Here is a 288358-nt window from a genome sequence, read left to right on the forward strand (position 1 = left end):
ACAAGGCGGTAGATGAAACCAGGAGGTGGAGGGATGAAGTAAAGTGATGGGGTTGATTGATGAAAGAGATACAGGGCTGGAGAAGGGGGAGTCCGATAGGACTGGAGAAAAAAGAAGACAAGTCAGTGTAAGAAAGTGGTGGGAGAGGAGGAACAAGTACAAGGTAGTAGGTGATAGGTGAGAGGGTAGGAAGAAGTACGAGGTAGTAGGCGATAGGTGAAACGGGAGAGTAAAGAGCTGGGAAGTTGATTGGTGACATAGATAAAGGGCTGGAGAAGGGGGAATCTGATAGGAGAGGACAGAAGGCCATGGAAGAAGGTAAAGTGAGAGGAGCACCAGAGGGAGGTGATGGGCAGGTGAGGAGATAACGCGAGAGAGGGAAATGGGAATTGGGAATTGTGAAGGGGGTTGGGGGGGCTATTACTGGAAGTTTGAGAAACTGATGTTTATGCCATCTGGTTGGAGGCTACCCAGATGAAATGAATATTGGCTGTTGCTCATCCAACCTGAATGTGGCTTCATTGCTGCTGTAGAGGAGGCCATGGACTGACCTGTCTTAATGGGAATTGGAAGTATAATTAAAATAGGTGGCCACCAGGAGATCCCGTTTTTTTCTGGCGGAAGGAGTGTAGATGATCAGTGAAGTGACCTCCCAATCTATGTCGGGTCTCACTGATAGACAGGAGGGCACACCGGGAGCACCAGTTACAGGAGATGACCCCAACAGACTCACAGGTAAAGAGATGCCTCATCTGGAAGGACTGTTTGGGGCCCTAAATGGTAGTGAGGGAGGAGGTGTGGCACTTGTTCCGCTTGTAAAGGTAAGTGCCAGGAGGGACATCAGTGGGGAGGGATGAATGGACAAGGGAGTCTCATAGGGAGCAATCCGTGCGGAAATTGGAAAGTGGAGGGAAGAGGGAAAGATGTGCTTAGAGGTGAGATCCTGTTGGAAATGGCAAGCAGAGCAAATGCCACACCTGCCCATTCCAACATGTCAGACCATAGCCTCATCTACTGCTGCAATGAGGCCACACTCAGGTTGGAGGATCAATACCTTATATTCTGTCTGGGTAGCCTCCAACATGATGGTATGAACATCGATTTCTCAAACTTCTGGTAAAAGCCCCCCCACCCTCACCATTCCCCATTTCCATTTTCCTCTCTCACCTTATCTCCTTACCTCACTCTGGTGCTCCTCGCCCTTCCATGGCTTTCTGTCCTCTCCTATCAGATTCCCCCTTCTCCAGCCCTTCATCTGCCACCAATTGACTTCACAGCTCTTTCCTTCACTTGTCCTTTCTCCAGGTTTCACCTACCACCTTGTACTTCTTCCTCCTCTCCCCCCACCTTCTTACTCTGACTTCTCATCTTTTCTTTTCCCAGTCCTGATGAAGGGTTTTGGCCTGAAACTTTGACTGTTTACTCTTTTCCATAGATGCTACCTGGCCTGCTGAGTTCCTCCAGCATTTTGGGTGTGTGTGTTGCTTAGACTTCCAACACCTGCAGATTTTCTCTTGTTTGTGATGACCAAACTGGAGCCTGTGGGAACTTGCTTTTCAAATGTAGAACAATATGTGCTGGAGCAACTCGGCACACCAGGGGAAGGGAATAATGTTTCGGTCTGAGACCTTTCATCAGGACTGAAAAGTAAGGGGAAAGATGCCAGAATAAGAAGAGGAGAAGGAATGCAAGCTAAAGGTAACAGGTGAAGTTAGGTGAGGGGAGATGATGTAAGAAATTGGGTGGAGATAGGCGGAAGAGGTAAAGTACTGAAGAAAAAGTAATCTAATCAGGGAGGATGATGTAGAAGGGGGAGGGGAATAATTACTGGAAATAAATCAGTGTTTATGCCATTATGTTGAAGACTACCCTGATGGAATATGAGGTATCGATCCTCCAACCTGAGAGTGGCCTCATCATGCCAGTAGTGGAGGCCATGGTCTGACATGTCAGAATTGGAATAGCAACTGGAATTAAATCGGGTGGTCATTGGAAGATCCTGCCTTTTGTGGTGGTCCGAACGAAGGTACTCAATGAAATGGTCCCCCATTCTGCTCTGAGGTCTCACTGCTGTATAGGAGGCCACATTGGGAACACCAGATTGAATAGATGACCCCGATAGACTCAGACACCTCACCTGGAAGGACTGTTTGGGGCCCTGAATTTTGAGAAGAGAGGAAGAGTAGCAACTTGTCATGCTTGCAGGGACAAGTGCCAGGAGCTTGAGAACAGAAAGTAGGGGGGTGGGGGGGGGGGTAAGAAAGATGTCTTTAGTGCAGGGGTTCCAAAACTCTTTAATGCAATGGCCAATACCATTAAGCAAGGACCCCAGGGACTCAGGTTAGGAATGCCTGCTTTAGTTATCCCTGTTATGACAGTGGGAGGATGTTGTGAAGACGGAAGTACAGGATATGGAGGAGCTGTGGGAGACGGCAGTATTGATGGCAGTTTTTGAGTGCTGAGCTGATAGTGCATGAATACAGAATCTGGAGTCATCTGAAGCAAAGCTTGAATATGTACAAAATTAGGTTAGGCATAGAGCAGGGATCTGAGGGCCATTGAATCCAAAGTGAGGTCTGACAGCAATGACTAGGGTTTTCTGAGCCACGCCCAGATTTGTTACCAATACGCATATGGAGACAAAAAAAGTCTCAGAGCTAGGACTAGGGGTTTCTGAGCCACAAGCCCAGGTTTAGAAACTAGTATATGATAATGGGATCTCTAGTCGAAACATCCTCTGTCTATTCCTTCCGTAGATTCTGCCTGACCCGTTGAGTTCCTCCAGCGCTCTGTGATACTGGAATTCGCAGGTCACTGACCGCGAGAATAGTGCATGGGTCTGCGCTGAGGCACGCAGACCTGCTGCCCGCGGAGAGCAGCATGAACTTCAGCTTTGTGGGCACTGAGCCAGAACCCGCAGACTCGTGGTGTCCGGGGGCAGCGATGAGACTGGGTCGGTGGCCGTAGGCTGTGACTACTGAGCAACACACACAAAATGTTGGAAGAACTCAGCAGGCCGGGCAGCATCTATGGAAAAGAGTAAAGAGTCGGCGTTTCGGGCCGAGACCCTTCATCGGAACCCGTCTCGACCCGAGACGTCAACTGTTTTCTCTTTTCCATAGACGCTGCCTGGCCCGCTGGGTTCCTGTGTGCGTTGCTTGGACTTCCAGCGTCTGCAGATTTTCTCTTGCCTGACCCTACTGAGCCTGGAGGGGTCAGGGGGCCGGGCCGGGCCGCGCCGAGGAGGCCAGACGCACCGACCCCAGAGCCTGGATCACAGGCCGCGAGCTGGACAAGACCCTCCGACCCCCGGTCACTAAGCAGCAAAGCGATGTAGCTATTGGTTAGTGGCGACAGGAAGTGGGCTTTGGTTGGCTGTTGCCCCTCGTTACCGGCGCAACCTGTAGACTCACCGGAAATTTGCGGCGGTGGCGGCGGCGGCGGCAGCCGGGCCGGGGGCCGGAGTCAGAGTCGGCGGCGGCATGGACAGTGAGTAGGCGGCGTCGGGTCTGCTCCCTGTGTTGGTATCAAAAGAAACCAGTCCCCCTTCTGGGCATAGCCGCACTCCCTCCTGCGGTGGCAGCCCTGTTCCTGGTTTGCCCGCCATCTCCTGTTTAATTTAACCAGCAAGCCCCTGGAACATCCTCCCAAAGCATCGGGCTTTTCCCTGGAGTCCGGAATGTCTTCACCCCCATTCCCATTCCGCTCACCGGTTGCAAGCACCCACCCATTTTAGTCCGCGCGTACAGGCTCCAGACTAAAGCTTGTAGCTGAAGAGATGTACACAATTCAGACAGCAGCTGATCTCTTGTTGGTTGAAACCTGTTGCTAGGGCTGTGGTGATGGAACTTCACTCTGTCAGCAGTGCTTGTTGTACGTACTGTTCATTTTCTCTTTAGGTGTGGCTTTTCCCTGGGGTTCTGTTCGTATAGTGTGCATTTTAAGGGTTACCTCGAAGAGTGTCCATATTGGGTATGTTAGAGAAAATAACAATTTTAGCGTTAATGTTAATGACACATTGCTACTAACTCGCCTTTTCCTTTTAACTTTGTCAAAAGTTGATCATTTTAATTTTCTTTTCTATTGCTTTACTGCAGTTGAGTAGAAGTTATTTTTTTTCTCCTAACTTTAAGATTCAATATTTGATGCAAGCCTTTAATACTTTTGGTATTCAGATCTGCAGTTTCATCAATTTGTCTTATTTAACTTAAATACAGTTGCTTTCTTGTGAAGCAATATCTGCAAAATTGCAAACTTGTCAAATTTATTAAATCTTTTAAATCACATTTTTGATCAGATAGCAACCCTGACCTGATCAAATTAGAGGTATATTTAGAAGAGGACAAGCCAAGTTTATCTTAATTCAATACTGACTGTGCACGATATCATTGGATGGATTCATGCCACCTCTTAGGCCAATGTAGTATTCCTGTTCAGAATTGAATATCACATTTCAAAGAACGCAGCAGGCCAAGCAGCATCTATAGAAAGAGGTGCAGTCGACGTTTCAGGCCGAGACCCTTCGTCAGGACTAACTGAAGGAAGAGTGAATAAGGGATTTGAAAGTTGGAGGGGAGGGGGAGATCCAAAATGATAGGAGAAGACAGGAGGGGGAGGGATAGAGCCGAGAGCTGGACAGGTGATAGGCAAAAGGGGATACGAGAGGATCATGGGACAGGAGGTCCGGGAAGAAAGACAAGGGGGGGGTGACCCAGAGGATGGGCAAGAGGTATATTCAGAGGGACAGAGGGAGAAAAAGGAGAGTGAGAGAAAGAATGTGTGCATAAAAATGAGTAACAGATGGGGTACGAGGGGGAGGTGGGGCCTTAGCAGAAGTTAGAGAAGTCGATGTTCATGCCATCAGGTTGGAGGCTACCTAGACGGAATATAAGGTGTTGTTCCTCCAACCTGAGTGTGGCTTCATCTCCACAGTAGAGGAAGCCGTGGACAGACATGTCAGAATGGGAATGGGATGTGGAATTAAAATGTGTGGCCACTGGGAGATCCTGCTTTCTCTGGCGGACAGAGCGTAGATGTTCAGCAAAGCGGTCTCCCAGTCTGCGTCGGGTCTCACCAATATATAAAAATATATATATTTCATGTACATCTGCTCTCAGTCCATCCTCCCACCACCCCACTAGGAATAGGGTTCCCCTGGTCCTCACCTACCACCCCACCAGCCTCCGGGTCCAACATATTATTCTCCGTAACGTCCGCCACCTCCAACGGGATCCCACCACTAAGCACATCTTTCCCTCCCCACCTCTCTCTGCATTCCGCAGGGATCGCTCCCTACACAACTCCCTTGTCCATTCGTCCCCCCCATCCCTCCCCACTGATCTCCCTCCTGGCACTTATCTGTGTAAGCGGAACAAGTGCTACACACGCCCTTACACTTCCTCCCTTACCACCATTCAGGGCCCCAAACAGTCCTTCCAGGTGAGGCATCACTTCACCTGTGAGTCGACTGGGGTGATATACTGCGTCCGGTGCTCCTGATGTGGCCTTTTATATATTGGTGAGACCCGATGCAGACTGGGAGACCGCTTTGCTGAACATCTACGCTCGTACCCCATCTGTTACTCATTTTTATGCACACATTCTTTCTCTCACTCTCCTTTTTCTCCCTCTGTCCCTCTGAATATACCTCTTGCCCATCCTCTGGGTCACCCCCCCCCTTGTCTTTCTTCCCGGATCTCCTGTCCCATGATCCTCTCGTATCCCCTTTTGCCTATCACCTGTCCAGCTCTCGGCTCTATCCCTCCCCCTCCTGTCTTCTCCTATCATTTTGGATCTCCCCCTCCCCCTACAACTTTCAAATCCCTTACTCACTCTTCCTTCAGTTAGTCCTGACGAAGGGTCTCGGCCTGAAACGTCGACTGCATCTCTTTCTATAGATGCTGCTTGGCCTGTTGCGTTCACCAGCAACTTTGATGTATGTTGCTTGAATTTCCAGCATCTGCAGAATTCCTGTTGATCACATTTCAAAGTTGGTCTGGACAAATCTTAATTGAGCTAAATTATAACATCTTTTCCTTTCTATTACAGTTTGCAGGAGTTAAAATGTGTGGCTGGACTTGTTAATTGCCTTTGTAACTGAGCTGCTAGGTTTTAATGATTTGTGTACTTGCATTCTGAAGGGTCTGCTCTTTACAGGTCCTGGCTTTCCCTTTTTTTATGAAGTACAGTACTCCGCTTTATCTCTCTTAGCTGACAAGTGGATAACTTTGCACTTTCCCTCTAACTCTAGCAGCCTTAATTTTCAGTAGACCATAAGGCATAGGAGCAGAATTAGCCATTTGGCCCAATGAGTCTGCTCTGCCACTCCATCATGGTTGAATTATTAACCCCCTCAATCCCATCTCCTTCCTTCTCCCCATAACCTTTGACACCCTGTCTAATCAATGACCTGTCATCCTCTGCTTTAACTATACTCAGTGAATTGGCTTCCACAGCAGTCTGTGGCAATAAATTCCACAGATTCACTACTGGCTAAAGAAAATCCTCCTCATCTTTGTTTTGGATGGACACCCTTCTGTTCTGAGGCTCTGCCCTCTGATCCTAGACTCGCCCACATAGGAAACATCCTCTCCACATCCACTCAATGTAGGCCCTTCAATATTCGATCAGTTTCAATGAAATCCACCCCCCCACCTCATTTTTCTAAACTCCAGTAAGTACAGGCCCAGAGCCATCAAACACTCATCGCACGTTAACACTTTCATTCCTAGAATCATTCTTCTGAACCTCTTCTGGACCGTCTTCGATGCCAGCACATTTTTTCTTAGATAAGGTGCCCAAAACTGTCCACAATACTCCAAGTGAGGTCTGATCAATGCCTGATAAAGCCTCAGGATTACATCCTTCCTTTGTATTCTAGGCCTCTCAAAATGAATGCTAACGTTGCATCTGCCTCCCTTACCAATGACTCAATCTGCAAGTTGACCTTTAGGAAATCCTACGCAAGGATTCCCAAGTCCCTTTGTCTTATGTTTTGTGACTCAATATACATCGCAAATCTCAGTTCATTAAAACCTTCCTCTTCATCACTGTTATGTTTTGTAACTCCAAAATATTAAACTAATTGAAAGTAAAGTCATGGAGTTTTTTTTTTAACAGATTTTTAGACATTTTTAATGTATAAATTTACAAATAACTGCAATGCACTTACAGTTAGAACAAAGAATATACAACAAAGAGTCAAACAATATATTTTCAATATTACTCAAATATTACTGAAATATTAAACACTTCGCAACTTTGATTTTTGAAGTTTTGAAAATAGTCTGCCCCTTTATTCCTTCTACTACAGTGCACGATCATACACTCCCCTACACTATATACCACCAGCCACTTCTTTGCACTTTCTCCCAATCTGTCTAAGTCCTTCTGCAGACTTCATGATTCCTCAGCACTATCTGCCCCTCCACCTATCTTTATATCATCCGCAAACTTGGCCACAAAGCCATCAATTCTGTCATTCAAATCATTGACATATATTGTGAAAAGAAGCATCCCAACACCAACCGCTGTGGAACACCACTGATCACTGGCAGCCAACCAGAAAAGGCTCCCTTTTTTCCCACTCTTTGCCTCCTGCCAATCAGCTGATCTGTTCAAGTTGTAATTATCATTCAACCATACATGAATATTCCTAAATACAGCCAAATGAAACAGCATTACTGCGAGGCCAAGATGTGAAACACAGTAGCAACAGTCATACACAGCACAAGGCACATATAACACATGTAAGATAGCAGTAAAATGTAGTCACACGAAAATCAGTCCAATTCCCCAAATCCATGAATGTTACAGCGGTCTGCAGTCTAACACAATACAGCTGGACTCTCTGACAGTGGTGTCTGAAAAGAGGATGCTGTCCAAGTTGCATGCCATCTTGGACAATGTCTCCCATCCATGACATAATGTACTGGCTGGACACAGGAGTACATTCAGCCAGAGACTCATTCCTCCGAGATGCAACACAGAGCGTCACAGGAAGTCATTCCTGCCTGTGGCCATCAAACTTTACAACTCCTCCCTTGGAGGGTCAGACACCCTGAGCCAATGGGCTGGTCCTGGACTTATTTCCCGGCATAATTTACATATTACTATTTAATTATTTATGGTTTTATTACTATTTAATTATTTATGGTGCAACTGTAACGAAAACCAATTTCCCCCGGGATCAATAAAGTATGACCATGACTATGTCTTCTGCCGAGCGAACTCTGGAGGACAGCACTGACGCCTCTGGCACCAGCTCCAACTCCTCTCTCCTGGACGCTGCAAATCGGCGACACAGCAGTTTGATGCCTCGTCCTCGCTACCCCTGAGGCCATGCAGCTCTCCCTTCGTCCGCAACCACCGGTCCCCGGTGAACCTGATTCGCGGCATTCCATCTTGTGATCACAAGCAAAGTGACTAAGACAATTACTTGCTGTTAGCCTGCGCATCACCTTCGCGTGCCACCTTTGTAGAAGGCAGCAGCCCCATCTGCACCAAGTCTAGCGCCTTCAGTTTCTCTACCAATGAGCAGGCTCACTGACAGGGTAGAATTGCAGTACCTTAAGTTCTTAATGTCCAGCAGGGTCTTGCGATCGTAACAATACATTTAAAAAAGGTACTATCACCTTTGGTTGGCCTCATAATACCTGAAGCATCTGGGCTTGCCGCCATTTTCTAGCATGGATAGGACCACCTTCTATCCAAGCAAGTACTTTTCCTGTAATACCCTGAACTCTTATCTTGTTAAGCAGCCTCATGTGCAGCTCCCTGTCAAAGGCCTTCTGAAACTCTAAGTAAATATGATTCGTTGACTCTTCTTTGTCTATCCTGCTTGTTATTTCTCAGAATTCCAACAGATTTGTCAGGTAGATATCCCCCTAAGGAAGCCATGCTGACTTTGGCTGATTTTATCATGTGTCTCCAACAACCCTGAAACATCACCCTTAATAATGTACTCTATCATCTTCCCAATCACTGAAGTCAGTCTAATTGGCCTTTAATTTACTTTCTTCTGCCTCCCTTCCTTCTTAAAGAGTGGAGTGACATTTGCAATTTTCCAGTCCTCCAGACACATTCTAGAAACTAGCAATTCTTGAAAGTTCATTGCTAATGCCTCCACAATCTCTTCAGTTACCTCTTTCAGAACCCTGAGGTATAGTCTATCTGGGCTAGGTGACTTATCTACCTTCAAACCTTTCAGCTTACCAAATAGAAACTATACTCCTGCCCCTGACACTCTTGAAATTCTGGAATACCGCTAATGTCTTCCACATGCAGACTGATGCAAAATAGTTATTCAGTTCATCTGCCATTTCCTTGTCCCCCATTACTACCTCTCCAATGTCATATTCCAGCGGTCCAATACACACTTTCATCTCTCCTGGAGAAAACCTTTAGTATCCTCTTTTATTTCATTGGCTAGCTTGTCTTCATATTTTATTTTTTCTCTCCTTATGGCTTTTTAGTTGCTTTCTGTTCATTTTTAAAAGTTTCCCAATCCTCTGACTTCCCCCTAATTTTTATTATATTGTATGTCCTCTTTATCTTTTATGCTAACTTTGACTTCCCTTGTCAGGCATTGTTATGTTATCATCCCTTTAGAATACTTATTCATCTTTGCGATGTCTATCTGTGCCTTCCCAATTGCCCCCAGCAACTCCAGCCATCGACGTTCTGCCATCATCCTTGCTATTGTCTGCTTCCAATCAACTTTGACCAGCTTTTCGGCTTCTCTCTCATGACTCTGTAGTTTCCTTTACTCCATGGTAATAGTGATATATGTGACTTTTATCCTCTCCCTCTTAAACTGCAGGGTGAATTGTATCATATTATAATCACTCTGTCCCAAGGGTTCCTTTACCTTAAGCTCCCTAGTCAAATCTGGTTCATTACACAACACTCAGTCCAGAATAGCTGTTCCACTGGTTGGCATAACCACAAGCTGCTCCAGAAAGCCATCTCATAGGCATTCTGCAAATTCCCTCTCTTGGGATCCAGCATCAGCTTCATTTTCCAATCTACCTGCATCTTGAAATTACCCTTAACTTATAGTAACGTTGCCCTTTTTACATGTTTTTTCTATATCCTTTTGTAATTTGTAACACACATGTCTACTTTTTGGAGGCGTGTCCATCACTCCCATCAGGGTCTATTTACCTTTGCAGTTTCTTAATTCTACCCACATTCTACATCTTTCGAGCCTAAGTCATCTTTTTCTAAGGATTTGATTTAATTTTGTTTTACCAACAGAGCCACCCCACCCCCTCTCTGCCTTACCTGCTTGTCTTTTTGATACAATGTGTATCCTTGGATGTTAAGCTCCCAACTATGATCTTCTTTCAAGTACAACACAGTGGTGCCCACAATGTCGTAGCTGCCAATCGCTAACTATGTAACAAGATCATCTACCATATTCCATATACTGTGTGCATTCAAATATAACACTATCAGTCCTGTATTCATCACTCTTTTTAATTTTGGCCCCCTGTTACACTTTAACTTGTCCCATTAGCTACAATTTTGTCCTATCATCAGCTTGTTTTCCTCACAGTCTCACTACACACTGCATCTTCCTGTATATCAACTGCCCCACCATCAGCCCTATCACTCCAATTCCCATAACCCCTGCCAAATTAGTTTAAATGCTCCCCAACCAGCTCTAGCAAATCTGGCCGTAAGGATATAGGTCTCCCTTCGGTTCAGGTGCGACCTGTCCTTTTTGTGCAGGTCATACCTTCCCCAGAAGAGCTCCCAGTGATCCAGAGATTTGAAACCCCTCCACCAGCACCAATTCCTCAGCCATGCATTCATCTGACAATTTATCCTTACTTTCACTGGCATGTGGCACAGTTAGCAATCCAAAGATTACAACCGGGACGTTCTACTTTTCAGCTTTCTACTTGGCTCACTATGTTTTCTCTTCTGGCTGCTCACCTTCCCCTTTAGAATACTGTAGAACTGATCAGAGACATCCCTGACCTTGGCACCTGGGAGGTGAAATAACATCTGGCAAAATTTCACACCCACTGAATCTCCTGTCTGCTCCTCTAACTATAGAGCTTATGAACTTTAGACACTTAATGTTCAGTTATTAGTATGCAAATATATCTATGTGCAAGTTAGTAGTCGTTCATGCAAAATCATTGTTGAAGTTTAGACTCCAGAGCATTTTCCTGAGAAACCTAACATCTTACATCTTTCCCACCTGGTCATCTGCTCTGTTGCTTTGCAGGAAGTATCCATACTGCCAAGATTTGTGCAAATTCAGTGCATTTTCATTTTCTTGCTATGTGCAGTTATATCAAAAAGACTTTTGTAAATGTATATTCAAAAAATTATTTAGACATCTTAGGCTCTGTGGAATAGTATTACCAGCAGTGCAATTGCAGGAAAGTATTGTACTTTTTATCTGTTGTATTCTGGTTAATATTGGGAAATCGTGGTCACAGTAAAATTGAAGTTGTACTCATTATGTGATTTTTGTCATTCTGCTGAGATTCAATTACAGAATCAAAAATGAAATCTTCTGTGAGCCACTACTGAGTGAACATTATCATTTTTTTTAGTATAAAAGTTATTCCCTGACGTTCTTCTTAAGTGTGGTGATTTGATACAGATTTATTACAACTGCAGATGAGTTTATCCACAAGTAAATTTTTAATCAGTATCTATTTCAAAGGTTCAATGATTCATTTTATTATCAAAATATATATGCAGAATACAATTCTGAAATCTGTCTTCTCCAGATAGCTATAGAATACAGAAAACCACAGAGGTAGTTGAAAGAAAGACATCAATCCCCCCCCCGCACAAAAAAGAAACAAAAACTTGCAAACCCCCAAACACCCTCAACCCCTCCATCGCACAAAAACTAACAGATCTCCCAAATGCCCAGCCTGCCATTTGGCAAACATTGATCTGAAAGAGGCTAATATGAACTACAGTCCATATTCATAAACCTCAGAATTTTGAACACATCTTCCAGGTGTCTTATCTGTTTGTATTAAAAAGCCGAATAATTAAATGGCTGTGCATATTCGATAATTGAGGAACAAATGAGACTTGGGCTCATTAGTGAACAAATAATTGAGTGACATCTGTTATTTCCTATTTACTAACAATTCCTCATGCCTTTTTCTCCCTGTCACTGATTGTCATAAACAAAAGCTGCCATGAAATATACATTCTAATCCAAATTAATAAATTGAAATTTACCATTTTGCATACAAAAATAAACTAATCTATCTGCTGAATTTACTTAGTGCCCCTTTTGATGGGGAAGTTTCAAGATAATGTTTTAAAAAAATAAACTTTTGAGGCAATATATGCTGCAAATTTGAGAAATAAGACATTTAACTTCTTACTGTAGCACCCATTCAGCCAGTGTTGAAGTCCCCTCATCTTGGACACAAAGCCATGTTTTACTCAACTGTTGCTTGGCCCTTAATCTGTAATCACGCACTGGCGATTTGCATCTTTCTGCCATAACTTCATTCTCACTGAATTGGTGATTGCATTTAACTTGGCTGCATACAATATTTCGGGCAGAATGGTACATTCATTTTTCTGGCCCTCTGCCTGGAACAATCTATAGACTGAATGCAAAGGGTGGCTCTGACTGGAAAGTCCACTCAGATATGTATGGGTCAAATGATTTTCTTATAGTGGTAGGCGATTCTACAAATTCTACTTCCCATCTTAGTTTCCAAAAAAATGTTAATGTCTCCACTGACATTATTCACTCCCTGTCAGCATCCAGCAGCAAAATTGCCTTTCCCTCACTGTCAGTAAAACAAAAGAAGGGGTGTGGTTTTTGTTTACATCAGTGATGCTCAGGTCAAGAGGCTTGAGAGTTTCAAGTTCATAGGAGTGAACATCACCAATAGCCTGCCCTGGTCTGACCATGTAGAAGTCATGGCCAAGAAAGTGCACCAGTACCACTACTTCCTCAGGAGGCTAAAGAAATTTGGCACGTCCCCATTAATCCGAACCAATTTTGATCGATGCATATCAAAAACATCCTATCTGCAGGCATCATGGCTTGGCATGGCAACTGCTGTGTTTGAGAGAACAAAACACTGCAGCGAGCTGCAGACATAACCCGGTACCTCATAAGAAGCGACCTCCCCTCCGTGGACTCTTGTCTATGTTCTCATTGCCTTGATAAACCAGCCAACAGGATCAACGACTCCTCATAGCCCGAACATTCTCTCTCGCTTTACTCCCCTCCCCCACCCCTCATTGGACAGAAGATCTAAAAGCTTGAAACAATGAGACACGAGACTCCCAAGTTCAAGAGTAGGAAAGCCCAGGACAAGCGCAACTTCTTTTATGAAGCCATTGAACAGTCCCCTTATATGATAAGACATGCTCGACCTCACATTTACCTCGTCAAGGCTTTCATCGTATTGTTTGCTTACACTACACTTACTTGTAACTAACTCTTTATTTTGCATTTTCTTACTGCTTTTCTCTTGCACTGATGGCATCTAAAACAAGGTTTTTCATTGTATCTTGATGTATGTGACAATAAGGAGCCAATTATCTTAACAAAGCCCATATATCTGCTCTTGGTGTGATTGCTACTATCTGCATCTTTTTCTCTTGAAGCCCAAACAAGTTGTCACCATCAATTTTTCACCCTGTTTTCTATGCACCTTATGACAATCAGACATTCTGTTTTCTTCATTGAAAACTGAAATTGCTAGAAATCTGAATTGAAAAAATCCGCTGGAGGTACTCAGATGGTGAGGCAGCATCTGTGGAGTGAATCTTGTTTTTTGTTGTTTCATTTTGTCAATTTTATTTTACAAAATGTGTACTTCAGTAGTGTTTGAATTTATTATCTACCCCAAATTGCTCATAACTCAGTGGGCTCAGCTGGCCACCTTGAACTGTTGCATTTTTCCTGGTGAAGGTATTCCTAGTTGTTATTAATGAGAGAGTCCTGGGATTTAATCAGCAAAGATGAAGGAGTGACAATGTATTACAAAGATATGATGCATGATTTGGAGTGCTACTAGCAGATGTTAGTGTTCCCAAATGCCTCCTAGGTATTTCCTTCCAAGTAATAGAAGTGGTGGGTGTAGAAGGCTATGTCCAAATTGTGTTGGTTAATAAATGATATACCCTGCAGTTATTGTTCCCTTGTGGATGTTGTGATTGTTCATTTGATGGATGGAGTTAGAATCAGATGGATTGCTTTGGCCAGGATAGTTTCAAAGCTCCTGTATGCCATTGAAGTTCTACTCATTCATGCCTGGAGATTATTCCATCATTCTTGTGATTTGTCTTGTAGAAAGGCTTTGAGGATTTGGGATGTGACTGATCGTTGCAGCATACCCTTTTTCTGCCCTGCCTTTGCAGTCATTGTATTTACATTACTGGTCCAGTCAGTGCTACCATTCTTACATTGATCTCCAGAACTCGCTGTTATTCTGCTCTTGTTCAACCCTTAGCTGTGCTTTTGGTTTTGGTTTCTGACACTGATAAGAACTACTTACCCTTATCTCTGTAATTTTGTTTACCTCATTGTAAAAAACTAAAATTTTGTCTTCTGTGATGCTTTCATGGCTTTACTCCTAAATTGTTATTTTAATTTTGTAAATTTTAATTAATTCAAAACTTTACCAATGTCAACCTTCAACAGCTTGCTGCTGTCCTTCCTGTCTACATTGGTTTCTGGTTTCCCAGTGTTTTGAATTTAAAATTCTCATCATTGTGTTTGAAACCCTTGGAAGTCTTTCCAAAGTCGTGGTGCTGTAATGTTCTTTGTTCCCGTGACTCTGGTACATTCACCTTTGGATACACAAAAGGTATATCCATCTCTGCATGTACTGTTTCCAGTTATCTAGACCTCACACTTTGGATTCTTTTCCCTTCCAAACCTCCCAACTTGCTTCTTCCCCACATTCCTTAAATGCCTCCATTCATGAAGCAACAGGGCATGTCTAAATTTCATGGGTATTTCATCTCTCATGATGAAAGTTGATCAGACATGAATACTTTGCATATATTTACTTGTAGTTGCAAACATCTGAAGGAAGAATGTTTTTTTTAAACTTGGAGATCACAGACTATAAATAATTTCTTTTCTAGGGCAATTGTACAATCTTTAAAATTCCATTTATTGGTAACTTTTATCTTCTAAGCTTTTTGTGGATAATGCCATTGTTAATATAATATCTCCTCAACTTATATCTCTTATGCCCTGTTGATTTTCTTCTGAAGGTCACTGTTCAAGGAGGCATGCAGACCAAATGAAAAGAGACAAAGGGAGGTCAGAGGAATGGAGTGAGGTAGGAATGAACCCTTAAGGAAGTAGGTTTTCATTTAAGTGTGTTACATTTGAAAGAATTATGGAATTTTATTTCATTTTATTGAGACAGAACTTCCTTGCTGTTATTCTCTTCAATACATGTTTTTGTAGCTTTAGACTTGGGTCAAATAAACCTCATTTCAAAAAAAAAATCACAAGTTGTACCCAAAACAGGAGTCCTGCTTAAGAGTCTGAATAGCATTTTGCAGTAGATTGGAATTTGGACAATCTAAACTATAGCATATTTGGAAAGCATTCTTATTGAATTCCCATCTTACAAGTTAAAGTAAAAAAAAAGCTGGTATACACTTGCTATCCATCTGTCTAATTGTGTTAATCATTCCTCTAACTGGTGGCTTGAGTGGTTTACTTTTCCATTTCTTTCTGTCTTTTACAGCTGCTGTGATTACCAAAGCCGTCATGTCTAAGGGGCGCAAATGTACTTCAATCTTTTATAGTAAAAATAGAGAATGTTGATATAACTCAGCAAGTCTGGGAATGTCTGTGCAAAGGAGAAACAGAGTTAACAATTCATGTTAATGAGTTACATTAGGTCTAGAAGAACCCAGAGATTTAATCGTATATAATGAAAAACAAAAGCAGGGGGAGAAAGTCTCTTTTGGGTGGAGTGCAGATATGCTTAAATGACAAACTGACATTGATGGAAAGCAAAGTGGGAAAAAATGACAGTAAGGTGAACAAAGAAGTGTTTCCGCAAAGTGAACAGCTACCTGGATTTGATTTCCCCAGTGTGGAGGGGAGTGAGAACAGCATCTGTAATATACCACCTGAAAGAAATCAAAAGAAATTGCTATTTCAACTAAAATGAAAGAATAAAGGGGTCGGGATTACTCTTTTGTATCTACCTGGGGAGGGGATTTGGACATGGAATGATGATAGATAAAGCTATGGATTTTTATAAGCAGAAGTGAAGATAGAAATATAGATTATGGGATGGACAATGTCATGGGCTCTGTCATCCAGAAGAGTAGATAATTGTTATATCAGGCAAAAAGAAAACGTATAAAAACGTACAAAGGTGAATTAAACCAGATCCACTGGAAATGGAGGAACCAGGGGAGTAGATTAGAGTTTTTATAGAATGCACTGTGGAAATAAGTGGGAGCAAGATACAGTTGAAGTCAGAAGTTTACATACACCTTAGCCAAATACATTTAAATTCAATTTTTCACAATTCCTGACATTTAATCCTAGGAAACATTCCCTGTCTTAGATCAGTTAAGATCACTACTTTACTTTAAGAATGTGAAATGTCAGAATAATAGTAGAGAGGATGATTTATTTCAGCTTTTATTTCTTTCATCACTTTCCCAGTGGGTCAGAAGTTTACATACACTTTGTTAGTATTTGGTAGCATTGCCTTTAAATTGTTTAACTTGGGTCAAATGTTTTGGGTAGCCTTCCACAAGCTTCTCACAGTAAGTTGCTGGAATTTTCTTCCATTCCTCCAGACAGAACTGGTGTAACTGAGTCGGGTTGGGAGGCCTCCTTACTCGCACATGCTTTTTCAGTTCTGCCCACAAATTTTCTATTGGATTGAGGTCAGGGCTTTGTGATGGCCACTCCGATACCTTGACTTTGTTGTCCTTAAGCAATTTTGCCACAACTTTGGAGGTATGCTTGGGGTCATTGTCCATTTGGAAGACCCATTTGTGACTGAGCTTTAACTTCCTGGCCGAGGTCTTGAGATGTTGCTTCAATATATCTACATAATTTTCCTTCCTCATGATGCCATCTATTTTGTGAAGTGCACCAGTCCCTCCTGCAGCAAAGCACCTGCGCAGCATGATGCTGCTGCCCCTATGCTTCACGGTTGGGATGGTGTTCTTCGGCTTGCAAGCCTCACCCTTTTTCCTGCAAACATAACAATGGTCATTATGGACAAACAGTTCAATTTTTGTTTCATCAGACCAGAGGACATTTCTCCAAAAAGTAAGATTTTTGTACCCACGTGCACTTGCAAACTGTAGTCTGGCTTTTTTATGGCGGTTTTGGAGCAGTGGCTTCTTCCTTGCTGAACAGCCTTTCAGGTTATGTCGATATAGGACTCGTTTTACTGTGGATAGAGATACTTGTCTACCTGTTTCCTCCAGCATCTTCACAAGGTCCTTTGCTGTTATTCTGGGATTGATTTGCACTTTTCGCGCCAATGTACGTTTGTCTCTAGGAGACAGAATGCGTCTCCTTCCTGAGCGGTATGACGGCTGTGTGGTCCCATGGTGTTTATACTTGCATACTATTGTTTGTACAGATAAACATGGCACCTTCATGCGTTTGGAAATTGCTCCCAAGGATGAACCAGACTTGACATCATTTTCTGACCTCAATCCAATAGAAAATTTGTGGGCAGAACTCAATAAGCGTGTGCGAGCAAGGCGGCCTACAAACCCGACTCAGTTACACCAGTTCTGTCTGGAGGAATGGAACAAAATTCCAGCTACTTACTGTGAGAAGCTTGTGGAAGGCTACCCAAAACATTTGACCCAAGTTAAACAATTTAAAGGCAATGCTACCAAATACTAACGAAGTGTATGTAAACTTCTGACCCACTGGGAAAGTGATGAAAGAAATAAAAGCTGAAATAAATCATTCTCTCTACTATTATTCTGACATTTCACATTCTTAAAATAAAGTAGTGATCCTAATTGACCTAAGACAGGGAATACTTTCTAGGATTAAATGTCAGGAATTGTGAAAAACTGAGTTTAAATGTAACACACGTAAAAGTTGCTGGTGAACGCAGCAGGCCAGGTAGCATCTCTAGGAAGAGGTACGGTTGACGTTTCGGGCCGAGACCCTTCGTCAGGACTAACTGAAAGTAAAGCTAGTAAGAGATCTGAAAGTGGGGGGGGAAGGGGGAGATCCAAAATGATAGAAGACAGGAGGGTGAGGGATGGAGCCAAGAGCTGGACAGGTGATTGGCAAAAGGGATAAGAGAGGATCATGGGACAGGGGGCCTAGGGAGAAGGAAAAAGGGGAGGGGGGAAAAAGCCCAGAGGATGGGCAAGGGGTATAGTGAGAGGGACAGAGGGAGAAAAAGGAGAGAGAGAAAAAGAATGTGTGTATATAAATAAATAACGGATGGGGTACGAGGGGGAGGTGGGGCATTAACGGAAGTTTGAGAAGTCAATGTTCATGCCATCAGGTTGGAGGCTACCCAGACGGAATATAAGGTATTGTTCCTCCAACCTGAGTGTGGCTTCATCTTTACAGTAGAGGAGGCCGTGGATAGACATATCAGAATGGAAATGGGACGTGGAATTGAAATGTGTGGCCACTGGGAGATCCTGCTTTCTTTGGCGGACAGAGCATAAGTGTTCAGCGAAACCATCTCCCAGTCTGCGTTGGGTCTCGCCAATATATTGAAGGCCGCATTGGGAGCACCGGACGCACAGTATATCACCCCAGTCGACTCACAGGTGAAGTGTCGCCTCACCTGGAAGGACTGTCTGGGGCCCTGAATGGTAGTGAGGGAGGAAGTGTGTATGTGTAGCACTTGTTCCACTTACAAGTATAAGTGCCAGGAGGGAGATCTGTGGGGAAGGATGGGGGCAAACAGCAAATCTGAAGTTTGTAATGCAATAAATAAGATGAAGAAAGGAAAGGTAGCAGGTCCTGATGAATTAGTAATGTAACAAATTATCGCCCTTGTAGATTATGAAATTGAAAAACTTACTGATTTAATCAATGACATTTATGAGACTGGAATAATACCAGAAGAGATGAAAAAAATCAGTATTTATCACTCTTCTTAAGAAAGCTGGAGCAATAGAATGTGAATTACATAGGACCATAAGTTTAATAAGTAATATCACCAAGATACTTCTAAGAATTTTGACGACAAGAGCTAAAAGTAAGATACAAGCTGAAATAGGCAAAGAACAATGTGGTTTTGTGAAAGACAAAGGTACAAGAAATGCAATATTGATGTTAAGGATACTATCAGAACGAGCTATTCAAATGCAAAAAGGTTTGTTTGTTTTATCGACTACACAAAAGCATTTGATAAAGTGAAGCATAATAAGTTATTTGAAATATTACAGAAAACTCTAGATCTAGGTTCGAAAGACCTCTGCCTAATCAGAAATCTGTACTGGGAACAAACTACTGCTGTAAGAATAGATGGAGGAGTGAATTAGTTTATGAAAATCAAGAGAGGAATTAGACAAGGGTGTGTTTTCTCCCCTGATTTATTTAATGTGTACAGTGAAACAATATTACAAAACATAAGAGACATCTTGGGAATCAAAGTTGGTGGTGAAAACATCAATAATTTCAGATATGCAGATGACACTGTGTTAATTGCAAGTACGGAGGAAGAACTACAAAACTTAATTGATATAATTGTTGAAGTAAGTGCAAAAATGGGTCTATCTATCAATTGGAAAAAGACAGAATGTATGGTGATATCCAAAAAGAAGGAGAATCCTATCTGCAGGCTGAGAATAAATTGGAAAGACATAAAACAAGTACAGAACTTTTGCTGCTTAGGAAGCTGGGTGACATCAGATGGCAGGTGCGACTTGGACATCAAAAGAAGAATAGGGATGGCAAAAAACACCTTTACAAGAATGAAGAGTATACTGACCAATACTAAACTAGGCAGGACAACCCGCCTCAGAGTACTGAAATGTTACGTTTATCCAGTTATGTTATATGGCTCGGAATGTTGGACAATATCTAGTAACATGAGGAAACGAATTGAAGCAGCAGAGATGTGGTTTTTGAGGAGGATGGAAAGAATATCATGGACGAAACAAATATCTAATGAGGATGTCATGAACAGAGCAAATACAAAAAGAGAAATAATGTATGAGATCATGAAAAGGCAACGTAACTTCATTGGACATGTGACTAGGAAAGAGGAGTTAGAATGCACGGTAATTATGGGAAAGATTGAAGGGAAGAAAGCAAGAGGAAGACAAAGACAAATGATGATGGAGACAGCAGCCAGAGAACTGGAAATGAATACCAATGAATTGATCCACTTGACCCAAAACAGGAGTGTGTGGGCCATGGCAGTCAAAGCTCAAACTGGGCATGGCACCTGATGATGATGATGATTGTTCCAACGAAGTAATAAAATCTTGAAGAACTGCAATTTGGTTTTCAACTAATTACTTTGCAACTTTTGAATTCAATAGTAAACTTAACAGTTTTAAGCAATTCTGGTTCAGTAGCTCAAATTTCCTGCATTCGGTTTTTTTTTCTCCCACAAATGTGTTTGCTCTTCATTTGACTTCTACTTTCTCTGGGTCTTCCTTGGGTTCTCACCACACCACTATTTTCAAGTTGAAATCTTCTGCGGCTTATTTGAAGAATCAATGATGGAAGTACACATTTAAATAAGTAAACTGTGTTGTGGGTAAAGAAGAACTAGAGGATGTTCTGGAGTTAGATTTGTAGGAAGCATTTGATAAGCTATTTCAGGGATTATTGTGAAATAAGAATTGATGGTTCAGAAAGTAACATGGGTGTGGAGAGAAGACTGACTTCCAGGAAACTGAAAGTAGGCATAAGTGGGTCTTTTTCTGTTTGGCAAGATGTAACCGACAGTATACTATTGGAATTGATTGTTTATTTTATAAATGACCTGTTTGGGAACCAAATTACTAACTAAGTTTGCTCACGACACAAAGGTGTGTATGAAGAAAGATCGTGAAGAAGACCTGAAGGAATTGCAAATGGGCATATGATAGATCTAGGTCTGCAAGTTTGAGTATAACGTGATAACATGTGAATTTGACCATTTTGGCAGGAGTAAAACAAAGCCAAAGTGTAAAGCTAATGGAAGATTATTGTTTACTAGAGCTGGAAGCGGTGTCTCACTTTGGAGTACTATTTGTGGGTATTGGTCTCCTTATTTAAGATAGGATCTAAATGCATTGGAAACAGTTCGGGGAAGAGTTACAAAACTGATATGTGGAATGGGCAGGTTGTCCTATAGGCAAATAGGGCAAACTAGGTTTGTATTCATTGGAATGTAGAAGAGTGAATGGGACTTAATTGAAATATTTAAGACCCTAAGGGATCTGGAGAGCATAGATGTGGATGGATGTTTCATTTGATGGGTGAATCTAGAAATGTTTACTACTTAAAAATAGGATGGCCGTTTAAATTAGAAGTGAACATTCTCTTATTAGATTGAATGTTTGAAAGTCTGGTGGAAACAGCGTCTTTGAATATTTTTATGGCTGAGGTGGATATTCTTGATAAACGAGGGGAAGATTAGTGGTTTATACAGGATTGTGGTATTGAGGTTACAATCCGATCAGCCATGTTTTTAATGAAAGGTGAAGCAAGCTCAAGGGTGTAAGTGGTCTATTCCTAAGTTACACATTTGTTTGTACATAGCTTGTATTAACTCTGTTCCTTTCTCCACAGATGTTGCCTGACTGGTTAAGCATTTCTAGCATTTTTTACTCATGAATAAAAATGTAGAAGAACTTTTGCAATTTTTTTTAAAAGACCAGAAAATATCTGTTGTCAACCTGTTTCTCAATTAAGTTATATTTATCATTTAGGTACTTGCTGCAAATAGAGCTGACCAAAATGTTTTAATGAACTTTGATGAAAAACATGATAGATATCTGATACTACTTCAGTACAGGAACAGGTAATGTAGATGCTTTTTATCCTGACATTTTTTTCCTTGATGTACATTTGCAACATAAAATTAATTTAGGCTGGCTTTTAAAAAACTCGAACCATACTGTTGTAGTAAAGTTGGATATATGTCTGCTTACTATAGATACTAGTGTTGCTATTTGATTACATCTGCAGCTTTTTCTGGAACCTTTTCTGAAATAATCTCTTTCTGATGACATTTGGCTATGTTGACTGGAATTGTGGCACTTTTGGATTTAGCTATGTCAAATACAGATAGAGGTGGACAGTGGGGGTTCTTTCCTCATAAATTTACTAGTATGAGACAGCCCACCATTAATATTAAGTACAGCATTCAGATAGTCTACGTGATTTGCAGAAATACATCCAAATTCTATATGTATGACCAAATTATTAATTGTTCCAGAATCACTATATCGTAATAATATGTTGCCCTTTTCCAAAATAAATATGTAGATGCTTGAAAAAATAAGTGTGACAGCAGATATTGGATAATCAAGCATAGAAGATATTGACGATCATATCCGAGGGACAGAAAATAGACATAATCCTTTTCCAATTTGCACAGATCTGTTGGAATGCCTTTTTATTTTGCAGCCTTTGAACCTATACATATTGTCCTGAAATTCCAGGATTTCTGGAATTACATTAAAACAAGGATCATTCAACCCACTGTTGGTGTTTGTCCTCTGTATGGGTGCCCCATTTTTTAGTGGATCTTACCTCCACAGCTTCCAGACTTCTGGTCTCCTAACTCTGCATAACTCACCCCTACTTCTTGCTAAATATCTAAAAACAGTACTGTCTGGGCAGACCCATTGTTTCAGTCAGATTTTACATACAGAACTTCTTTCTCCCTTGACTCTATTCTTTTTTCTCCTCTAACCTAGCCCTATCCTGCTTCTATTCATAACATCTCTGATGCCCTCAGCACTTTGACAGTTTCTATGATGACAACTGGAAATCTTCAACTCCACTCATTTTCAAATCAGATGGCTACTTGTATAAGCCTAAACTAAGTTTATCAATGTTTGGGATACCTGGAACAGCTTTGTTTCAGTCCTACTCATAACAGTTCAACTCTTTTTTTTCTGGTATGTTGATGCTGCTTCCTGCATGGGTGCCTCTGGGATGATTTTGCTTTTCTTGGCATCCCCTCTACTAGTAAGGGTGCTTGCCTTTGTGTTCCTGCAGTTCTGCTCTTACCCTTTTGCCATCTGGACAGAACAAGGATAGAGAGATACCCTGGCCCTTGCCTTCATCCCCTGTCTCCACATTCAACAGGTCATCCTTTGCGATTTCTGTTAGCTTCAACAAGATTTCATCACCAGATACATCCTCCGCTCCCTGGCATTATTTGAAAGGGACCATTACATTGACAGTGTCCTGGTCTGTCCTTCCATCTCAATCAATCTATGCTTTGTGGCACTTTCCCATGTAACCTCAGGAGCTACTGTGACTGTTCTTTTACCATACTCAAGGACCATATCAATTCTTCCAAGTGAAGTGAAGCAAAGGTTCACTTGCACATCTTCCAATCTAGAGTATAATTTTTGATATTCATTATCTGGTCTTCTCTGCACCGGAGAAACCGCTTTACAGAGCACCTACATTTATTCTGCAGGAACAGTTCGGGCCTCCCTGTTGCCTGTCTAGGTCTATCTCCCAATTCTCTCAGCTTTTACATGCTGATCATGTTAGACCAATAGCCCCGTATTTCACATCTTTCTATTCCCCATTTGTATTATGCTATAACTGCTTCCATTTACCCATCATCTTTGCAATTTGTGCAATACACACAAAATGCTGGAGGAACTCAAGCTTAGCCTTGCTATTCCCTTATTCATCCCATCCTTCTCTGCAGCGTAACACAGAAAATGCTGGAGGAACTCAGCAGGTCAGGCAGCATTTATGGAAAAGAATACACCATTGATGTTTTGGGCCGAGACCCTTCATCAGGAATCTACAACTCCCTGCAACTTGCTTTCTCTTTCTAGTACTCACAAAGGATCTTTGATTTAAAACGTCAAAACTCTATTTTTCTTTTAACAGACACTGTCTGACGAGCTGAATGTTTCTAGCAACTTCCATTTTTTTGTTCCAGATTTAAAGCATGTACAATCTTTTTATTTTCATGGTATTTTGTATTCAGGATATTGAAAAAGCTGAAGGCAAAAAGTCCTAAACAAATCCAACTGGAGCGTTTGGAACAAGGGTTTTCCATCTATGTAAATGGTGCCAACTCTGAACTAAAACAGCAACCAAGATATGAAGCAGCTTCAAGATCAGTATGGACAGCTGGTGAGTAATTGCTTTCACTGAAAAGCAACTTAGGAACTTATCTATTGGTGTTAGCCATTCACAGTTTCACGTCTTTTCTCGTTTTCATTGGCAGTGGCTTATCTCTGACTGATCTCTGTATGTGGGTCCTTCCCAGTTTATGGCGGGGTGCCATTCCTGATAGCTGGTGGTAACCTGAGCAGTCACAGTTTGGATATGTGGTCACTAATTGAGTTTCCATACAATAAAAGATGTCTGCCAAAGTGGTTTACTCCAGAGGAACAGACAGGCTATAAAGAATTCCTAAATCACATTTTTCCATTTCTTAATAATAAAGCTGATATTAACAAGTGTCCTGTGTCTATCTTGGGCTAATATTCTTTTAAAAGATTTTACTGCAGATGACATATGGATATTCATGGTTTTAAGAAAGACACTACTGCTGGCCCGGATAGCATATCCTGAGATTGAATTTGCAACATGGATAGCAACATGTTAACTAGAATACAGCAAATTTCTAGATTTTGTCAAGAATAGTTGCCTGCAGCTTTGCAGCAAAGAAATGCTTGTTCATATATTTGGGCTATATGTGAGTCAGGTGATTGAAAGCAGGGCAGGGCCTCTAAGTGTCTTTAGACATCATCCCTTCAGTATCTATGGTTGTCAAAAGTCTTTTCTGAAATTTACAATTACCAATTGACCTTTATTTAATTGTGGTTTGTGGAAGGGAGTTCCAAATTTGTTTTTGGAAACGTTTCCTAGCTTCTTTAAGGCAAATTTTTAGAGTATATTCCCTCCCCAGCCATCAGAAATAGCAAGTTCCTTTTGAAACCTTGAGTAATTCTTTCCTTAATTCCTCAGAATAGAATCCTGTTTTTATGATCTTGTAATCTATGATGCACTGACTCTAAAGCCAGTATATTCTTCTTTCTATTTAGTGCCAGCTCTTGCTTACAAGAGCTTTGTGTAGCTGCTGGATAAGATCTTTCTCCTCATACTCCTGTTTACCTACAAGAGCCAGCAATTCATTAATCTGACTGTTTTCTGTACATATCCTTTATGTTTCGGATCAGTCTGCATGGGCTCTCAAGTCTCTTTAGATTTCCACTCTTTTTTTGCTTTCACCATTTAGTAAGAACTGTATTTTATTAACTTTAGGTACAAAGTGGCCATCAGACTTTACAACTCCTCCCTTGGAGGGTCAGACACCCTGAGCCAATAGACTGATCCTGGACTTATTTCCATCTGGCATAATTTACATATTATTTAATTATTTATGGCTTTATTTTGCTATATTTATACTCTATTCTTGGTTGGTGCAACTGTAACGAAACCCAATTCCCCTCAGGATCAATAAAGTATGTCTATCTATCTATCTAGCTATTCCATCTCCAGTGAAACTTATTTCCCATATTTTCTGTTTGATGACTATACTGTAATGAAAGGCTTATACACTGGTATCATGCTTAGCATTCATTAAGTCTTTCCATCAGTGAGAGCACTAACTGAATCAGTGCAAGAAAATGTTATTACAGCTTTTGTTGTTGCTCTGTTGGGTGTGCTCGCAGTCTTTCCAGCTGCAATGTTCTGTTGTGCCTAGAACCTGGTTGAGAGCTCAGTTGGAGTTGGTGATCCTGCTGGAACGAAAAGGTTAAAGTGATCTCATAATCACAGGGTTCAGTGTGGAGTGAAACACAGAGGTGACATGAAATGGCTGTTTGTGAGGGGCTGCCCTGTGCTCAGATGTAGGGCTCTGGAGTACACTCTGGTTGGCATGTTGAGTGCAGCCATTGCTGGGGACTTGCAGCACCTGCTCCTTTTGGTGACAGGCTGCCTGAATCTTATGATCTCCTTCATTACCTCTTGTTAATTAGTTTCTTACCATCACATGTACCAAAACACAGTGAGAAAGCATTTATTTGCATGACATCTAGAATGGTCAACGAGGAAGTACAGAAAGGAAAAGCAGAATACAGACTATAGTGTTACATTGCCAGTGAAAGTGCACTGTGAATAAACAAGTAAGGTGCCTGGGCCATGATGAGGTAGGTAGATTGAGAGATGGAGTTCGTCTTTACCATTTAAGAGAGAATAACAGAGTTCATAGTGGTCCTTAATAATGTTAAGATAGAGTCAGTGGAGGGAATGCTGGTTTTCATGATAGACCAGTGTGCATTCATGCCTCTCTGCAATTCTTTGCAGTGTTGAGCATATCAATTGACATACTAATCGGCAATGTGCCTGAGTAGAATACTTTCAATGGTGCTTATGTAGAAATTGGTAAGAGTCATTGGGGACATGCCGCATTTCCTGAGTTTTCTGAGGAAGTAGAGGCTTTCTTTCTTTTCCACAGCGTCCATGTTTCTGAACCAGGATGAATTGTTGGTGATAGTTACACCTGCAAATTTAATGAAGTCGCTTGTTCTGTCATTCTTTACATGATTGCATATAAACCCAGTCCAAAAACTTGCAGTACTATGGTCAATAGCCAGCGATAATCATCAGGCTTTTCAGCATGAAGAAATATTGGGTTGGGAGAACTGTGCAGCCTAACAGAAAGAAGGAAAGTACGTTATCCATCACATTCAGCAGCTGTTGAGGAGAGAGACTGCAGAATACAGGTCATCTTTCAGTACTTGAACCTGTTATTGCTGGTCCTCTGAAATGGCCCACAATCATTACTTCAGCCTTGTATTTCAATGCCTCACAGGCAGCCTCTGGATATTGTCTCATTAGTTCACACCATGCTGGTTGTATTGTAGTGAAATCACTTCAACCGTTGCATTGTTCAGGAGTGCTCAATTCTTGGCACAGCAATGTGTAGCTCAAGCAGGGGTCTATTCTAAAGAGCAGACGTATGTATCTCTGGGTGTATGGTTTCCAGTACCAGGAGTGATAAAATAAATCGGTGCTCTATCATATGGCTTTAAGTGAGATTCTGTTGTGTTTGTATTATTTACAATGCTACCTATCTTTGCAGCATTGCCAAATATGCATCATATACTTCTAATGTAAATAATTATTTTCCCAGCATTTTTTCTTGGCAAGATGCCATTGGTTATATTCAATATCAGTACCTCCAAATTGTACCTAGTGTTTGCTTCATGCTGTACAGAATATTTTCTTCAAAGATAAATAATTTATTTTTGAAGGGTCTTTATAATGACTTCTGAAACTATTTAATAAATAACTTAAGTTCTATATACTGCTTTTAGTAGCATAACCAAAAAGTCCAACCAGAAAGTTGGACCTGTCCTTTTGGTGGCTTGTATTGATCAACTGATAAAAAAACAAGGCTATTATGGTAAGAGATGTGAGGCTAACTGTTATTAATTTCTTGCTTTCCCTACTTCCTAATGTAAAGAAACAATTCTCATGTTAAGAGAATTTCCAAAGCTTATAAATAAAGTTAGAAAATTGATTTCTTCTGAACCTTTCTGGTGAGAGGGCCTCAGACTGGAGTTTAACTCTACACTCTCCACATATGCTACCTGAATTGATGTTTTCCCTTTTATTTTTGCTTTCCATCATTAGCAATATATTATGCTTTTAAGCGATTATCTTCCACCTGTACGTTCTCATCTTTCCGTTTTTAAAAGCCTATAATGAAAGATTTGTGGTCTAAGTATTTGTTATACTGCATTGCCGTTATTTTCTTCATCACTATTGATTTGCTTCCTTTCATTGTTGCTGGTCTCTTTCCTTGAATCAATAGTTTCCTTGAAATACCCCTTATAATATTATTATCCTCTCACTAAATATTAACTCAGAGTAAACCTTCAGTGCCTTTACTACACTTACATTCATTTATAACATTGCCATGTGGTTCACGTTGTTCTTGACTGTTCACATTCTTTCTCAATAAGATTGCAAAAGTTTTGCTCTCTTGGTATTCCTCACAATCTTATCCGAATCAGATTTGTTATCACTGATATATGTCATCAATCTTGTGCATTGGCGCCTCCATACCAGATAATGATGCAACCAGTCAGAATGTAGGGTCCACAATCCCTTATCCGAAATCCTTGGGGCCAGTTGCATTTCAGAATTCAGAATTTTTTGGATTTCAGACTCTTCTCCCCCCCCAATGCGTATACTCAAGTCCCTTATTTAACCTCTCTCAGTGCAGTGGTCTTTAGGACCCTGTAGCACACCAAACCTACGCGCATCCTCCCGTATACTTTAAATCATCTCTTGATTACTTATAATACCTAATACAATGTAAATGCTATGTAAATAGTTGTTATACTGTATTGTTTAGGGAATAATGACAGAAAATTTTATTTCCAACAAAAACATTCAATAAAACATAAAAATATACAGCTTCAAACGGACTGAATCAAACACATGGTAAATGATGTATTGGAATAAATGTAGAACGTCACTGTCACTATAAAACTTCAGTAACTTGTCTTTCTGTTTATTTAAATCATATACAGTGGTAGTTCCGACACTATTTTCTTCAGTAAGACGCCGCACAGACACACCACGATCAAGCTTCTGCAATAACTCCACTTTCTGCATTATTGATGATAGATGTTTCCTTCTCTTTTTCTCATTGTTACCCATAGGGGTATCTGCAGTTCTTTTTAACATTTTCACAGTGAAATTAAACACAAAGTCAACAGTGAACACAAAATATCAGCGAACAGCAAATGCATGAGTAACCAGTGCAAGCGCTGAGCCACACTTGGTGTCTGGCAGCCTCTGCTAGTGTTGCCACGTCACACCTGAGTGACGTCAGCTGTTGGCGAAAAAAACTTCGGTTTTCAGAGCTTTTTGGATTTCAGAATTTCGGATAAAGGAATGTGCACCTGTATTGTTGTTGGCTTGCATTTGTCATGATTGCATCGATATGGTGGGCTCTGAGATGTTGACGCGCATGAACTTGAAGCTGCTTACCCTTTCCACCACTGACCCCTCAATAAGGACTGGGGTGTGCCCTCCTGACATCCCTATCCTGAAGTCGAACAATCCGTTCCCTGGGCTTGCTGATGTCGAGTGTGAGGTTATTGTTGCAACACCACTTAACCAGCTGATCTCTCACTCTTGTACACGTCCTCTTCACTATCTGTGATTCTACTGATAACAGTGGTATGTGTCTTCAGCGAATTTTTAGATTGTGTTTGAGCTGTGCCTAGTCACATAGTTATGAGGAGAGTAGAGCAGTAGGCTAAACATATTTCCTTGATGTGCACCTATGTTGATTGCTAGCGAGGACGAGGTGTTGTTATTGATTTGCACTGACTGTGTCACCAGGCGAAGAATTTAAGGATCCAGTTGTAGAAGGAGGTAGAGTTACCCAGGTTTTCAAGTTTATTGATCATTACTGAGGGACGATGGTGTTTAATGTTGAGCTGTAATCAATAAACAGCAGCCTCATGTATGCTTTGCTGTTGTCTAGGTGCTGCAGAGTTGAATGGAGAGTCAGTGAGTTGTATCCACTGTAGACCTTTTGTATAGTAGGCAAATTGCAGCAGGTCTAGGTGTTTGCTCAGGCAAGAGTTAATTCCAGCCAAAACCAGTATCTCAAAGCACTTTATCACAGTAGATGGTGATAGTCATTGATGCAGCTCACATTTCTTTTCTTTGGCACTTGTATAGCTGATGTCCTTTTGAAGCCGGTGCAGCAGTGGAAGGTTGAAGATGTCCTCGACCTCTGCAGCCAGTTGGACGACCCCAGTTTTTTCTGTACCTTCCCAGGTACACCAGCATTTTTTTTTACTTCCTTTAAGCATCACTTTAATTCCTGGAATACAAGAGGTACTGCAGATACTGGAAATCCAGAGCAATACACACAGTGTGCCGGTGGTGCTCAGCAGGTCAAATAGCATTTATGGTTGGGAATAAACAGCTGACTTTTCAAGCCAAGACCCTTCAAAAGGACTTTTAAATCTTTCCGTTCTGTCATTTTTTTTTGGCTTTTCTTTGTACCTAGTACAGTAACTAGATACAAATTTGTTCATGTCTTTTTTAAAATCTTGTTCCTTGCTACTTTGCTGGTCCCTAGCAGTTATCTTTTCAGGGGAATACAGTTAAGTTTTTCAGGGTAGAACAAATTTATTTTGTTGCGGCTTTAATCTGAAGGCAAATACAAAACTCTTTTGTCTTCAGGGAAAATTGCCGTCATGGCCTTAGTACTAGGTGATAAGCTAAGAGCTTGTTGAGTAGTCACAGCTGTAGAACGGGATACACAATACACACACCAAAGTTACACTGGTAGCAAAATTCTAATGAACTAACAATTCGATGTTAATGACTGGAGGAAAAATACTGATCAAATTTTGGTGATAAAATTCCTTCTTTTCAATCTGGGGAGGTAGGTGGGACCTCAAGTTAAGATGCCATCTGAAAGAAAGCAGAGTATAGATAAGGTGGACCAAAAGTGGGCCACTCAGTCTATCTTCACTGTATCCATGTATTAGGAATTACCCGCCTCCCCTGAGCCTATGAACGTAAACTGTTGCCTTAGCAGTAGATACAGATATGAACAAGGAATCTACTGTAGTTTTGGGAAGACGAAGATGAATGTGCAAGAATTGATTGATGAGAATTCTTAAGAGTAGGTGCAGATTATGTAGTCTGCCCATCCACAAATTCTATTCTTTGTTGTTTATGCAATTTTTGGCTGTGGGTGTCCCCAGTTAGTCCAGAATTTGTTTAACTCAGGTGGTTGTCATGAAATTAATGGAGAGTCACCTTCTTCAATCACTGTAGTTTATTCTGAGATAATTTTTGTTAGGGAGTTGGCAAGATTCAAATGCAGCTATAGAGAATGAAGCAGGATATATTCCTAATTTATTTGATATCTGATTTGAAGGAGAACCTGCAAGTGGTGCTGTTCCTATAGAAAAACCTTGCTGGGAACTGCAGGATGTCTTGTAGTTGGTGCACAGTGCAGCCAAATCTGGTAATAAATAAAATGAAGTGTTGAATTTTATTGATTGATTGAGATACAGCGCGTGGTAGGCCCTTCTGACCCTTCGAGCCATGAGCCTAGCAATACCCCCATACTAATCCTAGCCTAATCACGGGACAATTTACAATGACCAATTAACCTACCAACCAGTATGTGTTTGGACTGTGGGAGGAAACCGGAGCACCTGGAGGAAACCCACACAGTCACGGGGAGAATGTCCAAACTCCTGAGGGCAGCAGCGGAAATAGAACCTGGTCACCTATACTGTAAAGTGTTGTGCTAACCACTATGCTACCATATTGTTCACAACAAATGAACTTCGTTGAGAATGCAAGAGCTGTTTTGTTCTGCTTGCTGTTGATCTGCTGGAGCAATCATCCATGCAAATGAAGAGTATTTTTCACATGGATTTGACTTGGAGGAAAGACCTTAGGATATGAAGAAGAGAATTCATTTTAGGATACCCAGTCTCTGATGAGCTCTTATAGCCATAGTATTTATGTTGCTGGTTTAGTTGAGTGTCTGGAATTTTAGTCTTGAATATTGAATACCAAGGATATCAGGGTTGTAACTGTATGGGAAAGTTTGGTGAAATGCATGCATTGTTCTGAATCGCATTTCTTGAGTTGGACGGTTGGGATGTTGTCTGGTTCCATAATCTCTGCCATAATGAGTACTTCGCAGCATATCATGTGCTGTGAATCAAACTGGGAGACAGTGGCTCAGTGATGGTGGGGATCTCGTGTGGAAGTGGAGGTGAATCATTTACTTGGGATTTCTGCTTGATCATGAGTCTGAATGCTGCAGCTTGGTGTTTAATACACATGCTGAGCCTCACCATTGTTTACACTAAGGATGTTTTGGAGCACCTTCCTCCTGTTAATTGCTTTAATCATTTGCCACCATGCATGAGTGCAAAGGTTTGATTTTTTCTGGGATCACTTAGCTCTGACTATTGCATGCTCTTTTTGCTTGTAATGTGCATGTTGGTCCTGTTTTGCAGATTCACTAGGTTGGCATCTCATTTTTTGGGTCCACCTGGTGTTGCTCCTGACAGGCCCTTTTGCACTCCTTTCCTGTAACAAGAGAGAGAAACATTCATATGAGGCCATATGGTTCCGAGCTCTTCACAGTACCTTGTTGTGAGCGGCACTGAGTTTATCCCATTTTGTGTGATTGTTGTGTTGCTCTGTGTCATTGTGAACCTCCTCGGTGTGAAGACAAGTTGTTATCTACTGTCCTTGTTTCCTTATTTCGTCCTACAGAATTTTAAATTTACCATATGTATGAAAATATCAATTCCATTCATGTTTAGATGCTTTTTTTTTATGTATTTTTGAATTTCTTTGAAAACCTTTGAGTTTTTGGATGGATGGTGGGGGTGGGAAGGGACCTTGTATGTTAACAATTTCTTTCAAACAGTTAAAAAGTCGCCATCTGCATTTTTCCGGTATACTGTTAAGGTGCTAATTTTAGCTTTATGATATGAAGCAATTCTTTATGTTCACCTTTAGTTTCTATGTTAAAAATTTTCAATGCAAAATTAATTTCAGATTCTGCTTCAAGATCGACTTCCAATGCCGAAGAGCTGCAAGAGAGAGAAACGCTGAAACGTCGAACCCAAACGGCGCCAGACAAAGTTCAGCGAAAAGGTTGGGTACAGGTAAAGTAAATTGTAATAAACCATTATGAAATATCTGAGAAATCTTTGTACAATCACAGACAGTCTGTCACAAACCCATTACAAATGTTCCAGCTTAACAAAACTGGTACAGGTCGACTTTCACTAATCCGACTACCTGTAATCCGGTTCCTTCGATAATCCGCACTGATTTCAAATTTTCCGCGCGGCTGTAATTTCAAGTTTCCCGGGCCACCGTACCAATCTGCTGCGCATTGTTTTGGTTGCGCTAGATCTGTTCACGTGTTGGCACGCCCTTGTAAGCATAGACAGGCGATTCCTGCTTGTTTTCCCGCATTTATTAATATCATTTGCATGAGGCGTGGCCACCTGGCACCCGTCTGTCTCACCCGCCAGCGGCGGGGGAGCTGGCGCATGCTGGGTCAGTCCGCCTTCTCGCCCACTTGCTGGCAGTCGCGCACTGCCCTCCGGCGTCGCCCAGCCGGCGCTCCATTCTCTTCTGCCTACGACCTCAGATCAGACGTGGTGACCCGCTGAACTTAAGTGGAGGAAAAGAAACTAACGAGGATTCCCTCGGTAACTGTGAGTGCAATCTAGTCTTTGGGGTAACTGCAGGTCTGTGTCTTTGCTATCGTTTAGCTCACGCTTGAGTGCTGGTAGTGGGTGCGCTTTTTTTTTGCCGGTGGGGAGGGGGGATTGTTGCTCGCTGCCGCTTACGCGCGGGAGGGAGGGGAGCGGGGGGATCTTAGGGGTTCTAACATTTAACTGTCGTTCATTCTTTGGGGCTCTCCTCTGTTTTTGTAGATGGTTGCGAAGAAAAGGCATTTCGGGATGTATATTGTATACATTTCTCTGACATTAAATGAACCTTTGAATCCTTTGATACTTTAAAGGTATGATGAGGCGGCTAGCTATTGCTTAATGTGATCCTTCTGTAATTCGGCATTTTCACTAATCCGGCACTCCTCAGGTCCCAATGGTGCCGGATTATAGAAGGTCAACCTGTAGCATAATTCCAGCGCCACTTTCCACCCCGAGCATCAAAGACATCAAGGTGACATCCCTTCTCCAATGTTCTGTAGAGACTATCTCGTACTACCTTGATTTGATGAATTACATAGCTACATTTCCAAGCTGAATATTAACAGTGTTTTTAAAGGCTTAGATCTCTTGGGGGTTTCTCATGTTTAAGCAGAAGTTAATTACACTTCTGTGATGGTGAGGGCTGTTCCTGTGATTTCAGTACATTTCAGATTTATTGTCTCATGCCTCATCCTGCCTGGCAGCACAATCACTGCTAGTTAATAAAAATGAGATTACCATAGGGAGAGGGTATTGTCTAAATATTATATCTATAACTTCAAAGAGAGATTTTGTTAACTTATAGTACACTTAAATCAAATCTCATCTCATCTTTACTTATCAGAAATAATATTTCAACATGAAAATTAGTACTTTTTTTCTGAAATCACAAGCATTTCTGTCATTTTCCAGTTCGATCTATCATGGGTTTTTCTAAGATACTATTTTTATCAACAAATTACTGTATATTTTAGAAGACAATGCTGTCTAAGAAAAATGTAGTTAGGATATGATGGGACAGATTTGCATTGCCAAGGAGAATTGAACAAGCTGCCAAATGTTGTGTTGCTGTTTGAATATTTGCAAACTATGTCAGCTACCTAAGTAAATTGTGACGTTCAGCATCAGAATCAGGTTTATTATCACTGACAAATGACAAGAGATTTGTTGTTTTATGGTAGCAAACATAAAAAATTACTATAAAGTTACAATTTTAAAAATAGTGCAAAAGAGGAGTGGTGAGGTAGGGTTCATGACGCATTCAGAGATCTAATGGCACAGGAGAAGAAGCTGTTTCTAAAATGGAGGTGGCTGAATCTATAACCATCTGCAGCCTCCTTTGATCCTGTGCATTGGAGCTTCCATGCCAGATGGTGATGCAACCAGTCAGAATGCTCTCTGTAGTCTTTGGTGACATACCAAATCTCCTAATGAAATGTAGCTGCTGTTGTGCCTTCTTCAATATGATTGCATCAATATGTTAGGCCCTTGATAGATCCGCTGAGGTGTTGACACTCAGGAACTTGAAGCTGCTGACCCCTTGATGAGAACTGGTGTGTGTTCTCCCTGACATTGGGTGCAAAGTTGTTGTTGCGATGCCACTTAGCCAGCCAATCTATCTCACTGCAGTACTGTACACCTCCATGTCACCATCTGAAATTCTGCCAGCAGCAGTGGTGTCATTGTCGAATTTATGGAGGGAATGTGAGCTGTGCCTAGCTGCACAGTCATGAGTGTAGAGTAGAGCATTAGGTTAAGGTTACATCTTTAAGGTGCACCTGTGTTGTTAATGAGGAGGAGTTGTTATTACCACTCTGCATTGCAGAAGCAGGTAAGGAGTACGGAGGTCCAAGTTTTAAAACTTGTTGATTAGTACTGATAGGATGTTGGTGTTCAACACTGAGTTGTAATTGATAAACATCAGCGTAAAATAGGTATTGCTTTGTCCAAGTGGTCTTGGGCTGACTGGAGAGCCAGTGAGATTGTTTCTGCTGTAGACCTGTTGTGCTGGTAGGCAAATTGCAGCAAGTTCGGGTCCTTGCTCAGGCAGGAGTTAAATCTGGTTATGACCAAACTTGCCAAGTCGGTATGAGTGCTATTGGGAGATTGCCATTAAGGCAGCTCACCCTGCTCTTCTTGGGTACTGGTGTGATTGATGCCCCTTTGAGGCAGGTGGGAACCTCTGACTGCAGCAATGACAGGTTGAAGATGTCCTACCCATGTCTTCAACATCTGCTGCAACCATTTTGTCAGCATTCCATACACTTGGTGAGTGTTTGCTTTTGGATGGCTATGAAAGTAGGTATTATCAATTGTCTTTAAAACAGCTGCATTACTTGAGTAGTTTTTCGGCAGAATGTATGTGGGACTTTAAAAAAAATCACCATGGGGAGGAAACACTAAAAAAATATAATTTGTAGCCCAGTTTACAATTTTCTATTGAAATTGGTATTTACTTTCCAAATTTAATTCTAACTGGGTTGTAGGAGCTATTCTATTTTGTAAACCATGTCGTAAAGTTACTTCTGCAGAATAAATAAGACATTGGGTGGGGGGGGGGTGAAATTAGCATCAGTACATTGCATTACTAAACAAAAATATCTTACTTGTTTGTGTTTCAATATACTGCAAAATAGTAATGAATAAATATTTTTTTTGCCCTTCCCTTCTCATTTTTTATTCAATCTTCATAATTCTAATGTCAGATGAATTAACTTCTTTTTTTCCCCTTTTCCAAAAGGAGAATATGGGAATAGGTGAGTCCTGGCAGATATGCATTGTGGATTGGAATACTTGAAATCAATCTAATTCTAAATTGTAACCAGAATTATAAGTTTGTGCTGTTGTTCCAGTTTAATGTTAGGATATGTACTGTACTGTACCTTAATTTCTGTTATAGATAACTTTGTCATTTTGTTACAGTCTTCGGTCCATATTAAAACCGAGAAAGGTGTGCAGTTGCACCTTGGTCCACTTGTCGATTACTCTAATGATTTTGAACCTTATGAAAGTGTTAACATGGATACGCAGGAGCTACTGTGTGATTGCTCTCAGGTAACTTTCTTTGAAAAGATACAATAAATAAAGTTAGTCCTGACGAAGGGTCTCGGCCTGAAACGTCGACTGCGCCTCTTCCTATGGATGCTGCTTGGCCGGCTGCGTTCACCAGCAACTTTGATGTGTGTTGCTTGAATTTCCAGCATCTGCAGAATTCCTGTTGTTTGCGTTTAAAAATCCTATCGTATTGTTTTTTTTAAAATGTAACTTTGGTGAACAAGTGTATTTCTTTTGATTCCTGCAAAGTTTCCATCCAGTATGACCATAGTTTGAATTCCAAATTTTTTAAGAGATTATAAAACATTTACAGCAGAGAAAACAGACTATTTGATACTACTGGTATGCTGTTCTTTCACCTCTGCGTGAGTTTCTCCTAACTTGATCAACATCTTTCCATTTTAAGATCAATAATGATAATTTTGCATTAAAAATATAAAATGTTGTTCAAAATATTGCCAATGCAATTTTAAAAAAAACAGTAATTGCAGGCAAATTTAATACATGCGTTAGAAAATCTGTGTATCTCTGATTTGGAGGTTTTGAGGGCCGAGATGAATAATCTTTCAGCAATCAGATTCACAAGGGATGTGTGGAGTCATGCCGTGAAATAATTGTATTTTTACATCAAATTTATAAACGTTTTGAGGATAATGATCAAATGTCTTTAAATTTCTGCCAGCCATTTCTGAAGATTGATTCAGCAGCAACTTTAAAAACTTTCCTTATTTTTTCATTGGTGTAACAAACTGTTATTTAAATTTCCTAAGTTCAGGCGGTCTCCTTCAAGGTATGTCAAATTTGTGAAATCCAAAGGTTGTTGCTGAAGTTCCAATAATTTTTCTGGTTCAAAACTCTTCACTGATGTGTTTCAAGAGAGTCACTTTGTTAACAGGGAAAACGTATCTTCTATAGTATGAGATGTAGCAGTTTGACGTAGATATGTAGGTCAAGAGGCGCCAGTGTACATGGGTTACTCTCTGCGGGCTGCAAGAATTTGTACCAATTTTCTTCTTAAATATACTCCTTTTGAATTACTTTTGCTGCAATCCGCAGCATGTAACTTTCCTTAGTGGACTAAGAAATTGCATATCTCATCTCATGTTCAATGGTTAAAGCACGGTGCCTTTCAGGGTCAATGCCAAGGCCAAGGCCGAAAGTGCAGCAGGAGAGGCAGGATTCATACCGTGCTGAAGCTCAGAGGGAATGAGGCCTCCTCTGCCTACCATCTTGTTAGCGAATGTATAGTCACTTGAAAATAAGACTGACAATCTCAAGGCTGCTGCATCAGAGGCAGATGAGGCAGATCTCTCAATTGTTTGTTGCATTGAGACTTGGTTAACAGGAAACACGCCAGACACAGCTATCCAACCAGAAGGCCTTACGATTTTCAGAATGGATAGAGCCTTGAATTCTGCTAAGGGAAGAGATGGTGGTGTATTAGATTATGAGGACGCTCAGTCCTCATTTATTGTCATTTAGAAATGCATGCATTAAAAAATGATACAATGTTCCTCCGGTATGATATCACAGAAACACAAGACAGACCAAGACTAAAACTGACAAAAAACACATAATTATAACTTATAGTTACAACAGTGCAAAGCAATACCGTAATTTGATAAGAGCAGACCATGGGCACAGTAAAAAAAAAAGTCTCAAAGTCCCAATAGCCCCAACATCTCACGCAGATGGTAGCAGGAAGAAACTCTCCCTGCTATGAGCTTCCAGCGCTGCAAACTTTCTGATGCAGCTTCCTGGAAGCACCCAACCACAGTCCAACTCGTGAGTCCGTCCGAAAACTTGGAGCCTCCGATGCTGAGCACCGAGCACCATCTCTGCCAAGCGCTTTGACCCCAGCCCTAGCTGCCAAGCAACAGGCAAAGCTGAGGATTCGGGGCCTTCCCCTCCGGAGATTTAGGATCACACAGTAGCAGCGGCAGTGAAGCAGGCATTTCAGAAGTTTCACCAGATGTTCCTCCGTGCTCTCACATCTGCCTCCATCAAATCAGAATGCACGGCCTCCTACTTGACAGATTACAGATATTCATCACTGGAGAGGCCGCGCGCTGCGTCGTGTCGCCATGTTCTCCTCCTCTGGTGTATGTTTTTAAGTCATTTCTTGTTGGTGCATGGATGTTGGGGTTATATCGACTCCTTGTTCCCCTGACTTAAAACAACTAACGATTAAATGTAGACCATTCTATTTGCCTCGAGAATTCTCGTCTGTGATCCTGACCGCACTTTACATACTGCCTGTGGCCAATCATAAGCAAGCGCTCATGAAACTGCACGATGCTGTCTGTAAACAAGAAATGGCCTATCACGACACATTTCAAATTATAGTTGGTGACTGTAACCAGGCCTGTTTGAAGAAAGCCCTGCTCAGTTGTCACCAGCATGTCACCTGTTGCATCAGAGGTCCCATCACGTTAGACCACTGCTACACTATGATAAGGAATGCCAATCATTCCCTCCAAAATTGCATTTTGGCAAGATGGATCATTTGGCTGTACCTCTGCTCCCTGTATAGAGCCTAAATAGCAAGGATTCAGAGATCAAGACAACCAAGAAGTGGTCGCGGGAGGCTGAGGAACAGTTACAGGATTGCCCTGAGTCAGTAGACTGGGCCATGTTCAAGAACTCATCTGAGGACCAAAATGACTACACCAGGATCATTACAGGCTTTGCTAAAACAGCTGTGGATGAGTGTGTCCTCACGAAATTGTTCAGGGCTTTCCTCATTCAGAAGCCCTGGATGAACAATGAAATCTGGAATTTGCTGAGAGCCATTTCAGAGGCATTCAAATCCGGAAATCAAAAATGCTGTATGATCTCTGGAAAACCATCTCTTGGGCAAAGTGGAGATTCTGGACCAGACTGGAATCAACAAGGGATGCTCGACAGCTGTGGGAGGGTTTGAATGCCAAAACCTCCTACAAAGCTAAATCTTGCAACATAGGGGATAGCTTCGCTTCCAGATGAGCTCAATGCCTACTAATGCTCGCTTTGACCACCAGAACAGGGAGGAACCATTGTGCACTCCCATGTCTCCTGATTATTCTTTGGCCTCAGTATCTGAAGATGACATTAGGGCTGCCTTCGAAAGAGTGACTCCAAGGGAAGCACTTGGTCCGGACAGAGTACCTGGTCGAGTACTGAGGACTTGCTGATGGATATCTTCAACCTCTTGCTTCAGCAGTGAGTGGTACCCACCTGCTTCAAGCAGGCTTCAATCTTACTGGTGCCCAAGAAGAGCATGGTAACCTGTCTAAATGACTATCACCCAGTGGCACTTACATCCATTGTGATGAAATGCTTTGAGAGGCTGGTTTTGAAGCATATCAGCTCCTGTCTGAATGGTGACTTGGATCCACTCCAATTCACCTACCAAAGCAACAGGTCAACAGCAGATGCTATCTTATTGGCTCTTCACATAACCCTGGAACATCTGGATAGTAAAGATGCATAGATCAGGATGCTCTTTATTAATTACAGCTCAGAATTTAATACCATCATCATCTCAAAACTGATCAATAAATTCCAAGACCTAGGCCTCAGTACCTCCTTGTGCAGTTGGATCTTGGATTTCCTCTTTTGCAGAACCCAGTCAGTTTGGACTGGCAAAAATATCTCCTCCACAATCTCCATCAGCACAGGAGCGCCGCAGGGATGTGTACTTAGCCCCCTGGTCTACTTGTTTTACACCTATGACTGTGTCAAGCTCCAAAACCATATGCAAGTTTGCTGATGACACTGTGTTATGGGCTGTATCAAAAGGTGTGATGAATCAGGAGGGAGATTGAAAACTTGGCTGAGTAGTGTAATAACAACAACCTCTCACTCAGTGTCAATAAGACCAAGGAACTGATTGAAGACTTTAGGAGAGAGAAACCAGAGGTCCATGAGCCAGTAATCATTTGGAGAATCAGAGGTGGAGGGGGTCAGTAACTTCAACTTCCTGGGTGTCACTCTCAGAGGAGCTGCCCTATAAATATATCATATAAATATTATTGCAAAGAATGCACGACAGCACCTCTACTTCCTCAGATGTCTGCAGAGGTTTGGCATGTTAACGAAAACCTTGACAAACTTCTATAGATGTGTAGTGGAAAGTGTGCTGACTGGCTGCATTATGGCCTGGTATGGGAACACTGAAGACTTTGAGCAGTAAATCCTACGAAAGGTAGTGGATTTGGCCCAGTATATCATAGGTAAAACCCTCCCAACCACTGAGCACATCTACATGAAACATTGCCATAGAAAAGTAGCATCCATCTTCGCCACCCAGGCCATGCTCTTTTCTCGCGACTGCCATCAGATAAAAGGTACAGGAGCCTCAGGACTCGCACCATCAGGTTCAAGGACAATTGCTACTCCTCAGCTATCAGACTCTTGAACAAAAGGAGATAACGACACTCATTTAAAGACTCTGTTATTGTTATTTATTGCTACTTATTTATATCAGCATTTGCACGGTTTGTTTACAGTTAATAGTTCCTGATGTTTAAAGTTTACAGTTACTGTGCTATAGATTTGCTAAGTGTGCCTGCAGTAAAGGAATCTCAGGGTTGTACGTGGCGACATATATGTACTCTGATAATAAATTTTACTTTGATATGTACCCCAGACAAACCTGAATTTGGATAGGAACTTCAAAATAGAAGAAAGTGCATGGAGCATAATAGAAATGTATGAACCAAATACACGCAGATCTGATCATTGGAAATTTTGACAAAAACACTTGGATAAAGATGTGTTATTTAAAGGACATGAATTGATTCAAGAATTTAAGAAATAATTAAAATTAAGATCCAATAATTTCAGAATGTTGGGATTGGCAGCCAAAGATGTAGCTGTCAATGATAGGGAAAACACGATCTTTATATATTTTATGATAGTATTGCCCTTTGTTTCAATGTAATCTTTATTTGCAAATTTTCTGTTTTAAAATCCTTGCAGAATCTCAGTGATAAATCATCCAAGCACAGAGGCGACTCCTGTGCCTTTTCAGAGTCCTCCTTCATAAAGCCATCAAGGACATCAGAAACCTGCTGTTGTGGTGGCAATGAAAAAATACTACTGAATGTGCAAGATATTAAGGTGTGCATGACCTTTTTCATTCATGCATTTATACAAATTGCACTGTTCTTATTTTAATTGTAAAATGTGTTCTAAATAATATCTCATATTTCACATTAGATCTAGTAAAAATTATTTTTTATATTTAACTATGGGTTGCATGAAATCCTGTATTTGTTGCTGTCCTTATTTTTGCTGTCGATCAATTACATAGCATTGGACTGAAGTCTTCTTTAAGCCAGACTCTGTAGGACACAATGATTAACTTAATGGCTTGCTTTCTTTTGTATTTATTAGTTCTGTACTTATGATCACCTGTTGTATTAGCTATTGAGAAGAAGCCTGCAGCCAAATGGTGACCTTCAGCTTAATGAGGAGAAGAGCGTTGGCAGCGAGGACTCCGATTCACTGGAGGATGATATTGTAGAGGAGATTGAAACTCAAGGTTCAGCCGAGAGTTTGAAAGATATACGGCTGAATAAAGAACTGAAACACAGCAGTGTACAATCTGGAGATCTGATTGTACTTGATTTTGGGCCTAGTACGAAAAGTAAGTTTGTAGGTTTTGAAAAATATGGAATTAATTTTACCATTAATAGAATTCAATATGTTAATTTAAAGTTTGTATTTGCAGAAGTAATATTTATTTTTTGGATTAATACCTTTGTTGAATTATGTTTAAAATAGTGACTGTACATGGATTCAAGGAGTTATTTTACTATAAGCAGTGTGCTTATATTACTTTAAGCAATATAACTGATCTGTGATATTCCTTGTAACACTATAATAAATGAAATAGCTATGGGACGGGCAGGGCAGTATAATTAATTCTGTGTCATACTGAGATAAAATGCAAGTACTTACACAGTGGAACAATTTTCTGCTCTTTGTAAGTTGACCTCTGCACATATATAATTACTGTATCAAGTTGAAGTGGATGGGCTACAGCAGCAGAATACCTCAAAATACACTCCTGTATCTATTAAAGTGGCTACTGAATGTATATCCTTAGATTTTATTTGCTTCTGCCTTTGTATTTTTGATGAGAGTTGAAAGAAAAAGGACACCTCTTGTATTTTCAATTAACACATGCATAAATGAATACAGGACTGAAAGTGTTATGTTTGAATACATGCAGTATGTGGAATAAGGTAGATGATCTTGTACCATACTTGTAGAGATTGTCAGGTATGACATGTGGATATTACTGAGTTGTGGCTGAAAGATCATAGTTGGTGGCTTAAGATCCAAGGACAGGCAGGTAGGCAGAGGGGTTTGCGTGGTTCTGTTAATAAAAAAATGAAATCAAATCCTTAGAAAGAGGTGACCATAAGATATAGGAGCAGAATTAGGCCATTCGGCCCGTCGAGTCTGCTCCACCATTCAATCATGGGCTGATCCAATTCTTCCAGTCATCCCCACTCCCCTGCCTTCACCCCATACCCTTGGATGCCCTGGTTAATCAAGAACCTTGATCTCTGCCTTAAATACACCCAGAGACTTGGCCTCCACAGCGGTCCCAACACCGACCCCTGTGAAACTCCACAGGTAACCAGCAGCCAGCCAGAATAGGATCCCTTTTTGGTTTGTCAAGCAGGACTTTACTTTCAGAAAAGCATGTTGGCTTTGGCCTATCTTGTCATCTGCCTCTAGGTACTCCGTAATCTCATCCCTAACAATTCCAACAACTTTTCAACCACTGATGTCAGGCTAACAGGTCTATAGTTTCCTTTCTGTTGCCTCCCGCCCTTCTTAAATAGCAGAGTAACATCTGCAATTTTCCCGTCATCTGGTACAATGCCAGAATCTATTGATTCTTGAAAGATCATCGTTAATGCCTCTGCAATCTCTCCAGTACTTCCTTCAGAAATGAGGGTGCATTTCATAAGGTCCAGGAGATTTATCCACCCTCAGACCATTAAGCTTCCTGAGCACCTTCTCAGTCGTAATTTTCACTGCACAAACTTCACTTCCTTGATACTTATGAATGTCCAGGTATACTGCAGACGTCTTCCACTGTGAAGACTGATGCAAAATACGCATTCAGTTCTTCTGCCATCTCTGCATCTCTTATTACAATATCTCCAGCATCATTCTGTATTGGTCCTATGTCAACCCTCGACTCTCTTTTACCCTTTATATACCTAAAAATGCTTTTAGTATCTTCTTTGATATTAGTCGCCAGGTTCCTTCCATAGTTCATCTTTTCCTTCCTAATGACCTTCTTAGTTTCCTTCTGCAAGTTTTTAAAAGCTTCCCAATCCTCTATGTACCCACTAGCTCTGGCTTCCTTGTATGCCCTCTCTTTTGCTTTTACTTTGCCTCTGACTTCACTTGTCAGCGACAGTAGTGCCCTTCTTCCCTTTGAAAATTTCTTCTTATTTGGAATAAATATGTCTTTCACTTCTCTCATTTTTCGTAGAAACTACAGCCATTGCTACTCTGCTGTCCTTCCTGCAAATGTCCTTTTCCATTCAACTTCGGCCAGTTCCCCTCTCATGCCATTGTAAGCTCTTTTATTCCACTGAAATACTGACACATTGGATTTTATTTTTTCCCTCTCGAATTTCAGTCTGAACTAGATCATATTGTCATCACTGTTTCCTAAGGGTTCCTTAATCTTAAACTCTCTTATCACCTCTAGATCATTGCACAACACCCAATCCAGCGCAGCCGATCCCCTAGTGGGCTCAACAACAATCTGTTCTAAAAAGCCATCCCTTAGACATCCTACAAATCTCTCTCTTGAGGTCCAGTACTGACCTGCTACTCCCAATCCACTTTCATGTTAAAATCCCCATGACATTTGCTTTCTGACACGCCTTTTCTATCTTCTGCTGTAATTTGTAATCCACATCCCAGCTGCTGTTTGGAGGCTTGTATACAACTGCCATTAGGGTCATTTTACCCTTGCCATTTCTTAACTCGGCCCGTAGAAACTCTGCACCTTCCAATCCTATGTCATCTCTTTCTACTGATTTAATATTATTTCTTATAGACAGAGTCAAACCACCCCCTGTGCCTACTAACCTATCTTTCCGATACCATATATCCTTGGACTTTTAGCTCCCAATGGTAGCCATCCTTTAGCCAAGTTTCAGAGATGGCCACAGCGTCATATTTGCTAATCTATAACTGAATTTCAAGATCGTCCATTTTATTCCTTATGCTGCATGCATTCAAATATTACACTCTCAGTCCAGTATTTGTTGCTTTTTGTTTTAACTGCACCATACCTCTATTGTCCTGTAACTCATGCCACTGGCTGTGATTAAGCCGCATCTCCTGCCTGTTCTTTTTATAATCTCTGTTGCACGTTATCTTTGATTTATTTCTGTTTTCCCCTTCCTCAACCCTATCACTCCAGTTCCCATCCCCCTGCCAAATTAGTTTTAACTCTCCCTAACAGCACTATTAAATGTGCCTGCTAGGATATTGAACCCCTTTGGGTTCAGGTGTAACCCATTCTTTTTGTACAGGTCATACCTCCCCCAGAAGAGGCCCCAATGATCCAGGAATCTGAAGCCCTGCCCCCTACACTAGTCTCTCAGCCACACATTAATACGCCTGATCGTGCTATTCTTGCACTCGCTAGCACGTGGCACAAACAGCAATCCTGAGATGACTACCCTAGAGGTCCTGCTTTTCAGCTTCCTACCTAACTACCTGAATTCTCTCTTCAGGACTTCCTCCCTTTCCCTACCTATGTCATTGGTACCAACGTGTATCAAGACTTCTGGCTGTTCACCCTCTCCCTTCAGAATACTCTGCACCCGAACTGAGACATCCTGTACCCTGTCACCTCAGAGGCAACACATCATGCAGGTATCTCTGTCAGGCTGATAGAACTTCCTGTCTGTTCCCCTCACAGTGGAATCCCCTATGACTACCGCATTCCTCATCTTCCTCTTTCCCTTCTGCACCACAGAACCAGGCTCAGTGCCAGAGACCCGATCACCATGGTTGTCCTCTGTCAGGTGATCTCCCTCAACTGCATCCAAAACAAGATAATGATTACTGAGTGGGATGGCCACAGGGGTGCTTTCTACTATTTGAGCTCTTCCCTAACCGTCACCCACTTATCTAGTTCCTGCAGCCTCGGGGTGACTAGCTCCCTGTAGCTCCTCTCTATCTCCTGTTCACTGTCCCTAATAAGTGACATAGGATTGGAAAATGTAGAATCCTAGTGGGTAGAGTTAAGAAACTGCAAAGGTAAAAAGATACTGATGGGAGTTATATACTGGCCTTTGAACAGTAGGATTTGGGATATAAATTACAATGGGAGATAGAAAAGGGCAATGTTACTTTAGTTATGGGTGATTTCAATATGCGGGTGATTGGGAAAATCAGGTTGGTGCTGGATCCCAAGCAAGAGAATTTGTAGAAAGCCTATGAGATAGCTTTATAGGGCAGCTTCTGGTTGAGCCCCCCCAGAGGAAAGACAATTCTGAATTGGATGTTGTGTAATGAATCAGATTTGATTTGAGAGTTTATGGTAAAGAAACCGTGAGGAGATAGTAACCATAGTATGATAGAATTCACCCTGCAGTTTGAGAGGGCGAAGATACAATGGAATAAAGGGAATTACAGAGAGTAGCTGGCCAAAATAGATTGGAAGATAACACAGCAGCGATGAGGCAGAGCAACAATGGCTGGAGTTTCTGGGGACAATTTGGAAGGCACAAGATAGACACATCTCATAGATAAAGTATTCTAAAGGTAGGATGAGGCAACTGTGGCTGACAAGGGAAGTCAAAGACAGCATAAAAGCAAAAGGTTAATCATAAAATATAGCAAAAATTAGTGAGAAATTAGAGGATTGGGAGGCTTTTAAAAACAACAGAAGGTAATTAAAAGCCATAAGGAGAGAAAAGATCAAATATGAAAATACGTTAGCCAATAATATGAAAGAGGATAATATTTTTTTCAGATATACAAGGAGTAAAAGAGAGTTGAAAGTGGATATTGAACTACTGGAAAATGATGTTGGAGGGGTAGTAATGGGGGCAAAGAAATGGCAGATAAACTTAAGTATTTTGCTTTAGTCTTCACTGTGGATGACACTAGATGTATGATAGAGATTTGAGAGTATCATGGGGCAAAGATAGTGTAGTTACTATAACTGAGAAGAAGGTGCTTGGGAAGCTGAAAGGCCTTAAGGTGCAGACTACACCCCAGGGTCTGAAGGAGGTGGCTGAAGAGATTGTGGAAGCATTAGTAATGATTTTTCAGGAATCACTTGATTCTAGAACGGTTTCAGAGGACTGGAAAGTGCAAATGCCACTTCACTCTTTAAGAAGGGAAGGAGACAGAAGAAAGGAAATTATAGGCTAGTTATCCTGACTTCAGTAGTTGGGAAGATATTGCGGTGAATTATTGAGAATGAGGTTTCGGAGTGCTAGGAGGCACATAATAAAATAGGCCAAAGGTAGCATGGTTTCCTTAGGGGAAATCTTGCCTAACAAGTCTGGTTGACCTTGTGGAAATAACAGGCAGGATAGACAATGGAGATATTGCTTACTGATTGCTCATGGTATTACAGGAAAGATACTAGTATGAATCAAAGATTGGCTGACCGGCAGGAGGCAAAAAGTGGAAGTAAAGGGGGGCTTTTCTGGTTGGCTGCCGGTGACTAGTGGTATTTCACACTGGTTGGTGTTAGAACTGCTTCTTTTCACATTATATGTCAATGATTTGGATGAATGAATTGATGGCTTTGCGGGCAAGTTTGTGCATGATGTGAAGATAGGTGGAGGGGCAGATAGTGTTGAGGAAGCAGAGAGTCTACAGAAGGACTTAGACAGGCTGGGAGAATGTGCAAAGAAGTTGTAGATGAAATATCTACAGTGTAGGGAAATGTGTGACCATGCATTTTGGTAGAAGGAATAAAGGCATAGACAGTTTTCTAAAAATCAGGGATGCAAAGAGACTTGGGAGTCCTTGTGCAGGATTCCCTGAAAGTTAACTTGCTTGTTGAGTTGGTAGTAAGAAAGGCAAATGTAATGTTGAATATCAAATATGAATGTTTCTTTGTAATGTAAATATTGTCTGATAAATGCCATATCAACATGTTCGCAGAGCACAAGAGATAGTATCAGACTTATTAGATGTTTAAGAGACCAGCCTAATGAGACTGAACTGATTTTCCAATATTATATGATTTCAATACTATGTTTGTTGCCATTACTTTTTTCAGAAGAAATAAGAATTTTGGGAAAAATCAGAGGATAATAGAATTAATTTAAACTGCTGAACTATCTGATAACAAGATAAATATGAGTAAAGAGCAGAACATTTATCAGTTCATCTTCCTGCAGGCAGACAAAAAGAGCAACTTCTAGCAGTAAGGCGAAAAGATGATGTTGCATCCTACATTCCTTTGAAACCTCTTCTAGTGAAAAGTAAATCTTTTGACCGGTCTGCCAGTCCTGCTTCTAACCAACAAACAAGTAAGGTCCATTTCAATGTGGCAGGTATCAAGCAAAGTATTTCGTCTTTACATCTGGTAGTCTGCCAACTTGCAAGCTTACATAGTAGAATCAGCTGAGAATATGGAATCATGTTGATTTTTTTCCATGGAGAATTTTAAAATTTAAGCAGCCAACTGAAGATACGACATAACATTTAGATTTTGAAACAATATTGTCTGATAAGTGCCATAACTGCGTCGAGTGAAGATGATTGAGAAAGTATCAGATTTGTAAGATAAGCGTTTATGAGACCCCACCTCATGAAGTTGAATTGGTTCTTGCAATGTTATCCAATTTTCACAATAGTTTATTAATAGTGGGAGAATATCATATCCCTCCATAGTATGTCCTTCTTGGTGAATAATGATTGAAGTAGTCATTTACTAACTTGCCCACTTACTGTAGTTACAGGCATAAATTCTCTCCTTTCTCATTGACTGGTCTTAACCTTTCCCCAGTTACCTGTCTTGTTATTTAATTTAAATATAAAAAGCCTTAGAATTATCTTTTGACCTTACTCTCCAAGGACATTTCATTTCCTCTTAATCCTCCTGATTGCATACTTAAGTTCTCTCCTGCTTTGTTTATATTCTCCCCAGGCACTGTTCAACTTCAGTTTTCTAGGCATTTACTTATGTTTCCTTTCTGTTTTTGATGAAACTTCCAGCATTTTTTTGTTATCCAAGGTTTCCAAACGTTGCCATCCTTGTCTCTCTTCCTCACAGTGGGATGAGTGTAAATGGTTAGTTGGCAGTAACCCAAACAGTTCGCAAGTTGGAAATGGAACAGTGAACAGAGTTCCCACCTGGCAAAAAATGTATGCAGATCCATAACAGCCAGCAGTTTCATTATGTCAGTCTCCCAAATGCTTATTTGTATGCACATGCTGTATATAAGTTGACCATTCATAAGCTGGGAAGGACCTATAAATGCTTTGGACAGCTTTATGAAAAGGGGTGAAAATGGTAAAAGGGTAATAACGCTGGACAACAAAGATTTTGCTTCCTGAATACTTTTGGATATACCTTATGGATTTTGGGCTGCTGATCATGAAAATCACCATGAAATTTCTCTATCATGCACCATTTGTTTGTAATCGCCTACGTTTGCTAGCTCAATTCATAATTCAAGTCAATTAAAGTGTTGCCCAAAATGTAAGCTGTAAAGTTTTCTGTCTCGTCCAGGCATGCCTAGGCATGGTTAGGCAGGGCAGATGTTGCCTGACAGGACAGGTTTTAGAGAGGCTATAAGAGCATCACACATCACTGTTCTATGCATTGTGTTTACATACATATCTGTTTGCAATCACATTGATGCACATGCTCTGTATGCATAACGTGTGTACTCATTATAACAGTAATTGTATTTTCAGAGCTATTTCTGATAGCAAAATGTCTTGCCAATGTTGCCACAGCTACGATACTTTCTGTTATATTTGTGGCGAGTATGGTATATGCTTAAATCTCAGACGGAGCAGGATTCCTCTTATTAAGAAAGCCTATGAGTTCTACTTTGGGTGTATAACTGGTTACCAAAGCAAAGCCTAGGCTCCTCACATTTGTTGCATTCGCATTTAGACTTCTTCCCTGCAAATCTTGGCGCTGTCAGCAATGGGCATGGTGAATGTTTCACCATGACATTGCGGTGACAGACGGTATCAGGGCAACTGGAATCCATCAATTCTGGCTGATTATTGTTGCACACTTAAGCGAGAAGCCTCAAACACTGAGTGCAAATGAAAATCATCAACAAAACATTTTTACCTTGGTTGAACTATTGCAAAGTGTCAGCACCGTTCACTTTCGAAAAGATTTGTTGTCCAGTGTAATAATTATCAACCTTTGCTTTGGTACATTTGTTCCTAAACTGAAATCCATAAAGCAATCTTCGAAGTGGTAAAATATCAGTGCTTCTTACTATCACACTTAAGTTGCCTCTTATCTACAATCTGTTGGTATTATTTAAGTAAATTTAAATACAGTTATTCCACATGGTATCATTAGCACTAATTAAACAGGTCCATCATTCAGATTCTAGACCCTGCATTCTTTGTTTTGAGAGTTTCCATTTCTTTGCCGTAAACGTATAATTGCATTATTTTATTGATTTTAATCATTAAAGTTTAATTTAATTTTGGGCTGGCTGGTGGCGCAATGATATCGGTGCCGGACCCGGGAGCGGAGGTTCCCGGGTTCGAAACCAGTCGGGTCCACTTCCAAGTACGCTTTTCATCCATGCCGGGTTGAGTGTCGAGATCACAACTTGATTTCGTAAAATAAAGGGAAAAATACTGTGAAAATGTCTGTGTGAAGAGTGGCGTGTCACACAGTCTCTCTCTCGCTCCGCGCCTTGTAAAAAACCATGAAAAAGACATCATCATGGACGCACGCACACAGACACACATGCATAGACTCGCACGCAGGCACACGCCAAAAAAAAAGTTTAATTTAATTTTAGTAACGTCATTTCATTTTTTTTCCAGAGCAAGAGTTCCACCAGGAAAGGGTACATTCTGCTGCAAGAAGGAATACATGCCATAGCAAGGATCCAGAATTATCTGCTTCAGTCGTCTTCCAAGCAATGCAGAAAGAAAATGAAGATGTGCTGAAAATAAAAGAAAAACAGAGCACAGTAATAAAAACACCGACGTGTTGGCAATCAGTACGTAATGACAGAAAAATGAACTTTCAGAGGTTTTAAAACACATGGATTATTAGAAGACCTGAAGACCTAGTTTTTTTTAGCAACCTTGGTGAAATTCTTTTAAGCAACACGCTTGTATATTTAGACTTTGCATTATAGTTAAGTTTTACTATAACCATAGGGAGTGAAATTTTGATGAATTGATAAATTGTGAAATCCAAACATGGACAATTGGTTGCATAGGTTCAAGATTTCCAGAAATTGTACTTCTGCACGTGTCACACAGAGCACTAAAAGTTTAAGTTTCTGTTTAAATAAACAATGTCATTTTTATATAAACGCATAAATTTAGAGGCAATAGAATCAATGCTAGAAGTACCACTTAAAGAGGCTTGGTTATAATAAAAGAACCTTTTAAGAGGCTTGTAGCAGAATGTATCCTCTCATGGTGGAATTCTGACTCTGGAAAAAAAAATTAAAAGCTGTTATTGATTATTAATCATTCTAAAATTAAATTAAACAAAATGATTAAAATCAATAAAGTAATGTAATTGTAAGTTTACCACACAGAAACAGAAACTCTGAAAACACAAAGAATGCCGGGTCTAGAAGTTGAATGATGTACCTGTTTAATATGATACCATGTGGTGTAACTGTATTGTCAGCGACTTAAGTAATATGAAAAGATTGTAGAAAGAGAGGCATCAAAGTGTGATAGTAAGGCAGATGAAGTATCAGTTTTTTTCATCTTACTTTGCATTATCATAACTCTTGAGTTAAGCTTTCTGTAGAAATATCCTATTTTTGACCAGTTTGAAGAGAGAAGATCATCAAAATGCATATGAAAAAAATGGTAGATATTTAAGAATCCGTGTTGTTTTAAAGCAAGTTTATCTGAATAAGGATATTTTTTGTATTTTTTTGAATTTCTTTTAAACTTTATTATTCTTGTGAATTAGCATTCCCCAGATGCAGCCATGAATGGCAGATTGCAGTGTTCATCAGTGAAGCATGATATGATCAATAGAGCTATTGAACGAATCAGTCTCTTGGAACCCAGGTAATCACAATTATCTTTCTTTTGATTAGAACACAAAAAAGGTTGGCCTTTCTAATTTCCCTTTCTACTTACAATATTTGAAGCTTTTAAATTCACTTTTTGTACCCCTTTTATTAATGTTCATAATGAATTCATGTGTGTAGATCTTTGATGGGAAATCATGGAGAAAAGCATCACTGTTCAATATGATCATAGATTGTGTAAGCTAAACAATGAATTTACACAAGTTTGTCAGAATGCTTCCTGGAGATTTTTTTCTTCATCTTTTTATTCAATGTCTGAAGTGCCTAGTATCTAAAATGTGGATTGAACCATTCTGTCATTAAGCTGTTTTAGCTGAAGATCTCAGTCTCTTCCTAAAGTCCAGAGAATATGTTGGTACATCATCATTGCAGTAGAGCTACTAGGACTTGATGTTTCAATCCCTATGGAAAGTTGGCACTCTCGATGTTGGCAGTGGGTTTGGAGTGGTGACAAGGAGGGAAGGTAGGTACGTCATCGGGGTCATCAGTGGGCACCCTCCTTCTTTGACATTTCATTGATAAGCTCACAAGGTCTCCAGAGGGCTCAACGGTGCTACCTGGTGTCCCAGATACACCCCCCTCAGTTCCATACCCTCCTGTCTTCATCTTGCAGCCCAGTTGTTGTCTTTCCTTTTAATCCAAATCCAATTACTGCTTTCTTCTGCTGCATTTGACAAGGACTTGATTGCTTGTTGGAGGGAGTGACCCCTTACCCCCATCTTCTTCAATAGACTGGTTGTAGATGTAGCAATGAATCAGTGGTAGCAATATTTATATCTGCCTTTACTGCTCTTTTCCCAAAGCTCTGTACAACTTTTTTTCTTATCACCCTATCATTTCATTTCATGAACATATGAATTACGAGCTGGAGTTGGCAGCTGAGCCACAATTTAACAAGATCATACCAAACCTGATTGTAACTTCAACTCCACTTTCATCACATAACTTATCAAGCATCTATCTCCCTTAATATTCAAAAACTTTTTTAGTCTATCCTTTGTTCCAAAGACTTACAATCCCCAAAGAAAAAAAGTTGCATCACCTCTGTTTGAATAATTGACACAGTGACCTTGAATTCTAGGTTCTCCCACAAGTGACAGCATCCTTACCATACCCACTTTCAGGACCTTATGTGCTTCAGTCAAGTCTCCAGTCATCTTCTAAAGCACAGCAGATACAACCTTAGTTAGTCTAGTATTTCTTAATAAGAAATCCTGCCCAGATTTAGTCTAGTGAACAGCTAATAATGTATTTACATTCCTCCTCAAATAAGGAGACCAACACTGGATACAGTACTCCAGTTGCAGTTGAATTAATACCCTAAAAAAACTAAGCTGTTAAACTTCTGTTCCCTTCGTCTAACTCATTTTATATAAATTGTAAAAATTTCTGATCCCAGCACTAATGTTGCTTGCACTGTTCCATGTTAGCCAGCCACTCTTCTATCCCTGGAAAAATGTTACCTCTTACACCATGAGCTTTTATTTTCTCCATTAACCTTTGCTACCCATGCTATCTTATTCGATGCTTTCTGGAGCTTTATAACATATCTACATACTAGTAGCATAGACGCGGTCAAAGATTTCAAAAAGAAATTGGATGGGTACTTGGTTAAATAAATGTGCACATCTCCAGCAAGGGAATAGGATAGATTTATCATCATAATTATTTGCCATTTTGTATGAAGTGAGTGATCATGGTCTCCTGACCACGATTGTTCTTGGCAAATTTTTCTAAAAAAGCGATTTGCCATTGCCTTCTTTTGGGCAGTTTCTTTACAAGACACCTGACCGAAGCCATTATCAATAATCTTCAGAGCCTGTCTGCCTGGCAGCAGTGGTCACATAACCAGGACTTGTGATGTGCACCAGCTGTTCATACAACCACCCACCACCTGCTCCCATGGCCTCACATGACCCTGATCGGAGGTCTAAGCAGGTAGTACACCTTGCCCAAGGATGAACTGCAGGCTGTGGAGGGAAGAAGCACCTTACACCTCCTTTGGTAGAGACGTGTCTCCACCACACCACCTATGACAGATTGGATTGTCCTAAAGAAGGCCAACTTGGACTTATGGGGTGGATGATATAATGACTTTGGCCCTTGTTTTTATATTTATGCTTTTATTGATAGAGGAAGTAAACTTAATTGTGATTCTGTTATTCCTATGTTTTCGTTAGGCAACAAAAGAAGCTTCGAAAAGTACTGGAGCGAATAGATGATCCTTTGAATGACAGACCCAGTAACAATACTTTAATAGCTCGAAATTCATTCAATACTGAGGTGAATGAACTTAATTTTATTTTAATTGAAGTGCTGTATTTCTCTGTAGTGCCTATCACTAAATTGCCAATTTGAAATATGCGTGTAAAATAGCTGGAAACGGATTGCAGATAAATGCTGAAATCATTAAGAAGGGTATCAAATAAATGCTGACACTTGTAATAATTTGATTTCCTTGCATTTTTTCTAATTTTAACAATTTGAAATAAAGATTTGATATTTTTGCATATTTTAAATGTATGCAGCAAATTTTAAAGTATGAAGCAGGAACCTTACTTTCAACTTACAATAGTTTAAAATTGCATTTTTTCCTCTTAAAAGACTCACCAGCGTGTTGGAGTATCTGACGGGCAATCAGCAAAGGATATAATTTATGTCTCGATGGAAATTTTGTCAAACTGGGGCAATGATCACAAAGTAGGCTTAACAGAAGTGCAGTTTTTTGACCTAAAACAACAGAAGATTTCTGTTTCGCCTCATGACGTTGATGTCAGAAATGCATTTTGTCCTGGAAATTTGGACTCTTTAGTAAATGGAAGGACAAAGGTAAGCAATATGGATCTCTAAAATTGAAGGCACTTAGTAGATAAATGGATAAGTTACATTGTTTAACTTATAGCATCTGTGTTAGGTATTTTTATTCCATTTGTCATAGTCAAAGCTGAAAGTCGGATAAGTTTATTTTCATGTGCAAGTTTGCAGAGGTGCAATGAAGGATTTGCTTGCAGCTGTGTCACAGACACTTAATATCTGATACAAGAACACAAGTTTTTACAAGAACATAAAATAAACAAATTAAGCAAAAATAACACACAGAATAAAAAAAGTCAATTTTAGCGCAAAGTGGCCGTGGGGTTGCTATATAGGCAAAGTGATTTGGGTTGTGTAGAACTGAATATTTGAACCTGGTGGCTTCTGTCTGATGGTAGTTGCAAGAAGATGGCATGGTCTGGATGTTGAGGATCTTTGTTGTCTTCTTGACCGTATGCCACATATAGGTACTACTGATGGTGTGGAGGGACGTGCCAGTGATGTATTAGGCTGAGTCTACCACTCTCTGATCCAGCATATTAAAATTGCTGTACAAATTACAATGCAACTAGTCAGGATACCTTCAATGGTACATCTGTACAAGTTTCTTAAGAGTGTTTGGAAAGTAATAGATTGTTTGTGTGAAACCTGTGGATAATTTTATGAAAATATCTAGATACTAACCTGCATTATTCTTTCAAATACTGCAACTATTTTACCCTTCTCATTTGAAATTAACTGTAATAGTACATAGAATAAATTCAAGAAAAGACACGAAGATGCCTGTGAGTGATTAATTAATCTACTGAATATTCACATCGATGGCTGCCAACCTCATTGCAAACTGTTTTGGGCCTGTTCTCCCATTTTATGCATAAAATAATCTCTTCTCACTGCTGCCATCAAGAAGAAGGTAGCAGAGACTCAGGATCCATACCATCAGGTTCAGGAATTACCCCTCAATCATCAGGCTCTTGAACCAAAGGGGATAATTTCACTTGCTCCATTACTGAACTGTACCCACAACCAATGAGATTGTGACTCACTTTCAAGGACTCTTCATCTCATGTTCTTGATACTTATTTTGGTATTTGCGCAGTTTGTTGTCTTTTGCACATTGATTGTTTGCCTGAACGACTGGGAGCAATCTTTTATTTATTCTATTGTGTTTCTTGTATTTACTACAAATGCCCACAAGAAAATGAATTGCAGGGTTGTTTGTGGTAAACGTATATGTACTTTAACAATAAATTTGTTTTGATAATCGAGCTACATAAAGAGTATTCCCTTTAGCAGAATATCAAAATATTTCTGATTGAGATCTACAGATCACTTTTTCATTTATGGATTAATCATAAGTTAAAGTGCTTCCATTACGGTTATTTATATACTTGTTGGCCATGCTTCATGTATATCCATTTCATTTATAAACTGTATGTGACTTTAGTATAAGATTGTTGATTACCTCAGCACCTTTTGTGAAAGTTATATGAAGGACAAGTGCTGCAATGGTGAGGTGAACAGAGCATTAACATTACAGGGAATGCTAGAGGACATAATTTGAAGGTGAGAGGGAGAAAGTTTAAAGGAGATTGATAAGGCAAATTTTCTTACAAAAAGAGAGATATAGGCTTGAAACCCAAGACCAAGGAGGTAGTGGGAGCAGTTACGATAACAATGTTTAAGAGCCATTTGCAGGCAGGGAATAGAGAGATATAGATCATGTGCAGGCCAATGAATGGTTCAGATTGGCATTACGGTTGACACAAACATCATGGGTCAAAGGGCCAGTTCCTGTGCTGTACTGTTCTATGTTCTGTGTTCTAAACCTGACAATGTTACATTGTGGCATTTCTTACTGATGTGCTGCTTGCAGTGTTGCCACTTACTGTATGTGTATGATCTCTGGAGTCAGTCCTTGAGTTTGACTTGTACTAGAGTGCAAGCAACATTCTTTGCAGCTAGTAGAGGTTAATATTCGGGATGTGGGAGAGTGTTCCCAAGGAGTCAGAAATACCTGATCAATGAATGGCTGATCAGAAATACCTGATCAATGAATGGCTCTGTGGGGTGTAGGCTCTTTGTGGAAGGGGTGTTGGGGTCCTCCTAGGCAACAAGTGAAAGTGGTTCACCAAGATCGCTTGGAAGGCTTCTCAGGACACGGCAATCTTTGAATGACTACGGAAGAATGTGAGGAATTCTGTAATGCAGACAAATCCGCACATCTATTTTGCATAATCCTGTGGTTGGTACAAAAGCGAGTGGGATTTTCTCTGCTGGAGTATAGAGTCTGAATCAAAGAACAGCTTTATTTGCCGAATGTATTTACATATATTAGGAATTTGCTGTGGTGTGTTGGTCAGTGCGCAACATGCAACAAAAAACAACGACGTTCGACAATTATAAAGAATAGAGAATTATATAAAGTTTGAGGTTAAAGTACAGATATGGAGTAAAATGTGCATAAATACATAAATACCAGTATGTATTTGCAATGCAAAGAGTGTTATAAAAAGTGGTTTAAGGTGTTTACGGTGCAGTGAAGGGGCAATTAATGGGGGTGGGGGTGTGGGGTTGCTAACTAGAATGGTTAATCAGATTAATTGCCTGGGGTTAGAAATTTGTAAAATGGTGTGAAGTTTTTGTTTAATAGCTCAATAATGCTTTCCAGAAAGGAGCTTTTGGAAAAGGTAGCTTGCAGGGTGGGTTGTGTCTGCAATGATGTTTGCTGGTTTCTTCTTTGTCTCGGACACATACAAGTCCTGCAGTAATGGTAGGCTGCAGCCAGTGACCCTTACTGCTGACCTGACAGTTCAACGTAGTTTTGTATATTGTGAGAGGATGCTGAACCAAACCAGACGGTATTGACGATGCTCTCCATGATGGCAGTGTAGAAGTGCACCAGTACATTCTGGGGAAGATGGAATTTTACCAGCTGCTGCAAGAAGTACATTCTCTGCTGATCCTTTTTGTTCACGAAGGAGATATGGTTCTCCGACACAAGGCTCTGTAAAATAATGATTGCCGGGAACCTGAATGTTGAAATGGTGGTAACTGTAGGGTTAATGATGAGTGGGTGGAGAGGAGACTTGTTTCTCCTGATATTGATATGCATTTCCACTGTTTTGAGGGCATTCAGCTTCAAGTTGTTCTGATTGCCCCTGGACCCCAGTTTGTTCACTTCTCGATGGTACTTCGATTCATCGCCCGTGGCGATTATTGCAATTACAGTGGTGTCATCCATAAACTTTGATCAGATCAACTGATGGGTCACTGGAGACACAGTCTTTGGTGGATAGAGAAAATAGGACAGGAGGAGAGAACAGACTCCTGTGGCACACCCAGTGCTGAGTGAGTGATATGTGAAGCTGCACTTATCTACTCACACATACTATCTCCTGCCAGAGAGGAATTTTGTGATCCACCTGCAGATGGGACCTGGTATGTTATGTTTGGAGAGTTTCTCTTGCAGAAGCTCAGGGAGGATGGTATTGAAGGATGAACAGTATGATGTACAGTATGTACTGGGGGAGTTGAGGTGAGGTAGTATGAAGTCCAGAGCAATGTGTTAACTGCATTATCTACAGATCTGTTAGCTCTGTAGGCAAATTGCAGCAGATCTAGAAAATTTTGAGTTATGGATTTGAGAATTGACATGACCAGACTCTCAAAAGTCTTCATTATGGCTGATGTGAGCTTATCTGGTCTGTAATCATTGAGTCCTGTGATTGATGATTTTTTTTGTGGGGAACTGGTATAATAACAATTGTCTTGAAGTATGCTGGATTTGTGCAGCATTTAAGGTGCATGTGAAGAGTATTCATCTACTTTTTACAGGAGAGTAGAAGAGTGGCAGAGGTAATGGGGAACAGTAGCAGCGTTGAGCTGAGTTGACAAAGTTGAGAGTAATCTGATACTGATCTTAATGGGGAACAGACACCAGGCACACTTCAAGCTGTGTTTGAGCTCGCAGATCATCCCATCGGAGCAATTAATGTAGTCTGAGCATTAGATCTTTATGTAGCAGAACCCAGAGGAAGCAGTGTTAATTAAAACCCTGTTCTTTGAGGAAATGACACTTCCTTTCTTTAGACTTTTGGGGAAGAAAATGTAACCACTGATTAATTTTGTGTCCTGCACTGCTGCAGAGGTCATTTAGATAAGTTTCATGCTGAGAGAAAGGTACCATGGTAGCAAAAATTCTGCCTTGAACACAGGAAGTCAAATTCCTTGAAGGGCTCTAAGGGACCCAGAAACATAGAAAATCTACAGCACAATACAGGTCCTTCGGCCCACAAAGTTGTGCCGAACATGACCCTACCTTAGAAATTACTAGGGTTACCCATAGGCCTCTATTTTTCTAAGCTCCGTGTACCTATCCAAAAGTCTCTTAAAAGACCCTATCGTATCCGCCTCCACCACCATGGCCAGCAGCCCATTCCATGCACTCACTACTCTCTGTGTAAAAAAACTTACCCCTGACATCTCCTCTGTACCTACTCCCAAGCACCTTAAACCTGTGCCCTCTTGTGGCAGCCATTTCAGCCCTGGGAAAAAGCCTCTGACTATCCACATGATCAATGCCTCTCATCATCTTATACACCTCTTATCAGATCACCTCTCATTCTCTGTCGCTCCAAGGAGAAAAGGCCGAGTTCCCTCAACCTGTCTTCATAAGGCATACTCCCCAATCCAGGCAACATCCTTGTAAATCTCCTCTGCACCCTTTCTATGGTTTTCACATCCTTCCTGTAGTGAGGCAACCAGAACTGAGCACTGTACTCCAAGTGGGGTCTGACCAGGGTCCTATATAGCTGCAACATTACCTCTCAGCTCCTAAATTCAATTCCACGATTGATGAAGGCCAATACACCGTATGCCTTCTTAACCACAGAGTCAACCTGCGCAGCTGCTTTGAGCGTCCTATGGACTCGGATCCCAAGATCCCTCTGATCCTCCACACTGCCAAGAGCCTTACCATTAATACTATATTCTGCCATCATATTTGACCTAAAAATGAACCACTTCACGCTTATCTGGGTTGAACTCCGTCTGCCACTTCTCAGCCCAATTTTGCATCCTATCAATGTCCCGCTGTAACCTCTGACAGCCTTCCACACTATCCACAACACCCCCAACCTTTGTGTCATCAGCAAACTTACTAACCCATCCCTCCACTTCCTCATTTAGATCATTTATAAAAACCACGAAGAGTAAGGGTCTCAGAACGGATTCCTGAGGTACACCACTGGTCACCGACCTACATGCAGAATATGACCTGTCTACAACCACTCTTTGCCTTCTGTGGGCAAGCCAGTTCTGGATCCACAAAGCAATGTCTCCTTGGATCCCATGCCTCCTTACTTTCTGAATGAGCCTTGCATGGGGTACCTTATCAAGTGCCTTGCTGAAATCCATATACACTACATCTACTGCTCTTCCTTCATCAATGTGTTTAGTCACATCCTCAAAAAATTCAATCAAGCTTGTAAGGCACGACCTGCCCATGCTGACTATTCCTAATCATATTATACCTCTCCAAATGTTCATAAATCCTACCTCTCAGGGTCTTCTCCATCAACTTACCAACCACTGAAGTAAGACTCACTGGTCTATAATTTCCTGGGCTATCTCTACTCCCTTTCTTGAATAAGGGAACAACATCCTCAACCCTCCAATCCTCCGGAACCTCTCCGGTCCCCATTGATGATGTAAAGATCAATGCCAGAGGCTCAGCAATCTCCTCCCTCGCCTCCCACAGTAGACTGGGGTACATCTCATCTGGTCCCAGTGACTTATCCAACTTGATGCTTTCCAAAAGCTCCAGTACATCCTCTTTCTTAATATGTACATGCTCAAGCTTTTCAGTCTGCTGCAAGTCATCATTACAAGAATATATACAATAATAAACATATACAAGAACACTCATATTTGATTTGGGCAATTAGCAACAGTAAGGCAAAACTTTTAATTTTGGAGTTGTACAAGTAAATTTATAGGCCATCAATTCTATGAACCCCATTTCCAGAAAAGTTGGGATATTTTCCAAAGTGCAATAAAAACAAAAATCTGTGATATGTTAATTCATGTGAACCTTTATTTAACTGACAAAAGTACAAAGAAAAGAATTTCATTAGTTTTACTGACCAACTTAATTGTATTTTGTAAACATACACAAATTTAGAATCTGATGGCTGCAACACACTCAACAAAAGTTGGGACAGAGTTGAAGTAAGATTGAAAAGTGCACAGAATATTCAAGTAACACTGATTTGGAAGACTCCACATTAAGCAGGCTAATTGGTAGCAGGTGAGGTATCATGACTGGGTATAAAAGTAGCGTCCATCAAAGGCTCAGTCTTTGCAAGCAAGGATGGGTCGTGGCTCACCCCTTTGTGCCAAAATTCGTGAGAGAATTGTTAGTCAGTTCAAAAGGAACATTTCTCAACGCAAGATTGCAGAGAATTTAGGTCTTTCAACATCTACAGTACATAATATTGTGAAAAGATTCAGAGAATTCAGAGACATCTCAGTGCGTAAAGGGCAAGGTCAGAAACCACTGTTGAATGCGTGTGATCTTCGAGCCCTCAGGCGGCACTGCCTAAGAAACCGTCATGCTACTGTGACGATTATAGCCACCTGGGCTCGGGAGTACTTCGGAAAACCATTGTCACTCAACACAGTCTGTCGCTGTATCCAGAAATGCAACTTGAAACTGTACTACGCAAGGAGGAAGCCATACATCAACTCTATGCAGAAATGCCGGCGAGTCCTCTGGGCCCGAGCTCATCTCAGATGGACCGAAAGACTGTGGAACCGTGTGCTGTGGTCAGATAAGTCCACATTTTAGCCAGTTTTTGGAAAAAAACGGGCGTCGAGTTCTCCGTGCCAAAGATGAAATCGACCATCCAGATTGTTATCAACAAAAGGTGCAAAAGCCAGCATCTGTGATGGTATGGGGGTGCATCAGTGCCCACGGCATGGGTGAGTTGCATGTATGTGAAGGTACCATTGACTCTGAGGCATATATTAGGATTTTAGAGAGACATATGTTGCCATCAAGGCGACGTCTCTTCCCGGGACGTCCATGCTTATTTCAGCAGGACAATGCCAGACCACATTCTGCACGGGCTACAACAGCGTGGCTTTGTAGACACAGAGTGCGTGTCCTTGACTGGCCTGCTGCCAGTCCAGATCTATTTCCTATTGAAAATGTATGGCGCATCATGAAGAGAAGAATCAGACAACGGAGACCACGGACTGTTGAGCAGCTGAAGTCTTATATCAAGCAAGAATGGACAAAATTTCCAATTGCAAATCTACTACAATTAGTATCCTCAGTTCCAAAACGATTAAAAAGTGTTTTTAAAAGGAAAGGTGATGTAACACAATGGTAAACATGCCTCTGTCCCAACTTTTGTTGTGTGTGTTGCAGCCATCAAATTCTAAATTTTGTGTATGTTTGCAAAATATAATTAAGTTGTTCAGTAAAACTATTGAAAATCTTTTCATTGTACTTTTGTCAGTTAAATAAAGGTTCATGTGAACTAACATATCACAGATTTTTGTTTTTATTGCATTTTGGAAAATATCCCAACTTTTCTGGACATGGGGTTTGTAGTTTTAAAATGAATATTGTAAAACTCTGAAAAAGAATAACAAATTGTGTAAGATTGCATTAATTCTTGAATGTCTATTTTAGTATGTTGCATAGCCTAAGAGAGGAATTTGAAAATTTCATTGAGAATTTCCTCCTTTTTATTTTAATATTTTTTTCATCAGTTTAGCAAAATTGCTTGCATATAAATTTTCTTGAACGGGCAAGAAGTATGTTGGGAAAAATGCCATAGTTTTGTAATTATCGCACAATATCTTTTGAAATATTTGCAATGCGACCTTCAGGTTCTAAGTTCTAAGTGTGTAAATACTGACAGGTCATTTCTAAAATATACATTTGCTTGTGTTTTTATTAGTAAATTACTATGAGAAGAGTTGTCTCATACTATTCTGTGTTCTTCTATGTCTTTATGTCTGTATTTCTGTTTAATTTTGTTAATTGAATTAATTTTATTTCCTGTGTTTAGATCTGAGAAACTTTAATCATGGATATGTTGAAACCTTCTTTCTGTTCTTCCCAGACTACAAAAGATCGTCATATGTGGACCTGTTCTTTCCACCCACCAGTTCAATTATACTTTGTTCTACGAAACACTAACAAATCATGTCACTTTGGTATTTCTAAAATCAAGATTTGGAATTATAACAGAAGCCTCAATGTAAGTTACTTCTATATTTGTTGCAGTATAGAATGACTGTCACCAGTTTTTCAAAAAAGGACATTTAGAATTAATTAAAACATTAATTAATGTGCACATGGGACTTCTCCTTGTAAGTAGGTGGTAGTGGAATAAATCTATAGATGTTCATTTTGTTGACAGTCCACATGAGCAAAGAATTTAGAACAACACATGATTAGCATAATGGATTAAAGTTAAGCTTTATCCTGGTTTTATTTGTGCACCACCAGTTCTTGTAGTTGGCCAAGGCATTTCTTATTCATACTGGAGGTGCTAATATGCACAACATGTAAGCATTATGTTACTGTTTTTTTATATCATGCCAGGATACAAATAGCATTTGTCTGCAAAAGACTTCAATTACTTTTGAACATTGTGGTATGTATTTTAGATTGGAATGAAGTTTTAAGTACAACAGATGGCTAATTCTCTGATTAGCTTTTATTATGCACTGGCATCTTTAAGTTCGTATTTTTAATGCTCATTAAAAATACAAACTCAAATATGCTAATACATTTCTCAGTGCTTCTAATCTATTTATTCTCTGCAACTTCATAAATTTTAAAGTTGAAATAAATTTTCTGAAGTAGAGACAAATGAATTTAGTCGTAATCTTTTCCTTTATTTCAGGCTAAGTGATGAAAGGCAACTTGGAGAAAAAAAAGAAATACTCCATGTTCAAATTAAATAATTTCACAGTTCATATGTGTAACAGCTATTGCAGCCAGTATGAATTATATGTTACAGTGAGATAATCAAATAGCAATTGCTTGCAAATTTGTAGGAATGCTGCAAAAACTGGAAACACTATAAATCTGCAAAGTAGAGAATTCCTGATCTGCATAGGAGTCTGCAGACCTCCAATACCAAGCTTATGAGAGTGGGAACAAGTTGGAAAGCTTGTTATCTAAATTAAAAGTTCCTAACCAAAGTAATACAGTTATTTGATTTTGATTTTTCTCCAGAGAATAGAGAAGTTATATTCGCTGTGATTTCTCATTGTGACCATTAATGTGATAAATTGCAGTAGTTTGTGAAATGTTGGAATTATTTAAAATAATGGAAGCTCGCAAGTAGAAGTAAACTGTTATCCAGTAATTGAGAATGGGGCATTGTGCTTTCAGTATTAAATTTAGAACATGAGGTGAAAATCCTGAATTTCTCTCTAAGCCAAGAGTTCATGGTTTTAAAGAAAGTCTGTGTAAGCATTCAAGAGTATGAGGGCATAGCTGAATGCAGATAGACATGCTTGCAAGCACAGATGAGAAAGACTAAATGGATTGAATGAGTTAGCTGCCCTGCTTCAAGTTATAACATCAATACAAGTGACCTCTGAGTTATGGGAGATGGGGTTGTATACCTTGCACAATTGTCCGCATCACAATTTTCCATAATGCAAAGTTGGGTCACTTGTGCATGTATTAAGATATGCAATGATTTTTTTTGTTTATTTACTCTATTTTCACATAACTTCTTCGAGAGAAAATTTTATTGTGTCTCAAATTTTTGGGTGGTAATTTACCTGAACGACAGTTATGCAGATTTGCCTGGATGAAGATTTTTAAAAAGTTGCTGAGGAATCAATGCATTAAAATTCACACTATACTATTTTTTTTATCGAATGCATTTTCCACGTTACAAGAAATGTATTGTCTGTGCTTTCTTTCCTTAGGATCTTGATGTTGGGGTGAAAAGTGTAAGGATTTATATGGATGGTAATCTGGTACATGAAGGTGAGCTGGAAAAAGGCTGTGGAAACCAGGTGTTTGACTACAGTACGATCATTGATCTGAGGCCGAGCAAAAGTGGATTTTATATGTCCAATGGGAGTGATATGGAAGAAGAAATTGATAGTTTGGAAAGGGAACATTGTGTTCCATCTCCAGAACAAGCAAGTACCTCAGGCTTTTTAAATTCAGTGCTAAATAATAAGAGAAGCATTGGGAGTGATACAGAAGAACAAATTAAAGAAGTTGGGAACTCAAAAAGAAACTCTGTCTTTTGGTTGCCACACCAAGCAAGTTGCTCAGTTTTAAATTCAAGTTTTGACAGTGATAAAAACATGTTAAATTATTCATTTGGCTCACCAAAGAGTAAGATTTCTGCCTTGGAAGGAGACATGACTTTAATAACTCCTGTGTCACTTGAGGAGTCACTTTTAAGGATAAATATTTCAGAAGACAGTAAGCAACTGGAAGAGGTTTATTCTGTTGAATCCCTGGACCCAGAATATCAGCAGGAAAAGCCAACTGGAAAGAAAATAGCAGAAATGTCGTCAGTTTCAAAAATGCCACTGTGGTTAAAATCACCAGACGAAGAAAAGCCCCAGGAAAGTAAGTTGAAGAAGCCCCCATGGCTGAGTGATGAAGTGCATGTAGATCTAAAAATGAACAATTCAAATAAAATCAATGATACCAGTTGGCCTGATTTGTTTGATCTTGCTCAAAGTCACAAAGATGCTGTTGATACAACAAACAAGATCTTAAACTGCAATAGAAAAGAATTATTTGACCCTTGTGAGGAGGGCAAAATGCACACTGACAGAAGTGAATTGGACTTTATGGACAATCTTGAGGAAAGCGACTTTTGTGTTCACTCACTAGAGGAAGAGAGTCCTAGAAGTGATGGAATCATTGGTGGAAGGCGAAGTTCTTTGAAGAGGCCAAGAAATACAGAATTGCTTCATATGATTGATGTTGATGAGTTGCTTCAAATGGGTACAGTTACTTTATCTAATGTACTATTTTCTTATAATTTCGTAGTATTATCTTCATACTAAGGTAATCACTTGGGATTGAGGATGATTTACTTTCACTTCAGCTTTTTGGGTTCTTGAGTGAGTGAAGAGGCCAGTGTGGGAATGGTAGACTCTTCCACAATGGTATAGGTGGATGGGTGGGTAGTTTGTAACATGGCGCTCTCCTTCCTTGTTAACGCAGGGCTTCTCTGCATTCTTGATACACAGACGAGGCTCTCAGTTCTATTCTGACTGTACTTTGAGTAGTCATGGGTCAGGGATTCTCAAAATTCAGGGGGCTAATACCATTTTTCAAGGTAGCTTTGAATAGATTCTTTAATCCTTTCTCCTGTCTACCTGGTAATCTCTTTCTGTGACAGAAATAGGAATAGTCTGTCTGCTTCAGGGATTTGACATTGGGCATGAAAACTTCCTGACATGCCCAAAGGATCTGGCCAAGCATTACCAGAACCTCAATACTGGGAATGTTGTCTAGGAAGTGAACAATGATGTTGGATCATTTATCCTTCCACAGAATTTGGAAGATTTTGTGGTCAGGTGGTATCTTTTTATTTGCTTTGAGATGGGTAATCTAGATCTCCGAAGCACATAAGTAGGCAGGGATTACTCTTGCCCGGTAGACATTGAGTATACTGCTAGATTTGAGATGTTGATCTTCAAACACCTTTTTTCTCAATCAGCTAAAAGCTCTACTAGCATATTGAAGGTGGTCATGGCTTGCATCATTGATGTCTGGTTCCTAAAATATATTAGGCAGCCCATATTTTCTGGCAACTCACTGTGACCCTTTTGTCAGTGGGCGATATCATAAGACAATATATAGTATGCAGATGTTGAGTGTAATGGCTCAGTAAGAAAACTATGATTCTATGATTGAAAGAGTTGACAGTGCCTTGTAGCTCTGTTATCAGTGTGTGTATCAGTTTGACCACTGAAGTTTGGGTGACCATAATGGGTTTGGTCCATGGCATAAAAAAAAGTTGGGAACCTCTGTTCGAGAGTGTACTTGACAGGTGTTGAATAATTTCCTTGTAGTTCAGGGAATTATCTTCACATCTAAGTGCAGTTTGTTGGAGGTGAGATGTAGACTTGAGGCAAGAAAGAATTAATAAAAAATGTCTAGCACTCATATAGCCTTGTTTGACAGTGAACTTCACTTCCACATAGATCAGTTGATTAGAAAGAATTATAGCTTGCATGCCATCATAAAGCAAAAAATAGAGTTGAGACACATTCTTACGTGCAGCTGAATCTGAGCTGAAAGTACCACAATTCCTCCGATTGATGGATTCAAAGTGTTTAGTGAGATTGAAAAAGGCAATGTGGTAATAGGTGCTATTCTCTCTGTTTCTCTTGGAACACTTTTGTGGTGACAATTATGGCTAATGTGCCTCCAGATCCACGGATCCCTTGGCTAATGGTAAGGCTCCATGGCATAAAAAAGGGTGGGAACCCCTGCTCCAGATGAACAGGATCCAGTCTGTGGCTTGGGAGCAGCTGTTCGGTCACTTTTCATTGTGCAGTATGCAAGCAGTTATGGAGGAGTCTGATGACTTTCCCTGTAGCCAACATGAGTAATTACCACTGTTGGATCTAACTGATGTAACTTTTCAGGGTACTGGTGAGACTGTACCTCAAGCAACATGTACAGATTTGGTTCCCATATTTCAGAAATGATACAGCTATATTGAGTCACACACCATTGGGAGCATTTAACAGGTAGTGGAAGCTTGTCCCCATTACCACCCCTAGCTATAACAACCTTAAGGAACCAATGCATGCGCCTCAGATAGCCTCTGACAACCAAGTCCAGCTCCTGGACTTCACGTATGGCTTAACTACCAAGCCCGGCAGAACCTTTTGTACAGACAGGAGAAGGGGCATAGGTGGGTTACTGGCACTTTAAAACTGGTCTCTTCGGGCAGTTGGGGCTTATCAGCTGTGGTTGGCAGCTGATCTATGAGAAGGAAAGCTCTGATCTCAAACCTCTGCCGTCTTGCGGCGAAACCCACTCGTGGGGGAGGCTTTGAGAGTAAGCCCTGAGGGAAGAATCCGGAGTTGGAGTCCCTAAGGCAGTCCTACTTTAAATTCAATGCTGACTGGCAACTCCTGCGATGTTGCTGGTATCAAACAGTATCGGTCTCTGCCGTTCCTTTGGGTTCATCAGTTGCGTGGAGGGGGGAGCTTGCTACATGGGCAACAGCTTGCTCTCCATATTGTACTGCCCTGGCTTGTGCATCTAGACAGTTTAGATGCAAGATCCATGGTCAACTCTGACCGACGGAGGCCCTCACCGCATAGTTATATTGATGGTAATACAGAGAAGGATCATAAGATTGATTCTGGGAGTGAAGTGGTTGCCATGTGAAGAAACATTAGCAGGTTAGGCCTATAATATGTGGAGAAACTTTAACAGGTCAGGCCTATATTATGGAAATACAGGGCTCTGAGAAATATTGATGTTAGACAAATTTTCCCCCAGTATCAGGATCAAGGGGACAGAGTTTCAAAATAAGAGTTTGGCTATTTAAAACAGTGATAAGGAATCTCTTTCCTGAGGACTGAATGTTATGAAATTTCTACCTCAGAGAGCTGTGGAGGCAGTGATTGAATGAGATCAATGATCACTTTGACTATGAGGAGATTTGGGGGTGTTCTAAAGAAACACAGGCATCTACTTTTAAGGATGCAGCTGTGGTAACTTATCATATTGTTTAAATTTGCTCAGAGCCATTGCTATCATATTCTGGATCTGTTTTCACATTAAAGGTGGTTACTACCCTCCTCTTTGTCCAGATGTGGGTTGTGATGAAATTGGTAAGAGAGAAACAGGAGCACAGATGCTTGGGCACTTAAGTGCCAAAACATTATTGATAAGGATGTTTTAAAAAACACAAATAATTCTAAATTTTATAACCAGCAGTATAGATTGCAAAACCAAAAGAGCTTAAATAAAACTTTTTAAATACAGTGGCATGCAAAAGTTTGGGCACCCCTGGTCAAAATTTCTGTTACTATGAATAGCTAAGTGAGTAGAAGATGAACTGATCTCCAAAAGTCATAAAGTTAAAGATGAAACATTCTTTTCAACATTTTAAGCAAGATTAGTGTATTATTTTTGTTTTGTACAATTTTAGAGTGGGGAAAAAAAGAAAGGCGCACCATGCAAAAGTTTGGGCACCCCAAGAGATTTGAGCTCTCAGATAACTTTTACCAAGGTCTCAGACCTTAATTAGCTTGTTAGGGCTATGGCTTGTTCACATTCATCGTTAAGAAAGGCCAGGTGATGCAAATTTCAAAGCTTTATAAATACCCTGACTCCTCAAACCTTGTCCTCCCAATCAGTAGCCATGGGCTCCTCTAAGCAGCTGCCTAGCACTCTGAAAATTAAAATAAATGATGCCCACCAAGCAGGAGAAAGCTATAAGAAGATAGCAAAGCGTTTTAGGGTGGCCGTTTCCTCAGTTTGTAATGTAATTAAGAAATGGCAATTAACAGGAATGGTGGAGGTCAAATTGAGGTCTGGAAGAACAAGAAAACTTTCTGAGAGAACTGCTCATAGGATTGCTAGAAAGGCAAATCAAAACCCCCATTTGACTGCAAAAGACCTCAGGAAGATTTAGCAGACTCTGGAGTGGTGGTGCACTGTTCTACTGTGCAGCAACACCTGCACAAATATGACCTTCATGGAAGAGTCATCAGAAGAAAACCTTTCCTGTGTCCTCACCACAAAATTCAGTGTCAGAAGTTTCCAAAGGACCATCTAAACAAGCCTGATGCATTTTGGAAACAAGTCCTGTGGAAGTTAAAATAGAACTTTTTGGCCACAATGAGCAAAGGTATGCTTGGAGAAAAAGGGTGCAGAATTTCATGAAAAGAACACCTCTCCAACTGTTAAGCACGGGGGGGGGGGTGGATCGATCATACTTTGGGCTTGTGTTGCAGCCAATGGCATGGGGAACATTTCGCTGGTAAGGGGAAGAATGAATTCAATTAAATACCAGCAAATTCTGGAAGCAAACATCACACCGTCTGTAAAAAAAGCTGAAGATGAAAAGAGGATGGCTTCTACAACAGGATAATGATCCTAAACACACCTCAAAATCCACAACGGACTACCTCAAGAGGCACAAGCTGAAGGTTTTGCCATAGCCCTCACAGTCCCCTGACCTAAACATCATCGAGAATCTGTGGATAGACCTCAAAAGAGCAGTGCATGCAAGACGGCCCAAGAATCTCACAGAACTACAAGCCTTTTGCAAGGAAGAATGGGCAAAAATCCCCCAAACAAGAATTGAAAAACTCTTAGCTGGCTACAGAAAGCGTTTATAAGCTGTGACACTTGCCAAAGGGGGTGTTACTAAGTACTGACCATGCAGGGTGCCCAAACTTTTGCTTCGGGCCCTTTCCCTTTTTTGTTATTTTGAAACTGTAAAAGATGGAAATAAAAAAGTAATCTTGCTTAAAATATTAAACAAATGTGTCATCTTTAACTTTATGCTTTTTGGAAATCAGGTCATCTTTTACTCGCTTAGCTATTTACAGTAACAGAAATTTTGACCGGGGTGCCCAAACTTTTGCATGCCACTGTATGTGGTTTGGTCACAGCTGGATTGTGCTGCACTGTGTAAAAACTTTAGAGGATCCATTGGCAACTGACTAGAATTGTACAGATAATAAGGAACTTGGTTTATAGGAAAGCCGAAATTAACTTTGTTTTTTGTAGCTTGCTTGATTAGTTTATATAGGTTCGGCAGACCGAAGGCCTATAAAAACCAAGTGTCTGTATTTCCTAATGTAAGCCAGAAATTGTGGGGAAAAAATGTTACCTATTGTGATTTAGTCACATAAAGTCATCTCTAAATCCTTAAGGTCTTATAAATTTTAGCAACTTACAATTAGTAGAAATGCTAGGCTGGGGGTGGAACTTGGAATCCTGCAGCTCCATGCTACAGGACAGAGTTTTTTATATTTTGGAAGCTGTGGTATGTAAATACTACAAACTTAAATGTTAGCTGCTTTATTTTTGCAAGCTTCTGATTGGAGCTGGTGGTAAAAGTTAAACCTTTTATGAGTGACAGTAAAAAGGATAGAATCTCAAAGCACCCCTCCTCCCTCCCCTCCCACGCTCAAGCAGCAACAAAGCATCAACCCTCCCCCACTTACTTCAGCAAGAAGCGTCAGCTCCCTCCGCCTCACCAAGCAAGTAATAGCAAAATCTCCAAGAAAGAAAAACCCCGTCTGCAGTATAACAAAAAAACAATTGTTCACCCGACAATTCGATGTACCACAGGCGCTCCCCCTCCCCCTCCCCCTCTCCCCCTCTCCATCTCCCCCTCTCCATCTCCCCCTCTCCATCTCCCCCTCTCCATCTCCCCCTCTCCATCTCCCCCTCTCCATCTCCCCCTCTCCATCTCCCCCTCTCCATCTCTCCCTCTCCCTCTCCCTCTCCCTCTCCCTCTCCCCCTCCCCCTCCCCCTCCCCCTCCCCCTCCCCCTCCCCCTCCCCCTCCCCCTCCCCCTCTCCCCCTCTCCCCCTCTCCCCCCTCTCCCCCTCTCCCCCTCTCCCCCTCTCCCCCTCTCCCCCCTCTCCCCCTCTCCCCCCTCTCCCCCTCTCCCCCCTCTCCCCCTCTCCCCCCTCTCCCCCCTCTCCCCCCTCTCCCCCTCTCCCCCTCTCCCCCCTCTCTCTCCCTCTCCCTCCCCCCCTACTAATAAAGGGACAGAGTGGTGTCACGCAGCGAGACTAACAAGACAAAACAAAACACAACTAGCTGATTACGATGTTAAAGTCTGCTGTATCGCTTTTCTTTCTTGAGTTCTCTGACATGAGAATTGGCATCAAACTCCCCCACCAACAGGAGAGAGCGAGAGAGAGAGAGAAGAAAAAAAAAAGAAATCCAATGCAGCGGTCTCTAACAGCTGATCTGCTGTTCACGATGTTCTCCCACAGTGCTTCAGACGGCAACACTAGCATATAATCGGTTTGTCCCCAGGGCCTCAGAGCCTCAGCACTCTAAGGGCATGCTCATCTTCTAGGTTGTGTCCTCGTGGTATCGAAAAACGACTGATCGGCGAGCCCTGGCGGAGGGAACCATCACTGTAAATGTCTGAAGTTTGAGTGCAGCTCTAGGTCAGGGGCTTCGACAGAACCCCATTCACCTTGAAAAGGAAAAAAAAGAGACATTAAAGATAGAAATTAAGCTGCTTCTACAGATGAGTTCGAAGAAGCTGGTCTCTAGCGCTGTCTTAGCTCCATAGAATTTAAAGCAAACAAATAGGCTATTCAGTCCAAATGATGCAAGCCTGTGCAATCTTGCAATCTCCTCACATCCATCAAATCTGATTTAAAATCCTTCTGTTCTTTCTTGTTCATGCAACTTATCTAACATCCGTTTGTAAAAGATATAAAGTACAAAATATTTATGATTTTAAACATCACAGGCTAATATTGTAGAAGTATTTATTTTCTTATATAGAACATAGAACATAGAATAGTACAGTACAGGCCCTTCGGCCCACAATGTTGTGCCAACCCTCAAACCCTGCCTCCCATATAAGCCCCCACCTTAGATTCCTCCATATACCTGTCTAGTAGTCTCTTAAACTTCACTAGTGTATCTGCCTCCACCATTGACTCAGGCAGTGCATTCCACGCACCAACCACTCTCTGAGTAAAAAACCTTCCTCTAATATCCCCCCTGAACTTCCCACCCCTTACCTTAAAGCCATGTCCTCTTGTATTGAGCCGTGGTGCCCTGGGGAAGAGGCGCTGGCTATCCACTCTATCTATTCCTCTTATTATCTTGTACACCTCTATCATGTCTCCTCTCATCCTCCTTCTCTCCAAAGAGTAAAGCCCTAGCTCCCTTAATCTCTGATCATAATGCATACTTTCTAAACCAGGCAGCATCCTGGTAAATCTCCTCTGTACCCTTTCCAATGCTTCCACATCCTTCCTATAGTGAGGTGATCAGGACTGGACACAATACTCCAAGTGTGGCCTAACCAGAGTTTTATAGAGCTGCATCATTACATCGCGACTCTTAAACTCTATCTCTCGACTTATGAAAGCTAACACCCCATAAGCTTTCTTAACTACCCTATCCACCTGAAAGGCAACTTTCAGGGATCTGTGGACATGTACCCTGAGATCCCTCCGCTCCTCCACACTACCAAGTATCCTGCCATTTACTTTGTACTCTGCCTTGGAGTTTGTCCTTCCAAAGTGTACCACCTCACACTTCTCCGGGTTGAACTCCATCTGCCACTTCTCAGCCCACTTCTGCATCCTATCAATGTCTCTCTGCAATCTTTGACAATCCTCTACACTATCTACAACACCACCAACCTTTGTGTCGTCTGCAAACTCGCCAACCCACCCTTCTACCCCCACATCCAGGTCGTTAATAAAAATCACGAAAAGTAGAGGTCCCAGAACAGATCCTTGTGGGACACCACTAGTCACAATCCTCCAATCTGAACGTACTCCCTCCACCAGGACCCTCCGCCTTTTGCAGGCAAGCCAATTCTGAATCCACCTCGCCAAACTTCCCTGAATCCCATGCCTTTTAACTTTCTGAATAAGCCTACCGTGTGGAACCCTGTCAAATGTCTTACTAAAATCCATATAGATCACATCCACTGCACGACCCTCATCTATATGCCTGGTTACCTCCTCAAAGAACTCTATCAGGCTTGTTAGACACGATCTGCCCTTCACAAAGCCATGCTGACTGTCCCTATCAGACCATGATTCTCTAAATGCCTATAGATCCTATCTCTAAGAATCTTTTCCAACAGCTTTCCCACCACAGACGTAAGGCTCACTGGTCTATAATTACCCGGACTATCCCTACTACCTTTTTTGAACAAGGGAACAACATTCGCCTCCCTCCAATCCTCCGGTACCATTCCCGTGGACAACGAGGACATAAAGATCCTAGCCAGAGGCTCAACAATCTCTTCTCTCGCCTTGTGGAACAGCCTGGGGAATATTCCGTCAGGCCCCGTGGACTTATCTGTCCTAATGTATTTTAACAACTCCAACACCTCCTCTCCCTTAATATCAGCATGCTCCAGAACATCAACCGCACTCATATTGTCCTCACCATCAACAAGTTCCCTCTCATTGGTGAATACCGAAGAGAAGTATTATATTTTGAGTATTTCCCTTTGTAGTTCAGAACTATAATATTCCAGATGTTTGGAGATTGACATTTTGTATTTTAACTGTTCCTGGTTAATATGATATGGCTAGTGTAATGGTTAAGTAACTGGATTGGCATTCAGGATTCTTATTCCAATTGGCAAAGCAATCCCAGTAATTCTCTTCTTGTAACCACTTCTTTCTCGTGAGTTGTCCATCTGAAGATAAATTGCTCTTTATTTTCCATTTTTATGTTTGTATCTCTTTCTCATCTCATAATGTCCTTAATAGTCAAACTTGATGTATGCAGCTTTTTGTCTTGAGCTCACTCTTTCTCCCAAGCTCTGCTTTGAAAACTGACATCCTTCCACTTTTCCCTCAGTTCTGAGGGTCTCTTATCTGGAGTGTCAATTAGTCTCACTATCCATTGAGACTGTTTGGCTAGCTGAGTTCATCTCGTGTTTTGTTTCTATGTCAGATTCTAGCATCTGTAGTTTTATTTATTTCCCACATATCTGTACAGAATTGTGTGTATCCTTTGAGGCTGTCCTCTGGTTTGATCATAACATTTCTAAGTAGACTAGCAGTAGTTTGAAAATATATGGCATAAATTATGTCTTATGGGTTTTCCAGATTGCCAGAAGCCTTCAAAGTCTGTGGGGTCCACAAGAGCCAAGTGGCGAAATGAACAGGATGACACCCTAATGGAATCGTGGGATTCTTTATTACAGTTCAACAAGTCACAACGAGGTCGTTTAGCAAACATGGATTTCGAAGGAGACATATTTGATGAATTCTTGCAGGAACAAAGAATTGGAAGAGAATCAAGACTTAAATCCTTGCACCAGGAAACAATACAGGAACTCAAAGAGAAGAAAGAAGAACATGCAACTGATCCTGAAAGAGATGACGATGGAAGTGATTTTGAAATTCCTGTTTTACCATGTGGCAGTCACTTGACAATTAACATTATATCTACTTGGGGTGATCGACATTACGTTGGACTTAATGGGATTGAAATATTTAGTTCAACTGGAGAACCTGTAAAAATAGCACAAATCAAAGCAAATCCAGCAGATATTAACATTTTGCCTGCTTATGGGAAAGATCCTCGGGTAGTTTCAAATTTGATTAATGGTATAAACAGGACACAAGATGATATGCATCTCTGGCTAGCACCTTTCACGCCAGAAAGGCCACATTTTATCTATATTGACTTTGAAAATTCCTGTCACATAGCTATGATTCGAATTTGGAATTACAACAAATCAAGAATACATTCTTTCCGTGGCGTTAAAGATGTAGAAATCTCATTAAATGGGAAGTTCATTTTTAAAGGAGAAATAGCCAAGGCATCAGGAACATTAAGTGGAGGTAAAACCGTATTCAGTTCTTTGTTTGACTGTGTACTGAATTAAATGAGTATAATGTCTCTAGATGAAAAATGTTTTCCTGCAGTGCTTCCTAGGTAGTTGATAACAAGTATAATGTTTATCTATGAAATGTTAACATTGAGTTTGGCAACTATGTAACAATATTATGAAATTGTTCTTTTTAATGTCATTATTTATTGAGATACTGCGCAGAATATGCCTTTTGGCCCTTCGAGCAGTGCCACACAGCAATCCCCCCATTTTAATCCTAGCCTAATCACAGGATAATTTGCAATGACCAATTAACCTACTAACTGGTAGGTCTTTGGACTGTGGTAGGAAAATGGAGCACCTGGAGGAAACCCATGTGGTCACGGGGAGAACGTACAAATTCCTTACAGACAGTGGCAGGAATTGAACCCGGGTCATCTGTACTGTAAAACGTGCTAACAGCTACGCTACCATGTTAAATGCCAATGAAATATTTCAAATCCACCTTTAATACTTTCACACACATTTGATATGTTGCTGAAAGTTATTCTTTATATATGTTTAAAGTTTTACCAGACATCCTCAGACATTTTTTTGCTGCTCCGTACTTGAGGGATTTACTTTTTTGGGCATGCTTTACTCCTGTGCTCTCCCTCGTAAATCTAAACTATCAGTAGAGACTAAATACTTCCATGAGGGAGTATTCATGATGTTCAGCTTTTACATGTTAGCTGTAAGGCCTATACCAATTTAAAAGACTAGATGTTAGATGTTATATTGGGTCATTTTTCGAGCAAGAGGGTCACCGGCTATTTCCCAACTCATTTACTTTCCCACAGCTTTTCCTTAAAGTGGCAAGGGACTACTCTACTTTAAACAATGAAGCTTCTTAAGTGGAAGTTTATTTTTATATGTTAATTGAAGGGTGATTAACAGAAAAACAATGCAACTGTAAGAATCGCACAGTTGCCATCAAAAATAATTAAGAAATTTGAAAGTTTCAGCAGCGTTTTGCTTTATTTTAAGTGAAAACACAATACAACCAGTTTGCTTATTTTAATAGTACAGTCTTGTGTTATGAACATGTAACCTCTCGGCCCAAAACGTCGACTGTACCTCTTCCTATAGATGCTGCCTGGCCTGCTGCATTCACCAGCATTTTTTGTGTGTGTTGCTTGAATTTTCAGCATCTGCAGATTTCCTCGTGTTTGCGAATTAGAAATTAATGTTGTCTAATGTCAAAACTAATGTAGGTTTGTTCAACAATCCAGAATGTTTTTTGATGTGTTACATTTCAAATGCAAGTGTAAATGATTTTTTTTTACCTTCCAGTATTGAAAATGCAATCCTTTATGATATTTTGCATAGAATTTCCAGCACAGTATTAACCCCTTGGTCAAAAATATCCATGCTGATTTTTCTGCTTCATACACACTTTTACCCACCGTTCTTCAATCAACTCTACCTTTATCATCTGTTGTCTTTATCCAGCTAACCTTTAATATGTCCCTATTCCTGTCATCAAATTTTGTTGAAACAAATTCCTCACTGTAATCAATCTTCCGGTAAAAATATTTTTTCCTGAATTTCTTTTTGAATTTTTTGGGAATTTACTTGTGTCTTGTGGTTTTGGATTACCCACAAGTCGATAATATCTTCAATATGTTTACCCTGTCAGTCTTTTGACATTTTTATGGATTAAAAGAATAATTTTAAAGAGAAATATTATTAGAAAATAGTGGACGTTTAGCTTGATTTCATCATTAACCTCAGACCTGCCAACTCCCAAGATTAGCTCAATACAGGCAACCCACTTGTTATTGCTGATCAGTTTACAGAAATTCATTTGTACAGAACTGGCAATTCTTTACCTGAAAATTTACAATACAGAATAAAACTTGCATGGAATTTATGTAAGAAAATTTAAATAGATAAACAAAATGTATGTACTGATTCCTGAGGTATACCTCTTGACTATTCCTCTTCACCGTCTCCTGTAAAGTTACTGTTCCCTTTTTTCGATCCTTCCCCTCTACCGTGTCTGTTTCCAGGATGCTGCTTTCCTTTCTAGGACATCAGAGATGTTCTCCTTCTTCAAAGAATGGGGTTTTGCTTCCTCCACCATTGATGCTGCTCTTGCCCACATCTCCTCGATTTCCCAAACAACCGTGCTCACACCATCTTCCCACCGCCTTAACAATGATGGAGTCCCTCTTGTCTTGACTTACCACCAACAGCCTCTGCATCCTTCACATCATTCTCCCCATCTACTGCTATCTCCAAAGGCGATCCTACAAGTAAAAATATCTTTATCCCTTTGCTCTCTCCGCAACTCCCTTGTCCATTTGTCCCTCCCCACTAATCTCCCTCTCAGCACTTAACCCTGCAAGCAGCCAGTACCTGAAACTGACCATTTGCAGGCTGAGTTAGTAATTTAAAAAGGCAAATGCAATGTCAGCATTAATTTTGAGTAGACTAAAACATAAGATCAAGGATGTACTATTGAGGCTTGATAAGGCATTCATCAAACTGCATTTAGAATACAGTGAGCAATTTTAGTCCCTGTATCTAAGGCTACGTCCACACTATGCCGGATAATTTTGAAAACGAAGCTTTTTCTCTACGTTTTGACCCTTCGTTTTGAAGCGGTGTTTTCATCCTCTGAAAACGGAGATTTTCAGAAACGGTCTCCAGAGTGAATAAATCGGAAAACGCCTAATATCCGTTATAGTGTGTACAGGGTAAACGGAGAGATTTAAAAACGCTGTCATGACAACACCACAACAACAATGCTTTTTCTGCTTCTGCTTGGTATTGCACAAGCACTGCCGTACGGCTGTTATAACACACAGTCGGTGTGGACAGTGTGAGAGTTAGATTGTAAAGTGAGCTTTTTTGACTATTTAAAAACGCTGTCATGACGTGCCGGAACAGATGGCCGCAGCGCGGCATTTCGTTGTTTTCTTGTACGTAACCCCCCACACAACCTAACAATTTCAGAACAGACGGCAACGAGACTGTAGCCAGAAGAGTTAGAAATGTACTCGCCAAATACTTTGACCCATAGCTTACTGAATAAATAAGTGTACTCACTTTGCCCTGTTTTCTGTCCTTGCTTGTATGAAGGTGGTTTACCTATTTATGCAAGTACTTCTCTGACAATAGATGTGTAACAGCCTAATGTAACATTGTATGGAAATACAAGATAACACTGATGTAGACGTTTTATACATTTAACAAGGTGCTTTATTAATGTAACAGAGTTAGTTAGTTTTTCCAATGTCCATCGTCAGCCGGGTCATACTGTCCGTGAACTCCCTGTTGGTTGCCTCCATTCGCTCCAGTATTTGTGTTTTTTTTTAGTTTTAAGTCCTCCTGCGCGAGAGCCAAGAGCTATTCCTTTGAAGTTTTTCTACTCTGTAACTGGACCAACGTGCACTAAGTATACCGTTTCCTCTTCGCTTGTTTTCTGTGTGTCCTGCGCATGCCCAGTAGGAGATTTGCCCAAATATCTGTATTAGTGTGGACAGAGATATTTTGAAAAACGCTCAGTGTGTACGCCTGTCGTTTTTACTCGAAACCGGCGTTTTCAAGATTATCCGGCGTAATGTGGACGTAGCCTGAGAAAAAGATGTGCTGATCCTGGAGAGGCTTCAGAAAGTTTCCAAAACTGAAAGGCTTAAACTATGAGGAGTGTTTGATATCTCTGGGCCAGTACTCAGAAGGATGAGGGAGAAATCTCTCATCACAAAGGGCTGCGGAGACCAAATCATTTGGTGTATTTAAGACAAAGATTGATAGATTCTTGGTTGGTAAGAGAGAGGAGGGTTATGTGATGAAGGTAGGAAAATGGGGCTGGAGGAAAAAAAATTTGCCATGATTAAATGGTGGAGTAGTCTGAATAGGCCAAATAGCCTGAATTTGCTTCTATATCTCATGGTGTCATTTATTTTAATGGTCTTGAAACACAAATTTCTCCATTTTTTTCCCTCCATTTTAACAGTAAAGTGCTTTGGAATTCCAGAAGCCATCAAAAGTTATCTTTAAAAGCAATATGGCAAAAGCACAGCTGATTAACATTAGATGAAGTAATTAATTGAATATAGAAATTACCCATCAAAATATGTATAGAAAATTTGATAAACTCATGATTTAGTCAGTAAAATCTTTTGGTCAGATATTCACTTGATGTAGATTCCAAACACCTTATTCAATATCCTATTATGTTTAAAGGAGGAGAAATACTTTATACTTTGTTGTCGCCAAACAATTGATACTAGAACGTACAATCATCATAGCGATATTTGATTCTGTGTTTCCCGCTCCCTGGATTACAAAAAAATGACACATATTTTCAAATTTCCAGTTTATAATGATTCTGAAAAATAAATAATTCAGAGATGTCCATTTTTATCATTTATATTTGGGACCTTTAGAAATTGGACAAGGTTTATTATTTTCCTCCACTTGTTTAGGTTCTTGATTTATTGTTTACTTATTTGTTTGTTGCGTTCCTCATTTGCAGCTTTGGAGCAGTTTGGTGATACGATACTGTTTACTACAGACGATGACATTCTGGATGCAATGTCCCAGTATGATGAAACATTTATGGCTGGTATTGATTATACTCTGCCACGTACATTTGAGGAAGAGCTCAATAGACCTGGTACTGCAAACGATGGAGAGGAGAGACCATTCACACAAGCTGGCTTTAGGGCAGAAGATAAGCAGGTAAAAAAGTCTCCAAGTTCTATCTGCGCTGCCATGCTTAAAAATATGCTTATAGCTTTAATACCACATATTGTTTGCATAATTTAAAATTAATTAGAAAAGGCTACACAGATTAAATTCTGGTTGTGGGAAAGAAAGCAGTGCTCAGCAGTAATTGGAGGAAGATTTACAAGTTTATTGTCATCTGACTGTACATGTATACAACCAAATCAATTTTTCTGAACCTTTTTTAGCCCAACACCTCCCTGAAGCACCTCCATACTTGCCAACATACCTCTTAGGCACAATATATTTTCCGGCGCCCCCGTAGTCTAAAAACATGTCTACTATATACTAACATGAGAAAAATGAGTCTGCTTTATATTTTTATTTGTCTATAAACCTAGCTTACACAGTACCTGTGTGCTGTACAGCAGCTTTGATAACAAGTGTGATCCTTGAGCTTGATGCTTTTTAACAAGAGTTGACATACCTGGTTCAAGTTGTGACAGCAAAAGCCTTAAGTCCCCATGTGTAACAATGTCCAAGCAGTTTTGTATTTTGTGAGTATGTGGTTCACTGCACAACAAGGTAGGAAGATGGAAATGTAATGAAGAGCAGTTTGGTTCTTCTCCAAAGACCAGGAAACTTTGTATGACAGTGTAGCCACGTACCACAAATGCTGACGTGCATTTTTGCTTCTTTGTCGTTCTGAATTTTATAATTTCTTCTTGCAAGCTCTCTTCCTATTCTGCCACCTTGCAAAGAAACAGAAAAATAACCCAGTCATGAATTTCCAGATCGTTCAAATCCTTGAATCGATTCTGAAAATTCATCTTCAGTGACTGCAGGTATAAACTTGTGAAAGAGAGTGCCATACTTTCCTTGCAGGGAAACAGTGAGAACATTCTTCTCCCAGTGTTTTGCTTCCATATTTCCAATTTTCTGATAAAAGTGGACACTTACATTTTACCTGGATTAAATTGAAATTCTCACCCCGCAGTTTCATACGTATTTAGAATGTTCATTTTGCCATAGAGATCGGCTAGGTATGCCACATTTCCATGTAGAAGTTCAGTCTTGTTTCCCAAGCTCTTGTCGACTTTGAGCAAGAATTCAACCACAGTGTCAGAACGATCAAAGAAACATTTTAAGCAGCAGCCTTTTGACAGCCAACGCTCTTCAGCGTGAAGAAGCAAGCATTTAAACTCTTCATCATTACCTTGGCATATTGGTGAAATATTCTTCTATTTAATGGTTGAGCTTTAATTTTGTTGATAGTAGATATTATTGGAATCATGCTTGAAAAAAGTCACTGGCAGAATTTTGTGGCTATGAGATATTGACAATGAATTACACGATGGATTGTAAGCAGACTTGGAATTTTTTTTTCATAAATCCCACTAAACCAACATAATGACCTGTCATATATGGTGTTGTATCTGTTGCACAAGAAGTTATCTTCCTAATTGGAATACTTTTATCCTCAATATACATTAGGAGCTTGTTGCAGATTGATTGTCTATTGATAATTGTTCTTTTTACAAATGGGAATCTCTTTGAACACCTCAGAAGGAATCCTCAGGGTTGGCAGGTTCACTGATTGGCTCTATTTCACTGTTTGGTTCTGGCCAGTGCTGTATCATTGCGTGACCAGTTTTCCATTGAACTGTCGAGAAAGTTCAGAAGATATATTTGACTCACTAACTGTTAAATTGCATGAACTCGTTCCGTGCTGCGAGTCAAGGGGAACTGTTTGGCACCCTGGTTGCTAATTTATGCATCCCCAATAATGTCCATTTGGTCGGTAAGGTCACATGATATTGCAGTGATTCAGGTGTGTTGTTACAATGAGTGCTTACCGCCTGCAGAGCTATAGTTCTTCCTGTGTTCTAGTGTCTCATCCATTTTATTGGAAGTGCCTATTCTAGTAACAGTCGGTTAGGTCTCATGCCTCATGTTAGGGTGCTGCTTACTACCCCCTGCAAAAATCTTGAAAGCCTCCAGACACCTTCTATCTCCCCTGATGCCTCCTTAGGACACGTAACTGCCCCCCTGGGGAGGAGGTGGTCCTCCACCTCCCCATTGGGAATCACTGAACTAAATGAAACAAAGTTCCTCCAGACCATGGTGCATCTACGAATATATAGTGCTTATAAAAGTATTCATTCCACCAGCTGGTGGTGTAGTGGCATCAGCACAGGACTTCAGAGCAAAGGCTCCTGAGTTCAAATCCAGCCAGCTCCCTTGCACACTTTCCATCTAGGTTGAGTGTTGAGCTAGCAACTCGGGCTCGTAAAAATAAGAAAGCCTGCTAAAAAAAACGCCATCATGACAGCGTGCCGATGACTCCACTTGGAGTTCAGGGTTTTCTTCTTCTTCTTCTATAAAAAATATTCACCCCCCCCCCCTTTGGAAGTTTTAATGTTATATTGTTTTACAACATTGAATCACAGTAGATTTAATTAGGCTTTTTTTTGACGCTGATCAACAGAAAAACTCTTTCGTATCAAAGAGAAAACAGATCTCTCCAAAGTTAATTATTTCCAAATATAAAACACAAAATAATTGATTGCATAAGTATTCACCCCCCCCCCCCCCCAATATGACACACCAAATTATCACTGGTGCAGTCAATTTGTTTTAGAGGTATTTTATTAAATGTCTACTCAAGGTGTTTCAATTGATTGTAGTAAAAATGCACCTGTATCCAGAAGGTCCAACTGCTGGTGAGTCAGTATTCTGGCTAAAACTACTCCAAGATAACTCCAGCAACTCCGCAAAAAAGTTATTGAAAAGCACAAGTCAAGAGATGAATACAAGAAAATTTCCAAGTCACTGCATGTTGCTTAGAGTACAGTTAAGTCAATCGTCAAGAAATGGAAAGAATATAGCACAGCTATAAATCTGCCTAGAGCAGGCCGTCCTCAAAAACTGAGTGACCGTGCCATAGTGAAGGAGGCCCGCAAGAGACCGATGACAGCTCTGGAGGAGTTACAAGTTTCAGTGGCTGAGATGGGAGAGACTGTGCATACAACAACTGTTGCCCGGGTGCTTCACCGTCACAGCTTTATGGAAGAGTGGCAAAGAGGATGCCACTGTTGGAAAAAAAAACTCTCATGAAATTTCGGCTGGAGTTTCCTGGAAGAGGTGGGAGACTCTAAAGTCAGCTGGAAGAAAGTTTTATGTTCTGTTGAAACCAAAATTGAGCTTTTGGTCCATCAGACTAAACACTATGTTTGGTGTAAGCCAAACACCGCACATTATCAAAAACTAGCCATCCCTACCGTGAAACATGGTGGTGGCTGCATCACACTGTGGAGATGCTTCACTGATGCAGGCCCTGGAAGACTTATGAAGGTAGGGGGTAAAATGAATGTAGCAAAATACAGGGATCCTGGAGGAAAACCTTATATAGTCTTGCAGAGAACTGCGACTTGGGAGAAGATTTATTTTCCAGCAAGATAATAACCCCCAGCATAAAGCCAAAGCCACACAGGAATGGCTTAAAAACAACAAAGTTAATGTCCTGGAGTGGCCAGATCAGAGTCCAGACCTCAGTCCAATTAAGAATTGTGGGTGGACTTGAAAAGGGGTGTTCACTCACGATCTCCATGCAATCTGACAGAGCTTGAGCAGTTTTGTAAAGAAGAATGAGGAAAAATTGCAGTCCAGATGTGCAAAGCTGGTAGAGACCTATCCACACAGACTCAAACCTGTAATCAAAGGTGCATCTACTAAATACTGACTTGAAGGGGGTGAATAATTATGCAATCAATTAGTTTGTGTTTAATAATTGTGATAAATTTAGACCAATTTGTAGAAATTTGTTTCCACTTTGACACGAGTCTTTTCTCTTGATTAGAGTAAAAACAAACAAATTAAATCCACTGTGATTCCATGTTGTAAATCAATTAAACATGAAACTTCCGGGGGGGAGGGAGGGGGATGAACACTTTTTATAGGCCCTGTACATCACATGCAGCACATAAAACAAAATATTACCACAATTAGCTTATTAAAATATCATTCAAAGTGCATGTAGTGCACAACACTGGTAAGCAGTAAATAGTACAGTAAAAGTTTGCTGTTCTAGTGACAAGACCTCAGTGGTGGCATGGTATTCATTAGTCTCACAGCCTGAGGGAAGAAGCTATTACCCAGTCTGGCAGTCCTAGTCCTGATGCTCCTGTACCTCTTTACTGAAGATAATGGGTCAAAGAGATTGTGGTAGGGATCCTCAGCAATGTTCCGGGCCTTTTGGTACAATTCTCCAAATAGATGTCGCAGATTGGGGTGGTGGGGTGGGGGGCGGGGGGGCGGGGACAGGGACCCTGGTGATATTCTTCACAGTTTTACAATTCTCTGTAGAGGTTTGCAGCTTCTGTCCCACACAATGATGCTGTATCGCAGAGGCTGGTTTTAAAATAGAATTATTGATGATTTAGACTGATATCTAGAGTTTAATTTTAAAATTTGCATTTGACACAAAATTTGAAAATGTGATAGAATGGAGGATAAGGGTACTTGGAAGTAGACTGTGGAAGAGGAGGTGAAGTAATTCATTTGGCAATAATGATGATTAAATATGGTTCTGGACAGAGAAACTTGTAAGTATGCAAACAATTGTGCACCTTTAGATGCTGAAAGGGCCCAGTTCTTTATGAATGAAAACTTCAGCCTAGAAATGCAATCATGTGGCACATCCCTTTGTGGGCTATGAATTTGAATTAAAACGTAAACTGATCATTAAGAAGCATAATCGTTGCTTTGAATGGAGGGTTATGGACGCTGTGTAAGCAGAAGGGATTAGTTTACTTTGACATTTAATTACTAGTTTAATTAATTTGGTGCAACAGACTTTAATAAACCAACTGACTTTCGCAGCTTTCTTGATTATACCTCTTCTCATCCTTTTACTTGTAAAAGTGCTAATCGCTTTTTTCAGTTCCTACATCTCTGCCACATCTGTTCTCATGATGAGGCTTTCCATTCTAGGCCATCTGAGATGTCCTCTTACTTCAAAGAATGGGGTTTTCCTTCCACAACCATCAATGCTGTCCTCACCCACATCTCCTCCATTTCCCATACATCTGCCCTCACCATATCTTCCCACAGCCATAATAGGGATAGGCCCCCCCTTGTCCATAACTACCACCCCATGAGCCTTCATATCTCCAGCGTATCTCCATAACCTCTGCCATCTGCAACAGGGTCCTATCACAAAGCATACCTTTCCCTCCCCTCTCTCTGTTTTCTCCCTACATGACTCCATTGTCCACTCATCCATCCCCACTAATCTTCCTCCTGGAACTTATGCCTGCAAGTTCTGCACCTGTCCCTACACCACCTCAGTCACCAACATTCAGGGCTCCAAACTGTCCTTCTAGCTGAAGCAACACTTCACCTGCAAGCCTGTCGGAGTCATCGACTGCATCCGGTGCTCCCAGTATGCCCTCCTCTGCATCAGTGAGACCCCATGTAGATTAAGGGACCCAGCCATTTCAGTTCGTCTAACTATTCCACCATGTCAGTGATCGCCTCCTCAATCGCCTTGTTGAGGCCACACAGGATGGAGGAGCACCACCTCATATTCTGGCAGGGTAGTCTCTACCCTGATGGCATAAACACTGATTTCTCTAACATGATAACCTCTCCACCCCAACCCCATTCTGGTTCCCCTCTCTCTCCTTCTCGTCACCTGTCCATCACCTCCCTCCTGGCGCCACTCCTCATCCTCTCATTGGACTCCCCCTTCTTCAGCCTGTCTACCTATCACCTCCCAGTTTCCATGCCCTCTTTCCACTTTACCACTCACCTGGCTTCAACTTTCACCTGCCAGCTGGTATTCTTTTTACTCCTCCAAATGACTTATTCTGGCTTCTTCCACCTTCCTTTCTAGGCTTGACGAAGGGCGTCAGCCCAAAACTTTGACTGTTTACTCCCCTCTTTAGATGCTTGACCTGCAGAGTTATCCCATCATTTTGTGTGTATTCATCATGGGCTGAAGGGCCCATTCCTGTGTCCCTAATGTTCTATGTTCTTGCGAATGGTTTCTGAAATAAAATATTTGTGTCTGTAACAGCATTTTTGTTTACACCCTCCACTATATCAAGTGAGTACAGGTTAACCACGACTTGTATTCCCCAGATCCTCTTCATCTTTGCTATTCCAATTTAACCCTCAGGGCTGAAGTCGAGCTGAAGTTTTGGCTCAATATAGCAATGTGTCATTGCCATCTACTGGCAAAATGACTGTATTGCAGGGGAACAAACATAATTAAATACAAAAGCAGTTTTAAACCACATTACTATAGTGCCATTGTAGGTTCAAAACAATATAGAATATAGCAACTATGTGACAACTATGTGCCATCTCTTCCAACTATTGAAATTCCACATTTACAGGAGGAGGAACAATCGTTCTTATTGTCGGTTGGACTAGCCAGTCAGGTACTTGGTGAATATACAGGGAAAGGTAAGTACTTATATGCATCCCTAAGTTCCAGTAACTTCAAAAGCATTATGAAGTTTTTATTCACCATATATTCTATATTTTGCTTGGGTTCTCAAACTGTTGATAAAATGTAGCTAAATTTTTTTTACTTAAGCCAATGTATAAATTGTTCATGCTGTATTGTAAAATGGGAAAAAATGTTGCTAAAACATTTCCACTGTGTTATAATGTCATTAAGTGGTTCAATTCTTCTGATTCTCGTTTGAAATTCATAACACTCCTGCCACAATTATTAGGTCTTCCATTTGGGGCCAGAATGGAAATATCTTGTACTATCGCAACACGAGGGAAAGAAAAGACAGCCAAAGGACACCAAACCCAAAACTTCAAAGCTTAGCTGTTACTCTCTGCGGTCTGCCAACATTTCACTCTAAGGCCAGCTGTGAATGCTAAATGTAGTAAAATGCAGTAGCTGCTAAACCCAAAGATATCTATTGAACTCAGTCAAAGTAACAAAGTATTAATACTTGTAACAACACCGTAATGGAATGTAAAAAGCATTTTCCCAGGTTTTGGCCCCCCTTAGTCCAATACCATTTTCAACGTGGTACACCAATACCCTTCAAAACCACTTCCCTTTGACCTCGAGTATATAAACTTTCAAAGATGTACGATTCTTTGGATGAAGAAATTCTCCATTCTCCAATGGTCAATCCATTATCCTCTGTCTTTGCCCCATTTAAAAATATATTGGATGTTTTAAATCATTATTGATGGGATGAGGAGATAGGTTTTTTTTCTGGTTGATTGAAATTTGGAGGCCATACTGTATTGAACAGAAAGCAGGTGATTACTTTTTTCCTGCACAGAGTGTTTTGAATCTCGACTATGCTACCAGAAAAGTTGATAATTAAAGCAGACACTAATATCAGCCTTTAATACGGGTCCACAATCCCTTATCCGAAATCCTTGGGGCCAGTTGCATTTCAGAATTCAGAATTTTTCGGATTTCAGAAAATTGATAATTATATTGATAATTAACTTGTCTCGTGTGCGTGTGGACTTTAGGACCCGGGGGAGCTCTGGACCTATGCACATCCTCCCATATACTTTAAATCATCTCTAGATTACTTATAATACCTAATACAATGTAAATGCTATGTAAATAGTTCTTATACCATATTGTTTAGGGAATAATGACAAGAAAAAAGTCTGTACATACTGTTACGTACCCCGTAACTGGGTTGCCAAACCAGCAGAAATGGATCACTCAGTTGGAGTCTGGAGTACTAGAACTAAGAAAGTTTTATTAAAGAAACAAGCAACACAGTAATCGAAAGGATAATAAATGCAACAGTTCAGCGATGATAGACACACATGTGCACAGAATTAAGATAACAGCATCAATCAAGCTCTATCGTTGTCTAGGGGTAAATGACCAAATTTCAAAGTGACTCAAAGTTCAGTTCGCAGTAATCGTTGCCATGGCGATGGACAACGTGGGGGAAGAGAGAGATAGAACAGGAACAACTGATCATTCAGAACGGCTTCACTCACAGACCGGCGATATTGCTCACAAGCAACTTTTTGGGCGGGTCCTTGGTGATGTCACCTGAGGTCACTGACTGTGACCCCTCCTCCAGATGCAGTCGATCCTCTGCAGTGAACCCGGCACCCAGGCAAGGACGGACACACACCGGGTTCCCACTGATCGTACCTTTCCACCCTGGTCGTTGTCTGGTACTTCTCACCCACTCGTGAGAGGCGCACCGCTTCCAGGGTCTCGTTACCTCGGGTGGCGTGTGTCCTGCCCCAGCGAACCTGTCCCTTTTTATCCCCCTGCTGGGGCATTGCCTGTCCATCACTTCAAACAGTTCAAGGTTCAAAGGGGGGAGCCGCTCCAGACAGCTCTCTCTCCCCCGTTCCTTCATTACACATCTCCAGACGCTGCTCCATTGTTCCTTATCTCTCCTTCCCCTGAGGGCAGGTGGCAGACCACTTGCTGATGTCACTGATGCTAACCCAGGCCAGCAAACATCTTAATTTTATGTGTATTCTCGTCACAATACTCAAACAACGAGTGCTGGAGAGAGAACTTCCGGGTTTTCACGATCCGCACTCTTTTACAAATACTATTACAGTTTATTTATAGAGTAATATACTGATAAATCAAATATTGGGATAATTATAGACCATAAATACACTAGTACATTTTATTTCCATCAAAAACATTCAATAAAACTTAAAAATATGCAGCTTCAAACGAACAGAATCAAACATGACTTATTGGTAAATGACTTATTGGAATAAATGTAGAACGTAAATACTCTAGGACATATATAGGTTCAAACTAAGCTAAATACATACAGGTACCACTAGTTAAGTTGCATTACGTCTGGCAAACAAAGCTAAATACTCTACAGGTACCTGATGGGCCAGGAACAGGATTCTCAAGTTATGAAGCAGCACTACGACAGACGGCATTTTTAAAGACTTCTTTAAGTGTCATCTGTCTTATTAACATAGGTTTATGTCTAAGCAATCTCTCTTTAACTGAGTAAACTGCCATAATCTCTTGCTCACTGATAAATGCACATTGTTCAAGGCCAGCAGTTATCTGATCACACATTTTCACCATAACGTCTATGGGGATTTTTTCACCTGTGTTCACTATGTTGTCATCATCACTACTATCTTCATGCTTAACTGTATTTAACACCATTTCAGCAATTTCCCCAACACTCAAGGAATGCACAACAGGTGCATCATTGTCAATGTTCAGCATTTCTTCGATGTCAGCTTCCTCTAACTTATCTACACTTTCGTTTGGTAACATTTTAGCGTAAGTTACGAGGTTTGATATCATCATCTTCTCATTAGTGACATGATATCCTTCAAAGTCTTGATCTGTAGGTTCAACAAAGTCAACAGTGAACACAAAATATCAGCGAACAGCAAATGCATGTGTAACCAGTACGAGTGCTGAGCCACAACTGACGTCTGGCAGCCTCTACTAGTGCTGCCACGTCTCACCTGAGTGACGTCAGCTGGTGGCGCACCAATAGTCATAGTCACAGTCAGAGTCATACTTCATTAATCCCGGGGGAAATTGGTTTTCATTACAGTTGCTCCATAAATAATAAATAGTAATAGAACCATAAATAGTTAAATAGTAATATGTAAATTATGCCAGTAAATTATGAAATAAGTCCAGGACCAGCCTATTGACTCAGGATGTCTGACCCTCCAAGGGAGGAGTTGTAAAGTTTGATGGCCACAGGCAGGAATGACTTCCTATGACGCTCAGTGCTGCATCTCGGTGGAATGAGTCTCTGGCTGAATGTACTCCTGTGCCCACCCAGTACATTATGTAGTGGATGGGAGACATTGTCTAAGATGGCATGCAACTTAGACAGCATCCTCTTTTCAGACACCACTGTGAGAGAGTCCAGTTCCATCCCCACAACATCACTGGCCTTATGAATGAGTTTGTTGATTCTGTTGGTGGCTGCTGCCCTCAGCCTGCTGCCCCAGCACACAACAGCAAACATGATAGCACTGGCCACCACAGACTCATAGAACATCCTCAGCATCGTCCGGCAGATGTTAAAGGACCTCAGTCTCCTCAGGAAATAGAGACGGCTCTGACCCTTCTTGTAGACAGCCTCAGTGTTCTTTGACCAGTCCAGTTTATTGTCAATTCGTATCCCCAGGTATTTGTAATCCTCCACCATGTCCACACTGACCCCCTGGATGGAAACAGGGGTCACCGGTACCTTAGCTCTCCTCAGGTCTACCACCAGCTCCTTAGTCTTTTTCACATTAAGCTGCAGATAATTCTGCTCACACCATGTGACAAAGTTTCCTACCGTAGCCCTGTACTCAGCCTCATCTCCCTTGCTGATGCATCCAACTATGGCAGAGTCATCCGAAAACTTCTGAAGATGACAAGACTGTGCAGTAGTTGAAGTCCAAAGTGTAAATGGTGAAGAGAAAGGGAGACAAGACAGTCCCCTGTGGAGCCCCAGTGCTGCTGATCACTCTGTCGGACACACAGTGTTGCAAGCACACGTACTGTGGTCTGCCAGTCAGGTAATCAAGAATCCATGATACCAGGGAAGCATCCACCTGCATCGCTGTCAGCAGAGCAGGGCGGATGGTGTTGAACAAAGTCAGAGTCAGCATGGATTTGTGAAAGGAAAATCATGTCCGACGAATCTCATAGAATTTTTTGAGGATGTAACTAGTAGAGTGGATAGGGGAGAACCAGTGGATGTGGTATATTTGGATTTTCAAAAGGCTTTTGACAAGGTCCCACACAGGAGATTAGTGTGCAAACTTAAAGCACACGGTATTGGGGGTAAGGTATTGATGTGGATAGAGAATTGGTTCGCAGACAGGAAGCAAAAAGTGGGAATAAACGGGACCTTTTCAGAATGGCAGACAGTGACTAGTGGGGTACTGCAAGGCTCAGTGCTGGGATCCCAGTTGTTTACAATATATATTAATGACTTGGATGAGCGAATTAAATGCAGCATCTCCAAGTTTGAGGATGACACGAAGCTGGGCGGCAGTGTTAGCTGTGAGGAGGATGCTAAGAGGATGCAGGGTCACTTGGATAGGCTAGGTGAGTGGGCAAATTCATGGCAGATGCAATTTAATGTGGATAAATGTGAAGTTATCCACTTTGGTAGCAAAAACAGGAAAACAGATTATTATCTGAATGGCCGATTAGGAAAAGGGGAGGTGCAACGAGATCTGGGTGTCATTATACACCAGTCATTGAAAGTGGACATGCAGGTACAGCAGGCGATGAAAAAGGCGAATGGTATGCTGGCATTTATAGCAAGAGGATTCGAGTACAGGAGCAGGGAGGTACTACTGCAGTTGTACAAGGCCTTGGTGAGACCACACCTGGAGTATTGTGTGCAGTTTTGATCCCCTAATCTGAGGAAAGACATCCTTGCCATAGAGGGAGCACAAAGAAGGTTCACCAGATTGATTCCTGGGATGGCAGGACTTTCATATGATGAAAGACTGGATGAACTGGGCTTATACTCATTGGAATTTAGAAGATTGAGGCGGGATCTGATTGAAACGTATAAAATCCTAAAGGGATTGGACAGGCTAGAAGCAGGAAGATTGTTCCCGATGTTGGGGAAGTCCAGAACGAGGGGTCACAGTTTGAGGATAAAGGGGAAGCCTTTTAGGACCAAGATTAGGAAAAAATTCTTCACACAGAGAGTGGTGAATCTGTGGAATTCTCTGCCACAGGAAACAGTTGAGGCCAGTTCATTGGCTATATTTAAGAGGGAGTTAGATATGGCCCTTGTGGCTAAAGGGATCAGGGGGTATGGAGGGAAGGCTGGTGCAGAGTTCTGAGTTGGATGATCAGCCATGATCATACTGAATGGCGGTGCAGGCTCGAAGGGCCGAATGGCCTACTCTTGCACCTATTTTCTATGTTTCTATGAACGCACTGGAGAAGTCAAAAAACATGACCCTCACTGTGCTCGCTGGCTTGTCCAGGTGGGCGAAGACACGGTTCAGCAGGAAGATGATGGCATCCTCAACTCCTAGTCGGGGCTGGTAGGCGAACTGGGATCTAAGTGTGGCCTCACCATAGGCCGGAGCAGCTCAAGCCAAACAAGGCTTGTTACGACACGCTCCACACTCCACGAAAAAAACTTCGGTTTTCAGAGCTTTTCGGATTTCAGAGTTTCGGATAAGGGATTGTGGACCTGTAATAGATTAAAGGAATGAATAAAATACATTAAAGGGGTATGGATACAGAACAGATTCATGTGATTGGAACTATTGTGTATGTGGATGATAAACACCAACGTGACTGGGCTCATTAACTTGTACTGTAATGTTTATATAATTCTGACTAAAGTAAGAAAGGAATGGATCGCTACCAGATTGAATTTGTGCATCTGTTTCTGAACATGTATTTGGGAATCAGTATGTTTTGCTATATAAACTTCTTTTCTTTAAATCTAGCTGTACAGCTAAATTTCACAGCTACGTGGGGAGATTCCCACTACCTTGGATTGACTGGACTGGAAGTTATAGGCAAAGATGGGCAAGCACTACCTGTCACAATGGACATTATTGAAGCAAAGCCAAGAGATCTGAACGAACTGCCAGAATATGATGAAGACAGTAGGACATTGGACAAGTACATAATATTAATTGACTATTTAAACAAATTAATTTAACTCTGAGAGTTAAGCCTAGGGTTATATGAAATACCCTCATGTTGACCCCTGGTACTCTTTCTAGATAGTACTTATGCTGGACTTTCACTTAAACTTTTATTTTAATGATGTATCATATTGCAACTTGGAAAGAGCTGTCTGTGGATTATTTCCTCACTGGCTGACAGATTTTACAAAAGTAAGCTCAGATCTATTTGTAGCCTGTGATAAAAATTATTGACAGTGTGATTTTAAAAGTTTGGCCACATAGGACCTGTGAAATGTGCGTGAGTAGCCCAGATAGATATTGTGCTTAGGGCTGAATATTCAGCAACTATTTGTTGCCTGAACTATATCGATCAGGAGCTAATATTCTCCATTTAATTGTTCTAGGTGAACAGTATTGAATGGATGTTAAATCAATGAGTACATAAGAACAAGTAGTTTTCAATAACTGTGACAATTAATTGAACATCAGTATGAAAGTTATGGGTTAAGTGAAAGAAGATGCAAAGCACCTTTCTTGGAGTTCAGAATAGTTATTGTGGGCATTGTAACAATCCAGTCTTTAAAAAGCCAGAAAAGGCAGGAATTAAAAAAAGAAGCCCACAAGTTAAGGGAATTGGCTCCATGAACTTCACTGACTTCAATCCTGATTAGTTCAGAATAGATTAAGAACCAACGCTTATGTCTATGTGAGTACTTTTCAGCCCATCAGTTCTTAATACCCCCGCCTTTCGACCGTCACGAAACCTCACTGTTATGAAAGACCTACATTAGTACCCTGTTTTCGCATACAGAAGGTGTTTTCACTGTTACGAAAAGAATCAGCACGCGATAAAAGGCAGCACGTGCCCCGAGCAGCCGCTCTCCCCCAGATTCGGAACAGCATTGCTTTAACACGTGCCTGTGAGCAGCCGTTTGCAAGATGAGTTCTGAGGTATTGGAAAAGCCTGAAAGAGCTCGTAAGGGTGTTACACTTAGCGTAAAACTAGACATAATTAAGCGTTTTGATCGTGGTGAACGAAGTAAGGACAAAGTGAGTTTGGCTTGTGGAAGCTGACGAAGATGATGTTGAAGAGGTTTTGGCATTCCATGACCAAGAACTGATAGGTGAAGAGCTGATGCAATTGGAAGAGGAAAGGATAACAATCGAAACCGAATACAGTAGCGAAATGAACGTGAAGCAACTGTGTGAGATTTTTGCTGCAATGATAAAGTACGACTTTAATTTTGAAAGGGTACGTTGGTTTAGGGGATATTTGCAGGATGGTTTGAGTGCTTACAAAGAACTGTATGATAGAAAAATGCGCGAGGCTCAGCAGTCAAGCAAGCCTTCCACATCAGCCACAGCAGACAACGAACCTCGACCTTCGACATCGAGGTGGGCAGTCATGGGAGAAGATGAGCTGCCTGCTCTAATGGAAACAGACGACGATGAGATGACATCCCAGTGGCCCACCACCCCAACCCCCGGGCCACGGGCAGATACCAATTCGCGGAGAATTCAAAGGTAGCCGGGAGGCACACAGCACATCTTTAAGAAAAAAGCCGAAATAAACAAGCTAATTAATTAGGTGCCGCCTGACACATAAATGTCAGCCCAGATCAGAGGCGATGCAATCGGCAATCGGCACTGATCTGGGCCGACAATTACGTGTCGGGCGGCACGTAATTAATTAGCTTGTTTATGTCGGCTTTTTTCTTAAAGATGTGCTGTGTGCCTTCTGGCTACTGCTGGACCCCTGCCTGTTTCGCGGCAATGTATCAGTCGGCGGCCTGGAGGGTGGGGGCCTCTGCACCACCCCAACCTCCGACTCAGTCTAGCACATCATCATCAGTGTGCTCGATGCCTTCCCAATTCCAGTAAGTGATACTACACTGTACATACATTATTTCTACTTTATATAGGCTGTATATTTTTACGTGTTATTTGGTATGATTTGGCAGCTTCATAGCTTAAAGGTTACTGGAGAGAGTGTTTTTGCCAAGATCTCTTTTTCTTAGTCTTGCTGCCTCTCTCCTCTCTATCCCTCCTGAAAGGCTCTCACTCTGTACAGAGACAAACCATCTTTCTCTGTGTCCTTCAGAATCTAGGCTGTAAACAGAAGTTACTGAGGAGTTAGTGTTGCTAAAAGTAGAAATTTAAAAGCAGAAATTTGGTGTTGGAGACGTATAAAGACTAACTGATTCCTGGTATGTTTGCTAAGGCTGATAGATGGGGTTAATATCACTACAGAAGATGAACATATGTGGCTGGTTCCTTTCACGAATGGAGAGAATCACATTCTCACAATCAACTTCAATCAGCAACAACACATCGTTGGATTTCGCTTTTGGAACTACAACAAATCCCCAGAGGATACATACAGAGGGGTGAGTCATTGGAAAGAGTTTCTGAATAGGATCTTAGAAGGATAACAGATGCAGATTTTGTATCTAATCTGCAGATTTGGAATGTGTAAATTGACAATATGGTGCAATAATTGTGTAATTATTTGGAGTAAATATGTAGACATTAAGTATTGACTGTTTACAACAGTAACATGCGGTTTTTTCCACACTGCAGTTGTATATTGTGTCTTTTCTTATCCTTTCCTATGAAATTGCAACAGCCGGAATGTTGTCACTATGGTTCTGTATGTAAATACGTTAGCCAGTTTGCATGTAGCAAGAGTTTACAAGCATAGAAATTCATGGGGCAGTAGGAGACTCATGCCACACATCTAGGGATTAATCCTTGTCGTTAATGACATGGCACTTCTGATTTTTCCATCCTTTTGGACAACAAGTTCAGACCTCAGCATCCACTAGGGGTGGGTTGGTGTTTGTTGGTGGGGAAAGAAAATCCGCAGCTCTTCTATCATTTTGTTAATTTTGTTTGACTAATATGAAGTTGGTGTAAATGGGTGATTCAGAGCTGATACTGTCTTGGTAGACTGGAGAGTCTGTCTCATTGCTGTATCTCTCTACAACACTAACTTGCATTGGCTAACAATGCTTCCAGGTAAATTATGCTTTATTATATGTCCTTGTTCACTATATCTGGGCCTCTTAATCTTATACATGTTATATATGATATTACTTTTGGTGGCATAGATAGATAGCCAGGTCTTTTTCTCAGGGTCAAAATGTCTTAATACTAGATGGCATGCATTTGAAGTGAGTGTGGCGAAGTTCAAGGGGGGTGTTTAGAGCAAGATTAGTTTTACACGGAGTGGTGAGTGCCTAGAATGCACTGTCAGGGGTGTTGATGGAGGCAGATATGATAGAGACATTTAAGAGGCTTTTAAATTGACACGTGCATATGCAGAGAATGGAAGGATATAGACATTGTTATTGTGTAGGCAGAAGCGATTAGGCGTTTAATTACCAGTTCAGATCAGCACAGCATCGTGGGTTGAAGGGCCTCTGTACTATTCTATGTTCTATATAAACCAGCGGTCCCCAACCACCGGGCCGCGAGGAAACGATATGAGTTAGCTGCACCTTTCCTCATTCCCTGTCACGCACTGTTGAACTTGAACATAGGGTTGCCAACTGTCCCATATTTGCCGGGACATCCCGTATATTGGGCTAAATTGGTTTGTCCCATACGGGACTGCCCTTGTCCCGTATTTCCCATGCTAAGGTAGAGCGTTCCTGTGAAACCTTTCATGCTGAAATGGCGTAAAGCAAAGAAGCAATTACCATCAATTTATATGGGAAAAATTTTTGAGCGTTCCCAGACCCAAAAAATGACCAAATCATACCAATAACACATAAAACCGAAAATAACACTAACATAGAGTAAAAGCAGAAATGATATGATAAATACACAGCCTATATAAAGTAGAAACAATGTATGTACAGTGTAGTCGGGAAGATTAAGCCAAAACCGATTTGTGGGGGAAAAGAAATCAGCACGTACGTGCATGCGCACACAGGTGCCCGCGCAAGGCTTCATGGTTATGGTAGTCTTTCTGGAGCTAAACACAAGTGTCCCGTATTTGACTGCTACTTTTGTCCCTTATTTGGGAGTGAGAAAGTTGGCAACCCTAATTGTAAAAGACATGTTGAGGTGAGTTTAACCCTACTTGAACACCTCTCTTAACCCCCCCCCACCGCCGGGTCGGGTGGTCCGCAAGAATATTGTCAATATTAAACCGGTCTGCGGTGCAAAAAGGGTTGGGAACTCCTGATATAGCATTCCTTAGCTTCCTCTGTTTGAAAGAAAAGAGCCGTAACATGTACAATCTTATATCAGTCCGGGAAATGTCCTCAATTTAATCAGTTTCCTGTATAGCGTTGTACAGCTTGGATGTCACGTGACCAGAATCATTAAAATGTGCTCAAGTGTCCACTTGAGTAGTTTTTCTGTGTAACTCTGGCATAGCTGCCTCTCATATTCTGTGCCTTGCCCAATTAATGGAAGCCTTTTTAATTCCAGAAGCCTTTTTAACTCATTATCAGCGCTCCACCCTCAGGGATTGGTGCAGTCCTTTTACTACTGCACATATCTCTGTATCCCATTTATTTTGCTTTTTTTTTTGTTTTCCATCTCCAATTTGTAAAGCACATTAACAGCATACCAATCTCTAGATCACATTTGTAGAAATGATTGCAAAATGGTAGCCTAAAATGGTTGCTATATCCTCACTTCATATTGTGGGGTGGTGCGAAGCTCCTTAATGTTTCTTCAACAGCCTGATTTAGATTTGCAGATGGAAAGATGAACATACTTGATGGAAATGTGACAGTTCTGTGCCTAACTGCTGATATTTTCGTACATGTTAACAAACAAGTTCAGGATTCCCATGCAGGAGTACCAAGAATAGAAGTATGAAAGTTCGTGGTAGCTGATGACTTCAGAAGCCAGCAGCAATTCCTCACCGTCTATAAAAGGGGATTTGTACTAAAAGCTGTGCCTGAAGCAGGAATAGTATCTCTGTTTACTTAAACTAAGAATAGACATGAAGAACTAAGGCAAAGATTGGTTATTTAAATCAATTTGAAAAAATACATAAGAATGTTTTAAGTATTTTTAAAGTAGTTTTGATGTAATCCTTGCATCTGTTTTCAATAATTTGAATAATTTTCGATGATACATTATTTTAGAACCATGGTATAGGCAGGCAAGGGTTCCCAACCTGAGTTCTGGACCCCTTGCTTAATGGTATTGGTCCATGGCAGAAAAAAAGGTCGGGAACCCCTGGTATAGGGCAGTGCTCAAGAGGATGGTGCATCCCTCAACCAGCTAATTGCTCCAAGCCAAGATTTATACATTGGACAGTAGTAAGTATTGGCTATTGTTATTTAAATAACTTTCTACCCTTCCACTTTGGCCAGGCAAAGGTAGTTCACATTACACTTGACGGATACACTATTTCACCACCAGAAGGCTTCCTCATTCGGAAAGGTCCAGGCAAGTGTCATTTTGACTTTGCTCAGGAAATTCTCTTCATCGATTACCTCCAGAAGAACAATGAAGCAGCACCAAAGCAGCAAATTGGGTGAGAAAAATCCCAAGTCATTAATTCTTTTTCTTATTTCTTCATACCATCAAAATCTCATTCCTTCCTGAAATGTTAATAAAATAGATTTGAACTGTGATGACAGCTCCTATTTCTTGCAAGTCTGTTATCCGTAAATTTATTAAATTGATTAGTTGGACATAAATCCCTCATATCAAAGATATTCCCTTTTTCAAAATTTGCAGTCATCACATGAAATCTACAATAGCAGACAAATGATCTTGAGGTCCTGTTTGTTTGTATTGATTTAATTAATTTTGAAACTGTTAAATTAGCCATTGTGAAGGTTTGCTTTATTTTTATTAGCTCCTCAATAATTTAAGTAGAATGCATGTTCCCATGTTTTATTTATTGGATTTTAAAAACACCTTGTTAATTTTAATACACGTTTGCCTGATAATAAACGAAATTTAGTTATGTATGCATATGATAATATTGACATAAATGACAAACTAAATGTTGGTGGTGTTGACAGTGAATTATTGTTTTTTGTTGTTTATGATAGGAACCATGCGAAGAAGATGAAACAGGCTAGTATGGACTATGAAGCTCCACTCATGCCATGTGGCTGTATCCTTTCAACTTCAGAAAGTCTTTACAATATGTGAATTATTCCTATTCAAGTAACAGATGGGCCTGAAGTTTCTACACTACTTTCATCCAAATGATAAGCCCCTGAAGTTAAATAGTTCAAATGATCACAACTTTAAGCATGTGTCACTGTACACATTGCATGGAGCTTGCCCTGTTTCAAACACCCCTTTCATAGAATTGTTCCTGGTAACAAAACCAAGCACATCCCTATGTTAGAAAATACATTTTGTACCACCAACATTCAATTAAGGACACTAATTACATATTTGTTTGTTTGCTCAGAGTAAGGCCACCTATGGTCACATTAATGCGTCATTGATGAATTGCGCTATGATCATTGGTGGAAGCTCAAGTAGATCTTCAATACTTTTAACTCTGTTTAAATTTACTAAGATTCAATCAATGAATATGGTTTTGTTGCATGAAACCTGTGATCAATTAATACTACATTTTGCTGCAGCAGTTATTTAAACAAATTCTCAGGTTAACTGTTGTCATTCCATTGATTGTGTGTTTGTGCTGATTGTGTTTGTTTTCAAGCACGTGTTCTGAAACTGTTCATTTCTGATGCACTTCTTTCTTGAAAAAGGAAAAGCAATGTCCAGTGTGTTCTTGGTTAACTTTCCCAATTGAATTCACCAGGCTGTGGTGTTTGACAGATCAGACTCATCCCAGAACCAGAATGCAATTTCATTTTGGGCAATTTGGGCAATTTCATAGTTTTCAATTGTTAGTAAATGCATGAGCCGCAGAGGTCACAAAGATGTTATTTGCCCATTGTGATATACAGTATAAGCGATTTGGATGAGAATGTACATAGCATGGTTAATAAGTTTGCAGGCGGCACTACATGTATGGTATTATAGATAATGAAGATAGTTATCAAAAATTGCTGGGGGATCTTGATCAGCTGGTTAAGTGGTTGAGGAAAAGCAGATGTGGTTCAATTCAAAGGCAAGTTAAACCAGGGTAGTATTCTTATAGTAAATGGTAGGCCCTGGGGAGTGTTGTATAATAGACTGACCTAGGAGCATAAGAATATTGTGCCCTGAAAGTGGTGCCGCAAATGGACACGGCGGTAAAAAAGGTTTTTGGCATTTTAGCCTTCATCAGTCAGAGCACTGAGAATAGGAGTTGGGATGTTATATTGCAGTTATTGGTGACATTGGTGAGGACCCACCTGAAGCGTTCTTTATACAGTTTTGTTTGCCATGTTATAGAAAGATGTCATTAAGCTGGAAAGAGCACAAAAAAAATTAGGCGAATGTTGCCAGGAATCGAGAACCACCTTTATAGGGAGAGGTTGAGGGAGACTTTATTCCTTGGTGTAAGACTGAAAAGTGACCTCATAGAGGTGTATAAAATAATGAGTGTCATAGATAGGGGGAAACTGAGATGGGAAAGTTTTAAAGTTTTACAGCTGGGTATGTGGAACAAACTGGCAGTGAAACTGATTGAGGGAGATACAGTCACAACATTTAAAGGATGTTTGGATAGATAAGTGGGTAGAGAAGGCTTGGGGGGAGAGATATGGGCCAAATGTAGGCAAGGGAGACTGGTTTAGGTGGGCATCTTGCTCAGCAAAGAGAGGCTCAATTTCCTCTTTCCATGCTGTATAAATCTGTCTCTATGACCCTCAGCCTTTTGTGCCTATACAGCTGATGTATTATATGGGATAATATTACTACAATGAGTCTTTGTTTTATGGTAGTTTTTCTTTAAATGTACAGATGGTTTTTTTTGGGAAGATTATGTATGCATTTTACAGTTGAAATGAAATATTTATGGTAATGTCAGCAGAAGTTTAATCTCTGACAATGTTTCCAAATTTGTGATGTGTTCCTTTCCTTGATCCACATTTTCCCAGTTATTTTTCAGCTTCAGTTGCTGACTACATGGGGAGATCCCTATTACATTGGTCTGAATGGACTGGAACTCTATGATGACAACGGTGAAAAGATTATACTGACAGAGAATAGTATCCTTTGTGCCATTAATCAATAGGACGTTAATGACAGTGGCACTCAACTGCTTTGTAAAGTACTGAGACCACTATTTATTCTCAACTCAGGAGGGACTGTTAAATCTCCGCTCAGTTTCTTTTATGCAAATGGCTGTATGACTCAGCAAACGGCATAAAAACAAACTGGAGAGCTTAGATCTATTCACTGTTTCTGTGATCACTTAGGCCTTACAGCCTCTCTTTTCACCCATTCATCAGCTCTTTAGATTTCACATTGTGAAATTCCCTCTTCAAATCAGATTGTTTCCTTACTTATAATTATATTTTCAAGTATACCTTCCATTACTCTAGTAACTATACTTCATAAGTATGTAAATACAAATAAAGACGTACTGGGACATTCTGAAATTGTGTACGGAGGGTGGCTCAGTAGCGTAGCAGTTAACGCAGCGCAGTGCTTTCAGTCAGTGATCGGGGTTCAATTCCCGCCACTGTCTGTAAGGAGTTGTACGACTGCGTGGATTTCCTCTGGGTTCTCAGGTTTCCTCCTGCAGATGCACGGGTTAAGGTTTGTAAGTTGTGAGCATGCTGTGTTGGCACTGGAAAAATGGTGACACTTGTGGGCTGCCCCAAAACACCCTCTCTTGATTATTGACACAAAAACACATTTCCCTGTAGGCTTCGGTGTTTCAACTTACATGTGACAAATAAAAGTGATTTTCTAAAGCAAGTAATTTTGACAAGGCTATCAGGTTTGGATATGATCTTGTTTGCAGCACCGTCCACTTTCTTTTTGCCTCTGGGAGCGTTTAAGAATGCACTTTAACAATAAAGGATATATATAATATGATTTGTGTTGGCAATCATATGATAACTACATTTTGATATCTGCATTCAATGTGTATTTCTCTCGGGGCTTCTCAACATCATTAGCCATATTTTAATTAAAAGATGCAAGTTAGTTACTTTACCCCAAGCCTATTATGTGCTTAAACCCTGCAGATTCGTAAAACAGCTGTTAAGAGCTTCCCAGCCAAGGGAACCAGCTATGCCTGCCTTTTTGTTAGCTTTGTGGAACAATCCATGTTCCAAACCTATACTGGTATCTGTCCCCCACTTTTCCTTTGCTACATCAACGACTGCATTGGCACGCATGCTGAGCTCGTTGACTTCATTAACTTTGCCTCCAACTTTCACCCTGCCCTCAAGTCTACCTGGTCCATTTCCAACACCTCCCTGCCCTTTCTAGATCTTTCTGTCTCTATCTCTGGAGACAGCTTATTGACTGAAGTCTACTATAAGCCTATGAACTCTCACAGCTATCTGGACTATTCCTCTTCTCACCCTGTCCCTTTCAAAAATGCCATCCCCTTCTCGCAATTCTTCCGTCTCTGCCGCATCTGCTGTCAGGATGAAGCTTTTCATTCCAGGACGAAGGAGATGTCCTCCTTTTTTAAAGAAAGGGGTTTCCCTTCCTCCACCATCAACTCTGCTCTCAAACGCGTCTCTCCCATTTCATGCATGTCTGCTCTCACCCTATCCTCCCGCCACCCCACTAGGAATAGGGTTCCCCGGTCCTCACCTACCACCCCACCAGCCTCCTGGTCCAACATATAATTCTCCATAACTTCCGCTACCTCCAGCGGGATCCCACCACTAAGCACATCCTTCTCTCCCACCCTCCCGCTTTCCGTGACTACCTCGTCCATTCGTCCCGCCCCATCCCTTCCCACTGATCTCCCTCCCGGCACTGATCCTTGTAAGTGGAACAAGTGCTACACATGCCCCTACACTTCCTCCCTCACTACAATTCAAGGCCCCAGACAGCCCTTCCAGGTGAGGCGACACTTCACCTGTAAGTCGACTGGGGTGATATACTGCGTCCGGTGCTCCTGATGCGGCCTTCTATATATTGGCAAGACCCGGCGCAGACTGGGAGACCGTTTCACTGAACACCTATGCTCTGTCTGCCAGAGAAAGCAGGATCTCCCAGTGGCCACACATTTTAATTCCACGTCCCATTCCCATTCTGACATGTCTATCCACGGTCTCCTCTACTGTCAAGATGAAGCCACACTCAGGTTGGAAGAACAACGTCTTATATTCTGTCTGGGTAGCCTCCAACCTGATGGCATGAACATTGACTTCTCTAACTTCCGTTAAAGCTCCTCCTTCCCCTCATACCCCACCCGTTATTTATTTATTTTATATATATTTATTTATTTATTTATTTATTTACTTCTCTCTCTCTCTCTCTCTCTCTCTCTCTCTCTCTCTCTCTCTCTCTCTCCCCTTTTTCTCTCTCTGTCCCTCTCACTATACTCTGCCTATCCTCTGGGCTTCCCCCCTCCCCCTTTCTTTCTCCCTAGGCCTCCCATCCCATGATCCTCTCATATCTCTTTTGCCAATCACCTGTCCCGCTCTTGGCTCCATCCCTCCCCCTCCTGTCTTCTCCTATCATTTTGGATCTCCCCCTCCCCCTCCCACTTTCAAATCTCTTACTAGCTCTTCTTTCAGTTAGTCCTGACGAAGGGTCTCGGCCCAAAACGTCGACTGTACCTCTTCCTAGAGATGCTGCCTGGCCTGCTGTGTTTACCAGCAACCTTGATGTGTGTTGTTAAGAGCTTCCTGCTGTTTTGAATATGAAATATGCAGGAAAAGCAGCGTCAAGTGTAGCAGTGATGCCTTTCTTTCTGATACTCTAAATAACTTTAATCCATGCTTCAAGGTATGCAACACTAAGCCATCCACAACAGCTACTCCCCTTCCAGGTGAGCAGTCACTGTCTGTAACAGCAGCAGACGTGAGAAGGATTTTGGAGAGAGCCAACCCCAGTAAGGCTGCCAGTCCAGACAACATCTGGTGAAGCCCTCCCCACCATTGACCACACTCTCCACAGAGCGTTGTCACAAGAAAGCAGCATTCATCATCAGGTACCCCCTCCACCCAGTTCATGCTCTTGTCTCGCTGCTGCCATCCGGAAGAAGGTGCAGGAGTCTCAGGACTCACACCACCAGGATCAGAAACAGTTATTACCCCTCAACCATCAGGTTCCTGAACCAGAGGGAATAACTTCACTTGCCCCATCACTGAAATGTTCCCACAACCTATGGACTCACATTCAGGGACTTTTCATCTCATGTTCTTGATACTTGTTGCTTAGTTATTGATGAGTATTATTATTTTTTTTTGTATTGGCACAGTTTTGTTGTTTTTTGCACATTGGTTGTCCACGTTGATGAGATCTTTATTGATTCTATTATGGTTATTGGATTTATTGCGTATATTTGCAAGAAAGTGAATCTCCAAGACAGCTTAAAAAACAAGGGCACATATCAGAATATTATTTCTGGATTTCGGTTTGACATTTAATGCAATTGTCCCAGATCTCAGATCTTGGTAAACAAATTCCTACTCTTTGGTCTAAATACACCATGTGCAAATTAGCATTGGACTTCCTAACCAACAGACCTCGGACAGCCAGTCTGCACAACCACTCCTCCCTTCCCATCATCCTGAACCCCAGTGCCCCCAAAGGACAGTGTGCTGAGCCCATTGCTGTACGCTCTGCTCGCACATGACTGTATGACCAAACACCAGAGCAATGACATTGTCAAACTCGCCAATGACATGACCAACAATGATGAGACTACCTACAGAGAGGAGGTGAAAGAGTTCAAAGCCTGGCCAGTCAAATTACCTCTTCCTCATTGTCAACAAGACAAAGGAGATGGATATCGACTTTAGAAAAACCACACCACTCATACTGCCCTTCACATCTGTGGCACAGCAGTGGAAGCTGCAAGCAGTATCAAACTCCTGAGAGTAGACATCTCGCACAACTCTCATAGTCCTAGAACACATTCTACATAATCAGGAAAGCTCACCAAAGCCTCTACTTTCTGATGTGGCGGAAGAGAGCTGGACTATGCACATCAGTACTCATGACCATCTACAGATGCACAGTTGAGAGCATCCAAATATGCTGCATCACTGTGTGAGAAAGAAACTGCATTGTGGCAGACAGAAAAGGCTGTACAATAGGTAGTTAAAACTGCCCAACACATCACTGATGCCATCAAGAACATATCTGCAGAAAGACACCAGAAAAAGGCCAGTATTATCATGAAGGATGCCACCCACCCTGCAGATGGACTATTTGTCCCACTCTATCAGAGAAGAGAAATAGCAAATCAGATTTGATGGGCCAAGTGGCCAAATTCCACTCCTATGTTGTATGGTCTTACACTGCCTCGCTGCCAAGACCACTAGCCTCAAGATCATTTACTTCCCCCAAGCCATTAAGCTGATCAACACCTCCACCCATTAACTTGCTACACCACCCCCATCACCACTACATACACTTCAGGCATTCCTCTCCACAAGTCCTCAGTACTCTTCATCCACCACCCCCGCCCCCATGCACTGCCACACCTCTACCTACACTAATACAGTCACTGTGCTACTCTGTTTTGATCTGCCCTGCTGCTACCTAAAGAGTTCCCCTTGCCAAGCATTACTTTGTCACTTTGCCGTTGACTGTCAAAAGTCACCTTATGTACAGATACTCCTGCACCTAGCATCACTTTATGTACATAAACTCAATGTGTATAAGCTAATCTAATGTATATACAGCCATGCTCAAAAGTTACTTGTGTTTTATAGAGTTGCCTTTATATTTAATGTTTTTTATTGAGTTCTTTGTAGTAAATGTGATGTTTTTATGCTGCAATCATTTCATTCTCCTTTACACCAGAGTACAGAAAAATGACAATAAGCAATCTGAATCTTGAATTTAAAAATAATTGTGTTTACAGCAGTGATTGCTGACCTCTTACATGTACCTAAACGGTCATTTGCCTTCGTAGTTTTTAATGTGGTGATGTTATTTTTCCCCACCACAGCAACTAGTTAACACGGGGTACATTGGTTTTCATCTGAATTTCTCTCTAGGAAACGTAGTAAAATACCAGGTGGGTTGGGAGCATCAGAAACAATATATTATCAATTTCAGTGACACCACATAACCAGGGTGATCAGTAAACAGCAAATGTTGTCTATACCAGTAAAAACTCTGCCTGCTACATGCTGTAGTGCTTTGCTAGTTTTGATCATCAGGGATTCTGTGCAAGGTTCAAATCTTAACAAAACAGATTTATGTCTCGTGAGCTACACCCTGAAAATTCATTTGCCCTTTAGCAGACATATTGCAAAACTGATCTATGGAATAGTGTCCTAGATTATCTGAAGGGGAATGATACTTGCCACCACCTTGTGCAGTGGCTGTTTCATTTCAGCAACTATCGCTTATTTACAACGTGATCCTTGCATATTAGTTTCCTTGCATCTTTTGTCACTTCTTGGTACTCTCTTCTGTTTTGCTAAAGACTGCTTCAAGGTGCTAAAATGTCATTTGAGCCTTTCAAAATAATGTAGTCAATTTAGAGCGTTATTTTAATGATACCTACACCCTACATTTTTCTTGTTCAGTATGTAATTTTAAGCCTTGCTCCTTAATGTGCACTATTGATGCAAACAAAACTGTTCCAAAAACCGGAACTTGTTAGAAATAACTTCAACTCAAGCAGCATATTTGAAGAGGAAGAAATGATATTAGTGTTTTGGGTTGGTGAGATTTCAGTAGAATTGGTACATGTTAGAGTTCTAGCAAGTACTAGGTATGCAAAGAATGTGGGAAGGAAAGGAGGGAAGTCCTATAATGTGGTTGTAAGGCAAGAGGGACTTGAGTCTGCACTGGATTAATGTGGTTTGGCCTGTGAATGGATTGGTCACAACAGGAAGTAAAATGTTTGATTTAAATATGTTTAATAGTTTATTTTTAATCATTTCTCAATATTTGTGAAGATATTTATATGACAGTTTCCACAGCTGTTATGCCTGAGGTGGGGCTTTACTTACCTGACAAAATGGAACATATCAACTCTACTTGGAGGGAACCTGTGCTATGCTGGGCTTCATCAGTTAATCGAGAGCCAGTTTTCCAGTGGAAAACTGTGGCCCGGGACCAATTGAAAGAAAGAGCAGACTTTAAGAACATCTTCTGCTTCGTAGAAGATCCCCAACAAATGACAAAAGTTTTGTAATGTAGGTTATCTTGTACCATTAAATCATTTCTCATAATTATTTCCCACTTTACACTCTCTTTCAGAACATTAGTTTTCGACTTTTGCTCCTTTCATAGTTTAATGTCGAACTTGTTTTATGTTAAATTTATTCCAGCTCTAATGAGAAGTCAGCAGACTTAAATATTAACTTCCCAGCAGCCAACTATTTTAATTCCTATCCACATTACTATTCTGACATGCTGGTTCATGGCCTCTTGCCACGATGAGGCCTTTCTCAGGATGGAGAACAACACCTCATATTCTGTCTAGTAACATCCAAGCTGATGGCATGAACATTGATTTCTCCTTCAGTAAAGAAAAATTCCCCCCTCCCCACTTCCTCTATTCCCCATTCTAGCTTCTTACCTGTCACCTCCCCCCCGGTGCCCCTCTCCCATGGTCCGCTCTCCTCTCCTATCAGATTCCTTCTCCAACTCTATACCTTTCCCACTCACCAGGCTTCAGCTGTCATCTTCTAGCCTGTGCTTCTTCCTCTCCCCCACCTTTCTTATTCTGGCATCTTCTCCGTTCCTTTCCCGGTGAAGGGTCACGCCCCAAAATGTAAACTGTTTATTCATTCCATAGACGCTACCTAACCTGCTGAGCTCCTCTAGCATTTTGTGTGTGGTACTAATTCTGTCTTTCTTCTCACAGTTACATGACCTGATTATTTCCAGTATTTTTTTCATATTTTCAGCATCCACTGTAATTTGATTTTGGAGAACATTGAGCAGGAAATGAGCTGACCTGTTAAAATTAGTCATAAGTTAAAATAGGTCATGAAGTAAATTTCAAACATTAGTTTAAAATGATAAACTACAACGTACTAGAAAAACCAGTTAGGTTTAATCTATCAGTACTTTATTGGTTCATAAATCAATGTTTTAATCCTGACTATGTCTATTCTGCAACATTGTCGCCCAATGTAAGATGTGCGATTTCTTCTATGTGTGTTAACCCTCTATATTAGTCAGGATAACTATACACAACTATAATTATTTGTTAATAACTCCATAACATATACAACTGATTATATAATTGCTCTTTTCTGTAGTGATCATTGTACTGCTAGCAGCCACAATTCTTGGTCATATCTCTGGAAGAGCAGGGTGGAGCTGAAGAACATGGTAGAAATTCCAGCAAATGTCAGGATGAATCCTTCAAGCAGAAACCAACATTGATAAAGTAGAATGGATGTATTACTTCATGTAGGTTATTGATAAATAAGAGAATATCTTCCTTTTTGGTCACTCACAAGCAACAGTTCTGTGAGAGGAATTAATTCTTACTGTAGATAAATAGTTGTTATTTTTCCAATATTTGTTTGAATTTTCTAGCTTTTTGTACTTAAAATTGTATATTTTTAATTGAGTTCAGAGGATTGTGAAGCTTAAAAATTGAGACATTTTAATATTATTTTAATATCTCCCTGTCTGTGTATGTCTTGATGAATGATCATGGCCTGGAATGTCGACTGTTTATTTCCATAGATGATATCTGATCTGCTGAGTTCCTCCAGCATTTTGCGAGCATTGCTCTGGATTACCAGCATCTGCAGGATCTCTTGTGTAAATGAAAATATGGCAACTTTCATTGAAGTTGTTACATAATTATTTGAGACAGTAACTTGTGGACTTTACTTAGCATTTTAAGAAGTAAGCAGGGTCTGCCAGGACTTGTCTGAGGAGTGGGGGATGTCTCAGAGTGGCAGCAGAAGATTCTCAAGAGGGAAGGTGAGCAGCCAGACATTGTGGTGCATATTGGCACCAATGACTTGGGTAGAAAGGTCCTGCACAGTGAGTATAGGGAGTTAGAGAAAAAGCTGATGAGCAGGCCCTTTAAGGTGGTAATCCCTAGAATACTCCGAGTGCCACTGCTAGTCAGGCCAGAAATAGGATGATGGCACAGATGAATGAATGGCTGAGGAAGTGGAACAGGCGACAGGGCTTCAAGTTTCTGCATCATTGGGATCTCTTCTGCGGAAGGGCAGGTTATACCTGAATCTGAGGGGAACGAATATCCTTGTGTACAGGTTCTCTAGAGCTGTTGGAGAGTTAAAATTAAGTTGGCAGTGGGATGAGAATCAGACTGATGGAGCAGCTGGTATGCAAGTCAATGCAGTGTGTAGTGATACTGTGAGGATGAACAGGCAGATGATAGGCAAATTGCAGTCAGTGGGATGAGGTGAAGTATAACATGGGGGCAAAACCGGAAAGGATGATGCAAACAGGACTGAATGCGTTGTATTTGAATTCACTCAGTATACAGAATAAGGTAGATGATCTTGTAGTGCAGTTAGTGATTGGCAAGTATGACATGGGTGTCACTTGGGACGTGGCTGAAAGAAGATCGTAGTTGAGAGCTTAACATCCAAGGATACACCTTGTATGGGAAATACAGGCAGGTAGGAAGAGGGGATGTGGTGGCTCTGTTGGCAAAAGATAAAATCAAATCCTTGGAAAGAGATGATGTTGGATCTGAAGATGTAGAGACGTGCTGAGTAGAGTTAAAAAAACTGCAAAGGTAAAAAGATCCTGATGGGCATTATATACAGGCCCTCAAACAGTAGCCAGGATGTAGAATATAAATTTCAACAGGAAATAGAAAATACATGTAATATGGGCAATGTTATGATAGTCATGGGGGATTTCAATATGCAGGTAGATTGAGAAAATCAGGTTGGTGCTGCATCTCAAGAGAGGGAATTTTTAGAATGCTTACAAGATGACTTTTTAGAGCAGCTTATGATTGAGCCCACCAGGGAAAAGGCAATTCCAGATTGGCTGTTGTGTACTGAAACAGATTTGATTAGAGAGCTTAACAAAAAGGAACCCTTGGGAGGCAGTGATCATAATATGATAGAATTCATCTGGCAGTTTGAGAGGGAGAATATATAGTCAGATGTGTCACTATTACAGTGGAGTAAAGGCAATTACAGAGGCATAAGAGAGGAGCTGGGCAGAGTTCTTTGGAAAGGGACACCAGCAGGGATGACGGCAGAACAGCAATGGCTGAAGTTTCTGGGGGCAATTTGGAAGGTACAGGGTAGATATATCCCACAAACAAGTATTCTGAGAGGAGGATGAGACTACCATGGCTGACAAGGAATGTCAAAGCCAACGTAAAAGCAAAAGAGAAGGCATATAATACAGCAAAAATTAGAGGTTTAGGAAGCTTTCAAAAACTGACAGAAGGCAACTAAAATACCATAAGGAGAGTAAAGAGGAAATATGAAAGTAAACTGGCCAAAATATCCAAGAGCATATCAACAATTTTTTCATATAATTTCTTGTAGTAGTATTCAGCCCCAACCCTTTGTTCACATAAATGTGTATTAGAACCATGGATTTTGATCAATGTAACTGAGATTTGATCAATTTATTTGTGAATTGCGCGCTCTTTTTTCACAATTGAGCCCAAAAAAGGGGAAAATTGTAAAGCATGAAGAACTAAAAATTCAAAAATTGAAATATCAGCAGTTCAAAAGTATTCATCCCCCTTTGCTCAGAATCACCTCTTGAGCTATTAAAACCAGTAGTCTTTTTGGATAAGTCTATTAGCTTTGCACAGTATGATGGAGCAAGATTTGCCCATTCCCCCTTTCAAGATTGCTCAAGTTGCGCCAGGTTAGTTGGGGAGCAGCATTGGACACCAACCTTGAAGTCTTGCCAGAGATATTCGATCAGTTTAAGGTCAGGAGTCTGACTGGACCACTCAAGAACACTCGAGAATTTTCCTCATGTGAAGCCACTCCCATGGTTGTTCGGGCAGTGTGTTTTGGGTTGTCCTGCTGAAAGATGAACTTCCTCCCCAGTTTAAGATTTCTGGCAGAGGCTAGCGGGGTTTCTTTTATCCAGGACCTCTGTATTTAGCAGCATTCATCTTCCAATCAATCCTGACAAGATTTCGGGGCCCTGCTCCTGAAAAGCATCCCCATAGCATGATGCTACCTCCACTGTACTTTACAGTAGGGATGGTGTTACTTGGCTGATGTGCAGTGTTAGATTTGCGCCACATGTACTGCTTAGTGTCGAGACTAAAAGTTCCACTTTAGTCTTATCCAACCATAAGACCTTCCACATCGTTACAGTATCCTTTAAGGATGCTTTGCGAAGTCTTTGCAGGCAAGGATATACTTTTTTTTTAGCTAGGGCTCTTCCTTGCCACTCTTCCATAAATACCCTTTTTGTGCAAGGCCTTAGAGATTGTGAAGCCATGAACTTCATCTCCAATTGCAGCCACTGACTTCTGTGGCTCACTCAGAGTGAATGTTGGCGTCACAGTAGCCTCTCTTACAAGTTCCATTCTTTTGGGACTAAGTTTAGAGGGTCAGCCTGTGGGTGTGGTTTATAAATTTTTAGCACTTTTTCCATGGATGTACTGCACTGAGCTCCAAGGTACGTTCAGTGCCTTTGAGATGGTCTTGTACCCTTCCCCAGATTTGTGCTTCTCTATTATCATTTCCCTGACTTGTCTTGTATACTCTTTTATTTTAATTTTAGTTTGGTCTGTTGAAAATCTACCATACTGTTTTCTAAATGGGAGGAAATTCAAAAATCTGAGGTGCGAAAGGGATTTGGGAGCCCTTGTGCAGGATTCCCTGAAGGTTAACTTGCAGGTTGAATCAGTGGTAAGGAAGGCAAATGCAATGTTAGTATTCATTTCAAGAGGACTAGAGTATAAGAGCAAGGATGTAATACTGTGGCTTTATAAAGCATTGGTCAGACCACACTTGAAGTATTGTGAGCAGTTTTGGATCACTTATCTAAGAAAAGACATGCTGGCATTGGAGAGGGTCCAGAAAAGGTTTACGAGAATGATTCCAAGAACGAAAGGGTTATTATTTGTGGAGTGTTTGATGGCTGTGGGCCTGTACTCGCAATAGTTCTGAAGAATGAGGGGCAGGATATCATTGAAGCCTATTGAATATTAAAAGGCCTGGATGTGGAGAGGATGTTTCCTATAATTGGTGAGTCTAGGTCCAGAGGGCACAGTTTCAGGATAGAGGGACATCTGTTTAGAACTTTAGCCAGAAGGTGGTGAATCTGTGGAAATTATTGCCATGGACAGCTGTGGAGGTCAAGTCGCTGAGTATATTTAAAACAGAGGTTAATAGGTTCTTGGTTCATCAGAATGTCAAAAGTTATGGGGAGAAGGATGAAAAATGGGGTTGAGAGGGATAATGAATAAGCCATGATGGAAAGGCAGAGCAGACTGGATGGGCCAAACAGCCTAATTCTTTTCCTATGTCTAATGTTCTTATAATGAACTTGATTGTCAGCACTATATCACTCCTGTAGTATTTATCAGCAATGGTTTCATATTTTTGAGATCCTTAATCAAAATATTAATGAATTTTAAAGAAGAAGAAAAGAATGACTTGCATTTATATAGTGCATTTCATAACTTTGGCATACTCAGAGAAGCTTTATAGCTAACGAAGTATTTTCTTTTGAATAGTAATCACAGTATATTAAATGTATTTGCACAAATTATATTCACAAAACATGGCACCAGCACTTTTAGAACTGACATTTTCATGTTCAAATTTAAACAACCCACATCCCTGTCATCTATTACAGTATGACATAACTAGTTGTATTTACTTTGTTATTGCTGAATTGTGTCTTTTGTTCAAGTGATTTTTTAAAATCCTTAAAGAGCTAATTTCAGATATTGCTGCTTTTCCGGACAGTGTGAATGTTTTAGAAAGTGTCTCAGGAGATGTCAGAACCCCAGACAAACTAATTGATGGAGTAAATGACACCAATGATGGCAGGCACATGTGGTTAGCCCCTATTCTTCCTAATTTGGTAAGGAATAAGGTAGTTGTCAAATGAATGATTTTATCTCGAAGATGTACTCTGCTATTTGCAAAAATCAAACTGCTGGAAAAGATTCAATGATCAAGCAGCATCTATGGGGGAAGGAGGTTGTTGATGTTTGGGGTTAAAACCCTGCAGTAGGACTTAGAGTGGAGAGGACAAATTACGTATAAAGAAGAGTGGGAGAGGGATGACACGGGCCAGTCTCACCTCTGATCCCTGCTCTTTATGCCGGCTATCTTCACTGTTAGTCCTGATTTAGGGTCTCAACCTGAAACATCAACAATTCCTTCCTTCCACCCCCACTCCTCCCTACAGATGCTGCTTGACCCATAGTGTTCCTTCTGCAGTTTTATTTTGCTCTAGATTCCAAATTGCCCTTTATCTCTATACTTTGCTATTAACTGTGTGACCCTGTTTTAAAAAAATTGCTATTTTATAATCTCATGTCATAATGATCTGAGACTTGTTAAAATAAATACTTGCAACACTCTATTATTCATGTGTAATGTTACTGCAAAGCCAGGCAGGGGACAAAGACAATTAAGTGTAGAAATGCACATTCATTTCACTGTTGACTGTGCAGAAAACACCACTTGTTGATTCCTTCACCGTTGAAATGCATTTGAGCTACATAAACTTGAAAGCTTGTATGAAAGGCATAAACTAAAGTCTGTTTCGAGTGCAAACTCCGTTAACAAAATTGGGCTGGGTTATGTTGACGGCTAGCGAGTTGTTCTGTAGTTAAACAGAGACTAGCAGCAGAGTGTTAGTGCATCTGGGCACACGTCTCCATGCTGCAGTGCACCTGTACGTCTCCCTGTCTGTCCCTGAACTCAATGTTGAATTGCACTGACCTGAAGAGAACACTTAGTATCTGACTCTGAAGCTTTACACCAGTGATAGTTGGAGTATTGAGTTAGGTGAAGCTGGAATGATAACTGGAACATAAGCTATTGGTTTTAATTGAGGAGGTAGGTGGTTTATCCTTTAAATCTAAATATTTGTTGAGATAATCTAACATCAATTGTTTTTGTGTATTTATTATTCAATATATTTTTAATTGTTCCTAAATGTCTCTGATCATGGATCTTTGGGAATAGAGTAAAGAAGTTTGATAGCATGAGGCAACTCTGGCAGTGGAGGCTTTTGGACCAAGAATACTAAAGGTCTCATCGTGTTTCTGAAGTAGAAAAACTGCAGACAGACAATCAAATAAATGTGGAGAGTTAGATGGTTGGAAGAGAGGTCATATGGAATCAGGCCATAAAAAATTTGAAGAGGATCTCAATGCTTTTAAACTTAATTTGGAGATTGTCTGTTCCACTACTTTCCTGGTCAGATTACTTCAACCGACAAATATGACATCATTTAGATTGCTACGTCCTTAATTGCACCAAACCCTCTTGTTCCTGTTATCTCATGTTTACATAATGTCTTGATTTTAAAATTCTCATCATTATCTTCAAACCCTTGCTCTTTCTAAGTACTTCTAAACTTTTTTCTTCCTACATATTCAGCTATTGATGCACAAGAATATGGAATTTCATTTCCAACTTACTTTGCCTTCTAGAGTCATAGAAAACTACAGCACAGAAACAGGCCCTTTGGCCCATCTAGTCCATGCCAAACCATTTGAACTGCCTACTCCAATCAACTTGCATCACAACCCTCTGAGTGAAGAAGTTTCCCATCATGATCCCATTAAACTTTTCACCTTTCACCCTTAGCTCATGACCTCCCGTTGTAGTCCAACACAACCTCAGTGGAAACAGCCTGCTTGCATTTAGCCTGTCTATAACCCTCATAACTTTGCATACCTCCATCAAGTCACCCCTCGATCTTCTACATTCCAAGGTATAAAGTCCTAATCTATTCAATCTTTCCTTAGAAATCAGGTCTTCCATGGCAACATCCTTGTAAATATTTTCTTCAACCTTATTTGCATCTACTTTTCATTCCCCTTTTTCAAACCTTTCTCTTTGATCTACATTTTGGTCATTGCCCGTAGTCTCCTCCTTTGTTTCAGTGTAAAATTCTGTTTGATGAAGCTCACATGGAGTACCATAAGTTTCTTTTGCTCTGTTCAAGACCTATAAATTAGCACATGTTGCTTTGAACAGCTGGTTATCCTTTGTATCCTTGCTACTACTGTAAATGGGTATCACCTTGTCCATAACCAAAAAACATCACCAATTGGCTGACTGTATCTGAAAAGTTGAGGTGAAAAATGCCTAATGTTGTTATGTTGCTCCTCACACTCAGTGTCTCTGATCAGTCAGCTTATTATGGGTGTTACACAGAGGAAAAATAAAACCTTTGCTGGAGAAGGCATTTGGATAGATGGGAGAGAAATAAAGTGGTTTTGCTGAGTTAATCAATGAAATACTTGCGGAGAATGATATAGTGAACTTATTGAATAACAGATAAAGCATCTCTAAAGCATGGCTTTCTAATCACTATAATGCATAATAATATATTTTAAATTCCGTAAGATGTTTTGAATTTATAATACATTATTAGTTGATCTTTCTGTTTCAGGTGAATCAGGTCTACATAATCTTTGATCGCCCAATGGTTGTATCAATGATTAAGCTCTGGAATTATTCAAAAACCCCTCAAAGAGGAGTAAAAGAGTTTGGGGTAGGTTACCTTATTTTTAACCAAATTAATATACATGAACTTGATATTTTTAATGCTCATTTATAGGAATGCCCAATTTATTTCTGAGGAATGGACAAGAGAATTATTTCTGAGGAATATTGTGCATTGCCTAATATTGTCAATAGTGCTATTGAGGTGAACTTAAACTATTTTTGCCAGGGTTAGGAGATAAGCCACAAGGTAGTTTTGTAGAGGTAAACAATGGAATATAGGCAGAGAGTGCGGTGAAACCTGTGAACATCTCAAAAATCAATGCCTTATATGGCTTTTTTGCTCATTGGATTGTAAAACTACCATAGAGTTGTACGGCACAGAACACGCCCTTCAGTTTGACTTGTACACGTCAGCTGAATTACCTGTCTACATTAATCCCATTTTCCTATATTTGACCCATATCCTTCTTCTGTCCCTATCCATAGATCTGTCCAAATACTCTTTAAATGTTGCAGTTGTCTTCTTCTCTATCAGCTCCTCTACCAATTTGTTCCATATACCCACCACCCTCTGTGTGGAAAAAGCTTGCCCTTCAGATTTCATTTCGATATTTCCCCTCTCTTGTTAAACCTATGTCCTTCATTTGTAGACTCCTCTATCCTTGGGGGGTGGGGGGAAGACTGTGAACCTCTTTCTACCTATCTATGTCCCTTATGTATTTATAAACCTTAATAATATTACTTCTCAGTCTCCTTTCCTTCAAGAAAAACGATCCCAGCCCATCCAGTCTCTCATTAAAACTTAAGCCTATTAGTCTTAACAATGTGGGCCGAAGGGCCTGTAATATGCTGTAAATTTCAATGTTCTAATATCCTTGTGGAATCAGAGAGGTCTTTGGCTATTGTTTGTTATTGTGTTTGGGCATCAAAATCAAAATGAGTCTTGTTTCCTTACATGAGATATTTGCCCTACAGTTTAAAGATGGTATTATACCCAAGGGTGAAGCTTGTAAAATTGACAGAAATGGTAGATAATGGGGCATATTTTGGAATTTGTCAAGAAATTGATATATTCAAGATAGAATAAAATGATAAATTGGCAAGAAATATAAAAGCAAGTTGGAATAACTTAATATAGGCATGTTAAAAGGAAAAGACTAGCGAAGGTGGATGTCAGTCCTTTAGAGGCAGAGGCTTGTAACTGGAAATATGGAAATTTGAGGAAATTAAGCAACCACTCTGTGTTTGTTCTTGTAGAAAAGTCCAAAATAATTGCCAAAGGCACTAAAATAATTAAGTGTCTAGTGAAAATGAAGGAAATAAATGAGTTTTTAGCCAAGTACTGGATGATATTTCTAAAGGATCCAACCGTCTACATACCAGGGTTTTGAAAGAGATGGCTATAGAGATAATGAATTCTTATAAATTTTTATAGATTTTCGGAATTTTTCCTGTGGACTTATGAAAGGAAAGTCACATTTAACTAAACTGATTACTTTGAAGATATGACCAGATGAAAATATAAAAATGAACCAGAGGAGTGGGGCATTTGATTTTTTCAGAGGGTTTCAATAGGGTCCCAAGCAGGAAGTTTGTCAATGAGGCTAGCACAGAGCTGCTATAATATACTGTTATTAGTTGAAAATTTGGTTAATGGATTGAAAACAAAGAATTTTACTCAATTTGGCAGACTTAGACTGGTAGGGTACTGCAGGAACTGGTGCTTGGACACCAGCTATTCCATTCTAGGAATCTGAGGGTTCATGTTTGCTCATGATACCATCGATTGTAAGATTTAGGAGCAGAATTAGGCCATTCAGTCCATCGAGTCTACTCCACCATTCAATCTTTGCTAATATTTTCAACCCATTTTCCCACCTCTCCATAATCTTCATCTTCTTTACTAATTAAGAACCGATTAAACCCTGTCTTAAATACATCCCATGACTTAGTTTCCACAGCCCCTTGTGGCAACAAATTTCAGAAGATTCACCAACCCCTGGCTGAAGAAATTCCTCTTCTCTCCAGTTTTAAAGGGGCGTCCCTTTATTCTGAGGCTGTGCCCATGTACACTAGGCTCTCCTACTAATGGAAATATCCTCTCCGTATCCACTCTATCCAGACGTTTCAGTACCTGGTAGTTTCAGTGAGATTCTCTCCCCTCATCCTTCTTACACTCCATTAAGTAAAGGCTCAGAGGCTTCAAACACTCCTCATGTGTTAAACCTTTCATTGATGTCAGTACAAAACTAGGTGGGATCATAAGAAGGGAGGAGGATGCAAGGAGGCTTCAAATAGACATTAATAAGCTAAATGGCCAAGAACATTGCAGATGTAATATAAATTGGAAATGTGAATCTATGTGGACAAAACAGAAAAATGCAGATATTTGAAATGGTGAGAAATAAAGTAGTCTTTATTTGTGTCTCTTGTGTTTTTATAAATCATTAGTTATAAAGAATCATTTAACCACATCATTTTAGGAACCTGCAAATAATTGACCTCCTTCAAGGGAAATGTATACGCACATTTTAAGTGGGTTACTGTTGACATCAGAATTGGAAAATCTGGGCCAAGAATTTAGGTCTATCTGGTAATTAATGTGGACATCTTCATGGCCTAGATCTTACTGAAAAATGCCAGCAACATCCCTGTGACAAGAACTTCGGGATTGTTTATGAACACAGTCCCAAATTCCTGATAGATGTCCGCAGGAGGCTTTGCTGTCTGACCTCTTATCTCCTATTGTACATAAGCAGAATTCAGATTTCTTGCAATAATCCAGAACTCTGCCCTTTGAAGCTGTGCATCTTAAACCTGGTGAAAGAGCAGTGACTGCATTTGCTTAAAGGACAAGTGCATCTAAGAAAGGCTTAAGTATTAGGTCTTTTACAACTAAGTTAATCACATTTCTTAAATATGTTTACTGTTTTGATTCTTTGTTTATATTTAATAATTTGTTTTAAAAACTGTAATATCCTGATCAGTGCTTTTTTTTGTAATAAATTACTGGTGACATTCAGAAGCTCAATGTTTCTGATAGTTTTGACAGCACACCAAACGGAGGGCATAGATTAAATTGCTGACAGTATAACATCAATGATTTTGTGGGCAGGATTTGTTATGGATGAGTTTTGTATCTGGAAACTGATTACTGGTTTGTTACATATAGATCTGCACAAGAGTTGGCTTAACAGTTGGGTGAATGATTCGTGTAGATGTCTAACTGTTGCCCAAAAATCCCATGTCACTCATGTACCCAAATATGCAGATATGTGTATAAACAGATAACTTCATTACCTATGAACCATAACTGTATTCTAGTCAAAGTTAAGTTTATTGTCATATGCACAAATACATGTATGCACAGGTGGAACAAAAAACTTAGCTACAGCAGCATCACAGCCACATAGCAATATATACTAATAAGTACAAAACTTTGTGCTGTGTTATAGTGCTACATTTACAGGATATTTTATTTGTTTTGTAGCTGCTTGTTGATGATTTATTAGTCTACAATGGGATTCTGGATATGGTGAGTCAGGTGGCCCGCGGTATCCTTCCAACCTGTGAGCCTGTTATTCCATATCATACCATTCTTTTCACCCATGATGAGAAGATTGCACAGAGAGAGAGAAATACAGTCATAAGGTACAGTAAATTTATCATGGAGAAAGTCTAATTCCCTAATTTACAAATTTCAACCTATATTTTTTCTACATTGAAATGATTCCACATTCTTGCATTCTCAACCTAGGGAGCATGAATTTGAGGTTAGAGAATGATGGGGTAGTGTCAGTTCTTCCACCCACATTACAATTAAATTAAGGTTGCTTCTGAGACTTTTGAATCATCTCAGATTTATCTTTTATCTAAATGGAATGGTGTTTTTGATCATTAGAAATTTCAACTATAATTTGACAGATTATAAGATTGATAAAAGCTGACTCTTTCCCAAATTTTGCGCAATTCTTGCCCTGAAGAGTTGTTTACAAGAATCTGTGTATATTTAGTGGAAGAAAGAATATCTGTGTTTAAATTGTCTGATTATAGTTAACTCGATTTCTGATATAAATCTTTTAGTCTTGTTTGGTTTCTATTGATGTACTGAGTTTTTTTTTCTGCAACAGTATGCATTTGTTTACCAAACAGACTGCTGGAGGAAATCAGTGGGTCAGGCTGCATCTGTGGAGAGAAATGGAGAGTCGACATTTTGAGTCGAGACCCTTCATCGGGCATATAAAATCAAGTGTAGATAAGCAATTCTCATCCCTTGGTGTGATACTGAATTACAAGATTTGGACATATTTCTTTGTGCTGATAAATGGGTCATGAAGGAGTATTTTTCTTGGATCCCTCCATTATATTCAGGTCAATTCTGGTATGGGCTAAAGTGAGGTCAAAACTGACATTCTTCAGCTTATCCATCCCTTGCTGTTGAGCTCTATCCATTTTTGACAGCTCCCGCTGAAGTAGGTTATATTCTAATCTGAGACCTGTTAGTAATAATATTGGTTTGCGTAGCAACAAGCTGCCTCTGGATCAGGCAGCATCCCACAGAGAGAAATGGAGAGTCAACAGTTTGGGTTGAAACCCTTCTTTTCAGTCCAGATGAGGTGGGGGGGTGGTCTTGACCCAAATGATCCACTGTCCATTTCCCTTCACAGATGTTGTCTGACCTGCTGTGTTCCCCCAGTTTTTGTTTGTTGCTCCAGATCCCAGTACCTGCAGTGTTTTCTGTCTACATCAATTTACACAATACCATTTGTTAACTAAGAGAATTGAATTTCCCTAAACAGCCATTGCTAAATTGAAATCATTCTTGCAACTGAAGGGAGGCATTGTAGCAGACTTTCAAAATAAAGTTGAACAATAAGGTTAATGGTTCTTCTATATTTCCTGAAAGACAAATATTGCCCAAGACACCACAACAATAGGATATGCTGCAAGGTGCCCCACTGTGCCAGAAGAGGGGTACCTTGTAGCATATCCTAAGTTGCTGCCCAAAGGCGTTGGGGGAATGGCGATACCGCTGGTGCCATGACCAAGTCCTAAGGTCTATGGTGGACGCAATCAGCACAGTGATTCAAAACAGCAATCAGCACGCTCCCAAACTGTCCATCACCTTAATAGAGCGGGGAACAAGGCTCAACATCGGCCTAGCTCCTCGGGAGGGCTTCTTGCCACTGCACGAGACTGGCAGCTCTAAGTCGACCTAGGGAGGCAGCTCAAGTTCCCAGGGAACATCACGGCCACTCTGCTCCGCCCAGACATGGTGTTAATATCGGAGTCTACAAAGCAAGTGGTCCTGCTGGAACTTACTGTCCTCTGGGCAGACAGGATTAAGGAGGCCAACAAGCGCAAGAGGGCAAGATACACAGATCTTGTTGCAGGATGCTGGAGCAATGGCTGGAGAGCTCGCTGTGAGCCAGTCGAAGTTGGGTGCCAGGGCTTTGCTGGCCATTCATTACAGCGGACTCTAAAACTCCTTGGAGTTAAAGGACTGCAGTGCAGAAGAGCCACCAAGAACATTCTGGAAGCTGCTGAAAAGGCCTCGTGGTGGCTGTGCATCCGGAGGGGGGATCCATGGATTCGTGCGCCACTTGGACACAAGTCAGGGAGTGATCACCCCCGGCTGGGTCGCCCGGTCGAAGTTGTCTGATGATTAAAGACCCGAAACACCCTATGACCCCGGGTTCATCACTGAAGATGTGTCCAAGTAGCACCAGAAGGTGTATTCTATAACTGTTTTCCAAATAGATCTATATAGGAATTCGTGTGAAAGAACGGCATGTTCCCACAACCAGTGGACTCACTGTCAAGAACTCTTCATCTCATGTTCTTGATATTTATCGCTTAAGTATTTATTATTCTTATTTCTTTCATTTTGTATTTGTACAGTTTGTTGTCTTCAGCTGAACGCTCAAGTTGGCTAGTCTTTCATTGATTCTTTTATGGTTATTGTTCTATCTAATTATTGAGTATGCCCACTAGAAAATGAATCTCAGAGTTGTATATGGTGAGATATATGTATTTTGATAATTAATTTACTTTGAATTTTATCTCTTAAGAATCTTGTTCCAAAAGATGTCACCTCCAGAGCAAAGTAGCGCCCCCTTGAAATGCCAGCCTAGACTACTGTATGTGTTCTAGCATGAGTGAATTTTAAAAGTTTGTCTGTGTAGGCTTGACTGTAAGGCTTTGATTTCTTTCGCATCTTTCCTGAGTTAGGAATGTCCTAAACATTCTCTTGTCCTTAAAATAATTTGATGTTTGTCAGTTTCAATAGAAGAGATGTGGGTAATAAATTGTGGTAACAACACCCCACAGAGAACAGTGAAGGGTTGAAGGTTCAGTTTTCCAATGCACTCAGAAACCTCATTACTCTTTAAGTTATATAAGGGAGTCTTTATTTGTCTATTTAAAGGACAAGATGGTTCCCAGTTTAACACCTAATCTGTTAAATAACTTCTCCAACCATAGTTGTCTGAAATAATGGCCTAAAAGTTGTCACAGTAATGGGATTTGAACTCAGCCACCTGATTTTGAGGAACAATGTGTCTTTTGTTCTTGGGAGATGCCATTGGTATATTCACAGCAAAGAGGTTAATTCACTTGGTGACTGAAAGTGTCGACCATTCTATTTACCAAGAGAGTTCTCCTCCATGATCCTGACTGCAGTTTACATACCACCATTGGCTGACTGTCACTTGAGATACTGCATGCTGCTGTCACCAAACAAGAAGCAGTCTTTCCTGATGCATTTCAAATCACAGCTGGGGACTTCAACAGACTTTTCAGAGGAAGCCTACCCAATTACCATCAGCATATAGCCTGTAGTACCAGAGGTTCCAACACACTAGACCACTGCTATAAGGAATGCCCACCATTACATCACAAACAAGAGAAAATCTGCAGATGCTAGAAATCTGAGCAACATGCACAAAATGCTGGAGGAACATTTTGTGTGTGTTGTCTACCATTACATGCTCAGATCACATTTTGGGATATCTGATCACTTGGCCGTCCTTCTCCTACCTGCAGAAGCTAAAGAGCAAGGCTACAGAGTTGAGGACAACAAAGAGATGGTCATGGGCGGCAGAGGAGTGGCTATGGGATTGCTTTGAGTCAGTGGACTCGGTTGTATTCTGAGTAAATAGATCTGAATAAATACACCATTGTTGTCACGGACTTACTAAAACAGTCGTAGCCGAGTGTGTCCCCACAAAATCATTCAGTGTCTTCACCAACCAGAAGCCCTGGATCAGCCATAAAATCTGCAATCTGCTAAGGGCCAGATCAGAGGCAGATGTCCATCTGCGATCTCCGGAAGACCATCTCACAGGTGAAGTGACAATTCTGGACTAAACCTGAATCAATGAAGGTTGCTTGACAGCTGTGGCAGGGCTTGAATACTATATCACCAACTGACAGGCGACAACAGGGCTTTGCTTCCAGATGAGCTCAATGCCTCTATGCTTGTTTTGACTGCTGAAACATGGAGAAATCTTCACAAACTCCCACAGCCCGTGATGATCCTGTGATTTCAGTTTTTAAGGCCAATGTGAGAAGAGGGTGAACTCACAGAAAGTATCTGGCCCAGGTGGTCTAGCTGGCCGAGTAGTAAAGACCTGTGCTGATCAAGTGGCTGGAGTGTTCACCAATATCTTTAACCCCTCACTTGATGGTCTGAGGTACCCACTTGTTCCAAGCAAATTTCAATTATACCGATGCCCAAGAAGAATGTGGTAACCTGCCTCGATGGCTATCACCCAGTAGCACTTACATCCATTATGATGAAGTGCTTTGAGAGGTTGGTGATAAAACACATCAACTTCTACCTGAGAAGTGACTTGGATCCACTCCAATTTGCCTATCAGGACAACAGGTTCACAGCAGATGTCATATCCTTGGTTCTTCACTCAACCCGGAAACATTTGAGCAGCAAAACTGCATATATCTGGATGTTCTTTACCGATTACAACTCAGCATTCAATGCTATCATCTCCTCAAAACTAATCAATAAGCTTCAAGACTTTGGCCTCAAAACCTCCTTGTGCAATTAGATCCTTGATTTCCTCACTTGTAGACATCAGTCATTTCGAATTGGCAACAACATCTCCACAGTCACCATCAGCCCAGGTGCATCACACAGCTAGTGCTTAGTCCCCTGTTCTACTCACTTTACACTTATGGCTGTGTGGCTAAACAGAGCTACAATGCCATATTTAAGATTGCTAACAACACCACTTTTGTTGGCGGAATCGAAAGTGGGGAGAAATCATCATATGGGAGGGAAACTGGCTGTGTGGTGCCACAACAATAACTCTCGCTCAGTATCAGCAAGGCTAAGGAGCTGATAGTTGACTTCAGTCGGAGGAAGCCAGAGGTCCATGATCCAGGGAATCTGAGGTGGAGCGGATCAAAAACTTAAATTCTCCAGTGTCATTATTTCAGAAGATCTGTCCTGGGCAAGTCCATTCCGAGGAAAGCAGCACAGGGCCTCTCAAAAGTCAAAGTCTGTCCCGAACCTTTGTGGCCCTTCAGGTGCTTATGCTGGTTTCTGTGGTGTGTGAAGCGACTGAGAGTACGAGACTCCCCCTCACCGGATAGGACGCCAGTCTATCGCGAGGGCCTCTACTTCATTAGAAACTTGCAAAGATTTGGCATGACATCTAAAATTTTGACAAACTTCTATAGATGTGTGGTGGAGAGTATGTTGACTGGTTGTATCACATCCTGGTATGGAAACACCAATGTCCTTGAACGGAAGATCCTACAAAAAGTAGTGGATGTGGGTCCAGTCCATCAGAGGCAAAGCCCCCCCCCCCACATGGAGTGCTGTTGCAGGAGAGCAGCACCTATCATCAAAGACCCCCACAACATAGGGACTTACTTTCAAGGACTCTTCATCTCATGTTCTCAATATTTGTTGCTTATTTATTTATTATTATTATTCCTTTTTTGCACAATTTGTTGTCTTTTGTGCATTGTTTTTTCTTTGTCCGCCCTGTTGGGTGCGGTCTTTCATTGATTCTATTATGGTTCTTGGATTTACTGAGTACGCCTGCAAGAAAATGAACCTCTGGGTTGTATAATTGCTGACATGTATGTAATTTGATAACACTGATAGCATTGAGCTTAAATTTAAAGAAGGTCGCTGAGCAGCAGTTGTCAGCAGAGGTGAAATTAACAGCTGCAAGAAATGGGGGTTGGCAGGGTCATGTAATCTAACACCAGCAGTTTTTCTATAGTTTCCATGGAGAGCCTGGGATGAAGTGACAACAATGTAGGTCACATAGCTGCTGGAGACTAGCTTGTGACCATAGTGCTGGCAGTAGATTGGACCAGCAGGTGACACAAGGTGGGATATATCTACTGGAACACATTCACATCATTTGTGTATTTCATTTACCCTTCCTCATTTTGCCAGCTTTGATAACACACTGAGAAGTAAATATGTTTACAAAAATTAATTACTATGTCTGAAAAATTATGGTTTAAAGCCATTCAGTTCCTTGCACCAACGCCCTAAGTAAGCATGGACAGAGCTGTCATGTGGGTGGAGCCAAAACAGGGCTGGCCCATAAACGTCGGTTAGGGTGTGGCCCCTATTTATTTTTTAAATGTCATATACCTTTCTCATTCCTAACTACTCAGTCAAACATCACTGTGTGATCTTGCCAGTTACCATCTATTCCCGCTGGGCACCACCACCCATCCGTTTTATTAATCCCTCTCATTCCCTAAATCCATCTAAAGGCTCTTATAGGTTTTAGCCTTCTCGAGTTGACATAAAGCCTCTGACTGTCATTGCAGGATTCCCATCAATAGGAATATTAGCTTAGCAATTAAACGCTCAAGAACAATCATCAGCTTCTACCCCCATTCACAGTGATTTCCTGACCTTGCAACAGCCCTTCCATTGTGCAGTGACAGGCAGAAACGTGATTGGTGAGATTCAAATAGAACAAGAAAAATACAGACAACACACATCAAAGTTGCTGGTGAACGCAGCAGGCCAGGCAGCATCTCTAGGTAGAGGTACTGTCGACGTTTCAGGCTGAGACCTTTCGTCAGGACTAACTAAAGGAAGAGTTAGAAAGAGATTTGAAAGTGGGAGGGGGAGGGTGGAGATCCAAAATGATAGGAGAAGACAGGAGGGGGAGGGATGGAGCCAAGAGCTGGACAGGTGATAGGCAAAAGGGGATATGAGAGGATCATGGGACAGGAGGCCCAGGGAGAAAGCCAAGTGGGGGGGGACCCAGAGGATGGGCGAGGGGTATAGTCAGAGGGACAGAGGGAGAAAAAGGAGAGTGAGAGAAAGAATGTGTGTATAAAAATAAATAACGGATGGGGTACGAGGGGGAGGTGGGGCATTAACGTAAGTTAGAGAAGTCGATGTTCATGCCATCAGGTTGGAGGCTACCCAGATGGATTATAAGGTGTTGTTCCTCCAACCTGAGTGTGGCTTCATCTTTACAGTAGAGGAGGCCGTGGATAGACATGTCAGAATAGGAATGGGATGTGGAATTAAAATGTGTGGCCACAGGGAGATCCTGCTTTCTCTGGCGGACAGAGCGTATGTGTTCAGCAAAGCGGTCTCCCAGTCTGCGTCGGGTCTTGCCAATATATAGAAGGCCACATCGGGAGCACCGGATGCAGTATATCACCCCAGCCGACTCACAGGTGAAGTGTCACCTCAGCTGGAAGGACTGTCTGGGGCCCTGAATGGTGGTGAGGGAGGAAGTGTAAGGGCATGTGTGGCACTTGTTCCGCTTACAAGGATAAGTGCCAGGAGGGAGATCGGTGGGGAGGGATGGCAGGGGACGAATGGACAAGGGAGTCGAGTAGGGAGCGATCCCAGCTGTTATTTATTTTTATACACACATTCTTTCTCTCACTCTCCTTTTTCTCCCTCTGTCCCTCTGACTATATCCCTTGCCCATCCTCTGGTTACCCCCCCCCCTTGTCTTTCTCCCCAGACCTCCTGTCCCATGATCCTCTCATATCCCCTTTGCCAATCACCTGTCCAGCTCTTGGCGCCATCCCTCCCTCTCCTGTCTTCTCCTATCATTTTGGATCTCCCCCTCCCCCTCCCACTTTCTAATCTCTTACTAACTCTTCCTTCAGTTAGTCCTGACGAAGGGTCTCGGCCTGAAACGTCGACTGTACCTCTTCCTAGAGATGCTGCCTGGCCTGCTGCGTTCACCAGCAACTTTGATGTGTGTTGCTTGAATTTCCAGCATCTGCAGAATTCCTGTTGTTTGCATTAAGAAAAATACAGAGATGTATGCCAGAGGTATTCTCTAGTCCCTATTTGTCTTGTTATTTTGAAAGCCAATTGCAAACATATAGAGTTACAAACATTCAAGATCACGGCCACATTACATACACCAATTCTTCTATGAGGTGTGCCGTAGATAATTGGGCTTGCATGTATTCCAGATTTTTTGATTACGGTATCTTATGCGGACTGCATGCAAAACATGTACATTCAGCCCAAATGGCATTGCAAGCAAGGTGAGAAAAAACAGAGCAGCGCTTACTTCTGGAGAGAGCAGATTAGAAGTGATGGAGCCAGTAGTTTGCAACAATAGAGGGATCCAAGATGACTTTTTTGGATGACTGTGTTGTAAGCAGAATGGTAATTGATTAGAGGGCAGCAGTTATAATGTCAATCTGCAAGTTAACTGGAAATTGGATGGTTAGCACTTCTGCAAAAATGGCATCAAAAAGTGAGAAGGTTAATCTCATATAATCTAGGACATTGTGCATTGAAAGATGCTGAGGATTTTGTGTTACTGGAGAAGGAAGTAAATATTTCTAACTTTGATAGTAAACAGTTGTTGCTGAGATTTGAGGTGTCATTCAGAGGACTCTGATTGGAGGGTCCAGCTTCATGTATGTTTCATGAACAATTTCTTAGCTGTCAATGCAGGTTTGTGGAAGTGTAAAAGAAGCGATGAAAAACAAGTTTTGATTTATGCTTTATTGGGAAGTGGGTGTAAATGCAAGGCCAGCATTTAGTGCCCATCACTGGCTGTTATTGAGAGGGTGTTGCTGAGTCAGCACCTTGAGCTGCTGAGGTTCTTCTGGTGAAATTACTTCCACATAGAGCGTTCCGAGATTTAGATCAATGACAAAGGGCAGTGATATATTTGATAAATTACTGTTTGCCTGTGTGCTTTAAATGGAAAAGCTGTTGTGCCTTGCAACATAACTAGAATGTTCTATGAAATATCTGTGAAGAGTACGTTGGGCCATGACCTTGTTGTGCTTGATTTTCAGTTTGTTTTTATTGAAAATTTTAAGTCTGGTTTGGCATGAACTGCTGTGAAGCAATCTTTCTATAAACTTAATCTTCAAACAAAATTTTGTTAAAAGTCTTTTATTTTAGTTTAGTGACTTCAGTAATTTTTGACATATTGCCAAATTCTGTAAGAGTTTGTCTTCACAGGGAACAAAGAGCTCTTGTGAGTAGGTAGAGGTTATTATATGATAATTTGATTTAAGAAAAGAGTCATTTTATTCATAGTGTTATTTCATGAAGTGGTGACAGCTTAAACAAAATAAATTTTGATTTAATTAAAGGCCACAGAACTTCAGGATGTGATGAAGGTAGGGCAGTGGGTGTTGTCTATATGAACTCAAGTAAGATCTTTAGCAAAGTCCCACATGGCAGGCTGGTCTGGAAAGAATGGTCACATGGGATTTAGGGGGAAGCCAGTGAAGTAGATTCAGAATTGGCTTGATAATAGGATGCAGAGGTTGATGGTTGAAGATCAGTTCTCTGATTGGAGGCCTGTGACTAGTCAGATACCCCACAGGTCAGGACCTCTTGTTATTCACTCATTATGTAAATGACTTGGATATGAATATACAGGGAAAATTAGTAAATTAGGTCGTTTTGTCAAAAGTGAAGGAGGTTACATTGAATTGAAAAGAGATCTTAATCAGTTAGGAGATGGGCTGAAAAATAGCAAATGAATTTCAACCTAGCTAAGTGTGAGGTGGTACATTTTGGACAGTCGGACCAGGGTAGGATTTGTACAGAGAATGGCAGGGCACTGACAAATGTTATGGAACAGAGGGACATGGGAGTACAAAAGTGCTCAGTTCACTAAAAGCAGTCACACAAGTAAACAGGGTGGTGAAGAAGGTGTTTATAGTATGTTGGGCTTCATCAGTTAGGGCGTTGAATGTAGGTATAGGAACTGGCTTAGATAACTCCATTTATCACTGCTCTGAACTGATTCCACGACCTACAGATCCACTTTCAAGGGCTTTTCCAACACGTTTTCACTATTATTTTTATTTGCAGTATGTCTTCTTTTGCACATTAGTTGTTTGTCAGTTTTTGTTTTCGTATAAACGAGAAAATCTGTAAATCAAACCATCTGCACGTGTAGTTTTTTTGTTATAGTCTATTGTATTTCTTTTCTCCTGTAAATGCCTGCAAGAAAATGAAACTCAAGGCCATATATGGAAACTTGTGTAGTTTGATAATAAATTTAGTTTGAAATTTTAAACTTTGAGCTTTGAGTTTGTTGCAGTCATATAAGTTGCACTTGGAGCATTGTCTACAGTTTTGGTCACCCTGCCGTAGGAAAGATTTCGTCAAGTTGGAGAGGGTACGGAAGCGATTTGTGAGAATGCTGCCTGGACTAGTGGGCCTGAGTTACAGCTATAGGGAGAAGTTAGCCACACTGGATCTTTATTCCCTCGAGTGCAGGAGACTGAGGGGTGACCTCACAGAAGTTTATAAAATCATGAGGGGTATAGACAAGGTGGATGGTTATAGTCTTTTCTGCGAGGTAGGGAAGTCCAAAACGAGGGGGTACAAGATATGAGAAGAGAGATTTAGAAGAGACCTGCCAGGGTCCGGGATATTTCTAATCGTGTCCAAGATATCCTGAAGTGGGAGGGTGAGGAGCCAGAGGTCGTGGTACATATAGGTACCAATGACATAGGTAGGAAAAGGGAAGAGGTCCTGAAAGGAGAGTACAGGGAGTTAGGAAGGGAGTTGAGGAAAAGGACCGCAAAGGTAGTAATCTCGGGATTACTGCCTGTGCCACGCGACAGTGAGAGCAGGAATGCGATGAGGTGGAGGATAAATGCGTGGCTGAAGGATTGGAGCAGGGGGCAGGGATTCATTTTTTTGGATCATTGGGACCTCTTTTGGCGCAGGCGTGACCTGTACAAAAAGGACGGGTTACACTTGAATCCTAGGGGGACCAATATCCTGGCAGGGAGATTAGTGAGGGCTACTGAGGTGACTTTAAACTAGAATGGTTGAGGGATGGGAATCAAATTAAAGAGGCTAGGCGAGAGGAGGTTAGTTCACAACAGGGGGATGGGAACCAGTGCAGAGAGATAGAGGGGTGTAAAATGAGGGTAAAAGCAAAAAGTAGTAAGGTGAAAAGTAAAAGTGGCAGGCCGACAAATCCAGGACAAGTATCAAAAAGGGCCACTTTTCAACATAATTGTATAAGGGCTAAGATTGTTGTAAAAGCGCGCCTGAAGGCTTTGTGTATCAACGCAAGGAGCATTCATAACAAGGTGGATGAATTGAAAGTGCAGATTGTTATTAATGATTATGATATAGTTGGGATCACAGAGACATGGCTCCAGGGTGACCAAGGATGGGAGCTCAACATTCAGGGATATTCAATATTCTGGAGGGATAGACATGAAAGAAAAGGAGGTGGGGTGGCGTTGCTGGTTAGAGAGGAGATTAACGCAATAGAAAGGAAGGACATAAGCCGGGAAGATGTGGAATCGATATGGGTAGAGCTGCATAACACTAAGGGGCAGAAAACGCTGGTGGGAGTTGTGTACAGGCCAGCTAACAGTAGTAGTGAGGTTGGGGATGGTATTAAACAGGAAATTAGAAATGTGTGCAATAAAGGAACAGCAGTTATAATGGGTGACTTCAATCTATATGTAGATTGGGTGAACCAAATTGGTAAGGGTGCTGAGGAAGAGGATTTCTTGGAATGTATGCGGGATGGTTTTTTTGAACCAACATGGCGAGGAACCAACTAGAGAGCAGGCTATTCTGGACTGGGTATTTAGCAATGAGGAAGGGTTAATTAGCAATCTTGTCGTGAGAGGCCCCTTGGGTAAGAGTGACCATAATATGGTGGAATTCTTCATTAAGATGGAGAGTGACATAGTTAATTCAGAAACAAAGGTTCTAAACTTAAAGAAGGGTAACTTTGAAGGTATGAGATGTGAATTAGCTAAGATAGACTGGCAAATGACACTTAAAGGGTTGACGGCGGATCTGCAATGGCAAGCATTTAAAGATCGCATGGATGAACTACAACAATTGTTCATCCCAGTTTGGCAAAAGAATAAATCAAGGAAGGTAGTGCACCCGTGGCTGACAAGGGAAATTAAGGATAGTATCAATTCCAAAGAAGAAGCATACAAATTAGCTAGAAAAAGTGGCTCACCTGAGGACTGGGAGAAATTCAGAGTTCAGCAGAGGAGGACAAAAGGCTTAATTAGGAAGGGGAAAAAAGATTATGAGAGAAAACTGGCAGGGAACATAAAAACTGACTGTAAAAGCTTTTATAGATATGTGAAAAGAAAAATATTGGTTAAGACAAATGTAGGTCCCCTACAGACAGAAACAGGTGAATTGATTATGGGGAGCAAGGACATGGCAGACCAATTGAGTAATTACTTTGGTTCTGTCTTCACTAAGGAGGACATAAATAATCTTCCGGAAATAGTAGGGGACAGAGGGTCCAATGAGATGGAGGAACTGAGGGAAATACATGTTAGTAGGGAAGTGGTGTCAGGTAAATTGAAGGGATTAAAGGCAGATAAATCCCCAGGGCCAGATGGTCTGCATCCCAGAGTGCTTAAGGAAGTAGCCCAAGAAATAGTGGATGCATTAGTGATAATTTTTCAAAACTCGTTAGATTCTGGACTAGTTCCTGAGGATTGGAGGGTGGCTAATGTAACCCCACTTTATAAAAAAGGAGGGAGAGAGAAACCAGGGAATTATAGACCGAATTATAGTCCTGACGAAGGGTCTCGGCCTGAAACGTCGACTGCACCTCTTCCTAGAGATGCTGCCTGGCCTGCTGCGTTCACCAGCAACTTTTATGTGTGTTACTTGAATTTCCAGCATCTGCAGAATTCCTGTTGTTTGAATTATAGACCGGTTAGCCTAACATCGGTGGTGGGGAAACTGCTAGAGTCAGTTATCAAAGATGTGATAACTGCATATTTGGAAAGCGGTGAAATCATCGGACAAAGTCAGCACGGATTTGTGAAAGGAAAATCATGTCTGACAAATCTCATAGAATTTTTTGAGGATGTAACTAGTAGAGTGGATAGGGGAGAACCAGTGGATGTGGTATATTTGGATTTTCAAAAGGCTTTTGACAAGGTCCCACACAGGAGATTAGTGTGCAAACTTAAAGCACACGGTATTGGGGGTAAGGTATTGATGTGGATAGAGAATTGGTTGGCAGACAGGAAGCAAAGAGTGGGAATAAACGGGACCTTTTCAGAATGGAAGGCAGTGACTAGTGGGGTACCGCAAGGCTCAGTGCTGGGACCCCAGTTGTTTACAATATATATTAATGACTTGGATGAGGGAATTAAATGCAGCATCTCCAAGTTTGCGGATGACACGAAGTTGGGCGGCAGTGTTAGCTGTGAGGAGGATGCTAAGAGGATGCAGGGTGACTTGGATAGGTTAGGTGAGTGGGCAAATTCATGGCAGATGCAATTTAATGTGGATAAATGTGAGGTTATCCACTTTGGTGGCAAAAACAGGAAAACAGATTATTATCTGAATGGTGGCCGATTAGGAAAAGGGGAGGTGCAACGATACCTGGGTGTCATTATACACCAGTCATTGAAAGTGGGCATGCAGGTACAGCAGGTGGTGAAAAAGGCAAATGGTATGCTGGCATTTATAGCCAAGAGGATTCGAGTACAGGAACAGGGAGGTACTACTGCAGTTGTACAAGGCCTTGGTGAGACCACACCTGGAGTATTGTGTGCAGTTTTGGTCCCCTAATCTGAGGAAAGACATCCTTGCCATAGAGGGAGTACAAAGAAGGTTCACCAGATTGATTCCTGGGATGGCAGGACTTTCATATGATGAAAGACTGGATGAACTAGACTTACACTCGAAGGAATTTAGAAGATTGAGGGGGGATCTGATTGAAACGTATAAAATCCTAAAGGGATTGGACAGGCTAGATGCAGGAAGATTGTTCCCGATGTTGGGGAAGTCCAGAAAGAGCGGTCACAGTTTGAGGATAAAGGGGAAGCCTTTTAGGACCGAGATTAGGAAAAACTTCTTCACACAGAGAGTGGTGAATCTATGGAATTCTCTGCCACAGGAAACAGTTGAGGCCAGTTCATTGGCTATATTTAAGAGGGAGTTAGATATGGCCCTTGTGGCTAAAGGGATCAGGGGGTATGGAGGGAAGGCTGGTGCAGAGTTCTGAGTTGGATGATCAGCCATGATCATACTGAATGGCGGTGCAGGCTCAAAGGGCCGAATGGCCTACTCCTGCACCTATTTTCTATGTTTCTATGTTTCATACAAACATTTGTGAGTGCCTGAAATGAGCTGTCAGAGGAAGTGGTTGAGGTGGGTACAAATGCAGCATTCGAGAGGCATTTGGATAGGTACATGGAGGGGAGAGGTTTGAAGGGTTATAGGCTGACTATTGTAGCAGGAGCTAGCAGGGAGAATGCTGTGGTCAGTATGGACCAGATGGCCCAAACAGCCTTTTTCCAGGCTAATTTCCTCTAAGACTCTGAATGTGGATACTGCAATGAATGGGAAAGTTGGTGGTGGTGAGACAGCATTCCTGGAAAGGTAGTGAAGTTGGTCAGGAAAGGGCGGTTGGACAGAAGGACTGAAACAGACTGCTGTAAAGAGTATTTCCCATAGGAGGTATGACCTTTTAAACAATGCTTCTAGCAGGAGGATGCCAGGACAATTTCTGTCAGGTGTAATACACGAGTGCATTTTTGAATGCGTGGATTGTGGGGAAGCTGGTAATTACAGGCAAATCCATTTGCCCTTTTTTATGTGCAATCGCAGGCTGAAGAAGTAGAAGTAGATGAAGTTACCTTGTATATAACATAACTCAAATACAACCATTGAGCAGCAAACTTTTGTCTGGGAGAGGGTAATGACTGCATAGTTTCAAATAGGGAAGTAAAACTTTGTTCTGCACATAAATAAAAACAGTTGTTTATCAAACTTGTGAGCTCCACCCCTCCCCCTCCTGTCTTCTCCTATCATTTCGGATCTCTCCCTCCCCCTCCCACTTTCAAATCTCTTATTAGCTCTTCTTTCAGCTAGTCCTGACGAAGGGTCTCGGCCCGAAACATCGACTGTACCACTTCCTGGAGATGCTGCCTGTCCTGCTGCGTTCCACCAGCATTTGTTATGTGTGTTGCTTGAAATTCCAGCATCTGCAGATTTCCTCGTGTTTGCAAGGTTAAAATCACATTATACATTCAGTGGCCACTTTATTAGGTACACCTATACACCTGTTTGTTAATACAATTGTCTATTCAGCCAGTCACGTGGCAGCAACTCAGTTCATTAAAGAATGGTGAAGAGGTTCAGTTGTTCTTCAGATCAGACATCAAAATGGGGAAAAAATGTGATCTAAGTGACTTCGTCGTAGAATGATTGATTGTGCTAGGTGGGCTTATTTGTGAGTATTTCCAAAACTTCTGGAATTTTCACGCACAACAATCTCTTGAGTTTACGGCAGTTCTGTGGCTAAAAATGCCTTGTAAATGAGAGAAGTCAGAGAAGAATGGCCAGACTGGTTCAAGGAAGGCAACAGTAACTCAAACAAACAGGCGTTACAGCAGTGGTGTGCAGAAGAACACCTTTGAACATACATGCCAAACCTTGAGGTGGATGGGCTACAGCAGCAGAAGAACATGAACATACACTCAGTGGCCACTGTTTTGCCTCTAAAGGAGCTGTTCATTTTGTATAAATATCACTCTTGTTCATAAGTTTTTTTTTTACGCCATTTCCTGTGCAGGTTAATTTGGATTTAGACTTGGAGTAAACACAGTAGGAAAAACATCTATCTTCATTCACTTTTTATTTGCCCTTGAAGTAGCAATATCTGTGATTCTTAAACTTTCTTAATATTGGAAACATTTGGTACATGAACTTTGAAGAAAGTATTGTGTTTATCGTCCATCACTATTAAACTATCATTGCGGCACGAGTTCGCTCTGGTCCACGGCATAGCTATAGAATGTTGCATGTGTGTATTAGCTTGTTTAATGCTGATCATGAGAATAATCAACGATATTCATTGGCACACAACAATTCTGTATTGAATCTAATATGTGTCCTACACAAAGTTTTCTCATTTAAAAGCCTTGAAGAAAGCTTCTGGCCGAGGTGATTTTTGAGAAGGTGTTTAACTCCCTGCCTAGCTTTGTACGCAATGCACTGGTAGGGCAGCAGATACCAAATGAAGTGGCCACTGAGTGTAGATGAAATTTGCACGCTGCAACACTATTGGTGCCATGTGGAAATAAGGTGCAAGTGAAGATCCACCAAAATGACATAAAATGACATAAATTGACTTTCCCGAAAAGGTGATAAAACACCCAGGAATGTGCATAATTTTTCTCTGCTTGGGGTTAAGCTGATTTTTCAACAGCACTGTACCAAAGTTAAACATAAATCAAAAATGGAGGTTTGCGATATATTCAGTATCAGCAATATAACACTCAGTCGGTGGTAGATTGGATCCAAGACATCCCATTCTATCCTGATGTTGTCACTTTTCAATATAAATTAATCTACTTGTATATTTATCTAAAATGCATAAATAAACTTTGCCTTTGATACCGGACATTCCTTACTGGACAAAGAAAATGAGTTTTGGAAAGAATTGACTTGGGCTTTTTATAATAAGTTGATGGTGCATATTTTGGAGTCCATGATGAGGACAAGGGAAAAGCAATGTACTTGATTAAGCTTCATAAGTAAGTTCTTTATTAAATTGCTTCATTTTATTATTTTGTCCAGCAACCAAGTGGAAGATCAGGATGTGAAATTGACTAATGAGCATCAAATTATTCATCGATCCAAGAAGAAGCAAGCTGCTGACCCAGGTTAGGTTTTCATTTTCCTTCTGTATTCAAAGTTCAAAAGCTCATAAATTTATTATCAAAGTACATAGATGTCACCATATACAACCCTGAGATTTATTTTCTTGTGAGCAATCACAGTAAGTATATGAAACACAATAGAATCAATGAAAGACTGCACCAACAGGACAAACAACCAATATGAAAAGATAACAAACTGTGCAAATACAAAAAAAGAAATAATAATAATAATAAATAAATAAGCAATAAATATTGAAAACATGAGATGAAGAATCCTTGAAGCGAGTCTATAGGTTGTGGGAACAGATCAGTGATGGGGTGAGTCAAGTTGGGTGAAGTTAGCTCCTCTGATTGAAGATCCTGATGGTTGAGGAATAATAAATGTTCCTGAACCTGGTGTTCTGGGTTCTGAGGCTCATGTACCTTCTAGTAAATATTAAGTGAACAGATGCTATAACTGAGCTCCAGTTGATATCATGGGAGGGTCGTTCTTTCTTTCTCTCTTTATTTAGCAAAATTGTGTGGAATTGGCTCTTCCTGCCCTTTGAGCCATGCCGCCCCAGTGATCCCATGACCCAGATTAACCCTAACCAGATCATGGAGTAATTTACAATGACCAATTAACCCTCACCTGGTACATCTTTGGACTGTGGGAGGAAACTGGAGCACCTGGGGAAAACCTACGCATTTCATGGGGAGGATATAGAGAAACTCCTTACAGAACAGCGCCAGAACTGGACTCTGGAGCGCTGTAATAGTGTAGCCTGAAGTATCTTAGTATTTTGAAGACTTAACCTGTGATTTGGTTAGGATTACTCAGACCATAAGACAAAGGAGCAGAAGTTGGCCATTCGGCCCATCGAGTCTGCTCCACCATTTTATCATGAGCTGATCCATTCTCCCATTTAGTCCCACTCCCCCGCCTTCTCACCATAACCTTTGATTCCCTGGCTATTCAGATACCTATCAATCTCTGCCTTAAATACATCCAATGACTTGGCTTCCACTGCTGCCCGTGGCAACAATTCCATAGATTCACCACCCTCTGACTAAAAAAATTTCTTCGCATTTCTGTTCTGAATGGGCGTCCTTCAATCCTTAAGTCATGCCCTCTCGTACTAGACTCCCCCATCATGGGAAACAACTTTGCCACATGCACTCTGTCCATGCCTTTCAACATTTGAAATATTTCTCTAAGGTCTCCCCTCATTCTTCTAAACTCCAAGGAATACGGTCCAAGAGCGGACAAATGTTCCTCATATGTTAACCCTCTCATTCCCGGAATCATTCTAGTGAATCTTCTCTGTACCCTCTCCAACGTCAGCACATCCTTTCTTAAATAAGGAGACCAAAACTGCCCACAGTACTCCAAGTGAGGTCTCACCAGCGCCTTATAGAGCCTCAACGTCACATCCCTGCTCCTATACTCTATTCCTCTAGAAATGAATGCCAACATTGCATTCGCCTTCTTCACTACCGACTCAACCTGGAGATTAACCTTAAGGGTATCCTGTACGAGGACTCCCAAGTCCCGTTGCATCTCAGAACTTTGAATTCTTTCCCCATTTAAATAATAGTCTGCCCGTTTATTACTTCTGCCAAAGTGCATAACCATACACTTTCCAACATTGTACTTCATTTGCCACTTCTTTGCCCATTCTTCCAATCTATCCAAGTCTCTCTGCAGACTCTCCGTTTCCTCAGCACTACCGGCCCCTCCACCTATCTTCATATCATCAGCAAACTTAGCCACAAAGCCATCTATTCCATAATCCAAATCGTTGATGTACAATGTAAAAAGAAGCAGCTCCAACACGGACCCCTGTGGAACACCACTGGTAACCGGCAGCCAACCAGAATAGGATCCCTTTATTCCCACTCTCTGTCTCCTGCCAATCAGCCAACACTCTATCCACGTATGTAACTTTCCCGTAATTTCATGGTCCCTTATCTTGTTAAGAAGCCTCATGTGTGGCACCTTGTCAAAGGCCTTCTGAAAATCCAAATATACAGCATCCACTGCATCTCCCTTGTCTAGCCTACTGGTAATTTCCTCAAAAAATTGTAATAGGTTTGTCAGGCAGGATTTTCCTTTAAGGAATCCATGCTGAGTTCTGCCTATCTTGTCATATGCCTCCAGGTACTCTGTAACCTCATCCTTGACAATCTACTCCAACAACTTCTCAACCACCGATGTCAAGCTAACAGGTCTATAATTTCCTTTTTGCTTCCTTGCCCTCTTCTTAAATAGCGGAGTGACATTGGCAATCTTCCAATCTTCCAGAACCATGCCAGAATCTATCGACTTTTGAAAGATCATCGCTAATGCCTCTGCAATCTCCACATCTACTTCCTTCAGAACATGCAGGTGCATTCCATCTGGTCCGGGAGATTATCTACCTTTAGACTATTCAGGTTCCTGAGTACTTCCTCTGTCGTAATTGTGACTGCGCACACTTCTCTTCCCTTCCACCCTTGAGTGTCCGGTATACTGCTGATGTCTTCCTCAGTGAAGACTGATGCAAAATACTCGTTCAGTTCCTCCGTCATATCCTTATTTCCCATTACAATTTCTCCACCATCATTTTCTATCGGTCCTATATCTACTCTCACCTGTCTTTTACTCTTTATATACTTGAAAAAGCTTTTAGTATCCTCTTTGATATTATTTGCTAGCTTCCTTTCATAGTTAATCTTTTCCCTCTTAATGACCTTCTTAGTTTCCTTTTGTAAGGTTTTAAAAACTTCCCAATCCTCTGTCTTCCCACTAATGTTTGCTTCCTTGTATGCCCTCTCCTTTGCTTTAGCATTGGCTTTGACTTCTGTTGTCAACCACGGTTGCATCCTTTTTCCATTCGAAAATTTCCTCTTTTTTGGAATATACCTGTCTTGCACCTTCCTCACTTCTCGCATAAACTCCAGCCGCTGCTGCTCCGCTGTCTTTCCCGCCAGTGTCCCTTTCCAGTCAACTTTGGCCAGGTCCTCTCTCATGCCACTGTAATTTCCTTTACTCCACTGAAATACCAACACATCAGATTTCGGCTTCTCTTTTTCAAATTTCACAGTGAACTCAATCATGTTATGATCACTGCCTCCTAAGGGTTCCTTCACCTCAATGTCTCTAATCACCTCTGGTTCATTACACAATACCCAATCCAGTACAGCCAATCCCTTAGTGGGCTCAACAACAAGCTGTTCTAAAAAGCCATCTCACAGACATTCTACAAATTCTCTCTCTTGAGATCCAGTGCCGACCTGATTTTCCCAATCCACTTGCATGTTAAAATCCCCCTCAATTATCATAACACTGCCCTTCTGACAAGCCTTTTCTATTTCCTGTTGTAATTTGTAGTCCACATCCCTGCAGCTGTAAATAACTGCCATCAGGGTCCTTTTACCCCTGCAATTTCTTAGCTCAACCCATAAAGATTCTGCACCTTCCGATCCTATATCACCTCTTTCTAATGATTTAATATAATTTCTTACCAATAAAGCCACGCCTCCCCCTCTGCCTACCTTCCTATCCTTCCGATACACCGTGTATCCTTGGACATTCCCCTCCCAGAGACATGCATCCTTTAGCCACGTCTCAGTGATGGCCACAATATCATACCTGCCAATCTGTAGCTGTACGACAAGATCATCCACCTTATTTCTTATGCTGCGTGCACTTAAATATAACAGCTTAAGACCAGTATTTGGTGCTTTTTGCTTTGATTTCACTGCAACTTTATTGCACTGCAACTCATCCCAATGTCTACAAATTTGCCCCATCACCTGCCTGTCTTTCCTGACATCTTTACTGCTCACTATCTTAGATTTATTTCTGTTTTCCCCTTCCTCCGCTCTGTCATTCGGGTTCCCATCCCGCTGCCAAATTAGTTTAAACCCTCCCTAACAGCTCTATTAAACTTTACCGCCAGGATATTGGTCCCCTTCGGGTTCAGGTGTAACCTGTCCTTTTTGAAAAGGTCATACTTCCCCCAGAAGAGATCCCAATTATCCAAGAATCTGAAGCCCTGCCCCCTGCACTAGTCTCTCAGCCTCGCATTCATCTGCCTGATCCTACTATTCTTGCCCTTGCTAGCACGTGGCACAGGTAGCAATCCCGAGATTACTACCCTGGAGGTCCTGCTTCTCAGCTTCCTTCCTAACTCCTGGAAATCTCTCTTCAGGACCTCCTCCTTTGTCCTATTTACGTCATTGGTACCAAAATGTACCAAGACAACTGGCTGCTCACCCTCCCCCTTCAGAATTTTCAAGACCCGATCCGAGACATCCCGTACCCTGGCACCTGGGAGGCAACACACCATGCGGGTATCTCTATCAGGCTCACAGAATCTCCTGTCTGTTCCCCTGACTGTGGAATCCCTTATGACTACCGCATTCCTCTTCTCCCTCCTTCTCTCCTGCACAACAGCACCAGGCTCAGTGCCAGAGACCCGATCACCGTGGGCGTCCCCTGTCAGGTCATCCCCCTCAACAGCATCTAGAACAAGATATTTGTTGCTGAGGGGGACAGCCACAGGGGTGCTCTCCACTATCTGGGCATTTCCCTTCCCTCTCTTGACAGTGACCCAGTTTTCTGACCCCTGTAGCCTAGGGATGACTACCTCCCTGTAGCTCCTGTCTATCACCTCTTCACTTTCCCTGATAAGCAGTAGGTCATCAAGCTGCAGCTCCAAATCCCTAACACGGTCTCTGAGGAGCTGCAACTCGGTGCACCTGGCGCAGATGTGGCCATCAGGGAGGCTGGAGGTCTCCCAGGATTCCCACATCTGACACCCTGAACAAAGCACTAACCCTGCAGGCATGCTATCTAATTCTACAGGAATGTAACAGGAAAAATAAGTCTACACACCCCACTTACCTTGCCAAACAGATGAACTTTAAACCGTTAGCTCGTACCGTTAGCCGTGAGAGCCCTGCTGCTCTTGCCTCTTCCCGTTTACTGCTGAAGCCCGTTGAAGCCAAAGCCGTACACTCTGCTCCCACACACTCTGCTGCCCGCTCCGACAGCTGCCGCTGTATAGGGTTGTCTGCTTTTTAAACTCTCCGCACTGTCCTGTTGACGTCACGCGCCTGCGCAGTCTCGTCCTTCTTGCACTCGAAGAAGTTTTTTAAAAAACTGCCTTCCTTCAGAATTCAGCTCCCATGACACTCTGTAGTCCCGATCCAAAAGACCGTCGTTGGTAGCAACCTTCCTTTTTAAACTCTCCGCGCTGTTCTGTTGACGTCACGCGCCTGTGCAGTCTCGTCCTTCTTGCACTCAAAGAAGTTTTTTTAAAAAACTGCCTTCCTTCAGAATTCAGCTCCCACGACACTCTTGTTAGAGACAAACTTCTTACAGTAGAGTGGAGGAGTTTACTTCAAGAACAGGATTAGGAAATTCAGCTGCTTGAACCTGCATTGTTTGTCATTTAGAGTAAATCTAAAAATCTTTAAATCAATAAAAGTTTGTAACAGGAATGTTTCCACACAACATCTAATCAAAAGGACGGTTAAAAAAAAGATTGCCTCATATGACAACAATGGTAATTGTAAAATTTTCAATCAAAATTTTGAAGAATTTCAATTTTTCATACATTGACTGGATTGGATAATAAGGAATGTCTGCAGAGGATGATTTTAGTTTTAATACTTCAGTCACTAATTTCTCATAGTATTTTATGATTAGCTGTAAACCATATGGCCACTCTAACAAAACTGACTGGTAACTCTTAGTCAGCTTTGTTAGACTGGCCATGTGGTTTACATGCCTGACTGACTTCCAAAGCAGATGCACTTTTTTGATCCCAGGGTGGGAGATGATTACCATGAGGACAGAATGTGCTGAAAGCCTGCTTGAAGAGATGCAACATTTCTCCTGACTCTTGGGAACTTTTGGCCCTCAGCCACTCAGAGGAGGATAACTTGGAATAGCTATGCATTCAAATTGCATAGCAGTGACAGTTAGTGGCAAAAGAACTGAACCATTTTACAAACGAGCCACCTGCCTGCCCCATATTCCTACTCAGGCCTAATCACCAATCTTGGAATCCACAACACAAACAAGAGAAAATCTGCAAATGCTGGAAATCTAAGCAACATACTCAAAGGAACTCAATAGGCCAGGCAGCATCCATGGAGAAGAGTACGGTCGACATTTCAGGCTGAGACCTTCAGCAGGATTGGAGAAAAAGATGAGGAGTCAATGTTAGAAGGTGGGGGAGGGGAGGAAGAAACAGAAAGTGATAGGTGAAGCTGGGGGGGGAGGTGCGATGGAGTGGTGAAGGTAAAGAGCTGGGAAGTTAATTAGTGAAGGAGATACAGGGCTGGATAGGACAGAAGGCCATGGAAGAAAGAAAAGGGAGGAGCACCAGAGGGAGGCGATGGGCAAGGAAGGAGATAAGGTGAGAGGGAAAGGAGAATGGGAAATGGTGAAGGGGTGGGGTGGTAACTGAGGATATGAGGAACCCTATCCCTGGTGGGGTGGCAGGAGGATGGAGTGAGGGCAAATGTGCACAAAATGGAAGAGATGTGGTTGAAAGCAGCATTGATGGTGGAGGGAGGGAAGCTTCTTTCTTTGAAAAAGGAGGACATCTCCTTCATTCTAGAACGAAAAACCTCATCCTGAGAGCAGATGTGGTGGACACGGAGAATTGAGAGAAGGGGATGGTGTTTTTACAAGTAACAGGGTAGGAAGGGGTATAGTTGAGGTAGCTTTGAGAGTCAGTGAGGTTTATAATAGACATCAGTAGATAAGCTGTCTCCAGAGCTAGAGAGTGAGATTGAGAAAAGGGAGGGAAGTGTCAGAAATGGACCAGATAAATTTGAAGGCAGGGTGGAAGTTGGAGGTAAAGTGGGGAAGTGACATCAGTTTAGGCTTGGAACATAGACTGTTCTACGTAGCTGACAAAAAGGCAGGCATAGCTGGGACCTATGCGAGTACCCATAGCTACACCTTTTGTTTGAAGGAAGTGGGAGGAACCAAAGGAGAAATTATTGAGAGTGAGGACAAGTTCCACTAGATGGAGGAGAGTAGTAGTGGAGGAGAACTGGTTGGGTCTGGTGTCCAGAAAGAAATGGAGAGCTTTGAAGCTTTTTAGGTGGGTGGTGGAGGTGTATAGGGACTGGACATTGATAGTGAAAATAAGATGAGGGGGGGCCAGGGAACTCAAAATCATTGAAAATATCCAGAGCATGTGAAGTGTCACGGATATAGGTAGGAATGACTGAACCAGAGGGGATAAAACAGAGCCGAGGTATGCAGATATCAGTTCAGTGGGATAGGAACAGGCTGAAACAATGGGTCTACCTGGGCTGGCAGGTTTGTGGATCTTGGGTAGGAGGTAGAAAAGGGAGGTGTGGAGTGCAGGAACTATTAGGTTGGTGGCAATGGGTGGGAAATCTCCAGAAATAATAAGATCTGTTATGATGTGAGAGACAATGGCCTGGTGCTCCTTAGTAGGATCCTTTTTGAGGGGTAAGTAAGAGGAAGTGTCTGACAGTTGTCGCTGGGCTTCAGCAAGGTAGAAGTCAGTACACCAGACTACTACAACACCCCTTTTATCTGCAGGTTTGATGGGGGGGCGGGGTAGGATTGGTGCGGAGGGAGGGGAGAGCCGAGCTTTCAGAAGGAGTGAGGTTGGAATTGGAGAGAGGAGTGGTGAAGTCGAGACAGTTGATGTCCCGTCGGCAGTTGGCAATAAAAAGGTTCCAGAGCAGGCAAAAGACTAGAGCGGGATGTCCAGGAAGAGGAGGAAGGTTGAAGACGGGAGAAGGATCATTGGTGCGGGGTGGAGAGTCCTTGCCAAAGAAACAGGCTCGGAGATGGAGGTGGCGGAAGAAGAGCTCAGCAGCTTGGTGGGCGTAGAACTCACTGGGGTGTGGGCACAGTGGAACAAAGGTGAGGTACTTACTGAGGATGGAAAGTTCTGCCTCAGAGAGGGGAAGGTCAGAGGGGGCGGTGAAAACCCAGTACAGATAAGAACTGGGATCAGAGGGGGGATCCACAAAACTGGTCATCCTTATTATTAATATTAAGGGACTACTGGAAATATCAGGTGAAAATGCAGCTAATAGATTTTCATTTTGACAAATAAATAGGCAAAAAAAAAGTTAAGGGAAATATCAGAGATCTGATGACCATAATATTTAGTCATAAAATTAGAGGAAAAAAGCCAACTATTATACTATTTTTAATAAACTAAATAAATATGAGTGAAATGAATATCAGAAAAACACAAAGGAAAAAGTTGTTGAAACAATAGTGTAATAGGTTTAAAAAATGAAAGGAATATATTCCAGAAACAGATAGGAAACTGGTATATCTGGCTAATGTAGTTGATGTTACCAATACTAAAATTGGAATTATGAGCAACACATCCAAAATGATGGAGGAACTCAGCAGGCCAAGCAGCATTAAGAAAAGAGTACAGTTGACTGGACTGGAGAGAAAAGGCTGAGGGGTAGATTAAAAGATGGGGGGAGGGGAGAGAGAAACACAAGGTGATAGGTGAGTCCTGAAGGGGGAGGGGATGAAGTAAAGAACTGGGAAAAACATTGGTAAAAGAGACAGAAGGCCATGGACGAAAGAAAGGGGGGAGGAGCACCAGAGGGAGGCAATGGGCAGGCAAGGAGATAGGGTGAGAGAGGGAAAGGAGGATGGGAAATGGTGAAGGAGAGTGGGTTGGAAGGCATTAGTGGATGTTCGAGAAATCGATGTTCATGCCATCAGGTTGGAAGCCACCCAAACGGTATATAAGGTGGTGTTCCTCCAACCTGAGTGTGGCCTCATAACGACAGTGGAGGAGGTCGCGGATAGACATATCAGAATGGGAATGGGAAGTGGAGATAAAATGCGTGGTCACTGGAGATCCCACTTTTCAGGCATACGGAGCATAGATGCTTAGCGAAGCAGTCTCCCAATCTATGTCGGGTACCACCAATATACAGGAGGCCACACCGGGAGCACCGAGCACAGTATATGACCTCAACAGACTCACAGGTGAGGTGTTGCCTCAAATGGCAGGACTGTTTAGGGCCTTGAATGGTAATGAGGGAGGAGATGTAGGGGCAGGTGTAGCACTTGTTCCGTTTGGAAGGATAAGTACCAAGAGTGAGATCAGTGGGGAGGGACGAATGGGCAAGGAAGTTGCACTGGGGGTGATCGCTGTGGAAAGCAAAAAGTAGGGGTGGAGAGAAAGATGTGCTTGATGATGTGATCCTGTTGGAGTTTCAGAGAATTATGTGCTGGACACGGAGGATGGTGGGGTGGTAGGTAAAGACAAGAGGAACGCTATCCCTGGTAGAGTGGTGGTAGCATAGGGTAAGAGCAGATGTGCATGAAATGGAAGAGATGTGGTTGAGGACAGCATTGACAGTGGAGGAAGGGAAGCCCCTTTCTTTGAAGAAGGAGGACATGTCCTTTGTTCTGGAATGAAAAGCCTTGTCATGAGAGCAGATGCGGCGGAGGTGGAGGAATTGAGAGAAGGGGATGGCGTTTTTACAAGTAACAGGGTGGGAAGAGGTATAGTCAAGGTCGCAGTGAGAGTCCATGGCTTTAGAATAGACATCAGTGGATACGCTGTCTCCAGAGATGTAAGATCGAGATAGAGGAGAGCTTACTAAATTTGGAATTGTTCGGGAGAGACAAAACATGGACATCTGTATAGATAGGCTAAGAAATAATAAGAAAATGATGACTGGAATTATGAAGCAGTAAAGTGTAAAATTCCACACATTGTAAGGACTAGAGGGTTTTTGTATGTAATTTATGACTGTAACTGAAGGTAGTGAAGCTGTCTGTGTAATTCAGCATTTTTCCATAGTGTTCATAAAATGAGTTGAGAAACTTAAACGAGAGTGATAGCTTGTTATTTAAAGGTAAATGTTAACAACATTTTAAAATCCCGTGGCAATATTGAGGATGTTGTTGAAGCATAAAATGGATAAAATCTTGTTTGTAATTGGCAAACAAAATGGGCAAAGAAGTGATGTCAGCTCCATTAATAAAGGATATGAGGACAGTAGTGTGAAATATCTCCAGAGGACAATCAATACAGGCAAAGTGAGAGTACTCCCATCCTCATTGGAACCAAACACTCCCTCTGTAATTGGATCTTGGACATTAATGGAAAGACCCTAGTCAGTCTGAGTTGACAGCAACATCCCAAATTCCATCGCACTGAGCATTGGTGCCCCCCAGTGCTGTGTGCTCAGCACGTTGACTTACAACTGCAATGCCCGATCCAACTCAAACTGCATCATCAAGTTCGTTGATGACACAAAGTGGTTGGCCTCATCAGCAACAAAGATGAGTCAGCATACAGAGAGGAGGCAGAGAGGCTTGTCAAATGGTGTGAGAACAACAATCTGAGTCTCAACATGGGCAAGACAAATGATATGATTGTGGACCAGGAAGGCACAGTTTGACCACTCCCCATTGCACATCGATGGCTCTGCCGTGGAGAAAGTGAAGAGCACGAAGTTCCTAACCTGGACCCACAACAGCTCCTCACTAGTCAAGAATGCACAGCAGCATCTACTCTTCCTAAGGAGATTGAGGTGTGCAAGTCTCCCCGTCCCCATTCCAACAACTTTCTATAGGAGTACCTTTGAGAGTCTGGCTGCATCGTTGTGTGATACAGAAGCTGCAAGACTCTAAAGAGGACAGTAAAAACCACCGAAATTCTGGGGCTCCCTCCAACCCCCGACCCATCCGTTTGTAATATTTACTGGGAGCATTGTATACAAAACAGCCCAAAGCATTGTGGAGGATCCCTACCACTTTTCCCACAATCTTGTTGATCCACTACCATTAGGAAAGAGGTACAGGAGCGTCAGGACTAAGACTGCCAGACTTGTAACAGCTTCCCTTAGGCTGTGACACTAATGAATACTCGAATACTCGCCACTACAGAGATTTTGTCACTTTGACAGCGAGCTGATTATCGTTTCCTGATTACCTGTGCTGCGCACCACAGGCATTTTGAATTATACTTTATGAACTTATTTGTGGTAATATTTTATTTTATGTGGTCTGATATATGTTTTGTGGGTGAACCAAGGAAGGAGGAACATTGTTTACTTTGTATAGTCAAATGACAATAAACTTCAGCTTGCGCTATAGGTAGTAGTAGGATTATAGTAAGAGTCAAATAACCACAAGTGGGATGAGTCTAACATGTGGAGAGGTTTTGGTCAAGATCTATAGACTTTTAACAAAGCTGCTGAACATGCTATGTTGGCGCCAGAATGCATGGCAAACAATCATGGGTTGCCCTCAGCAGATCCTTAAGTTGCGATGATTGTTAATACAAACAACACATTTCATTGTCTGTTTCAATGTACATGTAATAAATAAATTAATCTGAATCTGAAGATATGACAGTTGTGTAAAACTTTAATCACCTTGATATAATTCATAACATAAATCTGACTTAAAAAGAACTAAATTTCAGCAGCAGATTAGAATGTGCATTTGTATTTATAACAGCTGAGTAGAAAGATGAATTTCTGGATACTGGACCTTAAATGTGTTTGATAGGATATCACACAAATGTTTGATGCATAAAATGAGGCACATGATAAGAGGATAAAAACTGGGTGCTTGAAGTGCAGCAGCCTGATATTAAAGGAGTTCTACAAAAATCAGCACTAAGTGTCAACTATCTTCAATCAATACTGTTTGCTTGGCTTGAAAGTCTGCTACATATCCAGATCTGGGAAAGGTACAAAACCAACTGGTGGATGCCAGAAATCTGTTAAGAGAGATAGATTAAGCAGCTGGACTAGGAGGTAGCAGATTCTACAGCAAAATTTAAAGTTATTCACTTTGCCGTAAAATGGGAAAATATGACATTTTAAATGATTTCAGGCCATTTAAATGATGAGGTATCTGGGTGTGAGGCATAAAGTTAAAGTGCATTTAGAAAGCAGTTGCTTTTATAGGATGATCCTCTCTCAATTTTTGATCTGCAGCATAAATATACTTGGTCTGGGATAATTGTGGCACAGACTAACTACTGCTGATTCCTGGAATCAGTAGATTGTAATTTGAGGAAAGATGAACTAAAATTAACCTATATTCATTGCCAGTTAGTAATCTCATGAAACTTTAAAGATTGAGAGGGATTGACATTGTGAGTGACTGTTCTTTCAATTTGTAGAATCTAGAACTAGCAGGAATTTAGGATTGAAATTTGTAAATCTCAGGGGGACTTTCCTGGCCCCATAGAATTAAAGGGTTAAGGATATTTGAGACTTGGATCTCTGTGATATCATTCAAAACTCCTTGCCTGTATCTTAACTCAGGCCAGGCTCTTCACCTACCATCTCACGGCTTGTTGACCATCATTGGTGCCAATTAAGCTTCAGCTTAATTAGTGTTCTCATTCTTTTATCAAATCTCTCCATGGCTTTTCCTCTTCCCATCTCTGTTATCCAACCCCAGATTTCAGAATTATTCTGTTTCTGATTTCTTAAAGATCTTTTTGTGTAATTGTTTGACTGTTGACAGTCTTGCTTTCAAACTGCCAAGGCCCTAAGTTCAAGTCTGAAATAGATAGATATTGGAACACTGTAAATCTAGTGATTTGAAGAGCAACCAGGAGAGTAGATGAGCTCTGAAGTAGTCAATGATATTCTAATAATAGTATAGATTCTCAGGGCCACTTAACCTACTCTGACTACAAGTTCTTGTAAACTGCCAGAACGTATTCTGCGGTTTCCAAAAAAAGCTATTCCCTACTTCCATAGTTACTGGGCTCTGTCATTTTCCATGTGGCCATGCCTTGATTCATAGGTGAAGCTGTGAACTTTTCGGTGTATTGTGATATATTATCCAGGATCAAGTAAATTTGTTCACTGGAAATTTTGTAAGTTTGCTCTTCAGCCAATTCTGCAGTTCTAGGCATCCAGATTTCTTGGGTAGAATAAAACATAGAAAAGTAATGAAAGAGTTATTCAGCCTGGCTCAGAAATAATAAAGTGGAAGACCATGTTAACTTTAGTAACGAGTGAGATTTAGTTATTCATAAATACTTGAGTACAATCATATTAAGTTGAATGTATTGTTGGTTAGGGAGAACTACAAAGCATTCTAGATTTAGCCAAGGTTAATTCCCATGTGATGAGACAAGACTGGCTGTGATAAATCAGGAAAATCAGTAAGTGAAATAATTGATTTTACCTTGAAACAAAAGCAACTTATCCTGAGAGGATTAATACCCTACATGGTAAATTTTCCAGAAATAGAGCTGAAAGAAAGGAGATTGCAAAATGTGTACGGTACATCAAAACTAACACATACAAAAATGGATGCTCAGGTGCAAAAATGAATTTTCAAAGACAGTTAGCATTTATTAGTTAAAGTAAGGAAATAGACATTAAGTTATTATTTTACATCAGCATTTAATGGAAAAGGAAGTAGAATGTAAGAAAGTCATTTTAAGACATTGGTCCCTAATTTCTTTACAGTTATGCTATATTTTATTTGGATTCTTTATTATTTCTGTTTTTGCACTATTTTAAATTAACTATTTAATATACATGTACTTACTGTAATTCATTTATTTTTTAAAATATTTATCATTGTACTGCTACTGTTAACATGTTTCACGACATATGCCGTCATATTAAACCTGATTCTGATTCATAAACTATACTTACATGCAAGTTTAATCTTTCTTTTAGCTTTGCGACCGAATACATGCATTACAGACAAGGGATCTACGAGAAGAAGATTTTGATAAAAATCTCAGTGAGGTGAATTGTCTTGAAGTATCTAGTTATTTCCTTGATTAGAATTTGTATAACACTCGCTGTTAATAACTGAAACACAGCAAGAATGACAAGAAATCTTCAAAGTTGGACCATACTGAGCACACTTAATGACTGATTACCTAATATTGAGTTAAAGATTAACATGCATGAATTGTTCCTCACTATTTAAATATTGCTTTTTGGTTTCTTTGGAGAAGTGAGAATGCTATCATCCCGTATTGAGATATATTTCTTGTGAGTCAAATGTAGCATGGCCAAATGTAGCATTGAGAAAACTATTTACTCAGTGCCATAATGTGCCTTCATCTTGAGCAGCGTTTACAATACCAATCTCACCAATATTGTGTGCCAATTAAGCTGTACCATTAATCAACTGAATTGATGCTATAACAAAGTGAGTATTGCCTCAAAACTTTTAAAATTTGGTACTATGATGCCATCGATATGCCCATCAAAATTGAATATTTGTCCACCTCTGTTAAGTAGATAGATGTAAATAGTATATTTCTGAACCTGACATGTATGTGTAAAGAATTGTTCAAACACTTGTATTGTAACCAAATTCAGCTGAGGAGTTCTCATTCTGAAATATGTAGTTTACAAACACCTTGGATATATATTAAATGCATTTTATTCTAAGATCTAGCACTTGTTAAGGTACAGGAATGTTTTTTATTAAATATGTTCCTGCCTTTAGAATATCTGTTATTATCATTCGAGTAGTATTATTTATCTTGCATCGATACTAAATGGCCTTGAAGCATCTACTTAAGCAGTGTACATTCCTATTTTATGAACTTAAGTTTATAGTAGTTTAATAATAGGTTATTAAGAGTGGGAAGTATAAAATGTTATATGTATTTATTAAGAATTCTGTCCAAATGGCTTCATCTCATATTGAGAACTCTTATTTGTTAACATCTCACTACAAAAGATGAGTATTGTAAAGTATGATTATTTTAAAAAGCTAGATACAATACATACGATAGATTATATTGCACATACCTGATGTTTTTGTCTTTTGAACCCTGACGGTGTTTGTAACAATTTAAAATACGCACTATATTGATTTTCTAGTCAGACCTACATCAAACTTTATCCCCTTTCATTTACTAATTGTACATAAATTTTCATCGTGTAAAGAAACTGTATACTAAAGAAAATTCTAATTTTAAAATTTAATGAAAAGTTTATAATATAGTTTTGCAGTTTTAAATAAAACGTTCTAAGTTCAACAATATGTTGTAATTATTTTTCATATATGTATATTCTATTCTAATTTTGAATACATTATTTGATGAGGAGTACTTTTACAGGATGTTTTTATCATGTGTCCACTTATTTTAAATTTAATTTTATGCATGCACTTTAACTTTTCTGACATAAATAATAATCAGCTTTCCCAACTATCTCTTTCTGCAAATTTCAGAATAAACCAGTTTGTTTTTGAAAATAAACCTATTTAAAAGTGATTCATAGTGCAAATACCTTCAACCCAGAATTAGCCTGATGCTTAACTTTGAGACCTTTATTAGTCTATGGATGATCAGAACATGTCAGCCAAAACTGTTATATTTTTAACCTTAGACTTTTATCTTAAATATTAGATTTTGGGATTTTTGGAACAAAAAATGTGAACATAAACTTAAGTGATTTTATTTAAAGGCAGTCATTTACATCATTGAAAAAACAAAATCCATAGCAGCTATTGGGCTAGCAATTCTTAGACACCAGTCTGTCTCTGCAAATGTTGACTTTCTAAATCATTTGATGGCATCATGACACAACTATTTTGTACATCTAAACATAAGGTGCTGTTGTTCAAAATTCCAGATCGCCTAGATTTTACTGAGGTGGGCCTCTTGTCAGTGTTCTGCACTCTTCCAAATGAACTTTACCAGGATATGGAAACTAACTTGGCGATCCATTGCACCCTGCAGCCATACAGCATGGGACTTCACTAATGTTGAGCCCAAAAATGAAAATAAAGCATTGCAGTTGGTGTTCAGCATCAATCATTACCAAGCTGAACGTGGTGAAATCAGTAATCAATACCGCCCGAGACTTACCGAACAACATTGTAGGGAAATGCAGGTTGCAACAAATTGCCACACTGTAGCATCACCATGTTTAGCATACCTCATTTCCTCAGGAAAAATTTATGATGACTCTCACCAATTTTTATCTGCACACCATAGAAAGCATTATAGCTTGGTATAACATAGAACATAGAATAGTACAGCACAGTTCAGGCCCTTTGGCCCACAATGTTGTGCTGACCCTCAAACCCTGCCTCCCAGATAAGCCCCCACCTTAGATTCCTCCATATACCTGTCTAGTAGTCTCTTAAACTTCACTAGTGTATCTGCCTCCACCACTGACTCAGGCAATGCATTCCACGCACCAACCACTCTCTGAGTAAAAAACCTTCCTGTAATATCCCCCTGGAACTTCCCACCCCTTACCTTAAGGCCATGTCCTCTTGTATTGAGCAGTGGTGCCCTGGGGAAGAGGCGCTGGCTATCCACTCTATCTATTCCTCTTATTATCTTGTACACCTCTATCATGTCTCCTCTCATCCTCCTTCTCTTCAAAGAGTAAAGCCCTAGCTCCCTTAATCTCTGATCATAATGCATACTGTCTAAACCAGGCAGCATCCTGGTAAATCTCCTCTGTACCCTTTCCAATGCTTCCACGTCCTTCCTATAGTGAGGTGACCAGAACTGGACACAGTACTCCAAGTAACAGAAATTCTGCAGATGCTGGAAATTCAAGCAACACACGTAAAAGTTGCTGGTGAACGCAGCAGGCCAGGCAGCATCTCTAGGAAGAGGTGCAGTCGACGTTTCAGGCCGAGACCCTTCGTCAGGACTAACTGAAGGAAGAATAAGTAAGGGATTTGAAAGTTGGAGGGGGAGGGGGAGATCCAAAATGATATGGGAAGACAGGAGGGGGAGGGATGGAGCCAAGAGCTGGACAGGTGATAGGCAAAAGGGATACGAGAGGATCATGGGACAGGAGGTCTGGGAAGAAAGACAAGGAGTGGGGGACCCAGAGGATGGGCAAGGGGTATATTCAGAGGGACAGAGGGAGAAAAAGGAGAGTGAGAGAAAGAATGTGTGTATAAAAATAAGAAACAGATGGGGTACGAGGGGGAGATGGGGCATTAGCAGAAGTTAGAGAAGTCGATGTTCATGCCATCAGGTTGGAGCCTACCCAGATGGCCACACATTTTAATTCCACATCCCATTCCCATTCTGACATGTCTATCCACGGCCTCCTCTACTGTAAAGATGAAGCCACACTCAGGTTGGAGGAACAACACCTTATATTCCGTCTGGGTAGCCTCCAACCTGATGGCATGAACATCGACTTCTCTAACTTCCGCTGATGCCCCACCTCCCCCTCATACCCCATCTGTTACTTATTTTTATACACACATTCTTTCTCTCACTCTCCTTTTTCTCCCTCTGTCTCTCTGAATATACCCCTTGCCCATCCTCTGGGTCCTCCCCCCCCCCGTCTTTCTTCCCGGACCTCCTGTCCCATGATCCTCTCGTATCACTTTTGCCTATCACCTGTCCAGCTCTTGGCTCCATCCCTCCCCCTCCTGTCTTCTCCTATCATTTTGGATCTCCCCCTCCCCCTCCAAGTTTCAAATCCCTTACTCACTCTTCCTTCAGTTAGTCCTGACGAAGGGTCTCGGCCTGAAACGTCGACTGCACCTCTTCCTAGAGATGCCGCCTGGCCTGCTGCATTTGCCAGCAACTTTTATGTGTGTTACAGTACTCCAAGTGTGGCCTAACCAGAGCTTTATAGAGCTGCATCATTACATCGCGACTCTTAAACTCTATCCCTCGACTTATGAAAGCTAACACCCCATAAGCTTTCTTAACTACCCTATCCACCTGTGAGGCAACTTTCAGGGATCTGTGGACATGTGCCCCGAGATCCCTCTGCTCCTCCACACTACCAAGTATCCTGCCATTTACTTTGTACTCTGCCTTGGAGTTTGTCCTTCCAAAGTGTACCACCTCACACTTCTCCGGGTTGAACTCCATCTGCCACTTCTCAGCCCACTTCTGCATCCTATCAATGTCTCTCTGCAATCTTTGACAATCCTCTACACTATCTACAACACCACCAACCTTTGTGTTATCTGCAAACTTGCCAACTCACCCTTCTACCTCCACATCCAGGTCGTTAATAAAAATCACGAAAAGTAGAGGTCCCAGAACAGATCCTGGTGGGACACCACTAGTCACAATCCTCCAATCTGAATGTACTCCCTCCACCACCACCCTCTGCCTTCTGCAGGCAAGCCAATTCTGAATCCACCTGGCCAAACTTCCCTGGATCCCATGCCTTCTAACTTTCTGAATAAGCCTACCGTGTGGAACCTTGTCAAATGCCTTACTAAAATCCATATAGATCACATCCACTGGTCACCTCCTCAAAGAACTCTATCAGGCTTGTTAGACACGATCTGCCCTTCACAAAGCCATGCTGACTGTCCCTGATCACACCATGATTCTCTAAATGCCTATAGATCCTACCTCTAAGAATCTTTTCCAACAGCTTTCCCACCACAGACTTAAGGCTCACTGGTCTATAACTACCCGGACTATCCCTACTACCTTTTTTGAACAAGGGAACAACATTTGCCTCCCTCCGATCCTCCTGTACCATTCCCGTGGACAACGAGGACATAAAGATCCTAGCCAGAGGCTCAGCAATCTTCTGTCGCCTCGTGGAGCAGCCTGGGGAATATTCCGTCAGGTCCCGGGGACTTATCTGTCCTAATGTATTTTAACAACGCCAACACCTCCTCTCCCTAATATCAACATGCTCCAGAACATCAACCTCCCTCATATTGTCCTCACCATCATCAAGTTCCCTCTCATTGGTGAATACCGAAGAGAAGTATTCATTGAGGACCTCGCTCACTTCCACAGCCTCCAGGCACATCTTCCCACCTTTATCTCTAATCCGTCCTACCTTCACTCCTGTCATCCTTTTTTTTCTTCACATAATTGAAGAATGCCTTGGGGTTTTCCTTTACCCTACTCACCAAGGCCTTCTCATGCCCCCTTCTTGCTCTTCTCAGCCCCTTCTTCAGCTCCTTTCTTGCTTCCCTACATTCCTCAATAGACCCATCTGATCCTTGCTTCCTAAACCTCATGTATGCTGCCTTCTTCCACCTGACTAGATTTTCCTCCTCAGTTGTCACCCATGGTTCCTTCACCCTACCATTCTTTATCTTCCTCACTGGGACAAATTTATCCCTTACATCCCGCAAGAGATCTCTAAACATCGACCACATGTCCATAGTACATTTCCCTGCAAAAACATCATCCCAATTCACACCCGCAAGTTCTAGCCTTATAGCCTTATAATTTGCCTTTCCCCAATTAAAAATTTTCCTGTCCTCTTTGATTCTGTCCTTTTCCATGATAATTATAAAGGCCAAGGAGCGGTGGTCACTGTCCCCCAGATGCTCACCCACTGAGAGATCTGTGACCCGACCCTGTTCATTACCTAGTACTAGATCTAGTATGGCATTCCCCCTGGTCGGCCTGTCCACATACTGTGACAGGAATCCATCCTGGACACACTTAACAAATTCTGCCCCATCTAAACCCTTGGAACTAATCAGTTGCCAATCAATATTAGGGAAGTTAAAGTCACCCATGATAACAACCCTGTTATTTTTGCACCTTTCCAAAATCTGTCTCCCAATCTGCTCCTCTGTATCTCTGTTGCTACCAGGGGGCCTATAGAATACCCCCAGCAGAGTAACTGCTCCCTTCCTGTTCCTGACTTCGACCCATATTGACTCAAAAGAGGATTCTGCTACATTTCCCACCCTTTCTATAGCTGTAATAGTATCCCTGACCAGTAATGCCATCCTTCCTCCCCTTTTCCCATCCTCTCTATCCCTTTTAAAGCACTGAAATCCAGGAATATTGAGAATCCATTCCTGCCCTGGTGCCAGCCAAGTCTCTGTAATGGCCATCATAATTCCATTTATGTATCCAAGCTCTCAGTTCATCAACTTTGTTCCTGATGCTTCTTGCATTGAGGTACACACATTTCAGCCCTTCTACCTTACTGTCTTTACGCCGTTTATTCTGCTTCTCTTTCCTCAAAGCCTCTCTATATATTAGATCAATAATAACAATAATAAACCATGTTACCAAATGTTAAGCTAGGAAGATAGGAAATAACCATTTTCAGGAAAGAGGAATTGTTTGAATGGAAGTCAGCAATAACAGCTAGTAACTCCTTAACTTTCCCTCTCAAACCTCCAGCAGGCTAAAACAGAAATCATTAGCCGAATTACATTACAAAAAATCCAAGGTTGCTCATGATTACATCTCCTTTTGTACCTGGTCAGAGTGGAAAATCAGGTAAGAGAATTTATCCATAACAGTACTTTGAGACATCGCCATTCTGCTACTGCACTCTGAGCAGTGCAGCAGCAGTAAGTAATGAGACATAACACTAGTACTGTACTTGTCGATGTTTAGGATCTGTATTAATCTCTGTAGCTGAAATTGTTCCAAATTTGCTTGTGCTTAGATAGATAACCCAGCAAGATTACAGCCATTATCTTTTCAAATATTATATTGAGCAGATAATGGACAAGACATTGGTCAAGCAGTGCCTTTTTTCTGGTTGACTCATGTCCCAGAATGGCTGAAGCAATATTGTTTTTTTTAAGCATTAAGCATTCAGTCTATTCCTGTGTCAATTAGCCATTGCCTCAGTTTGTATTGAATTTATATAAAACCTTCCACATCCTCCCAACAGAAACAAAAAAAAATATTGACTGGGAAACCTTCCTCCACTCAGATCTTTATATATCCTTCAGAAAATAGGCAGGACATTGGTTTGATGTCTGAACCAAAGATCACACTATAAGATGATGGCACCTGTAAGGCACCCGAGAAACTATAATCAACATTTTGAGATTGAAGTATGGTAGCACATTGCAGGGAGAATGTACTTTGAAGCACTGGCAGCTCAAAAATTCTTCCTCTTTGAGGTTTAAGTCTCATTCTGTTGAATGAACATCCAAGTGGATATGGTTCCTCCCATGAGCTCCCCCACACTTCAGTCTTCCAGCAGCCGCCCAGTTCTGTCTGTCATTTATGAAATCTTCGACGGGAAGTGCCCATTAACGTATGCATGTCCAGAAGAAATTAGTTATCAACTCATCTGAAACCACTGCAAGTCCCTTAACATAGTCCGTAACTCTAGACTGGAAAACCTACTCAGTGCAGAGGGTCTGATATCATATGTTTGTTTGGTTTATCTGGGTTTCAAGCCATGTCAATAGAACAGAAGGGCTTGTCATCCAGTACGCAGTAACAGGGTATCATGGAGACTATGGGATGCCAAAATAATTCAAGTATCCAAAGGGCCAGTCAAAATAAAGGAAACTCACATGTTCTTGTTAAAACTTGTTGAAATCAATCTAACATTTCACACCCATCATTCAGAGGAAAATAAAAAAAGCACATGTAGATCTTATTTTCAAACAGTTGGCGTGTTTACTGTTTCCTCCTGAGCTGGCTTCATTAACTTTGCCTGCTGAAGATGTATTGGGCAGCTTTTATTTTGCATTTATACGATGATTCATATTCAGCTCTGGAAAAAGAACTGGCCTTAATTCACATCTCCCACAAGAGGTGGCATTTCTAACAGTATAATGCTCAGAAAAGCAAAGGATATCAGCATGGTTTATATTTTAAGAATTTGTTCTAGATCTTGTATTTGTGACCTTTGCACTCAGAGTTGGTAAAACCTGAAGAGTGCAGCTAAACTATCATTTCTGATGATATAACTGATGACTCTTACAAATGACACACATCAAAGTTGCTGGTGAACGCAGCAGGCCAGGCAGCATCTCTAGGAAGAGGTACAGTCGACGTTTCGGGCCAGGACCAAATTTGATGTGTGTTGCTTGAATTTCCAGCATCTGCAGAATTCCTCGTGTTTGCGTTTTTAAATTCACTACTGCGAAGCCTCTTCTGGTGATGCCTACACTGAAGAAGTTTAAATCTTCTCTTCGCTCCCCATCTCTCGCCGCTCCCCATCTGTAATTTCTTCGGCTCTTCAACTTTTCGACCACATTTTGACTCAGACTCGCTATCACAGCCATTTTGCCTTTCTTGGAACGTGCCTCTGTCGCCAACTTACTCCAGTTAGACAAAGGGTCTCGGCTCGAAACGTCGACTGTACCTCTTCCTAGAGATGCTGCCTGACCTGCCGCGTTCACCAGCAACTTTGATGTGTGTTGTTTGAATTTCCAGCATCTGCAGAATTCCTCATGTTTGCACTCTTACAAATGATTGTGTCATTAGAATTTAACCAGCAAAGAACAATAAAATTATGTTACATTGTAAAAGACAAAATATGTCCAATTCTTCCAATCATTTGTTGAAAACTGTTTGTGGTTAATATCTGGTCTTTAGTTTTGTGCTCTGTTTTATGATCTCGAAGTTCACTGCCAAGATGATACAATATGTCCTTAAAAACACTTGAAAATGTGTAATGAATATTTGGCCTTTTCCTGAAGAAAATTATGGTAGACAACATTTTTCTCAGTATATTTTGCTCTAATTCCACAACTATGTAATTATAAACACAAGAATAAGCAGAGAAAACAACAGTACGTAAGTTCAACTTGCAGAATTTATTTTGCTATAAGATGCAAGTTTTAAAACCACAGTAATAGTTTTAATATGGTTGCAATAATTGCTTAGATTTTTCCAGGAAATGTGCCTTGTTCCAACTGATCATCCCATTTCTTTATCTAAAAGTACAAAATAACAAAAGTTATTTCACAGTAAATAATTAATGGATTCAGTAAAATTTGATTTTAAATTGATCACCTATCTATTTTCTGTAATAAATATAAAATGAAATGCTAAATGTGATCAATTTAAAGTATTAATGTAAAAATTTTAAAAAAACTACTGGTTTAAACTGGTTAACAAATTAGCCAGTTTGATTTTTAACTTTATAAATGCAGATTATTGCATCACTTACCCATGAAATGGGGCAGATTGACTTGAACACCCTGTGATACCATTCACAGGGAGAAGTATCAACACCTTTTGCAGTCAATGCCTTGGTACAACGATGGAAATCTGTAAAACAATTGCAAATATAGCTTGGCTATAATTATCCAATCACATTCTGTCCTGCCCAGACTCAATTTTGAAATTGACTTTCCTCAATACAGGTGTCTCCCGCTTTTCGAACGTTCACTTTACGAAACCTCCCTGTTACGAAAGACCTACATTAGTTACCTGTTTTCGCTAACAAGGTGTTTTTCACTGTTACGAAAAAAGGCAGCACGTGCCCCGAGCAGCAAAGCTCCTCCCCCGGAATTGCATTCTAGCCGGCATTGCTTATACATGTGCCTGTGAGCAGCCGTTTGCAAGATGAGTTCTACGGTATCAGAAAAGCCTAAAAGAGCTCGTAAGGGTGCTACACTTAGCGTAAAACTAGACATAATTAAGCGTTTCGATTGTGGTGAACGAAGTAAGGACAAAATGAGTTTGGCTTGTGGAAGTTGACGAAGATGATGTTGAAGAGGTTTTGGCATTCCATGACCAAGAACTGATAGATGAAGAGCTGCTGCAATTGGAAGAGGAAAAGATAAGAATCAAAACCGAATGCAGTAGCGAACGGACCGAAAGTGAAGTCGTCCAGGAACTGAACGTGAAGCAACTGCATGAGATGATAGAAAAATGCGCGAGGCTAAGCAGTCAAGCATACTGTCATTTTTCAAGCCTTCCATATCAGTCACAGCAGAGGACGAACCCCGACCTTCGACATCGAGGCAGGCAGATATAGAAGAAGATGACCTGCCTGCCCTGATGGAAACAGACGATGATGACATGACACCCCAGTGTACCACCACCCCAACCCCCGGGCCGCAGACCGATACTTCGCTGCGGAGAATGCACCGGTAGCCGGGACGCACCCAGCAGATCTTTAAGAAAAAAAGCCGAAATAAACAAGCTCATTAATTACGTGCCGGGCAGCACCTAATTAATTAGCTTGTTTATTTCGGCTTTTTTCTTAAAGATGTGCTGGGTGCGTCCTGGCGACCGCTGCATTCTTCACGGATTGGTATCGGTCGGCGGCCTGGGGGTTGGGACGACTGCACCACCCCAACCTCCAACAACTCAGCCTAACAAACCAACATCAGTGTGCTCGATGCTGTCTTCCCAATTCTGGTAAGTGATACTACACTGTACATAACATTATTTCTACTTTATATAGGCTGTGTATTTTTATGTGTTATTTGGTATGATTTGGCAGCTTCATAGCTTAAAGGTTACTGGAGAGAATGTTTCTGCTGAGAGTGCTTGCGTGAGATTTTCACTACAGAGAACAGTGCAGCAATGATTGTAGAAAAGTATTTCTACTTTATATAGGCTGTGTATTTATCATATCATTCCTGCTTTTACTATATGTTAACTGTTATTTTAGGTTCTATGTGTTATTTGGTATGATTTGGTAGGTTATTTTTTGGGTCTGCGAACGCTCATAAATTTTTCCTATTTAAATAAATGGTAATTGCTTCTTCACTTTACGACATTCTGGCTTACAAACCGTTTCATAGGAACGCTCTACCTTCTGATGGTGGGGGAAACCTGTATTATAAACATGTTGATGACACAAAGGTTGGGGATGTTGAGGTTAGTGTGGAGGGCTGTCAGAAGTTATAGTGGGACATCGATTGGATGCAAAACTGGGCTGAGAAGTGGCAGATGAAATTCAACACAGCTAAGTGTGAGGTGGTTCATTTTGGTAAGTCAAATATGATGGCACAATATAGTATTAATGGTAAGACTCTTGGCAGTGTGGAGGATCAGAGGAGTCTTGGGGTCCGAGTCCATAGGACACTCAAAGCTGCTGCGCAGGTTGAATCTGTGGGCAACCGTGTATTGGCCTTCATTAACCGTGGGATTGAGTTCAAAAGCCGAGAGGTAATGTTACAGCTATATAGGACCCTGGTCAGACCCCACTTGGAGTACTGTGCTCAATTCTGGTCACCTCACTACAGGAAGGATGTGGAAACTATAGAAAAGGTGCAGAGGAAATTTAAAAGGATGTTGCCTGGATTGGGGAGCATGCCTTACGAGAATAGGTTGAGTGAACTCGGCCTTTTCTCCTTGGAGTGATGGAGGATGAGAGGTGACCTGATAGAGGTGTATAAGATAATGAGAGGCATTGATCGTGTGGATAGTCAGAGGAATTTTCCCAGGGCTGAAATGGCCAACACGAGAGGACACAGTTTTAAGGTGCTTGGAAGTTGGTACAGAGGGGTTGTCGGGGCAAGATTTTTTTTAAACGCGGAGGGTGGTGGGTGCATGGAATGGACTGCCAGTGACTGTGGTGGAGGCAGATACAATAGGGTCTTTTAAAAGACTCCTGGATAAGGACATGGAGCTTAGAAAAATAGAGAGCTATGGATAATCCTAGGTAATTTCTAATGTAAGTACATGTTCGGCACAGCATTGTGGGTGCTGTAGGTTTTCTATGTTTCATGTTTTAAAAAACTGTCTATTATATGACACCTTGTCAAAAAAAGCCTTGCTAAGTTCCACAAAGGCTATTACAAATTGCCCAATCTTAGATGATTCATCTTCAAAAGCAGATCTCCTAAACAAATCCAAGCTGACAGTTCTTCAAGAATCTATATTTCCTATGTAGATTGATATTAATGGTACAGTTATGCTATTGTCAAGATTTTTTTTCAATAATTTGTCCTCCAGCAGTATAAGGCTGACCTATAGTTAAGAAGTGAACCCCTTTCTTTTGAATAAAAATAGTTCTGCAATTGTAGTTGTCCAATCCCTCACACCATACCAGAAGGGATTGGAAATTGAAGCTCAGGGCCTCTGTTCCTTCCCTTAACAAGATTTTATATGGACTCGATTTACCTACTCATAAAAATACAATACACTTGAAATTTTACCCATGCATATTCTATAATTTAAAATTGATGCAGTATCTACTCATTGGTATTTCTCAAGTTTCTTTCACACTCTAAATACTTTGATTTCCAGGGGCCTTTGGATTTGAGTTCCACTCTTCATCTGACTTCTATTTGCCCTAAAAACCTGCTATCTCTGCCTCAAATGCTTGTTGCTACTGTAAGACTCAAAAAAACTTCAAGTAACTGCTTCCAGACTACTTTGGTAAATTATATTAGACGGCCTTCTCCAGACTGAACTTTACCTACTTATTTCTTTCCAATAACAATCTACCTAAATGACCAAACTTTCTGCCATAATGGTCTCTTACTGGATTTTCCCCCCCGGTTTCACTCATTAAAGCTTCCACAACAGCCTCTCCTTTAACTGAACACTCCACACTAAGTTCTAAATGTAAGAAGTTGGTGTTATAACACCAATTTTACTCCAGTTAATTGGCATGGCCAAAAATGCCTTTTATTCCTTCCCATTAGTACTGTACTCAGAAATCTGCCTACATAACTCCTCTTCTCACTCCCTTTGCCATTTTACTTGGAGGAGGGTAGATATCATGGGGCAAATTCATTTACTACTTGCGACACACACACAATACTGAAGGAACTCAACAGATCAGGCAGCATCTATGGATAATGGATGTTTTTGCCAGAGCATACAAGCTCCTGGGACTTGATCTAAACATCAAGAAAATCCAAGTCTTGCACCAGCCTGCTCCAGATCAAGCTCCTCACCCTCCAATGACCAAATTCACAATATCTCCCTGCAGAACACTGATCATTTCCCATATCTCGGCAGCGTACTTTCTCCAAGAGCCAAGATTGACCTTGAAATAAATAGCAGAATACGCTGTGCAAGTGGAGCTTTTGCCAGGCTGAGAAACAGTGTTTCTGAAGATCAGGATATCAAGACCAACACTAAGCTTCTGGTCTATTAGTCAAGTCAAGTTTATTGTCATCTCAACCATAAGCTGCTGGTACAGTACACAGTAAAAATGAAACAACATTCCTCCAGGACCATGGTGCTACATGAAACAACACAAAACTACACTAGACTATGTATAAAGTTATAGTCCTCCGCTCCTGCTACATGGACAATATACACTTAAATCCCTAGAAACTACCAACAAAGATGCCGCCGAAAGATTCTGAGAGTTAGCTAGAAGAACAGGTGTACTAAATTCAGCATCCTGGAGGAAGCGAACTAACTCCATAGCTACAATTGTGACTCAACACCAATTGAGATGGGTCAGCCCCATCATCCATATGTCTGACTCCTGCCTCCCGAAACAACTTCTGTTTGACCAACTCAAGTACGCAAAGTGCACTCCTGGAGGGCAGAAAAGCGGTTCAAGGACAATATCAAGACCTACCTGAGGAAGTGCCACATCAACCTGAATGGATGGGAGAAGTTAGCACAGGATAGGAAAAGCTGGAGAATGGCTGTCTATGAGGGGACTGCACAACTCAAAGAATACCTCCACTGTGCCGCTAAGACTAAGCGGCTTCAATGTAAGGACAGGCTGGGAAATGCCCAACCAGCTATATCTTTCACCACTTCAATGACCTACACCTGCCAACACTGAATAGGACTTGTGGATCACGGATCAGCCTCTTCAGTCATCTCAAGACCCACAAGTGACCAAATCAACCACAAGAATTATACTTGACTACAAGGGATCACTCTTAATGATGATGACTGATGGAAAAGAGTAAACAGCTGACATTTCGGGCCGAGACCCTTCATCAGGACTGATCCTGGTCAGGAGTCCTGATGAAGGGTCTTGACTGAAACGTTGCTTGTTTGCTATTTTCCATTGATGTTGCCTAAATTGCTGAGTTCCTCTAGCGTTTTTTGTGTGCGGCTTGGATCTTATTACTTCCTCATTTCAATTAATAATCCCTGATGGTCAATAATTAATTAACTAATGCCCCAATCGCCCTACTCTCACTAATTTGAAAACCAAACAGGAAATTGTGTTTTTCTTGACTTTTTAAAACAATGTTTCTGTACATACTACTTTCTCCCATGTATTCTCAATTTGTTTGTCTTGCATGATACATTAAACAATACACTTTTGTTGTCTAGTTTCTTCCCAAACTTAATTAAACTTCCAAACATGCCCATGTTAGAGAGGATGCTGATTAGTGTATTCAGTTCTAAAATAGGAATGCTGCTATAACTATCTCCCTCAAAAATGAAACAAAAGTCAAGCTGTTCTCTCAATATTTCAAATTAAGAAAAATAGTGAATCAAGTTAAATATTTAAGACTGAAAAATTATGATGAATTCCAATCCCTGTTTTGTTGCATTACTTTGATGAATACATAAAATTCTTTTGATGGTTTAACATTATTAATGTTTCCATCCATATTTCAAACTAATTTAGCCACCTCCTAACATAAGTAGCAAATTTCCCAAGATGGCACCATTGAGGGTTTGACCCATCCGACTTCTACAGCTCCTAGCTCCCTTGGAACCAGTCCCATTCCCCAGGAGAGCCCCTCCTGCAGCATCTCTCTTCTTGGGTAATATATACATTATCCTCCTATTTCTATGCTCAGTATTGCAATCATCATCATCATCAGGTGCCATGCGCAGTTTGAGCTTTGACTGCCATGGCCCACACACTCCTGTTTCGGGTCAAGTGGATCAATTCATTGGTATTCATTTCCAGTTCTCTGGCTGCTGTCTCCATCATCATTTGTCTTTGTCTTCCTCTTGCTTTCTTCCCTTCAATCTTTCCCATAATTACCGTGCATTCTAACTCCTCTTCCCTAATCACAAGTTACGTTGCCTTTTCATGATCTCATACATTATTTCTCTTTTTGTGTTTGCTCTGTTCATGACATCCTCATTAGATATTTGTTTCGTCCATGATATTCTTTGCATCCTCCTCAAAAACCACATCTCTGCTGCTACAATTCATTTCCTAGATTTTGTCCAACATTCTGAGCCATATAACATAACTGGATAAACATAACATTTCAGTACTCTGAGGCGGGTTGTCAGGCCTAGTTTAGTATTGGTCAGTACACTCTTCATTCTCATAAAGGTGTCTTTTGCCATCCCTGTTCTTCTTTTGATGTTCATGTCACACCTGTCATCTGAAGTCACCCAGCTTCCGAAGTAGCAGAAGTTCTGTACTTGTTTTATGTCTTCCCCATTTATTCTAAGCCTGCAAATAGGATTCTCCTTCTTTTTGGATATCACCATACATTCTGTCTTTTTGCAATTGATAGATAGACCCATTTTTGCACTTTCTTCAACAATTATGTCAATAAAGTTTTGTAGTTCTTCCTCCATACTTGCAATTAACAATGTCATCTGCATATCTGAAATTATTGATGTTTTCACCACCAGCTTTGATTCCCAAGATGTCTCTTATTTTTTGTAATATTGTTTCACTGTACACATTAAAAAAATCAGGGGAGAAAACACACCCTTGTCTAACGCCTCTCTTGATTTTCGTAAACTGACTCACTTCTCCATCTATTCTTACAGCTGCATTTTATTCCCAGTACAGATTTCTGATTAGGCAGGGGTCTTTTGAATCTAGATCTAGAGTTTTCTGTAATATTTCAAATAACTTATTGTGCTTCACTTTATCAAATGCTTTTGTGTAGTCCATTAAACAAACAAATCTTTTTGCACTTGAATAGCTCGTTCTGATGGTATCCTTAACATCAACAGTGCATTTCTTGTACCTTTGTCTTTCACAAAACCATTGTTCTTTACCTATTTCAGCTTGTATCTTACTTTTAGTTCTTGTCAACAAAATTCTTAGAAGTATCTAGGTTTTTGATTCTTTCGTTTTTTAAGTTTTACTTTTACATGACATACTACTGGGTTATGGTCATTATTACAGTCTGCACCTGGATATGTTTTGCAATGAGTCACTGAGTTTCTAAATCTTTGGTTTATAGTAATAAAGTCAATTTGATTTCTAGTGTTATCAGCCAGACCAGACTCTTCCAGGTCCACAAGCATCTTGGATGCTTTTTAAAGTAGGTATTCATAATGACCAGATTATTCATCTTGCACCATTCTACCCATTTCTCATCTCTTTCATTTCTTTCCCCTAGTCCAAATTTTCCTATGGTATTTCCATCAGCATCTTGTCCTACTTTAGCATTTAGATTCCCCATGACAATAACCATACCTTGAGATTTGCATCCATTCTTTGCTTGTTCAAGCTCTTCATAGAATTTGTCTATATCCTCATTTCTTCTATCTGTTGTTGGTGCATATACCTGTATAATTGCTAAATCAAACGGTTGTCCTCTGAATCTAACAAGGAGCACTCTTTCTGATATTGCCCAATGTCCTAAAACACTTTTTGCCATGTTTTCATCCATAAGCATTCCTACTCCGTTAGTATGGGATGTTCCACAAGAATAAATTAGTGTTTTATTTCTATTCTGACATGTTCCAGCACCAATCCAACGAACTTCGCTAATTCCCATGATGTTCATCTTTAGTCTTTCCATTTCATTTATCACATTGTCCAATCTTCCTGCTTGATATAGGGCTTTTACATTCCAAGTGGCAATAATTTTCTTTTGTGTTACTTGAATTTTATGAGCAGTAGCTTGGTGATGGTTGGGGATCCCCTGCTGACCAGAATCAACCCTACCGAGTGAAGCATCTTCAGAATTGTCCTGAAGATGCTCTTGACGCTGTTGCTGTGTGATACACGTCAAGTTTGACCTTGATTTTGTTAGCAAATTGCAACGGTGGTTTGCTATTGCCTACCGTTGGGCAAACTAAAGAAATCACCATTTCTCTTCCCAAATGTTCATCTGCCTGTACTATAGCCGTTGACATTTGAGGTCCTAGCTCATCTGCCTTTTCCGTCATAAGTTCAGTTACTGAACCTGCCAGATCTGCCGTTGGCCTTCGCTCGTATCCTGAGCAGGAACCCTTGCAGGTGTTACCGTTCCGGGTCAGAGCGGCCCTGGGAACAATGAATGACTAAGGGGTAACTCCACTTTCCCCAAAGCTCTGAAAGTCCCCAGTCAGAGCCTCATCACCGGTTGCAGTTTAGAGTCATATCCAGGACAGAGTACTGCAATACAGTATTGTTAAACAGCTATGAAATCATTTTACCTTCAAGTAGTTGTTTCCTGACCATTTTAAGTTATTTCGTAACTTAATAAAGTAGACCTTTTGCAAGAAGTGACATCAAATGTAGCCTATTTTGTTCTCACCATAACTACATTATGAACTCTACTGCCAAAATCTTCTCCCACGGATATTTCTTGGTTCTATTTGCCGAGTTTCACACATCTTATTTTGATGTACATATTAATCTTTGTGAGCTCCCTAAAATCTGCCTACAGGACCCAATTTCTTCCTTCCACTTAACTCAACAAATCATGAGCTCTAGCTCTACCTCACTGTCCAAATGCAACCCTCTATCCTTACAAACTCTCAACTTCACAAAACGTTTTGCAGCCACTGTAAGATCCCTAATCCTATTACAAGAGGAAGAAGTCATCCTAGAATCGCATTTGCAGCCACTCCCTTAATTATAGAATCACTTTTGCTTTCCTGTTCTTCCTCATTTACTATACACCTGAACTATCTATACTGGCATGATTTTGCATTTATTCTGAGCAAAGTGTAGGTATGGGACTCCTTGATTGCTTGTTGGTTACCCACTCTCTGACTGTCTGCAAGTGAGAGGTGTCCACTTCCTGAAAAATCCTCTCTTCTAATGCCTAACCTAGTGAATAGATTACAGTGATATCAACTGCTATTGAAAATTCAAAGCCAAAACCTTGGACACACAATGGATTCCAATTAAGTGGGATACATCAGGACCAGTACATTTTGGCCCAATTAAGCTGCTGCCCCAATTATTCAAGATTCATAGAAATAGCTTTAAAAAAAGACAAACTACCGCTTAACTGAGTTACAAGTACTGTATTTAAATGAAATTCAGAACAAATTAGAATACTTCCAATATTACTACAGTATTATAAAACATAGTTCCTAATAATTATTGCGGAATCCACGAAGTGTACGCTGCCGTGTTCTTTTGATTGCCTATAAATGAACAAACTCCAGTGCACACACCTAGTGCAGATAATGGATTGCCTTCATTGCCTTCCTGCATATAGTGTCAAAACTCACTGCTTTTTAATTCGGCGTCGGTTGGCCTAAATAAATAACAAATATACGCAACTGGTGCTATTTAAATCTGATCGCTCCAAGCTTGATGTAGTGTCTAACGACCACATAAGTGCACATGACTGAGGCTAGTTAGAAACTGTTGGATCCTCCAAATCTTCATTTTCATTGTAACAAACAAGATTATTGTAGATACATTCAAATTCTTCATAGTTCCTAATTTGCTGAAGTACTGAAGTTGTTTCATTTTCACTCCCAGCAGTTTATGACATCTCCAAGCCTGAATGCTTGAAATCACAGTGAGCAAAACAGTTCTGAATTGTCTTACTGCTTATTTCAAGCCAGCTATCAGTGACAAAAATAACTGATTTTTGAACACAGACAGATGCAACTGACACTATTTAAAAACTGTTTGCTCTAAGCATGATGTGGTGTCTAATGGCCACAATACGTACACACAACTGATGCTAGCTAGGGGTTGTTCAGCAACAGTCTCCTGTCCCAATTCAGCAGCATAGTGAATGGTGAGAGGTCCTGGTAGAGTCAATGTGGAGATGATGTTTCTTACGGTGGGAGAGTCTAAGACCAGCGGACACAGCTTCAGAACAGATCCTTTTAAAAGATCTTATCCTTTTAGAACGGAGATGAGGAGAATATTTTTAGCCAGAGAGTGGTGAATCTGTGGAATTTGTTGCTACAGATAGCTGCGGAGGCCAAGTCTTTAAGAGTACTTAAGACAGAGGTTGATAGATTCCTGATTGGACAAGGCACGAGCGAATATAGGGAGAAGCCAGGAGACTGGGGCTGAGCAGAAAAATGAATCAGCCATGATGAAATGGCAGACCAGACCCAATGGGCCAAAGGACCTAATTCTGCTCCTATATCTTATGGTCTTAATTTACATTAGTTCACTCTGACATTTTAGAGTGACTATTTATGCAGCAAAACCAGAGCATTTGAGGACAAATTGAATTTGCTAATTCAGGGCAAGTAAATATGCAAAAATACTGTTTTTGAAGCTCAGTTAAAACAGATAACAGTGACTTCCTCTTCAGCTCCCACATCATACATGCAAACTAAGAAATTTTATAACTCGAGGCCCTCGAGTTGGGGTTGACCATGGACGTAGCGTTGCAGCTGTCTATGTGATTCACAAACCAGGGCAGTACCATATGGAGAGCAAGCTGTTGCTCATGTAGCAAGCTTCACCTCTTTGTGCACCTGATGAACCCAATGGGCAACAGAGACCAATACATTTTGGCACCAGCAGCATCACAGGAGATGCCAGTGTTGAATTCAACATAGGACTGCCTTAAGGACTCCAACTCTGGACTTTTCCTCAGGGTTTACTCCCAAAGCCTTGGCCATGAGCAGGTAGAGCCCCAAGGCAGTGGAGGTTTGAGATCAGAATTTTCCTTCTCCCAGATGAAATGTCAACCAGGCTGACAAGCCCCATCTGACCAAAGCAACTGGCTTTATAGTGCCAGTAACTTGTCTTTGCCCCTTCTCCTATCAGTAGAAATAGTTTCGCTGGGGTTAGTAGCTAAGCCACACATGAAGCAAGGAGCTGGACTTGGTCATCAGAGGCTATTTGAGATGCACGCCATAGAGAGCATTTACTAGGTAGTGGGAGCTTATTCCCACTGCCAACCTCGGCTGTAACAACCATAAGGAATCAGACACAGATGTTTATAAGAAGATGCAATGGGTATATGAGAAATGCAACTAAATTTCTTGGGAAAGGTGCTCAAGTAAAACAATTAGACACCTGTCACACAATACACAATGTATCATTTTCTCTTCTGGGTCTTTGTATGACAATTTGCTGTTCTACAGACCTAAACATGTAGAATGAGGTCCAACATATGATTGGTACCGTGATAAGGCCAAATTCAGTTCCAGTTAAAGGTTACCAGTCATGGACACCAGCTGCACGTACGAAGGAATTTGCCCATCAAGCAATTTTCACAGACACAATATGCTCTCCATTAAAATCTCTAAATCCTCTGTGATCATAACCTCAATCGAGAGTAGCTAATCTAATCAACCAGTCTGCACTGGAATAAAAGCCTCACCACCAACTCATGGCAGGCTTCTCTTATGTGTCCCAATCAACACATTCCTGTGATTTATCTTCAAAACAGGAATGGTGTTTATTATGTTAATGGCACATGATGCATGGGCCTTATGCATAAGAGAGTTTTACAGCGAAGAACTTCAAATAAAAATTCTATTGCCCCACTCCATATACACATTATTAATTTAACATACTTTCCTGAGGCCAGTCTATTTCTAAGCTCAAGTCTCAACAGAACATTTTCTTACCAACATAATTTTGGAAGCAGTTCCTAGTTTGGTTTTGATTAGGAAACCTTGCATCAAAAGGAGCAGTCTTATAGTTCTTCAGCTTGTCATCAATGGTGTCTGCCATGGTGCCTGAAAAAAGATTTGAAAAAAAAATTTTACAGAACATATTTCTAAATTTTTTGTATCTGAAGAAGAATAAACACAAAATGCCATCTGGATAACAGGATATCAAAAAGGCTCTGCCACTTTCACTGAAGGAAGCTGCTACAGGTGTCTTTCTGCATGTCAAATTCAGTGGCCTGCTGCTAAGCCTCTCATTCCTCTTCACCTCTCATTTCTCTTTGAGTGAATCTAAACAGGAAGCCTAGATCACAGCCAGAGTAACTGCCACCAACATATGTGTAACACAAGGCAGGCAGTCACAGGTCCAGCTGATAATTGGAGATCGTTGTTCCTTTCGAATATTTTTTGAGTAAAGCCATCATGACAATTTACCAAGAAATAACATTAACGAAATGACAAAAACAAGATTCCCTCCAACCAGCAGATCTTAACCATTTGAACGTTTAATGTATCTTAAGTATATGAAAGCAAAATAAATCAAACTCCAGCTTAATAACGCGAACACGAGGAAATCTGCAAATGCTAGAATTTCAAGCAACACACATAAAAATTGCTGGTGAATGCAGCTAACCAGACAGCATCTATACGAAGCCGTACAGTTGACGTTTCGGGCCGAGACCCTTCATCAGGACTAACTGAAAGGAGAGATAGTAAGAGATTTGAAAGTGGGAGGGGGAGGGGGAGATCCGAAATGATAGGAGAAGACAGGAGGCCTTATTCTGCTAGACGGAGCAGAGTGGTGGTAGAGGGGAATCCAAAAGGAAACGGAGAGCTTTAAGACCTTCCTGGTGGGGGATGGAAGTATATAGGGACTGGACATTACCACCACTCTGCTCCGTCTAGTGGAATTAGTCCTTACTCTTAATAATTTCTCCTTTGGCTCCTCCCACCTCCTCCAAACTAAAGGTGTAGCCATGGGCACCCATATGGGTCCCAGCTATGCCTGCCTTTGTGTTGGCTTTGTGGAACAATCCATGTTTCAAGCCTATACTGGTATCTGTCCCCCACTTTTCCTTCGCTACATCCACGACTGCATTGGCGCTGCTTCCTGCACGCACGCTGAGCTCGTTGACTTCATTAACTTTGCCTCCAACTTTCACCCTGCCCTCAAGTTTACCTGGTCCATTTCGGACACCTCCCTCCCCTTTCTTGATCTTTCTGTCTCTATCTCTGGAGGCAGTTTATCTATTGATGTCTACTATAAGCCTACAGACTTTCACGGCTACCTGGACTGTCTCTTGCAAAAATGCCATCCCCTTCTCGCAATTCCTCCGTCTCCGCCGCATCTGCTCTCAGGATGAGGCTTTTCATTCCAGGACAAAGGAGGATGTCCTGGAATGAAAAGCCTCATCCTCATCCTTTTTTAAAGAAAGGGGCTTCCCTTCCTCCACCATCAACTCCGCTCTCAAACGCATCTCTCCTATTTCACGCACATCTGCTCTCACCCCATCCTCCTGCCACCCCACTAGGAATAGGGTTCCCTTTGTCCTCACCTACCACCCCACCAGCCTCCGGGAGGTCCAACATATTATTCTCCGTAACTTCCGCCACCTCCAACGGGATCCCACCACTAAGCACATCTTTCCGTCCCCCACCCTGCTTTCCGCAGGGATCGCTCCCTACGCAACTCCCTTGTCCATTCCTTCCCCGCCCATCCCTTCCCATCGATCTCCCTCCTGGCACTTATCCTTGTAAGTGGAACAAATGCTACACATGCCCTTACACTTCCTCCCTCACCACCATTCAGGGCCCCAGACAGTCCTTCCAGGTGAGGTGACACTTCACCTATGAGTCGCCTGGGCTGATATACTGCATCCGGTGCTCTCGATGCGGCCTTCTATATATCGGCGAGACCCGACGCAGGCTGGGAGACGGTTTCGCTGAACACCTACGCTCTGTCCGCCACAGAAAGCAGGATCTCCCAGTGGCCACCCATTTTAATTCCACGTCTCATTCCATTCTGATATGTCTATCCACAGCCTCCTCTACTGTAAAGATGAAGCCACACTCAGGTTGGAGGAACAACACCTTATATTCCGTCTGGGTAGCCTCCAACCTAATGGCATGAACACTGACTTCTTTAACTTCCGTTAATGCCCCACTTCCCCTTCGTACCCATTATTTTTTTTCTCTCTCTCTCTCTCTCTCCTTTTTCTCCCTCTGTCCCTCTCACTATACCCCTTGCCCATCCTCTGGGCTTCCCCCCTCCCCCTTTCTTTCTCCCTAGGCCTCCCGTCCCATGATCCTCTCATATCCCTTTTGCCAATCACCTGTCCAGCTCTTGGCTCCATCCCTTCCCCCTCCTGTCTTCTCCTATCATTTCAGATCTCCCCCTCCCCCTCCCACTTTCAAATCTCTTACTAGCTCTTCTTTCAGTTAGTCCTGACGAAGGGTCTCGGCCCAAAACGTCGACTGCACCTCTTCCTATAGATGCTGCCTGGCCTGCTGCGTTCACCAGCAATTTTTATGTGTCCAGCTTAATAAGTAATTATTTCAAAATACCATTACCCAGGATGTAAATACCTTCATTTGAATTCAAAACATGTTGAAAAATAAAAAATATGGGTGGTATAAATTTAACCAACACTTGACAATTCAAACATGAATCAATACATACAGTATTATCAAAGAAAGATTACTATTTTAGGGATTTGAAAGAAATAGATTCCAAGCTCTACTTTTATGTTATTTTTCTAGTACTTACGCAAAACCCCATCTGACTATAGAGCTCAAACACGAGAAAATCTGCAGATGCTGGAAATTCAAGCAACACACACAAAATACTGGTGGAACGTGTGGAGGCAGCGTTCCACCAGCATTTTGTGTGTGTGACTATAGAGCTAACTGCACCTCAAACTACATCGAATGCTCTGGTGTGTACACAGGTAACTGCAGTGATGATAGCACTTTTACGAGGGTTCACTCTGTGAGTTTTGCACCAGCGATTTAGTAATGTTCCTCCCCATTTTAAATAAACGTAAACTGGCAGTCCTTTGAGGGTGAATTTTATTACATGATGGCTCAACGCAGTTACGCTTAATTGGATTCTGAGGCCGCGAAAGATTGGGCATAAAAGTCTAGCCTTCTTGCTCCTTTTTTAAACCATTCATCAATTTCGTATGCACCATTCTTTATGCATACGGTAGTTCCTGTTTACAGTTCGCTATTCGCGTATCAGTTTTAACACCCAGTGACTGGAATCTCTGGCGCCACCACCTGATTCATATGTCCACATAAGGTCATTTCCCCACAAGGAACAGGAATCATGATCTATTTCTTAATAATTTACCGTATAAACCATGAAATCAAATGCCCGATCAAAATCCCTCCTATTAGTTCGGAGCATGGCAGTTGTGAAAAGAACGTCATTCCGTTCCGCACTCTTTCAAAAAGCCAAAACACCAAGTGAATTTTAAGTTTTGTCAACACTTGCAGTAAGGTTGATTCGCAAAAAAAGATTTCATGTTTAAAAATTCCATCTAGTTTGAACCCGTCTTCCTTAACTCTTATCAGTAAAACTGCCGATTCATCCTAGCACTGTTGTAGTACGTTTCTAGGACACGCAAGGGCAAACTAAAATTACGCAAATTAAAATTCCAGGATGGGATGGGTAATTCTGGACTATGGTCCTTGGGGCTATCCGGTTAACAGCCGAAGTGTGGGGCATCCCATTCCTCACACTATTAGGTCGAGGGCCCCAATTTCTCAAGGTCATTGTTCAAGTACAACCGCAATCGATTGTCAAACACACGGCGCCAACCCCTATCCTCGAAAGGTGACCCGAGTGTCTCCCCGGGACCCAGTCCACCTACCCCACCAGGAGAAACATCAGAGCCACCCACTCCCACCCCACCCTTCCCCAGGAGAAACATCGCGAATCGTTGGACTCACGGCCGTCTCAGCTACAACGACTCGCCTTCACTTCCTTCCTCACCGCTGCTGCCCGACAACCAGCTACAGCTCCGTGCGCAGTCAACAATACTGCATGCCGGAGCAGGCGGGGTACGGAAGGGGCGGGGGTTGGGGTGAGGATGGAGGGCGCAGGGCACAGGGAAGGGAGCAGCCGATGGTGGCGAGGGGAAAGGATGAAGGTCGACGGGGATGAGGGGAAGACAGGTGGCGAAGAGAGGGGGATGGCGAGTGGACGGGTTGAGTACAGGAAGGTTAGAGTGGGCGTACAGACCAGGTAGTCACTAACTCACGCACCTGCCGGTCTCAATTTAACCCAACTCCTGAGAGCGGTACCTTTCCCTGGCTTCAACTCGCTCTGCGTCAGTTCTCCGCCCCCGGCTGCCTACACTACGATCAAGTCCAAGCGCAAACCGGAAAAGGCGCGACGGCTGCAAGCCGCCTGGGACGCGAGGTGGCGGCGGGCGCCACGTGCCGGACCGGTTCGCCGTCACCTTCCCACCAAAGCGGGGCTTGGCGGCGACGGCGGCGGCGGCGGGAACAAAAAAACACCTTCAAGCCGTTGGTTGGTTTCAAGGAGCCCCGCACCGCACGTGGCCAACGGTGGGGTGGGGGGGCCTCGAACTCTCCGACCCCACACCCAGACCGTCCGTCACCGGAGGACCGGAGGCGCCCGCCTGGTGCCCACAGTTCCCTCTCACACAGTGGTATTTTGTGCCTAGTGTTAGCTGAAAATGAACCCGGAAAAAAGGTCCGCAGATGATGGAAATCCAAGGCAACACACACACACAAAATGCTGGAGGAACTCAGCAGGTCGGGCAGCGTTTTGAAAATGAACCTCCCTCCCACCCAAAACCAAAACCATGAGCACCATTGCAAGTTAAGGATTCAAGCTTGTCAGCATCTTTGCTACCCATTCCCAACCATGCTCCCATGTCCACAGGGCCAATTAAAACAAATCTATTTAGAGATACAACACAGAACAGGCTCTTTTGACCCAGAGAGTGGAATTGCCCAGCAATTAACCCATTTAACCTAGTCTAATCTCAGGACAATTTACAATTACCTTGTCTCTTTTGGTCTCTGCATCACTGTAAATAAAACAGTGGACGATATACCATTAAAGTTCACAGGCTTCCCAGCTATCTCAACCTCCTACCTCATCTGGAAGGATTCCCATCAATTTCTCTCATTTACTGTTCTGGCCGTGAGACTTTCCACAGTAGTTTTTCTGGTTAAGTCTTTTTCCTTACCTGTACCCTTCCTTACACTGCAGTTGACAGGACTGCATCCGAGCCCTGATGCAAGGTTTCAACTGAAACAGATAATCCCACCTATGCTGATTGACCCAATAAATACCTCCAATAGATTGTTGCTCCAGATTCTGCAGTCTCATGTCTTGTTTCAACAGCTTGTTTCCAGGATGAAGGAGATGTCCTTTTTTAAAGAAAGGGGCTTCCCTTCCTCCACCATCAATTCTCTTCTCAAACGCATCTCCCCCATTTCACACACATCTGCTCTCGCTCCATCCTCCTGCCACCCCACCAGGAATAGGGTTCCCCTTGTCCTCACCTACCACTCCACCAGCCTCTGGGTCCAACATATAATTCTCTGTAACTTCCGCCACCTCCGACGGGATCCCGCCACCACTAAGCACATCTTTCCCTCCCCCCCACTTTCCACAGGGATCGCTCCCTACGCGACTCCCTTGTCCATTTGTCCCCCCATCCCTCCCCACCAATCTCCCTCCTGGCACTTATCCTTGTAAGCGGAACAAGTGCCACACATGCCCTTACACTTCCTCCCTCACTACTATTCAGGGCCCCATACAGTCCCTCCACGTAAGGTGACACTTCACCTGTGAGTCGGCTGGGGTGATATACTGTGTCTGGTGCTCCCGATGCGGCTTTCTATATATTGGCGAGACCCGACGCAGACTGGGAGACCGCATTGCTGAACACCTACACTCAGTCCGCCAGAGAAAGCAGGATCTCCCAGTGGCCACACATTTCAATTCCACCTCCCATTCCCATTCTGATGTCTATCCACGGCCTCCTCTACTGTCAAGATGAAGCCACACTCAGGTTGGAGGAACAACACCTTTATTCTGTCTGGGTAGCCTCCAACCTGATGGCATGAACATTGACTTCTCAAACTTCTGCTAATGCCCTACCTCCCCTTCGTACCCCATCCGTTATTTATTTATTTATATACACACATTCTTTTTCTCTCTCTCCTTTTTCTCCCTCTGTCCCTCTCACTATAGCCCTTGCCCATCCTCTGGGCTTCCCTCTCTCCCCCTTTTCTTTCTCCCTAGGACTCCTGTCCCATAATCCTCTCATATTCCTTTTGCCAATCAAATGTCCAGCTCTTGGCTCCATCCCTCCCCCCTCCTGTCTTCTCCTATCATTTCGGATCTCCCCCTCCCCCTCTCAAATCTCTTATCAACTCTTCTTTCAGTTAGTCCTGACGAAGGGTCTCGGCCCGAAACGTCGACTGTACCTCTTCCTAGAGATGCTACCTGGCCCGCCTGCATTCACCAGCAACTTTTATATGTGCTTGTATTCCCTTTCCCACACTTTACTCTCTCTCCATCTCCTACTCAAAGCAAAGATAGGGTAGCCCTATCTACCCCTCCAACCTCCGTATTCAATGGACCAATTTCTGGCACATTCAATGAGATGCTACTAGCAATATTCCAAATGGACTGTTGCCTTCTTGACCTACTGGTTACTACACAGGCAGAACTAGACCAAATGGCCCCTTAAGCTTGCCCTATCATTTAATCATTGCTGCCTTTCCTCAGCCCTCAACCTCCTCTCATGAGCTGGTATGCAAAACTACCACCTGTGTTGGAGACTTGCTCACTGCCTGTAACGTAATATGTGTTTTGAAACTGATTCCATTGCATTACTATGATTCATGAACACAAGGTCACAACGCATTGAAAAAATAACCAAGTTATAAGAGAACAAGTTATTCAGCAGGATAAAACAGGAATTTATTATGAATCACATTTCTCTCACAGTATTTCTCATCTTTGATACAATACAAGAACACCATTGTAAAACATGAAAATAAGTTCAATCTGCCATTATATCTAAATATTATAACGTACCCAAACCATAAGCAGTTAATTTCAAAACACATTAAACTACATATGGTAAAATGAATGTTGATTAAAATCAGTGTAGCGTTTTGGAGTACATACAAAGAAAACCACACAGCACAAAGTAATAATATTGTCACATTCTCAAGGTAACTGGTACTCTGCACATACAAGGTCACCAATGAAGAAATACAGTTTTGAAATTTTAGTACTTTAGTAATGTGAACTTCTGTTTCATCTAAAATTAAGTTTTCTATCTTTGTATTAATTCATCTGCCTACAAAGGTAGGTTGGATTAAATTGGCAATCTGTTTTTGGCATGTTTAATTTAATGATTTTTAATCAGTGAATGCGCAAAATGTTGACATCTGTGTAATCAATTTGTGTCATTGTCTAACACAAAAGAGGTTAAGATTGCAAGTATGTAATACAAAATAAGCAGTGAGAATACACATCAATAAATTAGTCATACAGATACAATATATCAACCATTTTGTAAATGTATATAATCATTAACTAGTACTCTTTGGAGGCATTTAAAACTTAATTAGAATATTGAGTTTATTAATTTAAAACCTGAAGCATAAAGTTCATGCCGATAGCAACAATTCATTTTGCTGCGATCATTAAACTGAATTTTTATTTACACCAACATCCAGTTGCTCATGAAAGAAGAAACAAAAAGTGGCCTTTTTCATGACTTCAGAAAATTGTACAGTGCTTATAGCCCATGAATTATTTCTGAAATCCGGTCACTACTGTAATATCGCAAATAAGGCAGCAAATTTATATAGCAAACTTCCAGAAACAATGACAAAGTAACTTAAAAATACCCAAATTATCTATTTTATTCCTTGAAGAATAAATATTGGCAAGTACATCAGGGTGAACGGCTCTGCTTTCTAGAAATGTCACGGTATATTTTAATTCAAGAAATCCAATTCAACATTGCATCCAAAAAACGCATTAGTCACTGGAGTCAATCTACTGTACTAGACTGAATGATATGGTTCTGGCTCTGAAATGAGTCTTAAACTATAACCTTATGACTCAGACAAAAGTCTGACAGCCAATCAAGGCAGAAAAATTACTGTGCATTGTTTTTGCAACTTCAGCCATTAGTTTTTTCTTGTAATTTGTATATTGAAGTATTATAGATCTTTTCCCACATATTAAAATAACCTGCTCAATACTGGCAATCAATAACTTAAGGCCATTTGGCATATCTTCAGCCACAGCTGCAGAAATATTTTATTGGTAAAGATGGCACATTGACACAATATAATCACAAATCAGAGCTTCTTGATTTCCCAGTGTTTTTTTTTAATAAATTAATTGACCTGTTTTAAAATGGAAACTTATTTTCTCCACAACTCTTTTCAAAAGTGCACTGAAGCTTCTTTGCTCAGCCAGGTTTCTTCATTAATAAAGATCTAGGAGGAGCAATAAGTTTGTAATTAAATGCAATTAAAATGCTTCTTTATATTGTAGTTAGCATAATTTTAAACAAAACACCATATACAAATTATAATACAGAGCAAGGTTCACAGTATTCATCATCGATTGCCTGATAGAAACCCTGTTCTTAAAGTCAGATTTTGTGAATGTCATTTTTGGGTACCCTTAAGTATCAAAAATGATACAATTTGTAAAAAGATACTTTTCAGAATGTCAAGACAATTTAAAGTAAAAATAAATCCTAGCAAATCCATCAACGTGCATTTTCTGTCATTTTTTTTCCAAATCTGGGATGATCATATGTAGTGGTTTGAAACCACCTACCTATCTATATTTGACTTGAGCACATAAAAGGTTACATTTTATATAATTACAACTCCCTAAATTATTTTGGTCTAAAATTGGAGTGCAACAATACATGGAAGCAGTAAGCAAAATACATTATTCCAAGTCATCTTTATCTTACATTCCTCTGGCATCATACAAATACAGTGCATTCCAGTTAATTGGTCCATCAGTTAACCGGAGCAGCCGCTTATTTGGAACAACTCTTAAAGAACAAACACTAACCAAGAAATAACCAGCATTCCCTTTGTTTATTTGGGACGCTTAGTTGGGACAGGACGTTGTTGCTGAGCAGTTTCTAACTAGCATCAGTCACATGAACTCTATGGCCATTAGACACTACACTGTGCTTAAAGTCACTGATAGTTGGAGAGAAATAAGCAGCAAGACAATTTTGACTTATTTTGCTCACTGCAGTTTCAAGCATTCAGGCTTGGAGATGCGAGAAATGGCCGGGAGTGAAAATGAAATGATTTTGCTACTTCAACAAGTTAGGAACTACAAAGAATTTGAAGATATTGACAATAATCCTGAATTTTACAATGAAAATGAAGATTTAGAGGATGCAATCATCAAAAGCATTATATGAAGGCAGTCCATTATCTGTACTAGGCGTCTGTGCTAATTTTGCTCATTTACAGTCACTCAAAAGAACATGGCAGTGTGTTAAATGTCATATCTGATGATCATCATGAAATCTGTGTGGAGAGTTTTTAATGCGGAAAAGCTGTTGTACTGGGACAGTTCCACTCTCTTGACCTTGGAAGTCCAGGTCCAGTGGTACAAGTAGTCATCACAAAATGGGGTCTTCTTTGGTTGCAGTGAATAACCATGACTTTGTCAGTGCCTTATCATGTCCTTCACTCTCCATGAAGCATTGCAAAAACACCTGCTTGGACATTGGATCTCATCTGCTCTGTCTGCCGGAGCTGACTTCATGCACTAGGACAGGAATGTCGCTCTTTCACTGGGGTATGAAGCCCACTGGCTACCCTCACCTGGTTTAGCCTGCCTGTTGAAGCAGTCTACTGGGGTGTGGCCACTGTCGCATGCAAACAGAAATTTGGAGCTACAGGTGAGAGTTAAGTGTCCGATGGGGACCAAAGGTGAGTTGTCCCAGAGCGGACATGACAATTCCCTCCACCACAGGTAATGTTCCCCCGCCCCCAGACATTCCATACATGGCAGCAAACACTGGATGAATTCCTCCATCAATAACAATGAGGAGCTAATGCTAAAGAATTTTGGCTTTAAGTGTTGGCTGTTGGGATTTTGTGGACATAACTCCATAATGACCCCATTTGATTTGAATGATTACATATAATTTTAGTTTCTTTAATACAATGGGTATTAATTTTGAAAAGGGGCATTGAGTTTCTTCTCTAAAGTACTCTTGCAAATATATTGAGTTATATTTGAAAATCCTTATTGAAAGTGCAGACTTACCATTGCCAGATTCCAATGTATACAAAGAAGACCCTAAAACCTATTCCACTCAGGTGTAAGATTTACTTAACTTTGTATATCTTTTTTTAAAAAGAAATAATTGTATATCTCCAAGCAATTGGCAATCAGGTGGAAATTAGCAGCAGTATTATTTTCAACCCCTAATTTCCCATGATCATATATACGAATATACGATCATATTAGAATTCACCCTGAAGAAACAATTATTTAGAATATAACTTAAGTACTAATTAAAATATTGAAAAGATTCTAAAGCTGCCAGATAATTAGGATTGTGTACACTGCTCTAACGAAGCAATATCTTATTTTATTTGCATTCACAGTTAAATAAAATACACACAATTTCAGGAGAGACTTTTTAAATTAAAGGCCTTCTGATTTGGGACTATTATTATTTCTGCATGTGAACAGCATTTTATTTTACAAATCAAAACAAGTTTTTAATTTGTAATTTAAAATCCTTGTATTGGATTAATAGATGTTAGCAAGTTTGCTCCATGCAATACATTGATGAACTGTATATTACAGCCCACTGCAATAAATCTTATGTTTTTCATGAGGGTGGGTGAAGATCCTCATTTATTGCTATCATTATAACTCTGCATTACTTTACCACATCATTATTTTACAATATGAAGAATATTGAAATGCACATTAAATATCAGGTCAAACTTCAGAGCTTTTGGTTAGCAAGAGATGAAAAAATTTGCAGTAAATAAACCTTCAATGATTTTACAATTTACCATTAGCTGCTGTATCTCATTCTGTAAAAATATTCTTTAAGTTCATCATCACCAAAGTCATCATGTCCTTTCTTTAGACGTCTAACCCTGCTCACACTGATGATGTCTTTCAGTTTTTGTTTGATTATCTTCAAAGGTCCTGGTTTGTTTCCCAAAGGCTGCCCCAACAACAGTACACTCCCTGCATGTCTGTTTGGTTCAAATAAGGCAGCTGGAATAAAAAAATAGGGATATTAGTAATTTTTTTTTAATACATTGATTTTTTTTCACTATCTGATAAAGAGTAAAAACAATAAATTACCACTAGCTATGTATTTTATGTTATCAATAGATTCTGGCATAGTTCCAGAGGACTGGAAAATCGGAAATATAGGAAAAAGAAAGGAAACTATAGGCCAGTTAGTCTGACCTCAGTGGTTGAGAAGATGTTGGAGTTAATTGTTAAGGATGAGGTTTTGGAGTACTTGGAGGCACGTGATAAAGTAGGTCCAAGTCAGCATGGTTTCCTCAAGGGAAAATCGTGCCTGACAAATCTGTTGGAATTCTTTGAGGAAATAACAAGCAAGATAGACATAGATGTTGTGCACTTGGATTTCAGAAGACCTTTGGCAGGTGCTGCACATGAGGCTGCTTAGCAAGAAAATTGCCCATGGTATTACAGGAAATATATTAGCATGAATAGAGTATTGGCTGATTGGCAGAAGGCAATGAGTGGGCATATAGGACAATTGCCGGTGACTAGTGGTGTTCTGCAGGAGTCGGTGTTGGGACTGCTTTTTATATCATATACTAATGGTTTGGATGATGGAATTGATGGCTTTGTGGACAATATGATGCCAGGTGGAGGGAGAGACAGTGTTCAGGAAGGACAGAGGCTACGGAAGGACAGAGGCTGCAGAAGGACCAAAGACAGATTAGGAGAATGGGCAAAGAAGCGACAGATGGGTGTCAAGAAGTGTATGGTCAAATGGGTCAAAATTCTGCTCCTATGCCTTACGTAATCACTAAGTATTCTCCACCACTTCTCCCCTCATTTTCGTCTGTGGATGTTCATCAGGCTTTCAGGCTTAATTTTTCAATCTAAAGCAGTTGTTTCAATGTGACAACTATCAATAACATTTAAAAAAATCAATTAAAGGGGACCAGGGCCTTTCTAACCCAACAAATTTGGCAGGAACAGGTTGACAAAAAAAATTACATATTAAAAAAAATGGGGGGGGGGGCAGGGAACATTTATGTGCAGATTTCCCAAAGAATGCTGTAGAATGTAATTGGAAATAGCAAATGGGTTTTCTTCTCTCTTGTCCAAGATGCTGCATATATTAGAAGTTTTAACCTTTTTGATTAATTGAGCCTGATGCTATTTTGACTAAATTTATTAAGTGAATTACATTAAAAAAAAAAGCAGCATCCATCAAAGATCCTCACCACCCAGGACATGCTCTTTTCTTGCTGCTGCCATCAGGCAGAAGGTGCAAGAGCCTCAGGACTCACACCACCAGGTTCAAGAACAGTTACTACTTCTCATCCATCAGGTTCTTGAACAAAGGAGGATAGCTTCTCGCATTTAAGGACTCTGTTATATTGTATTTCATGCTTCTTATTTATTGCTATTTATTTATATCTGCATATGCACTGTTTGATTACAGTTAACAATTCCTGATGGTTACAGCTTACAGTTATTGTTCTATAGCAACCTCTTAGTCCTGGAGAAGCCCTTGAAGTAATTTTCAGGTCTCAGGGAACCCCTGCGTAAAACTTATTATACCTACAGCTCACGGTACATTAGCCTGATCAGTAAGTTGTAGATATGATAATCCAAAAATAATTGTCAATGCTCTTTTTGAGTAGTGAGTGAATTTTGAGTCAACCTTGCTTGAAAAAAAACCAGGTAGTTAAACTTAGTTTACCTTTCTTGAAATTAATCTCTTTCTTTTCCTTTCATAAATTTTAAAAACTCATAAGGCAAACATAATAAATTTCTTTTAAATAACTGGTTTAAGCTAAAATGGGAGTTAGTTTTTCTAAAGATGGGCTCGGTAGATTTAATCTAAATAAAGGTTGTAAATTGATTTTAATTAATGCTACTTACGACATGAAAATTTATTGACAATGTTGAATAGCAAACGCTACTAAAAACCATAAACCAAAGGCATATAAATAACTAAATGAGAAAACTGCAAAAAATATGAACAATTCACAATACAATTCACTTCTAACCTACACAAACCACCTTTTGCAATGTCTACAACAACAGCAAAGTGGCAAACCAGCAACTGAGTTGCAGTGCATTAAAGTTCCTTCTTTAGAATGAAAATTTCCCTCCAATTCTAAACTACAACCGGTAGAGATTGTTTGCTCCCTTAAGTCATTCAGCGGCGCGCAAGGGCAAGTTGGGGAAGGTTATTCGCGAGGGAGAGGCTGACGTCATAGCTCGAATTGGGCAAGTCCATTCAATGCTTGGAAAACACAACTTCACGCACCTCATCAGCCTACTGTCCTTCCTTCATGCATTACAACACTCACCAATTACCAGTCTATTGTGCCCCCTCCATGCAATACAGCACTCAACAATTATCAGTGGCCTCCCCTATCTCACATCCAAAACTGAGAATGGACTTAACCAAACAAGCATGGTCCTACTGCGCACTGCCATATTGGGCTGAGAGACCGCTAACGAGATTGCTGCTCGGTCACTGCCCACCACCGCGAGCACTAGCACCACGTAACATGCAAAGTTCAAAAAACGCCGTGTTTTTTTTTAAACTATGATCTCTCGCAGAACCCCTAGCGACCTCTCATATCACCTCCGGTTGAGAAACACTCTTCTATAGATTTGCTAGGTATGCCTACAGAGAAAGAATCTCAGGGTTGTACGTAGTGACATGTATGTACTCTGGTAATATATTCTACTTTGAACTTTTTTTTGAACTTCGATTAGTAAGTTAATTGGTTATTGTAAATTGTCCCACGATTAGGTTAGGGTTAACTTGAGGGTTGCTGGGTAGTGCTGCTCAAAGGGACTATTCCACACTGTATCTCTAAATAAATAAAAGTATATATGGCCAAGAGACCGAACCTGCAGAAGTACATCAAGTATGGTCTTGCCAAGCTCTTGTATAACTGCGATAAGAAATCCTTTACTCTTGTATTTAAATCATCTTTTAAAGAAGGCCCACATGCCACTTGCCTTACTAATTCCAGCTGAACTTGCACGTTAGTTTTCGGTAGCTTGTGTAAAGCATATCCAGTTCCCTTTGAATATTAAAATTATCCCATCTCTCCATAGTGAAAATATTCAGCTTTGTGTTTATTCTACAGAAGTAGATAACATCACAGCCTTCCACCGCCTTCTCACCCGAACAAAAACCATGCAAGAGCCCATTCCTGAGCTTCTATATGTGGATGACTGATGACTGTGCTCCTCTCATGCACACAGAGGCTGCAGTCACTCAGTTTGCCAAGGCTGCAAGGGTTTTCAGGTTAACAGTCAATCTGAAGGAAGCAATGATCCTCCATCAGAAGCGCCCCCCCCCATGGTGTTTACAACCCACCTCGTGTCACCACTGACGACCACCCTCTCACCACAGTTGAGCAGTTCACCTACCCGGGCGGTGTCATTTCCAACGATACTATGGCAGTAAGGGATGTTGACAATCAACTCACCAGAGCCAGCAGTGCCTTCGGGCACCTCCAAAAATATGTGGGAAGAACCACCAGCTGCGGCTGTCCACAAAAATCCGGGTGTACGGGGCTGCCGTCGTCACAACACTGCTATACGGCTCCGAAGTCTGGGTTTTGTACCGTAAGCAAATCTGTCTGCTCGAGCACTTCCATCAACGCTGCCTCCACTCCATCATGGGTATCAGCTGACAGGATTGTGTCTCCAATGACGAAGTCCTGGAGAAGGCTCAACATCCAAGCATTAAAGCCACTTTGCCACTCTAGCAGCTCTGCTGGCCAGGCGAAGTGCCTCACAAGGACGACTCCAGGTTACCAAAAGCAGTACTCTACGGAGAACTCTCAGGGCAAGAGAGATCAAGGTGCCCCATGCAAGAGGTACAAAGACCAACAGCAGCTCTCTCAGGCAAATATAGAGGTTAGCAAGTGGCAACAGCTGGCTTGTGACAGAGACCGCTGGAGTACGCTGATCCATGGAGCAGTCAAGAATTCTGAAGAACCCAGAACAGCGACTGCTGAAGAGAAGAGGAGATGCAGGAAGGATCCTACTACGCAAATGCCTGTATCCGTGTCCCTACTGCTCCAGAGTCTGCGGATCCAGAATTCGCCTCTACAGTTACCAACGATCATGCCGCCACTCCTGAGGATTCTTCCTCCCTCCTGATCTTCGCAAGCGAAGAACTAGCCATCACCATCAGATAACATCAGTCTTCCACTTTGTACGCTGTCTGTCATATTTTTGCCCACTCACTCAGATTGTTTTAATCCCTTTGAAGCCTTTTTGCATTCTTGGCACTGCTCAAGATCCCACTTCATTGCATCTCATCAACAAACTTTGCAATAATATATTTGGCCCAGTGATGTAGATTGCAAACATCTGGCTCCACACACTGATCTTGGTGGTACCCATAGCAAGGATCCATTTATTCTTACTTTGTCTATATAACCGCAGTTCTGACATGTTCCAACCTTGTTTTACAGTCTCAAGAGCAGCATTGTCAAAAGCCTTCTGAAACTCTAAATAAATCACAAAGGGTACAGTTCAAGGTAAGAGGGAAAAGATTTAAAAGGGACCTCAGGGGCAACCTCTTTGTAGAGAGGGTGGTGCATAGATAGAACAAGCTGCTGGACAAAGTAATTGAAGCAGATACTATAACGTTTAAAAGACATTTGGATAAGTATATAGATAGGAAAGGTTAAGAGGTATGTGGACCACATGTGTGCAAATGTGATTAGCTTAGGTGACTGAAATACCATTAATCTACTCTAATAGATGCATCCTCAATAGACTAATAGATTTTCATTTCACAAATCCACATCAAGTCTGCTCAGATATTTTCTAAATGTCTTGAAATCAAATCCTTAGCAATAGACTCCAGCACTTTTTCTACTACCAATGTCATGCTAATAGATCGGTAGTTCTCTGCTTTCTCCTTCCTTCCATTTTTAAAAGTGAGGTCACATTTACCACTCTTCAATCTGCAGGAGCCATTCCAGATTTATTCATGCTCTTAACAAATTTAACCTGTCAAATCAAAGTACATTTGCAGATAGACAAAGGTTAAATTACACAAATTACAGAAAAGCTGTATAGGATTACAAGCAATTCATCATTATTTTCTACAAGTTATCATGTAAGATAAAATATAGTAATTTAAATTAATTATTTATAACCGGCAATAGGAGGACTTACTGGTGAATGCAATCACATTCTCAGTGCTATTTCTTAACTCCAGAATGACATTTGGGTGTGATGGATGAACCATATAAAGGTTATAACTTTTCTCAGAGAAACCTTCCTGTAACTGAGAAAATAAAAATTCACAAATTATTTTAGAAGAGGACCTATAGAAAGGTGTATGGGGATGAAGTTAGATGAGATGCTTTATTAGAGAAAAAAATCCAAAGAATCAAATTTCTCTTGATTCTATAAGTACATAAAAAAAATTAATGTTTTAAAGAGACCGGAAATAAAAAAATGAATAAAATGTCAAATATATAAGAGGCAACATTCTTCAAAATAGAATGGATTCATAGTAGGAAAGAGATTGCTAGATACAAAGTATTCATTCATTAGCTTTAGACTTGGAAGTAGACTGATAGGGTTCTCACTTACTCTGGGGAAGCATCAATCCTGCATGTACCCCATCACATTGGTGCCAAAAGCATGATTAAATTGATGTCCACTGTTCTGACCCATACTAAATTATTTTGTATCCAAGCCAGCAGTCTATCACTTATTCAGCATGCAATTAAGATAGATTAAGGCATCACAATTAATTCTATTCTCATCCTTATTTGATGAGCCCAGAAATCTAATTCTAAGAGACAGCACTGAATGGAAGGATATCCAATCAGCCTTTTGACCAGAGGCACTGCAGCACAATTTTGTTGCCCATTTGCTAAAATCAAAAGATGCAATTTCACATACATCGTAAGTTTAGGGCTAATCACAGTAGTGTCTCTATAGTGTAAAATGATCATGGGTCACTGGTCAAGATATCTTATTATTGAGGATCAACACAGGAATAAACACAGCCCAAAATTACATATTTTTAAGGGTAACCCCCAAGATTGATTTTTCTTTCACTTCTTTACTGGACCATTAGAAGGTATGGCACTTTCTATACATTCTTCAAGTAGTGTTTGTAATAAAGTAAAATATTAGTAATGAATACATATGGCATAAGATCTATTTCTGACAGTATGAAAATGCATTACTGCACTATCAGAATATCAGAGCTGAACATCCTAGTTGCAACCTTTTATTTGTACAATTCTATTTAAAAAGGTTGAGTAAACAACAATCTGAGCAGTTAAATATGTAGTTGTTTATGCTATTAACAATAGCTAAAACAATCTGCTTTAATTATTACAGTAATTGAACAGAGTAGTAAATTATTTTCTTTTAATACTTACAGAAACATTGTTTTGTGTTGGAAGTTCACCCCAGAAAAGAAAAATTGACCGGGACATGGTGTTAATGGAAGATGGTTTTGGACAGTTCTCCCTGCATATTAATTCTTCCTCCCATAGTATTTTGCCACTTTTACCATCCACAATAGTAACCTAGAGAACAAATCAATATCATGTATTGATATTCCTAGCAAAAAATATATACCAAGTCTTAAAAACTACTTTCTAAATTAATGTTGATCTTATTATTTAACTTCATATGGTTAGTAGCTGCTTTACGTTCTTCTACCAGACACAAATTCCTCCTTTTCTAATTCTGTCTACTCTTCTGTCCCTACAAACTGTTCCCCATTTTATGACACTTTCCATGCAACCAGAGATACAATTCCTCTTCTTTCACCACTTCCCTTTACATATTCAGGGACTCTAAAATAGTCTTTCCAGGAGAAGCAGCAATTGGCATGCACTTCCAGTAGAGTGTACTACATTCAGAACTCTTCTACAGTAGAGAAACCAAATGCAGATAGGGTGATCACTTTGACAAGTACCTACATTTAGTCCATAGGCGTGATCCTGAGTGTCCAATTGTCTGTCACTTTAAATTTCCATCCCACTCTCCTTCTGACTTAACCACCGATGGCTTCCTGCACCGACCCTCAGGAGCAACCACAAGCTGGAAGAATAACACCTTTGTGGTCCGTAACGATGGTTTTGGGGGTCAGAGAAAGTTTAGGAAGAGGGATGTGGGGAACTAGAGGACGTGCTGGAGTCTAAGTCTCCGCTCCGCATTCAAACACCAGCGGCAAGAGCACGGTCAGATTTCGGGCCCACAGACCAGTGAGTATATTCGAGGTCCTGTCAGTAGCAAGACAGGAGTTCGAGGCCTGGAGTTCAGGCTCTCATCCCGGGTCCTCATTCAACATTATCTGCAAGTCCTGGATTGACACTGCAGATCCAAGCCGAAAGGTTGATCAGCTGTCTGGATCGAAGTCCAAAGGTCTATTGGAGGTTCAGATCAAAACCCAAAGGTTGATTGGAAATCCAGAAGTCAAGGCCCAATAGCTGGAGCACGTGTCTTTGAATCTCTGTGAGTATGCCGGGGAAGACAGGGCCCAGTAACTGCGAATCCACAAGTCCACCAGAGGCTGAAGAAGACAGCCTGTCCTGGAGTTAGAGGACTACAAGTTGCATTGGGGGATGGGTGGGAAGGAGGGAAAACACAGCTTGTTCCACTGGTATTGCTTTGTTGCTTGCTATCTTCTAGTTTGTTGTCTCTTGTTGTTCTGCTAAACATTGTGAACATGCTATATTGGTGCTGGAATATGTAGTGATACTCCCTTGCACATTCACAAATATTTCACATTTAGAACGGCACATTTTACCATATGTTTTGACATTCACGTGAAAAGTAAATTAAAATCTAATCCAATATCATCTTCCAAATAGACACAACACAGTCTTCTGGTCTCAATTTTACATAACTCCTTTCATTCTGAATCGGAACTGGCAACTTCTGCCATGCATCCGTTTTTTTCTGTTTGGCTCAGTTTTTCTCTTTCTCTATTTTTACAGCCTATAAGAAACTTAATCTGCTTTTAACTGCTACACTAGCCATTTGGTCTCACCCAATGTCATATTAGATTTTTTAAAACAATGACTGAATGTCTGTCAGGTCAAGCGACAACTCAACTCTTTCTAAACTCTACAGCATGTGGTGTCTGTAGGTCTGTAGAGTAAATGAGTAACCATTAAAATGTGAATGTCTGTGAGTGGATAAACACTAAGAATGTCTATCTGCATTTGGGCTTATTGTTTATGCATGTAAACGTTAATATGCTTTTGAAAGTCCAAGGAACATTGTGTTGGGACATGAGTTAATGAGGCAATGTCTCGTTGATTTATGACGACTGTGTTAATGGACAGGCTGTGTTGAGACAAAAGATCAAAGAGTTTCTCTGGTTCTTGTGAGGCTTGTGACTATATTGGGCTGCGTTTTCACAATTTTCTTTGAACTTCAAGTGGAGCCGGATTGCGATCAGCGCCTGTGACCAAGGGGTGATTTCATGAGCAAGTCAGAAATGACAGTTCCCCTGCCAACAGCAACAATCAAGTGGTGAGTAAGAAATGTGAGCCCAGAAATCTTTGTGACTTGCTATGTAGTACTTTATGCTTTCTATTCTATGATAATAAATTAGACTTAAGTTAATTTGTTGTGCCTGTATGCTTATTATCACATTTAATGGACACTTGAATGGTTGGGTCTGATTAAACAAGCCCATTACACCCTATCACAAATACTTTCTTTCTTCGACTCACCCCACATCCCATCTTCTCTGCAACTGAAAACTAAACTTGCCTCTTTCCCAGTTCTGACGAAGAGTCTGGGACTTGAAACATTCTTTTCCTCTTACCACTGAAGCTATCTGATCCATTTCCTGTGTTTTCTGTTTTATTCAGATTTCCAGCAGCTGCAGTTTCTTCTTGATTTTCACTTAAAACTCTAGGCTCTTCTCAGCAGGGAGCTCAATTTAGAGTGCTATAGGAATGGATTCACATCCAATCTACTAGAGTGCCCAGCTACAGACAATTCTGTTTCAATCAGAATTTAGTGCAGTTAATACAAACACTCTACTTATTTAAAATGGCATTTAGACATAATGTTTAATGAACGTGACTAGTTGTTGCTCTTATGCACAGCATGCAGATCCAGAATTTAGGAGACACTCTCCGTTGGTTGGGGTTGGAGTCAACCATGGATGTTTCGTCCCATCTGTCTATGTGATATGCAAGCCAGCTCAGTATGATATGGAGAGCAAGCTGTTGCCCATGTAGCAGGCACCCCCTCTCCGTGAACTCAATGTGGGACTGCATTAGGGACTTCAGTTCTGGATTTTCCCCCGGGGTTTACTCCCAAAGCCTTCCCCATGAGTGGATAGAGCCACAGGGCAGCGGAGGTTTGCGATCAGAGTTTTCCTTCTCCTTATAAGCTCTCAACCACAGCTGATGAGCTCCCTCTGCCCAAAGCTACTGGTTTTAAGGCCCATAACCTGCCTTTACCCCTTCTCCTATCAGGAGAAACACTTCTGCTCAGCTTAGTAGTTAAACTACACATGAAGGCCAGGAGCTGGACTTGGTTGTCAGAGGTTATTTGAAAAGCACGCCATTGGGAACATTTGATAGGCAGTGGGAGATTATTCCCACTATCAAACCCGGCTACAACAACCTTACGGGATTGTCCAGAATTTAAAATGTTCAAATAATAGCTACAGTTTATTCCTACCAATCTCCCCCTCCCATCCACACACCCAAACCCCAGAAATGAAAACCAAATTAATTAAAAATTAACATTGTTTTGCTTGAATTTTCTAAAACCCAAAAGTTTCCCATGTATCTTTGACAAATACAGATGTTTCTTTATGATATGGTTCTTATACAACTTCAGCCCAATACAAACATTGTTGACTCTGAATTTATTGCTACTCAGTCACATTAACCAACCGTATATAAATTTGCACTGAATGCTGATTTTGGCAGGGATATCTGTATTTTGAGAATAAGGATCACAAATTGGACTGATTAAATTATCCCTATGAATGGCAGTGATTAAACCATTATAAAGATTGCTAAAATATCATTATTGCCTAACTGAATGGGGAGGGGGAGAGGTTGATGCTTTGCTGCTGCTTCTACGTGGGAGGGGAGAGGAGGGGGCTTTGAGGTTCTAACATTTTTACTGTCATTCATTCTTTTGGGTACTCTTCTGTTTTCATGGATGTCTGCGAAGAGCAAGAACTTCAGGTTGTATATTATATACATTCTCTGATATTAAATGGAACTATTTGTTTTGTTAATTCATAGAAATATTCCAAGTGATATTACATAAAGGTATTTATTATAATCAAACCTTCTTCTTGTCCTTTTCAATGAAATCTTCAATTAAAAAATCAAACACATCATCCATGTTAAAATAACCAGGTAATGGCACCCTGTAAATAAAAATCTTGCATCATTCCAAAAAGTATTTTTATATACTATTTTTAAATAAATGCTGTATAAAGTTATCTTGTCAAAAGTAATCTACTCTTATTTCCTTCAACTTAAAAACAATATATCGTAACGAATCAACACATTTTGAAATGCCGTTCATCACTTTTTCTAAAAACTTTCAGTAAATGCTTGGCAAAGAATCCCAAAATATTGGCATAAAATAAGGCAATTTTTCCCACAAAGTCTATGCTGGTTCTATGTAAAAACAATGCAGCCCATCCCCCTCCCTGCCTGCTCCCCATAATGCGGAAATATTTTTTCTATTTATCCAGTTAATATGGCAATTGAATTTATTGCCATTAATTTTCCATCAGTGCATTCCAGATTGTGATAACTTACTTCATTAAAAACCAGCCCTGAAGTATATTGGAGGGTGTTGAGTTATATTCTCTCTCAATCTTCAACGGTTTAATGGATACAAGCTCAATCTTTTCTCGTACAACAATCCTATCATTCTGGGAATCAGTCTGGTAAGCATTAACTGCATTCCCTCAATGGCATGAAATACTTTCTTTCTTAGATAACGAGACCACGACTACACACAATACTCTAAGTGTGGTCTTACCAAAACCCTGTTCAAATGAGCCTTGCAAGACTAGTTGTTCAGTTGTTATTAAACTATTACTTTCATCTTTTTCCTGCTTTCTTTGACTCTTCCTTTCTCTTTGTACAAGTTCTGGGTTTGACTGTGTTTCCTGCATGCACCCACAATGCAACCAAACCACCTCCTTCCTAAGGTCCTCCCTTTGTTCAAGTAGTTTTGCATGCTAATCTTTAATGCCAATTTAAACAGAAAGTGCTGGATACTAACATGTTGGTTAATGTTTCAGTTTGTGACCTTTCATCAGAACAGGTAAAGTTCAGAGATAAGAGTAGTTAGAAGTCGCAGCAGAAGAAGCAGTGAGGAAAATGAAGATAAGATGAATGGTAGAATAAAGACCAGTAAAGATTGCAATACTAATGTGGAGGAGGAGCCAGATGAAGGAGGTTGATGGTAAAGTTAACAACAGAGGACAAGCAGATGCTAGAGGAGATGCAAGCAGGTGTTGTTACCAGAAGAGGAAGAAACTAAGCCTGAGGTACAAAGCTGGAATGGCTGAACTGAATGTTAAGCCCAGAGGATTATAATGCATTTAACCAAAATATTTTTCTGGGCTCGACAATGAGCAACTGAATCAGCCAAGAACTGATGAAATATCAATGGCCTGGAACTATGTTTTTCTTTCAGATATTACCTTTCCTGACACATCTGCTATCCATTTTATCTTCTATACCAGATTTTCAGCATCTGCAGGCTTTTATTTGCCCTTTGATTCCAATTTGCCAAATCAGATTATTAAGATTGGCTTTCGGTTCACCTACTTTTCTCATAAAGTAGTCCATATCAATTTCATAACGATTGTAAGCTCATGATATAATGCTTGTTGCTTCCCAACTCTTCCACCACAGAATCCTGTTCCACATTTTTGTACAGAAGCAAGTCCTCCTTCCTGCTGGGCCAGATATCCTCCTGAACACACCATTATTTCCTTACCCGCTTTGCCTCTTTTATTATCTTTGTCCATATGAACAGATGAATCCCCTCACAAGGCTAACAATCTCAGAATTTGGATGTTTCTGTGACTTTCCAACAAATTTGCTCCTCCTTTTCCTTTTCGTTGTCGAGCAATCCATAGAATACATCCATTGATGAAATGGTATCTTTATAGATTCTCCACTCTTACCAATTAGATTGTGCTTCCCTGTCTGGGCAAACTCCCTCTCCAAAGATGTGATATTCTCTAAATGAACACTGCCCCTGAATGCCACCCATCCTTCCCCATGTACCATAACACCCCAATCCTGCCTTCTCCACCCCAGCCATGACTCTGTTATTATTATAACAGATGAATCCTACTTGACTATTTATTATGAGAGCCATTGTTTTCTATTAATATATGATCTCTGGAGCAGGATAAGAATAGCACAGCCACTTACTGACTCACAGCTGACACCACTGCTTACATCTCTGCTTTATATAACCACACAAGTACAACCAGCCAATACAAATCAACTGAGGGTCTACAGGATAATAATAAACTTGAGAAAGTAAGGTCCTAAACTTTTAATATTGTCATTAATACCCACATCTACTGTCTTAGTTGGAAATTAAATAAAAATTTACCCTTGAATCTGCGATAGATTATGATACCAACAGGTCTGCAAGCTCTGTCCATCCAAAAGCTCAACTGTATCATTTGTGCTAATTAGCAGTTTGCCAGCATTCTTTCCCGGGACATGCACCTGCTGAAGATATTTAGTAGTCTGGGAGCTGGAAGGGAGAAAGATGAAGGGACAAAATAATAAATGTTTTAAAAGTTAACAATTCAGACATTACTCCAAATTGCTATTAGTTATATTTAATTACACTGATGACCAACAATTGTTAAATGTTCTCATATAAAAAGGCATTAAGTCTTCAAAAAAGAACTCACCAAATAGAAGGTATTTTCCTTTAAAATATTGTAAGTTTTGTTTTCAAAATAACTAACTTGATTTAATTTATGGTTTCATTGTTAGTTAGCAGTAAGAACCTAATATTAGATATGCACAAACAGAAACTCACCTGTACACTTCTACCATTCCAGACATGGTATCAGTCTTTTTCTCCCATTCGGGATCCGATTTCTTTAATATTGGATTCAGTTTTGACGTTGAAAGTGGCAATCCAGTTGCTTGAGCATAAATATCTTTTAGTGCCACTCCTTGCCCATTTCCTGGAAATTTAGAAAATTAATTTGCTATTTTAACTCCATGCACTAGATGGTCTATGATCTGCATATAAAGATAAGTAGGTGGCAAGAGGCCAGGCACATTTAAATATGTCAAAAGTTCAAAGTGAATATACGTACTTTGATAATAAATTTACTTTGAACTTTCGACATACTTAACCAATTACCTTGCTATGGAAAAGGTGTGTTACCCCCTAGAAATTTCTTCATATTTATACTTCAGTGAACATCACTAATACATGATTGATTGACTGGTGAATATTATGTTCCTGTTTGTGGGAATTGCTGTACACAGGCAGGTTTAGGCTACTTACAAAAACTAAAGAGTTTACTTGGTTATTATCATTTAGCCAATCCTATCACAATGTCCTGAACATATGGATCAATATTGTGCTTTCTTAAAGAAATGTAGTACGTATCCTCACTCTATAGTAACAGTCATGATCCAGTTTACAACGATAGTTTTCTTTATTCATCCCATTAAATGCTGGAAGGGAGAAAGATGGAGGGAAGAAATAACAGATGATCTTCTTTCAACCCAATCTGCTTTAGTGATAACCCTCGCGGTCTCTCACTACGTACAACTTCTTACCCAGTTTATGATCAATGCAGACCTACAGGACATTACTGTTGTTAGCAAGTACAAAATGATTTTTGCTTTACAGATATATAGGCTCATATAATTTAAGCTTCCTACCTCTTCTTTGCAACTCAGACACATTTTTTTTAGTTGTTCATTCCACAATTTAAGTAGGTCCTTAATGATCATCTATTGTTGTTTACCAGATAATATACTAACCACTAGATAGCTTTCGAAAAGAACTCCAGTCAACTTCAATATTAAATGGCACCCCCCCCCCCCAGTACTAGATATGATTGTACGTTACTTTAATGTCAACCCCATCCAACTTTCCTCAGAAGACGACAGTAACATCCTTTTCTGAAATAATGTTTTGGCACTAGAGTTTCAGGAAAAAAAAGCAAGTTCTACATGAACTGGGAAGAGATTGACTAGGTGGGCCCTGACAAAGTTTGAAGGTAGAGCAAGCCGGGACAATTTTCCATGTTACCAAATCAAGGATGTTGTCATAATCTCTCTTGAAGCAGGTGAAGAACATCTGCAGGTGCAAATCTTCAGCAATACAGATGTGATCTTATCAGAATCCAAACCTTCATTTTATCTCTATACTTTTTGGTGTCACATTGACTGAACCAACCTGGCTGGATGTTTGAATGTGCAATTGTAGAGATCATGGGTGGCACCATCCACTTGGGATATGTGGACAAAGGTGCTCAAGGATACATCCAGCTAGTTCTCAGTATGCACTTGGTAATCAGTACCTTAGCTGATGAAGGGATATTTTATTCTGATTTGTAGGATCATTTTCCTCTGACTACAAAGACGCTGCTTTTGGTATTTAGCATGCATCTCTGTGTTGCAGCATCACAGGATAGCTGTAATTCACTGTTGGGTTGAACTGATTGGTTGTTAAATCAAGAAAAAATAAAGTATGCGCTCATTTCACAACTAACCTCAATCCCCAATGTTCACAGCACATTACTCAAAACCATTAGGAAGGTGCTATTTCTGGAAAACCTTTTAATCACCTAATCAAGCATTGTACAGCCGATGAATAAATTGAAATTCAATGACAAATGTTTTGTGAATGAAAGCAGCTTCATACTAAGAAATAAGCAGCTTGATGATTTATTTTCATTGTGTCTGTTGAAAATGAATGTTGGTCATGCTCTTAAGAGAATTTCTCAATCATTTTTCACAAAGGTAGGCAGAGAGAGCTGAAGTTTAACATATCAATAAAATACATACTTTTCTAATTGTTTACCATTGTAAAGTACAAGTGAAATGGGCCATTGGTCTCCAACAAAGGCTCACAATGATCCCAGTCAAAACTACCAACTACACATAGACCCCAAACAACAGAGAATCTGCAGATGCTGGAAATCAAAGTAATACACACAAAATGCTTCAGATGCTGCCTGGCCTGCTGAGTTCCTCCATCGTTTTGTATGTATGACTACACATGGAGGCAAGTTTTGCTATTGATGCTTCATTGTCAAAAATCCAACACCTGGTGTTTTGGCCCACCTGAAGAAAATGGAATGAGCTTTTCCAGAACCTTATTAATTGTGTAAATGTATTTCAAGAAATTAAAAGTGGCAATAAGCACAAATAGAAACACAAATATCTTAGCAGTTACCTTGAATAAAGAGAATATAGTAGGCCCCAGTATTGGTAATATGAATCAGGGGACTGGAAGGCATGAAACCTTTGGTAATATTGCGGTACACTTTTTCACCAATGGGATCTCCATTCTTTCCAGATATTAGCAGGAAAATCAATGTATTAACTGAGATACCCTAGAAGCAAAAACACAGAACTCATTCTAAATGCATATGTACGGCTATAGACAAACCCTGCTCCTCAGTGTCTAGGGAAACCCCACAACCAGCCAACCACGTAAGCCAGTTTATGTGGAGGCTGCATAAACGCCCAATTCACAGATCAGACAGAACATCATAAGCGGTTCAATACGTACACTTTATAAATCTTGCCGTGAATATCGGTTAACAAAGAATACACTCTAAAAGAAAAACAAAGGAAGGCGCCAAAGTTCAAATGGAGTTTTAAAAGTCAGTGCACTTAAGGTTTTGTTGGAGCTCAATATCCCGCAGAACCTCAACCCTCCGTCCTCGGCCTCCGACGACCCGCACGGGACCACTCCTCGGGTGGTCAACCAGAGCGCCTCCGATTGCGACCTTCCTCCGTCTTCTCCACCCGATAAACCCGCCAAACCACATGGTCCCCAGCCATATGAGACAGAATATCACCCACAAAAAGAATAACATGGACACCCATTGGTTCGTTCTCCCCCTTATCAATTATATAACCCAAACAAGCAGGGGAGAGAGAGAACTCCTTACATCGCAGTTATTATTCAGAAAAGCCATTTTATATAACATACAAAGAAGCCATTTTAGACACCTCAGCAGCCAGTGTAACCAAGACCCAGTTACACTCTGCCCCCACCAAATAAAGTCATGTCCCCATGACATTAAAGGAGTTCACCAATCCTCCTTGCAAAACACATAACCCAACCCAGGTGCATAAAGCAGTGACATAACTTCCCAGGGCGGTAGAGATCACACCTTGTTCTCCCCGTGCTACATAGGTCAACCTCTCCGGGGGGCGGGGGGGGGGGTTCCTACTTCTCTGAGACCTCTGTACCTCCTCTGGTGACCCTTCCGGCTCAGACACCACTGGAGATATCTCGGGTCTGCTTGCCAAATCCTCTCTGAGTCTCTTACTCATGCCCCCACTGCAACCTGGAGCCTCCTGTCCTGTGTCTAGGCACCCGTCTCTCCTTCAGGGTCCTGCAGTAACCCAGGTTGCCCACAGCTAGCCCCCCCAGCCCCACCTCACCTGCCTCAGTGGGCCAGGAGTCTCTTCATCAGCAAGGGGAAGTTAGTGAAAAGCGGCATGCAACACACCTTCATCTCATCATCCTTTGAATCCACATTCTTCTCCTTTTCCTTGATTTGTAGCTGCTGTTTGGTTTTCTCCAAACTGGAGCACTTGGCCTGAGCTGCCTCTGCCGCCTCTTCAGCCTCCTGCAAATCGAGACGTCAGCTTCTTCACTGACTCCTCTGCTTCCAGCCGCAGTAGTTCAGACTCACGCTTTGTGTTCATCTCTATCTGGGACGCAGTTACACCACCAGCTTCTTCCAAGCTGTTCTGGATCAATTTCTCCAGTTTCTGCTGATCATTTCGAAGGTTGGTCATTGTTTCATCTCTCTGGATTACTTCACCAGTAAATGACCGCAGTTTCAGCTCGGAATTCAGTTTCCCCGTCTTCACTTTGACAAGCGTAGACTCCAATTCTTCAATCTTTGTCCCAAAATTGCAGCACTCAGTCTCCAGCCTGCATCCCTGAGCGTTCAGTTCAGCGGTGCAAATTTCCTCTCTCAGCAGAACAGTCACGAGCTGCGTCCTTCTCCAGACTTGGCACTCATCCAACTAAAGTTTTACTTCGTTAACCCCTAGTCGCCTGGGATCCCTCACTCGCCTCGCTTCATAGTCGTCCAAGGCGAATCCCACAGAGACACACCAGCACTGATTTAAACAGGGCAAACATGCAGCATCCTACAAAAATCCATATTCCGGACGAGCCCCCAGAATGTAAAGCTATAGACAAACCCTGCTCATCAGTGTCTAGGGAAACCTTGCAACCAGCTAACTACGTAAGCCAGTTTATGTGGAGGCTGCGTAAATGCCCAGTTCACAGATCAGACAGAACACCATAAGTGGTTAAATACGTACACTTTATAAATGTTACTGCGAATATCGGTTAACAAAGAATACACTCTAAAAGAATAAAACAAATGTAACTGGGTCTTGGTTACACTGGCTGCTGAGGTGTCTAAAATGGCTTCTTTGTATGTTATATAAAATGGCTTTTCTGTAATAATATCTGTGATGTAAGGAGTCCTCTCTCTCCCTGCTTGTTTGGGTTATATTATTGATAAGGGAAGGAACGATTCAATGAGTGTCCATGTTATTCTTTTTGTGGGTGATATTCTGTCTCATATGGCTGGGGACCGTGTGGTTTGGTGGGTTTTTCGGGCAGAGAAGACGGAAGAAGGTCGCATTCAGTGGTGCTCTGGTCGACCACCTGAGAAGTGGTCCCGAGCAGGTCGTCGGAGGCCGAGGACGGAAGGTCGAAGTTCTGCGGGATATTGAGCTCCAACGAAACCTTAAGTGCACTAACTTTTAAAACTCTATTCGAACTTTGGCGCCTTTCTTTGTGTAAGGAGTTTCTTCTTTCATGTTACTTGCTGAGGCTAATAAAATGGTTTCGCTGTAGTGTTATAATAAAATGGCTTCTCTGTAATTTTAACTGATGTGGTAATGTTCTCTGTAGCGGCATGTTTAGGTTATAATTAGTGATAATGGGACTTGTATTCGTTTGCTAACCAACCGGGATAGATGTTATTCTTTCTTGTGTATGTGAAAGCTGTTGTTCGCGCGGGATTTGAGGGAAAAGGTGCGAGGAGGATGAAGAGAGAAGAGGTGGCTTGAGGAGACGGTTGCCAGACCCGCTAGGCCTGGGCTTGGGGCAGGACCCCGGGGCCAACTAGCGGAGGAGGATCAGCGAAAGGGCATCAGTGAGCTCCAACGTTTGTGCACTGGACATGTTTATGAGATTATTGGTGCCTTTTATTTGTTTTCCTTTTCTTTTGTTTCTCTACTAACCCCGTACTTAGATATAAAATCTTAATCGTTTAACCACACATTGTGGACTGAATGTTATTTTGGGGTACTGATGTTACACAGGGGACACAACATGCAGCATCCACCCAAACAAGAGTGCTAAAGTTTGGCCAGGGAGGGGGCCCCACCCCCGCGATCATGCCACTAGGTGCAATGAGTCTTACACATACATATCTGCCAGTCATATTCAACGCAACCACCTTGTACAAAGTCAAAAGTGCACGTGCTTGAAGTTATTGTAGTAATTATCAATTACCTTACAGTTTGCTAATTCTTTATATAAATGACCACACGGTATTGACTTCTTAAAAAATTTTATTTAGTGATAACAGTTTGGAGTACAGGTTTCCCCTGCCATCCGAAGGTAGAGCGTTCCTATGAAACGGTTCGTAAGCCGAAATGTCGTAAAGCGAAGAAACAATTACCATTTACTTATATGGGAAAATTTTGTGAGCATTCGCAGACCCAAAAATAACCTACCAAATCATGCCAAATAACACATAAAACTTAAAAATAACGGTAACATATAGTAACAGCAGGAATGATATGATAAATACACAGGCTATATAAAATAGGAATACTTCTCTACAATCATTGCTGCACTGGTCTCCGTAGCGAAAATCTCATGCAAGCACTCTCGGCAGAAACACTCTCTCCAGTAACCTTTAAGCTATGAAGCTGCCAATTCATACCAAATAACACATAAAAATACACAGCCTATATAAAGTAGAAATAATGTATGTACAGTGTAGTATCACTTACCGAAATTGGGAAGACAGCGCCAAGCACACTGATGATGGTGTTAGGCTGAGTTGTTGGAGGTTGGGGTGGTGAAGTGGCCCCCAACCTCGGACTGCCGACCGATACCGATCCGCGAAGAATGCAGCGGTGGTCGGAACGCACCCAGCACATCTTTAAGAAAAAAGCCGAAATAAACAAGCAAATTAATTAGGTGCCACCCAGCACGTAAATGTCGGCCCAGATCAGAGGAGACACAATTGGCAATCGCCTCTGATCTAGGTCGACATTTACTTGCCGGGTGGCACCTAATTAATTAGCTTGTTTAATTTTGGCTTTTTTTTCTTAGATGTGCTGGGTGCCTCTCGGCTACCGCTGCATTCTCCACAGCCCAGGGGTTGGGTTGCTTTGTTTCCATCAGGGCTGGCAGGTCATCTTCTTCTATGTCTGCCTGCCTCAATGTTGAAGGTCGAGGTTCGTCGTCTGCTGTGGCCGATGTGGAAGGCTTGCTTGACTGCTTAGCCTTGCGCATTTTTCTATCATACAGTTCTTTGTAAGCACTCAAACCATCTTGCAAATATGCCCTAAACCGACATACCCTTTCAAAATTAAAGTCGTACTTTATCATTGCAGCGAAAATCTCACGCAGTTGCTTCACGTTCAGTTCCTGGACGTCTTCACTTTCGGTCCGTTTGCTACTGCATTCGATTTCGATTGTTATCCTTTCCTCTTCCAATTGCATCAGCTCTTCATCTATCAGTTCTTGGTCAAGGGATGCCAAAACCTCTTCAACATCATCTTCCTCAACTTCCACGTGCCAAACTCACTTTGTCCTTACTTTGTTCACCACGATCGAAATGCTTAATTATGTCTAGTTTTACACTAACACCCAACGAGCTCTTTTAGGCTTTTCCAATACCTTAGAAGTCACCTTGCTAACGGCTGCTCATGGGCACGTGTTTAAGCAATGCCGGCTAGAATGCAGTTTCGGGGGAGGAGCTTGGCTGCTTGGGGCACATGCTGCCTTTTATCACGCGCTGCTTTTTTCGTAACAGTGAAAACACCTTCTGTTAGCGAATTCTGTTAACTAATGTAGGTCTTTCATAACAGTGAGGTTTCGTAAATCAAACGTTCGAAAAGCGGGGGACACCTGTACCATTTCCTACTTCCGGTCTTTTGCACCACGCTGCCACAGCAACCCCCAACAGACTGGATTAACCCAAACCTAACCATAGGATAATATACAATGACCAATTAACCCACCCGCTATGTCATTGGACTGTGGGAAGACACCGGAGCACCCGGAGAAAACCCACACATTCCACAGGGAGGACATACAGACTCTTTACGGAGACCGCTACAATTTAACTCCAAAATACAGAACGCCCCCGAGCTGTAAAATAGTCGTGCTAACAGCTACGCTACCGTGGCGCGCTAATAAATGGCATTGATAAATTTTGAAATCTACATGGCAGTCCAATGATACCAAGCTTAGAGGTTTATCAATCAACTTGCAAGTTAGAGATAGGCCAGAAGAATGTGCAGACAAGTGGCAGATGGAATTTAACACAAAAATAGATGCAATTCACCAGCAAAAGAAATGGGAAGTGGCAACGTATACCACATGTCATAAATCTAAAGATTTGTGCAGGAACAGAGGGTCTGGGGATTGAGTGCATTGAACTTTGAATACGGCAGAACATTAGGAAAGAGTAGTCAATGAATCATGTGGCATCTTGGGTTTCATAAATAGATACACGAAATAAAAATATAATTATGTTACAGAAGAGCTTAGGAAAGCCCTGTTTAAGTTATCAGAAAAATCTCATTTGGTTCTGGTCACTACACCTTAGGAAAGGTCCTCAAGTATTTGAGATGATGTAAGGCAAGAGATCTAGCAATAAGGTTAGGCTAGAGAATCTGTTCTCCCTAGGGAAAAGGAAGCTGAGGGGAGATTTAATTGATGTGTGTGAGATTATAACAGATGTAGACAAGGGAGACAAAACAAAAGCTGTTGTTATGAGCCAGTAATTGAAGAGCCAATGGACACAAACTTCACACTTCGGGCAAAAATATAGAGAAATGTGAGGAAGAACCCACAGTTTGTTTTTATATAGCAAGTGGTATCAAACTGGCATTCTTAGCCTATACGAGTCACTGAAGCAGAGACTATTAATGATTCAAGAAGAAAATTAGATACGTAGATCATCAATAACTTTGCAAGGCTAGGTGGCCAGAGCAGGAGAATGAAACCCATAGGATTGTTCTACACAATTCTAACATGGCTCGAGTGGGCAAATGACCATGTGGCTCAAGATGGCTTTGGTAACTTCTAAGTTAAAGAAAGGCAAACTACTTATTATTATTGTTTCTCCACACAAAAAAGTTGCATATTTGGTATGCAACAACCACAGACATTCACCTTGTTGCAGTCAAAGTAATTATTTCCCATACCTGATCAGCAGGTACAAGAAACAGCAAAAAATCTCCAACTTCATCACCATCTAGATCTGGAAGCACCAGTGCAGGACTAATCACTGAAAGGTCAGCAGTAAGACTGGTATTGAGTCTCCACAATGTTTCACCTTAAATATAATGCACAAGGCAAAATTTTTAAGTATTCATGAAAAATCAAATGCCAAATAAAGGTATAGATTGGTTTTAGAAATTACCAGCAATCAACATGCTGGATTATCCACTGCTCTTATAATTAAACCATTAAAATCTTAATTTTTACATTTTCTGCTATTGTATTAAGGTGGACACAATGCAAAATTAAAGTACATGAAATGCATATTGAGTAACTTGACAGAATCTAAAAAAAACTGCTTATGTGAAAATTAATGGGCCAGATCACAAGGAACCACACATCATTCAATCTTGGGCTTCGCAGCACACCTACGTTTGTAAAACACCTACAGGTTCACAATAAAAGCAAGTGTTGCACTTCACCATCTCTGATTACTAGGTGATATCCTCTCCTCAGTAAGCAGAGAAGAGGTACTCAACTCCCCATTCTTTGCCATCAAAGTGAACAGGAGCTGGAAGGAGCATCGTGGCTGCTCATTCTTTGGCCATCATTAACACAAGAATATCTCCAAGTCAGAGGAAGGACATATCGCAGACCAGTCCCTAACGAGTTGAAATGTTGCCACTTCTGCTATTTCTTCCTGCATTCTTACCACCCCTCCAATTTCCCTGTTTCTTCGCACTTCTACCAGCATCCCATCTCATCTCTCTCTTATCCCTCTCCTTAAACTCTTAAACTCTCTCATCATCTCTATGCATTGGCCTTTCAATTCCGTAAGTAAAAAAAACTTACTGCTCTCCAGTTTTAGTTAATAGGTTATGAACCTTTTCATATTTACAGAAATCTTAGTTTATCTAATCTATTTAAATAACTGCTCCATGATTTTGTCTCCGTAAATATTCAAAATATTTATGATAAAGTCCTTCAGAGAACACTATCATGAAGTTAAATATATTCTAAATCTATGTCAGAGGAACTGATTGTAGAAAGGTAATGATTGATTCCGATAACTAGGCATCCTGAAGACCATCAAGATTTTGTAGACGACATTCAATGTGTTGAATAGAAATATCACTGAACTTAACAGGCAAAATCAGAATCTGGAAAAGGTTTCACTTCACCATCCCCAATTACCAGAAGATATCCTCTTCTGAGAAGAGAATTACTAGCCTCCCACTCTTTGCCTTTAAACGAATATGAGCTAGAGAGAGCAGGGTGGTTGGCCATCATTAACAGAAGAATATCTTCTTCAGAGAACACTACCATAAAGTTAAATATACTCAAAATATATACCAGAAGAACTGATTGTAGAAAGGTATTGGTTGATTCCAATAACCAGGCACCCTGAAGACTTTGTACCACCAAGATTTTGTAGCCCACATTCAATGTGTTGAATATCCTCTGTTAGAGCTGTCTTCCAAAGGAGGCTCCCATTTGTTCCGGAGAGAAGTGTTAGATGTGCACAAGGATGGGAAAGGCCCTCTGAAAAAGCAAGTCAGAATAAAATTTAACTGGGAATTAGTTATTATACCATTGAGTATTTACATAGACAAGGAAATTAAAAAGCATTGTTTAAAAAAAAACCTCTCCTTTGCAGCTCAATTTCAGCAGGAGATTATGAAAATATAAGATGTAAAATTTCAAAGTAAAAAAACACACTTGATATTGTAAACCCACCAGTTCACAATTACACCAATTTGTCATAGAATCATACAGTGTGGAACCAGGCCCCAGAGCCCAACATATCCATGTCAATTGTGTTGTCCAGTGAGCTAGTCCCTTCTGCCTGCATCTTTCCCACAGCCCTTTTCAACTCTCTGATCCAGTACTTATCTAGGTGGCTTTTAAATGTTGCTAATGAACCCATCCCAACCACTAGTTCTGACAGCTCATTCCAAAATATGGAGCACCCTTTTCAAAGGGAAGCTGCCCCTGATGTCCCTTTCAAATCTCTCACCTCTGATCTTGAACTTATGCCCTCATTTTTCACACACCTCCCTGGATAAAAGACTATGTACTTTCACCCTGTCTGTGTCACTCATGATCTTATATTCCTCTATCAGGTTATAGAATCATACAGCATGGAAACTGACCCCTTGTCCCAACTGGTCCATTCCAACCAAAACATCCCACTTTCTAGTCTCAGTTGCCCGTGTTTAGCCCATAATACTCCAAACCCTTCCCCGCCATATTCCTATCCAAATACTTCTTAAATGTTGCAGCTGTACCTGGCTCAACTACTTCCTTTGCCAGCTCATTCCAGGTACTCACTATCCTCTGTGGAAAGAAGTTACCTCTTGGGTCCCTTTTAAATCTCTGCCCTCTTATTGTGTATGTGCCCTCTGCTTTGGACTCCCCAACCCTGAGGAAAAGACTATGACCATCCACTTTATCCATGCTTCTCATGATTTTATAAACTCCTGAGGCCACCTCTCATTCTCCCATCTTCCAAGGAATAAAGATCCAGTGTTGCCGACCTCTTCTTCCAACTCAGACCCTCTAGTCCATGTAAGATTGTTGTAAATCTTTTCTATACCCTCTCCAGTTTGACAATGTCCTTCCTATAACAGGGCGACCAAAACTGTACACAATTCTCCAAGTGCAGTGTCACCGATGACATACAGCTGCAACTTAATACACCTTCTCCTAAACTCTAGGTCTTGTCTGACCAAGGCGAGAACGTGAAATACATTCTTCACCACCGTCTACTTGTGTGGCTGCTTTCAGCAAACTATGCACCCCTAGGCCCCGCTGTTCTACAACACCAGCCATGGCCCTAACATTCACAGTACAAGTCCTTTCCTGGTTTAATGTCCCAAAAAGCGCTATCTCACATTTTTTTCTGAATTGAAAGCCATTTGACAATCTTCAGTTCACATATCTAGCTAACCAAATTCCCTGCCTGTAATTTTTCATAGCCTTCTATATTACATACAGTACTACCTATTTTAATATCATTTGCAAACTTACTAACCATGCCTTGTACATTAATATCCAAGTAACTTATATAAAGTACAAAATACAAAGGTCTCAACATCAACACCTGTGACACACCACTGGACACAGGCTTGCAGTCTGAGGAACAACTCTTGACCATCATCCTCTGCTTTCTACCATGGGGCTAATTATAAATCTAATCTGCTTCCAGACTAGCCTGCCATGAATGATCACATCAAGATCTTGCAACACACTTCAAAGTTGCTGGTGAACGCAGCAGGCCAGGCAGCATCAATAGGAAGAGGTACAGTCGACGTTCCAGGCCAAGAGCCTTCGTCAGGACTGACGAAGGGTCTCGGCCTGAAACGTCGACTGCACCTCTTCCTAGAGATGCTGCCTGGCCTGCTGCATTCACCAGCAACTTTGATGTGTGTTGCTTGAAATTCCTGCATCTGCAGAATTCCTCGTGTTTGCAACATCAAGATCTTGCTAAGGTCCATATGGACACCAGCCAATGTCCCACTCTCATTTACCACTTGGTTACCTCCTCGAAGAACTCCAGGAAAGGACAGTAAGAAAAATGTAAGCTGTTTCACTGAGATTGTGATATACAGAAATTAACTACAAATTTTTGGAATATGCCAAGATATTTTTCAGAAAAGAGTGATATTTTATAATTTTCTTCATTCCTTCATACAAATTAGTACAATGAGAAAACTCTGAATTTCATTATACTGCCCTCAAATTATATTCTAATTAAATGGAAAAGTGGTAAAGCTAATCGGTGAGAATACCAAGGGAAGAGAATATTGTTAGGTTCACTATCAATAACTTTTCAAAAGGTTCAGGACCTTCAATACATAAAGAGCCAGCTTGATTTAATTATGAAAATCAGCAATCTGTATAATTAAAGTGAAGGCATCAAGTTAACAGCAAACTGAAGTAATACAGAAATTGGAGTACCAATATAATAAAAGCAAAACAAAAATATCATGCACAACTACGATAGTCCCTTACCGTCATATGAACACGATCCATTGTTAGTGTCGTTGGCGTCCTTGAATGCAAACATCACATCTGCAACTTTGTCTTTGTTCGCATCCCACAGTGTGAGAAAAGGGTAAGTTACTGAAATACGATAAATGAAAAAATATTTTCAGGTCTCAATATCTTATTTCTGTTTAATGAATTGAGTATGTTTGTATCTTCTCAAATAGCAAGAACTCAAGAAAATATAACCAAACTGCTTTTAGAAATCTTGAAATTATTGACCTGTCAATAAAACTAACAAGTAAAATTTAACATATAAAAAAGTAATATTTCTTTAAAATGATAAACATTTAAATCCATATTGCTCTTATTATTTTGCATAATTTAATGTAATTATCCAAGTCTCAAGAATGATAAGAAACACATTTAACTTTACCTGCATTTTCAAATGTTCCGGTCCATGTCCTTTGTGATGAAGGCCTCACTGGGCAAGGAATTACGAAGGAAAATGCAAACACCACCACAAGGCATAAAAATAAGACCAAGAAAAAAGCAGCGGTTCTCCACCAGGAAAGCTGACGAAATTTTGTAACCTTTTTGGACTTGGTTTCTTTGGGCTTGTCAGAAGCTTCATTCAAGTCTTGAGTTCTGACTTCTTCATTTTTCAGAGGATGTATCTCTGCCTCTAAATCTTTGTTTTCAGTCATATTCCTAGTCTACATCACAATACGAATAGCTGAGTTTCTTATTCAGAACGTTCTTCTCCTCTTGGAGCAACTCTCCTCACCTTGCCAGTACACTTCCTGTAAGGGTTAAAAACAGAATTTACACAATACAGAAATCTTTTTGTCACTGTGAACATCAGGTGAAAGAATATGCATTCAGCAGTAAGTAATCTCTTCTATTTGCTCATCATCATTTTGCAAAAATCTTCCAGAAAATATAATTTCAAGTCCCAAACAACCACAGTTTATTAGACTCACCAACAGAAGACAGAAAGGGAAGTTACACAACACCACAAGAAATGTAATCAGTACACTTACGTCACTGGTGCAACAGAAAAGTCTATTAAGCGACATGAGAAAACCTATTTACAACAGAAACAAGTTCTAGATATTCAAGTATTACTTTTGGGAACATGAAAAACATGAATTAGGCCATTTGGCCCGTCAAGTCTGCTCTGCCATTCAATCATGGCTGATCCTCCCCCCCCACCTTAACCCCAGTTCCTGGCCTTCTCCCTGTAACCTTTGATGCCATGTCCAATCAAGAACCTATCAATCTCTACCTTAGTAAGACCATAAGACATAGGAACAGACTTAGGCTATCTATAGTCCAATTAGCAACAAAATCCAAACTGCTGGAGGAAGTCAGCAGGTCAGAAAGCATCTGTCAAGACAAAGGGATAGTTGATATTACAGGTTGAGACCCTACATCAGGACGAGATTTTGTATCAGAACTCTGGCCCATTGACTTCCACCAGTAATTTGTTTTTGGTCAGATTATAGCATCTGCTGCCTTTTGTACCTGAATCACCCATTTTGCAGCAACAAACAATCTGCTGGAAGAATCCAGCGGGTTAAGCAGTATCTGTGGGACGAAAGGAATTATCAATGATTCAAGTCAAAACACTACATCAGGACTAAAGTCTTCCAGAGGATTTTTTTTTGCTCCAGATTCCAGCACCTGCTGTCTCCTGTGTAACCCAATCTGTGTTTGGTTTCTCCAGAGCGGAGGTCATATTTTTGTCAACCATCCCTCTCTTCCTTTTTGATTTATCTGTATATTCTAGCCTGCTGGCATGTCATGAATTTCACAACAATAGTAATACATAAAGAAGTTACTGCCTTTAACAGCCACACTATTTCACTCTATTGTAGAAACTTCCTTTGTTGCCCTCCTCTGTTACCTAAGGTAACCAATTTTCTTTCTTTCTCTGTTTTGAGGCTTATAGACCCACTGAACTGTTGCTACATTTTCTACTTTTATCTAGATTAGTTCCATTTAAGCTTTTTCATAAACACCAACGATTCAAAAAGACATTGACCCAACAAAAGCAACGACAGAAAAAATTTATTTAGTAACATTTCAGATACATTTATCTAGTAATATTTGCAACATGAATAATATGTTATATTATTCAAGTCTATGCTGCATTTTTCCATGTTTAAAATTGAAAGTGACGGTATAAATTTAAATAAGAAATCAAACAAGTTCATCTTTATGAAACACATCTTTCATTCCATTTAGAAATCTCACCATATTTCGAGAATCGTGCGCCCTGATATATATGCATATGGTTTTTGAAATACAGTGGATATATAGACACAAACGCACACGCAATGTGTAAAAATTCTATAAAGTGAAGATGCTTTCATAGTTATAGAACAGTACAGCTCATAAACAGGCCCCTCGGCCCATTTACTCCATGCAGAATCACTTAAACTGGCTACTCCCATTGACTAGCATCGGGACCATGGGACCATAGTCCTCCATATACCTACTATCCACGTAAATTTCCAAACTTCCCTTAAACACTGAAACTGAGCACACAAGAACCTCTTACACTGGCAATTCACTCAACACTCTCACGATCCTCTGATGAAGAACTTTCCCTTCATGTTCTCCTTAAACATTTTTACCTTTCACCCTTAACCCATGATCTTTAGTTGTAGTCCCACCCGCCCATAATGAAATGAAACGTTTCTAAATATCAAAAAAAATACTAGAAGGAGCAGTAAATGGTAAAAAAAAACTAAATCAAATCAATATTTGGTGTGACCAGCCTTTGCCTTTACAATTGCTTCAATTCTCTTAGCACTGTTGTGTTGTTTTATAAGAAAATCTGCTGGTAGGTTGTTCGAAGCATCTTGGAGAACATGCTATAGTTCTTCTGCACAGGTGGTGTGTTTGGAGTCATTGTCATGCTGCAGAATGAAGTTAGGACTGATCAGACACCTCCCTGATGGTATTGCACAATGGATGAGAATCTGTTTGTACTTCTCAGTATTGAGGATTCCTTTGATTCTCACCAGATCACAAACTCCATTTGCTCCAAACCTGCAGGGAACCTCTGCCATACTGCACTGTTGGCTTCAGGCACTTATCCATGTAGTGATCTTCAGCTCTTCAACAGACAAACTGCTCCTGTTTGCGTAAAAATGTAAAATCTTGACTCGTCAGTCCAAGCACTTGCTCCCTTTGTTCAGTACCCTTGTCTGTGTTTTTGTGTGTAGGTGAGTCTTTTGGCTTTGTTACCACCTCAGAGGAATGACTTTTTGGCAGCAACTCTTCCCTGAAGACAACTTCTCCGGACTGTAAAGGGGTGTACTTGGGTTCCAGTGGTTTCTCTTAGTTCAGAACTGATAGCAGTGCTGGACCTCTTCTGATTTAGAAGATGTATCTCTCATCTGCTGCACTCAGTTTCCATGGATGACCACCACTGTGTTTCTGGTCCTCATCCTTGCCTGCTTCTTTGTGCTTCTTCAAAAGAGCTTGGACAGCACATCTTGAAACTCACATCTGCTGCAAAATTTCTGCTTGGGAGAGACATTGCTGATACACAATGGCCACCTTGTGTCTTGTTACTAGGCTCACTCTTACCAAGGTGTAAGATTTGATGATTTGAAGACTAAATTGTCAAATCTGCCACATCCTCACCTTTTAAGTTTGGTTGGCTTTTGCCCAGTTTGATTCCTCCTACACCCGTTTCTGTTTCAATTTATCATTTAGTTCATTCAACTCATTATGTCATTGATCATTAGCGTCCTGTTTGCTATTTTTATTTAACCATACCTATAAAGTAATCAAGTTTTTATTTGAAAAGTGGACATTACTTAATATGCTAGTTAATGAAACAGAACAAAATTCTCTGTAATATTAATTTTTATGGAAATGATTGTTTATAAATCTAACGTGCTCTTTTCTAGTGGCACATGAATGCAGAAGACAAAACATAAAAATCTAAAACAAAATTATAAAAATTTATATATACACACACGTGTGTGTTACTCTAGATTTCCAGTGTCAACTGAATTTCTTGCCTTTATTCCCTTTAAGTTGTGAATCATCTTCAACTGATCTCAATACACATTTTTAATTGGTAAACTTCTTATCAGGAGATTTACAGGAGTCATTCCATAACAGGCTCAGAGGTATAAAATGACACCAAAATAAAATCGTCATTCTTCCAACCCAAAGAGACCAAAATGATAGTACAAATAACAACCACCCCTCTGCATAATATTTAAACATTTGTCCAACAATTCCTTACTGCAACCACCAGCAGTCACCGACTCCAATTCTCCACCCAATGCTTTCAACCACTGTCACGTCCGTTTCCTCGTCTAGAGGCCGAGCACTGCGCATGCACGCTTGGTTCACGATACTCTCTGGGTATTGTAGTCCATTTCCGGACAGGCTACAACACAAGATCTTTATATATACTACAACTCCCAACAACCCTCACGGTTTGTTCGTTGTGAGAGTGCCCGGAAGGTTGGTACGTTACCGAGGGAGAGCGCCGACTAGGCCTCGGATTCACGGCGCAGTGTTTCCGACATTTATGCAGTAACATTTTGTTTTACAATTAACAAAATAATCTTGAAACAATAAAATGTCTGCTCAAGCTCAAATGAGAGCGATGCTGGACCAGTTAATGGGCACATCCAGGGACGGTAAGTATGAACATCTACCTGTGACTTTTCTATCAGGTCGTGCCTTGTTTCTTTCGTATTCAATTTTCTCTCAAAAAAAATCAAATAATTAGTTAAAAAAAATAAAGTCCGTCAAGTTCGTCGTAACGAAGAGGAAAATAGACAACAGTACCCAAGGTGTTCTTCACTCGAATCGAAGGCCGTCGGGTCTGGGCTAACTTGTAGCTGACCTGTACAAATGTGCGGACGGAGGCCACATGTGATAATGTGCGCCTCGTAGGCCATAGCTGGTACACCCTCACTTTAGTGTTGAAACTGTAGTTGTGTGCAATTTTAGATAACGAATTCGGGCTGAACAAAATGGTTGAAATTAATTACGGAATATACATGGAATTTAGAGTTACTAGTTCCAAAGCAAGATTTTTAAATGAGGTAGAGTCAGCTCGCAAGAATATACTTTTGTAAATAGCTGTAACTATCCTGTGGATCAGGCAGTATCTGAGAATAGAGAAACCATGAGTAATGTTTCAGATGGATAATCTTTCACTAGAGCTCAGAAAAAGCTAGAAAGCACTTTTCTAACTTTTCCTGGTTCTGGTCATTTCTGTTTCTCTCACCACAGGTGATGATTGAAATAGTACCAGTATGTTATATACTTCGCATTTCCAAAATCTGCAGCTTATTTTTTGCAATTTTGGTGTCATTTGAAAGATTGATTGCAAAAAGACATAGAGATTGGAATTGTTATAGTAAACAGTCAGCTGAGATCAGTGAAGATTCAAAATACATTCATTATGGAAGAATATATAAATTATACACTTTGAGATTTGTTTGCTTACAGGTAGCCACAAAGCAAGAAACTCAAGTAACCCAATTTTAAAAAGAAAGAAAGACCATAACTACTGCGCTGAGAAAGAGGGGAAACACACACAAACCATGCAAATGATAGGAGCAAGCTGCAGCATTCCGAACCAGATTGAGTCCTTAGATCCACTCCCATGTCTCGATCTCAGTTCATCGTATTAGTGAGGCAAAAATACTGCAAAACTCACAGAGACAGATAAAACAAGATGCAAGTGGGTACTCAACCAAACGAAGTGTGAATTTTGAAATAAAAGTACCCAGAATATTAAAGTGCTGAGCAGGTCAAGTTGTGTCTGGAGAGAGAAGCAGTCATTTTATATTCACTCTGAAAGACTATGATTTTTTTTCTCTTCCTTTCCACTTATTACTGCTTAACCTGCCTGGTAATTCTTCGGCATTTTTTGCTTCTTATTTCAGGTTTCTGACAATTTTTTTTCTTTATTATCTGAATTTGTTGCTTGCTAACGTTTTAATGTTCAAGAGAATTCAAGTCCATTTTCCATGGCAAGCATTTAGGACTATTCTGTATGATATACGATAATAATTGATAAATACTATTTTTGCCCAAATATTGATGCTTCAGAGAACATGCAATTCTTAGTATCAGAATTGGAGCCAGTGGATGAGAAATTATTTGGAGATTCAGAAAGCTTTCAATTGGGTGTCAGTCAAAGGGATGTTAAGCAGGTAACTGAGATTGAGAATGATATTCTGGTACAAATTATAAACTGGTCTTTAAAATAAAAGCAGGTCATCAGTGAGTTGTCAGGCTATGACTAATGGTTTGTTTCAGCATTGGTATTGTTCAGTCTATTTTGTAAATTTGGATGAGGAGATCAAGTTTTGTTGATGAGATGAAACTGGGTAGCAGAGATGGCTGTGGGGAGGATGTGGATGCCCAACTTAATGGGCAAGGCATGGCATATGGAATAAGATCTGCAGAAAAAAATGCAAGATTTTGATCTGGAAAAATAGAAACTTTTATGCAGGCAACACACATCAAAGTTGCTGGTGAACGCAGCAGGCCAAGCAGCATCTATAGGAAGAGGCGCAGTCGACATTTCAGGCCGAGACTAACTTTTATGCAGCTTGGGTCTGTACTCCTTTGAATTTAAAAAGATGCAGGAAAATATAGAAACAAATTAAATGCATGTGGGGTTTGACAGTGGATGCAGAGATTGTGTTTCCCCTGGCTGTGATGTCCAGAGTTGAGAGTTAGTTTCAACACAAAAGAATCATTCAATACTGAGATCAGAAATATCTAGAGAATAGTGAATCTTTGGCATGTTCCACACTGGTGGCTATTCAAGATAGATTAACAGCTGTTTGAATATGTGGAGAATGGAGGGGTATGGTGTTTGTTCAAGAATGTTGCACTGAAGTAAAAGATGAGCCATTATCTGTATGGTTCATACTTGTTCTAAGTAGAAGAGGCCCAAAGGCCTGTATCTTATTTGGATTTTCCATATTTTTTTATAACATCAGATAGAGACATTTTATGCTTTAAACACAAATAATTCAATTAATAAAAAAGATGGAAGTGTCCTGTCATTATTTTAAATATTCATGAATTTAAATTCTTTTGATTAGGTCCGCTGAATGTACCTTTATTTTAATACTTAATCCATAAAATGTGTAAAATATAAGAAAGTGTTGTGCAGTAATGTGAATCTCTAGACAACACTGAGAAATTTTAATGTAAAATATTTTTCTGAAAATTTCATAATAAATGATATTGGTTCAATGTCACAGTGTATTAGGTATACTTACTATTATATTGAAACCAAAATTTGTTAAAATCTTTGAAAGATCTTGGAGTTGTAGCAAAAATCCCAAATATTTTCCAAAATAAAATTGCTATTGAGTGAAATGTGATAAGTGTTTCCTCTTTTTGCTGCACTTGTGACTGTTACTCCAGTAAAATAAACATAACAAGACTAATGAAACTTGAAGAAAAACCATCTTTGGTTTTGGCCTATTTATAGAGGATGAAGTTGTCCTTTAATAATATGCCCAGGACTAAATTCCAGTAAATAACAGCAGCCCTTTGAAATTGCATCTTGTTGAAACACGGAAGCAGAATATAACTGCAGTTTAATAAGTCATGCACATAAAGATTAGGCAGATCATGTTTTTAATGTCAAAAGTAAGCACTGAAAATATGTATGAGGAAACTGCTTTTGAAAGTTTCTAAGGTGATCTTTCTGTTCTCTTTGATAGCAAAATTCTTTCTGCCGTGATGGGACACATGGGTACTGTTGATTTATTTTCACTACTCTCGTACATTGCATTGTGTATGCTTTGGTACAAAATTTTTATTATTGTAGATAATATCTGATTTTATTTGAACATTTTGTTTAGAACTTTTAAAAGGAATTTTCATTCCATGATTTATAGTGAAGAAAATCCTTAAGGTTGTGTATCTTTTAAATGTAATATCTTTCAAAATAGTTTGGTGAAATGGAACTTTTTAAGATGGTCTTGCAGTTTTTTTTTCTTTTTGAGAAGGCAAGAGAAACATGTAATTTTAAGGAGATTAAACCAAGCAATGATGCTTCCCATTTTTAACTTGTTAAATGACTGCAATTATTAGTAGTTTGTTCTTTCACTGATTGTCAAATGTTTGATTTTTGTCATCTGTTTCCCGTACTGAACTGAAAGGCACTAGGTATTATCTGGATGTTCCTTTTGTAGGAATTTGGCTTTTAACAGTGTAGTGCAAATTAATGGCTTGCACTTCAATTTCTTACAGGAAGCTCAGTTATGTTTTATTTAGTTACATTTGAAATTTGCTTCCCATATCTCTATTCATACAAACTGAACAATTGTGGCCCCTTGTTTTATTTATAAAGGTTCAATGTATCTTTGCCTGCCTACATCAATCTGCAAGGGAGTTGCAGAAAAGCCTCATGTTCATCGAGCCGTGAGTCATGAATAATTTTTAAAGCTGTTATGAATATCAAAAAAAGTGTTTGCTTTTCAAAAGTAATTAATATAAACAACATAGTTTAGACTAAATAAACTGCATACAGTGGGAGCACTACATGGTATTTGGATGCTTGCAGATCTAGAGAAATTATATTTAAATATTACACATTTATCATATACACAAAATATCATTAAAATTATCACCAGTTACATTTTACCTTTCCTTTGAACACCTTGCTACATGGTGTGGCTCAGAAAACCTTTTTTTTTTACAGCAAGTATAATTCTTTGCAGATGAGGCGCAAAGGTTGCGAATGCTGTGTGGTATCTTTTGGACGCTCATTGTATATTCAAACCCTAACCTGAGTTTTTTGTCTCTGAAAGTGTTGGACGCTGTCATGTGCTGTCAGTAAAAGTGGACTCTGCCCATCATTCACTTAAAGTACTTAAACCTACTTTGGGTAATCATTTTGACATTTTGCAATGTTTTTAAAAGGCATGCCTTTGTTGGAATTTCTGTATAATATGATTAGAGTACCACATTCCAGAGGTCCAAGATTAAGAAGAATATTTTTCCAAGGTGTTGCAATGAATTGTGTGTGTACTATCCAAAGACCGTTTGCATTCTGCAGTAAAATGAGGAATTAGTCCCATTATTACATGCAAGAAGCCATAGTACATTAATTTGCTTCAAAAACAGCCTCATGATGTCCAATTATTCAGTCGTTTTGATAATTTTGATCTCATTAGCTTTAAACTGCCTTGTTTCAGGAGATGCAACACGACAACGTGTGAAATTCTCAGATGATAGAGTTTGCAAGAGTCATCTTCTTGGTTGCTGTCCTCATGATATCCTTTCAGGAACGGTATGTAGTTTTAATTTTTTTTTACTGATCTGGGAGATGAGAAAAAGTAACACTATTTTCACATGACACACAAAATGCTGGAGGAACTCAGCAGGCCAGGCAGCATCTATGGAAAGAGAGTACAGTCGAAGTTTCAGGCCATGACCCTTCATCAGGCCCTTCCTGCTGAAGGGTCTCGGCTGGAAACGTTGACTATACTCTCTTCCCATAGATGCTGCCTGGCCTGCTGAGTTCAACCAGCATTTTATGTGTGTTGCTTCGATTTCCACCATATGCAGATTTTCTCCTGTTACTATTTCTGGTTTCTTTCTGTTCTCAGCTTTTAGAATGGATGGTCTGTGCTTCAGATTTCTCTGATTGCCGTATATTCTTTGATCACCCAACTCTTGTGTAAACAGGACAAGTTTAAAAAAAAATTCAATTCCAATAGTAAACCTTCTGTATAAATGCAGAAGTATCAATGTAAAATCAATAGTGTATTTTGAGATTTCATTTTGATGCCCTGATTATACATCAAACTGAAACAATTTGAGGCCATACTGTTGTCATGTTCTTGAACAGGTTAGGGGTGCAGTAAATTTCCATTTCTGTGTGGGAGGGTCATGCTTTACAAATGTCCCTATAATTTATTGGACAAAATAATGTAAATGTTAGGGATTTAATTTGTTTTACAGATAAAAATTAATATAACCATAATTTCTTTCAAGTAAAAATAAATTTATGGTCTGTAATAGACTTCACTGTAAGTTGCTTGGTAAGCATTGCTGTCAATAAATTGCAACTTTGTCATTTTTTTTGTCTGAATGAAAATTCCAACTCCATATCAGTACAAAGGTATTTAAAGCAGGTGGCATTTCAGTAATATCAGCGTCCTTGGCCTCCACAGCCATCTGTGGCAATGAATTCCATAGATTTACAACCCTCTAGCTTAATAAATTCTTCATCTCTGTTCCAAAGGGATATCCTCCTATTCTGAGGCTGTGCCCTCTGGTCCTAGGCTCCCACTATTAGAAACATACTCTCCATGTCCACTCTATGGCATAATATAGCATTCTTTGGGCAGGATAATTTTTAGTTGAATACACCAGGCTAAAATTTTGCAGGATGTTCATTGATGATTTTTATAAACAGTTGAACTAATCAGTCTTAAATTTTTGAATTGAATAGAACAGATAACAAAATTCACTGTGGGGTTCAAGATATTTTGATGTAAATGGCTAAGCTACAAGACTATACTAATGTGTTGACGTTTTTTAAGAATTTATTATTAACATGTAGTTAGTATTTTGGAACTTATAAACCTGGTAAATTTTTGAATTTTTCATTTTACTTTTTAAAAAGTAGTAAGCCTTAAATTAATTAAGGAATTGTAATGGTTAGCGCATTGTTTTAACAAAATATCGCACCTTGCATTTAAAGGACATTGTCTGTTTTTGAATATTGTGTTTCCACTCAAAATGTTCTGTTTACTAGCGTATGGACCTGGGAGAATGCACAAAGATTCATGACCTCGCTTTGAGAGCTGATTATGAAATTGCTGCAAAAGAACGAGATTTATTCTTTGAACTTGATGTAAGTTACCTGATTGAGTGTGAATTATTTGATTATACTTTTCTAATGGTTAATGAGGAAAAGGCTCTTCAATCTTTGCCTCTTACTGTACTTTTATTTTCACTGCTAATATGAGATGTATCAAACTTCATAGTGTTAATTTGCATAATTTCCAAATCAGCACAGAACTTGCTGCTAACAGCATAACAAGCTGAGGTTTATATGTTTAAATCAGACTTTGTAAGACTAATATCATTAATGGTGCATTTTTGTAGGAAATTTCAATTGACTCATTTATGTTCCCAAAGAATTAAATCTGCTTTCTTTACACAATATAGCCTATCATATGAATTCAGTCTTTAAACTGCTTTAAATGACTTGGGTAGTAATTGAGCTTCATCAAATCACTATTAATGTGATAATTAGATTATAACCGACTGATCACTCATGCTGATTTTGATAATACAATTGAAAACAAAACTAGGAGAAGGAAATCTGGCACTGCTTCAGCCAGTGCTTAAGGACTTATTCTACTGAAGATTATAGCTGTATTCTTCCAGTAAGCAAGATCTGTTCTATAGTTTTGTATTGCAGATCTTTTCAGCAATCAGATTGTTTTATTGGAGTCAACTTTAGACTCTGACCCTAATTTCTAATGAGGATAATTGTTCCAAAGTGGTGATTTGCTTGTCCTGTTGTTTCTGCTTCATATTTCTTTTGCATCTTCAGACAAATTGAAGCAAAGTACTGCACAACTGGGAACTCATAAAAGTATGGTTGATTTCTTACAGCTGCAGTTACTGAGGGGATCACTAGGGGGAGAGCTTTAAAACTTCTGCAATTGTGCTTTGTCTGTTCTCACCCAACATGATAAATATAAGACCTCCTCTGTCTTAACTGTAACATTGTACTATTTTGAAGATTGGTTACCAAAGATTCTTACAAAATTAATGCTATTAAGATTTTTGAAATGGAAGGGGGAAGAATGCAAACTGTGGGGGAATAGCTTAGTGCTGGAGCAAATAGAGCGTATTTTGTGAATGAAATGGAAGACAATTGTATTGGGAACCACAGCTAGAGACAATTTAGAATGAACATTCTTTACATTTATAGATGACAATCTTAAAGTCTTTGCTAAGAACGGCAAAATGACTGGAGTTTGAAGAGAATAGGGATATAGAATTTGAATCTAAAAGAGGTATAATGCTGCATGGCTGTTTTGAATAAGTTTGTAAAATTTACCTAGTGCACTCATGGCAGACTTGTGCCAGCAGGCACAGCAGGGGTTGAAAAAAGAGAAGTATACCAAACAAGAAAATATATGTGGGGAATTCAAAAGTATGATGGGGCTATCCAAAATTTAAATATTTCACTATGATTTTGTGAAAAAATGTCATTATCATTTTGTAGGCTATGGAACATCTTGAAAGTTTCATCGTTGACTGTGATAGAAGAACAGATATTGCCAAGAAGCGCTTGGCAGAAACACAAGAAGAAATAAGTGCTGAAGTAGCTGCTAAGGTATATTTGCCATTTACTTAGCTTGAATGTAGATTCCTGTATTCTCTTCATCTGAATTATAAATTTGGTGATTATGTCAATAAGAGAGGGGAGTTGAACCCAGTCAATGAATGATTTTAAAAATTCACTTTTTGTTGCAGAAGGAATTCAAGCAGAGTTAATGCAATATTCTTTGGACGTAACTGAATCTATGAATGGATAGTTGATGGTTGCCATGGATTTCATCTGAGGGATCTTTATCTGTGTTGTACTTCTGAGTTTTTCAGCTAGAAAATTGCAACATAGACAGTCATGGCTTTACCAGATTAATTCCAGATTTTATATTTAACCAGATAAACTTATTCTGGGAATGTTTATTGCCCGGGGGAAAAGTTTTCTTCTTTTGATAGACTTCTCAATATTGCAAGATGAAGTGGTCAGTATGCTTTTTTTTTAAAAAAGGAGTTGCTGCCTATTATTCACATTCAGACATCCTGATTTGGATACATGATAAATATATTTGTTTGGAACCAATAAGGGCATACATAAATGTGACTGTAATAGTGACTTGCAAATTCCAAAGTCTGCTCTGCCCGAAAGCAGACTTGGTTTGAGTGTTTTGCTGGCAAGCATTATTTTTGAGAAAGCATTAGTGCAGCCTGTTTTCTAGTTTTCCAAAATAAGATAAAATTGAGATAGATTAGCTTTATTTGTTGCATGCACAGCAAAACATACAATGAAATGCATCAGTTGCATCAACAATCAACACAGTCTTAGGATTGTGCTGGGGGCAGCCCGCGAGTGTTGCCAACACAACTTACCAACTCTAACCCACGTGTCTTTGGAATATAGGAAGAAACTGAAGCACCCAGAGGAAACTCTACAGTCATAGGGCAGACATACGGACTTCTTACAGACAGTGGCGGGAATTGAACCTAGATCTTCAGATCTTTGGTGCTGTAAGGCCTAAAGCTAACTGCTACACTACTGTGTCGCCCTTTAACAGTAACTTTAATGTGAAATGTAACCTTTTATTTCCTCTGCAAACTTTTGGTTAAAGATCATAGATCATCTAGGGAATTTTTATGGTGTTAAGAATGCATTCATGTGCTTTTAGTTCAACAATGCAGTCCTTTCTACTTTGCATTCTTTAGCAATTTTCTATTTGACAGAATCATTCCTACTTCTTTAAAAATAATGACTTTTAGTTATGATTACGTAAAGTAACATAGCTAATATTTACTTACTCTGTTCCTGAGAGTAAAATCCTTGGTGTTTAGAAGAAAGTGCAGTGACTGCATTGAAGCGTGTATATATAAAAAAAAGGGAAGAATTTATAGCATAAATTGTCTTTAGATGTCAGTCTTAAAATTCTACATAATTGGCATATGGTGTAATTGAGAATACTGAAGCAAATCTGAACCAGAAGGTTGAGGCAAGCTTTGGCATTATCTAAAGGGTTTTACCCAGGTGACTGTTGGCGAGTCCATCTTACTCTGTCAAGATAGGGATTTTTAACATTTCATCTTTATTGATCACCCCCTCACTGTCAGTGATTTTTCTTAGCCAAATCTTCCCTCTATCCAGGATTGTAACGTTTTTGAGTATATTTAGTAAGGTTCTAGTTACATAGCAGATGCTGCAATATCAAGTCTTAACCAGAGTGCTGATTTTGTAGAATCTTCCAATTCCCTATACTTTCTTCTCAACTGCTTTTTGCCACTTGGCTCATTTCATCCACTTGAGGTATCTGACTGCTGTCAGGCACTCCCAGATTTTGTCACTTAACTACCCAATCTTCAACCATAGTGTGGTTTGGATTACTTAATGGTCTGTGAATTAAGCCAATCATCTCCCTCAAATTGCAGCAATAAACTGCAATCTACCAAAAAAAACTTTACAGCAGAAACATTATTAAAAAGCATGATTTAATTGTTTTAATAAAATATCAAATATTTCATGTAACAATAAGCTGTTCTTTCTGAAGACTGCTTGAATATGCTTGATAATTACTGATTACAATTAATAAAAATAAATTACCCATATTTTTGCCTGTATCTCAATTACAATTGTTACCTAAATTGTGATACCTGTCAAATGAAAGGTCATAGAGCCTAATTTGGAAACTTTTGGTGTGTGTATTATATTGAAAAATGTTTCATTAAACACAGATTTGTACAATGCCTTTTGTAACTGGATAAAAGATAAACGCACAAGATGCTTAATGTTTTTGGCTGTGTATTGAACAAAATTAAGTTCTTGAATTAGCTTGCCTAAAATCAGTGTTGTTCAGCACACGTTGATTTTGGAAAAATTACGGAAGTGTTGTCAGAAAAGATCAATTGCAACTTTTACAGTTTTTGAGAAAATGAGACCAAAGCCACCATCTTTTTAATAAGCATTAACATCTAACATGTTTTCTTGAGTCTGCTCCAAATGTTACTTTAATTGCAAACATGGGATTATGTTTTTTTCTGATTCCAGCTACTTTATGAAAATTTGATGCACAAATATGTAGCATTAGCTTGACTTCATATGTGTCCTTTCTTTATCTTCGGTTTGATAACAAATACAGATGTATTCTATTTACAGGCAGAAAAAGTACATGAACTGAATGAAGAAATAGGAAAGCTTTTGGCTAAAGCTGAACAACTTGGAGCTGAAGGAAATGTAGAAGAATCTCAGAAAGTCATGCAGGAAGTAGAAAGAGTGCGAACAAAAAAGAGGGAAGCAGAGGTATCTGCTTTATTTTTTTAACAAGTGTGTGTTAATGCACTGATTCCACATGAAATTGCTGTGGCCAATTTGGAACATTTGAGATTTCACATTTAAATTTCTAGTGGTCAGTTTTTGCTTTTGGTAGCTTGTAATCCAACTGTCATATGCGTGCATATTGAGATTTTCTACCATTTTTGCTGGTACTTAAAGTAAATGATTTTTTTGTATATGCTGTCAGTTAATGGGATGTGGGCAACCAGACTCTCACAAGTGTTGAGATGTAGGATAAAAAAAGTTTTTAAAACAAAGCATTGATGCAATATATTTAATAATCAATACCAGGGAAATGCAGTGCTTCTTGGAAAACTTGGAAATTTAGTGTCCATTTTAAAATTACTAACTTGCCAGTGCCCTTTGATTAAAATGTTTTTGCATTAATTCCTGTTCGGAAATCATTACTGAAAATTTCTCATTGATGTCCCACTATGCATAGGTCACAAATAGATTAGATTATAGAAACAATTAGGGAAAATTGACACTGGGGCTGAGAAATCTGAGGAAATATTTAAAGTTTAATATAAGACAAAGGCTTTTTTTTGGAGAAGGGAATGTGGAAAAGTCATGCAGAAAGATAATACTCGAGAGAAATAGTTGATATTGACTAGATGGAGTATTTATGTCAAATGAGCTAATCACTGGTATATAATTTTAATTGTTAAATTTGGTGTTTTGATATTAAAGATGTTTGTTCATTGTTTGTTATGCTTAGGATGAATATAGGAATTCAATGCCTGCTTCTAGCTTCCAGCAACAGAAACTGCGTGTCTGTGAAATTTGTTCTGCGTACCTTGGCCTTCATGATAATGATCGCCGACTTGCTGATCATTTTGGAGGCAAGCTGCACTTGGGATTCATTCAAATACGAGAGAAGCTAGATCACCTAAAGGTATTTTTTAAATTGTATTAGAAAATACATCAAAGAACTGTAGAATGTTGTGGGTGCAAGGTTTCTATAAAGCAAATGTTTTCATCCATTTATGTTTGGCCAGAATATTGGAAATTATTTTAATACGTTGCTTTTTATAGATAAAACTGGTCATTTTTAACTAGTAGTCAAGATGAATGTTTCTGCAGTTTCATTTATTCCTTCATTTGGAATTATAGAAAATTGTTGCAGAGAAACAAGAAAGAAGGAATCAAGAACGATTAAAGCGAAGAGAAGAAAGAGAGAAAGAAGAGAGGATGAAAAGAAAGTAAGATAAATTGCACATATACCACTGAATGCCATTAAGATTTAATTCTCTTTAGAGCAATGGTTTTAGTTTAATGCATTCTGATTAATAATTGGTCTTAGCAACTAAAATACAAAATCTTGTTCTATAGGTATCTATTGTGTTTCTATAATCTATTAAATATTGTTTTGCAGGTCCAGATCACGTAGCAGGGATCATAAGCGGTAGGTTTATTGTGCTGCAAAATAGTTTGTTATTTTTAATCAGGTGAAGGAAGAACTTTAGCTTTAAAATTTCTCATAACCTTTTGTTTTACATGTATTGTACTTGCATTGAAAGTTTGATGTATCAGTTTTTTTACTGAGAAAGGTACTGATTGGAAAAAGTCCCTATGTTTTATTGACTTCTCATCATGCACTTCCAGAAATTTCAGTTTGCCTTTTTAACAAAGGTTTATCATATTTGGTTATATTTTTAAGGGAAATTATAAATGACATATTCAGTAAATTGTATTTGAATAAATCTATTTAACATTTGATTTAATACTTCACATGCTTTAATAGTGCCACTGAATAGATACTTTTTTTTAGATTGGAGACTGACATTTTACAGTATTTCCCTACACACATCAACAGGAAAAGAAATCTCACGTCATGAAAATTTGAGATGTTTTTCTTTTTCTAAAATGTTATTAAGAGAAAATTGAAGATTGAAGTCCACACAGTGGTAAAACCAGCAATTTGTTTGCAGTACACTAATATGAACCATTTGGGTTGTATTCAACAAAATGTTTAAATTTGAAACTATCTTAAGGTTCCATATAAAACTTGAAAGCACATGTTATTAATTTTGAATGGTGAGGAAAAGTGAGATCTTTCCCCAATTACTTGTGTTGCATGTTTTTACCTTTAAAGAGCATAACGTGATGGTAGGAATATCACAAAGCACCTACGGTCAGGTGGAATGGTTGGGGGAGGGCTTGTGGGGTGAAGGCTTTGCCCTCAGGAACACTGTGTGAGAACTTGATGGTTCCAGATAGTTGGCAGCATTTTCAGCATTGATCTATCTTGACTCTTGACCCATTTTCATAATGATACCGGTATTTATGAACCAACTTTTAAAAAGGCATGGATCTCTGTACTGCCAACTTCTATCTATTCCCAAATCTGTGATTTGGGATCCAGGTCATGACGCTGTGTTCATTTTCCTTCATAGATGCTGGTTGACCTGCTGAATTTCTCTAGCATATATGTGGGTTGATCCTGAGACCTTTATCCGTTTTGTTTCTGCATCCCAGGATATCTGTACCAGATTCTTGCAAGCTATTCCTCAAACTTTTCTCTGCTGTGTTTGCCACCAGCTGTTATAAGTGTCCATTGTGCTGCTGTATGTATGTACTAATACTCCTGCATGCTCTGGCTCACTGAGAAAAGCAGGGTAAATCTGCTAACACAAGATTCTGGAAATCTTGACCAAAACGCACAAAATGCTGGAGGAACTCAGCAAATCAGGAAGCATCAATGGAGGGGAATAAACAGTTGACTTTTCGTGCCAAGACCCTTCATCAGGACGGAAAAGGTAGGGACTGAGGCCAGAATAAGAAGGTTGGGGGAGAAGACGTGGTGCAGGCTACCATGTGATGTTGAAACCAAGTTGTTGAGTGGTGGAAGGGGATGAAGTAATAAATAGAAGGGATAAAGGGCTGATGAAGTAGCAATCTTTTCGGAGAGGGCAGTGGACCGTAGAAGAAAGTGAAGGAGGAAGGACACCAGAGGGCAGGTGAGGAGAAGAGAAGGGGTGACAGGGGAACCAGAATATGGAATGGAAAAAAGAGTAGGGGAAGGGGGAGACATTACCAGAAGTTAGACAAGATTGGTGTTCATGCCATCAGTTGAAGGTTACTCAGACAGAATATGAAGTGCTGCTGGGCTAGGAGAACCAGATATTGTAGTTGACCTTGACAGGCTGTCACCTCACCCGGAAGGACTTTTGGGGTCCCGGAATGATGGTGAGAGGTGGTCTAGGGGCAGGTGTAGCATGTATCCCACAGGATAAGTGGATAAGGATAAGTGCAAGTAGGAGGATCAGTGGGAAGGAATGAGTGAACAAGGGAGTAATGTAGAACATAATCTATGGAAGGCGGAGTGGGGTAGGGAAAAATGTGCTAATTACTGGTAGGATCCTGTTTTAGGTGATGGAAGTTATGGAGAATGATGTGCTAGATATGGAGGCTTGTGGGATTATAGATAAAACTAAGGGGAACCATAGTCGTGTTATGGCGGGAGGATAGTATGAGGACTGATGTGTGGTAACATTGGAGAAGGATGAGGGTGGCATACATAATGTGGAAGGAGGAGGATATTTCAGATTTCCGGAATGGAGAGCTCCATCCTGAGAACAGGTGTGGTGGAGATGGAGGAGCTGAGAGAAGTGATAGTTTTTTTTCCCCAAGTGGCAGGGTGGAAAGAGGTATAATCAAGATTACTATGATAGTAGATAAATCTACTGATCGCAGTCTAATTTAAGATGAACATTGATTTACTTGAAAGCAGAGAGAAACTGAAGTTATTTTCATAGGACAGGAAAGGCTGAAGAAATTTGGCAAGGATTCATAATTGTGTAGAGTTTTGTTAATAAAGGAAAGGAAGTATACATTCCCAAAGTAAAATAAAGGAAAAATACTTGGAAGAAGTTTCTATTTTCTGGAATATACCTACTGACCGACTGGGGGAAGCACAATTGATAACCTTTGTAAGGAAAATTGGCAAAGGTATGGAAGGCGAGGTATGGGTTAGATAGTGGAACTACAGTTGACTCTTTCAAAGAGTCAGCATAGAGGTAATGGAACAAGTTACAGCCTCCTGTTTATTAAATGATAGTAAACTACTGTTGTAGGTGTGAGTGCAGTCAAAGGTGAGAGAACCTATAAAAAGCATTGCAGTTTGCTGCACAATCTTCTCCATTCTTCAGTATTCACTCTTCTGTACAGGCTTCCACCATTAGAATCCTAATAATAAATTTTCATTCCAAGCCTTTGTGTTTATACCAGAAGATTCAAGGAGGAAAATCCTGGCATTTATTTTAAAATAAGCATCAATTAACCAGTGTCAGGCACATAGTTGAAATAGTCTGGCAGCTATTTGCATGTTTTACTCAATTTTGGTATTCATTGCACAAAATATTTGCTTGTGTTTACAATTTTAACATTTGTGGGTCTTGTGCAAAGCCAAAATCTGTGAACAAGTGGAAATGTCAGCAAGCAAATTTCTTTTTAAGTATTTACTGAAGTTTTGATTGGTTGGCCTTTCTATCAGGAAACTGCCATACTAAATTTCTTTCAACAACATGCAACCTGCTGGAGGAACTCAGTGGGTGAGGCAGTGTTTATGGAGGGAAATGGACAGTCATTGTTCCACATTGAGACCCTTCATTGGGCCAGAAGAAATCTCAATGAATGCTGCCTGGCCCACTCAGTTCCTCCAGCATGTTTTGTGTCCCTCATTGCAGTCGTTTATTTCTACTGAATTTCTTTGTTTAGCTGGCAAATAATCAAACACTGAGGTAAAAGAAACTGCAACGCACAAAGGGTTCAACCTGACTGCAGTTATTCTGTTGTTTCATGTTCTTAGAAATGTGTACTGTGGTTCTCCATCTTACTACTGTTAACCATTGGTTGAAACATTTACAGATCAAGGTCACGGGATCACCGGCGGAGACGCTCTAGTTCTCCTGCTCACGAGCGACGTAGGTCTAGGTCAAGGTCCAGGTCCAGAGAACGAGAAAGACGCCGCAGGTACAGATCTCGTTCACATAGCCGCAGCAGAGGACATTGTCGCAGCTCAAGAGACAAAAGCAGGGACCGGAGTTCAAAGCATAAGTAAGACTCATGAAGTTATTGAAGTTTTAAATTTCTGGAATGTCATTCCAACTCATTATGATATTAATTCTGTGTTAAGACTGCAACAGGTTATAACCCCTTTTATGACTGAATATAACCTGTGCAGTTAGCTACATATTTTATTTGTATTAATTTTTATTGTTGGTATGGATTTTAAGAGGAATCTGTATACAATGACCCTGAACACAGGTTATGTTTGTAAAATGTTGGCAGAATTATTTACCTGATCGTCGTAATTGAAGATCTAACCAGTTATTCATGTATGATTTGTTGTATTTAATAGTTGGAGATTCGTAGCTTTTTCCAAGGTTCAGCTGTTCCATCAAAGATCCATGCTCTTAGAATTGTAAAACAGTCTTTCCAATTAACTTACCTTCCCCTTAGGGGGATTAGATTATAGTGATGGGTTTGATGTGCTGTCATTATGTGTGAGTGTCTTTTTAGCCTTATTCAAGAAATGTAATTGAGAAATATGGATAAAGTTAAACTAGTTACCACCACCAGCACAAATTAATTTTGCTGTGATTGAGAAACCTATTTGTGATTAGTTAAACATTTCTTACGAGTATTTTCTCAGAATTAACCTTTTTAAAATTGCATTCTCTAATTATGCAATAAACCATGCAAACTTCTGTTAGGTAAGCTGTAGGTTTTGGGGGTAGGGTTGGGGGTGGGGAGGGGGAAACAAATCAAGAAATATGTAAATTTGTCAAGCGTTTTATAAAATAATCATTTTAACCTAACTCTTTTTACTTTAGTTATCGAAATCTTTTGTATAATTTGCATTTCCGTCTGATCAGCTTCACTGTTTACATTTCATTAAGAGCATCTTCCTTTGCAAGGGATTGATTTATAAGTGATCCGAGAAGCTTCATTTTAATTGCAAGAAAGTATCTGGAAAGTGTTAAATTCGATGTATTTTGGTGGATTTTGCATTGTAACCTGGATAGAAGGAACAGAATTAAAGATTTTTGGATGTGTGGATGAAGGATGCAAAAATGATACTGGCTGGAAAGTGGCAGAAGGAGAGAAGCAAGAGAATACATGGAGAGGACGAGGGAAGGATAGTGAACACGGGAGAAAGAACACTGAGTGCAGTAGGAAAAGAAAGTAATCCAGAAGAAATGATTTGGGGGAAATGAGCAGGACACAGCAGTAAGAAGTGGGAGAGAGAAATGTGGGGCATGTACAGAAGTAGCATGGTATCATTACGGAAATTGGAAAGCAAAGCTGCGCAAAGGAATTTGGGAATGGGGAGAGGGATAGGGAGGATGGGAAATGATTTTAAAGCTATTATTACTTTTGAATAGACTTATGAAACGATCAGACTTCGGTGTTGTTCTGTAGGGCCTCTTCAACAATTGTATTGCTAAGAGGATCAGTATTTCCAATGCCATATCAATTAATTCAGGTACAGAAAAACTGATCTGTCCCCATCACCAAACTGGTGTCTTAATGTCTTACAAAGCCCTTGGATGGGTTCATTCATTAGGTTTCAAAATTCTTTATTTTTTTCATTTACAGTGGAGATGTAAGAAAATCAGTGCAAGGAATGTAATCAGAATAATCCTGGTGACTGCTCTACACTTGCCAAGTGACATTAAATTGACACCCTTCCTAGAGCAAGACTTGTATGACTCACCACTCCCTGTTTACATAATTAGGGCTTGAATTTTTGGGGACATTAACTAATTTAAAAATGAAAAACACCCACTTGGAAAATTGGTCTTTTCATACGTTCCCATCAATAAAACTCTGCACTCAGTGAATGTCAACCATGCTAAATTTACAATTTGATTCAGTTTGGTGCTGCATGTTTTCAAAAATGCTTTGATAGATCATGCGGCAATCTTGTTTGCAGGATACACTGGTCAGTGACATGAACGTGGTGAAAAGAGTCAGAGGAGTCAGAGGAGGAGGAAACAATATGTGTTTGCAATTGATAATGAAGATCTTATTAAAGGAGTAATTACGGAAGAGCTTTAATTAGTCCTCAGTTAATATTGTCTTTTTTCATTTGGTTGAAAACCCTTGAGTGAAGTTCTGTGTTAATAATTGGAAATCCTTATTTAGGATGAACACTAATAAAACCAACAACAGTACTCATCAAAAAAGCTTAAAAATTCAAAACCAGTGCAAGATAGCTAATTATCCCCAAATAAAAAATAGCCTTATTATAGTGTTATCTAGTATTAAGTTGAAACAAATATAATGTAATCTTTAATTTCAAAACAAAATTAAAATCTCTTTCACCACTGTATTTCCTATTTCACATTCAAAATTTCTCTTAACTTTGTTCATTCTATCCATTACATTACATTTTTTTTGCATACAATATTCTGAATTATTAGCTTTGATCTTAGCAGCCTGTTCATTAAGTTAAAACAGATGGGAAAGCTGTACCAGGTCACTTAACCTATGCACTTCCAGTAAGTGTTCCTCGCTGGTCGAAAGGAACATTTTGATCTCTTCTTCCAGATGCACCAACAATTGTATCATCTCGGCTGGTTTGCATCAGGGTTGAAATGGAGTCAATCTACATAGCTGCATACGGCATCTTTTGAAGAGTTTGCCTTGTGGGCCGACTTGGCAGCTGAAATAATAGAGGTTTGTATTAAATAAAAGTGTTGTTTTTCAAGGTCTTCACAGGATCGATCTTCTAGGGAAAAATCAAGAGATAAGGATCGAAAGGAGAAGAGTTCGGCAGAAAGGAAACATGAAAATACAAATGGGAAGTCAGAATTAAATGCAGCAAGTCCTGAAGAAAGGGAGGCTGGTGAAATCTGAAGTATTGACTGAACCAAAAAAGTTCATGTAAAACTGAAAATATTTTAAAACCCTTTTGAATTTCTCTTGTTTATATATTCCTGCCATGTAGTGCTTCATTTTGGCAGAGAGAATTTCATAGATGTAGGAATGCATTTATTTTTCCATTGGTGTTTCAAGATTTCCTCTGCAGTTTATTTATAAAAGAAATAAAATAAGCAAGTAGTTTCTTTTAAAAAATGACCATCTTTGGAACCAACATGAAGTTTTTCTAGTAAGTACCTGTTTAGTTAGTAATTTGGTCTCTGCAACGAAATAAGTTCATGTCAGCTTAATGAGATACAAGAACTTTATAACTGATGGAGTTCTACAGATTGTATGTTTCAACCTCATTTTATGACCCACAAAATCAAATACCATTAATATTTTTTTCGGTGTTTCTGTGGCCATTCATTAGATGAGAGGGCAAGAAGCCAGTGAAATATTCAAGTGGATATTTTCACTTCATGGAAAATAATTTGTCAAACTTTTTTAATGTTTTTGTTGGTGCAGTATATTTGTATGATTGTACAGGTTAATGTTACAACCCAAACTCCAGGTTAAGTTAGTGAACTTATTTTGAGATCTACTTTGTGTTATGAAAAATTCAATAATTTTCTCTTAAATGCAAGATACTTTAAAGTAAATCTCCCTGTAAAAGAACTTTCTGACACCAATACCTACTGATGTCAAAAAGTTATTGTCATTTCAATATTGCAACTGTTATTTTGCATCACTAATGTTTAATATGAATACTATGAGTGATGTAAATTAAATGCTCGGTGCACTGAAGTGTGAGACCTTGAAAGCTGAGCATCACACCAACTATCATTTTATGTCCCCTAACTTGATTTAAAGCCATAGTTTAAACTGCCTGTTAGTTCTTTGACACTTACGAATTTATTTGGAATCCTTTTATTATGAGGAAAGCTGCAGGTTACTTATGTGTTTGAGAGCGTGTCTCTGCGAAGTTCATAACATATCTAGTTGCAGTATAACTCATCTACTAACTGCACATTATCCATTGCACATACCAGCTGATGTTAGATATAAAATAGTAGTTAACTTTATGCATTTCCTGGTAAATTCCATGATTTTTAGATTTTTATTTTGGAATGTTAAAACTGGAAGGTTCCAGCTTAAGCAACACACTTTCTATAGTTCTACTATTCAGTTCAGATCATAATTAAAAGTGGTTCCCTTTTGCTTGCTTCAGAGCAAAGGCAGCAACTGTGGAATTTGTTAACAGCTTTTAATACTGAGAGTAGGGTAGCAACTTAATTTATCACCCTTGCTGAGATTTTACTGATGGATTTGGCAAAATTCGTAAATATTCATTTAACTTGTCGCAGCTTTTGATATAAGAAAATCATAACTTGAACATATAACTTTCTAAGTATGTGTGCTATTTTGTAAGTTTCATTACAGAAATATTTAAATGTCTATTAAAAGTGAATTGATACATTGCTCTTGTTAATTGGGGTTTGAATTTGTCCATCAATAAAATCTACAATTCATTCTTTTACATTTACTGAGGGTTAAATAAGGTTTTTTCAGTTACGTTTATCAATTTATAAAAGAAAAAGACACTGAACATTCCACTTGCTTTTATGAACTACATGAAGCAGCACAATAGTTCTGTATATTTTTTAAATATTCACTATCGAAAATATGCTCTCTTCAATAAAGGGTAATGGTTAAATTTCCATTCTGGCCTCAATATTACAAAGTTATACAACTAGTTTGAAGTGTCTGTAATTGTTGATTGTTCCATTATACTAGAATATTGCCAAAATTTAAAGTGGGTAATGCCTGCATACTATTTTTCAGTGTACCAAACTCTCCTCTTGGTTTGGTTCTGATATCTAAAATAGTTTTTTTTTATTGCCACTTTGATACAGATTTTCCAGTCCTGACGAGATTGTAATCTGGATCTACTGAACAAAGCTGGCAACCTTTCCTTTACTGGAGCAGTTGTAATTTACATCACCTATTAAGTGTCTTTAAGGTCGTAAAATCACTCATACTAAATACAGAAATCAATTTTTCAGTGTTAACTATGACTTCGTAAATTCAAACTGTTTGAAATTTATTCAACGGTGATCTGCATTCCATTGTGATTTGATGCTTGAGTTTCAGAATTTGGTGTAAAATATGTTCAGTCCCAAATGTTGAGGTAATTCAATGAAATGTAGAGGACTCTTAAGATCTTGTGACACATTCTAACAATATCTGATTAGAAACTTCAGTAATACAGGTCTAAAGAATGTAAAATAGTTTTATTCTATATTTTCATTCTTTGCTTTTTCCACATAAGACATTTGCTCTTTCCTTTTCTTTTGGAGGGTGGCCATGTAGGGAAGTTTAGCTTTAATTTTGTCTATCCTTACAATCAAGAGAGTGTTTAATTAATGTCAGGTTGTTTAATTCCATTCTATCTGGATTTTTATTTTTCAGTCGTTTGTGCCCCTCTAATGTTCCCATTAGTTCTGTTTACATTGACTAATTTTTTTTTCAGCCACCTTTTATTGAATATTCCGGCTACAATTCTTCTTGCCTGATTGCTATCATGCAGCTGTAGCTTGTAGATTTGTGTGACAGTGGAAGTCTGAGTTAACAGATGAAGAAAGGTTGTAATTCAAGTCCTGGTCTATGGTAAATAAAGAATTTGAGTTACAGTTTTCATTGAAGTAAGCAGGATGTGGAGTCAGGAGGATGAGGAGATAGCACCAGAGTGGGATTTGTTAACTTTTGTCCTGACCGTTTACTGTGACTGAATATGGATTTTATTTTTAAATTGAAAGGTGCAGACTGAAGCAGATGTACTTTGGAAACAGATAGAAAACACTGAAGATTTACAAAGGGGGGAGGTGGGAAGTAATTGAAGTGTGGTAGCACTTTACTGTTTGGAGAATTTCTGTATGCCTTCACTGCAGTATAAAGGAGGAGGAGTAAGGAAAATATAAGGCATCATCTTCTGAAAAGAAACAAAGTTGAATAATTGTGAAAAATGAAGGTCTTCTGGAGATCAGAGAAGGAAGCCCAAATCAAAAAGAAATTAAAATATTCTGACCCATGTTGAAAATAACCAAAGGTTGTTAAAATCAAAGTGCAACCTCAAGGGCAAAGATTTACTTAAATAAATCAAAGGACTTGTTTCTTTCAGACCAGAGGGCACAGCTTCAGAATAGAGGAACATCTATTTAGAACAGATAAGGAAAATGTTCTTTATCCAGAGGATGATGAATGTGGAATTCATTTCCATAGACAGCTGTGCAGGCCAAGTTATTGGATATATTTAATGTGGAAGTTGATAGATGCTTGATTAACCAGGGTGGTAACGGTTACATGGAGCAGGCAGGAGAATGGGATTGACAGGGATAATAAATAAGCCATGATGGTGTGACAGCAGAGTCGATAGGCTGAATGGCCTAATTCTGCTCCCATATGTTATGATCTTAGTTAAAACACTAGGTAAATTAATAGTGCTCCTGCCGTGAGAAAAATTGAAAGGAGGTAAATGGATTGAACAGGACAATGGGGATAAACACAAGATTCGCCATATACACCAGTAACAGATTATTTAAAAGCAGATATAATAGTAACACTATGGATTGTATGAAATTCTAGTTAGGGTTTATATTCACTGCTGTCTTTTTTATGTAACATTTCTGAAACTGAACCTTTTGTTAATAATAATAATAGGCACCTGTTAGTCTCATGAGACCATGGATTTGCGCCTTGGAAGGTTTCCAGAGCACAGGCCTGGGCAAGGTTGTCTGGAAGACTGGCAGTTGCCCATGCTGCAAGTCTCCCCTCTCTACGCCACCGATGTTGTCCAAGGGAAGGGCATTAGGACCCTTACAACTTGGCACCGGTGTTGTCGCAGAGCAATGTGTGGTTAAGTGCCTTGCTCAAGGACACAACATGCTGCCTCAGCCAAGGCTCGAACTAGTGACCTTCAGATCACTAGACGAATGCCTTAGCTGCTTGGCCACATGCCAACAATAGTAACAGAACTAATAGAATTTTGATAGTCCAAGTTATCAGAGTTATGAAGGTCACACAAGTAAATAGCTTGTATCGAACCCAAATAAATATCAACACAGATGTGAGGAACTGAATAGATTACCTATTACTTTGTGTATATCTTCACCCAGTTTTCTATTCACTATTGTAGTATAATGTCCTTCGAAGTTCTTGATTTCCCCTTGCGGTCATTCAAAATTGGGTATTATGTTCACGACTATATTGAGCCTAGGTCACAATGTTATGTACGAGCCATGCAGTAGGCAGTAGACATGCTTAAGCAACACTTCTGTGAATGAAATAGAATAAGGAATTATCTTGCATTACCTGTATTATTTGGGACTTGCTGCTGACAGCCCACTTTATCAATGCATCTGTGTTGGAGAGGGGAAGTGAACGAGGCCATTTAGATTAATGAAAGGTGATATCATGAACTGAATGAAATTCTGAAGGGGGAATGTTTACACTGACTAAAGAATCAAAGACCATATCTGTGGCATCAGTACAATTGTATATTTCTGAAATAAAAACCAAATGTGGTTTAAAAACTCAGCCACTCAAGCAGCGTTTGTGGAAAGCGAAACCAGTTAATGTTTGTGATAAGGCATATAGAGGTTAGGATCTGGAAGAGGAGGGAAAGGTTTACAGTTTCTAGACCAGAGCTGGGAGAGGGGTAAAGTGCACAACAAAAGTCCAAATGAAAATGAGTTCAAGTGATGAGGAGCAGAACTGACCATTAGCAAGACAAAAGGGACAAAAACATGATCAGAGTAAATGATTAAAGTTCAATTTAGCTGAAGTTGGAAAATTCAATGTTCATCCAACCAAGAAAATATGTTATTCTAATTTATGGTGGATTTCAGTGCGGCCGCAGAAGAGGACACAGGTGTAAAATGCTAAAATGTGCCCCCTCTCTTTCTGACCTATGATGCTAGTGTTTCCCTGGCATTTATGAACAGCCCTTATTCTGAAATACCATCCAGCATAAGCGGCTTTTGTCTGGCAGACTTGTCCTTATTTTCATGAGTAATGTACTATTTATAGATTGGGATAAATATTTCCAGATCCTGATTCTGCCTCACGAGTTCCCCTTACTGATACTACATTCATCCTAGGTGTGATGGAGTTCTGAAGTAAACTATCCAGTTGTTCTACCCTTAAAATTCAGTGTCAGAGTTCCTTTACGCTAGCTCAATAAATAAAATTATGCATCTTGAAGGCTTTAGAATAAATGCAGTTAATTACACAAACATTATGCTACAGGATAAAAATGTTCCATGTTTACAGAAGTACAGGAGATGGGGCTAGAGCTGGGAAGAAAATACTTTCCGAAGTTCTGTAAACTCAGCTGTTTTGTACATTGAACGTTTTATCCTGTATCTTAATGCGAGGTTATGTGCTCGGATCGCTTAAGACTGGAACCCATAATTTGAGGCAACATTTGCCGCAGGTGACAGACACATTTAAGTCATATTTGGAATGCAGCATTTTTACTAAACCTGGTTAAGCTATAGTGAAATAGTTTAATTAAGTGGCAGGTCACGTAATGTAATAAAGCACTATTTTAATTTGTACATAGTTTGATTTAAACCTGTTCATTTCAATATTAAATCAAGGGCAAGGGGGTTAGGTTATTACAGTCAATAGAAGGTGAGCTAATTTGAGAAGCAGCAAGTAAATTGTGTCCAATCAACTTCTAACAACTCCGATTGAAGGAAGAACGGAAAATTGTGAGAGGTGTGCAATTTGCATTATTTTGAACTCCTGGGGAGCAATTATCTCAGTTTTGATCCCTCCCCTTGCTCCCACAATGAATGTGGGAGTGTCAAGGAGGATTGAAGAGTGGAAACATGGAGAATAGAAATACATCATTCCATGCACAAGGTCATAATTACATTATATTGCCCTGAATTTTATCATCTTTTCAGTTTGACTAGTTTCAGTTGATGTAATACTCAGCCCTTCCCATCATCTCAGCCATCCATTATATGTTGTATTATTATGCAAATTTAGCACTTGAGAATGTATGCCGTGTGTTTGCCTCAATTGCTTTTTGTATTGGTAAATTCCACATTTCAACAATTCTTTATTTCACTAATGGATTTATTAGCTGTTTTGTGTTATCTATGTATTTAATTTTGCACCATCTCGCAAGTATGCACCACACATGTCCCACTCTTAATGGTTCCAGTGGTTACCTCAAAGTCTTCTCTAAAGGAATCATTCAATCCTTTACAGTCTTTCCTGGTCATTGTGACCTTAGTTCAGATGCTATCCTGTGAAGCATATTTGTGTATTCTTCAATTCCAAAATCCTGGAAATAAACCCACTGTTAGCATTTTCATTACATTGTTGCCTTCAGTGCTACTTTTAATGTCTTGTTAAAGTGATTTCTTTGCATTTCTATCCATTCAATTTGTTTTCTGTGATATAGAAAAGTAAAGTTCCATTTTCAAATGACTTCCTTATCCTTTTTACACCACAAAATGCATTGAAACCAATTAAATACTACAAAAATATTGTAATTTCAATATGGAAAATATGGTGAGGAGGCAGAGCTAAAGCCTTAATGGATTAAGAAGGAAGCATGCATAGGCTGGAGTGTTTTGACCTTGAAAGTTGAGCCATGGAGTAAGTGCATAGCATGTTCTCTCAAACATCAAAGTGTCCATGGTTAACTCTATTTTAGTGGTGTTGATGGAGCAACAAATGTGATATTCCTGTTCAAATTATTTGCAAATTAATTTCAAATATTAATGCTGAATTGCTAGTTCCTCTGTTCAAATCATATGCAAAGATTATGAAAGATACTAGCTCTGTCCATGAACCTTAGATATTCTATTAGGGTTCTTTGACAATGTATGTAGCAGAATAGGTCCACAAGGATCCTGTCTGGTTTAAGTGTCCTAAACCTTTTTCCTCCTGATTAAATTTAGGATCTTTCAGGTCATCCAATGTTCCCTTACCATTCTTGCCTCTTCTGGAACATGCTATTCCTGATGTCTGATCAGCTGATCTTTAAGCAACTCCTACATGTCAGTGGAGGCCTTGTCCACAGAACACTTAACTCCCAATCAATGCCACTTAGCTCCTGTGTTATTCTGTTATAATTTGCCTTCCCCTAATTTAGATTCTTCCCTGAAGATCCAAGGTACAGTCAACATGGCTTTGTGCATGGTAAGTTCTAACCAATCTTAGAGTTTTCAAGGAAGTTAACAGAAAAATTCATGAAGGCAAGCTGGTGCACCCTGTCTAGTGGACTTTATTGAGACCTTTTAAAGGGTCCTGCATGGGAGGTGGTCAAAGTTCAGTCACTTGGTATTCAAGATGAGGTAGTAAATTGGATTAAACATTGGATTCCTGGAAGAAGCCACAGTGGTTGTAGATGGTTGCCTCTCTGACTAGTGGTATGCTGCAGGGGCTTGTGCTGGATCTTGTTGTTTATCATCTGTATCAACAATCTGGATGTTAATGTAATCTGGATCAGCAAATTTGTGAATAACACCAAGATTTAGGGTCTAGTTGACAGCGAGGAAGACTCAAAGCTTGCAGTGGGATCTGGACCAGCTGGGAAAATGGCAGATGAAATTTAATACAGGCAAATGTGAGATGTTGCACTTTGGGAGGACCAATCATGGTAGGTCTTAGATGGTTAGTTGTGGGGCACCAAAGAGTGCAGTAGAAGAAGATGAATCTGAATACAGATTCATGATGCCTTTATAGTGGTGTCACAGTAGATAGGGTCTTAAAGCAAACTATTGACACATTGGCCTTCATAAATCAATATATTAAGTACAGGTATTGAGATGTGTTTTTAAAAAAGTATAAGAATATAAGTTGCCTGGTTTTCTGCATTACTCATAAAATGTGGTCTGATCTTCATCCAAGTTACAGTAAATAGACAAACATCCGTCTAATAACACACAAACAATTGCAATTTTCATGTCTTTATTGAACACATTGTTTAATTATTCACAGTCCAGGCTGGTAACAGTATTTGAACCCTTGTAGTTAACAACTGGCAGAACCCCTTTGGCAGCAATAAGCTCCACAAAACTTTTCCTGTAGCTGATCAGATTTGCACACTGACAAGGAGGAATTTTAGACCATTCCTCCATACAAACTTTCAGTTCATTGATATTTCTGGGATGCCTTGCATGAACAGCCTCTTCAGGTCATGCCTTAGCATCTCAATTGGACTAGGGTCTGGACTCATTGAGTTGGCCTTTACAAAACATGAGTGTTCTTTTTAAACCATTCTGTTGTTGATTTGCTCTTGTGCTTTGGATCATTTGTGGCATTATCTAGCTTCCATGGACCGCTACCCTGACATTCTCCTGTAAAATATCTTGATAAAATTTGGATTCCCCTCAGCAATTGCAAGCTATCCAGGCCCTGAGGCAGCAAATCTGCCCCAAACCACGACACCCTTCCCACGTGTTTCACTGTTGGTATGAGGTTTTAGTGTTAGTCCGCGGTGCCTTTTTTTCTCCAAACATAGAAGTGTGCATCTGTGCCAAATACCTCAACTTTTGTCTCATCTGTTCACAGAACATTTCCCCAGAAGCGCTGTGGAACATACAGGTGGTCTTTTGCAAATTTGAGATGTGCAGCATCTTTTTTTTAGTTTTTGGAGTGCAGTGGTTTCCTACATAGTGTCCTTCCATGAACGCCATTCTTGTTCAATGTTTTTCTTATAGTGGACACATGAACAGAGACTTCAGCAATTCTAGAGATTTCTGCAGGTCTTTTGCTATTACCCTTGGACTCTCTTTCATCTCCTTCGACATTGCATGTTGTGCTCTCAGTATGATTTTTGCAGGACACCCACTCCTAGGGAAAGTAGCAACAGTACTAAAATTTCTTGCAGACATTTTCTCTAACTGTGGACTGATGAACACTCGGGTCTTTAGAAATGCTTTTGTAGCCTTTTCCAGCTTCATGCATCTCTACAGTTCTCCTAAGGTCCCCTGAAAGTTGTTTTGATTGAGGCATAGTGCACGTAAGTAGACCTTTTTTGAGAAGAACAGGCTCAGTAACCTGACTTTGAGTTTTTTTTATATAAGGCAGGGCACCTCTACAATCCACACCCCCAATCTCATTGATTGGAGCACCTGACTCCAAAATAGCTTTTGTAGAAGGCATTACCACAGATGTTTACTACTCTTTTTGAACCTAGACTGTGATTGCTTAAATGGTGTACTCAGTGTTGACGAAAAGTACAGTTGTTTGTGTGTTACTAGTTTAGGCAGATTGTATTTGTCTATTATTGTGATTTACATGAAGTTTATGAGTAATTAATGCAAAAACCAGGTAATTGCAAAGGGTTCATAAACATTTTCGTGCAGATATATAGCATCTGATCTTGTCATCTTCCTCTCAAACTATAGGGTGAATTCTATCATGATCACTGCCTCCTAGGGGTTCCTTTACCTTAAACTCCCTAATCAAATCTCATTCATTACTCAACACCCAACCCTGAATTGCTTTTCCCCTAGTGGGCTTAACCAAGTTGCTCTAAAGAGCCATCTTGTAGGAATTTACAAATTCCCTTGGGATGCAGCACCAACCTGGGTTTCCCAGTTTACCTCATATTGAAATACCCCATATTTATCATAACTTTGCCCTTATTACATGCTTTTTCTATTTCTCATTGAAATTTAAATCCCACATTCTGGTTACTGCTTGGGGCCCTGCATATAACTTGCATCAGGGTCTTTTTACCCTTGTAGTTTCTCAAATCTACCCACAAGATTTCCATATCTTCTGATCCTATCTCATTTCTTTCTAAGGATTTGATTTCAATTTTTACCGCCCTTCCCTTGACTTTGTAATACATTGTGCATCCTTGGATATTAAGCTCCAAACTATCATCTTCTTTCAGGCACAATTCAGTGATGCCTATAATGTCACACTTCCCAATGTTTAATTTTGCTACCTTATTCCTTAAACTGAGCATTCAAATAGAATACATTTAATCCTGTAGTCATCACCCTTTTGACTTTGCCCCCATGTTACACTTCAATTCATCCCACTGTCTGCAACTTTGCCCTATTATCTGCCTCTCCACCCTTAGACTCACTACACAGCACAACAATGTCTACACTAACTACCTCTTCCTCAGCCACATTATTCCAGTCCCCCCACCCCCCGCTAACTTAACCCCTCCCCCAGCAGCTCTTGCAAACCTGCTCACAAGGATATTGGTCTTCCTTAGGTTCAGGTCAGGTGTAACCCAACCTTCTTGTACAGGTCATACCTTCCCCAGAAGAGACCCCAATGATCCAGAAATCTGAAACCCTGTGGCTTTGTAACTTTGGCAACTCATTCATCAGTACTGTTATCCTATTCCTGCCCTGATTGTCCTGCCAAAGTGTCTCGACCCAAGATGTCGACTGTGCTCTTTTCCGTAGATGCTGCCTCGCCTGTTGAGTTCCTTCAGCATTTTGTGTGTGTTACACGGTATTTGGAGTAGTTCAGAGATAACCACCTTGGAGGTCAGCCTCTTCCCTATACCTACCAATCTCTTAAACTCATCCTTCTTGCATATAATAATCCTAGCATTGTAATAAGCACATCGGTCCCAGCATATTTATTAGTTTGACCTTTGTTGTCCTTTTAATCTTGTCATACCACCTCACCCTCAACCCTACCACTTGTTATTGTGATTCCTATCCTCCAGCCATTCTAGTCTCGGCCCGAAACGTCGACAGTACCTCTTCCTGTATATGCTGCCTGGCTGCTGCAATTTTTATGTGTATTGCTAGTTTAAGCTGTCCTGTGCAAGTCAAGCAAACAGGACGAGGATATTATTCCCCTCCATGTGAGATGCAAACTGCATTGTTTGTGCAGGTTCTCCCTGTCTTGAAAAAGACTGGAACGATGAGGGAAAATGTGAGTTAAGTCACCTTGGTAAGAAAAGCAGTAATGCTAACTATTTTGGAATTGGGTATTGATGATGTTCAAGGAGACCTATTTATCCTTGCATCTGAGCCTCTTAAAGCTAACATATGTAGGTGCAACGGGGATTTAGGAAAGACTGTCCAGTGAACCAACTGGCACGACTGTAGTCATTAGATTGGTAAAACGATCACCCTTTTCTTCTAATTGTGTTTTTTATGTACGAATTGAGTGTAATCTGTGTTTAGTTTGCTTCTCTTGTGAATCCTGCATATATAATGCTTTGTGCCTGTAATGTTGCTGCAAGCAAGTTTTTTCATTACACGTGCATATGACAATAAACTCTGCTATTTATTGCAAGAAGCTTTGCATAGAAGAATAAAGATGACAATTATGCAAGATTACTTATCCTCGATAAGACCACACCTAGAGCATGAATTATGACAGTAGCCTTTTGAAATTGGCCAGCAACTCGTCTCCAAGCAGTCTGATTAATATTTGTGAGGTCGGCTTTCTTATTGCTACTGATTTTCATCTGGGTTTGCAAAGTTGTGTTTTCAACTGAATTGTTGAGCTTCTATTCAATAGTATTAATGTCAGTTCAATATCGTATGTCGTAAACTGTAACTTGGTGTTAGTATAATCAGAATCAGGTTTATTATCACTGACATGTCACAGAACTTGATGTTTGTAGCAGCAGCACGCTGCAATACATAAAAATTAAGTTGGAATATAAATAGTGTGAAAGAGGAATAAGGAGGTTATGTCCATGGACCATACAGAAATCTGATGTTAGTGGGGAAGAAGTTGTTCCTGCAACACTGAGTGTACCTCCTCCATAATGGTAGTAATGAGAAGAGAACATGTCCCAGATGGTGACAGTACCTAATGATGGATGCACCTTTAGGCACCACCTTTTCAAGACGTCTTTGATGGTGAGATTGTACCCGTGATGAAGCTGGCTAAGTTTACAACCCTCTGCAGCTTTTTTTGATCCTGTGCATTGGAGCCTCCATGTCTGCAAGCAGTCAGGATGTTCTCCATGACATTTGCTGGAGTTTATAGTAACACACCAAATCTCCCAAGCTCCTAATGAAATACAGTCTTCATGATTGCTTCAATGTGTTGGGTCCAAGATCGACCCTCTATAGTTATTAGTCTTATTAAGGCTTTATTGAGTATGCCCACAAGAAAATGAATCTCAGAGTTGTATATGGTGACAATACTTTGATAATACATTTACTTCTGAGATGTTGATGTCCAGGAGCTTAAAGCTGCCCTTTCCAACACTGACCCCGCAGTAAAGATTGGTGTATGCTCTCCCAACTTCCCCTTCTTTGGTCTTGCTGATGTTGAGTGCGAGGTTATTGTTATGACTCCACTCAATCAGCCAATCTATCTCACATTTGTACACCACCTCATCACCTTCTGAGATTTTGCCGCCAAGAGTGGTGCCAACTGCAAATTTATAGAGGGAGTTTGAACTATTTCTAGCTACAGAGTCACGTGTGGAGTAGAAAAATAGGCTAAGTATGCATTTTTGTGGTGCACGTGTTTTGATTATCAGTGAAGAGGCGATGCAATTACCAATCTCCACCAACTGGTCTTCCAATGAAGAAGTCAAGGATCTAGTTGCAGAGGGAGATACAGACTAAGATGTGATTAGTAATAAGGGAATGATTGTGTTTAATGTTGCGATGTAATCAATAAGCAGTAGCCTCACAAATGATTTGCTGTTGTCCAGGTGATCCATGGCCAAGTGGAGAACCAGTAAGACTGATTTCACTGTACACTTGCTGTTGTAGGAGGAAAATTGCAACAGGTCCAGGTCCTTGCTCTGGCTGTACTTTATTTATGCCCCTCTACTCATTACTTCCATCAGAGAGCAGTTAAATGAGCTTGGAGAGGCACACTCAGTCTTAGGAACAACTTCTTCCCCTCTGCTATCAGATTCTGAGTGCTCCACAAACACTACCTCATTATTTTGCTTTTTAAATATAGTTCTTATTGTAACTTGCAGCATTTTTATCTGTTGGACTGCATTGCTACTGCAAAACAACATGTCAGTGATAATAACCAGATTCTAATTTCTGATGCATAAATTTTCATTGCCTCAGTGATAAAAATCAAAGTAAATTTATTATAAGACCATAAGATATAGGGGCAGAATTAGGCTATTTAGCCCTTCAAGTCTGCTCAGCCATTTCATCATTGCTGATTCAATTTTGCCCTTGGCCCCAATCTCCTTCATGTATCTCTTCATGCCCCGACCAATCCAGAATCTATCAATCTCTGCCTTAAATATACATAGAGACTTGGCCTCCACAGTTGCCTGTGACAATGAATTCCACAGATTCACCACTCTCTGGCTAAAGGTGTTAGGTAAATTGAAGGGATTAAAGGCAGTTAAATCCCCAGGGCCAGATGGTCTGCATCCCAGAGTGCTTAAGGAAGTAGCCCAAGAAATAGTGGATGCATTAGTGATAATTTTTCAAAACTCTTTAGATTCTGGATTAGTTCCTGAGGATTGGAGGGTGGCTAATGTAACCCTGCTTTTTAAAACAGGAGGGAGAGAGAAACCGGGGAATTATAGACTGGTTAGCCTAACATTGGTGGTGGGAAAAATGCTAGAGTCAGTTATCAAGGATGTGAAAACACATTTGGAAAGCGGTAAGATCATTGGACAAAGTCAGCATGAATTTGTGAAAGGAAAATCATGTCTGAAGATTCTCATAGAATTTTTTGAGGATGTTGAGATTGCAGGGGCCCTGGCAGAAATATTTAAAATGTCGCTGTCTACAGGTGAGGTGCCAGAGGATTGGAGAGTGGCTCGTGTTGTTCCGCTGTTTAAAAAAGGATCGAAAAGTAATCCGGGAAATTATAGGCCAGTAAGTTTAACATTGGTAGTAGGTAAGTTATTGGAGGGAGTACTAAAAGACAGAATCTACAAGCATTTGGATAGACAGGGACTTATTAGGGAGAGTCAACATGGCTTTGTGCGTGGTAGGTCATGTTTGACCAATCTATTGGAGTTTTTCGAGGAGGTTACCAGGAAAGTGGATGAAGGGAAGGCAGTGGATATTGTCTACGTGGACTTCAGTAAGGCCTTTGACAAGGTCCCGCATGGGAGGTTAGGAAAATTCAGTCACTAGGTATACATGGAGAGGTGGTAAATTGGATTAGACATTGGCTCAATGGAAGAAGCCAAAGAGTGTTAGTAGAGAATTGCTTCTCCGAGTGGAGGCCTGTGACTAGTGGCGTGCCACAGGGATCAGTGCTGGGTCCATTGTTATTTGTCATCTATATCAATGATCTGGATGATAATGTGGTAAATTGGATCAGCAAATTTGCTGATGATACAAAGATTGGAAGTGTAGTAGACAGTGAGGAAGGTTTTCAGAGCCTGCAGAGGGACTTGGACCAGCTGGAAAAATGGCAGATGGAGTTTAATACAGACAAGTATGAGGTATTGCATGTTGGAAGAACAAACCAAGGTAGAACATACAGGGTTAATGGTAAGGCACTGAGGAGTGCAGTGGAACAGAGGGATCTGGGAATACAGATACAAAATTCCCTAAAAGTGGCGTCACAGGTAGATAGGGTCGTAAAGAGAGCTTTTGGTACATTGGCCTTTATTAATCAAAGTATTGAGTATAAGAGCTGGAATGTTATGATGAGGTTGTATAAGGCATTGGTGAGGCCGAATCTGGAGTATTGTGTTCAGTTTTGGTCACCAAATTACAGGAAGGATATAAATAAGGTTGAAAGAGTGCAGAGAAGGTTTACAAGGATGTTGCCGGGACTTGAGAAACTCAGTTGCAGAGAAAGGTTGAATAGGTTAGGACTTTATTTCCTGGAGCGTAGAAGAATGAGGTGAGATTTGATAGAGGTAAATAAAATTATGATGGGTATTGATAGAGTGAATGCAAGCAGACTTTTTCCACTGAGGCAAGGGGAGAAAAAAACCAGAGGACATGGGTTAAGGGTGAGGGGGGAAAAGTTTAAAGGGAACATTGGGGGGGGGCTTCTTCACACAGAGAGTGGTGGGAGTATGGAATGAGCTGCCAGACAAGGTGGTAAATGCGGGTTCTTTTTTAACATTTAAGAATAAATTGGACAGATACATGGATGGGAGGTGTATGGAGGGATATGGTCCGTGTGCAGGTTAGTGGGACTAGGCAGAAAATGGTTCAGCACAGCCAAGAAGGGCCAAAAAGCCTGTTTCTGTGCTGTCGTTTCTATGGTTCTATGTAACTAATAGAGTGGATAGGGGAGAACCAGTGGATGTGGTATATTTGGATTTTCAAAAGGCTTTTGACAAGGTCCCACACAGGAGATTAGTGTGCAAACTTAAAGCACATGGTATTGATGTGGATAGAGAATTGGTTGGCAGACAGGAAGCAAAGAGTGGGAATAAACGGGACCTTTTCAGAATGGCAGGCAGTGACTAGTGGGGTACCGCAAGGCTCAGTGCTGGGACCCCAGTTGTTTACAATATATATTACTGACAGACGAGGGAATTAAATGCAGCATCTCTAAGTTTGTGGATGACATGAAGCTGGGCAGCAGTGTTGGCTGTGAGGAGGATGCTAAGAGGATGCAGGGTGACTTGGATAGGTTAGGTGAGTGGGCAAGTTCATGGCAGATGCAATTTAATGTGGATAAACGTGAGGTTATCCACTTTGGTGGCAAGAACAGGAAAACATTATTATCTGAATGGTGGCTGATTAGGAAAAGGGGAGGTGCAACGAGACCTGGGTGTCATTATACACTAGTCATTGAAAATGGGCATGCAGGTACAGCAAGCGGTGAAAAAGGCGAATGGTATGCTGGCATTCATAGCAGGAGGATTCGAGTACAGGAGCAGGGAGGTACTACTGCAGTTGTACTAGGCCTTGGTGAGACCAGACCTGGAGTATTGTGTGCAGTTTTGGTCCCCTAATCTGAGGAAAGACATTTTTGCCATAGAGAGAGTACAAAGAAGCTTCACCAGATTGATTCCTGGGATGGCAGGACTTTCATATGATGAAAGACTGGATCAACTGGGCTTGTGCTCGCTGGAATTTAGAAGATTGAGGGGGGATCTTATTGAAACGTATAAAATTCTAAAGGGATTGGACAGGCTAGATGCAGGAAGATTGTTCCCGATGTTGGGGAAGTCCAGAATGAGGGGTCACAGTTTGAGGATAAAGGGGAAGCCTTTTAAGACTGAGATGAGGAAAAACTTCTTCACACAGAGAGTGGTGAATCTGTGGAATTCTCTGCCACAGGAAACAGTTGAGGCCAGTTCATTGGCTATATTTAAGAGGGAGTTAGATATGGCCGTTGTAGCTAAAGGGATCAGGGGGTATGGAGAGAAGGCAGGTACAGGGTTCTGAGTAGGATGATCAGCCATGATCATACTGAATGGTGGTGCAGGCTTGAAGGGCCGAATGGCCTACTCTTGCACCTATTTTCTATGTTTCTATGTTCCTAAATACATTCCTCCTCATCTCCATTCTAAAAAGACGCCCCTCTGTTCTGAGGCTGTGTCCTCTGGTCTTAGACTCTCCCACCATAGAAACGTCTTCTCCAACCATAGGAACATCCTCTCCACATCCACTCTATCAAGGCCTTTTCCCATTAGGTAGGTTTCAATGAGGTCTCCCCTTGCTCTTCGGAATTCCTGCGAGGTCGGACCCAGAACCATCAAATGCTCTTCGTAAGACAAGCCATTCAATCCTGGAATCCTTTTTGTGAACCTTCTTTGAACCCTCTCCAGTTTCAGCACATCCTTTCCAAGGTAAGAGGCCCAAATCTGCTCACAATGCTCCGAGAGGCCTCATAACTGCTTTATAAAGACACAAAGTTACATCCCTGTTTTTATATTCTACTCCTGAAACGAATGCTAGCATTACATTTGCTTTCTTCACAACAGACTCAACCTGCAAATTAACCTTCAGGGAATCCTGAACCTCAGGTTTTTGTTTGTATTTTCTCTCCATTTAGAAACTAGTCAACCCTTTCATTCCTTCCACCAAAGTGCATGGCCATACACTTCCTGACACTGTATTCCATCTGTTATTTCTTTGCCCATTCTCCTAATCTATGTCCTTCTGTAGCCTCTCTACTTTCGCAAAGCAGCCTACCTCACCTCCACCTATCTTTATATTGTCTGCAAAGAATTTGATCATCCAAATCATTGACATATAACATAAAGGCAACCACTCTCAGCAAAGATCACATGTGGAACACCAGTAGTCACTGGCAACCAACAAGAAAAGGCCCCCTTTATTCCCACTCTGCCTCTTGACAATCAGCCACTGTTTTATCCATGCTAGAATCTTTCCTGTAATAACATGGGCTCATAGCTTGTTAAGCAGCCTTGTGTGGCACCTTGTCAAAAGCCTTCTGAAAATCCAAGTACACAACATTAATTGATTTTCCTTTGACTATCCTGCTTGTTATTTCTTCAAAGAATTCCAACAGATTTGTCATGCAAGATTTTCCCTTGAGGAAACCATGCTGACTTTGGCCTATTTTATCATGCGCCTTTAAGTACCCTGAGACCTCATCCTTTATTGACTCCAACATCTTATTAACCACTGAGGTCAGACTAACTGGCCTATAGTTTCCTTTCTTCTGCCTCTCCCTTCTTGAAGAGTGGAGTGGCATTTTGCAATTTTCCAGTCTTCCAGAACCATTCCAGAATCTAGTGATTCTTGAAAGATCATTAATGCCCCCACAATCCCTTCAGTCACCACTTTCAGAACCCTGCTGTATACCATTTGGTCCAGGTGGCTTATCTACCTTCAGATATTTCAGTTTCCCAAGAACCTTCTCCCTAGTTATGGTCACTTCACACACTTCATGCCACCCGACACCTGGAACTTCCACCATACTGCTCGTGTCTTCCACAATGAAGATTTATTCAGTTTTTCCGCCATTTTCTTGTCCCTCATTACTACCTTTCCAGCATCGTTTTCCAGTGGCCAGATATCCACTCTCGCCTCTCTTTTACACTTTATGTATCTGAAGAAAGTTTTGGTATCTTCTTTAATATTATTATTTAATTTACTTTTTATTCCATCTTTACCTTTATGACTTGTTTAGATGCCTTCTGTTGGCTTTAAAAGCTTCCCAATCCTCTTAACTTCCCACTAATTTTTGCTCTATTATATGCCCTTTCTTTGACTTTTACGTTGGCTTTGACTTCTCTTGTTAACCATGGTTATGTCATCTTTCCTTTAGAATATTTATTCCTCTTTGGGATGTACAGTATATATCCTGTGCTAAATTGCTTCCAGAAATTCCAGCCAGTGCTGCTGTGCCATCATTGCTGCCAGTGTGTGGTTTTCCAGTCAATTCTGACCAACTCCTCTCTTTTGCCTCTGTAATTCCATTTACTCCACTGTAATACTGATAAGTTTGACTTTAACTTATTCTCAAATTTCAGGGTGAATTCGACCATATTGTGACTACTTCCTCCAAAGGGTTCTTTTACCTTAAGCTCTCTGATCAATTCTGGTTCATTACACAACACCCAATCAAGAATATCTGATCTTCTAGTGGACACAGCCATAAGCTGCTCTGAAATCCATCTCGTATGCAGTTGAGAAATTACCCCTCCTGGAATCCAGCGCCAATCTGATTTTTCTGATCTACTTGTATATTGAAATCCCCCATGACTATTGTAATGTTGCCCTTTTGGCATGCATTTTCTATCTCCCATTGTAATTTGTAGGCCACATCCTTACTAGTGTTTGGGGGTCTATTCAACTCCCATCAGGGTCTTTTTACCTTTGCAGTTCCTTAACCAACCAACTACCAACAATGATTCAACACCTTCTGACCCTATCTCACCTCATTTTTTACCAATAGAACAGCACTGCCCCCTCTGCTTTCTTGCTTGTACTTCTGATACAATGTGTATCCTTGGATATTAAGCTCCCAGCTATAATCTTCTCTCAGCCATGTTTTAGTGATGCTCACATCATCATATCTGCCAAATTTTAACTCTGCTGCAAGTTCATCTACCTTATTCCGTGTACTGTGCACATTCAAATACAACACCTTCAGTCTCGTATTCACCCTTTTTGTCTTATGTCTGCCTTTATGTTGCAACTCATACTGTTGACTACAATTTTGCCCTATCAACAGCCTCTCCTCACTATACACTGTCTCTGTTTTTGAACCAGCTACCTCATCTTCAACACCGCTATCCACCTTTCCTATACTACTGACTTCCAAATATATGCAGCTCAGGACACTAGTTACACCATGCTTGCTCAACCTTTTGATTCCAAACTTTGAGGTCTTACCAACATTTGCCTTCACAACCTCTCCACTAACTGATCTGGCACACTGGCTGTCATTCCTCTGAAACTCTAGTTTACACCCCACCGTGCAAACCTTCCCACTAGTATAGTAGTTCCCTTCCAGTTCAAGTGCAAACCATCCCTGGAAGAGAGTTGAATGATTCAAACATCTTATTCCCTCTAGCCACATATTAAACTGCATAATCTTCCTGGTTCTGGCCTCGTAGCACCTGGCATTGTTAGCGATCCTGAGATCTCAACCACGGTGCTCCTGTCCTTTATCTTGGCATCTAACTCCCTGAACACCCTACCAATGTCATTGGTACTTACATGGACCACAATTTCTGCCTCTAATTAAGAATGCTGAGAACTCCATCCCAGATATCCCGGACCCTGGCACCTGGGAAGCAACATACCTTCTGGGAATCTTTCTCGCCCACAGAACCTCATGTCCGTTCCCCTAACTAATGAATCTCTGTTACCACAGCGTGCCCCTTCTCCCACTTCCCTTCTGAGTCGGAGACAGACTCAGTGCCAGAAACTCAACCAGTGACTTGCCTCATTTAGGTAATTCTCCTCTCCCCCACCCCGACAGTATCCAAAGTGATGCGGAGTTCATCTAGTTCCGGCTCCAACTCCTTAATGCGAATTGTTAGAAGCTCTAGCTGGATGCACTTCTTGCAGTTGTAGTCATCAGAGACACTGGAGGTCTCCCTGCCTTCCCACATCTCGCAAGGTGAACATTCCACTATCCTACCTGATATTTCTACTGTCCTAGTTGAACAGATATAAAGAAGAGAATGAAAAAACTTGAGCTTTTCTTTCCTTTTGCTTTCTCTGACGGAAGCCTCTCTTCGCTGCAATCTCAAAGAGCTAAAACCTCAAGATCACCACTCTGACTATGTCCACTCCAACACTGGCTGCTGGTCAAAGATCTTTTATCAAAGTACATATACAGTATATTACCATATTCTGCCTTGAGATTCATTTTCTTGCAGGCCATATACTATCATATTACCATATGCTACTTTGAGATTCATTTTCTTACAGGGAATTAAAGAAATGCAATCAAATTATGAAAAACTATACATACAAAGACTGACAAACACCCCATATGCAAAAGAGAGCAAATGATGCAAATAATAAATTAAAAATAGTACTGAGAACATGAATTTGACATTGTGACCCCTGCCCATCCCCCACATGAGCCATCTGTTGTCGGCCCCCAACCAACACATATTCCACTCTCCCCTCCTACCCCTCCTCACAGTCCCCCACCCTGCTCTCATGACTATACCCCTCCCCCACACAAAACCACCATGGTGAGCTTCACGGCTGAACAGGTGAGAAGACAGCTGAAACGTCTCAACCCAAGCAAGGCTGCAGGACCGGATGGTGTCAGTACCAGGGTGCTCAAAGCCTGTGCCCCTCAGCTATGTGGAGTACTTCACCATGTATTCAACCTGAGCCTGAGGCTCCGGAGGGTTCCTGTACTGTGGAAGACGTCCTGCCTCATCCCCAGCAGCCTCAATGACTACAGACCGGTGGCATTGACCTCCTACATCACGAAGACCCTGGACAGACTTGTTCTGGAGCTGCTCCAGCCTATGGTCAGGCCACATTTAGATCCCCTCCAGTTCGCCTACCAGCCCCGACTAGGAGTTGAGGATGCCATTGTCTACCTACTGAACCATGTCGACGCCCACCTGGACAAGCCAGTGAGCACTGTGAGGGTCATGTTTTTTGACTTCTCCAGTGCCTTCAACACCATCCGCCCTGCTCTGCTGGGGGAGAAGCTGACAGCAATGCAGGTGGATGCTTCCCTGGTGTCATGGATTCTTGATTACCTGACTGGCAGACCACAGTACGTGTGCTTCTGCCGCTGTGTGTCCGACAGAGTGATCAGCAGCACTGGGGCTCCACAGGAGACTGTCTTGTCTCCCTTTCCCTTCACCATTTACACATCGGACTTCAACTACTGCACAGAGTCTTGTCATCTTCAGAAATTTTCTGATGACTCTGCCATAGTTGGATGCATCAGCAAGGGAGATGAGGTCGAGTACAGGGCTACTGTAGGAAACTTTGTCACATGGTGTGAGCAGATTTATCTGCAGCTTAATGTGAAAAAGACTAAGGAGCTGGTGGTAGACCTGAGGAGAGCTAAGGCACCGGTAACCCCTGTTTTCATCCAGGGGGTCAGTGTGGACATGGTGGAGGATTACAAATACCTGGGGATACGTATTGACAATAAACTGGACTGGTCAAAGAACACTAAGGCTGTCTACAAGAAGGGTCAGAGCCGTCTCTATTTCCTGAGGAGACTGAGGTCCTTTAACATCTGCCGGACAATGCTGCAGATGTTCTACGAGTCTGTGGTGGCCAGTGCTATCATGTTTGCTGTTGTGTGCTGGGGTAGCAGGCTGCGGGTAGCAGACACCAACAGAATCAACAAACTCATTCATAAGGCCAGTGATGTTGTGGGGATGGAACTGGACTCTCTCACGGTGGTGTCTGAAAAGAGGATGCTAAGTTGCATGCCATCTTGGTCAATGTCTCCCATCCACTACATAATGTACTGGGTGGGCACAGGAGTACATTCAGCCAGAGACTCATTTCTCCAAGATGCAGCACAGAGCGTCATAGGAAGTCATTCCTGCCTGTGGCCATCAAACTTTACAACTCCTCCTTGGAGGGTCAGACACCCTGTGCCGATAGGTTGGTCCTGGACTTATTTCATAATTTACTGGCATAATTTACATATTACTATTTAACCATTTAGGGTTCTATTACTATTTATTATTTATGGTGCAACTGTAACGAAAACCAATTTCCCCCTGGAATCAATAAAGTATGACTATGACTACTATGACTATGATTAATTGCAACATCCTTGAAAGTGAGTCCATAGGTTGTAGAGTCAGTCCAGCTTTGAAATGAGCAAAATTATCCACGTTGGTGCAGGAGCTTGATGGTTGTAGGGTAATTACTGTTTCTGAACCTGGTGGTGTAGGATCTAAGGCTCCTGTATCTCCTGCCTGATGGTATAGAACATAGAATAGTACAGCACAGTACAGGCCCTTCGGCCCACAATGTTGTGCCGACCCTCAAACCCTGCCTCCCATATAAGCCCCCACCTTAGATTCCTCCATATACCTGTCTAGTAGTCTCTTAAACTTCACTAGTGTATCTGCCTCCACCATTGACTCAGGCAGTGCATTCCACGCACCAACCACTCTCTGAGTAAAAAACCTTCCTCTAATATCCCCCCTGAACTTCCCACCCCTTACCTTAAAGCCATGTCCTCTTGTATTGAGCAGTGGTGCCTTGGGGAAGAGGCACTGGCTATCTATTCCTCTTATTATCTTGTACACCTCTATCATGTCTCCTTTCATCATCCTCCTCTCCAAAGAGTAAAGCCCTAGCTCCCTTAATCTCTGATCATAATGCATACTCTCTAAACCAGGCAGCATCTTGGTAAATCTCCTCTGTACCCTTTCCAATGCTTCCACGTCCTTCCTATAGTGAGGTGACCAGAACTGGACACAGTACTCCAAGTACGTCCTAACCAGAGTTTTATAGAGCTGCATCATTACCTCGCGACTCTTAAACTCTATCCCTCGACTTATGAAGGCTAACACCCCATAAGCTTTCTTAACTACCCTATCTACCTGTGAGGCAACTTTCAGGGATCTGTGGAGATGTACCCCCAGATCCCTCTGCTCCTCCACAATACCAAGTATCCTGCCATTTACTTTGTACTCTGCCTTGGAGTTTGTCCTTCCAAAGTGTACCACCTCACACTTCTCTGGGTTGAGCTCCATCTGCCACTTCTCAGCCCACTTCTGCATCCTATCAATGTCTCTCTGCAATCTTTGACAGTGTTCTACACTATCTACAACACCACCAACCTTTGTGTCATCTGCAAACTTGCCAACCCACCCTTCTACTTCCACATCCAGGTCGTTAATAAAAATCACGAAAAGTAGAGGTCCCAGAACAGATCCTTGTGGGACACCACTAGTCACAATCCTCCAATCTGAATGTATTCCCTCCACCATGACCCTCTGCCTTCTGCAGGCAAGCCAATTCTGAATCCACCTGGCCAAACTTCCCTGGATCCCATGCCTTCTGACTTTTTGAATAAGCCTACCATGTGGAACCTTGTCAAATGCCTTACTAAAATCCATATATATCACATCCACTGCACTACCCTCATCTATATGCCTGGTCACCTCCTCAAAGAACCCTATCAGGCTTGTTAGACACGATCTGCCCTTCACAAAGCCATACTGACTGTCCCTGATCAGACCATGATTCTCTAAATGCCTATAGATCCTATCTCTAAGAATCTTTTCCAACAGCTTTCCCACCACAGATGTAAGGCTCACTGGTCTATAATTACCCGGACTATCCCTAGTACCTTTTTTGAACAAGGGGACCACATTCGCCTCCTTCCAATCCTCCAGTACCATTCCCATGGACAACGAGGACAAAAAGATCCTAGCCAGAGGCTCAGCAATCTCTTCCCTCGCCTCGTGGAGCAGCCTGGGGAATATTCTGTCAGGCCCCGGGGACTTATCTGTCCTAATGTATTTTAACAACTCCAACACCTCCTCTCCCTTAATATCAACATGCTCCAGAACATCAACCTCACTCATATTGTCCTCACCATCATCAAGTTCCCTCGCATTGGTGAATACCAAAGAGAAGTATTCATTGAGGACCTCGCTCACTTCCACAGCCTCCAGGCACATCTTCCCACCTTTATCTCTAATCGGTCCTACCTTCACTCCTGTCATCCTTTTTTTCTTTACATAATTGAAGAATGTCTTGGGGTTTTCCTTTTCCCTACTCACCAAGGCCTTCTCATACCCCCTTATAACCTGTTATATGGTTATATGCCCCCTTCTTGCTCTTCTCAGCCCCTTAAGCTCCTTTCTTGCTTCTCTATATTCCTTAATAGACCCATCTGATCCTTACTTCCTAAACCTCATGTATGCTGCCTTCTTCCACCTGACTAGATTTTCCACCTCACTTGTCACCCATGGTTCCTTCACGCTACCATTCTTTATCTTCCTCACTGGGACAAATTTATCCCTAACATCCTGCAAGAGATCTCTAAATATTGACCACATGTCCATAGTACATTTCCCTGCAAAAACATCATCCCAATTCACACCCACAAGTTCTATCCTTATAGCCTCATAATTTGCCCTTCCCCATTTAAAAATTTTCCTGTCCTCTCTGATTCTATCCTTTTCCGTGATAATGCTAAATAAGTGAGAAGAGAGCATGACCTGGATGATGGATGCTGTTTTCTTGTGGCAGTACTCCTTGTAAATGTGTTCAATTATGGGGAGGGCTTTGCCATGATGGACTGGGCTGTATCCATGCTTTTTTGTAGATTTTTCCATTTCAGGGCACAACCATTCTCGGATCTCTTCTATTTTGACATTGTGTGTGGTCATGACAGCTGCTGTGACTTAAACAATAAGTAAACAACCCAAGTATTGTTCTTGCTGTAACTCTGAGCTGCCTGGACAGATGTTGCCTCCTGCTTTGAGCTGTGTTCCTCCTCATTATTTCTCTTATAGCAATTTGTCATCTGTTCTTCCCACAGTCGGCTCGAATTCCCGAGTAGAATGACCACCAGTGTCTGGAAGCTTGAATTCCTTTTTGTATCTACCATAACACTTCTTGTAGACTTTAGCACCTTTCATGAACTCTGGAAGTACAAAATGCTCGTAAGTTATAGCAAGTGAGTGCATTGCTCTAGCTACTTCATGAGGGGGTGGTATTTGCACCACAAAGGCATATGAGTATTGGGGGGCAAACTGGAAGCAATCAGATGTCCGTTATACCCAAATAATGGATTTTGCAATGCAGAATTTTGCACTGAAGTTTTCTTGTATATCATTCAATAGGTACATTTAATGTCAGAAACGTATATAATATACATGCTGAAATTCTTTTTCTTCGCAAACATCCATGAAAACAGGAGTGCCTTAAAGAATAAATGACAGTTAAATGTTAGAAACCCAAAGCGCCCCCCCCAGCTCCCCCCTCCCACACACAAACAGCAACAAGATAATGAGGGGGATACATAACAAATAGCTTATTGATTTACGATGTTAAAAATCTGTTTCATCCCTTTTTCTGAGCTCTGCACCCAGAGAGTCGGCCCCAAGGCACAGCCCTCTAGAGACACAGCCCACGGCAGCTAACCTGCTGCTCCCTATGTTCCGTGTTCTCCAGCAACGCTTCAGTCAGGGGCACTGGCCTGGAATCAACACATCTCCAGAGCCACGAAAATCTGGAAGCCTGAAGGCACGCTCGCCTTTCAGGCCATATCCTTGGGATATCAAAAAGTGGCCGGTCGTGAGGCCCTGAGAGTGAGTCCCAGTCCCACAAAGAACCAAAGTCAGAGCGTAACTCCAGGTCAGAGTCTTCAAACGAACCTTGAAAAGGAAAAAATAGAGATAGCAGAGATAGAAACCTTAAGGCAAACTGCTGAATATGATATGCTATTGTGTAATTTTATTCTTATGTGATAAAGCTATCCACGTATTTGCTATTCCTTTAGAGCAACCTTAAGTAATTTCCCACTATCATTCAAAAATTTGAGTGACTCATAAGGTTTGCCCAACCTAGCTATTAATTATTTCAGGAGTAGGTTAATTACAAACCTAGCTAAACACATTCCTGCTCAGAAATCAGAGCAAACTTGTCTGAATCTGATGTTATCAACTTGGTATTTTTCTGAGGAAATGTTATTCCTAGAGTAACATGATCTTTTCTCTTTGAAATGCAATATTTGTTATAGTGTCATAAGAGCTTGATTTTTACCTTTAGTGTCAAATTTGTTCTTCATTAATTCTTAATTTTCTGTGAATTTCATTTACACAATGAATGCTAAGAATGTACAAATCTTTCTAACCCTGATCACCAGCTGGCTTACTCGCCACAGTGTCTGGCAACTGAAAGTCAATCTTGGCAAGCAATTGAAGCTCCCTGACTTCATCACATCAACATCACTGAGGTCTGAAATGGTCATTCTGTCAGAAACCTTGAAGCAGGCAGTCATGGCAGAACTAACAGTCCCTTTGGGAAGACCGGATTGAGGAGGCATTTGAGCGCAAGAAGGCCAAATACTACGAGTGGGTAGAGCAGTGCCAGACACGGGTGGAGGGCATGATGCGAGCATGGAGAGGTGGGGTGTAGAAGTTTTGCTGGCTGCTTGCTGTGCTAGAACCTACTCTCTCCCTGACATTATGGGAACCGCAAATAAAAGAGCCATCAGGAGTGTCACAGATGCTGCTGAGTGAGCCTCCAGATGGCTGTAGATCGAGAGGTGTGAACCATGGATGTTGGAACACAAGCCAGAGCCCGATCAGCCCTGGCTGGGTCACCTGGGTAAGGGTGTCTGATGTTGAAAGGTACATCACTGATGATGTGTCCCAGCACATCTTAGGATGTATCTCAGCATCTTATATTCTTGTATAAAACAAAGGAAAAGTCTTATCAATCTGCAAGGCTCAACTCTAGCTTACATTTCAGATGTTTATTCTAATCATTGTAGCTTTTCACCATTTTTGCTATGGCCCTATGGTTAATGTTCTTTAGAACTCTATTATTGTCTGGAACTTCAAGTAGAGCCCGAAATAATTGCATTACCACTTTACTGAACTCAATGTTCCTCATAATGAGCTAAATTGTTTGATCTGCTGACTATCAGTTACCATTTTTATAAGTTGGAAGATATTAGCATCAGTGGAGTTGCTTACTGATTGAGACAACAGACAAGAGGACTAAAACTCTTGGGTACCAATGCTTGGGTACCTGGCTCTGAGTCTGCCATTAGCGGCATGCCATCTATCTGTCAAGGATAGGCATTGGCACTACTGAAAGGCAGGAGCAGATGGGATATTGTGTGAGCTACTGAGGTAAACAGCTGAACAATGACTAAGCTTTTGGCTTAAAAAGTGCTCAAATGATTTCCCCACCCAACCCAAAAACAGTGTTTTAGTCCTCTTGCCTGTGGCCTTCACAACTTCACGATTTATTTCGAAGGTGCAGCCCACACAAACACTTGCAAATGACTGTATTAACAATAATCCCAAACAGATCCCAGCAGTACTCCTGCTGTCACTGATATTTGCCAGCCCTTGTCTTTCTCTGCAGCTTGCGACAAGTGTGTAGTAACTATTGTGAAAGGGAAGACAAGTGTGGCATGAACCTGACAGCTACCAAACTTACTGTCACTTTACTGAATGGCAACTTGTTGTCCACTATAGATACAACTCAAACCAGGTGCAAGGAGCTGGAAGGATTACTCATGGTCATCCCAATCAATATTCCATGAAAGCTGTCTTCTCTTTGCTATGAATGAACCAAAGTCGAAAAGTATCAGTGTAGGCAGCGTCAGTGCGATCAGTCGACAATGTCAAGGAAAGAGAGACTGCTGTTGGATCAACATGCAAAACGTGGAGGAGCTCAGTGGGTCAGGCAACATTTAGGGAGGAAAATGAACAGACAATGTTTCGAGCTGAGACCTTCCAACGTGACTGTCAAGGAAGGGGGCAGAAGCCAGAACAAAGGGGGAAGAGGTGGAGCTCACAGGTAGTAAATGAATCCAGGTGAGATGGAGAAAGGGGAGGCAATGTGAAAACCTGGGATGTGGTATGTGGGAAAAGCAAAGGGCTGAAGAAGGAGAAATCTGATACGATTGGGCAGTAGAACATGACATAAAATGAAGGAAGTGGAAAGCCACAGGGAGAAAGGTAAAGATAAAGGACAGATGGTGAGAGTGGGGAAGGGGAATTCATTATAATTCACTATCTGTTTTCATAGTGAGCCTTTCCATTCCAGACCATCTTTATTGTCCCAGAAAAGGTTTCCTCTCCACTGCTATCAATGCAGGCCTCAAGCACACCTCTTTCACTTCCCACACCTCTGCCCTCATCTCCCTTCCAACAAGGCACATCTTTCCTTGCCTCTCCCCTTTCCACTTCCCACAAGGTTCACTCTCTCCATGACTCCCTTGTCTACCATCCCTCCTCATCAATTACCTCCAGGCACTTAGCCCTGCAAGTATACACCTGTACCTATACCTCCTCCCTCAAAACCATTCAGGGGCCTGAGCAGTCCTTGTAAGTGAGGCAGTACTTCACATGCAAATCCATTGATGTCATTTATTGTATCCAGTGCTTTCATTGTGGCCTCCTCTGCATTAGTGAGACCTTACGCAGATTGGGGGATCACTTTGTTGAACACCTTTACTCCAACCACTTCAATAGCCAGGATCTTTTGAACGTCAACCATTTTAATTCCACTTCCTATTTCCATAATGATAAATCTGTATATGACCCCCTTCACTGCCACACTGAAGCCATTTGCAGATTGGAGGAGCAATACCTTACATTCCATCTTGGTGGTCTCCAACCGATGGCATGAACATTGATTTCTCTAACTTCTGATAAGCTCTCTCCTCTGTTTCCTCCCCACTCCTGTGTTCCCTTACCTCTTCGGCCTTGTTACCCTTTCCCTTTCTCCTCCCCAACCTCTTGACTTGGCCATCATCTTAGAAACATAGAAAACCTACAGCACAATACAGGACCTTTGGCCCACAAAGCTGTGCCATACATTGCCCTACCTTGGAACTGCTTAGGCTTTACCCATAGCCCTCTATTTTTCTAAACTCCATGTAGCCATCCAGGAGTCTCTTAAAAGAGATCATTTCCACCGCCACCGGCAGCCCATTCCACACACTCACCACTCTCTGTGTTTTAAAAAAGACTTACCCCTGACATCTCCTCTGTACCTATTTCCAAGCACCTTAAAACTATACCCTCTCATGTTAGCCATTTAAGCCCTGGAGAAAAGCCTCTGACTATCCACATGATCAATGCCTCCCATTATCTTGTACAGCTCTATCAGGTCACCTCTCATCCTCCTTCGCTCCAAGAAGAAAAGGCTGAGTTCACTCAACCTATTCTCATAAGGCATGCTCCCCAGTCCAGGCAACATCCTTGTAAATCTCTGCATACTTTCTATGGTTTCCACGTCCTTCCTGTAGTGAGGCGACCAGAATTGAGCACAGTATTCCACGTGGGGTCTGACCAGGGTCCTATATAGCTGCAACATTACCTCTTGGCTCTTGAACTCAATCCCATGATTGATGAAGGCCAATACACCGTATGCCTTCTTAACCACAGAGTCAAACTGCGTAGCAGCTTTCAGTGTCCTTTGGACTCGGACCCCAAGATCCCTCTGATCCTCCTCACTGCCCCAAGAGTCTTACCTTTAATGCTATATTCTGCCATCATGTTTGACCTACCAAAATGACCCACCTCACACTTATCTGGGTTGAACTCCATCTGCCACTTCTCAGCCCAGTTTTGCATCCTATCAATGTCCCATTGTAACCTCTGACAGCCCTCCACACTATCCACAACACCCCCAACCTTTATGTCATCAGCAAATTTACTCACCCATCCCTCCACTTCCTCATCCAGGTCATTTATAAAAATCACAAAGAGTAGGGGTCCCAGAGGGTCCTGAGGCACACCACTGGTCACCGGCCTCCATGCAGAATATGACCCGTCTACAACCACACTTTGCCTTCTGTGGGCAAGCCAGTTCTGGATCCAAAAAGCAAGGTCCCCTTGGATCCCATGCCTCCTTACTTTCTGAATGAGCCTTGCATGGGGTACCTTATCAAATGCCTTGCTGAAATCCACATACACTACATCTACGACTCTACCTTCATCAATGTGTTTAGCCACATCCCCAAAAAAATTAAGTTGAACCTTTATTTGATTTTGAGAAAAGATGGGGCTCATTTGCTCGTTATTATCATTTGAGCTAATTGATAGATTTTTTCCACGATCTAATTGTAAATTTTTTGGTATATTTTCTTTTCTTGCTGGCAGTTTGATGTTTATTTTTAGAAGTTTTTTGTATGACAGATGGCTCCGGGGGTGTACACCTAATGGGTTCTTTTTTTTCTCACTTTTTCTGCTTAGTAAGTTTTTTTTGTTATCACAAATTTTTTCCGATCTTTAAGCTAATGTCTTTTTTGAGACATTGTAAGTGTTGTTACTTCAATGTACTTGTGTTATTTCTTTTGTATAATATAACAATAAAAAGATTTGAAAAGAAAGAAAAAATTTAATCAGGCTTGTAAGGCACGACCTGCCTTTAACAAAGCCATGCTGACTATTCCTAATCATATTATACCTCTCCAAATGTTCATAAATCCTGCCTCTCAGGATCTTCTCCATCAACTTACCAAACACTGAAGTAAGACTCACTGGTCTATGATTTCCTGGGCTATCCTTACTCCCTTTCTTGAATAAGGGAACAACATCTGCAACTCTCCAATCCTTCAGAAGCTCTCCTGTCCTCATTGATGATGCAAAGATCATTGCCAGAGGCTCAGCAATCTCCTCCCTCACTTCCCACAGTAGCCTAGGGTACATCCCGTCCAGTCCCGGTGACTTATCCAACTTGATGCTTTCCAAAAGCTCCAGTACATCCTCTTTCTTAATATCTACATGCTCAAGCTTTTCAGTCCACTGCAAGTCATCCCTACAATCACCAAGATCCTTTTCCGTAGTGAATACTGAAGCAAAGTATTCATTAAGTACCTCTGCTCCGGTTCCTCCAGTTCCATACACACTTTTCCACTGTCACACTTGATTGGTCCTATTCTCTCATGTCTTATCCTCTTGCTCTTCACATACTTATAGAATGCCTTGGGGTTTTCTTTCTCATGGCCCCTTCTGGCTCTCCTAATTTCATTCTTAAGCTCCTTCCTGCTAGCCTTATAATCTTGTAGATTCCTACCATTACCTAGTTTTTTGAACCTTTCATAAGCTCTTCTTTTCTTCTTGACTAGATTTACAACAGCCTTTGTGCACCACGAATCATGTACCCTACTATCCTTTCCATGTCGCATTGGAACATACCTGCTCAGAACCCCACACAAATATCCCCTGAACATTTGCCACATTTCTTCCATGTGTTTCCCTGAGAACATCTGTTTCCAATTTATGTTTCCAAGTTCCTGCCTGATAGCCTCATATTTCCCTTTACTCCAATTAAACGTTTCCCTAACTTGTCTGTTCCTATCACTCTCCAATGCTATGGTAAAGGAGATAGAATTGTGATCACTATCTCCAAAATACTCTCCCACTGAGAGACCTGACACCTGACCAGGTTCATTTCACAATACCAGATCAAGTACAGCCTCTCCTCTTGTAGTCTTCACTGTCCTCTCTTTGGTTCTCCACCTTCTCCTTATTCTATGGTCTGCTGTCCTCTCCTAGCGGATTCCTTTTTCAATCTTTCGCCTTTCCCACCCATTGCCTCCCAGCTTCTCACATTATCCCCTTTCCCCCATCCTCCCTCCTGCCTTCACCTTCTTACCAGTGTTTTCCTAGCACCCGCTCCTTCTCTTGCCCTTATTTTATTCCAGCTTCTGCCCCCTTTCTTTTTAGTCATGATGAAAGGTCTTAGCCTGAAACAATGACTGTTGGTTCCCTTCCTTAGATGCTGCCTGACCTGTTGAATTTCACCCCAAGGACCTTGCTTTTGCTGCCGTATTTGCGCGGGAAGGTGGGGGGAGGGGGTACTTTGGGGTTCTAGGATTAAACTGTGGTTCATTCTTTGGTACACCCCTCTTTTTGTGGATGGTTGTGAAGAAAAAGCATATCAAAATGTATATTGTGTGCATTTCTCTGACATTAAATTGGACTTTTGAACCTTTGAACCTTGAAATTGTGTTTCCTTTGCCTTTTGACTGCAAGGTGAAAGGCAGATGAATGAACAGAATGTATGTACCTAACAAATAGTTTCTCTCCTCCCAATCTGTCCTTCATGGATCCTTAAGACTACGCTGAGAGTGCATTGACTTTGGCCTCACCTATTGATGTCCATACAATGCTTTGTCTCTGATTTTAACCTGATTCAGAGAAACATACCTGATGCAGGTCAGTCACCTTGCAGTTCTTGTGAGTGGCTTGAAGGAATTTGGTGCCAAGGCAACTAGGGAGGAAGGTGCATTTTCTTATCAGTTGACATGCTGGATGCATCATTTACATCACTCTCCAGAAAATAGGAACATTACCTTCTCAATTATTTAACTGACTCTGTTCTTTCATGAAGAAGGATAAAAATTATGACATATTGAACAGAATTTACAATGTAAAGAGGATTAAATGGTGTGTTAGGCATCTCTCACAGGAATCTGCAATCCATCTCTTTGCATTTAGCATTGCCTCCCTATACTTCAATGAAGGATTTTTAATTAACAAATACCATCCAATTAGAAATAAAAATGAAACTTGCATCAATATGATTCAAAATGTAAGACCCTAGGGCTTATCATTCCTCGTTGCCTTTTTTATGGGCTTTATTGGTCTGCTACTTCAACTTAGCCAATGACTGGACGGTTGCTCTCATCACTCAGGGGAAGCAACTGTGACTGTGATGGCTGACTGCAATAGAGGTTTCCGGATGTATTATCATTCAGTGAGCAGTTGAAGCCAGTGGCCAAGGCAAGGGCATTGCCCAAGAGCCAGTGTTGGAGGAATATATAGCACTGCCCAGAGGAGGAAAGGAGCATTCACATCATCCCCTATATTTGCAGCTTTTCTGCCACTGAATTGTTATTGAGCTGCAGATGGCAGAATGGCAGGCGGTGACTAGTGGGGTACCGCAAGGCTCAGTGCTGGGACCCCAGTTGTTTACAATATATATTAATGACTTGGATGAGGGAATTAAATGCAGCATCTCCAAGTTTGCGGATGACACGAAGCTGGGTGGCAGTGTTAGCTGTGAGGAGGATGCTAAGAGGATGCAGGGTGACTTGGATAGGTTGGGTGAGTGGGCAAATTCATGGCAGATGCAATTTAATGTGGATAAATGTGAAGTTATCCTCTTTGGTGGCAAAAATAGGAAAACAGATTATTATCTGAATGGTGGCCGATTAGGAAAAGGGGAGGTGCAACGAGACCTGGGTGTCATTATACACCAGTCATTGAAAGTGGGCATGCAGGTACAGCAGGCGGTGAAAAAGGCGAATGGTATGCTGGCATTTATAGCGAGAGGATTCGAGTACAGGAGCAGGGAGGTACTACTGCAGTTGTACAAGGCCTTGGTGAGACAACACCTGGAGTATTGTGTGCAGTTTTGGTCCCCTAATCTGAGGAAAGACATCTTTGCCATAGAGGGAGTACAAAGAAGGTTCACCAGATTGATTCCTGGGATGGCAGGACTTTCATATGAAGAAAGACTGGATGAACTGGGCTTGTACTCGTTGGAATTTAGAAGATTGAGGGGGGATCTGATTGAAACGTATAAGATCCTAAAGGGATTGGACAGGCTAGATGCAGGAAGATTGTTCCCGATGTTGGGGAAGTCCAGAACGAGGGGCCACAGTTTGAGGATAGAGGGGAAGCCTTTTAGGACCGAGATTAGGAAAAACTTCTTCACACAGAGAGTGGTGAATCTGTGGAATTCTCTGCCACAGGAAACAGTTGAGGCCAGTTCATTGGCTATATTTAAGAGGGAGTTAGATATGGCCCTTGTGGCTACAGGGGTCAGGGGGTATGGAGGGAAGGCTGGGGCGGGGTTCTGAGTTGGATGATCAGCCACGATCATAATAAATGGCGGTGCAGGCTCGAAGGGCTGAATGGCCTACTCCTGCACCTATTTTCTATGTTTCTATGTTTCTATATCTACTGGGATCCAAATCAACACAACTGTCAATAAAATCATCAATATTACACCAAATTAGTTGACCAAGTCCTGCAGTACTACTTTCTACCCCCTGAGGGCAGCAGTGTTCTCCTTATATTCAGTAATATATTCACCAAGGATAGAAATCTATTTCTAATGAAGACCAAGCAACACACATCAGAATGCTGGAGAAACTCAGCAGGCCAGGAAGCATCTAGGAAAATAGTACATACACATAAGAACATAAGAAATAGGAGCAGGAGTAGGCCATCTGGCCGGTCAAGCCTGCTCCACCATTCAATAATATCATAGCTGATCTGGCCATAGACTTATCACCACCTAACTGCCTTTTCCCCATAACCCTTAATTCCCCTACGATGCAAATATTTACCTAACCTCGTCTTAAATATATTTACTGAGGTAGCCTCCACTGCTTCATTAGGCAGTGAATTCCATAGATTCTCCAGTTTCTGGCAAAAGCAGTTCCTCCTCATCTCCATCCTAAATCTACTCCCCCAAATCTTGAGGCTATATCTCCTAGTTCTAGTTTCACCTACCAGTGAAAACAACTTTCCTGCCTCTGTCTTATCTATCCCTTTCATAATTTTATATGTTTGTATAAGATCTCCTCTCATCCTTCTGAATTCCAGCGAGTACAGTCCCAGGCGACTTAATTTCTCCTCATAATCTAACCCCGTCATCTCTGGAATCAACCTGGTTAAGAGGTATGAAACAGTATGTATAGTTATGATAAAGCACAGTAGAGCCATTAAATGATATTAGCACAGGTCCCTGAGTGTCATCGTCTGAAAATTGATGGTGCATGGGATGTTGTCCCAGAGCCATGTTTCTGTGAGTATAAGCATGCAGTAGTTCCTCTCTCAGGCTGGCTCAGTTGCAAATGGAGATAATCTAGTTTGTTTTCCAGGAAGCGAATATTGGAGAGTAGAACTGAAGGTGAGCCAGCCTGCTGGGGTTAGCCTTTTAACCTAACACAGATTCCAGCGCACTTGCCACATTTCTGTTTTCTCAAGGATGTTACTTGTTGTGTGGCCTCTACCTCCAGGGAGAGAGTACATTGGTCTGCCTGTTTAACTACAACCCCCGATGACAACATAACACACCTCACTAGTCCAGGCTCTTCAGCTCCTGCAGTGGTAGCACTTGAGCTGGTGCTTCACAGTGTCAGGCATAATGATGCAGCTTGTTCTTCCTCATCAGCCTCCCCTGACTTCTGTTTGTGTGTGGCTGCCTGCCTGTTTCTGAGTGTGTGTGTATACGTACGTACTGTACATGCAGCCAACTGATGCAGTTCCAGCCAGCATGTCAGGCGCAGTTCAGAGTATTAGAATTCCTGGCAAGTCCTGTGAGTCAAGATATTGACAGCTGGGTTACTGTGTGCAGATAGTTCACTAGCCATCTCCTGCCATCTACAAACATATACTCTAGATACCTAACTACAAACATATGAATTAGTAACAGGAATCTCCCACTCAGCCCCTTGAGACGACTCCATGTTCAAAAACATCATGGCTCCTCCAGCAACCTTCCACACCATTACTGAATGAGAACCCCTCTCCCTTTGCCCTGAAAACATTCAAAGCCCCTGCTTCCTTCATTGAGGAAGAGAGTTCCAAAGACTCAAATCACCCAAGGAAAAGAAAATGTCATGTCTATCTTAAATGGGCGATGCCTTGCTTTTAACCATGACCCCTAGTTCAAAGTTCTCTCACAAGAAGAAGTATCCTCTCCATATCTCTCAGGAATATATGTTCTCATCTAATTGCTTCTCACTGTTCTAATCTCCAATTTATACAAACCCAGTCTGCCAAACCTTTCTCATAAATTGACCAACCTGTTCCAGGTATTAGCTCAGTAATACTGCCCTGGACTTCTTCCAAAGCATTTATATCCTTGACTAAATAAAGATATGGATATGGTTTCACCATTGTGGCAAATACCTAAAGCATAACCCCACTACATATGTGTTCATTTTCCCTCACAATAAAGTATATTATTCTGTTATCCTTTCTAATTATTCAGAATGCCTGCATACTAGCCTTTTGTGAATCCTGCACTAAGTCACCAGATGCTTCTGCACCTCTGAACTCTGTAATTGCACACCACTGAGCTATTACTTTTTCCTTCCAAAGTAAACAAAACAAGTTCATATTTTCCGAATTGACTTCCATTTGCCAGACCTTTGCCTCTGCAGCCCCTTGTTGAAACTTTACTTCCTGCTTACCTTTATGTCATCAACAAATTTGATGCCTTTATCCAAGTCCCTTATATAAATTGTGGTAACTTGAGGTCCTGTACTGAACCCTGTGAACTTTACAGTTTTGTAAGCAGAATACCATTCTTTCTATGTTTATTCTCTCTTTCCTGTTAGCTATCCTGTTTGTGTTATTTTCTACACTATTGGCAATATTTTTCAAAATAGCCATAGACGTGACATGGTATCAAATGCCTTCTCTAAGTTTATTAGAGTCATAGAGTATTACAGCATCCCTGATAAAGGGCCCTTTGACCCATCTAGTCCATGCCAAACTATTACTCTGTCTAGTCCCATTGACCTACACCTGGACTTAACCAAATCTTCATGTATGTACTTATCCAAATTTTTCTTAAGTGTTCAAATTGAACTCAACATCCACCACTTCCAATGGGAGCTTGTTCCACACTATCCCCATCCTCAGGTTCCCCTCAAATATTGCACCTTTCACCCTTAACCTATGACCTCTAGTTCTTGTCTCACCCAAACTCAGATGAAAAAGTAATCTTGCATTTACCCTATCCATACACCTCATATTTTTGTACACCCCTGTCAAATCTCCCCTCGTTCCCATATGCTCCAGGAAATAAAGTCTTAACCTATTCAACCTTATCCTATATCTCAGGTCCTCAAGTTCCAGCAACTCAGGTTTACAAGTCCCTACGTAATTCCCTTTTACCCTTAGGAAGTATTACTCAGACATAGAATGCAGAAAATTACAGCAGAGCGCTGGCCCTTCAGCTCATGACACTGTTCCAGCCCTTTTATCTATTCTAAGATTAATCTAACCTTCCCTTCCACATAACCCTCTGTTTTCCTTTCATCCATGTGCCTAAGATCCTCTTAAATGTCCCTAATGTATCTGCCTCTACTATCAGAACTGGCAGCATGTTCCACACATCCACCATTGTGTTTTAAAAAAACTTACCTCTGACATCCCTCCTGTACTTTCCTCCAATCACCTTAAAATTACCCCCTCCCCCATCCCTTCATATTACCTACTTCTGCCCTGGAAAAACGTCTCTGGCTATCCACTCGATCTGTGCCTCTTATCATCTTGTACATCTCTATCAACTCACCTCTCATCCTCCTTTGCTTCAAAAAGAAAGGTACTTTCTCATTCAACTTGTCCTCGAAAGGCATGGACTCTAATCCAGGCAGCATCCTTAGAAATCTCCTCTGCATCCTCCCAAAGCCTCCCATATCCTTCCTATAATGAAGCAACCGGAATGGAACACAGTATTCCAAGTGTGGTATAACCAGGCTTTTCTAGAGCTGCAATATTATCTCATGACTCTAGAACTCAACTCCCCAACCAATAAAGGCCCATACACCATACACCTTCTTAATAAACCAATTTACTTGCATGGCAACGTTGAGTGATCTATGGGCATGGACCCCAAGGTCACTCAGTTTCTCTACACTGCTAAGAATCCTGCCATTAACCCTGTATTCTACCTTCAAATTCCAAAGTGAATCATTTCACCTTTTTCCAGGTCGAACTCCACTCAGAAAAGCACTTCTTCAAAGAACAGCAGTAAACAGGCCAAATGTAAATTTTCCTGTCACAAAACTGTGTTGGCACGACTTGATTACCTTAATTTTTAATAAGTGCCCTAGTATAATGTATTTAATAATAGATTCAAACATTTTGCTTGACTGATTTTAAACTTGCTGCCATATAGTTTCCTGTATTCTTTGTTTACCCCTTTTTGAATAATGGAACTGCATTCTTCAACCAAATGAAACCTCCCATGAATCTAAGGAACCTCAGAAAATCAACACCAGTGCATCAACAATCCATTTCTTTTAAGTTCCTGAGGTAAAATCCATTAGAATCTAAGGACTTGTCAGCCCACAACTCCAATAGTTTGCTCAGCACCACTTTCTTGGCAACTGTAGGTTTGTGATTTAATTTTTGTGACTTCTTCCCTTCCATTCGCACAAATTTCTCTGTATCAAGAGATCCTCCGTCCTATTTTAATGTTGTTCATAAGGATTGGAAGAGGACTATATTCCTTCCTTCATTCTGAATCTCTATCAACTCTGCACTTGCAGCAGTGATAGGATGGGGTGCTTTATGGGGTTTGAATTGTGATATTATTCAGTATAGGGATGAACCAGCATCTAGGCTAATTTCAATGAATACTGTTCATGACTCATGCAGCTTCCCTTATTTGGCAAAGTAGTCAGTGAAGAAACCCCTTTGCTCTTGTTCAGGGATTATGGTCTAAAACTGGGCTCCTGCTGTTTCATCTGTCTCTTTATTATTATTATTTTATCTTTTGTATTTACCCTTTTGTTGTCTTTTGCACATTGGTTGTTTGTCCACTCTGTTGGGTGCAGTCACTCATTGATTCTTTTACGGTTATTAGATTTACTGAGTATGCCCACAAGAAAACTAATATAAGGGTTGTATATGTTGACCCAACCATATCGGCATTTATCACTCTTCCTAAGAAACCTGGAACAACAGAATGTGAATTACATAGGACCATAAGTTTAATGAGTCATATCACCAAGATAAAAGTAAGATACAGGTTGAAATAGGTAAAGAACAATGTGGTTTTGTGAAAGACAAAGGTACAAGAAATGTGGTTTTTGAGGAGGATGCAAAAAAATGTCATGGACGAAACGAATATCTAACGAGGATGTCATGACCAGAGCAAGCACAAAAAGAGAAATAAAGTATGAGATCATGAAAAGGCAACGTAACTTGTGATTAGGAAAGAGGAGTTAGAATGCACGGTAATTATGGGAAAGATTGAAGAGAAGAAAGCAAGAGGAAGGCAAAGACAAATGATGATGGAGACAGCAGCCAGAGAACTGGAAATGAATACCAATGAATTGATCCACTTGACCCGAAACAGGAGTGCGTGGGCCATGGCAGTCAAAGCTCAAACTGCGCATGGCACCTGATGATGATGATATGGTGACACAAATGTACTTTGGATCTGGCATGGGTGTAGTATCAGGTGTGGGGTTAGAGCACACCTTTAGTAATAAAAGAAGGAAAGATTTAATAGCGCCATAAAGTCACACAGCATAGAAACAAGCCAAGGCCCACATCAGCAAATAAGCACTCATTTACACTAATTCTGTTTTTATTCGCCACTCATTCCTGTTAACAAGTACAAAATTCAAAGTAAATTTATTATCAATGTACATATATGCCACCCTGAAATTCATTTACTTGCAGGTAATCACAGTAAATACAAGAAACACAACAGAATCAATGGAAGACCCCACCCAACAAGACGGACAACAATGTGCAAAAAGAAAACAACAAACTGCAATGCAAAAAGAAAGAGAAAAAATAAATATTAACAATAATAATTAATAAATAAATCATCAGTAGATATCTGGAACATGAGATGAAGTGTCCTTGAAAGTGTTCAAGACCTGATGGTTGAGAAGTAATAGCTGTTCCTGGACCTGGTGATGTGAGCCCTGAGACTCTTGTACCTTCCTCCTGATGGCAGCAGTGAGAAGAGAGCATGACCTGATCCATGGGGATCCCTGATGATGGATGCTGCTTTCCTGTGACAGCGCTCTGTGTAGATGTGCTTAATGGTGGGGAGGGCTTTAACCATAATGGACTGGGCCGTATCAAATACCTTTTGGAGGATTTTCCATACCAGGCTATGATGCATCCAGTCACCTTACCCTCCATCACACATTTATCGTCAAAGTTTTAGATGTCATGACGAATCTTCGCAATCTCCTAAGGACGTAAAGGCCTTACGAGTTTCCTTCGTAATCCCACATACATGCTGGGCCCAGGACAGGTCATCTAAAATGAATACTCCAAGGAATTTAAAGTTGCTGACTCTCCCCACCTCTGACCCCCCGATGAGGACTGGCTCATGGACCTCTGGTTTCCTTCTACCAAAGCCAATAATCAGCTCCTTGGTCTTGCTGACATTAAGTGGTTGTTGTTGTGGCACCACTCAGCCAGATTTTCAATCTTCCTCCTATATTGTAATCTGTCAATGAAGAGCATCCTGATGTACGTACCTTTGCAGTCCATGTGTTCCCAGGTTGGTGAAGAGCTAATGAAATGGCATCTGCTGTACACCCGTTGTGCTAGTAGGTAAATTGAAGTGGATCCAAGTCGCTTCTCAGGCAGGAGTTGATACGTTTCATTACCAACCTTTCAAAACACTTCGTCAATGCAGTTGGAAGAGTTGCAGGATACTAGTCATTGAGGAAGTTAGCATGTTCTCCTTAATCACCAATATAACTGAAGCCTGTTTAAAACAGGTGGGTACCTTGGACTACCAAAGTCAGAGGTTAAAGAGAGAAGGTGTATTTTAGAAGTTTTGTAAGCAGCCCGCAACATGTCACTGTGATTCACCAGAGCCATCTTGAAATAACTATCCACCAACCTGAACCAATTCTCCCTCTTACCTTCACACTATGAGCGATTTATAGTAGCCAATTGAAATCTATGCAGTATGGATGAGATCAACACTGATGACACCCGAGTCGGGATTAAATCTGGTTCACTGATGCTATGATAATGCAGTTCCACTGTGCACCCATTGTGACATCAGGCAATCTTTCCAACTCTGTGACTGAAATACCAGTTCTGGAGGCCCCAGCCAAGGGGAACATCTATTCTGCAACTACCCTGTCTCAGCTCACATGAATCCTGCATGTTTTTATGAGATCCTACTCATTTATCTAAACTCGAGAGTACAGGCACGGTCACGTAATCTCCCCTCTTAGAATAACATTGCTGCTCACTCCTATCACACCCTTCCCAAAATTAATGTGGTGAGCAAGAACCAGTAAGGCTCTTCAACTAATCAGAATGAAGAGCTCTCATTATAAAGAACTGATTGTGTGGATAGCCAGAGGCTTTTTACCAGAGTTGCAATGCTTAACATGGGTGAGGGGGGGCCATAGTTTTAAGGTATTTGGAAATAGGTACAGAGGGGATGTCAGAGGTAAGTTTTTCACACAAAGAGTGGTGGGTGCGTGGAATGCACTGCCAGCGATGCTGGTGGAAGCAGATACAATAGGGTCTTTTAAGAGTGTCTTAGAAAAATAGAGGGCTATGTGGTCGGGTAATTCTAGGCAGTTTCTAGAGTAGGTTACATGGTCAGCACAACATTGTGGGCTGAAGGGCCTGTAATGTGCTGTAGATTTCTGTGTTCTATGTTCTAATCAGAATGTAGAATGTGGAAATTTAAATGAGATTTATGTGACAGACAGGAAATATAGTCCAGAGCAAATTAATGGAGGGATGGTTAAAAAAAACAGAGCAAAGAAAAATGTAGATATTTAATAAAACATGAAGACTAATTTTCTTCGTACATTTTATTAGCTTTCTATTTTATTTCATATTATTATTTATATCTTTTGTCTTCTGGACAACTCCAGCTGTGAGCATCTTTCTTTATCCTTCTCACTTCAATTCAGTGGAACCCAACTCTTGTAAGTACTTTAAATTTAATTATTCCTTGCTTTTGCCTTAACTATTCTATTAGCGTAATTACAGTTCTCCATTGTCGTCAGTCTGTGCTTTCTTCAGTAATTGGGCTACAAGTTTCTCCTTTGTTCTTCCCACAATTTGACGTGTTGTATAAATCCTTCTGTGTTCTAACTCCTTTATTACCCTTTCATTTTAGCTAAACAAGTTATGACAGTATCCACAAGGTATTTCAGTGCTACAAGATTCATTAATCAATGCAGTCACCACTGTATTTTTCTCTAGTCCATATAACTAGTAGTTTTGTGTAAAGTCTGTAACTTCTAAGTAAAGTCTGTTATTAATACTACATATTGATAATACCATATGCCAATTTATTCATCCTAGTTACCAACTTCATTTACCATCTTAGAAACATAGAAACATAGAAAATAGGTGCAGGAGTAGGCCATTCGGCCCTTCGAGCCTGCACCGCCATTTATTATGATCATGGCTGATCATCCAACTCAGAACCCCACCCCAGCCTTCCCTCCATACCCCCTGACCCCTGTAGCCACAAGGGCCATATCTAACTCCCTCTTAAACATAGCCAATGAACTGGCCTCAACAGTTTGCTGTGGCAGAGAATTCCACAGATTCACCACTCTCTGTGTGAAGAAGTTTTTCCTAATCTCGGTCCTAAAAGGCTTCCCCTCTATCCTCAAACTGTGACCCCTCGTTCTGGACTTCCCCAACATCGGGAACAATCTTCCTGCATCTAGCCTGTCCAATCCCTTTAGGATCTTATACGTTTCAATCAGATCCCCCCTCAATCTTCTAAATCCAACGAGTACAAGCCCAGTTCATCCAGTCTTTCTTCATATGATAGTCCTGCCATCCCAGGAATCAATCTGGTGAACCTTCTTTGTACTCCCTCTAAGGCAAAGATGTCTTTCTTCAGATTAGGGGACCAAAACTGCACACAATACTCCAGGTGTTGTCTCACCAAGGCCTTGTACAACTGCAGTAGTACCTCCCTGCTCCTGTACTCGAATCCTCTCGCTATAAATGCCAGCATACCATTCGCCTTTTTCACCGCCTGCTGTACCTGCATGCCCACTTTCAATGACTGGTGTATAATGACACCCAGGTCTCGTTGCACCTCCCCTTTTCCTAATCGGCCACCATTCAGATAGTAATCTGTTTTCCTATTTTTGCCACCAAAGTGGATAACTTCACATTTATCCACATTAAATTGCATCTGCCATGAATTTGCCCACTCACCCAACCTATCCAAGTCACCCTGCATCCTCTTAGCATCCTCCTCACTGCTAACACTGCCACCCAGCTTCGTGTCATCCGCAAACTTGGAGATGCTGCACTTAATTCCCTCATCCAAGTCATTAATATATATTGTAAACAACTGGGGTCCCAGCACTGAGCCTTGCGGTACCCCACTAGTCACCGCCTGCCATTCTGAAAAGGTCCCGTTTATTCCCACTCTTTGCTTCCTGTCTGCTAACCAATTCTCCACCCATCTCTTGCACATGTTTATACAGATCCAAGCCATAGACTCTTCCGTCATAGACTCTTCTGCATTGGTTCACCCCAGAACTCCCTGTTTTCATTTCCATATCTAATTACTTCTGTTTCAGAAGCTTTCTTTCATCCTAATTTCCCATCCAAGTCCTTAGTCCTCCCTGTTTTCCCTCTCTGATTTTTCATCCTTGTTTCTCCCTTTTCTGACTCAGTTTAAAGCCTTCCTGTAGGGTGGTTCAGTTGCTACCTAGGCCTAGAAATGGCATGAAGTCATGGGGATCTGAAGCCTTTATTCCCCCAAAAATTCCCATGTATTCCTGTACTCACTAACCTGTGGTGCTGGAAAATAAATGTTTGAGAGCATGAAGACCAACATGTATGATTGCCACTTGCCAATTCATCACAATGCATGCCATATGGTAAATTGGTATGTGCTGTGATGAAAAATTGCTTGTAAGCATACCAGATAGTCAAAGGCACGAGAAAAACAATCATTAAGGATATCTTCAGGGAGATTGATTGAATTCTACATATATGTATTATGTCAACATTTAGTTAATTATATGATTGTGATATGAATGAGACGCTTAGAGGAAGGATAAGAAGCTTTGGCTTGTTCATGTTGTAAGGTGTAGATGAGGTTATTTATAGCACTCATCAAATATTTGATTCGAAGTTTTCAGCTTTTTCCTCCACTCTCCTGCCTCATTCTTGCCAGTTTATCTAGTGTGCAGCATAATATTGGAAATCCTGTTAGTTGCTAGGATGAGTTCTGCAAGTTTCTTCTGAGCGTGGTACTTAATGGAATATGTGCCAACATGTTTCTGTCAGCATATCGTCCTTATCGCAGACCTGTTCTGCACATGTATGTGGATTCTGGGCTGAATACATTTTACTCAGTACTAGCCTTTGACATGCAAGTTCAAGTTAAAAGCCACAAAGAACACTTGCAGAATAAAATAACTTCTATTACATTTCTACTGACAGGGAAATTACATTCTCATGAATAACATGTTGCCTGCAAACAACTTAGCAACTATGTATTAAGGGAATAGAATCTCATTTGATTCAGAAAAGTGATACATTTGCATGAGATTCAAGCAAGGTAATTAATGGCTCCTAGTACCTTGGGATGCTTCCATCTTTTCTTCCAATATGAAATGATACAGCTTGGAGAAGCTCAGCGGATCAGGCATAATCTACAAAGGGGAATAAATAGTCAATATTATGGACTGGAAAGGAAGGGGGCAGAGGCCAGAATAAGGAGGAGAACAAGCTGGCAGATGATGGGTGAGACCAGATGAGGGGGGAAGATGGTATGAATCAGGAAGCTGGGAGGTGGTAGGTGGAAGAGGTAAAGGACAGAAAAAGGAGGAATCTGAACAGAGAGGAGAGTGGACCCTGGAGGATGGGAAGGAGTAGGGAAACCAGAAGGAGGTGATAGGCAGATGAAAAGAAGAGAAGGAGTGAGAGGAGAACCAGAACGGGAAAAGGAAAAACAGAGGGCGGGTTGAGAGATTACAGGAAGTTAGAGAAACTGATGTTCATGCTATCACATTGGAGACTACCCAGACAGAATATAAGGTATTGCTCCTTCAACCTTAGTGTGGCCTCATCGTGGCAGTAGAGCAGGCCATGGACAAATTTGTTGGAATGGGAAAAGGAAGTTGAATTGAAATGGATAGTCACCGGGAGGTCCTGCCTTTTGCAGCGGATGGAGCAAAGGTATTTGACAAAGATGTCCTAATCTACTTTGGGGTCTCACTGATGTAGAAGAGGTTGCACCAGGAGCACCAGATACAATAGATGACCTCAACAGACTCACAGGTGAGGTTTTGCCTTAGCCAGAAGGTTTAGGACCCTGAATGTTGGTGAGCAAAGAAGTGTAAGGGCAGATGTAGCACTTTGTCACACTTGCAGGGATAAGTGCCAGGAGGGAGATTATTGAGAAAGCACAAGGGAGCTAGGGAGTACATTAAAGTTGTAGTTGTCATCTGTGTGTCTTTTACCAATGAGCTTCTGGTTATTAATCCTTCCACCACTCAAAACAATACTTTTATGATTTTAAACCATTTTACTTTCAGCTTAATACTTGAGGAAAATCTTTGATTCATTTCGACTGCAGATACTATAGAGTCTCTTAGAGTCATTAAATAATCCCATTTACTCACTAGTGCAACAGTTCAACAGAAAATAAGTCTGATACAATAGAAAATATTGATCGTAATGAAAATAGTAATGTTATCATGTCTTATCTACTGTTTCAATGACTTGTATCATTTTGGAATATCTTTGGAGACACAGCTGAAATAAAAAAGATAAATGGAATTCTTGGAATCTTTTTCAATAGCTTCAACATGAGTTCCAAGAAATGAGCCTGAATGAGTTTGTTTTCCATGTTAGTTATCCACTCTCCTACATGTCCTAGCTGTGATTTGGCTGATTACACTCTTATCTTTAGATTCATGTCCCATTCCAATGGCAAGTATTGAATACAAAGTTCTTGGCTGATGACCACAGCAATACAGAAGGCATGCTGCACATTTGTTGATGTAGCCTTTGAGATGAAATGCCAGACCATGATTTTCTCTGTTCTCATAGGTGAGTGTCATAGAAAATGTATGACCTTTTTTTTTAGAAAATATATGGTTTGGATAGAAGCTGTTATTTTCCCTCCAGTATAGTCCAGACGAAAAGAAAAATCCACCCACTGCAATGTGTCATTCCAGGGCCATCCATAGGCTTGCAGATCACAGCTCTCCAAACCAGGTACACTATTTAAAGATCTACTCTGCCACAGCATTTATCTCTGCAGGCATCTGTGAAGGCTGTGAGGTCATTAGGAAGCAGATGAGACATCTGTTGGTGAGCGGTGAGCTTGGTTAAGGTGCACTGCCCCTTTTCTGGTTATCATCTGTGGTTACTATAAAATGGCTGCCTTTTAGTGCTCAGTGAGGAGGGCGACTGGAAGCAGCTGTGGATTTGAGAGGGTCAGCTGTTGACTGCAGCACCTGGTAGAGGCACTGTGATCTGTGGTAATTAATCAGCTGTGGGACCTGAAGTTATTGCCTGATAACCAATAGGTGGGGTAAAGTTGATACCTTCAAGAGAGAGGACAGTACTTCCAATTTATAGAGGACCATGGGAACTCTTCCAGGACTGATGAAAAGCGGACTTTCTTGTGATTCTGATCAGTTAGTTTTCTCAGCACGTCCAGACACATACCAGCCTAAACAATTGGACTTCTGCGGCATCAATCTGCTTCCTGTTGATAGCAGTCTGCTCCTGGCTGTAAGCTCTCTGCTCTTGAAGAACAGCAGTCTCCTCCTGCTGACAGAAAACAGAGCTCCTATTGGAGCGGCCTGAGGCATGTAGGCTTTGGAAGTCTGCCTATCTATGCCTCAGTGCAAGCAGACATCTACTCCAGTGCTCTTGGTATTGTGGTGTATCAATACCACAATAGATTAGAAATAAGTCCTGATTAGAATCAATTGCTAATAGTATCGTCAAAAATGCCTGCAACCTGACCACTGCTTTTCTCTCTTCTACCTTCTGGGAAAAGATACTGGAGTTTGAAAACTTGGGTATCCAGACTTCAGAACAGCTCCTTCTCCACTGTTATCAAAATCAAGTACCAATCACCCCTTTTAGATTCCCTTCTTGGCAGTGCTGCGTGTTCTTGGATTCTTAATTCTACCTCTCTCAGTTTTCCACTTTACTTACAGCCCGTTATGCCACTGGCATTTAGGGCAGCAATGGAGATCCTCCATCTCTGGCCGTGTTCAGGGCTTCCTTCATCGTGCCAGTAGCTTCCTCTCGGTTTTCACTACTGTCAGTCATGCAGGTCCCGGGTAGAGACTCAGGAATACCATCACACTCAGATGTACGATTCTTCATTGCTGTTTCCATAACAATTTTGTTCCCCAGTCAAAGTGGTTAGCCCTGAGCTGAACCCCCGAACCTGGAGGACCAGTGGACCACTCTTAGTCTGTCGTCTACCCTTTGACCTGTTTCGCATGGGTGACCCTACCGAGAACCAAAGCATAAAGCCCTCACTCCAGCTAGCACAGTTCTCCGATAATTGAGGCACGCAAGCCTCCAAACCGAACAGCAAGGTTGTCGTCCCCTTGGAAGATTGTCAATTTAGCATTTCCTTTATTGCATTAGCTCAGTTTACTACTGTAATTTGTGCAACTCTTCAGTTTTGTGCTCATTATTGCATTTAATGTTGTATTTATTACTACCATGTATACTGCTTAATCTGTGAGCTTCATGTGAGCAAGGAATTTCATTAAATCTAGTGTATATGAATCTGAAACTAAATCGGAATGTTAATCTGAATCTGAAATGATGCATTGCTAACTCCGTGTAAAGTCCTGCAGGATCGTGGGGAAAGTCTCAGCCCCCTACCCACGCACGTCAGGTAGTGAGGCCTTGCACCAAGCATTTCCATATGCATCCTCAGCAGTTCTTTCACAATGTTCTCAATTATAATCTTCATTTGAGTCTTACAAGACAGACTGACGTGTGGCCTTTCCCCCAGTAGATGACTCGGCTCTGCTGCCACTAAGTAGCTGTCCATCCGAAATGTCCACCTAATCTAACCAGTTCACATGTTTGCAGTTCCAGGCCCAGCTGGGGTTTGATTGGGTCAGATGGTGGGATTCTGCCTCTGTGCTTTGGACAAAGGGGTTGGTGGAATGAGGCAGTGATGACTCTGCGGTGGGAATGACAGAATAAAGAGCTGGTCATTGCGAATATGCACTGATTTTGGGAGGAATGCCCAGCAGATATGGCCATATACGTAGACAGAGTATTCATTTCTTGGAGGAGATCATGCGTGCTGCAGGTCCTGTGGATCTTTGAATAATTTCCAGGCCATTGATGTCCTCAAGCCCAGCAGAAGGAGGATGAAAATGGAAAGATTTTCCTCTGGTTGTCAGGGACAAAGTTCAAAGTAAATTTATTATCTAATTACACATACGTCGTTCATACATCATACGTCATGCACCGAGATTCATTTTCTTGTGGGCATACTCAATAATTCCATAATAGATTAATAACCATAATAGAATCAATGAATGACTGCACCACCTGTGTGCAAAAGAGAACACACTGTGCAAATACAAAAAGAAAGAAATAATAATCATCATAAATAAGCAAAAAATATCAAGAATATGAGATGAAGAGTCCTGGAAAGTGGGTCCATAGGTTGTGGGAACATTTCAATGATGGGACAAGTGGTTATCCCTTTTGGTTCAAGAACCTGATGGTTGAGGGGTGTGACGGGATCCTGAATTACCCCTATGAACTCTGCTCGTTTACTCCTATTAACTGCTTTTGAGAAGAGAGAGAGAGAGTTATTTAACATCGATATCTTGTTTTGAAAGAGAGAGAGAGAGAGAGAGAGAGAGAGAGAGATGAAGACTAACATTTGGACTGTCACTTTAAGGCACTGGAAGTAACTTTTGCATTTCACTGAGTTGGAGAGTGAGATGGCACCGAGCAGCTCATAGGTTACTATAGTGACCAAAGGTGGTGTTATTTGACGGACATTTGATGTTATGATTTTCGGCAGGTTGTTGATACTTCTCAAGGACAGTCACCTGCTTGTGCATTTCTTACACAGAGAGAGGAAGGAGGAGTTATATGAGTGACAGCTGATGCTCAGCACTGGAAGATAAAATAGGAGGTCAGATGATAGACCTCAGACACATGTTTTGGACACTGAATGAGCGTTGTTGTGCCTGCAGGAAAAGTGGGTTTTGGAGGATTGATTAGGCGGATCGATCCATCACTCTTGCAGTGGAAAGAGAAAAGAGGTTGACTGGTGGGGAGTTGTCCATGTATCCACCCTCGCCTGGGGGATAGCTCCAACACAGAAAACCGGTCACCTTTGTTAAAGTCACAGTCAGTGACTTTTAAAGGATTTTGAAGGACAACGAGAAGATCGATGGCGTCAGCTCACTTGAAGACTCAAATCTCTCCCTCTCTCTCTCTCCACCACTATTCAACTCAATACCACGAACTGAACTGAACTGAACTTTACTCATCATTGTAAGACTGTATCTTTTTAACCCCTAGACTTAAAGAAGCTTGGTTTTTCATACATATATTTCCACACTTACTGATATACTTACTTATATATATAATCATTGCTAACCTGTTTGATTTATCTGCATTTATATTACTGTATTGCGTAGTTACTAATAAATATTATTAGCTAATAGTAATATTGGACTCCAAAGTGTTTTCTATTTCTGCTGGTTCTTTATTCCCATCACGGGGTACGTGACAAAATTGGGGCCTGCGTCCGTGATATGAACAAGTTAGTCAGGAGGCTTGTTGAATTGACTGGGGGAAAATATCCCTTTTGATTTGTTTGTGTGGAAAAACAGCAGAAATGGATGTTAGGGACTTTCTGAAATCACCAGACCCGGTGACTTTGAAGATAACTAGAAAGGATGATGTGCGGGACATTGCTAAAGAATTGAGAATTGAGGTAAACAAGGGTATGACTAAGGTGCAAATTCAAAGAAAAGTAGTTGAATATTATATTTCGACAAAGCAATTTACTGAGGATGTGTCGAAAATATTTGTGGAAGGTAAACCTATTGAGGATGAGCTTCAGCTCAGTTGGAAAAATTAAGAATGGAGCATGAATTGAAAGTAAAACAGCTCAAGAGAGAGGCTAGGAAGGCAGCAAAACAGAGAGAAGAGGCAGAAAGACGAGCAGAGGTGGTTCGAACTGGAAAAGATAGAGAGGTTGCAGCAAAGAGGTTTAGTGTCGGACCCTGATGATTTTTACAGCTCGGAAGGGCTGGTTTTGTGTGATGAATTGAAAAGTTGTGTTCTTGATGATGTAAGGGCATACCCAGATGCAGAGGATGCCGCTACCCTGCAGGGGTCTGATAAGAAAGCAGACAAAGAGGTTTTAACCCACGAGGTTGAGTTTACTCCAGAAAAGAGTTTGCCAGAGAATAGCTGGGAGGTTGGAGGTGACCTTGAATTTGAAAATGGGACAAGTGATGACAGCCCAGAAGAGGCAGCTGTTCCGATTGCCTGTGTTCAGGTTGTGGAAGTAGCTGTGAATTCACAGGAGTCTGAACCTTATGTTAAAGCTCAGTTAAAGTCTGAAGTGTATGACTTGGTTGAAAAGGAATGCAGTTTTTTGTGTCAGATGGTCTTGGTTCAGTGAATAATATTTCACCTTGGCACCGGTGGAATGTAAGGATTCTCAGTCACTTGTATTAGACTGTGTTTTAAATGTTGGTGATGAGGTGGAATCTGGTGAGGTAAGTGTTCCTGAAAATAATGGGAAAAGTGCTGTTCTGTCATGGTCCAGTCCGTGAAGTCTGCATTCTGGTTCAAGGTCCGGTCTGTGGACTCAGGACTCCGGGTCTTTCAGCTGTCCCTTGTTTGAGTTAATCATAGGCACCTGATTCCCATCTTTGGGCTTGCAATATAAGTAGCCTTGGGATTGAGTGTGGGCTGTGGGTTTGTCTTGTCAGTCCCCCGTAGAGCAACTTGCTGATGGAAGGCTAGTGAAACCATTCGTGATCTCTGGACCTGGTTGTAGGACCACTGCTTCATGGAGCCTTGTTGCCACTTGTTGGAGTTGTCTTTGCGGTATGGATTTGGCTGTTTCCCGGGCCAGCTGAGTGGCTGCCAGCCACTCTGAGCTAGGTGGGGATCTGGCTGTTTCCATAACCAGTGGAGGTTGCTGGCTGTAACTGCGACTCGGAGCAACCCTGAAGCAGAGATGGATCTGTCTGTCGTTCTTTGGTGTTTGTCTCTTCTTATCCCTGCCTCTGTGGAGTAAGTCAGGCCATTTTGCCGTTGCCCTGCGGGGGGGGGGTGGATCTGTCTTGTCTTGTCCTCGCCTCTGTGGGGTAAGTCTGGCTGTCCTGCTGTTACCCTGCGGGTGGACCTGTCCCACCTTGGTGAGGAGATGCAGTTGAGTCCCGGCTTGTCTTAGGATAAGTCCTGGCTCTATGTTTATGTTCTGTCCTGTCTCATGTTGGTGTCATGTTAAAGATGAGTCCCGACTTGTTGAAGGATAAGTCCTGGCTCTATGTTGATGTTTGGTTCCCAGTCTGTCTCTGAGCTCCAGCCTCTGAGTTATCGGCCTCCGTATTTCAAGATGAGGATCCCGCAGCCAAGCTCCAAGAACCCAAGCCTTGAAGATCCCGCAGTCAAGCTCCAAGAACCCAAGCCTCGAGGATCCCGCAGCCAAGCTTAAGACTCAAGAACCCAAGCCTCGAGGATCCCGCAGCCAAGCTCAAGACCCAAGAACCCAAGCCTCGAGGATCCCGCAGCCAAGCTCAAGACCCAAGAACCCAAGCCTCGAGGATCCCGCAGCCAAGCTCAAGACTCAAGAACCCAAGCTTCGAGGATCTTGCAGCCAAGCTCAAGACCCAAGATCCCAGCCTCAAGCCTCAAGAGCTAAGACCCTAGCCTGTCTCCAAGCTCAGGCCTCTAGACCCCAGCCGCATCCTGTACTGAAGCCATGTCATGTCCTTGCCTGATTCCGGGGTCCGAGCCAGGTTCTGGTCCTTGTCCAGTCTCAGGCTCGGAGTCCAAGCCTTATCTCCTAGTCCATGGTTCCTAGTCCTGGTCCTGCTTTCCCTAGCCCAAGTCTGCATTCCTGTCCCAGCTCCTTGCCTGAATCCTGTCACGTCCCTACTCCAGTCAAGTCCTGTTCCTTGTACTTCAGTGACTGTGTCTTGCATTTGGATCTGTTCCCAGCACCCCATTGTGACATGTTCCTGGACTTTTGGATAAAGTGCTGGAAAAGTTTGGATTGGTTGTGCGACCTTTGACCCTGCTTGCAGGACAAAGGCCTGCTGAGAAAGGATGTGCTACTCCGTTGGATTTTGTTTGAATATATGGACACCTGCAAGGTTATGTTGCTGAGAAGAAGAATTGTTATGGTTTTGGGGTGAAAGTTGCTCTGGAAGCAAGTCAAAGTGAAGGTCGTAATCAGATGAATGGATTGTTTGGTCTCTTCCATAATGTATACATGGTTCTCATAAGCCTGATGATGGTGCTAAGTTTGGTAAACAATGTTGGGAGGTTGACAGCTCTCCAAGATAGGAGTGTTTCAGCAATTCAGCTGATCAACAAGGTTGTTGCTAGGGAACCACACAGAAAAATTGATGTTCATCCCGTCTGGGTAGATACCCACATGTTTAGACAGCCTGTTGAGGCCTATGATAGCAAAATCAGAGGAATAAATTATAATGATGTGATACAGACTTTTCTACCTTCCAGATTTCAGCAGGACTTAGAGGGTAGTATAGTTGATAAGAGTAAGGTTTGTGAGAACGGTTTGTCTTTATTGAGGAAGAATATTTATAGAGGAACAGAAGCAAGATTCTGGAATGGTGGCTTTAAGGGAGATAGCTCTCACAGGAGAGGAGGTTCAGAGAGAGTCAGTGGGATATTACCTTAAAGATGGGGTGTTGATGAGGAAGTGGAGACCAGCCACTGTGCCTGCAAGTCACGTGGTAGTTCTGAAAGTTTACAGGGCTGAAATTTTAAACATGGCTCACAGTATGCCTTTAGGTGGACCTCATGGAGTGAGAAAGACAGTGAACAGGATTATGAAGGAATTTTACTGGCCTAGTTTAAGGAAGGATGTTGTGAATTTTTACAGCACTTGCAATACCTGTCAAGTTGAGGGGAAACCTAATCAGGTTATTCAAGTCACACCACTTAAACCAATATCTGCTTTTGGTGAATCTTTTTCTAGGGTCATAGTGGATCGTGTAGGCCCATTGCAAAAGACTGCAGCTGGTTATCAGTATGTGCTAACAATTGTGTGTGCTGTGTCTAGGTCCCCTGAAGCAGTGTCTTTTGAAAACACTGAGGCCAAGACTGTGGTAACAGCATGTAGTAAGTTTTTCACACTGGTAGGTCTGCCCAAAGAAATTCAATTTGACCAGGGCAGTAACTTTACTTTGAGAACATTCCAGGGGATAGTTAGAGAATTGGGAGCTAAGCACATGGTATCATCTGCATATTACACAGAGTCCAAGGGAGCCTTGGAATGGCTCAACTCAACTCTTAAGACCATGTTTAAAGCACATTGTGTGAGAAATGGGAAAAACTGGGATGAGGGGTTTCTCCTGCTCTTATTTATTGTTGGAGATTTGATTCAGAAGGCGTTGGAGGGTAGTTTGTTGAAACATGTATTCAGTTACAGGCCAAAAGGACCTTTGACCCTACTCAGAGAACTGTGGTCTGATTTAGAAATATGTGTCAGTGTGCTTAATTCTGTTTTAGAACTCTGGAAGGGATTTAGTAGGATTTGTGTCCTTGCAAAGGAAAATGTACAAAATGGTCGAATCAAAACAAAACACTTGTTTGCTAGAATTGCAGCTGGGAGAATTGTTATGGAACAAAATGGAGTCGTGGAATCTGATAATGGAGTGGAAAAACATGTTTACCCACTGAATCTAGTCTCACCAAGATGTCAGAATTCCATTGTTTTGGAAAATATTACTGATAAGGTCTATCAGTGGGAGCCTAAACCACGAAAGCAAGTAAAAGGACTACGTGACATTTTGAAGCGGTGCACAGGTGCAGTGCATCATGTCATTATAAATTCAGCCTGGCCTATGAGATGGTACCTTTACAGAGTGAACTTTGAGAACGGTAAAACGGTCGAAGAAGGAATTAGAAACAAAAAAGAACAAGGGAAGAAACTGTATTGATAGAGTGAGGGAAGGCTAAATGCCTTATAAAGATTAACCTTTAAAAGGATGCTGGGGTGTTCCTTCGACAGAGAGGGCTAATGAGATATCAGCATTTGTGACACCGTCTAGACTGTATGAGTACAATGTTTTATCCTTCGGGATGGAGAATGCACCAGGGACATTTCAAAGAATGATCAGTTCTGCGATTGGAGGGTTAGGAAGCACAGAGATTTATATCAATGATTTAGTGGTCTGGAATGACACGTGGGAAGAGCGGATTGCAGCTGTAGAAAAATGGTTTGACCAATCTTACCATGAACCTTGATAAGAGTGAGTTTGATCATGCTACTGTTATTTATCTTGGCTACGTACTAGGCCAGGGTTGCCTGCATTCTGTACAGGCCAAGGTTCAAGCTATTGCTGAGGTTCCTGTTCCGGCCTGCAAGAAAGCTTTGAGAAGGTTTATAGGAATGGTTAGGTATTACTGTAAGTTATGTAAGAAATTCGCTGGCATCGCTCTCCCCCTTACAAAACTCCTAGGGAAAAGCGAAAGATTTGTATGGAATGACCTTTGCCAGGAGGCATTTGAACGTCTGAAAACCATCCTGTGTTATCATCCTGTGCTCTAAGCACCTGATTTTTCAAACCTATTTTCTATAGCAACAGACTCTAGTGACGAAGCTGCTGGGGCAGTACTGTTACAGGAAGTAGTGAATGACATTGAACATCCAGTAGCTTATTTTCTCAAAGAACTTTAATGTACACCAGAAAAATTATTTAACCGTTGGAAAGGAATTACTAGCACTTATTCTGGCTTTACAACATTTTGGCGCCAATGTTCAAAAAAAAAATCTCAATTTTTCTGTTGTCCAGAGACCACTTGTGGTTTACATGGGTTATAATCCGTTGGTGTTTCTAACTAAAATGAAGGATAAGTATAGAAGGTTGTTAAATTGGAGTCTGATATTGCAAGAATGTGACTTAAAAATCAGACGTGAAAGATACTGACAATATTATAGTTGATTGGTTATCCAGATATTAAGTTGGAAATCGTATACATTTTTGCTCTGTCATCTGATGATTTTACCTGTATTGTTTCAAACTCTATAATCTACATTTAGACAAAAAAAATTTGTCTTTGTCAAATTTTTTTTCCTGAGGAAGGGGAGTGTGACGGGATCCTGAATTACTCCTATGAACTGTGCTCGTTTACCCCTATTAACTGTGCTTTTGAGAAGAGAGAGAGAGTTAGTTAACATCGATATCTTGTTTTGAAAGGGAGAGAGATGAAGACTAACTGTTAGACTGTCACTTTAAGGCACCGGAAGTAACTTTTGGATTTCCGCTGAGTTGGAGAGTGAGGTGGCACCGAGCAGCTCGTAAGTTGCTATGGCGACCGAAGGTGGTGTTATTTGACGGACATTTGATGTTATGATTTTCGGCAGGTTGTTGATACTTCTCAAGGACAGTCATCTGCTTGTGCATTTCTTACACAGAGAGAGGAAGGAGGAGTTATATGAGTGACAGCTGATGCTCAGCACCGGAAGATAAAATAGGAGGTCAGATGATAGACCTCAGACACATGTTTTGGACACTGAATGAGCGTTGTTGTGCCTCCAGGAAAAGTGGGTTTTGGAGGATTGATTAGGTGGATCGATCGCTCTTGCAGTGTAAAGAGAAAAGGGGTTGACTGGTGGGGAGTTGTCCATGTGTTCACCCTCGCCTGGGGGACAGCTCCACCACAGAAAACCGGTCCCCTTTGTTAAAAGTCGATGACTTTTAAAGGATTTCGAAGGACAACGAGAAGATCGATGGCGTCAGCTCATTTGAAGACTCAAATCTCTCCCTCTCTCTCTCTCTCTCTCCATCACTATTCAACTCAATACCACAAACTGAACTGAACTAAACTTTACTCATCATCGTAAGACTGTATCTTTTTACCCCTAGACATAAAGAAGCTTGGTTTTTCATACATATATTTCCACACTTACTGATATACTTACCTATATATATAATCATTGCTAACCTGTTTGACTTATCTACATTTATATTACTGTATTGCGTAGTTACTAATAAATATTATTAGTTAATAGAAATACTGGACTCCAAAGTGTTTTCTATTTCTGCTGGTTCTTTATTCCCATCATGGGGTACATGACAAGGGGTAATAACTGTTCCTGAGCCTAGTATTGTGAGTCCTGAGGCTCCTGTGCCTTTTTCCTGATGGCAGTAGTGAAAAGAGAACGGGTGCTGGGGGGTGGCGGGGGGTGTCCCTGATGATGGATACTGCTTTCCTGCAATAACACTTCATGTAGATGTCCTCAATGGTGGGGAGAGCTTTACCTGCAATGGACTGGGGCTGTATCAATGCAGTTTGAAAAATCTTCCATTCAATGGTATTGGTATTTCCATACCAAGCTGTGATGCAGCCAGTCAATATGTTCGCCACTACATGTCTATAGAAGTTTGTCGAAGTTTTAGATGTCATGCCAAATCTTCACAAACTTCTAAGGAAGTAGAGATGCTGCCGTGCTTTCTTCATAATTGTACATGCGTGCTGGGCCCAGGACCGGTCCTCCGAAATAATAAATGAGGAATTTAAAGTTGCTTCCCCCCCCCCGCCGATCATCCAGTGAGGACTGGCTCAGGGACTTCTGATTTCCTTCTCCTGAAATCAATAATCTGATCCTTGGTCTTGCTGACATTGAGTAAGAGGTTGTTTTTGGGGCACCACTCAGCCAGATTTTCAGTCTCTCTCCAAAATGCTGATTCATCACAAGAACGCTGTTCTGTGCAACTTTATCCTTCCCTTTATCTTATCTTTTATTAAGCTTCCCTTTATCTTAGTGCTGAGACATCATGATTGTCCTGTTTGATTGATAGTGATTGTGTAAGTGGTGTGTCTTGTGCTGTTGTGAAACATCGATGTTTGTAAGAGAACAGTGAAGAGACAGTTGCCAATGTGTGGGCTACTAATGTGTGTATGTGAGAGTGTCTGTGTATGTGTGTGTGAAAATGTGAACGTAAGTACAAGTTTATGTGTAAATAAGAGTGTGCATGAGTGCGTATGTGTAAGTTAGTGTGAATGGAGTGTGAGAGTCTATGGGTGTGTGTGGGAGTGCATGTATGTAAGTAAATATGTGCAAATGAGTGGGTGTGTGAGCAAGTGTGAGTTTAGGTATATGTCACTGTGAGTCCATGTTGTGAACTGTATTTGCTGAGGCAGTGATAAATATAGACAGATTTCATAGAGGGGAGGCTGGTTCCCTTGATGTGCTGAGCTGTGTCCACAGCACTCTGCAGTTTCTTGCGGTCACGTGCCGAGTTGTTGCAATACCAAGTCGTTATGCATCCAGACAGAAGGTTTTCTGAGGTATATCAGTAAAACATGGTAAGAGTCTATGGGGACATGTTGAATTTCTTTAGACTCTTGAGGAATTAGAGACATTGACCGTGACATTAACAAAATTGAACCAGGACAGGCTATTGGTGGTACAAATAATAGTTTTTCACTTTCCTCCGAGCTCTAAACTGATCATTGCTTTCTTGATCATTTACAATATGGTATCCAGACCTAAATGGAAAAGCCATGAACTGTCGACAGCCACGATAATCGATGAAGAACTGCATCAGCTGAGTGCCAATTTTTTTAACCGTCAGCAAAAAGAGAATATAATGTTATATTTGTTCTGTTTATTGTCGGTACATGTCCAGTAGTGTTTATTAATTAGACTTCCAGACTAAGATCTGTGCCTTGGCAACCTGGTTATCTTCCAGTCTTGGGTTATGCACCGGATGTATGGTACAATACAATGCACTGGGATGTGATACTATACAAGTAAAAATAAAGTATAGTTATGCTTAACAATATAGTTTTCAATTCCTTAACCATAACATCCTCTTTTTTAAAAAATGTACTCTTCATCTTTTACATGTATGTTTTGTACATACATTATAGAATCATATGTTATAAAATCAACTTCTGTTGGAGAGCGATGGTTGGGTCCTTTATTAGTTGCAAAGCCTGTCCTCATGTGGATCTCTTACAGGGAGTCCAATAGTAAGGGAAAAACTTCAGGATGAATTTTATGGCCTGCCCTGATGCGGAAAGGTACATGATGCCTGCCTCGTAAACTAACCATTGATGCTCCAGTACAAATCTGTCCCAAAGCAATCCACCATTTTAAATGGTGGCTGATCCAGATTGTATAGAATGCTTTATTGCAGATTTAAGCCTGATGTGGTTTGTGTGTAATTGCACAGACACGCCATAGGGCTCGTGATTTTAATAGGAACACTGGTTTGCACATCATTTCCATAAGATATATCCTCCCATTTGCTTCAACCAAACCGAAATGTAATCACCTGTGCAGCACTTGCATTGCAACTATAAGCATCATTTTACACACAATAGAAATTCTGATCGAAGATGTTTCAAAATCACTGTTCTGCCTTTATTTAACATGTCTTCATAGAACCTTTGATCCTTTGCGACCTTGCTTTTGTCACGATAAAGTGACTCAGAATAAGTCTTACAATGATCAACATGTCATTGTTACAGCAACTCAATAGCTTCCAGTCACTTACTTGGAAAAATTACATAAAATAAAATACCTTATATTCATGGAGACTGCAGTTCTTTAGAAATTAATTTTCAAAATTATAGAATAAGTATTGAAATTCAGTGAGCAGTAATGTGCACACTCAATATGTCTTATGCATTGGTTGCCAAATGAATCTTTAGGGTAGCTCAGCCACAATGCGCAACCTCTGTACGTGACTTTTGTACCCATGGACACAGAAAGCAGAAAGTTAGTGTACTTTGGATTGTTCACTTTACCTGAAAATAAAAGAGTAATGGAAGGCTGTTCTTGATATTAAAAATTTAAAATATATCTAATGTTAAATTTACATCATAAAATTAAGGTA

At 40.8% G+C, this 288358-nt stretch overlaps 4 protein-coding genes across 17 annotated transcripts; 2 read left to right on the forward strand and 2 right to left on the reverse strand.

The window, feature by feature from the left end:
* Positions 1-2779: 2779 nt before the first annotated feature.
* Positions 2780-150230, forward strand: LOC134351900 (katanin-interacting protein). 5 transcript variants are annotated; one of them, XM_063058784.1, is made up of 29 exons: positions 2782-3489; positions 15238-15305; positions 21871-21962; positions 24126-24274; positions 29858-29956; positions 32726-32835; positions 36319-36450; positions 41413-41553; positions 41860-42082; positions 47850-47981; positions 50485-50663; positions 51605-51705; positions 53909-54011; positions 54333-54557; positions 62681-62818; positions 64512-65556; positions 74376-75116; positions 79632-79837; positions 86224-86293; positions 92276-92453; positions 94683-94848; positions 97801-97964; positions 98491-98555; positions 100447-100557; positions 112341-112480; positions 115034-115135; positions 118580-118740; positions 135152-135237; positions 148912-150230. In XM_063058784.1, the coding sequence occupies exons 1-29, from the start codon at positions 3483-3485 to the stop codon at positions 148965-148967; spliced, it is 5190 nt and encodes a 1729-aa protein (XP_062914854.1). In that variant the 5' UTR covers positions 2782-3482; the 3' UTR covers positions 148968-150230. The 5 variants fall into 5 exon arrangements, 4 of the variants coding, with proteins under 4 accessions (XP_062914854.1, XP_062914856.1, XP_062914855.1 ...); XM_063058785.1 differs by lacking the exon at positions 2782-3489 and adding an exon at positions 3900-3972; XR_010019289.1 differs by lacking the exon at positions 118580-118740 and having other exon boundaries at positions 2780-3489.
* A 7453-nt stretch (positions 150231-157683) lies between these two features.
* On the reverse strand, positions 157684-173985 carry LOC134351315 (cytochrome c oxidase subunit 6B1-like). Of its 3 annotated transcripts, none has more exons than XM_063057390.1 (4): positions 173829-173985; positions 169479-169589; positions 158059-158159; positions 157684-157822 (listed from the first exon to the last, which is right to left on the reverse strand). In XM_063057390.1, the coding sequence occupies exons 2-4, from the start codon at positions 169582-169584 to the stop codon at positions 157769-157771; spliced, it is 261 nt and encodes an 86-aa protein (XP_062913460.1). In that variant the 5' UTR covers positions 169585-169589; positions 173829-173985; the 3' UTR covers positions 157684-157768. The 3 variants fall into 3 exon arrangements, with proteins under 3 accessions (XP_062913460.1, XP_062913458.1, XP_062913459.1); XM_063057388.1 differs by having other exon boundaries at positions 173790-173970; XM_063057389.1 differs by lacking the exon at positions 173829-173985 and adding an exon at positions 173475-173749.
* A 2492-nt stretch (positions 173986-176477) lies between these two features.
* fam234a (family with sequence similarity 234 member A) lies at positions 176478-210874 on the reverse strand. 2 transcript variants are annotated; one of them, XM_063058788.1, is made up of 13 exons: positions 210788-210874; positions 206951-207317; positions 206542-206652; positions 203881-204069; positions 202512-202642; positions 196249-196408; positions 193864-194014; positions 193423-193569; positions 191116-191197; positions 187215-187364; positions 185989-186100; positions 180615-180825; positions 176478-178034 (listed from the first exon to the last, which is right to left on the reverse strand). In XM_063058788.1, exons 2-12 carry the CDS (start codon positions 207219-207221, stop codon positions 180617-180619), a joined length of 1713 nt encoding a protein of 570 aa, XP_062914858.1. In that variant the 5' UTR covers positions 207222-207317; positions 210788-210874; the 3' UTR covers positions 176478-178034; positions 180615-180616. The 2 variants fall into 2 exon arrangements, with proteins under 2 accessions (XP_062914858.1, XP_062914859.1); XM_063058789.1 differs by having other exon boundaries at positions 176478-180825.
* Positions 210875-211000: 126 nt separating this feature from the next.
* Positions 211001-241641, forward strand: luc7l (LUC7-like (S. cerevisiae)). 7 transcript variants are annotated; one of them, XR_010019290.1, is made up of 11 exons: positions 211001-211190; positions 215733-215827; positions 217301-217399; positions 218789-218899; positions 221471-221614; positions 222366-222542; positions 222761-222849; positions 223023-223052; positions 226517-226705; positions 229205-229333; positions 231433-241641. XR_010019290.1 is itself a non-coding variant. In XM_063058795.1 (11 exons), the coding sequence occupies exons 4-11, from the start codon at positions 217304-217306 to the stop codon at positions 229511-229513; spliced, it is 984 nt and encodes a 327-aa protein (XP_062914865.1). In that variant the 5' UTR covers positions 211053-211190; positions 214886-214956; positions 215733-215827; positions 217301-217303; the 3' UTR covers positions 229514-231426. The 7 variants fall into 7 exon arrangements, 6 of the variants coding, with proteins under 6 accessions (XP_062914863.1, XP_062914860.1, XP_062914861.1 ...); XM_063058795.1 differs by lacking the exons at positions 229205-229333; positions 231433-241641 and adding exons at positions 214886-214956; positions 229366-231426 and having other exon boundaries at positions 211053-211190; XM_063058793.1 differs by lacking the exon at positions 229205-229333.
* The last annotated feature ends 46717 nt before the right edge of the window (positions 241642-288358 follow it).

Source organism: Mobula hypostoma, chromosome 9, assembly GCF_963921235.1.
Source record: "Mobula hypostoma chromosome 9, sMobHyp1.1, whole genome shotgun sequence".
NCBI lineage: Eukaryota > Metazoa > Chordata > Chondrichthyes > Myliobatiformes > Myliobatidae > Mobula > Mobula hypostoma.

Coding starts and splice junctions, on each gene's coding strand:
- LOC134351900 (XM_063058784.1), top strand. Junction 15,306..21,870: donor GGTCAGAGGAATGGAGTGAG/GTAGGAATGAAC, acceptor TTTATCATTTAG/GTACTTGCTGCAAATAGAGC. Junction 24,275..29,857: donor AAGATCAGTATGGACAGCTG/GTGAGTAATTGC, acceptor GCACTTGTATAG/CTGATGTCCTTTTGAAGCCG.
- LOC134351315 (XM_063057390.1), bottom strand. CDS start 169,584: ATGGCAGACACCATTGATGACAAGCTGAAGAACTATAAGACTGCTCCT. Junction 158,160..169,478: donor CTGCTTCCAAAATTATGTTG/GTAAGAAAATGT, acceptor ATTGTTTTACAG/ATTTCCATCGTTGTACCAAG. Junction 157,823..158,058: donor CAATCTGCCCCATTTCATGG/GTAAGTGATGCA, acceptor TTGTACTTTTAG/ATAAAGAAATGGGATGATCA.
- fam234a (XM_063058788.1), bottom strand. CDS start 207,221: ATGACTGAAAACAAAGATTTAGAGGCAGAGATACATCCTCTGAAAAAT. Junction 196,409..202,511: donor TTCTTGTACCTGCTGATCAG/GTATGGGAAATA, acceptor TTTTGCTTCTAG/GGTATCTCAGTTAATACATT. Junction 180,826..185,988: donor GAATGTGATTGCATTCACCA/GTAAGTCCTCCT, acceptor TTTTTATTCCAG/CTGCCTTATTTGAACCAAAC.
- luc7l (XM_063058790.1), top strand. CDS start 211,130: ATGTCTGCTCAAGCTCAAATGAGAGCGATGCTGGACCAGTTAATGGGC. Junction 222,850..223,022: donor GAAGAGAGGATGAAAAGAAA/GTAAGATAAATT, acceptor ATTGTTTTGCAG/GTCCAGATCACGTAGCAGGG. Junction 226,706..229,365: donor GACCGGAGTTCAAAGCATAA/GTAAGACTCATG, acceptor TTGTTTTTCAAG/GTCTTCACAGGATCGATCTT.